Here is a 288,358-nt window from a genome sequence, read left to right as displayed (position 1 = left end):
TGTCTGACCACAAATATGTCTTGTCCTGAAGAGGTGACTCGACGCTGAACGAGGCCTCATCTGCGTTCATACCTCGGCGAGCTTCCTGTTCGAACTCTTGCTCAGCCTCGGTCACACCAAGATTCTGTAAGACGTGAAGGGAAGGTGCTCGTGTTATAGTGTAGTTTTATCACTCACAACAGATCTGTAATCATATATGCATGCACACACGCTTTTTATTCATTTATTATTAGTAGGGGTGTGAGAAATTTCAGACTCTTGGATATTTTTTAATAGCGCTTACTATTTGATTTGATTCACACAGGAATGGGACTATTCGAAGTTTTTAGGCTTTCATTTAAGAGGTGTGATCGCCACAGCCATGACCAAAATAGCTTTCTAATACTTTCCAGTACACATACCACGCATATTGGTGTGTGCCCAGGATCTTGTGAATATGTTCGGTGCTGCCACGAAACCTGTTTAAATGAGTGCCAACTGCCAATTACAAGTGTGCACTTCGTGATGAGCACCACTGACACCAGCAAAGCCTGGAAGTAATTACAATTCTCTCGCATTGAGCATTTGAAATTTACGACGCAGAACGCAAAGACCATGGCGAAAAAGCCGACGACTCGTCTGGCTTTTCCCAATGAGTCAGTAATTTGTCGCACATTGTAAGCGCTTTCTCCTCGTGTCGCCCCAACGAGTGTGCTAGAAGCTAAGCAGGGAGGGATGGCACAAGGGAAAAGAAGCTACCTACATTATGCGTGCATCATGACTTTGAGCACTTATTTTTTTATAATACGCAGCTTGCATTCAATGTGATCGCATGTGCGTGTGTGGGCTCAAGGCGACCTTTCAGGGGCGGGCACAGTAACTATGCCACCAATGATGCTCAAATAAGCTGTAGGTTTGGGCATATGATGCGGTCATTTGAGAATATGGCATCACTTGCATACGACTATTTGCATAAGAGGAAGCCCTTTTTTTTGCAGACGTTGAAAATTTATTGTAGACTCTGCAGATCACATACTGTGCTATAATGTTTGGCTCAGGTGTTCTCAGGAGCCTCAACTACTAATTCGCAGCATTTTCTGACCATGCTGAAATAGTGTTGGAGCGGGATACCTAGTTGAGAACCACTAACTTACCTGGATGCGCCCGGTGCCCAGCATCTGTTGTCGGGCGAACTCCAGGCGCTGTTCATCCTCGTCCCCATCAACCAGCAGTGTGCCTGGCTCGATTTCATCTGGCTGCAGCAGCCGAGGGCTGTAGCCTCCTGCTCGATACTCTTCTTCCCATTTAACCAGTGGGTCCCTGCAGAGAGAAGGCCACATTGAAACGTAGCTATCTCTATGACAGAAATTTCAGCCTAATTTCAGCTCTATGACTGTCTACACTTTGTATGCATGGAGCGCATTGTGAGATGTATGTTGTTTTTAGGTGAGGACACTCACGAGGTATAATCAGCCAGATAACCAAGCACCAGTCAACCACAACTGAATAATGACAAACCTTAATAAACCACAGGTCAACCAACGACAGCGGCTTTCTATAGGAGAATGACACAAATTCGCACCAAAAATATTTTATCTCCCATTGCTGTAGCAACCAATGCTTCGTAGAAAATTCAAGTTCAATGACATGCAGGTGTGCATAAAACTCTGGTGCTCTGCTTTCTTGGCCTGCGATCAACTTATGCTAGTCGACGTCACTATTCCTTATTTTTGAATCTCGATGCAATGCGGGTTCCTATAGCAATGTGAGAAAAGGCCTTTTATCTCTAGACAAGTTCTATCATCATGCCACTGAACAGCTGCTGAAGATTCAGACTAATGGGTATGTGCCATCACTTTACAAGGTAAGTCGCACTAAAGAAACAGGCCGTCACGTGTCCCTGTCTGTACCTTAAAGGATGGTATAAACTAAAATATTGTAGTACTGTTGGCCGCAAAAGTTTGCAGGACCTGCAGTGTGAGGCGGTGAGGCAAAAAACTGCACTGCTGCGCCTCCTAGTGTGGCGCGGCATGGTGTTAGAGCTACTGGTCGCAGCCGCGGCCTCTGCAATTATTAGATCCGACAATAGCACACTGTTTAAAAGCACTGTTGCTAATCGCAGAGTCCACCGCCGGTGACCTGGGGACTTTGTTGCGTCCCAATAGGTGATAGAGCAGTTTTTTACCGCTCTGCCCCGCGCTACAAATTCGTAAACTTCTTCCGCTAACCGTATGAAGCTACTAATCTGTGAGATCCCAAATTTGCAAAAACTTTTCACAAATATATGCTAACCTGACAAGCGACACAACAGAAATCTTGAAGCTGTACTACAAGAGTCCTCGGAGTGTTTGAAAGTACGGTAATTATTCACATAATAGGCGCACTCGTTAGATCGTGAGAAATCAGGGTGTATTTTTCTTTCGTCGCTTGGTCGTGATCAATAGTAATTTTGTACCATGTTTGCACGATTGCAATTCAACTCCCTCTTACTTAAAAATACTGTGGCAGCGCTGCGCGGGCTTGCTGAGTGAGGAAGAAGGGTGGTTGCCTGGTTGTTGAAGAAACCTTTGCACCGGCGCTGGCAGCGCGCACTTTGCTTGGAACGTGCGGTCGCGACCTCGTCAAGAGCACTTTGAGTTTCCTGTCCAAAAAAGCGTCGTTGTTATTGCGTTTGCTACCTCGTCTGCAGAGCTTTCCGGCTTTCTGACGCGAGCTTTCACCTTTGCTGCCACAACACGGGCTTGCACAAGCTCGACGGATTTTTGTCGCCGTTGATTTCCCTACAGCAAACCTAAACATTGCATCATGCGTGCTACTCTTTGATCAGTGCTTGAGTACAATTTTTTCAATGCCCGATCTTCATTGTAGCAGTCGTGTGTGATCAAAGCTGCAGTTTTGTACGGAATCGGCAAAACTCTTTGCGGAGGCTCTACCTCAAGGAAAGAGGGCATGGGCGGAGCTTGTAACACACGAATAGTGGTTTGACATTCAATTGCAATGTCTTGGGAAATGGGGTGCAAGGCCATAAAATGAACATTCGCTACTGTTCAGTGCACCAAATTTCATTCGTGATAATGTGCATAAACAAGGTGGCCTGAAACATAATCGGCGAATGTCCGCGTTGGCACTTTCTTTTTATAGTTTTTTTTTTTCACATTAATTCGTTTGGCAATGCGAGTCTCCCGATGTTAATTTTTGAAAATCTGAATGCTTGTAAGCACATTGCATTGAATGCATCAATTCTCAGACACGCCAGGCTACACGCTCAACATGTTTTGTGCTAGTGTAGGCTATGAAGAAGGTTGTTTCGACTGAAGTGAGGATATCATGACTTCGGTGACTTACATTATCAGCAATCCATGCTGTAGTCCGATATAAGATTTTTTAAAACTTTACCTTGCATAATAGTCGCACCCAGAACTTGGCGCTAGATTTTTTAGAAAAAAAAAAAAGTGTGCCTATCATGTGAGTAAATACAGTACTACTAGTATATACGAGGGTTCTGTTTGCTATTTAGTGGCCTTGCTTGAACACAGCAGCAATGCTGCTGCATTTGAGTGTTACTGTTGCTATCTGTTCTCAGTAACAGTATCCACACAGATTGCATAAGCTGCAGAGCCCCACAAGAAATTAAAAATATCAAATGACACGTCGCCAGCAGCAATCAAAAGCTGTGCAAAGGGGGTAATGGCCCACTTGGCGTAGAATTTTGTTATGAGACGATAAACAATGCAGGTTTCATATATTCGTAATTTTGTTAGAATACGAGGCAAGCTATACTTTTTGCTGCAATACCCATCACCCATTACATTTGGGTGCACCCCAAAACAGTAAATAGTGGAATCTAGTTAAAGAAATTGGGGCACAGCAGATTGGGTGGGGAACAAACAGGGGTAGTGGACATTCTAGTTGACATGAAGTGACAGAAATGAATCTGAGTTGACATGCAAAACAGACAACAGGTGGACAGTAGGAGCAGCAAAATAATTATTAAGGGATGGGAAATGCAATCGAGGAAGGCAGAGAGTTGGATGAAGTGACGAAATTAAAAAGTTTGGAGAGATAAAATGGAATTAGCTCTCTCAGGGTAAGGTGAATTGTAGATCACTGGAAGAGGCCTTCGTCTGGGGCCATTTCAATTCAACAAGCTGGACAGCTTGATCAATTTTATCAATCTGTCTTGAGAACAGTCCACAGGGAAATACTAGTGTTCTCTGTGGTTTTGGGTGATCAGTGCAAATTCCTTACTCGGGCACAGGCTCCTCTCCAAGCTGCTCTTCGTCGGTGTCCACAGAATCTTCTTGCTCCTCTTCCTTGACCGGTAGGCTGCTATCTTGAGCAGACGTACTAGGCTGTGGCTCAGTGGCTGACTCCGTTTTGGCTTCCTCTGGCTCAGCCTTTACACACGGAAACAGCGGCTCACTTTCCACTCCTTGCTGCAACCACAAATTTCACCAATTTAACTTGATTTTCACAACATCCAGCCTGCTCTAGTACGAATGCAAGTTTTTTTGTTTTTTTTTTCTGTTACGGGTTTGCGCTCACCTCTTGTTTCAGCTGAAACAGTTTACGCCTCAGGTTCTCTTGGTGGCGTTCACGTAGCCGCGCTCGTGCCATGTAGGCTTTTAAACGGGACAGAAGCGTCTCCCAGTAGGCTGTAATGGTTCAAGCAAAACCATTTTAAAATTTTTGCAGCTGCAGAGGCTTAACCAGCTTTCTGAAAGTTGATAATGTACACTTTAACTTACTGACACAAGTATCTACCAGAAATTTTGCATACTGTCTATATAACAAAATGATTCTGTGACTTTTTCTAATCAAAGCTTGTCAATAGCTATCACTAGCCTGTAGTGGCCTAGACACGAAATATTTTTAATTTGATGCCACGGAGATCTAAGTACTGGTGCTCTAGCATGAAATTCAAGGAAGATAAGTTCAAATTTTATTTTATCTACTTACATAACTAAACTATTAGATGCGAAGCAGCTCATTGACTAGTCTGTGTAACGCTGTTCTTCTGTGAATCTGTGCGAACGTGCCGCGACGCGCTCTTCTCACCACAGGTGTTGGAGCAGTGCCAAGTAGGTCACGCTGCAGCTGCGTGTTCACATCAGGCTCCCCTCACAGTGCGCGCTAACGTCACTCTCCCTATCGTCTGCAGCGTGCTCGCTGTAGCGCCCACAGCTGCCGCCTTGTCCATTCGCCCGCAACACCTGTCGCTACAGCCGCTCGCTACACCACCGACTCATCGGTTCATATGCAATAAACCTGATGCGCCAGCCATCGCAAGACCTATGCCAGCCATTGCTTCAAATGAATCTTCCAGCGCTCACCGCAGCACCCACGTTAGCACCATTCAAATCTTGACGCCACTCGAGCGCAATGCTGCTGCTTCACATCTTTTCAGGGTTCCCTTTGGGAAGATGGCGTGAATTTTTATCCTTAAATTAATGAAGGCATAAGTTCTACAGGATGTCACCAGAGCATTCCAAATTGATTCACTCTTTCTCTTCAATATTTACATAATTAAACGAAATCTTCAAATTTTCTCATGCACGTGTCCACACTCACGGACATCCAGGCCTTCCTCCTTTGAACGGATTCGCTGGTCAATCTGCTGGTACAAGGCCTGAAGCTGGCCAGGGGTCTTGCCCTTGAACACTTCCACCACATCCTGGCTGACCGCTGCGTTGATGCCTTCTCGCCGCTCCCCGACCAGGGCATCCACTGTTGGCACACGTGTTATGTAATCATTATTGGGCTGGACATCAATACTAATGGCAATAAATCTCTGAGAGAGGATGAGAATGAAGCAAAATTAAGTAAAGAATAACACCTTCATAGTCCAATATTGGCAATTAGCATATATCAATTTCATGCTTCAAAGGAAGCTTTTGGGTTTACTTTACTATATGCTGTATAAGTAAATCAGTTTTATAGAAACTTATTGACCTTCTTAAAAAAACAGCCATTTGTAGTCTGTATTCTAGTGCCTTTCTGTAGTTATTGTGTTGTGTTTTTGCTTTTTCTTTATTTATGCTTCAATGCATATTATCGTTCTGCCACTATTGTCAAGTTTTCACCATGTCTCACTACTCCCCAAGTGAGGGCTATTAGAGGTTCCTTGTAGGCCTGTGCAAATATTAAATTATGGGATCAAAGTGGATAATAATTTGGTTTGAATAATTTCAAATTGAATTCAAATAGTCTATATCACATATTATGAAAAAAAATGACCATATTTGTGAGAACCTAACTAATCTCCTCAATATATATATTTTTTTCTAATCAAAACAAGGATCGAGCAAATGCCTTTCTATTTGGTTCGAAGGAAGTGGAAGCAACTATGAATAGCACCAGAATTTGACTTTCATTAAAATACAGCTAATGACCTATAAAATATTATGTCACGTTTTAGAATTTACTATACTTGCAGCATACGCACCGGCACAACAAGTTATTAACTTAAAAAGGAAGCATTGATGCGGGGGTAACATGTTTATTTAGCCTTGCAGTGAAACTTTGTGGCAATGCAAATTTTTCCTGAAAAAGTATACTCATGGTATAGAACACCTCCATTGCAGTGAGACCACCTTTAAAGGGAGTTACATGCACATCACTATACACCTGTAGGTTCACTTTGAATACTTCAAAATTTTCCACAATTTAAATTCAGATCGAAGCAGTTTTAAAGACATTAATATTCATTCGAGTGTTTGAAGTGCTGGAATATTTGCACAAGTCCAGTTTTTTAAATAAATAATTAAGTTAGCTAAATATTATAATTAGAGCTGTGCAAATAGCAAAATTTTGGGTGCAAATCCAATTCAGATATTGAAATGTGAGTGCGAATCTAATCGGCCATTAATGAATATCTCTCGAATATTTCTAAAATTTATTTCGAGTACTTCAAAGTGAAATTGCAGAAAAAGAGGATAAAGGGGATTTCCAAGCATATTTTTATGAGATAGCAACATGAAAGTGTTTCTTCTAGCAAGGTTGATTAAGTGCTGGCAACTGATGTTTTATAATTGTCTTATCAACAATGAGGCAATGCAAAGGCCTAATTGTACTTCTGTAGATGACTTGGTGCAACGAAAGTGTTGCCGACAACACATTGCAAGTGAAAGGCGACAATGATATTTCCTTAGCCTCTCTTTCAACTTCTGTGGAAGCTCAACTGATGCGGTAAACAAGGGTGTGCTTACTACGATTCCAGAGTTCCAAATCCAAATTTGCCTTCTAGACGTCAATATACAAGAGCATCTGAAATTTCATATGATAAAACTGCAGCGTCCGATTTTTCACACTTCCTTTCCAAATTTCAGGTCACAAACAGCATTAATTGAGCCACCACCTCTTCCACAACTGATATCTCTATGCTGAAGTCAGCAATTTTTTTAGTTAAAACACTTGCAATCGTAGCAAAGCCTACAAGTTAGCTTTGCCACAGTACAAAAACGTGATGAGGTGAAGCATATTAAAAATTTGGACTATTAATTGGACTTTGACTGTATTTGTCTTATAGAAGTTTGAACAGTAAAATTCCAGTTCAAATAGAATCAAATAGCACACACTATTAAAAAAAAATTTGAAATTTCAAATATTTTCACACCTCTAATTATTATCTATATTTGTATCTACGTACTACAGAAGCTTGACTGTAACTTAATGTTACACACATCACACATATCACACATACTTGCACCTAAGTGTGCAAAGGTGCTTAGAACTGAGAATAATGGCAGCAAGAGCTCAATTTGAAAACTACGTTGGTGTCACACTGTAACAGCTAATGCCAGCTTCGGACAGAAGGGCAAATGGAAAGAGGCAGCACAAGGCCTTTCTCTGCACTCACCAGATGATGTGTCGAGACGCCGGAGCTTGCGCAGTTCTTCCTCGACTATTATCTGAAGGTCTCGCCAGTAGCTGAGGTTGCGGCTGTTCTCCAGCTCCATGTACACCTTGATGTCCTCTTGCAGGTCTTCCAAGTCCTCCATGGTCAGGCCCTGTTAAAAAATACAGTAAGAAGAGGGGTAACCAGTGATGTACATACACAGACGAGTACCACAAAGGGCAGCTATGAGCATTATGGTTTAGTTTGAAGGCACATCACACATGTACAACAACCAATCGATTTTATTATGTGCCCTCCACTAAGACAAAGACCAGGTTTACGTGGCAGGAATTACGGATGCCTTGGAAGTGTTACACAACTTCATTACAGGGCTTTGTGCTTAACTAAACAACTTTATCCACTAAGCATGTACAAGCTTCCCATAAGCAGCAAGATCATCATTTATAGCAACAAAGTTCACTGCATTTGTGGCCTTTAGTTCAGAACATGCAGACAACTGCACGTTCAGCATACAATGCTATCCGTAGGTACTACAGCATCGAGATGGAGCTTCCCACCGCAACGACAGCTTGCCATCCACAACACCCACCACCTCGGTTGAACAAGCACTGCTTTGTGAAGAGTTGGTCGCAAGTCTAAAAACTGGTGTACGTAACGTTCATAAGAACCCTGCGTTTTTCACGGTGCACACGAGCAGATGTTTTCCACCTGCGCTCTCTACAAAACGGAGGGTTCTTACATACGCGATGCCGTTACGGATGCTACATACACGGTATTAAATTTTCTAACTTACAAATGTTGCAAACAAATGTTCTAACTTGCACTTTGCAGGTTCAGTAAAGCTATTTTCATTGCAGCCACGGCGCACTTGAAAACTTGATGGGTCACCACTATTAAAAAACAACAGAAAGGGCACCACCAGAAATGGCAGCAACTTTGTTAGCAACTGCCACATTCGTAGCACTGTATATGAGGATCAGTGGACGAAACTAAGCAGCACACTAAGCAGCATAAAAATTTTTGCTTGCCATTATACATGATAGCTCCACAGCTTAGGCAACAGAATCACAAGGAAGACTGCGAATGACTTGAATACGCCAGAAATATCGGCTGGTGACTATATACTATTGAGCACAGTTGATTACCACATCATGCATATCCTTAGCAATACTGGTAAAGAGAGAAGTTAAATTCAGAAAACTCACATTCAAGTAAATATAAGGCTCAAGCATATCCACGCCAAAGTCCTCACCCTCGGCACTGATGTAGCGGGCCAGCAAATCGATGGGCTTGGCTGACGAACAGTTAAAAAAGACACAGTTTAACCAATGACAATGATAATGCCCTTAAGAACCACTCACCTCTCCCATCCTCAATACGTATCTTGGACCTCAGAATAGCTTGCTGCAAATGAAACTGGAAGGAGAAGGCAAAAGTCAGAAACCGCTGTACACTCTATGTGACCGTTCTAGCGTCTTGTCCAGAAGTATTGAAAATTTTTGCGGTTTCCAAGCAACAAACTTGCTTGGAAAAGGCTACTGAAAATATTCAAAGGCTTTGAATATTTGAATTAATAATAGACAATTTGAATTCGCTTTGAATTGAATTCAAATTATTGAAAATTTTGAATTATTTGAAATGAACTAGGACATGTATATTAAAGCACATATAACCCCCTTGTAGATATGGTCTCACTGCAGCACGTAGTGCTAAGATGTGAAAACACATATCCAGGGGAACGCCGCACTATCACAAAGCCCCACTTCAAGGTTAAACGAAGACATTACCCTCACAGTGGTTCATTTTTTAAGTTTAAAAGCTTGTTATACCAACTTATATCCTCTAAGTATAGCAAATTTTAAAAATGTCACATATTTTAAGCGTTATCACAGGCATTCTACTGAAAGTGAAATCCTGCTCCTATTCAAAGTAGTTTCTACTTACCTTGAAGCAAAATAAAAGGCATTTGCACAGGCGTTGTTTCAATTTGCAAAGGTGTCTTGTGCAGGTTAGTTAGCTCATAAAAAATACGCCATGCCCATTTTTATTTGAAATATACAATATACATACTATTCGAATATCGAATCGAAATTATTCAACCAAATCCCTATCCTTTTCGAAGCTGAAATTCACTATTCGCACAAGCCTACTTGCAACAAGTACTATTACAGCTCTAAATCCTGCTGATTACTGGGTAAAAACCAGTGGTTTCAATTAGGGAGACAAATGATAGGATGTTGAAACTTGGAGACGGTGACAATTCTAGTGCCAGTAGTTTCAGTGAAGCGAGTCACATCAGTTTTTCAGAAGCTTGCAAGGTAAAGGAGTGATCACGATTTAGATGGCGTTCCCGAGTCATAGGCAGTTCCTGATAAGTAGAAGCCAAGTTGTCTACTGAGGGGGCCACAGGAAAATAACAAGTTTTAGAAAATTTCATTGAGCCAATGTCGTCCCAATAAATAAATCAATCTTGAAATCCGTGTGACGTCACCATTGAAAATTTCAGTGCCGAATCCAAAAATGAAACTTTGACCTTAATTTTTTTTCCTTTATCAATACATACCTATAACAATGAAATTAACAACATTAGGGTTCTCAGAATACAGTTCATCAATCATGACCGATTCATCATTTCGCTTCAGAGTTCCTCTAAAGTTACGCACCGAATTCACACTTTGTAATGGCCTGCACAAAGCCATTAAGGCTGTAGTGGTTCGTTTCTGTGAGGCTATTGTGAACCACCAAGTGGTGCTAGAATAGTACACACAATGAAACGTGAATCTGATGATTGTGATCGTTTTCTCTGCAGCTACGTTTAATTACAAACGCCAGTGTCACACAAAAGCCACTCACATTGTCTTCTTGCTTCTCCCACTCCTGAAACTGAGCTGCCTCCTTGTCTCTCTGAATGCGTGTCTGCAAAAAAGAAAAAGCAATCAGACCAACCATTTCACAGAAGTGCAATAGTTCAAACACTTCTGTGGGATGAACGAAAGCACAAATAAATTCATCTTGTAATCCGTGACAAAATAAGCCAGTTGCTGTAACACTACCCCCTTAAGAATATAAGTTTTCTAGATGTTTTTTTCAAGTGCTACTATTTACTTCAAATATATATACACAATGCGTCCAAGCAGCCTATGCTGCTTGAAGAATGGCAGCCACATCAAAGGAATAGTTTAGTAAATATAGTCATATTACCATTACTGGCAGATTACAGCAATGTAAGGTTGGAGATTAGAACTCTCTACAACTTTGTACAGAGGAAAAAGAATTCTTATTTTCATAACGCATATCTGGTAGGAAAATTCATAAAAATACAATTTTAATGTGTTGACTGCAAACGTGACATCATCTGCACCAGGAGATATCTTTAGCATGTTGTGGTGAGCACTTAAGAGTTATTGTAGTTGTGTGCCTGCTGTGGTGTGCCCCAGTGTGAAAACATTGTGGGCCAAATGTGTAAGGACACAAACACAGAGCACATCAGGCTATATGTACAGTGGACTTCCGTGAAACAAAGCCTGAAGGAACCAGGAAAACATGTGCCTATTAACAGGCATTCCACTTACTGGCAGATGAACAGGGGTGCAGAGTTCAGGTACGCAACCAAACGTACTGGAGGCAGATGTTCCTTTTAAGCAGCAGTTCCATTTAACAAATTTCTGTTTAATGAGTGTCTACTGTGGTTCAACCTGATCTGACCATGCCAGCATGTAGCCATCTTTACTAATCTTTCGTAGCTGATATACCAAAGGGTCAGGTAATATATCTGCAGCCTATTCTGAGCAAGTAAGCAAGAATTCCAGAAAACAATCAATCGGTCTTGAGGCTGAGGGATACTTGTACCTTTTGGTACCTGATGAGATATTAGAATTGACATATTGGCGAGCTCACACTTGATGTACTTGTACCTGGAGTGATATTGTACCTTGTGGGTTTTGCCATAACCAAAGTGAGTGCCTTTGGCTAAGAAATGGGCATGACTGCACTGCACAAAGAGAAGCATTCCAGAGACTCACCATTTCTTCCTCCCGCTCCTCCTGTTCCCTTTCCCGCTCCAGTCGCCTCTGCTTCACTTTCTCCAGCTCCCGCTGCATGTACAAGCATCAACACACATTGCGGCATGGTCTGCTGTAGCTGGTACTTTCAGACAATCTTATTTTATGACACAGACGCAAAGCACAAAGTGTAATGAAACTCTTGGTTACATGCAATAGTACAAGCCAACCTCACTGAATCATTCCTTTATTATATCGCTACAAATTTACCGCTGTACTCATTCTCTATCAGTGATCTACTATATTATTGACAATTATCCAATTGTTTATATGTGCACAGAGAATAGCATATTAATATTGCCGCATGGTCTCTCGTGTTTTCGTGTGGAAGAGGACGAAGAAGTTCGGACTGAGATGCTTTTTGGCCTAGCTCAACGAGCAGTACTACGCAATATTACCTTGAGCTTGACAAGATTGGTGGACGTGCTGGGCATGACGACTCGCGACGCACCCCATGCACAAGAGCCCGCCCAGGAGCCGGAACGCAAGCCGTGTGCCCGTGAACACGCCAGTTCACAGAACAAGCCGCCACCAACGAGGCCTACCACCAGAGACGCGGAACAGCTAGTCGACAGAGCGACTATGACTTCTCCTCAAGGCACCATGGAAAATCCTTCGTCCTCTACACCGATCTATCGCACTGTCCACAACCCGCTGATGCCTAGTCCCTTTCACGGATGATGTAGACGACTGGCTGAGCGAGTTCGAACATGTCGCAGCGATCAACTACTGGGACGAAGCCACCAAACTCCGCAACGTCTACGCTTGCTTAAAAGACGGCGCCTGAACGTGGTTTCTGAGCAAAGGTGATGTCTTGACATCTTGGCGCGAGTTCCAGCATCGCCTCTTGGAGACCTATCGGAGCCCCGGCCACCGCGAACGTGCTGAACGTGCATTGTACTCATGCATCCAGATGCCCAATGAGACCGTCATCATGTATGTGGAGGACATGATGCGGTTTTTTAGGCGAGCGGATCCGGCAATGCCAGAAGAAAAAAAGCTGCGCTATCTGATGCAAAGCGTGAACGAGCAGCTTGTTGCTGGTCTAGAGCGGAGACCTTCGAAGAGTGTAGTGGAGTTTCTGACCGAAGCCACTTTAATAGAGAAGGTACGTCATGAACGGTCTGCCCTGTTTGACCGGCAAGTGAATGCTGCACAATCTCCTGAATTTTCCCCCACCTTCGGGAGGATGGATTCCATTGGATGGATTCGCGAAATCGTTCGCTCTATCGTCCGCGATGAAATGGCAAAACTACATGGGGCGAGACAGCCGGAAGTAAACAGCACCACCAGCGTTATCAGGAGCGAGGTCCAGCAGGTGCTTCACAGCCGTCACTGTCAACCGATGGATACTAATCTAGAACCACCTCCTGCATCCACTGATGTTCCGAACCGTACATATGCCGAAGCCTTGTGCACTTCCATGCTGGTCTCTAGCACTGCAGCCCAAATCCAGACGATGTCGCCAGTTGCAATTCAATCAGCACACGCTGGTTTGGACATCGACGGTCGCCGTGCTCCTACGCGGTAGTCTGATATCTGGCGTACGTCCGATAGAAGACCCCTGTGCTTCCACAGCGGTGAAGCCAGCCACATATACCAGGAATGCCCGTACCAACAACTTGGACGGCGCGGTTTCTCTATTCAATCACCTCGTCCACTAGTTCGCCAGAGGCCAAGGGAAATTGAGTACTACCTCGCGCAGCAACATCTACCTTTCTCACGGCGTCAATCGCGGTCACCATCTGCACGGCGACCCGCAGCCATTGGGCCTCGTTTCGGTACAACAGCACGGGGACGCTCCCCAAGCCCTCAGAGAAAACACTGAAGGCAGCGTCCTTCGGGGGCGAGGTCACTGGGACTAAAGTGCGGAAGACCTCCCATTGACGCTTGCACGAAACGCTGCAGATATTGAATTGACATCCAAGGGCAGTGCGAGAGAAACTCCGGATTCTGCGTCTGAACCCAGAGACCAAGTCTCGCTCGACCTTCCCGTGCTGATAGATGGTCTTCAGGTTAGCGCATCGGTGGACACAGGTGCAGATTATTCTATTATGAGCGGAAAATTGGCAACCAGTCTTAAGAAAGTGATGACACCTTGGAATGGGACGCGTATTCGTACGGCTGGAGGCCACGTTGTTACTCCATTGGGCTGCTGTACCGCAAGAGTGGAAATAATCAAGTCCACATTTGTGGTGACCTGTCTCGTACTATGCGACTGTTCTCGTCAGCTCATCCTTGGTATGGACTTTTTCGAGAGAACGGCACGATTATAAATCTCCGCGAGCGAATGGTGACTTTCTCGATGCAACATGCAACCGATTGAGGCGCTGATAGCCGTCGTAGACCTGCGCTGTGTGTTTCCAACAAATGACGCTGCCTCCCCGAACGACTGCTTTGGTGGAAGTCACCTTTGAAGACCTCCTAGACGGTGACGCGGTGCAACGGTGCTTCAAGGTATGTGCACTATGCGAAGCACTGAGCGTTTGCGTGACAGACGGTCACAGATACTCATCACCAATTTCAACTTCGAGCACCAACATCTTTTCCGCAGCACCACTGTGGCCTTTGGAGACCGTGTAGTGGATGACACCGAGTACTTCGTATCCGAGTAAATTGTTGATGGAGGCAAGTTTCTGGACAGCATCGACGTCAATTCGAAGCTTTTGGACGAGAAGAAGGCCGCACTTCACACCCTGTTGAAGGAATTTCAATCGTGATTCGCCTCTTCATCTAGAGTCGGTCAAACACCCCTCAAGAAGCATCGAATTATTACCGACTATGATGTTCGCCCAATCTGCCAGCAACCTTACCGTGTCTCGGCTAGAGAACACAAGGCAATACAGACGCAGGTAAAGGAGATGCTTGACGATGGTGTGATACAACCGTCCAGCAGCCCATTGTCCTCTCCAGTCATTCTAGTGAAAAATAAAAACAGAACGCTGCGATTCTGTATTGATTACAGAAAGCTCAATAGCATCACAAAAAAAGATGTTTACTCGCTTCCACAAGTTCATATTCTCTCAACAGGCTGCAACAGGCGAAGTATTTTTCATCGATCAATTTGAAGAGCGGCTATGGGCAGATGGAGGTCGATGAGCGAGACCGAGAGAAGACAGCGTTCATAACTCCCGATGGGCTTTATGACTTCCAAGTTCTACCTTTCGGCCTCTGTTCGGCCCCAGCAACGTTCCAGAGGATGATGGATACCGTTCTCGCTGGCTTGAAGTGGCAAAGCTGCTTTGTATATCTTGACGATGTGGTCATCTTCTCTGAAAGTTTCCAAGAACATCTAAAGCGCCTAAGAATGGTTCTTGAAACTATTCGTTCGGCCGCACTCACGCTAAAACCCCAGAAGGGCCATTTTGGATACGATGAGCTGAAACTTCTGGGACATGTCGTGAGTGCAGATGGCGTTTGGCCTGACCCAGACAAAACTGCAGTAGTCACTACCTTTCCTCTTCCGTCAGACAAAAAAGCAGTGCAGTGTTTCCTTGGCTTGTGAGCTTATTATCGCCGATTAATCACCAACTTCAAGACGATAGCCGAACCGCTCACGCGACTTACCCGAGATGATGTACTGTTTGCCTGGAGTACAGAGCAAGAAGTAGTATTCCAAAAGGACTTGTTTTTGGGCTAGTTGGTGCATACTTGGTGCATACTTGGTGCAGAAGACTGAGGTGCAAAAAACATATCGTGAAACAGGAAGAGCAGAAGAGAATGGCGCTGTTCTTTTTTCTCTTCTGCTCTTCCTGCTTCCCGATATGTTTTTTGCGCCTCAGTCTTCTGCACTAAGCAAGAAGCAGCTTTCACAGAGTTACGGCAGCTAATGCAAGCAGCACCTGTTCTTGCGCATTTTGATGAGGACGCTGATACCGAAGTTCACACAGATGCCATCAACATCGAATTTGGTGCTGTCTCTGTACAATGGCACAATGGCGTTGAACTTGTGATAGCTTACGCCAGTCGTACTTTCTCAAGCCAAGGCCAACTACTCTACTACAGAGAAGGAATGTCTGACAGTCGTGTGGGCAATGGCAAAGTTTTGACCTTGCCTCTACGGCCGTCCCTTCAAGGTAGTGACCAGCGAATGGTGATTGATCACCATTCGCTGTGTTGGCTGGCTAATCTCCGCGATCTGTCTGGTCGTCTCGCTTGGTGGAGTGTGCGCTTGCAAGAGTTTGACATCACGATTGTTTATAGGTCTGGGCGCAAGCACGTAGATGCCGTAGCACTTTCTCGACCACCTGTAGGACAACATGATAGGGACTCCGAGTATGCTGATGGCTTTCTCGGAGCCCTCAGCGATTCGGACTTTATGTCTAGACAGCGAGCAGATCAGGAATTGTGCCCTGTTATTGATTCCTTAGAAGGCCAAAATTCTCATGTTCCTCGGCGTATTGCTCGTGAACTGTTATGCTTTTGCCTAAGGAAGGGCATCCTTTACAAGAAAAATGCTCGAGTTAGCAAAAAAAGCCTTCCTCCTCGTAGGAGCCAACATGTGGGATGACATCCTCTTCGCGTGCCACGACGAGCCCACGTCAGGACACTTGGGGTACTCAAGGACCCTCGCCAGAGTGCACCAGCAGTACTATTGGCCAAGACTTTCAACCAGTGTACACCACTATGCGCAAGGCCGTCGCGAGTGCCAGCATCGCAAGATGCCATTTGTGAAACTTGCGGGTCTTCTCCACCCTATTGCACCACCACGGACACCTTTCGACCTTGTGGGAATGGACCTTGTTACAAATAAAGAAAGAAGAAGGGGCGGTGGGCACGAGCACGAGAAGCGGGCGCTGGCTCGTGCTCGTGCGGGCGCTGGATGAGGTATGTTGAGACAAAGGCATTACCCACGGTACAACGTCTGAAGTCGCGAAGTTCTTCGTGCACCACATCGTCCAACGACATGGCGCGCCGTCATGTATGATTATGGATAGAGGAACGTCTTTTACGGCACAAATGCTGGAGGACATTTTTAGACTGAGCTGCACAAGCCACCGAAAAACAACGGCTTACTACCCACAAACTAATATACCGACAAAGAGGCTCAACAAGACCATAGCGGACATGCTGTCAATTTACGTGGACGTGCAGCACAAAACCTGGGACGATATTCTGCGATACGTCACGTTCGCGTACAATATGGCATTACAGCACCATGAGCGTGACAATGTATTCATCAACTTGTGCATAAGGCAGATGCCAAGCTTATAACCAGAACATGCAAGCTGCTACTCCATTATTTTTCTTTGTACTATTATGGTGATAACACCAGTAATACTGGACTTGCGTAGAGCGAAGCCATAATGGTGCCATGAACATGCACTCAAGCCTTCTTCCTGAACTGCAGCACAGAAGCACAAAGGCTTACATCACAGCCTCAGCAGTGCATTTTTTGGGGGGTTGGTAGGGTGGCACACCTATTTAGCATAGCCCAAAGGAGATTATGGTAGATTAAGACACCTTCAGTAAAAAGGTGTATAAGTTATGTTCCACAGGAATGACTCTCACCCTGTTCTCCTCCAATTTGAGTCGATTCCTGCGCTCAATCTCTTCCTCAGAGACGTTCTTGAGCCCCTCTCGCTCGTACTTTTTCTCCCACTTGAAGGATTTAAGCAGGTTCGCATCACCAAATGGATTGTCAGTGTTAGTGTAACCCTGAAATAGAAAAACCAGTCAGTGCTAAATAGCTGAAACTTCTTCAGCAACTTTCCTCTTCTTTCTCTACCAAGCCAAACAGTAATATCCAAGCATGCTTACAGCGCATTGTCGTTTAATGCATTATTTCTGTATGTCACCTTTACTTTTCTTGCTTACAAACCACAACTGCCATACTATCAGCAAGGATGTTTTTAGAAGCAGCCCTCTTGAATACTTCACTCAGTATTGATACTGCAGTAGCGTTTGACTTTTACGTATTTCAAGTTATTTCTGCATACTTGTACTAGATGTATGTACCTTTATGAAAATAGCAGGTGCAGGAAAACCTGTTCCATGTGAAGGTAAAAAAAAAATAATTGTCTCAGTTGCCCTTTATTCCCACACTTTGAAAACGCACACAAAAATTGAGTGTTGGCTGATTGCATTAATTCAAATTCTTAGTAGCCACATAACTTTTGTTGGAGTTACCCACTATTTTAAGTCACCGGAACTGAATACAGTAGGTTTTATTTTTAGAAAAATATGTAGGTGGCTTCATTGAATGCCTGCCACATTCTGTTCTTACCAGGTATTCTTCATCCCAGCCCATTTCAGCTTTTCGCTTCCGCTCTTTGGCCTCCTAAAAAAAGAAAATTATAAAAACATTCTTCATTAATAATTTCCAAACAGTTGGAAATCAGTCTGCATAGCACAACTTGTGCACCTATTACCAGATTTCACCAAGTAATGCTGCAGTAACTAACGAATCTCCACCTTGCAATGTTACCCAGCAATAAGCTTGCAAAAATATACTAAAGAATGCAGCATTGTTTGAGTGCCAGTAAATGGCAACAGTTCAGTGAAAAACGTACCTTCTTAGCAAGGCGGCGCAGGCGCTTCTGTTCAGGTGTTTCTGTTGCTTTCATGGCCTCCTTAGCTTTCCTGGAGAATGCAAAATGAAATGCAGTTAGAGCCAACCTCTGATATTTTGTGTTGTGCGACAAAACAGAGAAGTCATGCATTTCTGAGACTTTGCTCATTTCAATGGCAATTTTATTTCTCAAAGTGAATAAACATTTCAACAATTTATATACATCAAGTATCCTTGGTGTGCATGGGATATTTTGTATACAAAGTGTTCAAGGTATATATTAATACCTCGTTTATATGAAGTGTCGTCACAGAAATAACCATGGCACTTTGTTTAAACTCATATACATTCAGTTGCTCAGTGTCGTATATAAGAAGTGTGACAATCTCTGAATGTTCATGAGAAAACAATATCTCCACTATTTTGAAGTTGTTACTTTTGACAAGTTTACCTATGTAAAACAGAAAAACCTTCTCACAAAATCCCCTGCTCTTCCATATCTGACCTCTTGGTCTTCATGAATCTGCAAGCTTTCAGTTGTTCACAGAACACAAAGCTCATTGCATACACAAGGTGGCAGCACATCATGCATTACATCTCTGTGCATTTCAGTTCTAAGCAAGTGGATGTTGCTGCACAGATGAAACCTTTTTCCTAAAAGAAGTCTCTAGATTAATTTTAATTCTGTGCACACACATGTGCAGCCATCAAGGTAAGCACTTGTCGTGAGTAAAAAGAGACAGCGACACCTCAAAGAATAATGGTGTATACATTTCAACAGCAACTTACAAACACATAAAATGCTGCAATCACATGAATGTGCGACTGGCATTATGGCAGCAGCTGTAAATGACAATTTCACTTCTCATTGATGACGTCAAGTGAAGCACTGTTGTTTCACTAACCAAGGAGCTTTCGAAAAGTTTCAGTTTCACTTCAGTAACTGTCATAACACTTGAAAAAGTCGAGTGAAGTAAATGTAGCAGTGTAGAATGTCGCGGAAAGATCCAACAGAAAACAATCGTTTTTAGGACCTATCTGTGTGAGCGCAACAACCCAAGATGTAAGCCAGAACACGTGTTTTTTAGTTTCAGACATGAAGATCAAAAACAGCCTTTTCAAAATGCGCGCGGCATAGTTCAGGACGTGGTTGTGTCGTTGCGATTTCGAATGACGAAGCTGCTTTTAAAGATCCTGCTACGAACCACAGTAAGTGCAGGTAAAAAACAGTTACCTCTTCTCAATCTTGAGGCGTTGCCGCTCCTTCTCTAGTTCCTCGATGAGAGGCAGTACAGTGTTCGTCCTGGACTTGCCCTCTCTGCTGCTAGACGGGCTCGACGTGCTGCTCCCGCTCGAACGACGACGCCGATCCTTGTGTTTGCGGCTTCGACGCTCATCACTCCGGCTGCGCCTCGAGCGCTTCTTGTCCTTCGACTTCTTAGGCGGTGTAGGTGACCGACTGGTTTCGGAAAGATAGCGCAACGTTAATCGATCCTTCCGTTCCTCAACGCAGAGAACTAACAATCCGAAAGCACGGCGGAAGTTCGAAAAGTTGCGCGAAAGTCAGACACACTGCTGAACGTCTCCACGCTGATTGTGCAATAATCAACACTGCGGTTATCAACGAGGTCGCATCACAACGTTTAAAACTGAAGCGAGTGTTTTAAGAAATTGGGAGGTGTGCAGCCGACACGCGATGCGCTGCAACTATTCAGACGTTGCCGCTGCAAAGAAACAAATCTGCATTGACCGGTCCAATCAAGCTTTATGATAAAGGACCGTTAAGACGCTTTAGCATTATGCTGCTTGTTGCAGTTTCACCGGAGCCTCAATGACAACTCACTCAATGAAAACATCGGGAACACAAACAAACAGAACCTTGCCACACAGAGACCCGATTCTACTGCACGTTACTAACGATCAAAGATAACAAGCATAAACTTACTGCTTTTCTTTCTTATGTCTACTCCGATGTCTCGATCGAGAACTCGATCGTGACCGGTGTTTGTACTTTGATCTCTCGGAAGATTTATGTCTTGAAGTTTCCATTGCGTTTCAAATTGAACTCATACGTTTTCTCTTCGAGAGGGGGCGGCCATATTGTTGAGGAGCGTAGTAACTTGATAATGATGGTACTGCATTTTAGGCATCTTTGTGAACAGTAAACAATTCAGTTAAACTTATAACACTTTAAAAGTGTTTTAATTCTAATTGCTGCACAGAGTAAATAATTTATGTGTTGCTTGGGAATAGTTTTTAGAATTGCCTATCAGTGGTTGATTTTGGAGGCCTTAACTTATCAGTTTCAGTACACTATGTTGTAAAATTAAGAAAACCTGTGACTGATTCAGCCCCCGTATATAATTAACCACGTCCGCTGGATGACAGAGCGCACAATACGGCCTGCCGTGTCGAGCGGCTTTCTATGGAAGAGCGCGTGTCAGCCGTAGGGTCAGTTTCAGCCGCTGCGGCGCGACGGGGCTAGGATAGGGCAAATAACATGGGAGGTAGGAAGGCTGCAGTCGACGATAGATTACGCACTGATGTCACATAGGATGTATGATAAGCTCGGGGGAATGCACATAGATTAAGGTGGCTCCAGAAGTCTGGGTAGTGATCACAAACGTATCAAGCTAAGTTTTGGAAGAGCAGTGAACGTGGGAAGGAGACAAGATGAGCAACTACAGGAAAATTTTTTATCCAGAAAGGCAAATTGAAATAGCCACTAAACAAATTGAGAAAGTAATCACGGAGGATAATAAGACAGTGTGGACATACACGAATCTAATTAGACTCTTTGAGCTAGAACTTGCTAAGACGCGTGACAAGTCACCCCGGAAAAGAAGACACAAACCCAAAAGTTGGTGGGATGAGGAAGTTAAGAGAGCCATAGCAAAACGTCAGGAAGCCTCTAGGGAACACAGACATGCTAAGCAGCGGGGTGAACCGACAGATGATGTTGAAAGAAAATGGGCAAACTTTCTAAGCTGTTGAAGGGATGCATCCCTTCTGATCAATGAAAAGATTAGAAGGAAGGGAGCTCAGTGGCTGGCAGAAGTACATAAAAAAGATAGAAAGGCAGCTGCGAAATTTTGGAACCATCTAAACTCCCTAAGAAATTAGACGAGCCTAGAGCAGAGGTTTATAACTACAGCTCAAGGGGATAGGCTAGAAGGGGACGAAACTATAGAATATATAAGAACAAGGGTGACAGAAAAATTTCCACACAGAAGTGCTTTATGCACCACAATAGACAAGGATGAATCAAGTGGCGCAATGGCTCCATTTTCACAACAAGAGTGGGAAAGGGCTGAGAAAAGGGTTCCTAGTAGTACATCAACAGGCCCAGATGGCATTCCAATTATGCTGATAAAGACATTAGGTCCGAAGTCTAAGCAGGCTTTGAGAGAGGCAGTGAGCAAAATAATAATCGATGGAGAAGTTCCCGGTGGACGGAAACTTAGCAGGATGAGCATGATCTATAAAGGAAAGTGGGACAAAGCTGACATAAACCGTCCTATAACAGTACTAGTGACATCAGTGGTCTACAGGCTGGCGATGCAGATTATAAAGGAAAGACTGCAGGCATGGATAGAGGATGAGGGGGTGCTGGGGGAACTGCAGAATGGGTTTCGCAAACACAGGAGGTTGGAAGACAATCTGTTCTCGCTGACGCAGTGCATCGAAACAGCAGAAAAGGAATTCAGGCCTTTTTGGCTAGCATTTTTGGATATCAATTGGGAGCGTACGATAGCGTGGTTCAGGAGGACTTGTGAAGAATACTAGACACACTGGGTGTGGAAGATGGAGTCACTAATCTTTTAAAGGAGATCTATAAAAGTAACAAGGTAGTTATAAAGTGGGAAAAACAGGTACAGAGGTGAAACGGGGACTTAGGCAGGAGTGTCCTCTGTCACCCTTGTTATTCATGATGTACCTACAATGATTAGAGGCCAAATTAGAGGGAAGTGGACTGGGCCTCAACCTCTCTTTCGTCAAACAAGGAAAACTTATTGAACAGGCACTACCAGCTAGAATTGATGTACGCAGATGATATAGTGCTAATGGCCGACAACAAGGAAGATTTGCAGAGACTGGTGGACATCTGCGGTAATGAGGGAGATAGGTTAGATTTCAGATTCAATAAGGAAAAAATCAGCAGTCATGATTTTTAATGATAACGAAGGTAGTGAGCTTTGAATACAGGAGGTCACGCTAGAGATAACAGATAAATACAAATATCTGGGCGTATGGATAAGCAATGGGGCCGAGTGCCGAGGGGAACACGAAATATACGTGTCGACTAAAGGTAACAGGAATGCAGTGGTAATGAAAAACATGGCACTGTGGAATTACAGTACCTATGATGTTGTGAGAGGAATATGGAAAGGGGTCATGGTTCCTGGTCTGACCTTCGGCAATGCGGTCTTGTGCATGAGATCAGAAGTTCAAGCAAGATTAGAAATTAAGCAACGTGGAATGGGTAGGCTTGCCTTAGGAGCTCACGAGAATGTTGCAAACCAAGACATATCGGGCCAAATACGAAGGGGTAGACACGGCATGCAGTGCATGTGGAGAGGAGGAGGGAACTGCCGAATACTCGATAATGTTCTGTAAAGGGCTTCACCCTATAGTTCAGGATGATGGCGTAGAGTTTTTCAAAGCACTGGGGTTTGGGGACAGGGAGGGCAAAGTAGACTTTAAGCGGGTAGAATTAACTATAAGAAGGTTATCTGATTGGTGCTAGAGTTAATTCACGAGTGAAAATTAAATCTTTCACTTCAAAGTACCAGTCCTCAACTTCACTATTTAAAGGGAAAAAAAGATAAATCAAGTGGTTAGTTAACTAACAATAACGGCTAGGTAGCGTCAGCCGTCACTCGATAAGGGTAGAGCTATATCTATCCATCCATCCACACTGCCATTGAGCGGTCGAGGTCAGGGACGTTCGCCTTTGTTCGACTGTACTAGAAGCTCTATACACTCTACCTTCGTACCGAAAGAGGAGGGTAAAATCTATAGGAAACTCTATGGTAAAATCAGAGGCTAGAGCAGCGCGTTCGCGCAACACCGTTATGGTGGCTAGAAGGGGCCACCATAACACCGTCTAGACTAGTCTAGGAGGTGTTGGTTTGCGGCTCACGTTCCAGGCATAATTTTTTAAGGAGGCGTTGCCTCTGTGGGCGTGCTCTAGTGAGTAGGTGTTCTGTGTTAAAATTGAGAAAAATGTGTGACTGATTCAGTCCCCGTAGCCTCTAGTGAACCATGGTGTAATGAACCAAAGATGACATAACCCTTTTGAGCGTAGACAGAGAACATGGCATAGACAAGTTTTAGCATCTCCGAGGCCACGCAAAGGGAGCTTGGTACGTGCTGGGTGTTTGTTCGCTGCACCGCGGTGCTGAGTGTATATATAGGTGTTCTGTGGTGCACCTTATTCATTCATTGATCATATATATGACCCAGCCTGTCAACAGGCTGGTATCCCGAGTGAATGGATGACGAAATAGCCGCTTAGTGCATAGCTCAGCCAGGAGAAATGGCGTTCAAGCAGGTAAGTGGTGATCCATGTCAGTGACCGACTGATGAGTGAGACGGCTCATCGCAGTGGCGCAGATTCAATTTCTTCGACAAGGAGGTGGTGCGTGATGGTGACAAGGCGTTCGACAAGCTTCAGGTAAGCGCAGCATTGATGTTCCCGCGAATGCAAATGAATCGGGAATCGTTCGCAGGAGCTGAACGTAACATGCAGCGCAAGCGGCCGAGGCCAGCTGGTGTTGGGGGAGGTCGGCGGTCATGTGGTGTGCGTGAGCCGACAGCTCCAGCTGAACACATTCCGCGCCTACGAACTGACAGTCGAATTGATTCAGCAAATGCGCAACCACGCGCTGCTCGTCACGCTCGGAGTGAGTGCCCTCCCACTTTGCCCCTCAACCTCAGCTGATTACAGGCGACGCTGTTGTGCAGGCAGACGAAAGCGGCGTCAACCCACTGGTTAAAGTGTGGAACCAGGACAAGGTAAGGTCGGCGCTGTAGAGCTTCCATTCCTGCCATCATTGTGGCATCTTTGAGGGTATACCGTGCGAAAGGGCTCTACATTCGCAATGTTTTTTCTCTGCCCCATTAATCCTGCTCATTTCCTACTCGCGGAACTTTAATAATACGGATTAGAAGATGTGCAGTTCGTATGTCACACTGCAGTTTTTTATTTTATGTCCTCGCGTAGGTCGACAAGCATGGTGTGCCCCACTGCTGTCGAATTGTTCGAGCTGCAGCTGGTACTTCACCCTCACCGGTGAGTTGTTCCCACCTCTGAATCACACATCAACCCATTTAGCTGTCTCTAGCTCTGCTCAATATTTGGCGTGTTTGTATGTGACAGTCATGAGAGCATCACATTGGCATGCAATGTGATGCTCTGCAATGTGATGAATGCAACTCCTCATTCTTTCAAAAATTCACTTTCATAACACCGTGTTAAGTAACACCACTCCAGGTGACTTACTTGGTGCTTGTTCATTTTCTGTACTTATTGTAACTGTGCTTAAAAAAGGGGGCGGGGGCGCATACTATTGTACATTAATTCACTGCTGCGGCTTAAGTGGTCTGCTTCTGTGCGGGAGGTTGCAGTATAATTCTCTGAACTTGGCAGCCACAAATTCATGTGTAATAATAGAATACTATAAAAAGTAAGTAAGGAAACAAATAATTTTATTTCTTTGTTAGTTTATAACACCGACTAATAAATTTAGTGAAATTTTTCGCTTTACGGTAGCCCTTCACCTTTATTGCTTCCGAGTCAGCACTCGGTTCACTGAGGCATTCTCCCGGCAGGCCAAGTCACTTTCTGTGGATGAACGGCTGACGCTAATGGCCGTTGGCCTGGAAGATGGCCGCTTGCTGCTGTATCGTGGAGATGTGATGCGGCAGCAGAGCCGTCAGACCGTGGTGCCCTTGGAGTCCGGGTCAGTGAATGCACTGGCCTTTGGCGGGGCCAACCAGCTCTTTGTGGCCACCGCTACCAAGGTGCTGTCGCTGGCTCTCGGTGCGCATGGGCAGCCTTCCAAGCAGCTTGTTTTGGACGCCCATGGCTGTGCTCCGCAGTGCGCTGCCCTGAGCAGTCAGGGGGAATTCATCGTTGCCCGTGAAGATGTGAGCAACTCCCTCCCACTCATAGGCCAGTCTACCTTAGTGGTCAACCACTTGAAGCACTTGTTAATGGTTTGCTTGGTGTTAACAGTATGCTTGACAGTGTCCTGATTTCATTTGCCCCCCTTCCACCAAAGAAACATATAAAAAACTTATGACTGCTGATGTTTTAGACTTGGAACATTTGGATGCTTTTGCGGGACATCTGCCGCAAAAGCATCAGATGTTCTTATACAGAACCAGTAAAGTCTGTATAAGGGCGTCAAAAATTTTGGATGCTGAAACTCTTTGCCATCTGTTGGACGTCCTGCATAAATTACACGTCCAAAGCAGCATTAGTTAAAGACGCCACCACTGCAACACTGGTCCTTGTGTACATTCATACCAAGGTGTTGTGAAGTGCTCTCTTCCACCTGCTGTTTAGCGGCACACGGTTTTAATTTAGTTAAGATATGTTTTAGGCTATATTAGCTGTTGACATCTTGTAGGTGTGTGTGTGCACACAAATCAATCTCGCTATTTTATTTGCCTTCAAAACGTTGTCACTGCTCCTTTAAAGGAAATCACTTTCACAAAATCCTGCAATTTTATGAAAGGGTTAAGAAAGAGAAATTGACAACCACCTGCTTGTCACACGAATCTAGAAGGAAATCCACACGTATTTCTCAGAAAGAAAGCTTCTGAGTAGTCTAAAATTTCTTCCTGGTCAGGGGGTCTAATCGGGAACCAATGCCTTTTCGGTCAGTCGCTCTACCATTTGAGCCAACCAGGAAGCTAGTGCTAGGCAGCGCAAAGGTGAATTCATCAATAACTCGAAGCCCATTGACACGTACTATGCAAATTGGTTCTGCACAATCCTGCAAGGTGACGAAAGGGCTAAGGATGCAAAATAGACAACTGCACGAAGCCACAAGAAAATCCATATAGATTTCCTTTTGGCTTTGTCTTTGAAGCGGACGGCTGTCTATTTCGCATTCCTAACTGCCCCTTAAAGTAGGGCCAGATGATAGCTTGATGTGCATTGTCTTCCTGCATCCAAGAGGTCATGTAATGAACCTCGCACAACGGACTTGCGTCTCCTCCTCTAGCCCTGCCTTGGTTGGTTGCACAAGCAGCTGTTTGCACAACTGAGCGCATATATGGCGTGTGTGCACCATCCTAGAAATAATCTGCAGCGGAGGTGAAGGCTGACAAAGCGAAATGATGGGGGCTCCACGTGCTCTGTTTTCCTATGGGCCTAATGCTGGAGGTCACACATGAAGTTCTTGGAAACATTCAGACTAGAAGCCTGAAGAAAAAAAAAATAATTCCACTTGAAATTGCAGCATTGAGTGTGGTAACAAAACAGGTTCAACAACAACGCTGAAACCAACCCGCTTATGACGAAATATCGGTTAAAATAAACCTAAAGGACAATAGTCTTGCAGTAAATATAGTGTTAGGAATACACCTTTACAACGAATTTTCGGATAAGACGAACTTACTTTTGTGTAAGATGCAACTTTGTTATAATGAGGTTTGTGTGAAAATAAAAAAAAAATACTGATAGATTTATCAGCCTTTAAATTGCAGTGAACTTTCACTCATTAATTGAATTAATAAGTTGCCATGTGAGCACAGGGAAACATGAACATATCTCACTCAGTGTCTGTTCATGCTTGTCTTCACACCATTGTTGTGATGAAGAGTGGCAAGCAGCAATTAGTAAATGCCTTTTGTTGCCTTACACTTTATAACATCTATTGAACTGTACTTTGTAACAGTCTTACAATTCAGTGCATGCTCCTCCTACAAAACTCCTGTGAACCTTCTGTTAAGCTGTTGTAAGAGAAGCAGGCCAGACGAGCTGGAGTGTACTGTCAACGTTAGGTGTTTTTGTTCTGATAACATGAATGCTAGGCATATTTCAAAGGTTAATAGTTTAATAAATTGTAATCTTCAGTGAACATTTATGTCAAGTTCTGTCGTAAAATTTTTTTTCGAGCAAGTTTAAGATTTATATTAGAACTAGCAGCATAAAAAACAGTGCCTCCAAGATGGATGCTGCTGCTCTTGAAGTTCAGCCACCATTGTTTTGGATGGTGCATTGTGAGATGATCACCCCAGTTTGAATTAGCAGAATCTATTTTCAGAATCACAATAACAAAAGTTTATCAGTAGTACCTTGAAAGATCTATCTAGCCTAAAGTTAAATTGTCAGGGGCTCTATTAAAGTGAAACTGTTATGCTTTCAGTTTTGATTATTCCTGCTTTTTGCAGGCATTAAAAAGTGAAAAGCTGTGCCACACTCAACACCATGACAGTTGCAGTGTACGCTATGTCGCAGGCCGTCTACTTCTACCACCCAGAGGGTCGTGGTTCCTGCTTCGTCTTTGAGGATGAAAAGTTGCTGCTGCGTTGGTTTCGCATGTACCTGGTCCTGGTGGCAAGGGATGCCAAAACTGCTAGGTGAGAACAGAATTCAGTATCCATAATGGTTTGATTGGCATTGTGCGGCTGGTTTATCATTTGACTTGTGAATTAATCTACGAAAATATTAAGCCATAGGTCACTTACAGCATGAGCTTCTTGTACTGCTGCCACTACTTGGGTTTTCAGTAACTGCTTGAGCTGGCAATCTTGAATTGCAAGTTTTGCTGGCCTCTGTTACGTGATGTACAAATTCGCTCAAGGTTAGCAGGTAGAAAAATAGAGGCTCAACAATGTAGAGAGAGAGAAAAAACTTTTTTTGATTATTCGGCAGAAGACTATCCTTGCCCAGCGATGGGAGGGTTGACACTGTCAACAAACCTTGAAAGTTAAATTCTGTGTAGTCTCTATTGAGTGGCATACAAAAATCATGGCCATCGCATAATTGGCCCTTTTAATCGCATTCACTGCATGTATGGGTTTGGCTTTTCTTTTTGTGAGGGCAGTGTGGATGCTATCTGTACCTGTTAACTTTGGAGACTTGGGCATCTATTAAAAACTTTATTAGGGAGACTTGGGCATCTATTAAAAACTGCCTTTAGGGCAGTTTTGCCCTAAAGGCAGTGCACAAAAGTGATAGTGCAGTGAGAGGCACAAGAAAAAAGATGTCACTATTTTGACACACGAATACTAGGCTTGTGCAAGTAATGAATTTTATGTTCATAGTGAATCTGAAATTAATAGTGATTTGGTCTAACCAAATTTTGATTACATATTGTAAAGAAATAAGTATATTGGTCGTCATCCTACTAACCTGCACAATGTATTTGAAGATTGAAATAAAACTTGTGCAAATGTCATTCTTTTTGGTTCAAAAAAAGTGGAAGCAACTTTGAAATAAAAGTAGCAGGGTTTGACTTTTCACGGAGTGCAAGTGATAACCTGTAAAATACGCTAAAGCTTAAAATTTACCATACTTAAAGCATATAAGGCGGTTTAACAAGCTTTTAAACTTGAAAAAGGATGAATCAGTGTGAGGGTAATTCATGTTCATTTAACCTTGAAGTGAAGCTTTATGGCAGTGCGGATTTTTTCTGGGTAGATGTTCTCACTGCTCAGGACTCCTTTATTGCAGTGAAACAACCTTTGCAGGGTGTTACCTGCTCATTTTTATGTGTTCATGTCGAATACTTCGAAATTTTCGCTAATTTAAATTAGAAGCCCACGGCACGACCTTGTGCCTCTGCTAGAAAAGTAGATTAAATTATTCTTGTCAGCGACAGCTAATGGCAGTATAACTTAGTTGAAAGGTGCGAGTGAATCTCTATTCTCAAGTTTAAAAAGAATTGAATCCAACACGCATCTTTCTACCGATAAATAGAGTTCGAAAATTGCCTGCACGTGAAAATGAAACCGTGTTGCCACTAGCCTCCCGTCAGAAGAGTCAGACACAGTGTCATCGCTATCACATATGGCAATTGACCACAAGTGCATAGAATGCCTTCGTGTGCGACTGAGCTATGCAAGTTGCGATTTGTGGCCTTGTGAAGTGCAACTAGTGATGTCCAGCTGTTAGTATGAACGTTGATGCGAAGTGAAAGTAATCTTTCACAATGAAAACGGCTGCATTGTGCCCTTATGTCTCCAAAAGACTGTGACTGCGAGTACGACAAAGGCGGCAAATCAGCTGTATGTCGACCAGAAAATGTTTCCATGGACTGAAAACGTGGAAATATCAGCTTTTAGGGCGGCTGCAGCTACTTTGTGTGGATAGAGCTTGACTAGGTAGCGACCCCAGATACGTGTACACACAATTGCGCCGTTTGTAGAAGCAAATGAACTTCCAGGAGAATAAATTTTCCATTCTAAGAAGACATCCGTCGCTCTCTACTTTTACAATTGTCAACCTAAAGGAACGCAAAGTTTATATTTTGCACTCGTGAATACAGTGGAGCCCGCTTATAACGAACCTGAACGTGACGCGGCATCCGTTCGCTGTATCTCTAAGTTCGTAGTAGATGAAACATAGATTTTAAAAAAGTTGTGAGTGAAAACACAAACAGTTCTGCCCCCATAAGTCCGTGATACATGTGTTTCGAAGAGTAGAAACGGCGGTCTCTAGTTTATTTCAAACAGCAGCGTGCTTATTCGCCAAGGCCCGAGGCATAAGCTGCATGAGGGAGTGGCTGCAAAGTTTCGTCGTTCTCGCAATAAGATTTCTCCAAATTGCTTTTGCAACGTACTTCATTCACAATGCCCTAATCCGTGCACGGTTCCGCGGTGTCGGCATCATCATCGGCCATAATGAAACTATCGCAACAGATGTTCCACCCGTTCTCCCATGTCAGTCGACGGCGTGCTGCCACAAATCACGACTTAACTGATCCAGTTCGGAAGCTTCAGGCTCAGCATCGGGCCTGACGTCGACGAAGTCGGTCTCGCAAAAACAGTTTTGCGCGCCTGTAGCTGTCATCGCCACCCACAAAATATACACCATCTTCACAACCGAATACCGGGACGCCTGAAGCGGCATGTTGGCTGCCAGGTGGTCAACAGCTATGCTTTGCAGAGCAAGCGCTCTGCAACGCGGCACCTAATGCGCGGATTATGCTCAAGCCAAGCGGTCACACTTTCGATGTTTTGTTGAGCAGAAGGAAAATCGTGCAAGTCCTCCCGTCTGCCATCCTGATCACACATGCACACCAAGAGCGAGCAAGACGCACACACGCGACACACATGCCAGAACGCGCGGAACAGCTCTGGGCCCGTTTCTAGTCGGAAAACGAAACTAACTCGAGCGAGCGTGGCTGACGCACGGAGCGGTGGAGACGGGCGAAGGGGTTGTGATCAAGAGAAGAGAGCAGATTTGCGAGAGAAAGGCAAGGAGTTGCGATACAGTGAAAAGAGGGGAGGACACGGCGGGAGGGCGACATTGAAAACCGAAAAATGCGGGAATAAAGTAAGTGGGTAGCTTGCTTGAAAAGTCCGCGAAACGTGCAACTCGTGCATAGAAAAACTTGAAAGAGTGTCTCGCCGCGCAGAGTTCAAAGCTTGGCCGCCTAGATCTGCGCGCACAGTGGTGTTCAAAGAATTGGCGGTTGTGGTCAAAAAATCGTTTTGTTGCACCGGCGGATGTGCGTGGCCTCACCGACTTCGATATTTCGCGATTCGTTCCGCGCAAGTTAACAGCCGTTTCCACGCTTCCGCATGTGTGCGGAAGGTAAGCTGAGCCGAGTGCGAAGTGAGCGAGAACAGGTCCTAAACACAAAACGAATCGCCAATTATCAGTCGGTGGGGTAGCGTGTGCGCGTGCACTAGACGCAGACGATCGGATACAGTGGGTGGCCGACGATGTTGGCAAATGGTCTGGTCACTCCAGGCCGGCGACGCCATTGACAGTACCAGCGATCAAAACCAGAGATGGCCGACCGGTCTTTGAAAGAGCAGTGGCAGTGTGAAAACACGGGCCTCGTCTGGCGATGCGGGGTGCTCAGAGTAGTGGGGGGGACAAAGCACAGAGGGGTGCGTAACAAAAAGCGGTCGAGGAGAGCAGCAACTGCAGGGGCGCGAAGGAAGGGCCGGCGTTTAACAATAAGAATGTATGGGCACGTTGCTGATGCCTGATCCGTGGTCGAAAGTGGTTTCCTTGGAAGTCAGCTGTGCACTGACCCCGTTCGCTGTAATCGATCAGTGACGCTCGGAGACATTCGTTGTAAGTGCGATTTTATGCCATTGAACCTATGTATATTTTCACGGACACGCGGATATTGTTCGTTTTAAGCGAAACTTCGTTTTAAGTGGGGCCGTTATATGTGGGCTCGACTGTATTTGGTCCATGCTTGATTCGAGTAAAGGTGTTCTTTTTCCTTTTGGCCGAAATCTTAATGTGGTTGTAAGATGCGAGGTCGGCGTAAAACTGTGTCGTATAATCAAGGTTTTTAATACATTATTCCTATGGGGATTTCGTCGGGACCTAACCGATTCATCGTAAAATGTGGGTCGTCGCGAAACCGGGGGACATATAATTGAAGTTCCACTGTACTACTTTATAAGTATGGCAGGTATTACGTTGCGGCAATGAAGTAGTTGACCTGTGCAGCTTGCACAGGTTCTATACATTGCAGGTTGCTATGCTGTTGGTCATCCGTGGATCAGGTGTTTCTGCCGCATTTAGTTCAGTACGTCTTTCCATTCACATTATGAATGTACTTGTTATTCAGTTCTGCTTGTCTTTTGCTGCATATCTGGATAGCATTGACACATACAGAATAATGTGGGATACCTTTAATGGATCTCGTTTTTTTCTTTAGCGTACTGCATGTTTTAACCTGAAAGTTCTTTTTCTGCAATGATTATATGCGACAGTAGTGAAAATTCAATTAGCTGCTAATGCTGGTGTGTGACGTGCATTATTTTGTCATTAATTTTTGATGGGTCCTGGTTTATAATGTACCATTACTTCACGTCTTGCTTTTTCGCGTTGGGATGGGGTCTGCAAATGCTGTTTAGATGTGTCATCTAGCTGTCATATGTATTTCTTTGCTGTCTTTCAGGAATGCTGGTGGCCCAGATAAAACTATCGTTACTATCTATGATATACAGAACAAGTTTGTAGGTGAGTGCTATAGTTGGTTGGATTGCTATGTGTTTGATGATGGATACATTCTTGCCAAAACACCATTGTCAGGAAGCCTATGTTTATTGACGCAGATGCTTCATTAGCCTTGTAAAGCTGCCACTTCAGTTTTTGAGTTGACTCCCTATATCTCGCATCAAAAATGTCTGTTTGCCTCATGGTTTATGGCAGTGATAAATTCATGTGGCAACAGCTGCACATACTGTGCTCTCCCATCTCCCATGCAGTTGGCAGTGTTCCGTAGTGGCTGAGCATGCACATGCCACTAGTCGTTGGCATTTGTCAAAATCGAGCTGTTTGTGAGTGATTATTGTGCAAGTTGCCAAACTTTTATGCTAACATTAAATACCTTGTGTTTTGTGGGAGCATATCAAAATGTTGTTTCAAATAGTTTAGTATATGGTGACAAGCTCGTGATATCAAACTTGTATAACTTATTCTATTTGCCTATTTTGCTGGTGGTGACAAAGTATTAAAAGAAAAAATTTCCCGTCAAAAGTTAAGACAAATTATTGTACTTTATTTCTCACTGTGCTGTGTCAGTTTCCTCCCCGGGTCAGTGTATCCTGTATTTGGCTGGTATTAAGGGATATTCATCTTAATCTGATCATTCAAGCTTTTGGTTAATTCAAACGCTTTGCTCCTAAAACTATGCTTATAGTAAAGTAATTCTTTTTATACAGAAACACTGCAGTGTTGTTGACTATAACATGTTCTATATTTTGCAGCATACTGACGTAAGTGAAACCGGTAATCGTTGGCAGACAGTCGGTCATCATTCTTAAATGTAGAGATAACTATAGCTGTGTGCCAGGAATATTATACTGAACTATTGGGAGTTAAAAAAATTGTTTGTACATTGTACAGCATGTGCTCTTCATAATGCTGCAAAAAAGAGAGTGGCATTAAAAAAGTTCTACCTTCCCTTTGGAATCGAGATACAGAAGATTTTCAAATAATCTTTCTTGGCTGGCAACAGTATCTATCTCCTCCTGGTCTGAAGAAGTAATATTTTGTTGGCCATTTCCCTTGTTGTCTTTGCATAGTTCTACCTGCCCCTTTGGAATCGAGATACAAAAGATATTCATATAATCTTTCTTGGCTGGCAATAGTATCTCCTCCTGGTCTGAAGAAGTAATATTTTGTTGGCCATTTCCCTTGTTGTCTTTGCATAACAAAGAAACTGACCAGAAAAAGTTTTTGAGGCTGTCTGTAATATCAATACTTTGTGACAGTATTTCATTTCCATGTATTAGTTCCTCAGTTTTGTCATGCTATCAGATATCTAAAGTTAAAGTTTTCCACACAAATGTTTACATAACTAACTTAGCTTGTGGCGAAAGAAAGTGCACTTAGTCTCTACCAGTTCATCCTTCAGTTCCCTCATCATATGCGCCATTTACTTCAAGTACAAAGGAGTATAAAATAGCAACTAAGAATTTAGAAGCATACTGCTTGTGTTGTGATTGAGACAAATTCTTCTTTTTTTTGCCTAACGTGGGTGGGTGAAAAAATCTTTTCAATGACTAAAAAGTTAAGCAGCCACACTCACCTTGTTGCGTAGTGCATAGTATTGCTGCAGATGGTCAGCAGAATAGTACAATTAGACTTGATTATCATGAACCTTCATTTAACAAATTTGTCAACATAATGAATTTTTTATATTTCCTGTCATTACTTCACAAAAGCACATGTATTTGCAACCTCTATGTAACAGAGGGAGGCAACTTTGATATAACAAATTTTTACTGCAGACAATCTAGGAATTTTGGCATGAGCATACATCTTTCGCGGTTGCCCTGCCGCCTACAAAGCGGTGACAGTGGTGCGCTCGTGGGCCCGGTGATTCCCAAGCGCACGGGTATGCACATGACTGGCAGGCAAGCCTGCGCCCCACGAGCAAGCTTTGTCACCATTCTTGCTGGCATAGGGGCATACGCGTAAGTGCCCTTCCCCTGCAAACCAAAAAAAGAAAACTACTTTTGCGCTGGCAGTGCCTCGCTTTTAGTTAGTGTCAAATATGCGGTGCCGCGTTGGATATGAAGGGTGCTTTACCGGATAGTTTTCCATGCTATCCGTGTAGTTCGCTCTTTGTGTTTGATGCCATGCAAGCGTGCATGGCATCAAACACAATGTGCATGCTGGGGCCCCCGATGGCTTGCAGGCTTTTTGAGGACAACTGTTTCATCACTGCCGATGGGAGGTCAGATTAGGTGGAAACATTTATTAGAGATTATTACAGTGACAATGATAGATCTTCGAAAGTTGATTCATGCCGCGTTTTTGTTTGTGCCACGAGCTCGAGGGATTGTAGCCTTCGCGATCAGCCGATTAGCGCTGGCAAGAACACGACGGTGTGTTGAATGCAATGCAAAGTATGCGAGAGCAACAAATTGTAATGTTATGTGAAGTAATGCTGGCAGCGAACTTTCTTGGATCCAATATTGCGGAACTCCTACAAACCGCTGGTGTAAGCAAATACGGTTGCTCCAGGGAGAAGTGCTTTTTCCACACAATCTCTTCGCGTTGAAAGCGCACTGATGCTTGCAGAGATAGCATGCGTGCTAGCGATTGTGAACCAACCCTTAAAATAAAGGTTCACCGCTGCTACTCAAGTGACCGGGGGTCCCTCTCTTCTACCCTTTGAGTCTTTTCATACTCGTTCAAGACTGATGGTTTACTTTCTGTTTCAGCATTCGACGGCAGTTCTAACACACTCTATGTTATCGTATGCGCCATCCAGGCGATGGAGGTGCCAACCCATTCAATCTCTGCTTGAGAAGCGCTCGCACGCTTTTACCCTATTGTAAAAACTACGATGCGTGGGGGCATGCAATAAATTTGGACTTGTTATAGAACATGACGGTGACAGCAAAAATCCATTGAAAGGGTTCGTACGATTGCTATCGCAATAATAAAGCAGTTTTTACCGTTAAACAAGTGTTTTAGGTTAGCTCTGCCTTCAGTTCCCCTTTTGTTTCCTCCTTATAATGTATTTTGTTTTGAGGATTGGTCAATTTCCTTATATTCAGGCTTAACTGTATATTCAAATGCTTCAGCATCTAAAATTTCATATCTTTGCTAAAGCTGCTGCTGCTGCTGATGATGATTATGTGAATGATACATTTGCCCTATAGGGTATATAGCTGGCTCACGAAGGTATCCGAATCGTCCTGCGTGTCCGAAAAATCGGTTGCTGATCGTACCTCATTTGAAGTGCCTGACCACATTGTGGGTGCCAGGTTGCGTAGCAAGGTTTGAGAAAACAGCCCGTTTGCCATGCAGCCTACTCAGCGGCCATCCCTGGTGTGGTAGACGTGATGGCCGAGTGGGGCTCCCTCTATGTGCTGGTGCAAGAAGGCAAGCTGCATTGTCTGCGTGAGAGGGACACCCAGAGCAAGCTGGAGCTGCTTTTCCGCAAAAACCAGTACTCGCTGGCCATCAGGTAGGCATGCAAAGCTGTTTTTATTGATTGTGCTGGACGACAGTATGAACTTTATTGAAATGGTTCTTAGAAAGTGTCAAGATATGCTTATCGTGCCCACTTTGTGCGAAAATCACAGCAGTGGTTTAATGGCACTTCGTCCACAATTTAATGCTCATAAGCCATTTACTTGATTTATTTAGAGCTTGTCAGCACATAGCATCTTTTCTCGAGTAGCCCAGAGCCATAACAGTGGTCGATGTTTGGTATTGAAGCTAGAGCAATATGCTTTATACTGTTGAACCCATCTACGTTTTACTCGTATGTAAGCCGTATTCCTAAAGGCCAACACAAAAAAAATGTTGCCTTGAGTGTAGGCTGAACAGAACAAAATAAAAACAAAGTGGCTTGAAATTTTCATTCTTTAAACTGAGAGCTATGGCATGAAAAAAAGAAATAACAGAAAAGGAGTGGGGAAAGGTGTCTGGCATACCTGCTGTTACTGTAATGGCAATGCAACCAATCTCTCTCACCCCCTTTCTTTCTGCTTCGGATTGTGTTACCCGACTTTGAAAACGGAGCTTCGCCTACTTTAGTCCATTAACAGTATAACGGCCGATCTACGTGTTCATACCACACGTAGCAAGTGGCAGTAGTCTATCCAGGCCTTTTCAAAACCTAGACTCCACTGCTGCCCTGACTCATGCAGCCATTTTCACTCACTTGAGGTTATCTATGATATGGTTCATGCAGCATATGAAATTGACGATAAAAGAGCATGCTTTTAAGTGCGGTTTGTTCTAAAAAAAATGTAAAATTTGTGGATCACAAAAAATTTGTAAGCCATGACTAAACCGAAATATTTCAAGGCAACTTTTGAGAAGAACGGTAACATCTCTTGCAAAAAGTTTTAAGAAGAAATTCATAAATTCATAAAAAGACTAGCACTGACACTCTCTCTTTGCTTCTTTTGCCTCCAGAATAGTCGTCGTCTTTAAATGTCAGGGTCTTGTCCGGTAGCAGCCGATAAAAAAGCGCAGTCTCGTCTGCATTAAAAATGTCTGCCGGCTGGTATTCTTCGAGGTACTCGCGAAGCTTGCCCGCTTTCCATGTCGGGCACGTTTCCTCATCGACTGACGCCTTCTCCCCACACACGCTTTTAAAAATCAAGTCGTGGCGATGTTTGAAACGCGTAAGCCACCCATCCGAAGCAGCGAAGTCGTTGATGCCCAACATTTCAGCAAGCGATGACGCTTTTGCCGTGACGACTTCACCACTGAGAGGAAGTTTGTTGTTTCGTGCCTCTCTGATCCAAATCAGCAGTGCTTCCTCCAACTCGGGGTAGGCACCGGTGCGCATCCGCTTCCGCAATGTCTTGAATTTTTCACTTTCAAACGCATCCAATATTGAGCGCTTATTCTTTATGAAAGTCGACAGCGTGTTAGGCTTAATGCCGTACTTTCTTGCAATGTCTTGTTTGGCGGTGCCTCCCTCGTCAACTTCCTTCAAGACTTTGACTTTCGTCGCTAGGTCTAGCGTTCGGTAAGGGCCACGAGTTGCCATTATCAAACGTACGTCACCACCACAACACTCAAAATCAGAAGCGCGGAAACACGTGTGGAATCAACCCAGCACGCGGGTGACGCGGTGACACACTCGAGTCTCGACAAAAGTCAACTAAAGAGTCAGTCGATGCCGCCGATGTGATTCGCCAGCGTTAAAAAGTTTGCCGCTTCAAGATCAGTGGCGCTGCGGACAGTAGTGATGGCGAAGACACCAGAGCGGTCCGGCAGATGTTTTGGCATATGAAAAGTTCCCCATTTTACTGTAAAATTACGGTTGCGACGAGACTGTCGATTGAAAAAACTTCTAATTAACCAATATTATGGGTTTTTAACTTCGAATTATCGAGCATTTTTTTCTATACGATTGCATGCAAAACTGATGGGACCACTTGCTCATTTCTAATTAACCGAAACTTCCAATTAAGCGACTTCGAATTACCGGGAGTCGACTGTACTCTTATGATGACGAGACCCTGACATTGTAGTCGCCGCTCCTAGTTTGGTTCATTAAATTGCTTCTACTAGGGCCAGTATCAATGCAGAAATGCTAGGTTTCAAGAGAGCATGTGGTTTTGGATGTCCAGGTCATTGTGCCGCTTTCATGTGCTTCACATCCTTAGAGCTGAGACACCTTTAAAAAATTCTCACTGCCTGATGGAAATATGGGTTGTGCACAAATGACAACTCTAGTTTGTACACAATCATTGATATGGCACTACAAGTCAAGGTACACAGCATTTTTTTTAAAAGTTAGTGCTCAAAATCATCATTCATTGGTGATTCATGCATGGTGGAAGGCAAAAGTTAACAAAGTTTGTTTTTGGTAACATACTTAACATACTTAAATGATGTCATTCCAGCTTGGCACGGAGCCAGAAATATGACCAAGATGGTTTGGCGGACATCTTTCGGCAGTATGGTGACCATTTGTACAGGTGCGTTGCAAATGCTTTTACCGTTGCTAAAAGTGCTGCACACAGCTGGCTCTTTAGGGAAAAAACATAGGCATACGCTAATGTTATCTCGTTGTGCATTTTATAATCATCATGTCTTGAAACTGATGTCAAAGCAGGGATTTTTTGCAAATGGGTGTGCTTTTCAAGTGGCCCGACCTCAGCTTTGCAGTTCAAATGTTCTTCCTGAGGTTGCTTAATCAGTAAACATTACTTGGCATTGTTCCTGAAATTAGATACTGTGTATAAGTTGGGAAATGTGCCTAGTTTCCAATGTGGCGTGCTTAATAGTCAATTTGCTGCAGTACCTATTTTCTCTAACACATGCTATTGCATGTTGTAACATTTCTTCGATACCCACCTTCTGACACAGCATAACAAAGAAACTACTGTTGAATTAGGTAATATTGTGTTACATGGGTATCGGAAGGGCTTCTAACCGATGGTCTAGTGCATCGGTGGTTATGTGCAAGCTGTTGCACAGGACGTTTCGAAGGGTGTCGGGTCAGTAGTTCAAGTCAACAGAGCACTTCCCACTCTATCAAAGCTTCGATTGCCATTGAGTGACTGAAGGAAAAGCAGTGTGAACATTCCCTCTCGTTCACACAGTTCACATACTCACGATTAGAAAGAAAATCAAACTAGTATGCTCTGAAAGTAGTGTATATGAGTGATTATAATTTAATATATTTTTGCCCCTTGAAGTGTGCGAACTGCACATACTCTTGACAAATCTTGAGCAGTGCCATACTCTTCCTCGGTGCAAGTAGTGATCCCCAGCTGGCACCTAGCTTCTCCCTGCTCTGTTCACTCCTGTTGATGCAAACTCCCGCCCCCATCACCTCTTTGAACCTCGTTAACACAACTTCCTTGAGATGCACACAACATTCAATTTTTACTTCTGTAGTATTGCACATTTTTCATGATCTGGTCATGCTGACTGGTAATCGTGCATAGTGCAAAACCCGGCTTTTTGGCGAGGTTAGTTTATTTTCAGATCTTTGTCCCGCTTATGCAGATTGTCAAACATAAATGACAGAGCCTTTCGCGATATGTGGGCTATGAACAGATCAAGCTTCCAAGACGAGCGAACTGTGTACAAGCATGTGAAATGAACTGCTGAATGTTCTTTACGCTGTACGTGGGCACTCTATATTGTGCCTCTTTCCAAAACCCATCTCTTTCTTAATGTAGGTGTGTATCCTTGTTTGAAATACTGATGCACAGTCTTCATCACAACATTTATTTAAGCAGCTGTTAGCAGGGCAACCGATAAGAATTTTTCGTCTGTGCAGTTTTATCACAAGCTACTCTGTGTGTTCACAAATGACACATTGCCATTCTGAGCCAAGCACTAAAGCAGTTTCTGTTTTAGATTCGGAAGTGGCCTTTCATGTAAAAAAAAAAAAAAGTGCAGCTTCTAATGTCATAATCAATCAACAAATGTCTTGAAGCTCAATAAGAGCGGGGTGGCAGGGATACCAAGAAACTTGAGTTTTGGGTTCATGAGATGTGTTTTATCTGAATTACAATTCTTTAGGTGTTATGTTTTTTACAATCTTCTGGTATTTGTGTCTGAGCCACTTATAATTTATCTTGCAGCAAGGGTGACTATGAAGGTGCTGTGCAGCAGTACATACGCACAGTGGGCAAGCTGGAGGCTTCATACGTCATTCGTAAGGTGAGGCCGTCATTCGAGTTATGACGAACCTTCTTGCTTCAGTACTTCACTAGTTTTGAAAAGACTTCAAAGGAAATCTATTGCTAGGAAGCATCATTGCATATTAATGCATAGCTTGGTGGTAGTACGAAAGGTGGTACTAAAATTTTCAAGAAACTTATGCTGCATCAATACTATGTGATTCATGCCAGCATATTCTGAAACCGCGGCATCTGCTATGTAAATTTGGTGTTCGTACGTTTGTTGTCCAGCGTTTGCTGTGCTGGAAAAGACTATAGTTGAAGCGGTATTGTGGGCCCAACAATTGATGACCTTTAATAAAATCGGTTAATGATTAAACAGATTTGTTAAACAGCTGAACCCCTTTATAAGAGACACTGATATAGGAGACAAATGGGTATAAGGGACACCAGTATGCCTACAGTAAAATACGTGGAACAGGAAAATGCATACAAGTTCCCCTGCTTATAAGAGACATCTCATATGAAGGACAGGAATTGCTACCCGGAGCCTTGTCGTGGTGGTCTAGTGGCTAAGGTACTCTACTGCTGACCCGCAGGTCGCGGGATCGAATCCCGGCTGCGGCCGCTGCATTTCCGATGGAGGCGGAAATGCTGTAGGCCCGTGTGCTCAGATTTAGGTGTACGTTAAAGAATCTCAGGTGGTCGAAATGTCTGTAGCCCTCCACTACGGCGTAGTCGAGGGCTACCATAATCATATGGTGGTTTTGGGACGTTTAACCCCACATATCAATCAATCAGTTGCTACCCGGAGCATGGCTCTTATAAAAGGGTTTAACTGTAGTACTTAGCATTTCACTATTTCTGTAGTTCGTGTGCATGTGAGTGTGAGTATTGATTGATATGTATGGTTTAACGTCCCAAAACCACCACATGATTATGAGAGACGCCGTAGTGGAGGGCTCCGAAAATTTAGACCACCTGGGGTTCTTTAACGTGCACCCAAATCTGAGCACACGAGCCTACAACGTTTCCGCCTCCATCGAAAATACAGCCGCCGCAGCCGGGATTCGATTCCGCGACCTGCGGGTCAGCAGCCAAGTACCTTAGCCACTAGAGCACCGCGGCGGGGCAAGAGTGCGAGTGTGTATGCGAGTTTTTGTGAATTGTGTTGACACTGGCCAAGTGTGCATACTCCCTATAGCCGAGGCTGTATGTATGTGTTTCACTTGTGAGCAAAAATCTTACCGTATATTGCCGATTATAGGTTGACGTTTTTTTTTTTTCATAAATTGGCCTCCCAAAGTTCAGGGGCCGATAATTGGAGACGACCTATACGGGGAATCGTAAAGTCGACGTGGAAGCATAAAGATGACTTTTTGAGGGGTTCGACGAATGGTCGTCGTCCTCTGGTTCACTGCTACTTGATGCATCGATAACATCAGCCACAGGGGCAACAGAGTCTCGGGAACTGCTATCTCGCAATGTGCGTGTGCCGCTTCCGGAGCTGGGCATTTTTAATATCTGCCGCAACGATCGCGAAACTACGGTATACAGTGAATGCTCGCTAATTTGAACTTCAATAATTCGAATTTGTGGATAATTCGCACTGTAAGTTATGGGGGCCAAGCTTCATACAAGCCTATGAATAAAAAAGCCAGTTAATTCGAACGCGAGTAGGTTCCGCCGCGGATAATTCGAACTACACGCCACCGCGCCGGCGGCTTGGCTAGACACTTGATAGGGCGGCTGCAGAGTTACGAGGCAGCGTGGACAGGGAGCGGAGAGAAAAATGGAGAAACTGGCACAAAGGCCAGAGTGCAGAAAATAGCGCCACTTACTCTTAACCTCCCTCCCCCCACATTCTCTCTCTCTCGGCGGCTGCCTGCTCTCCGTCCTACGCAACCTCCAAGATTTGTTTTTTTTTTTTTCAAGCGTCAATCTCGGAGCCTTTGAAAATCCTGCGTAGTTGTCGCTGTTAGACAACTGATGGCATGACGAGCACACAGCAAATAGGGTGCGTCGTAGCTTTGCCCAGTCTTCTCTGCAGTCTCTGTCTCGGGCGTGCGTCGTACTCCTCGGTTGTTGGTGCTGGGAGTAGCTTCCGACTGTCGCGATTTTTTGTGTTGGTGTTAGGTCTCTGCTAACGTTCGTTGTGGTAATGCCGGTAGTAGCTTCATGTCTGTCGCGATTCTGCTGCTCAGACTTGATGGCAAGTGCCTGCGGCAAATACCGCGCCAAAACACTTGAGGAGAAAGCTGATATCCTGCGGGAAGTGGACGCCGGACTCTTGCCTTAGCAAGATATCGCAAAAAAGCATGGGATACCGAAAACGATGCTATCTACTTATATAGAAAAATAGGAGTACTATTGAAGACGCCTTAGAGGCATAAGTTGCGAGCAAAAGGAGGAGGTTGTGGCCCACAAAGTATCCTGACCTCGAGAAAGCGCTTCTCATTTGGATAAAGAAAATGCGTTCGCAGGACATACCACTGAGTGGCCCAGTCTACTGGCAAAGGCAGCGGACTTCGCCCTGCAGCTAGACTACGACGACTTTGCTGCTTCAGATGGGTGGTTGCACCGTTTTCGCGAGTGCTACGACCTCGTTTTCAGTGCTGTGTCGGGTGAAATGAACGCCGTCAACATGGAAACGTGTGAAGGTTGGCGCTCCGATGTGCTTCAAGGCTACATGGAGAAGTATTCTCCGCAGAACATATTTAAGAACATATTTAATGCGGATGAAACTGCCTTATTTTTCAAATTGCTGCCCGCCAAAACTATCGCGTATAAAGGTGACAAGTGCACGGGAGGGAAGAAAAGTAAAAAACGGATAACTGTGATGGTTGCTGCAAACATGACCGGGACCGAGAAGTTGCCTCTGTTTGAGATAGGCAAATCGAGAAGTCCTCATTGCATCAAGAACATCTGGTCCCTCCAATCAGACTACGCGGCCAACAAAAAGGCCTGAATGACGGGGGCATTGTTCGCGCAGTGGCTGGGGAAGCTTGACAAGAAGTTCGAATGCTGTAGCCGCAAAGTCCTGCTTCTTGTGGATAACTGTTCGGCTCATAAAGTCAACGTTGAGATGAAGGCCAGTGAGCTGGCCTTCCTTCCAGCAAACATGACAGCGGTACTGCAGCCCATGGACCAGGGTATAATTAGAAATTTAAAAGAATTTTATTGGCGTCATATGTTGGAACGAATTATTTTGTGCAATGACTACCAAGTGACGCTCCTAAGTGCACTACACATGCTTGTGCGTGTCTGGGAGCAAGTGACAGTGCTTACGATAGCAAATTGCTTTCGCCACTGTGGCTTCAGCACTGAAGCTCTGCAAGCTGACGAGCCACCAGTGCTCGAACACGGCGTCACCGCCCCCATGGCGGACGTTTTGGAAGACGTCTGCTTTGCGGACTACGTCGATGTGGACTCAAGTGCAGTGGTGTGTGGTGCACTCACGGATGGCGACATAATATGTCAGGTGAGAAGTGCAGAACTTATCGCTGCCATTGACGATGATGAGGAGGAGGACGAAGCACCAGTGCGGCCCTCTGCTGCGGAAGTCATGGCCGCATTGAATGCCGCCCGTCTTTTCTTAAGTTTTGAAGAAGGCGGAGAAGAGGCCTTCCGATAAATTCGCTCATTAGAGTAAGTGCTGGCTGTCGCCTTCAAGGAAAGAAGGCAGACCGTGATCACAGATTTTTTCAAAAAATAAATTGTTATGCCCTACTCGCAGTGTACTATTGTTGTTCTTCACTTTCGTTAGTTCGAACTTTCGTTAATTCGAACCGAGGCGGCTTCCCCTTGTGGTTTGAATTAACGAGCCTTTACTGTAGTTATGGTGGCTAGAGGAGGAGGTGCCAGAAACTGCGCGTGGGGTATGCAGCATTTTACAGCGAAAGCTGTTATGAGATCACAACACGGGTCTCGCGCAGCGCCGTAGTTGTCCGCCGCTGCCGGCATCCGTAACCACATGGTGCGATATTAGCAAACAACCTAGTACCAATGACACAGTCGGGCTCGAGCCTTGGACTGCTAGGTGCCAGCCCAGTATTCTACCACTGAGCTACGCCGGTGCTTGGGACTTGTTGGCAAACTTGCCCTAGGCAGGCTTGATGTCGGGAATGGAATCGCATTATGAGTAACAAAGCGTTTTAGAGAGAGACAACATTTATTTAAAAAGAAAAGTGGCTCATCGCAGGTGGGGCCCTTCGTCTAAGGCTCCACTGGCCTTAGTGGCTCGGCGGGCGCGACCCAGGGTCGCCAGTTAGCTTCCCAGGGTCCGTTCAGCTAGTCGCATCTCCCACGTCCATGTATGTACAGTAGAGCCCACATATAATGGCCCCACTTAAAACGATCTTTTGCTTAAAACGAACAATATCCGCGTGACCGGGAAAGTATGCATTGGTTCAATGGCACAAAATCGCACTTACGACAAACGTCTCCGAGCGCCGCTGATCGGTTACAGTGAACGGAGTCAGCGGTCTGCTGACTTCCCGGGAAACCAATTTCGACCAACGATCAGGCATCGGCGAGGTGCCCGTACATTCTTATTGTTCAACGCCGACCCTGCTTCCGCGACCCTCTAGTAGCCGCTCTCCCCAACCCATGGAAAGCTGTTTCCTTCCTCCATGCCCCGACCGCTTTTTGTTACGCACCCCTCCATCCTTTGTCCCCACGCTACTCTGAGCACCCCGCATCGCCAGACAAGGCATGTGTTTTCACACTGCCACCGATCTTCCAAAGACCAATCGGCCATGATCGCTGATGCTGTTGTTGCCGTCACCGGCCTGGAGTGACCAGACCATTGGCCAACGTCGTCGGCCACCGCCTGTATGCGATAGTCTGCGTCTAGTGCATGCGCGCACGCTACCCCACCGACTCTGATAATTTGCGATTCGTTTCGTGTTTAGGACTTGTTCTCGCTCACTTCGCACTCAACTCGGCATGCCTTGCATGCGCGTGCGGTAACGCGAAAACGGCTGTTAATTTGCGCGGAACGAATCGCAAAATATCGAATTTCGAGAGGCCACGCATACCCGCCGGCGTAACAAAACGATTTTTGACCACGGCCGCCGGTTATTCGAACACCCCGCGCGCACCGATCCACGCGGCTATGCTTTGACTTCTGCGCGCGCCAGTGCTCTTTCTAAGTTTTTCTACGTGCGAGTTTCGCGGACTTTTTTTAAGCAAGCTACCCAACCTGCCTCTTTCCCGTTTGTCTTGGTTTTGAAAGTGAAAGTGTGATCGCTTGGCTTGAGCGTAATCTGCGCGTTAGGTGCCCCGTTGCAGAGCGCTTGCTCATAGCTGTTGACCACCTGGCAGCCAACTTGCCGCTTCGGGCGTCCCGTTATTCAGCTGTGGAGATGGTGAATATTTCGTGGGCGGCGGTGACGGCTACATGCGCGCAAAACTGTTTTACGAGGCCGACTTCGTCGACGTCGGGCCCAATGCTGAGCCTGAAGCTTCCGAACTGCGGCGGCGATTTGTGGCAGCGCGCCGTCGACTCCGACCTGCAAGAGCGGGTGGGACATCTGTTGCGATGGTTTAATTACGGCCAATGATGATGCCAACACTGTGAAACCGTGCACGGATTGCGGCATTGTGAATGAAGTACGTGGCGAGAGTGATTTGGAGGAATTGGATTGCTAGAACGACGAAAGTTTGGAGCCAGTGCCTCACGCAGCTTATGCCACGGGCCTCGGCGAACGAGCACCCTGCCGTTTTAAATGAACTCGAGACCGCCCTTAACGTTTCTGCTCTTCGAAACATGTGTATCACGGACTTTTGGGGGCAAAAATGTTTGCGTTTTCACTCACAACTTTTTTAAAAGCTATGTTCCATCTACTACAAACTTCGAGATACAGTGAACGGATGCTGCGTCACGTTCAGGTTCGTTATAAGCGGGCTCGACTGTATTGGGTGTGTATGTCCTGTGTCGACTGAGACGGATAGCTCTGGACAGCTGTAGGTTATATATGTTTTAGTGTAGGAGTATCTCCGAACCACGGGCATGCGTTGGGATATCTTGCCAGGTACATCCTGTGAAGCTTATGCAGATTTGGGAATGTATTAGTCTGCAGGCGGCGCCAGTTCCAAGCTTGATGTCTATCGAGATCCTTGTGGGGAGGTGCCCTGATGCGGCGTTAGATCTAATCTTTGTTTGTCTAAGATTCCACGCCATGTCACTCCTTCAACTGTATCCTCTTCAGCAGCGGGTGGTAGTGCGGATCGGCCGCTGAGTACTCGAGCTTGGCTATTAACAAGTTCATTGCCATCCTGGCCCACCAGACTGACCCATGGTCAACGAGGAGCTCGTTTCCCAACAGGTTGTTGGTAATATGCCCTTGAGGTACATGCGACAAGCTGTTCGAGATAACGTAAGCAGGGATACCCTGTTGGTCTGCCAATCGAATGGCGAAAGCGATGGCAGTTGCCTCGGCTGATGCGGAGGATGAGGTATGTATGGAGGCGGAGTTGACAAGTTTGCCCCTGTTGACTACAGCGAGAGCAAAAGTGCGAGATTGCCCTTGCTGCTTAGGATAGAGACTGACGTAGAACAGCAAACGAACAACCAAGTGTCACACAATGCGAATTGCATAACGAGTGGGCCATCCAATGCTCCAACACACTGCAAAAGCTTGTTCTTAATCACCTATTAACTGTGGCACATACCCACTTCATGCGTAATTCCTCATCGTCGTCCGCTACTGCATGAACAATTGGCACAAAATTCCTCGCAATAGTTTAGCGGATACCATGCTTCTCAGAAGAATGACGAAAAATAGCATAGTGAATGCCAGCCTACTACCCTAAACGAGCGTTTAGAAAAGGCTCTGAAAGGCCGCTCTTCTAGCTTTCGCTGTGACTGTGCTGCGCCTTCCCCGCATGCCTGGCGTTTTTTTGGTACTCCTCTATCCTTGTTAGATGTCCAAATGTGAGAAGTGTCTTACTTTAACAAAACAAGCGGTCGTAAAACAAAGAGCAACAACGCGGCACCTTGGAGAAAATGAAAGGTGTGAAGCCAGTGTCATCTGTATTCTTAAAGAGGCAGTAAAGTGAAACAATGACTTTGTTCAAATCGTTAAACTGTAACCTTGAGTTCATATCTCTTGTGACCGACTCGTAAACTGTTTGTGTAAGCCGATAATAGTGTGCTCTCTATAAAATATTCCATACACCATATATCTAAAAGTCATACTAGTAATACTAAATCCAGTCCCCTCCATGAACATGTGTTTTGGTATGCACTGCGCAGAACTAAGGATGTGTGACTTCCATATTGGCATAAAGCAAGCATGCTGTTTCCTGTACATTTTTTTACATTGACTAAAGCATTAAATTCAGAAATAAAAACAAGGCTTGGATTCTAATGCAACTTTCACTTGGCCATCCAGAAACTCAATCAGAAACCATCATCGTAGACCTACCAATGCTGTTTGTGACTGCTTGCCTTGCTTTTGGTTGTTTTTCAGTTTCTCGATGCTCAACGTATAGGTAACTTGACTGAGTACCTGCAAGAGCTGCATCGGCGAGGTTTCGCCAATGAGGATCACACCACACTCCTTCTCAACTGCTACACAAAGCTTGAAGAGGATGACAAGCTCACCAGCTTCATCATGGTGACCCTCCTATTTCTTCTCCTTACTTGGGAAGAATTGGAAATGTCCCAGTTATGGTGAAATTCCCCAGCTCAATGAACTTGACATGCTACTTATGGGAGCTTTTTTTCTGGTATTGGTTAGGTTGTAATGCAGGATTGTAGTAGTGTCGCACTTTCATTAATCTGTTCAAGTCATTGGTGCGGCAGCAGTATCTTTGGTGGTGACTGCAAGCATATGAACGCTTGAACATTAGCTGTTATACGATTCTAAAGTATTTAGACGTTTGGTATTCCATGATAATTAACTCTGTATGTTGACCACTGCACAAAAAAGAAAATTTGCTAGTATTGCTGGAAGGGTGAAATATTGTAAGTGAAAACAAGCCTTACTGTTGCATTTAGGCAGCTTGCCCCGCCGTGGTGGTCTAGTGGCTAAGGTACTCGGCTGCTGACCCGCAGGTCGCGGGTTCAAATGCCGGCTGCGGCGGCTGCATTTCCGATAAAGGCGGAAATGTTGTAGGCCCGTGTGCTCAGATTTGGGTGCACGTTAAAGAACCCCAGGTGGTCGAAATCTCGGGAGCCCTCCACTACGGCGTCTCTCATAATCATATAGTGGTTTTGGGACGTTGAACCTACATATCAATCAATCATTTAGGCAGCTTGAATCGTGCTCTAACAATGTGCAGTGGCATCTTGTTGTTGCCATGAAGTATGCGAGGCATTTGCTGCAGGGTAACAAAAACAGTACCACAAAATCGAACAAGTTGCCGGTTGGAATTCTTATGATGGCTATCGTGATTATTACCAATGAGAAAGGCTGAAGAAGGCTTTTTTTTGTAATAAATTTATTCATTCACTACACTGCCCAAAACGAATTTTTCACAAATGTGCAGCGCAACACTTATGTCTGGTGGCACAGTTTGATGAGAAGTCGTGCCAGCGAGCTTACATGTGTAGGATCTTTAAGGCATTGTGCAGCATCATATTTTTTCAAAAGTTTCTACCATGTTTAGCAGTGATTGGTAAGCACTCTTCATTGTGTATACTAGAATAGAATAGACTGCTGAACCTCCGATGTGTATTTCATGAGTATTTTATGGCCTTCAGCATGTGATAAAAGTAGGGAAAATGTGGCCTTTGAACATTTTATCTCAATGGCTATATATTACTATCAGGTAAACACTAGATTAGGCAGTGCTCTTTTTTTTTTCTTTTTGCCCACTTGGACAATAGGATTGCAAAGATTATTGAGCATTTTTTTTTTCTACAGAATTAACTATACAAAGTGATATATAAGATGAATCAAACTATAATGTGCATCTTTATTTGATGCAAACCTTGACATATTTTTCGCTCACCTGTGCATTGCCTTTAAGCACAGTATAGCCTTTGTGAAAGGTCTCTAGGAATGAATTGGGGGTGCTTGCAGGTCACCAAGGGAATCGAATTCCAGTTTTGTCTTGATAAACTAGGCAAGGCAAGAATGGCAAGTGCTGCATTGAAAAATCGTGGCTATGGGACCTCTAGGCAATATTTGAGCATTAAAGGAGCTGTGGTCAGCACAAGATACTTTTTAAAGAGTTCAATTTGGTAACAATGTAAGAAACTGCGGGCACATAATTTTTCACATTGCAATACAACTGGAATGCAGAAATGCCTATTGAGCAGTGCAATAAAGGACCTTGGGTAGTTGTAATCAAGCACAGTTTTCTACAGTGACCTTGGGCTTGTGCACTTTATCAACCGCTGCCATGAAATGTGAACAGCACACTGTGCTTTTTGTTTGTCCTTCAAATAGCAGTCGTCAACATTGTTCAATTCAGCAAGGTCATGTTTTCATAACACCTAAAACACGTCACCTTGTGAAGTGGCATGTGTTACAGTTGTTTTTTGTTCACATAGTTGACTGCATGGAGCACATGCATGTTGCCAGGCAAACAATAAGAGACTGGACTTCTTTCACTGCAGACAGAGGACGTGGCCTTCGATGTAGAGATAGCAGTGCGGGTGTGCCGCCAGGCCGGCTACTTTGCCCAAGCACGGCACCTGGCCAAGAAGCACGGCTGCCATGACCTGTACCTGCACATTCAGCTGGACGACTGCAAAGATTATGCAGATGCCTTGCAATACATCAGCCAGCTGGACCATGCTCAAGCTGAGGGCTACATGCAAAAATATGGCAAGGCATTGCTGGATGCGATCCCAGCTGAGACGACCCAGCTGCTTATGCAACTTTGCAATGATCGCAGTGGAAGTAAGGGCTCTGCTTCAGCATAGGCGTTTCTATTTCATAGCTTTTTTTATTCAGAGGCGGACATACGGCAGATATATTTGTTCACATGTAGTACTGAATTCATGTAATGGTAGTACTGTTCACATGTAATGGTAGTACTGAATTCGACACCAACTGAGAGACGACATTTCAGAGCTGGACCAATCCCCTTCCTGAAGGGTGGGATAGCTCCAGCCAGTGGCAATGTATGGGGATTTTTTGGGCACGGAGAATAGTAGCAGAGGGTGGAAAGAATTTTTGCAACGACATCGACCCCTTTCTTTTACGGAATGCATGTTTGCCTCGTGTACACATTGCTTGTGTGATGGTAGCTTTCGTCGTCTTGCACATTGAAGCTGTTCATGGACTCATCATGGTAGTCATGCTAAAATATTCTGTTTTGCAAAACTATATTTAGGTGTATATTACCGAAGTCTAGTCCATTATTGCAGATGTAGCTGAAATGTTTATTATAAAAAAAAAAAAAACTTGGAGGATGTCTGAGCTTCAGAAAGAGAAAGAAGACAACCACCGGTTGGTATGACAAAGCCACAAGAAAATTTGTACGGGTTTCTCAGAAAGAAAAGCGACTTAGTTGCCGGAAAATTCATCTTGGTCTGGGGTGCTTTTTTTTTCTTTTTTTAATGCTTCTGCCACATTGCGAGTTTCCGTAGAGCTCATTGGCTATGTTTGAGCTTTGTTTTCAAGAGTGGAATGCGATCGAATTATTAGACCGTGTTCGTATCTTCTTCCGAATGGCTAGCCTGGTTTCGCTTCTCAGTAGACACCTAAGCCACACACACACACACACACAAAAAAAAAAAAAAAAAATCGTAGTGTGAACATGTTCATGCATGCACGCGACAGAGCCCAGAAAGCATGCATGCGTGCTCTTTGCGCCATTTCACAGATTTTCTGTCAAGCTGCTGATGAATTTCTGAGCTGTGTGTACCACTAATGCTGAATAGTGTATATAATAGCGCGTCATTGGTATGCTAGAAGATCTATGTGTGGTGGCCAAGTCACTTAATGCATCATGCCATAGAGTGAGGGATCACAGGTTCAAATTCTCGATACCACTCAAAGAATTTTTACACCGCACATGATCAGATATTAGCGTGAATGGTTAAAGAGCTTGTGTCTCGGAAAACCCACTGCCGGCATCGGCCCCGCTGGTTGTGAGCGAAAAATCGTCTGTGTGTCTGTAACTGAAAAATAGTTATCGAGATAGCCGCGGGAGGCCGCTACTTGTCCATGCGTGCGCGCGCGATCACACTGAAGAAGTTGCGCATTCGAAAAGAAAAAAAGTGCTTAAGGTCACGAGGCATAGTAGTTTCTTTGCCTTGCCACCCCTCCCTGCTTAGCTTCCAGCGCTTTTTTCGGGACGAGAGAAGAGATAATGCAATTGCAGCGTGCGACAAACTTTTGTAACTCCACTTGCACTGGACGGATTCTTAAAAGTTTTGCGGCATTGAATTCGTGAGGCAATAAGCTCTTCTATTTAATCAATTCCATGGTTACTCGAAAAAGTGTTTCAGGGCCACTTTAACGCATTTTGTAAGAAAACACGCACATCGTGACCTTGAGCACATTTTTTTTTTCTTCGAATACGCGGCTTTTCAGTGCGATTGCGCACGTACTCGTGGACTAGCGGCGGCCCCGGTAACGACGAGTGCGCCATACTCAAATCTGTTAATGCATGTGACCAGAGCCACATATTCCTTCTTGGCTGTAACAAGTCATTTCTCAGCTTGTGTCATTTGCCAAAGAAAAAAAGCAATTTTTAGCTTTGAAAAATTTATTGTGAATTACAGGCTACATGCTGTGCTACAATATTTGCCTCACGTGTTCTCGGTAGCCTCGACTGCCGATCGGCAGCGTTTTCTGACCATGTTCAGTAAGTGTTGCAGGGTCCCTTTAAATTTGAAGGGGGGGCTTCACGGCAAAGCGAATTTTTTCTAATTAGGTGCTTTCACTGCTCAGCATCCCTACATTGCAGTGAAACCACTTTTACAAGTGGTGACATGCGGATACACCTATTCGTTCATTGGGAATACTCCGAAAATATTCGATAATATAAATTTAAATCAAAGCGAATTCGAATACTCAACTATTCATTCGAATATTCGAAGCATTTGAATATTTGCACAAGCCTAGTATATGAAATTATTGTCAGAGATGTAGTACAGTGCTGCACTTTTGCAGCAGATCTTCTAGGATGTTGGCACTGTTCACTATAGTGAATGATTTACATTTATTTACATTTAACTGTTGTACTAATCTGGAGTTATACTCTGGAATACTTTTTAGCCTGGTACAACCAATCATATGACTCAATCTGTGAGTGATCTTGCATTTCTTTGTAATGTTCATCTGTTGCCAACATTTTACAGTCCGTGGCAACTGACAATAATGAAGTGGAAGAATACAAACAGAGATAAACTGGAGATTATTGAATCATTGGTTAAAATTTTTTTCTGATTTTACATAATCAGTTCAATGGGTGGCATGAGCACAAGAGACTTGGTAGTGCTGAGGAAAACAGGAAAGTCGGTGTTTCAGCATCAGTTGGTCAGGTTGCCAGCAGGAGTAAACAAAGCAATGTACTTCTGCCTTTGCAGGTTCACTGCACCGGTCACAGCCAGAAGATTTCATACACATCTTTGTGAACAATTCAGAGGAACTACTGCGATTCCTGGAGCATATGGTCAAAGTGCAGCCAGATTCATCGAGCCTGGTATACAACACGCTACTGGAATTGCACCTGCAAGCCTACAAACATGAGGAGAATTCTGAGGTGAGAAAACAAGCGCACTAGAAAAGGCAGTAAAGCTCATAGAGTGATGTTCTGAAGGTATGTTTGTAGAAGGAACATTGATGAGAGAATAATCAGTTTCTGTGAGTGGCGACCGATGGAGCATCGCTAATGATCGGCACGCCTAGTCCAAGGATCCACTGACTCTTCCATCATATGTAGTGATACATATCAGTTACAAATGTCCCTTGCATAGGAGCTCCTAGTTTGTATTGGACAGGCAGTGCTATTAAATGTCAGTGAAGTATTCTGCTCCAGTAAGCCATGGGCTTCTTAGAAAACAGTTCTTGCTTCTTTATTATTTTGGTGACGGAATGCTCATGTGCTGGAAGCAAGTGAACAAATACTCTATTTTTAAAGGCTAAATTTTAAATGCTAATTTGTAGAATTATCAGCCATACGGAAATTTCTTTTTTAAACAAGAGCATCCTTACATTTTTGTGTCCCATCTGAGCACTGTTTTGTCTCATGTTGGTCTGTGCTGCGAGAACTCTGAAACTTTGACATTGGCATGGACATCAAAGGCAATACCAAATAACTTGGACGCATAATGCTTGCACTATTTTGTGTACAGTGAAGCAGGAGCTACAGATAGCAAAAAAAAAATCTGCCACTAATTTTTTGTTTATTTGTTTTTAATATGACATAGCCTAAACGTAACTGAAACTGGTGGTCTTGTGTTGCTCGCTCATAAAACCTACTTTCTCGGTGTTTTCCATCTTGGTCCTGTCGCTGATAATAACCTATTTTCACCATTGCGCATCTTGGTTGTCATGGTTTCGAGAGGGCCATCTGTCGTTTCCCCTGTGATGGCCCCGCCCATAACCCAGTGTTTTTATGCTGCACTTATGTTTTAATGCAGCCAGACACTTTGAATTCATGTTATTATAGTTGCCCAAAACAATATTGCCCCTCTGTTTCTTTTATTTTTGTTAATCACATGCTAAATATGTAACTGAACAGTAACTTGTTTCATGATTCATGACACTCAAGAAATAAGGATTTTTTTTTTTTTTTGTGAATGTATCAGTACTTACATAGAGAGAACTGCAATTGCGTAAATAGAGTTTCGATTGTCTGATAGCTGGTTTCTCAATTGAAACACTGTCTTCGCTTCTGTGTAGGCACGGCAGGCTCGGGAACAGCACATCATGGAGATGCTGCGTAACATGCAGGTGAGTGTGCACAGCTTTGATGAGCGAGGTCTCATGGAATGTGTCTGCTGCAGTCTCGATATGACCTGGACCAGGCCTTGGTGCTGTGCCAGATGAATGGCTTCAAGCCAGGCATCCTGCATCTCTATGAGAAGGCCAAGCTGTGAGTCGCTGTCGAAACTTAAGTGGCAGCTCCTTTGGTACCATAACTGTTGGACATGTCTCGAGCCTCGAGGTGTATGGATCAGACCTCTTCTTTCTACTTTTTACTGCCCATAATAACCGAGACAGTTAACCGAAACACTAGAGTAACAAAAAAAATCTGCTTTGAATTTTAATAGCGGTTGTGCACTTCGAGCAGAAACACTTAGCAGAGGCCACACATGCGAAAAAAACATGTCTTTGTAGACAGGGAACCACTCTGTCGCTTTGAAATAGAGGACATCGAGGGGGGGAATAAGAACACAAAGCTTAAGTTCCTGCAGAGAGCAATTTATCACTTCAATTACTTTTTTATATATGTCGTAAATGCCACCCTGCAATTAATAACTGCTAATAATGTTGCCTATAACTTTCTAGTCTGCAATGACTGTTGGCTTCATTCGTTTATGACTAACCATCCCTTGATCCCTTCCCCTTGTTTCATTGTTTCAGAGCGAGGCTCTCATAATTGTCCACGTAACAAAAAATCTTAATAATAACCTAGGCACCTAAGGCATCCTCTAAACTTTTAGATGCGGAGCATCTTATACTCGCGCCTTGTAGTGCGCCGTCCGCACCGCTTCTCAAACATTCGACAGCTGACGCGCGCGCATGCGCCGTCGCCCACTCTTCCACCATCTGTGCATCCCTTCCTCCTCTACACACCGCGCGCGCTTCACTCCTCCACCATCTGTGCACCCTTCCTCCTCTACACACCGCGTTCGACATCTACAATTCTCCTGATTCTCCAGTGGACGCGCATGTGGCGTCGCGCTTCGAGAACATTCAACAGCTGACAGTGCATGCGCCGTCGTGCTGTATATATACTCAAGGTCGGCGCTCGCTCACTCAGTTGCCGCTCGTCGGTTGGTTTGTACGGCGCGTCGACGTCCAAGGTCACGGTGAAATGAATTCCAACGAATCCACAAACACAATGATCGACGTCCCTTCGACCAGCGCCACCCTTTCGCATACGTGTGTACGTGTTCACTCATTTAACACCCCCTCCTACAACCACGTTAACCAATTTAGCCATCGACCCAAGTAAGTCGCAATTCAACACCCCATTTCACAACCACGTTAACCAATTTAGCCATCGACCCAAGTAAGTCGCACTTTAACACCCCGTTAACCAATTATATGGTCCGCATCCTCCTCAGTGTTCCCCCGAGGGAAGCTGCGGGCAATTTTTTTTCAATCATGCTAAGAATCAATCACAAAGATTGGTCAAGGCCGGAAATATCGATAACAGTGGTAGCCCAAGTATGAGACAACTGTTGATCAACTTGCATAGAAAATAATCAAATGCCCGAGCAAAGTGCTCATTCTGGACTCTGTCAAATTCCGCCATTGATCAATGCTGACTGGCCCAGTGGCCTGTTACGACCTGTCTGATTGGCCTAAAATGCCGTCATTACGAAATTTGACAGTATGGTGAATTAGTGTCCAGAATAGCACCCCAGACATCTCTCACGTAGACTGCCATGGGTGCCAGAGGGATAGGTATCACATCTTGCCTGCACCTGTGCTAATAAGTCTTTGTGTCCCCCTTCTATTCCACCACTGTGACTTCTTTCTTGTGTTTGTGTTTGCACACCCAGTCTTTCTAACTCGAATGGTATCTATTAACTAGTTCAGCTCTCTGTTAATGCATTTTTTTTCAATTTGGTTATAGTAATTGTTACACTACTGTTTAAAAATGCAAATATCTTTGTCTCCATTGTCTGTTGACTTCATTTGCTTATGTGTTGTGTTACTTTTATAGTGCTACTAAATCATCAAATCAACTAACTCGACTAGTTCAGCTTGCTTCTATGAGTGTCATTATCATGCGAAAGTTGCCATCTATGGATCGCGACTGCTTCCCTCATAGGATGGTGTGAGATGCACTCTGAGGGCATTGTTATTGGTTCTCATCCATGCAGGAAGGAGGATATCTGCACGATTATCGAGAATGTGCTCGACAAACTGCCTTTGGTGTTGTACATTGTGCTCACAATCTTACAGGTACCATCAGATCCTCGCCTACCATATTGACCAGCATGACTATGATGGTGTGATCAAGCTGTGCGAGAAGTTCGGGTACGTGCAGTACTTCCTCGAGGCAGTGAGCTGGTGGTGACCGAGATCATTGCCTTTGCAGCGTACATGACCCCAACCTGTGGATTCAAGCCCTTGGCTTCTTTGCACGGGCTGAGGGGGCTAGTCAACACCTGGCCACTGTGCTACAGCATATCCTTTTGTCGAGAAATATGTAGGATAGTGGCAAGCCCTCTTTGTAGCAATGCATGCTTATACAATCCGACGTGCACATTGGTTAGTGAAATAAAGTTGGATTGCTTCATGGGACTGACAACCAATTTTTCTCAACCCAGTTTTTTACAGCACAACCCCCTCCCCCTCAGTAGAGGTCAAACTTACAGCGGCTGATTCCAAAAAAACGTAGATATTTTGTAAGCTGAACTTCTCAATCTGAGAAAACACTAAAAAAGGCTGCTAAAAACTTCCTCCAGCAACACTGACAAGCAATAGTGATGCTGATTGCCCTTTTCACCAACTGTTCATTACACGCAGCATTGTGATTTCACAGTAGGGAGTGCAAGTATGCTTTTGCACCTTCATTTTAATATTTTCAACCGTCCTTTAATATGAAAAGCAGGTGGAATAAGTCTTCCGAACACTTGTCATCACGTGAAGTCCCTTTACCGCCTTGTGAGCCAAATTGTACTGGTACTTCTAAAACTTATCAGCAGGTGCCGCGGGGCCCTTGGTGAATAACATTTATGCTGCTGCTCATGATCATTGGATTATACATCAAGCAAAAGCGGCGCCAATGTTCTGCTCAGTATAAACAAAGGTGTATCAGCACATATTATGGTAAAGAAGATTGGTTGCAATAAAAAAAGTGTACTGTGTTTTGACACTAATACAGAGACCATTAACCGTGTACATCAGTCAAAAGTCACCTGATTGGAATCACATGCACCACCAAATGCTTTTTAGCACAAATGAGCCCAGCTCGTCTTCGGGGGAAACGGTACAAGGCCCGAGGATGACTCCAGCTTGTCTGTGGTTGGAAAAAGGTTCAAATAGTCACCGTTTTGTACTAAAAAAGTTCATATTTCTCACCAAATATTAGCATTTCATATTTCATTTTTCGGGATCTGCAGATTTGCCAAAGCATTATGTTGAGTTGAGCTGTTGGAGGATGCCAGACCTCCTGTCTATATATAGGACCATGAAAAAATGCCATCCGCATCTTCCCACGGGGGAACTCGAGTAAATGCGTCGCAGAGGGTTGGGGTTATCGCGTAAATGTTGCGTAACTGGTTATGGTTAGTGAATGCTTAACTGCTGTTTCGTCTTTATTATTTTTATTTATTGAATGAAGGAAAAGTGTTGCCTTAAACGAGTGGTGGGACGCTGATGTGCGATCCAGTGCCTACATATACGGGGTGGCCAGTGAACGGTTGTGCAGCTTGAACAGTCTGTTTTTCCTAGCAGACTCTGCCTCCGTGGGTCTTGCGAGGCGAGAGAAAGGGGGAGCAAATATTTGGCACGAGGCGCAAGCATGCGGCACAATACATGAGGCGCGAGCATGTACAGTGGGGGTATGGACGACGACGCGAGTGACATGGTGCGACTAAGAAATGCTCTGCATTTGAAAGTGTCAGTGCTGTCTGGGCATTCTTTGTTTGCTCCTTGACTGCTATGGCTGCACAGGTGGAAAAGGGGCGCCTACTGCCACCCGTGTTGGTAGTAGAGATGACGCGACCAGCACCACTGTCGTCATTGAGGGACTACCTTGTACGGCACCTTCAAGCCGAAAGCCGGCAGCTGGACGAGCATCAGCGGCTCATCACCCAATACCGCCAGGAGACTGAACGTGTCCGGCAGGAGATGAATGACCTGCGTAATGGCCCACGGATTTTCCAGGTGATGTAGTGAGTGTGAAGCCACAGTCGTAGCGTTTCGCACCAAAATTAGAAGGAAGTCGGTACGGTAATCATTCATAGTTATGGAAATGATGGGCCTTTGTGCTTGTGGCTTGGCCAGTGCGAATAATTTTTGCTGGAGCGAATAAAACATCATGCTAATTCCACTAATGCGAGATGCTAGTTGGGTACTATGAGGAATTTTTATCATAGAAAACGTGAATTATGTTCTTTGTGTAATGGTGAGTCTAGGAAATTCTCTGACATTCAAACAATTGATATATTGCATCGAACGCATTATTCGAAGGTCGTAGGTTCGATTCCTGCTCACGGCTGGTTATTTTTGCCCCCTAATTTCTTTCTTCTTATGTACATTCCATTTGTTCTAATAACGTCCCCTATACATTCCTTGGCATTATTGTCTGTTAGATCTCATAATATTGTGTCAAAACACGGAAAAACGAGCCCTTAGGTACACACTTCTTTCCCTTATATATATATATATATATATATATATATATATATATATATATATATATATATATATATATATATATATATATATATATATAGTAAAATGGTATATACAATAGTAACCCATTGCAGCAGGCTGTAGCCTTTTATTCTTATTTGTGTTTTTTTTTTGTCTGAGAGCCAGATTCAAATAAATGCTGATCAGGAAATGAGAAAATGGTACTCAGTTTATAAAGGACACCTCACATATAAGATTGGACTTTTTCTTTGGTGTGCCTCTAATGAACAGGGGCGGAAGTGCTGTGTTATTTCTGCTCCCCAAGCTGCTAACAAAAACTGAAGCCACTTGCACCCTTGAATGAAGGGTTTAAATTGCAGTCATGGCTGTCGGGAACGTTGTCCTTTATAGAGAATAGACCACCTTTTACTTAGTCTTGCAAGCACTGCATAAAACTGCCATGCTTATGGCTTACTGTTGCTTACCTATTATTGTGAAACCTTTATAGTCACTTGTAACATCACAAATGGTATTAGCCTCAACCTTGGTGTAGTCATATACCGTATTTACTCGCATAATGAATGCACTTTTTTTCTCGAAAAATCGAAGCAAAGTTGGAGGTTTGTTTATTATGGGGGGCAGATTTTATGAAAACTTTTTCGGGATGAGCAAAAAATGTAAAAAAAAAGTTTGGTCGCTTACTAGCTTCTCGCATACGCGTAGACTGTTTGGAAACAGGTTCCTTGTTGCACTTTACTCATCTTTGATTGTTGATGGCGCTATCTTCTGCAAGCTGTCCTCGTGCCACCCGCACATGCCATAAAAGTGTTTTGCGGCTATCTTTTCTCACAGATGTTGAACTGCAACCGTGGTATCTGCTGTGATCTCGAGGGGTGCCCAGAAGCGTGCGCACATACTTCGCCAACTTCGCGGCAAGCTCGCACGACGACGCCGTTGTCGTTTTAGCTACTAACAAACATTGTAGCAAGCTACCCCCGAAACATCAAAAGAAACCATCGATAACAAGATTAACGACAAAATAGGGTCGCCGCCTCATTTCCACATGAGAAGCTTCTACGCGCGTCGAATAAGCGAAGCGAGAATCACGGGTGCTACTATGTTGTGAAAATCGCCAGGATCTTTTCTGGCTGACAAGCGATTTTTCCTGGTTTTCGAGAAACATGAGGCGCGATAACGACGAATGACGCTTTGTGACAGCAAATCCTGTCGTCGTCGCTCGAGAATAGCTTGCACCTTGTTGGGCCTTAAAGTTTTGTATTTGCAGGAAGCGATCGTCGGTCGGCGCGGGCAGATCTATGACCTTCACTCGCTCCCGCTCGCTGTGTGCTTATCAGCTGCGATGTCTCTACACTCCTGTTTGTGAACCCCACTGTGGCGCACAGATAAATAAGATGGGAAATGTGTTGTGCACAGATAGAAAGAAAAACAATTTGGCACGCGGCAACGGGCAAAGGGGGGAGGGAGCGAGTCGAGGTGGCCGAGGGCGGTCGGTATATTAATGAAAAAATGAGAGATCCAATAGGTACTTAGGCAAGTGTCTGTTAGCAAGACTGCAGTCGATGAATGTAGGGGGTGCATTTATTATGCGGGGGGAAAATCCATATTTTGACGACTGAAGTTGGGAGTGTGTTTATTATGCGAGTGCACTCATTACGCGAGTAAATACGGTACTATCTTTATTTTTAGGGGCGAAGCTCCTTAGGGCGTGGGCTGTGCGTCCCCTGTAGCCTGTATGTAGCCACCTCTCGTTTAGTTCTTGCAGTGTCCACTAGATGGCGGTACCGTCTCCTGTATGTCGCCTCTTCTCGTTTAGTTCTTGCAGTGTTCACTAGATGGCGGCTCCGTCTCCTGCATGTAGCCACCTCTCGTTTAGTTCTTTCAGTGCTCACTAGATGGCGGGACTTGTAGCTGATGATGAAAAGATGCAAGATGTTATAAACTAGACGGCGGTACTTGTAGTTGATGATGAAAGATGCGAGATGTTATAAAATAGGAATGATGTCACATATGGCACGTGTCATTGGTGGAAGGCAATCGTTCGATTTAGTGCGGCGACGTACGCTAGGGGGAGCATTGTAATAAAATCGAGTAGGCAAAATGTACGGAAGATTCATGGTTTACCAGGTTTTCCTCCAGAGCTTCGCCCACTCATCATCATTCACTTCGTGGATATGGCGGCACTTTTTTTTGTTGCTGTTTGAGCGTGTTTGGCTTTGAGCATTTATGTAAACATGTGCATTCTGCTAGCATACAAGAATACTGTGGCATGTGCAAAGTGCTGTATGATTATGTGTTACTAGTTCTTTGTTTGGTTTCGACAAAAAGAGTCGGTTATGTAGATAAAAACCTTATGCTACTTGTTGATGTGTGGAACGTACATTGTCAATTGTTTCACAAAGTCCAGCCATACCATTCAAAACACAGTTGCTTGCTGTTGCAGAGTGCTTTTTTTATAGTGCTCCACTTTCATTAAAACTGTTGTACCTATTTAGTTGGCTTTTCCATTTCACTCTCATGCACAGGATGCAAAATGTTCAGGCTGCAATCACCAGTTGGAATTACCCTCTGTCCACTTCCTCTGTGGCCACTCGTACCACCAACAGTGAGTGATCCACTGGTTGTGTTCCATTGTACGGGTGTGATTGGTCTGAGAGGCTTTGTGGCAGTTGCAAGCTCTTCAAACCATCTAGAAAGGTTTAGCCATAAGTTTGCAATATATCGCACTATTTATTTATTTACTTGTTTTTTCATTTACTTACTTACAAATAAGAAGAGTGTAGGCCCAGGAAGCACTTTTGTGGAAGAAGCATAAAGGAGGAAAGAAATGTGGGTAACACAGAAATATTCAAAACAAAATACTAATTGTACAGTGCCAGACAAAAACAATGTGTTATGAAAAACCTCAAGCCAAGAATTGTAATATCTGCGCAATAAGGCAACAGCCAATAATTGCACCTAGGTAAAAAGCCTTTTAATAACGAGAAATTCAGGTGTTTTTACGTAATTCATCTTTTGCTACATTCATAAATGGCACAAAGGAAGAATGAGTAATTGAAATTAGTTTTGAATTTGAAGGCTGTGCAAAATCCAGAATGGCAATGGCTTGTTAGTTACCATCTTAGTGGTATTACATACGCTTCAGGACACTGTTCAGAGTTCCACTTAGTTTTAAAAATTATGAATTTGCCTTGGCGTGTGGGGAATGAAACTGATAAATAAGCGATGCTATAATTTGCATGTTTCGCTATCTTGCACCCACTACACAGAACAGGCATTTTGGGTGTGTTGCCATGTGTTGTTTGCCTTTATAGACCTTTCCTAAAGTCGTAATTAATGTTTTAAGCTTTCAAATCTTTCTTTGCCTTCACAAGAAGCACTATTGAGTAGGACAGCATTCTGCTGTGTATGTGGATGACGAAAATTCTGCTGTGTATGTGGATGACCTTGTGGATGACGAAAATTCCTGGTCAAGAAAGACTCGTTAGCATATAAGGGTTAAAATGCCTTGATGCAAGACTTATCTTGTGCTTGATGACAGTGCTTAACAGTACTTGTTCGACAGTTTGTTAGTGCAAAGTGATTTCAGACAAGCTGTATCTGTCGTGTTGCGCTTATAATTTTGCGCATTTATGCTAGTGCTGTCCTGCATAACTCAGCATCAGGTAGCTGAAGGAGATGGCCTGGCCATCTGCTCAACCATATTCTGATCGAAATGAAGGTTGTCTCTCTCTATCTGTGGTTAAAGGGGCCCTGCAACACTTTCTGAGCATGGTCAGAAAACACTGCCAATCTGTAGTAAAGGCTCCCGACAACACGCGAGCCAAATATTATGGTGCAGCATGCGGCCTGGAAGTGACAATAAATTATGAAGGTCAGCTGAAAATTACTTTCTCTTTGCTCTACAAATGACGAAAGATGCTCAGAAGTCGCACTTAGTAAACTCGTCTATCAGCCATTGGCTGATTTGACAATGACGCGCTCGGTCATTACAGAGATCGCCGCGGGAGCCCGCGACTTGTCCACGTGTGCGCGCGCGATCACACTGAAAAAGCCGCGCATTCAAAGAAAAAAAAAAGAAAAAAAAAGTGATCAAGGTCGCAAAGTGCGGGCGACGTAGTTTCTTTGCCCCTACCATCCCTCCCTACTTAGCTTCTAGCACTTTCGTCGAGACGAGAGAAGAGAGAATGCAATTGCAGCATGCGACAAATCTTTGTTACTGCACCCACGCTAGACAGATTCTTAAAATTTTTGTGCCGTTGAATTCGTAAGGTAATAAGCTCTTCCAGTGAATTCATTTCATGGTTACTTGAAAAAATGTTTTAGTGCCCCTTTAAGGCCACGTGTTGGGAGTTCTTGTTGAGTATCAGCTACTAAAGTGCATTATTTTTTAATGGCTTGCTGCAGGTGTTTCGAGAACTATGCTGAAAATGACACCGACTGTCCTGAATGCCTGCCGCAGCACAGGTAACTGAAAGACGTTTCTGCTCTTAAGCAGGGCAATTTACAATTTTATTGCACGACGTACAGTAGAATCTCAAATACTCCCAGTAACTGCTTGTTCCTAACAGTGACCTCTTAATTTGTAGTTTTTAATCTAGGTCATGCAAAAAAACTCATTCGTAGGAATAAACATTTTCGCAATTCTCCTTAAACAGAACCACAGTGCTAACCCTAAGAAATTTTTCCTGAAAGGGAGATATTCCTGAGAGTATATTTTTGTGACAGCCATCTTCTGTTCCCCTAGCCATTTTATAAGCACCAAAGGTGCTCTCCCTTCACAACTGCTTGTTACCGAGCCATCAGTTGAACCAACGATGGCAATGTTTTACTGAAATTTGTCACTATCACGGGGCAAAACAGTGGCTACATTTACTTTGTGGTTACATACCTAAAAATTTTAAGACGGTGTGTGGCACTTCACGCAGCACATGTGCATATTCCTAATTTAAATGCAACTCCCATTAATCAAAATAATTTCTTTTTGTTTCTTGAGGCTCCGTCTAATGAAATAATATTGGTCACTAGTTTGAATAGGCTTTTTTTTTTGTATACTAATATTTAAAAACATCTAGGCTGCACTTTTTGAGCACAGCTACAGAAATGTTGGCTTTCTGTTTTGCTGATCACCACCTAACTTCACTGCAATTTTGCATACAATCATCCTTCTGTATTAATGTAAACTTTAATTGAACCTTGTTTCTACTACTGATTTACTGCACACTGAAATAATGACTTGCATTTTGCCTGTGCCTTTGTTGTGATCAGTAGCATCACATTAAGCTACGTGTTCATAAATATAATGCTGTTGTGCGATTCTCACAGCATTCCCTTGATACCTTCTGATGGCTAAGAGACACGACAAAGGGTAATTCTGGACAGCTGAAGAACACATATGTGAATTATGAAAAGTGGAGTAATATCACTTCATTATTAATTGCCAGATGTCTACCAACACAAGGCAATGTATAGTGTGGTATACAGGGTCTCGTCTAACTTGTGTCATTATAAATAGTTAATAAAAACATAGTCTCTGTGTGTCTCAAATTGGTGCAGTGTAGTTCTGAGCCATACCGAGCTCATCGTTAGTACATGCATCTTTTTCAATCTGCCAAGGTCATATTTGCTTGATGAACTTTTTAAATAGTAACTCTAGCTAAAAACCTTCAATAAAAACGGTGCAGTAGTGCTTTTTCAGAAACATTGGATTTTTTCAACTTTCCCACTCATTTTTTTTCCAGTCTTTCTTTTTAAAGTGTGTAAAAGAGATCTTTAAAACAAGACACAGGGCTTTTGGTGCCCTCACGTGCAAGTTTAACGAATTATCGAAGGTTACTCTGCACACAGAGGTCAGTAGAACTGGGCATTGGTGCCTGCAATAGACATTAATGGTAGAGATTAGGGGGGGGAGGCGGGACCAACAGTGTTGAAGCATTTTTACGAGCTGCCCGTCTGTATTCTTATCTTTGGGCTGCAGTGGTAGGTTTTCAAGGCTGTTTTTTTTTTCTGCAACCATGCTGCGACTCTTTGATCATGGGGCTTCTCTTTGAAGATGCAAACACATGGCATCATTAGCTATTAAAACTAACCTCCCTCCCATTTCGGATTGTGCATGTGTAGAGTGCAGGCGGATAGACCACTCGCATTTTTTTTTTTTTTCACACGACTCAACCATTCGCAGATCAGTCCGTTGGCTGAACACAAAAGTGTGGGTAAGGCCGTATGTTTAGAAAATACTCTTTTTGATGAAAAGCTTCTGTCACATGTGAGTGACTCTTTTATCTCAGTCCATCCCTCTGTCAACCTCGCCCCCTGCATTGTGTTCCTTCATTGGTGCGAACAGAAAAGAAAAAAAAAAAAGCCTATGCTGCATCAACTGCTGCTGATTGTTTCATATGGCATTACCCTGTGGTCACTAGTTTTTCTTTTTGTTTGCCGGCATCACCAGATGTGAGTGGTGGCGCGAGTGCTGAGCTGACGCGAATGGTGACATGATGGAGGAGTGACTTGATGCGAGTGGTGACTAGCAACACTGGGTATACCAAAAGGCCCAGAGAGGGCTTTCTTATTTCTTTTCGTGCCATGGCCACAGCTTGTAGCACTGCCATGTCGTTTGGCATTGTTGATTGTGACAGCATTCTGAACTCAGTGTGTGCATTTAGTTGAAATGTTAACCGAATATAGCTGTTGCATGTTAAAAACACTTTAACCAGACACAGCACAAGCTAGTAATACAATATTGAAATGGCACATTTGCTTTTACTCCTTGCCCCTGCAGCAAGGTGCTGGACATCTTGCGGTCTCAGGAGCAATCACGAAACCTCCACGAGGACTTCCATCATCAGGTAAGCACACTCGAGAAATGTTCTTATATGTGCCGACATTTAGTATGCGTCATCAAGTGGGCAGTAAAGAAAATGAAAAATCGAATTAAGGCAAAAGTAAACACAGGAAAGCATACAGGAAGACACATTATACAGACTTTCCACAATATTTATTTGTGATTCTAAGCATGTATAGAGGCATGCAGAGGTGACATGTTGAGGAAATAAAAAAAAATACCGCTAGTCAATGGCCCCATGATTAAAAAAAAAGAACACACATTTAGCTTGCTTCTGCAGAGATTCTTGATGGTGGTAATAGGTAGCACACCAGTCAAGCTGCTTTTACAGACAATGAAATAACATGAAAACACTCTGAGTTTGTTCACCACTGCTAAATTGTGACACCGGTTGTCACATTACAGACTGTGGGAAAATTAAGTCAAGGTTAGTGAGGTCTTCGTTACCAAAAAATCATAGTGTAGTACAGTGTTGGTTGTTGTCATATTTAATCTCAAGTACTTTCTGAGAATGCGACGTACTGATGTATTATAGTATTGGCACCTTTCTCGTAAGAGGCAGTTTCTGGCCTACTAATGGAGATTCTATTTCCACCCTTTGCTTTTTGGAAATACAGGTGATAGTGTCATTTACAGAATGGAACAAAACATGTGTTGTGCATGCAAATTCTACCTGTCTTGAAATATCAAGCACCCTCTCATTAATATCACTGAGAATGCAGTACTGATAACTCGCACTAAGGGAGCACCAGTGAACAGGCAAACTTTTGTGAGATTCCCTGCCGATGTGTTTTAAGCTGTCAGTGAATTTGCCCTTGCGATGCCATTTGCTAGTCTCCTGGTTAGCTCAGTTGCCAACTGAAGGCCTTCGAAGGGCATTGGTCCTGGCTTCAATATTAGGATCAGGACCAATTTTTCGGCAACTACGAAGCTTTGAGAAATCTATATGGATTTTCTTATGGCTTGATGGCTTATAAAAATCTATATGGATTTTCTTATGGCTTGATGGCTTAAAAATGTTAGCTTTCTTATGGCTTGATGGCTTATAAAAACGTTAGTCAATTTTCTAGGCTTGTGCAAATAGTGAATTTTATAATCTTGTGCGAATATTCTAACGAATAGTAGAGTATTCGACATGAACGAATAGGTATATACTAAACCGCATGTAACCGCCAGTAAAGGTGGTTTCACTGTAGTATAGCTGTGCTAAGCCGTGAAAGCACTTAATCAGGGGAATATTGCTTTGCCGCGAAGCAGCACTTCAAATTTAAAGGGCACTGCAACACTTTTTGAGTATGGTTAGATAACGCTGCCGATCGGTAGTTGAGGCTACCGAGAACACGCGAACTGAATATTATAGCGGAGCACGTGACCTGTAATTCAAATAAATGTTTAAAGTCATAAAAATTGCTTTTTTCTCTCGGTAAATGACTTCACAATGTCGAAAATCGCTTGTCACAGCCATTGTACCAGTCATTGGCTGATTTGAGCATGGGGCGCTCGGTCGTTGCTGGGGCCGCTGCAGGTGGTCGCGACATGTCCACACGTACGTGCGCGGTCGCACTGGAAAACCGTGTATTCAAAGAAAAAAAAGAGAGAAAAAGTGCTCAAGGTCACGACGCACACGTGACGTATTTTCTTTCACTATGCCATCTCTCCCGACATTGCTTCAAGCGCTTTCATCGGGACGAGAAGAGAGAACGCAATTGCAGCATGTGGAAAATTTTTGACTCCGCTCATACTGGACAGATTCTAAAATTTTTGTGGCGGTTAATTCATAAGGCTATAGGCTTCCCTACTGAATTCATTCCATGGCTACTTCAAAAACTGTTTCAGGGTCCTTTCAAGTAAACATATTATCCTCAAATCGATTGATCATTTTTTAAGCTTAAAAGCTTTTTTTGCCGGCTTATACACTCTAGCTGTAATGAACAACTTTACGTATTTTAGAGGTTATCACTTGCATTCTACCGAAAGTCAAGTCCTGCTACTTCTGAAAGTTGTCTTGACTTCCTTCGAATGGAAAAAAAAAATAACGAAAGCTCTTGCATAAAGGCCTTTTTTTAAAAAAAAACGAACATATTGCAGGTTAATGTATGCCCATTTTTCTTTATACGTTATATATTCTATTCGGATTCCACTCGAAATTATTCCACCAAAATCACTATTTGCTTCGAACCTGAAATTCACTATTCATACAAGCCTAGAATTTTAGGTTCGAAGCGTATTCAAAGCGAATAGTGATTTTGGTCTAATAATTTCGAATAGTATATATGACATGCAATGAATAATGGGCATATTTATCATGACCTAAGTAACCTGCACAATATTTTTTTTTATATTAAAATAAGGCCTCTATGCAAATCTTTCTTTCTTTTTTTTTTTTTTAGTTCAAGCGAAGTCAAGACAACTTTGAGTAGTAGCAGAATTTGACTTTCGGCAGGATGAAAGTCAAAGCCTGTAAAATACGTAACATTTTAAAATGTATTATATCTAGAGCAAATAAGCCGTCATAAGCTTTTAAGCTTAACAAAATGAATTGATTTGAGGGCAATATGTTCATTTTAAGTGGCCCTGCAACACTTTTTCAAGTAGCCATGAGATGGATTCACTAAAGAGCCTATTATCTCATAAATTCACCACCGCTAAAGTTTTTAGAATCCATCCAGTACAAGCGGAGTTGCAAAGATATTTCACACGCTGCAGTTGCATATGGAGGGATTTTCCTTTAGTGCGAGGCGAAATACGGAAATAGGAAGGGATTGACAGGACAGGGCGTTACAAGCAACATGTTTATTTTCGAACACCAAGCCACTTTTAAGCCATAATCGTCAGGCAGACAGATAAGCACGTGTATTCACTGAGATAACTGCATGGTTATGATATATCTTTCATATGCATCACCAACTAGCCCACATTGCAAGTCTCATCGGCTGCAATTTCATTCTCTTCTCGTTCTGACACTGGTGCTGGAAACCAAGCAGGAAGGAATGGCACAGCAAAAGAAAATGTCACATGCACCTCGTGACCATGAGCACCTCTTTTTTCTTCTATTATGCGGCTTTTCGACGTGATCGCGCGTGCCGGCGTGGACACGTCACGACCTCCCCGCTGCGGCCCCAGTGACGATCGGGCGCGTCATGTTCAAATCAGCCAATGGCTGCTGCAATGACTGTCACGAGCGATTTCTGAGCTTGTGGTGTCATTTACCGAGAGAAGAGAGCGATTTTCAGCTGGCGTTGAGATTATGTTGTGAATTTCAGGACGCGTGCTGCGCTATAGTATTTGGCTCACGTTGACTACGGATCGGGAGCCTTTTCTAACCATGCTCTAAAAGTGTTGAAGGGCCCCTTTAAATTTGAAGGGGGGGCTTCGCAGCAAATTTCCCCTGGTTGGTTGCTTTCACAGCTCAGCACTACGACACTGCTGTAAAACTACCTTTACAAGTCGTTAAATGCGGACTAATATACAGCAATTCATTCATTGCGAATACTTCGAACTTACAATAATTTAAATTCAAATCGAAAAGAATTCAAATACTGTACTATTCTTTAGAATATTCAAAGCATTCAAATATTCGCACAAGCTTGCAATTTTCCTTTCCTAACCCTTCCACCACTTTGCGAGGTTTCGCAAAACAGATTTGCAACATTCAGGGACACCATTGTATATTGGCCATTCCATTTGAAAAAGCGCTTCAGTGTGATCTTATTATTCACACAACAGAGCTAAAAACAGCGCAGCTGCCTTGAAGCTCGCTGCTGAATTGCCCGCACAGCTAGCGCTCTAGCCATGCTTCAAGGCTAGCATAGACGCACTGCATTACATTGATTACGAGCCGTCTCACAACCTCCCTGTCATCATAATCTGCTGTAGCTGCCTGTGATGATGAAATGTGTAAATGGTCCCATAAAGAAAACAATACTCTAATGTAAACATGGTTGCTAAAAAGATTATTGACAAACATAACATACGAGCTGCAATACAGTTATGTGTGCCTGACAATTGAGACGCCAGTCATGCAAGTGCCCATGTCCCATTCTATAAGACTTGACATTGAAACTTCACTGATAATTTCAAGCTTACAGTGAGCATTTTCATGAAACAATCCTAGAAAGAAAAATAAAATCGACGAATTTTATGGCACAGGGTAAAGCCACTTTTTGAGCTGTGCAACTTCAGTTTTGCTGTGCACCAGCTGCGTAAACATCTCAAGTATCCGAAATTTCGGAGGCCAGGTAGGCTGCATTTGTGTGGTGACATCAATGTTGGTTGACCGTGCAGCTGGAGCGCTCTGAGGATGGCTTCTCGGTGGTGGCCGACTACCTAGGCCGGGGCTTGTTCCAGCGGCTTACGCTTTTGGCACCAGCCACAGCAGCAGCAGCAGGCCCAGCAGCAGCAGAATTGAGGGCAGCCAGGTCCTGATGAGAGCCCATGTGCTGTGTGTAGTAAAAAGTGTGCCCATATCACTACGTGGGATTTCTCCAGGTTGAACACAGCCAGGCGCTTTATCAGCAGCTGTGCTATGTGGCTCTGCGGTGCCGTCACACGTAGAAGTCTGGCTTCGTTTGTGTGTTGTTATTTACAAATTAAAGATGGTGCTGTCACAAACAAAAGCAAGCACCACATTTTTATTCAGTGGTTAAGGTGTATTTGACCAGTTGTTTCTTGTGTTTGCCATGGTGGACCAGTGGTTACTCTGCTCAGCTGCCGTGAGGCTTAGGTCGAACTCATGACCAATGACTGCAACTGGGTGTTTCATGCGAATGAGCAGTTTCTCAATGTAAAGCATAGCATAATGTTACATGTCTTGCAGTAAACTCACATATTTTGCAACTCTTGCATTTTTTTTCAAGTTCCCATCCTGATGAACTGGTGCTGAAATGTAAAATGAGACAGCTAGAGGCAGATAGCAAAGCTTATTGATGTTCCAGGGTAGTTTTCATCGTCACTGCTGTCTGAGTCTGGCCAAACCGCAGTATTTTCGGTCTCACTGCAGCTCGTTAGATCAGGTGTAATCTAACAGGAATGCAATGATTTGCTATTTTTTGAAGCATGTATGCGCATGCACGCTTTTAGCGTCGAAAATTTTTGCTTTCCACTTGAAGAATCTGGCAACTTTGGCATAAAGAAATTGAAGCCACATGGGAAGAAAAAAAAAAACTACATAAGGAAAAAAGCTTTTTTCTTTCATGATCGATGGTGCAGCGTGTCCATGAACAATGCCAAATGTGTCGAAAGCGGCTATTCAAACAATTCAATCACAGCAATTGAAATCGTGGGACCTCCATTCACAGTGATCGGAGGTTACGCGTAAGTGCTCTCGCAATAATAAAGTTGCTCTCAAATGTAATGCCTGATGGATGCTTCACTTGCCGCCTCTGCACACAGACTTCAGCTTTGGCAGAGGTGGAACAGCTGCACCATTGTGCGCCAAACTTATTTACTTGTGCCATCCTTGGCCGAACCACCTATGCTGTGCCAAACTCGCTTAAGAGCGCTTCAACGTGCCGCAGCATTCAAATTTAGCCACAAAACGTGAAAACCATCAAGCCCCGTGCCCAAAAGCGCCTTAATAAAACATCGTTTCAGTTTCGTGAAAGCTGTGATCGCTCCAGCAGCAGTCGTGAACTATGATTCTAAGGGTGTGGTCGCGATCGCTAAGCGCGCATGCCGTCACGGCAGGCATCGGCATGTATGTTTGTGAACACTTCTATGTGCTGCGCTTTCAACGCAAAGAGACTGCCAAAGGAGCATTTCTTCTTAGCATGACAGTATTGCTTACACCAACATTTTATTGAATTGTACAATATTGTTAAAGAGTTGGCTGCCAGCCTTGCAATATTTTTTGCTATCGCATTCATTGTTTCGCTCTTCCGATGAACAAAAATTTTTTGTTTTTATAACTTGATGGCAGTGTTCAGAAAAGGAAAAAAAGGATGACATACAGTAACTGTGCTCAAAAGAAGAAAAGGTGGTGTCTAACTCTCGGATCAGCCAAGCAAAGACCGGTGCATAGGACTGTTCATCCGTTGTATTCTCATTAATTGGGCACTGTGCTCCATTATACAGGGCTTGTCAACCCGGCGGTTGACGCTGGCACGTTCAGGTTTTATAGAATGGGCAGACGCACATAGCTAAAAATGTCACAGTTGCACCGCAAGGGTTAAGCAACGAATGAGATAGCAACAAATTGTAATGTTATACAAAGTGAGGCTGGCTGCCAACGCTTTTGAATACATTCTTGCCTAACTCACGCAGAGAATATGGCTACTTCAGGAAGAGCAACACTTCTTGCGGATTCTTTTCGCGATGCGGGCAATGAGAGTGAAGTACGTAGAAGCGTGTGGGAGCCTCGCGCTTATGGCTTCCGAGCAAGCCGTGCACGCCAGAGATTGCAGCCACGTCCTTAGAAGCAATTTTCTCAGTTGTTGCTCAAGTGCTACCCCCCCCCCCCCTCATTTCCCTCGCTTCTTTTTATGCTCTTTCAAGACTGGCGGAGTGCTTCTTCTCTGCTTCGACAATAGGCCTCCCGGGAGGGGAAGATGCTATCGCATGTAGCTTCCTAGCAACGCAGATGGGCCGGATTGTTCAATCTCTGCTTCAGCCGTGCTTGTTGCCCCCACTCACGTGCTTTTACCTAAGAATGAAACGTGATGCACTGGGGTATGCTATCAATTTGTATTTATATGAGACATGGCAGCAATGGCGAAAAACCGCCGAGTGCCCACATAGTTCCAATCGCAATAATAAGGCTATTACACACTTTAGAGGAGTGTTTGAAAAATGCAGCACTGGACGAATATTGCTTTACAAGTGCTGCGTAACAGGCCTACATTTGCCCTGAATGTTTTGACTTGACTGCTCTAAACTCGCTGAAAAAGACCTTTCTGCGGCTCCAAGCCTACTACAAAACGTCTTTCTGGCTGCTACAAAGGGCACTTTTTCGTGCTCCCAAGACTGCTCCGAAACCCATGTACTCTGTTCCACCCCTGCTTTGGAGATGCACACACACAAAAAGCAGCAGAAAAAGAGGGTGTCTTTGGACTTTATTCTTGCCTCTGGGCCCTATCGATGCGTTGTGCACTTTATTTTAACGGGTCCTGAACCAGCCCTCCTTCTCGGAGAAAAGACAGAGTGGAAAGCATACACTTCTGTGGAAAGGTCAGCCAAATCTTTCAGTTGTGTGTGGCATGAAAAAATCGTAAGTGGAGCCTCAAGCGCACCCTTTTTTCAGGACCATCAGACAAGAGATTGCTGCTTTCAGCCGATAGCTGACAAACCTAGGGCAGCATTTGCATCCGATGCACTTTATGCAATAAGGTGCAATCATGTGCAGGACAACACATTCTATAATGAGCTAAATTAATAGTAGCAACACTAGCACACACTGGAACAGTAACAGATAGGCCACATCTTTTGACGCATGCTACAGGTCACGATGCACACACACGATGTAGCTTTTCCCCCCGTTTAGTGCGACAAATCCTTCAGTCATGTTCGTATTTTACAAATTCAAAAAAAAAAAAATTGTAGCAATCGATTTGTGAGGCATTAACCTGTCATACTGAGGTCAATTGGTGATTAGTTAGAAAGGTAATTCAGGGCAACTTTAAATTGTCACATTACCAATATACAACTTATACCGATAACTATTACCGATGTTGTTATAGTGCGTAAAGTGGTTTTTTTTTTTTATTGGTACCTCAAGGGTCCCGAGGGACATTACATGAGGGGTGGGTATCATAAGTAAAGAGAAAACGATAAACAATATAACAATGAAATTAAACAATGCAATATAAAATGCAATGCAAACAATATAACAATGCAATTCACATGCGTATTGGTGGTTTCGCTCAGAGGCAAGTGCTAACCTGACGTATTTGGCATGCAGCGGCATCATGACTGCCAGTTTGACCATGTTCCACCGTGTGCTGCTACCGTACTGCATCAGGTTGAGGCAGCGGGCCACGTGCGAGTGGCAGTTGTCGCAGAACAGATTGTGCTGCATGGGCAAAGAAAAAAAAAGCTCTGCAACAATTTTTCCTGGCCCGACAATGGCCCCTTTGATTATGGCACAGACTCGAATGAAAACCAGGGCCCTCCTTCAATGTCAAATCACAAGAAGTAAACAGCTTCGAAGCAGGGCGTGCACACTAACAGTGTTCAAAAGCACGCCCTACAAAGACCAGCAGTATAACTGGACCTCACTATTTAGTACAAATTTGATTACGGTACTTTAATCGTAAACAATTTTTGTTTCTACTATAGTTATTGTTTAATATAAATGACTAAATGCCCTCCAAGTTCGCTGTCTGATTCTTGGTATGGGTCATAGAACTAACGATTAAAATAGCATACCATGCTCACAACCTTCTTTTGCAACGTGACGTGTATTTCGGACCTTTTTGGTCAGGTCCCTGAGTAGATATTTTCCATTGCACTACAACATTTTTGTGAATCTACTGCCACACTAGCTTTGGTGTTTATGGGAGCTCAACGTGTCGGGAAGAGTGAACAATGGCCATAGCCCTGCCCTCTGTCAACTACTACTTATACTCTTAATTGCACAAGTTCAACTAAAAAAGATGTATCATTGTGCCGTTTCAGTGCAAAGAGCCCACCTTGAGACAACGTAACAAGTGTATGAAGTTGTCAGCGACGTGTCCTGTGTGTCTACAGGAAATTCCGCTTGCCTGGTCTCATAGCGCCTACTTGCTAGAGCGTTCAGTGCAAACAACACCCAATTACTAATATGTATATTGCAAGCTCAAATATTGCAACGAACTGAATTCTAAATTAAACAGTGTACATTGTGTTGCTAAAGTCGAAGTTTGCATCGTGTGAGAAGCTGTACTGGGTGGTAGCTTTCTTCTCCACACACAATATGTGATGCAGGTCACAACAAAGACACATCCACTTTGAGGCATGTTCTTCACCTTTTTCCACCAGAGAAGTACATAAAGTGTTACCGAGGTATCTTAATTTGTGACATTTCTAATATTTCACTAAAACATATTTTTTTATAGAAGTACACTTGGCAAAACAAACTGTTTAAACTCTGAGAATTTAGTGCTGCACAGCTCTGCTATTGATTTCCTTGGAAGGGCCACATCAAAAGATAGCAGTGCCCAAGTTTCAGTTATAATACACCTTTGTAAACATTAAAACTTACTGATTGTTTCCCAAAAAACATTGTCAATTTATTAAGGTTCCCATGTTAAGTGTAAAGCAGCTATGTAAAATTCCGAGCTTTTTGATTGTTGCCAGTAATGTGCAGACTTTGGTGGAGTTATGTATTGGAATTTTATATAAATATTTGTCATATTTTGCACCATAAATTTATAGATTAAGTATTGGTGTTTTGAATGGAAGTAAAGCAGCATTAGTGCTACGAATCTCTTTGAAAATTCTCAGGTGAAAGTTGAAAAAAAAAGCATAGCAATAGGTAATAACAAAATGAGATCTTCATTAGAAGTACTGAGAGTGGAACTATATGAAATTATACAGGAAACCCTCCACTTCGCAAACGTGCAAGCAGGTATGTGCCCTTTGTAGAGCACCTCAGTTTTCATTGTTTCCACTGAGCACTTAATTCCCTATCTCTCCCCACCCCATTCCTGAGATCTCGAAGCAATAATAGCTGATTTAGGGGGCCTCTCAAAACCTAATTATTTTCAAGTGTTGGGCTCATTCAGCTTTTCCTGTGCATAATTAGCACAAAATTTTCCTGGTCATAATTAGCAAAGAGTTTCATGCACTAGATGCTATTTTATGCAATAGCTCCTGTCAAAGTTTCACGTTGGACTTCCTCATATTTGACAAGTTCCCAAATATGACTAAAAATTGAGCCTTCATTTCACACGGACTTACTAGCAGCAGTGCTTAACAGGTTGTAAACAAAGCTGTTGATCGATCCTTATAGATTTCCATAGGTGCATTAAGGTGGAAATTGGAACTCTCATCACATAAGCGTGCAGCATTATGTTTTTTCTTCAGCAATTTTATTTAGAGCAATTTATTGCTTCCAGGTAATAGGTCTTCCTCCTGCTGTTCTCACAAACTGGTGGCAATGCAATGAATGCAAATTTCCCAAAGAAAATTAAAAAAAAAAATATGTGTTTAGTTGAGTACCAAGTTTAGACCAAACAAATAAAATAAGTACTCTTATCTACTTACATTACTTCATGCCAACAATCCTTTCAATGAGCTTGCCTTGGTAAATTTTCTTTGAACAGGCTTTACATGATTGGGTTGACCAAACTTCCACTGACTCTACTCTGGGCTTAAATTAAGCCGCAAACATAGCCGTGCAAGATTTTGAGCTACATGATCAGGTCCACTACTAAGCTGCAATACAAAGCATGAAGCTATACCTAAGCATGGCAGTGAAGCACAATGTGTTTCATTGTTGATGGTGACCTATAAGATTTGTGAGCAGCTGACGGAACACTTTTTCCCTTTGTTAACAATCTTGGCCACAGCGCATCTTAATTTAACAAGGCTTTTCGGCAGACATTCTATCTTTCAAAGGCAAAAAGATCGGCATTGCTCTCATAAGCATAACTTAGAGCATGCCCACCATGTGACCCCTGTACTCCTCGGAGCCTTCAGTAACGCCCCTGTCCCAGCCCTGCACTCCGTCTCTGGCTTTGCTGGGATCCAGCATCCAGTACCTGCACCAGACATGTTTCAATCACATGCCTCTCACTTCAGCATGCGGAGGCTTACTTTGTAGGCCGGCCAAAGGCCATGTGGTCCTCCTGCAAGGAATTCAAACACAGTAAGTGATCCTCACGGTACTTCTTTCGACTTTTCCTTCGACTTACAACAAAGAATTCAAAAACAGTAAGCAATGTCCACAGTACTCGCTTCTTAGACTTACAGATACGAAGTAGGGTCCTGCAAAGTCCCGTATAACACCACTGGACATGCAGATGCCCATGTGCCCAATCAAGGGACAAAGCCACCTGCACAGTGACGAAGACTGGTTATACTGGATCGGTGGTAATACTACTCCCCCCCCCCCCCACCACAAAAAAAAAAAAAAACTATTTCCGTTTCATGATAAAAACTGAATGGGAGGATTATCATGCTTCAAGGGTGCACAGAAAAAATGCTCTGTTATAGAATGACTGAAGTGGCGTCTTGTGCAAAGCAGATAAAAATCGCTTGCGGCTTCAGTGATGAGAAAATCTGGGCGAGTCATTGATGCATAGTGAATCGCTGCGCCACAATCGAGATCAGTAAGATAAGTACACGCAAGGCGATGACTTACAACCAGTTTATTTTTTATAAGTCAGTCCCTCGTGTGTCCTTTTTATCCTCGTCCCGACGGTTGCACTGCGGTTCACTACGGCTGCTATCTAGATAAAACTGAGTATTCTAGCGTAAAATCATACAGCAGTAGTTCTTCCAAGAACACGAAAGTCTCACGAGCAACAAGAACAAACATGACTGAGTTGAATGTATGACGAGCTTGGCGCGCGAACTCTCCAAGAGAAACCCACGCTTTACGATGACCTTACAGCGACGCTCGTCCAGAAGCGAGCTTGATTGACAGTGTGTCGCCTACATGACTACGACAGCGTTAGCGCGCGATTGACAGTTTACGTAACTGAAACCAACTCACGTCAGACAAGGAATCGGTGTCCATACGATACAGAATGGAAAGCGGTCGCGGCTGAAATCAATCGAGGGTCTCGGGTTCGTCTTCATGCTTGTCGAGTTTATAATTAGAACACTGACCTTAACATTAAGCGTCTCAAATAAGAGCGGCGACGGAATTTTGCGCGCTAACAGCTGAGGCACTGAGGCTGCGACTACTAACAAATGATGATGATGATAAGAAATGCACAAACAAGTGCCTCCTGGGCTTTAACAAAAACAAAACTTTTTTTTCATTATTACATGTGCAATTTATGATGTAATTTTGTAGAAGTTGTTGTCTTTTAATGTGGTTTATTAAGTGTTTATTTACGTTTACAGTTGGTAGCAGCAGTGACACTGTCATCATGGTGCCAAAACGCTCTTAGTGGTGGTGTAGAAGTTTCGTTTATGTCGTTTCCTTTACTCTTTAAGTTGTGCGTGACAGGTCTTCAGGCGCTACCGTGTAAGCGTTTTTACATCTATACTTTGATTAGCCACCAGTTCTTTGCCAGTGGCTAATAATTTAAGGTGACCACTTATTCATGCCGACGTTGTTCATGGCTGTGTGCATAGATATTCATTTAGGAAACTCTATGGCCGAGTGTAGTTGCACGCTACTCGAAACTGTAAGCTATAATGATAAAAAGCGAACGACTATCGTTTGTGGACCATTCATCGCAGAGTTTCTCGTGGCACAGATTTCGTTCTGAAACAAGTGCTCTCTTACGCCTCCACGTGTGTCAATTTGATTGCAAATGAGACGCCTAATAGCCCGAATGTAGAAATAATGGAATGCACTTGCATGAAGGCAAAACGATGGTTTTGCTTTTACCGTTGCATTGCTGACCTTTTGTAGAACATGCGTTGTGGTGGGCAATGCTGTGCTGTGGCTCCGGCACCGAAAGTACTTACATTTGCATTTTGCTTTATGAAGGACAGTGACAATTATTAAGTTCTCACAATGGGTAGGACGCAATTTGGGAAGCGAAGTGCATTGACTGTTTCTTATTTCAAACGGAACATATGGAAATTGAATATCAGTACACTTCAACACGTACTGGTGTTAAACAAAGCTCTCACAAATGTTTTTGCAGAAGACATTTCAACAAATGGGCTTGCCTACTAACATCTTGTTAAACCATTGTTGATCATATCAAATCTTCCTCTGTATTGCTTATATTTATCCGTTTCTAAGGCCTTTAGCTACTTTGCCTCAGCAAGGTACTCAGAATCCCATTCTCGTGCCCCACTGTTTTATACTCCATCACATCGACTTGAAGTTTCTTTAGCAAAGAGTTCAGCATTCAGACATTCAAGAAAGCTCTAAATATATGGTGTATGCTTTTGACCCTTTTTAATATGTTATTTATTTATTTTTTACTGGTTGAAAAACTTTATTCTCGCGTCTTTCGTGCACATTGGTCTCTAATGCTCAGCAAGTAGAAGTGTGGGAGAATGCTGCTGCGAGTTGCGTTCAGGAACCTCTTCAAGTGAATGCAGAAGTTCAGAAGGAGGTAGACTTTCGAAGAGGTTAGGTAGCGAGTTGGCTTTGTTACACAATTATAACACTCTTGGGACATAAGAAACGTACAAACGGTACTCAAATGATGATGAAGAGCGTGCGAATGTAATCATTTGTGTTCTATGTGTTCCCTGCACTGTAGTGTGTCGAAACTAGAAAAGATAAAAAAAATGTTTCCACACGATGTTTCTACAAGCAAACTCATCTTCTTCATGCCTTCAAGAAGAGAAGTCTGCTTCTCAAAACATCAGCTCTAACCACACCCGTGTTCACGAACTTTTCAACTATCTAAGTGAAGGACATTTCAACAGCTTACAGTGTGGTGAAAGAGAATGGAAAGCGTGAGAAGACAAAGTATAAATCACCACGATTACTAGTGCCTGCCGCATCCGCTGTACTTCGAATCGTCCCGTTTCTCTGTGTTTGTGTTAGTGTCGTTGAAGCTGTTAAGGAAAATTGAGGGTCTTGCTCCATTTGTTTTTCTGTAAAATTTTTTCTCAAGTTCTCAGTTCTGTGTATTGAAACACACAGTGTATTGATATTCTAATAACTGGCACTACACCGAGTTGAGTAAAACTCACAGAGCGCATTGATTCAACAAGTAAGTCTCAGCCAACTTCATGCCAGGTCTTCATATTTGTTGTCTTGGTACCCATATGTTCACACACGCTTCCGTTCAATTTTTTTCCTGAATATTAATGATGACGGATGATATTCTAGAGGTGCTTGCATCAATGAGTCCTTATGTGTTTTGCTTTTGCAGGTTGGTGAGCATTGGGCATGATGGCTGCAGTAAGTGGTGGCAGTGATCACATGGATGTAGATTGCCTGCCAGAGTTGGAGGCATCACCAGTGCAGAAACAGCAGGATATTGTGAAAAGGTGCCAAACAGATCAGGATGCCGAATGTTTGAGGAGTCCCACAAGAGAGCAGAGTGAGCAGGATCGAGTGGAAGAAAGCCACACATGTCAAAACAGAGGTAACCATCGGGAATCGGCAGACACACCAGTGAATGATCCACGGGACCAGGAAAGCCAACGTCCAGAGAAGGCGCAGGACGATAAAGGACAAGGCTCTGAAGTTCAAGCTGCCCAGAATTCCGTGGACCCAGACGGTAAGTGCCTGACAACATGTCCAGTTTCAGCTCTTTGAGCAGCTGCATCATTATTATGGGCATGCCTTGTATGCCATGGAAATATAGGTGGGCTTATCTGTGGATACAAGCATTTAATAGACGAGGCAGTGTGCTAATAAACAAGAAGCAGTGAACCCATGTTGACGATCTGCACTAGTTATTGTAATGCTTGGCAACCTTATCTTAAAATGTAGATAAGGTATGCTCTTTCATTACCGTAATCCTAATCTCTTTTATACTGAAGCATACTTAGGCGAGGCAGGCTACTGATAATGTTCTTCTTGCCACGTGCATATCAAAGGCACATAATTTGCCCTTTCATCATAATTACGTCATGATAAAGCCACAAGAGGCTTACTATTATAAGTAGAGCTGTGCGAATAGCAAAATTTTGGGTGCGAAGTGAATTCGGATATTGAAGTGTGAGTTGAATAGATGTTCCAATATTTTTAGAATACTTTTCAAATAGTTCGAAATGAAATTGCATAAGAAAAAGAAATGGTAGATTCTTAGGCATATTCCTATCAGATAGCAACTTGAAAGTGTTTCTTTTCACTTGTTTGATGAAGCGCTGACGGAGTGGTATTTCATAGTTGTATGATCAAGAATAAAGCAATGCAGAGGCCGAATCGTATTACAGTCAAACCCCTTTATAAGAGACACTGACATAAGGGACAAATGGGTATAAAAAACACTATGTGCCAGCATTAAAATAGGTGTTTATAAAAAAAAAATGCATATATGGTATTCTGCTTATAAGACACTTTATATAGAAGACTCTAATTGCTCCCTGGTGGATGTCTCTTATAAAGGGTTTAAACTGTAGTTCATGACTTTACTCGTGAAAGGCAGAGATGCTATTTCCTAAGTCCCTCCTCTTCTTTCGTCTTATGTGGAAGCCCGACTGATGTGGTTGTGCTCTTTTTCAGATAGAAGTTCTAAATCTGCCTCATAGATGTCAACATACCAGAACATTTGAAATTTTGGATGCTGAAAGTTTTCGGCATCCGATCTTTCGAACCTCCTGCCTGAATTTCAGGTCCGAAACAGTATTTATTGCTCCCCCCGCCTCGGCCACATCCATCACCTCAATGTTATAACCAGCGTTTTCTTGAGTCAATACATTTGCAACTGTAGCAGAACTTGAAAGGCAGCTTTGCCGCAATACGGTAATGCCGTGAGGTGACGCATTTGAAAGTTTAAAGGGGTCACTTTTAGTATGACGTTGCCTAGGCTTGTTTTTGAAAAGTTCAGCCGTAGTAAAGCCTGAAAGGCAACTTTTTTGCAGTAACGAGGTGAGGCATATTAAAATTTTAAAGGGGTCACTTTCAATTGGATATTGTGTCTGATGAGTTGACCGTAGTGCAGCCTGGAAAATAATTTTTTTGTCATACGAGGATGTAGTGAGGTGAAGCACAGTAAAGATTTGAAGGGGTCACTTGTGATCGCACATCGTCACTAAATTAGACCGTAGCGGAGCCTCAAGGACAGCTTTGCCATCATACAAGTATATAATGAGGTGAAACATATTGTTATGAGACAATGTCCCACAAAAGCGGTTAGATAGGCGCGGAGAAAGACCACATGATTTTGGTGTAGGGCACAGCACTCGTTCTCCATCTTGGCTTGCACGTTGGCGCTGTGTAAATATATCTTCAAACACCTAGTTTCGCGTGTAACTTCACGTAACATTTTGGTGGAAGGTGGTGGGTTACAACGCACGACGGAGTTACGCAGCGGACGCCTAGTCGCTACTTCTGACATGTCCACCGGCAGCAACGCTTGATCAACTGCCACGCCCAATGCATCAACGGCGCTGACCTCACTTGTTTTTCTCGTGGCCGCTCCACCCCGCAATCCCGGCAAATTTTCGTGAACGGAAGGCGAGGACGTGGATGAGTGGCTTAAAGTCTACGAGCTCGTCAGCGAAAACCACAGGTGGGACCCAACCTTGATGCTGGCAAACATCATCCTTTATTTGCAAGGAACAGCCAAGGCATGGTTTAATAACAGTGTGGACGCAATCACGAGCTGAGACGTATGCAAGACCCAGTTACGCGAGTTGTTTGGTCAATCTGCCGGCTGCAAGCAGGCCGTTAGAAAAGAACTTGGCACACGTGTTCAGATGTCCACAGAGTCCTACCTGGCGTATATACAAGATGTGCTGACCCTTTGCCGTAAAATTGACCAAACCATGGCTGAAGCAGACAAGGTAGCGCACAGGCTCAAGGGCATGCATCGCAGACGATGCATTTAACCTCCTTGTGTGCAGAGGCTGTTTTACCGTGTAAGATGTTATCTCGAAGTGCCAACGCTTTCAAGAGGCTAAAAGCCGTCGCGTTGCCGACCACTTTACGCGCCTTCCCAACACTGCTGCGACGTCAACTTGCGAGGATCTTCGTATAGCGACCCAGCCCAGTTCACACTCCGGTGACATCACGAGAATCGTATGCCGCGAAATCGAGGCCGTATCACCCGCACCCTTGAGAGCACTAGCACCGAGTGATCCTCATCCAACCATTTCGCTAATACAGACCGTTGTTCGCCACGAACTAGCCAACGTGGGTGTTCACACGGTATGTTTTGTGCACCGTCCCGACACTGTCAGTTCATCTACGTCCAGCCACCTACAGCATTATCGCCGCCCTGCTCCACTTAACCGACACCCAAATGCGTGCAGGACGCCTGACAACAGCCCGATTTGCTTTCGATATGAACGAGTGGGACACATTTCTCGCCACTGCCGAAGCACGTGGACTTTACCGTATTGGGCAAACTCAAGCTTCTCCAACCTCCACTCACCAGCCCATCTCTATGGCCAGGAACTACCACAGTGTGATGGCTCAGCTAATTACGACCCGACCACTACCACCACTGCCGAGTACAGTCGCTCACCTTCACCTCAACGTAGATTTTCCCGGTCTCTGCCGCTGCCCTGTTCCCCGTCCTCATCCTCTGCCCAGCGGTTTTCTTCGGAAAACTAACGGCTGCAGCTCCTGGAGGTGACGCTGCTGATACGACTTGCTCTCCAATTCTTCTGTTGAGCCTGCTGACCAATCAGAACCTGATCGACGTCGAAGTGGACGGTTTATCTGTTAAAGCTTTGGTAGACACTGGCACCCATATTTTTGTGATGAGCTTGCACATTCGTGACCGCTTAAAGAAAGTCCTTACTCCAGCTTCTTCACGCAGTGTTTGTGTTGCTGATGGGGGCACGGCTTCTGTTATTGGCGTCTCTACTGCACGCGTCACTATTGCCGGCCGTCAAACTTCAGTTCTCTTCACTGTTCTCTCTCACTGTACCAATGATGTGATCCTCGGTCTTGACTTTTTGTCCACTCATTCCACCCTCATCGACTGCTCAGCTGGTACTGTGCAACTTGACCTACCGTGTCCGATTGATCCGCCCAGTCCACCCCAAGCTCGTATGTGCTCTGTTGAGCATGTCCATTTGTCACCGCAAACTGTGACCTGCATCATCGTAATGCCCTCACCACTGATTGATATGTGGGGTTTGACGTCCCAAAACCACTATATGATTATGAGAGACGCCGTAGTGGAGGGCTCCGGAAATTTCGACCACCTGGGGTTCTTTAACGTGCACCCAAATCTGATGATCACCACACACTGTTATTCCGTGTGGAATTGCCCTCGCCATGCTGACTCCCTCTGACGAATGAGTCATCTCAGTAAAACTTGCGTTGGGTCTAGTTGGTACATAGCACAAAAAAAAGAAGTTAACTTCTTTGGCGCAAACAATACGGAAAAAAGGAAAAAAGAAGGCGAGGAAAGAAACAGATTGACGCCAAACTAACAACTACTTTATTCTTCACACAGCAACGCATATATATGCCGAAACCACATACATTGCATGCGCACGCACAGCTTCGTATCGTATACGTAAAAACGAAAAATTCCTAAACCTTAACACATCACACCACACACCTGAATGTACACGCGTGTTGTCATATTACACTTGTAGAACACGATATCTTAACCAAGATGTGTACGCAAAAATTCATATTCGATGGCATGCAAAGAAACGGAAGTATCACTGATACAGTCAGCTCCGCTTTTCTTAATATGATAAGCCTCCAAAGCAAGTCTTGCATCTTCATTCCTGCTCCTGCCCAGAATCATCGTATCATGAAACCGTGGCGAACATCCAATGCAGGATTGCAAGTGAGCAACAAGATGTGCCCCTTTGTCTACCTTGTTAACTATTTTTTGCGCATGTTCCCTAAGACGCTCGTTTATGCAACGTCCCGTTTGCCCGATGTAGATCCTGCCACATACCAGAGGTATGCCATATACCACACAGGTGATGCAAGAAATAAAGCAGACACCGTGTTTTATTTTGCACCCAGTTTTGCTACTACCGCAGGTGCGGGAGCACAACTTCAAGAGTTTGTTGGGCGCAGAGAATACCAAGGAGACCCCATGCCTGTTAGCAACTCTCTTGAGTTGATGTGTGACCTTATGTAAATAAGGTATCACAACAGGCCTGAACGTATCACGTTCACATGTCGCCTTCTTTCTTGTTTTCCTTTTCTGAAGCAGGGCTTCAGCTACGGCTGTAAGGAGCGTCATAGGGTAACCTGCCGCCAAAATACGGCGTACCTGATTTTCAAAACTCTCCTGCATTTTATGGGGTCTCCTTGGTATTCTCTGCGCCCAACAAACTCTTGAAGTTGTGCTCCCGCACCTGCGGTAGTAGCAAAACTGGGTGCAAAATAAAACACGGTGTCTGCTTTATTTCTTGCATCACCTGTGTGGTATATGGCATACCTCTGGTATGTGGCAGGATCTACATCGGGCAAACGGGACGTTGCATAAACGAGCGTCTTAGGGAACATGCGCAAAAAATAGTTAACAAGGTAGACAAAGGGGCACATCTTGTTGCTCACTTGCAATCCTGCATTGGATGTTCGCCACGGTTTCATGATACGATGATTCTGGGCAGGAGCAGGAATGAAGATGCAAGACTTGCTTTGGAGGCTTATCATATTAAGAAAAGCGGAGCTGACTGTATCAGTGATACTTCTGTTTCTTTGCATGCCATCGAATATGAATTTTTGCGTACACATCTTGGTTAAGATATCGTGTTCTACAAGTGTAATATGACAACACGCGTGTACATTCAGGTGTGTGGTGTGATGTGTTAAGGTTTAGGAATTTTTCGTTTTTACGTATACGATACGAAGCTGTGCGTGCGCATGCAATGTATGTGGTTTCGGCATATATATGCGTTGCTGTGTGAAGAATAAAGTAGTTGTTAGTTTGGCGTCAATCTGTTTCTTTCCTCGCCTTCTTTTTTCCTTTTTTCCGTATTGTTTGCGCCAAAGAAGTTAACTTCTTTTTTTTGAGTCATCTCAGCTCTGCCTTCGAACGATGCTGAACACTGTAGCTACACGCATGCTCGATCTTCGCAAGTAAGCCCATCTGCTGACGTTAAAAAAATGATCGCGTCGGACCTTTTGCCGCATCAAGCTGACGCACTCCTTCACGTCCTTGTGTCATACTGGGACGTATTTGACTTTTGTGATCGTTTGCTAGGTCAAACCACTGCTGTAAAGCACCGCATTGACACCGACAATACCTCCTTTGTCCATCGACGGCCATACCGCGAATCTCCATCCGAGCGTCACATAATTCAAGCAGAAGTCGACAAAATGCTCGCCAGAGACATAATTGAGCCATCATGTAGTCCATGGGCTTCCCCTGTAGTTCGTGTCAAAAAGAAGGACAACACTTGGCGATCTTGTGTTGACTACCGACATCTGAACAAGATTACTAAAAAGGACGTCTACCTGCTACCGCGCATAGACGACGCCTTGAATGGTCTTCACGGCACTAAGTATTTTTCGTCCATTGATATAAGATCAGGGTACTGGTAAATTGCTGTCGACGACATGGACCGCGAGAAGACCGCTTTTGTCACGCCCGATGGTCTTTGCCAGTTTAAGGTCATGCCCTTCAAGTTATGCAATGCTCCGGCCACCTTCGAGCAGATGATAGACTCTCTTTTGTGTGGGTTCAAATGGTCAATTTGTCTATGTCACCTTGACGACGTTATCATCTTTTCTCCGACCTTTTAGACCCATCTCAATCGCCTATCCTCAATACTGGCTGTTTTTCGCAATGCCGGTCTCCAACTGAACTCGTCAAAGTGCCACTTCGGACGCCAGCAACTAACCATGTTGGGCCCCCTTGTCGACTCCTCTGGTGTACGCCCGAATCCCGATAAAGTGCGAGCCATGCGCAACTTCCCCATTTCGACCTGCACCAAGGCAGTCCACAGCTTTCTCGGTCTGTGCTCGTATTTTTGACGTTTTGTTCACAACTAAGCGGAAGTTGCCCGTACTCTCACAAACTTACTGAGAAAAGATGTCTCATTCACATGGGGTGCTGCGCAGGCTACGGCGTTCTCTACACTTATTGCATTGCTAACAGAACCACCTGTTCTGTCCCATTTTGGCAATGCCGCCCCTACAGAAGTCCGCACCGATGCCAGTGGCTACGCAATTGGTGCTGTTTTGGTCCAGCGTCAAAGCGGCTGCGCCCGGGTTATCGCCTATGCCAGCCATCTCCTCTCGCAGGCGAAAGCGAATGCCTTGCTCTCGTTTGGGCAGTAGTGAAATTTTGGCCCTATTTACACGATCGACATTTCACCGTCACAACCGACCACCACGCACTTTGCTGGCTCGCATCCTTGAAGGACCCCACTGGGCGCCTTGGTCGATGGGCATTACGACTCCAAGAGTATAACTACTCGATGTCCTACAAATCTGGCCACTTACACCATGACGCTGACTGCTTATCTCGGAATCCAGTGGACCCACCTGAGGCGTCCGATGAAGCGCCATGTGTCCTGTCTCTCTCCGCTTTAAGCAACATCCGTGAGGAACAGCGCCGAGACCCTGTCTTACGTAACATCATCGAGAAGCTTCGTTCTGTGGTACCCGATCCGTCTACTCAACTGTTCGTGCTCAAGGATGGCACATTGTACCGTTACAATGTCCGCTCTGATGGAAACGAACTGCTCCTTGTGGTACCTTCCCACTTACGTGCGAGAGTGATCGGCCAGCTCCATGACGCTCCCACTGCCGGTCACCTCGGACTGTCTCGTACGTATGACCGTGTACAGTGTCGATTTAACTGGCCCAGTCTTTATCGCTCGGTCCGCAGCTACGTCACCTCATGCGACCAGTATCAACGCCGAAAAAAACCTTCGGTGAGCCCTGCTGGGTTCCTCCAACCACTTGACGTTTCCTTTGATCCATTCTTTCGACTTGGTCTTGACTTCCTAGGCCCTTTCTCTGCGTCCACTTCTGGGAATAAGTGGATAGCTGTTGCGACGGATCACACAACCCGGTACGCCATTGCACGGGCTCTACCAACCAGCTGTGCCATGGACGTTGCCGATTTTCTCCTGCACGACGTCATACTTCATCATGGCGCACCACGCTAACTCATCACAGATCCTGGGCACTATTTCCTTTCCCGAGTTATCGATGACCTACTTCGCTCCTGCGAGACAAAACATAAATTTACAACAGCCTACCACCCGCAAACTAACGGACTGACTGAGCGATTCAATCAGACTTTAACCGATATGCTCGCCATGTACGTGTCGTCCGACCACCAGGACTGGGACGTTGCATTGCCTTTCGTTACGTTTGCCTAGAATTCCTCACGTCACGATGCAGCTGGTTTTTCACCTTTCTATCTCGTGTTTGGCCGTGATCCAACTTTACCGTTTGACACCATCTTTCCGACAGCTGTCGACTCGACGAATACGCCCGCGATGCTAGCACCAGCGCTCGAAAAGCACGAGAAGTTGCCTCTCAGTGCCTCTTAGCATCGCAAGATCAGCAGCAGCAGCAGCGTTACAACTCCCATCATCATCAAGTTTCCTTACTCCGGGTTCTTTTGTGCTATTGTGGACTCCGACTAGGCGCAATGGACTTTCTGAAAAACTGCTTTCCCACTACTCGGGACCCTACCGCGTATTGCGCCAGGTGACACATGTGACCTACGAGATAGCCCCGCTTGAGTCTTCCTCCTCCTCCCCTTCACAGTCTACAGACATTGTTCATGTATCTCGCCTTAGGCTTTACCACTCGGCAAGATCATAGAAAGCACCGAGACAGTGCTTGAGCACCCGGGGGTTATGTTATGAGACAATATGCCACAAAACAGTTAGATAGGCCTGGAGAAAGACGACCTGATTTCGGTGTAGGGCACAGCACTCGTTCTCCATCTTGGCTTGCGCGTTGGCGCTGTGTAAATATATCTTCAAACGCCTAGTTTCGCGATCACCTTCACGTAACAATATTAAAGGTTTGACGGGGTCACTTTTGTCAGGATGTTGACTGCATTTGTATTTGGGAAGATTTGAATAGTTTGAATAGGTAGTAAAGATACGAGCGCAAATCGAATAGGAGACACCATTTGAAAAATATTCAAAATTTCGAATAATCCCACACCCCTAATTATAAGGTAGCAGAAGCAGTTCAATAAGACTTGTTGTTGGGCTAGCTGGTAGTGAATTGCACACAAAATTCGTCGTAGAACAATGAATAAAAATATAGATAATGTAAGAAAAAATGGTGCACTATGCGAGCTGTAAGCACAACGATGTGACAAGTCGTACTGCACAGCATGGAACAGAAGGCCGATCTGCAGATCGGTAGGAGTCCTTCAGAAGAAAGCACTCACTGTACTACTTAGTGTTGTTCTATAAGTCTGGCTGTTGTGCTAGTTCATAGTGTATAACACATAGCAATCTTCCGAGCGCAAATAAGGAAATGAAGAAAACAGGCTTCAGGCCGCTGTGGCTTAGAACGACAGAAAGGTACAACCAGAGTCTTTCAATACATTTACTGATCATGAAGCTGTGCCGTAACTCTAAAGAAGAGCTTTGTGCGCTGCAAGCGGAGGCTGCGGAGCGGCACTGCGTTCCTCCAGGGGCATCAGACAGACGGCGGAAACACACCGTGACATTTTTCATTGTGTGTTTGGTGATGTGCGCGTTGTGCCTGGAGATTGAAAAGGATGCTACTTCACTTCACTTTCACTTTATTACCTTAAAGACCCCCTAGAGGGGGTATTACATAAGGGGTGGGAAACATATAACAAATGTAATACATATGCAGGATGGGTACAAGTATGAACAGGGGTAACCAATACAGAAATAAAATAATACATGTGCAAAATCAGTATACATATTAACAGGCGTAACACATTCCCAAAAAAAAGAAGACAAAGTGAGAACTCGTGGCACAAAAAGGAACAGTGTAATGTATTTAAATTGAAAAGAAACGAGTGACATTTTGTGTGAATGTTGAGTGGCACATTATGGTGGCGAGATCAGTGGAAAGGCCATTCCAGTCGGAAGCAGCACGAAAAAAAAAAGGAGGTGGAAAATGTCGTGGTACGGGCGCGTGGCCGGCCGACATGAAAAGGAAGAGTGGTGCAGTGAGATGTGCGGGCAGGAGGCAAGATATAGGGCGGGTGGCCGAGTTGACTGTGATAGAGCTTGTGGAACAAAATGAGGCTGGAAACTCGGCGACGAATGTTAAGGTTTGAAAGATTGGATTCTTGTTTAAGAGATGAAACACTCACGTTATATGAATACGAGGAATGAATGAATCTAGCTGCTCTATTCTGGAGTGATTCTAATGCGTTGGTTAAGTATGCTTGATGAGGGCTCCAGATAGGCGATGCGTATTCAAGTTGGGTGCGAATTAAAGCTTTATAAGCTTGTAGTTTTACAGGAGGGGGAGCATGACGTAAGTGCCGCTTTAAGAACCCAAGCGATCTGTTAGCTGATGATATGATATTGGTAATGTGGACGTGCCATGTTAAATCGTTACTCAAAGTGACTCCCAAGTACTTGTATGTGATGACATTTTCCAATGCAACTTTACCGATTGATTTGATAAGAATAGGTGAGGGGGCTGCACCGACGGTGAAACGAGAGGGACTTGCATTTATTAGGGTTTAGTGTCATTAGCCAACGATTGCACCAGTTAAGCACATGGTTAATGTCATCTTGTAATGCAACTTGGGCTGATGTGTTAGTAATAGTATGGTATATAATGCAATCGTCTGCAAACATACGAATATTGCTGGATACATGAAAAGGTAGATCGTTAATGTATATTAGGAATAATAGGGGTCCAAGAACAGATCCTTGCGGGACGCCTGATGTTACTGCCAGAGGATAAGAGTTATGTCCATTAATGGTTTTGAATTGTTAATGATTAGTCGAAAATTCTCGAATCCAACTTAAAATTTTAGGGTCTAAGTTTAATTTCGAAAGATTTAACATCAGGCGGTTATGGGGTACTTTGTCAAATGCCTTTGCAAAGTCAAGAAAGATAGCGTCAGTCTGTATGTTATTGTCCAGGTTAGTGTGCAGATCATGAACGAAAAGGGCAAGTTGGGTTTCACAGGAAAATTTTTTTCGAAATCCATGCTGTGCAGAATGAAAAAAGTTATTAGAGTCCAAGAAGTGCATGATTTCGGTGTGAATGACGTGCTCCATGAGCTTGCAAGGCACGCTTGTTAAGGAAACGGGGCGATAATTGAGAGGACATGATCTATCACCTGATTTGAAGACTGGAATGACCTTTCCTATTTTCTAGTTTATTGGTAGGTTACCTGTGGATAATGACTGACAGAACAATAGTGATAAGTATATGGCAGACATGTGCTTGGTATTTTTCAGAAATTTTGAGGTGATATCGTCTGATCCCGCTGAAGAAGAGAGATTGAGTTTGTCTATTAACAATATTATTCCGGAAGCAACGAAATCAATACTGGGCATTACAGAGACGATGCTAGACGGAAAAATCGAAAGGGGACTATTAGTTTCGTTTGTGAACACGGAAGCGAATGCTGAGTTAAATACTTCTGCGCATTCAGAATCACTAACTTCTTCGCCCGAAAAATTATTCAAAATAATACCTGGAATTCTCTTAGGGTTAATTACCTCCCAAAATTTCCTAGGGTTATTTACGAAGATCTTCGGAAGATCAGTATGAAAAAATGTTCTTTTTGCGGTTCGAATGGCATTATAATAAAGGGTTTCTGCTTCTTTATACCTATCTCATGCGCTGGTGGCAGCTGCGTGTTTAGCTGCACGAAAAAGTCATTTTTTCTTATTTTCAAGTCGTTTTAAAAGTTTAGAAAACCATGGATTTTGTTGATTAGAATGGAGGGTGGTACTGGGAATAAACTTGTTTGTTAGCTCCTTAATTTTATCTTCGAAAATTAACCAGTTATCGTTCACGGATCGTTCACTTAATGTTGTTTCAAAATGAGGTAGGAAGGCTTCGAGTTCAGCGTTTATTGTGTTGTAATTCCCCTTGTCGTACAGACGTATAGATTTACTGCATGGTTTGCATAGTTTAGGGACGAATTCAAAAACAGCATAAATAACTTTGTGGTCGCTAATCTCTGGAAGATGTGTAATATGTGACAAGCTTTCGGGTTTAGTTGTCAGTATTAGATCCAGAATATTAGAAGTTTCATCAGCAATACGTGTAGGTTCTGTTATTAGCTGTGTTAGGTTAAAATTATGCAGACGTTAATGAATTCTTTTGTTCTGGAGTGGCCTGTTATTAATTGGTGTGCGTCTTGCCAATCAATGTCAGGAAAATTAAAGTCACCGAAAAGTAGGATATGCGCAGTAGGATATTTAGTAGTTAGCTGGTTAAGTATATCGTTTAAATCTTGTGCGAAATTTGGATCATTGTCCGGTGGCCGATAGCACACACCTAGCAGAATTGTCTCCGGTACAGCGCGGCAGACTAACCACAGAATTTCCAGCTTGCAAGGGACATTTATCAGTGAACAGGATAACTGCTTATTGACAGCGATAAGTACGCCACCGCCACGTGTTTGTTTCCTGTCTTTCCGAAAAACAACAAACTCTGGCAATTCGGCAAGAACCTCACTATCTGTGACGTCATCCTTCAACCATGTTTCTGTGAGAACCAGTATGTTGCTGTCCGATGTTAATACAAGGTTTGATACTGCATTGCGTTTTGAAAGGAAGCTACATATATTGGTGAAGATTACAGAGAAGGAAAGGCTCGTTTTAGGTGTTGTAACATGAACACGTTTTGTTTGTTTTGGACGACGGGGCAATTGCTAGGAAATTTTATTTACAGTTTGGGAATTTTCGTTAAAAACGTATCTTTTTTTTACCAAGAAACAAAGTCTTGTACCGCACGGAGAAGGGCTCAGATTTCGTACGGGCAAATTCAACAAGATGCTTTCGGGCTTTTCGAACGGATTCGGAGAAATCTTCCCCAATACTGTAATTAGTACCTTTTAGTTTGCGTCTATTCGAGAGAATTTCCTCTTTGGTTTTAAAAAAAGTAAATTTGGCTATTATAGGCCGCTTGTGATCATGCCGGTGCCGACCAAGGCGGTGAGCGCGTTCAATAAGTTTAGGGTCAAGAGTTAAGTTTAGGTGGTCGCGACAGTGGTTAATAAGTATTTCTTCGGAGTCTGAAAATTTTTCGGATGGGTTTGGATCAGGGAGGCGGTAAAAGATGAGGTTATTTCTTCTGGAACAATTTTCGGCGGCGTCAACCCGCGCCTCCATGTCGCAGATTTGACGGGCCATTATTGCGGTGTTACCATTAATTGTTTCAACATCTTTCTTAACTGTCACAAGACCTTGGTAGTGAACTTCAAGCTCCATAATACGTTTAGTTAGATCAGCCATGGCTTTGTTGTTAATAGCGCAGATTTAAGTCTCTGCACTTCCTCGAGCAGTGTAGACTGACCCGAAGATAACTTTTGCAACTCGGAAAGAATAAGGCTTGCTGGGAGGGGGTCTTTAGGTGAACGGTCCTTAGAGAGAGAGTTTGGGCCAGGATTGGATTCCACGTCCCCCGACAGAAGTAAGAGAGCACGAGCGACATTCACGCATTGAATGGCAAGGGCACAACAGCAATGTGGGCTCGGTAGCTGTACCAAAAAATAATTGCTATTTCTTTTAGTGAACAGGTCATATGGTACACTAACCTGCATTGCGAAGACGAAAGGGTTAATGGACCATGCGATGGCACAGCCACAGAGCCCACAAAGCTTGACGGGTGGTTGCTGACAATTTATAGCTGTTGTCGTTGAACTGGTTGATGACGGTGGTGATACGATGACGACGTCGGTGGTCCCGTGATTTGCTGGCTGCGCAGCAGGACAGCCGGATGCGTTTGCGGAACGCATGAGAAGGACGGTGCCATACCCGGTGTCGAGTCGCTCTCGGCACTTTGGAACATCCGATGAGGTAGCCAGCAGAGCAGGAACCAGCAACTGGGCGATGATAGGGGCGAGCGCCTGCATTGCGAAGACGAAAGGGTTAGTGGACCATGCGATGGCACAGCCACAGAGCCCACAAAGCTTGACGGGTGGTTGCTGACAATTTATAGCTGTTGTCGTTGAACTGGTTGATGACGGTGATACGATGATGACGTCGGTGGTCCCGTGATTTGCTGGCGGCGCAGCAGGACAGTCGGATGCGTTTGCGGAACGCATCAGAAGGACGGTGTCATACCCGGTGCCGAGTCGCTCTCGGCACTTTGGAACATCCGATGAGGCAGCCAGCAGAGCAGGAACCAGCAACTGGGCGATGATAGGGGCGAGCACCTGCATTGCGAAGACGAAAGGGTGTGGACCATGCGATGGCACAGCCACAGAGCCCACAAAACCTACGATGGCACAGCCACAGAGCCTACGTGCATGCAGCATACATGGATGTCGATCTGGTTGCAAAGGAAATGAGGAAGAAGTAACTATGTTCTTTCTTCCTAAACAGCAACCGACGGGAAAAGAGGAAGCGCGCTATACCACGGCAAGAAACTGGTGGTTTCACATTTGATTTTCCACAAGTATGTGTGCTTGAAAATCGCTTCGATGAGAGTGAGATTTTTCATGATACCCACTGGCCAATCGGAGGAGTTGTTGCAAAGAGGCCGCTTGATGTTCAGAAATTTTTGCTGGATGCTGTGATGCGGATTTTCCACGGCCTCTCAACATATTTGTTTAGCGCAAAAAGGTCCATAGCTCACCTGCCTACCAAGCGTCGCCCGGAATCGTGAGCAGAGCTGGAGACTGTTGAGGCTGTATCGACACTGTGCATGAGCCCCTTTGACACAGCTTCCGTGCATAATGACACTGTTAATGAAGACGAGCATACTGGCCACCTCTTCTTTGTTGCATGCCACCAGTAATGCAGAAACTCGATGAGTCAAACACTCGCCGTTTTCTTTTATACAGGCACTGAGATAACCAAGAGTGTAGAGGTTACATGTCAAACAGACTGAGCTACATGCAGTCCTCACAGCTTGAAAATTTCAAAGCACACATCCGTTGCATGGAAGAGAGACTTCAACGCTACCAATACAAGCCTGCTATGGTAGCGGCACGAGAGGATGCACCAAAAAAAACTACAAAATTTGTGCAAGCATTAAATGTGTGAAAAGTCAATTTTTGTTATAAATGCATCATGAGTACCAGATGGTAATTCGTTGCGTCACATGTTTGTGCCAGCGGCACAAGACGCAGTCAGTCAATTTTCACGTTTGAGGAGGCATGTAAGGGTTTCACCCTGACAGTAAAAACAATAAATAAAGACAGGGAAAACACAGCATGAGTAAGCTAAACAGAAGAGTAAAGGACTGGGATATTACATTGCATGTCCAACCAAACTTTAATTGTGCTACGGCACTGTAGTGATAAATCAACGGAAAACAAAAAAACGCAAACCAAGGAAAAGCCATATGTAATATTGATTGATTTTCATCACTTGCAAAATTCAAATTACTGATTCTTTGGTTCAATAAATACGAACTCACCATTGGTTCTATAAATACGAGGCTATATTAAGATACATGTTTTCGTATAGAAACAATGAATGTAAATATAGCCTGAAAGATTGGATATGTGCTGTCAAGAGTTGCAACCACTGCACTTCTGTGATGCATTAATATCAACCAGAGTCGTTGAAGAATTCTGGATTGTCCACAAATTTTCACTGGATGATTCAGGAAAAAAAAAAGAAGCATGCTTTTATAGAGGGAGCATATCTTACAGCTAGAAGCACGCATTGGTTGCTGGCGAACTTCTAGCTTCAAGGCCTCATTTGACGCTAAAGTTCACTGTATTAGAGCTTCCCCAAATTTCCTTGAAGGTAACGTTACTCGGAAGATGTAATCAACCTTCACGGGTACATTTAATCACGTTTCACAGTTCCGGTGCATGCCGTACAATTGCAGCACTGGGGCCGCTCCGATGCGCGGGCGTGGGCGCCCCCCACGGTTGCTTCTGTCCCTACTTTCGCCGACCCTTCATGACCAGTAAAAGCATTGAATGACTCTGGTACAACTGACAGGGTGAGTTTGGTAGAAAAAAAAAAGTAAATGCAAAATATAATAGGAGACAGAGGGGCACAACAGTTTGGTAACTCAAGGCTCACCATCTAACCTCTTTCGGCATTCTTGAAAGTGTAAATGCATGACAAAACTTAATAGATGTGCAGTGTCACAATTATGTCGGAAGTGCTTGCTTAGGATTGGGAGATACTAGAGACTGTAGCAGCACAATGAACACGTGCACTTTGTCTAACAATGCAGCTGACAATAATCAAACCCTTATTTCACTCTAAAATGAATATTATGCATTAGTATGCTATGCACTGGAACCAAAGCTAACAACAATTCAAGTTAACGTCAATGTGAATCGTAAGCCAGTTTAGAGCCGCTAGGCTTCTTTTTGGCTACTCAAACGTAGTTGTGCATTTATAGAACGTCTTGCTGCATATGATGCCCACTCAGAACGATGATGAAGTGTCCTGTCGTCGAAGTCCTTCAAGGCATCTCACGGTCATCTTCATCGACCCACACCTACCTGACAATCCGCTTGTTTTCGTCTCGCAAGCCGGTCACCGTGTGACTTGGCAGATTAGGCCTAACTATGTCTTCAGTCCTCACCGTACCGCTCAGCCAAACTGACGACTTTACGCTCTGAGGACTGTCATGTGGGTCCCAGCCATCCTGTTGAGAAGGTGAAGAGCAGCAGGTGTACCAGGAACTGTTGTTACCAGGTGCCGCAGGTCTACGGAGCGTCTACAAAGGTCGACGGCTGCTTCTCGGCGCCCTCACCCCACTGGCCTCCAGACCCGGGCGGCTGCTGCTTTCGCCGTGAGAGCGACGCTGACTCCTTCAACCTTCGTTGTTCGGCGCTCCACATGACGAACCCGTCTGTTCCTCTGAGATTTTCTCCACAGCTTGGGTTGTGTGCCATGATCTCTTCGCCCACCACGTATGCGGACATGGCAGTGCTGCACATCATTGCTACTTGCATATCTTCAGCTGTGCTTTGTGCCCCTTTACTCATGGCATGCAGTTCTCTGCAGGCACCTGAATGAAGAAACACTTCCAATGGTTCAGGCCTGGCTATGATTGGAAGATATTTTTAAGCTGAAAACTCTCATTTACAGAAGCTCTTTGCACCATGGGTGCATTCGTTCCCCTCGCCTTCCAGGGGAGGTGTACATGCACCACAAACACTTTTCAAAAGTTGCCTACTTAAGGTCTGTCACATCTCATAGTAAGCCCTGTGGTGCAAATTGAGAAAGTGGAAAAGGGAAGGATCAGTTCACCTTCACAATATTTGCTCAGAAACACAGGGAAAAAGAAGATTGACCCAAGGAAGAGTGCTTTGTTCAGTGTTTCTCACAAGTCATGTCAAGATGGATTTATTCCAAATAGGCCGACTCACTATATTGCAAGGATGGGTGTTAAGTGGAAAGAATACTTTGGTATACCAGTATGAGGTCAAGGTTATTTGACTGGAAAGTATGCTCTCTCATACATGCACTGTGATATTTTTGTGAGGCCTGCTTGTAAAGCAGATGAGTTAGAAAGAAACGCTGCCATTAGTTAATGCACCTGAAACCTCGGTGCAGGGGACTCAAGTTGGGTACTAAGATGAGAACGAAGTGAGGGAAGACGACCTATGTAGTGATTTTACTTGTGTTTTCATTTTATCTTGCTATACTTTTTTGTAAGTAACCCTTGATGTGCACCCTGCTACTGAGTATAAGCAACATGGTCATGCTCTTTCAGTAAAACTTGTGACGACAAACCTGCGTGCTGAAGATTGTCACGTGGTGCCCTAGTGTTTTATTGTCACGGGGTTTTGAGGGCGAAGAAGGCCGCTAGAACACTGTGAATTTATGGAACTTTTTATTTGGGAAAACTTGTGCCTGGAAAATGAGAAGTCAAGGTGCAGTAGTGAGCACTCTTGTCTAGAACGATGAAGTGTTGCACTCAAAACAGCATGAGCACCAACTATCTGCCTGCCTTGCAGTTTCCGTCGTTGTTTATAGCAGCCATCGTGACAACTGCCAGAAGCGCTGTTAATTGTATAACATTATCCATCTTTATTTAGCTGCTAAGAAGGACCAAATCTGGTTTTGTAAAAATGATAGTACAACACAGAAGCATGCAGCACAGCTTGCAAAGGGTGCTTGGAATGGTTCATTTTGTTTTTTTTTTCTTCCTCACCCACCTCTTGAACTGTTGAGAGTGTTTTCAACGGCCAAAGCTGTTGCATCTGCGATGAAAGATAAGGATAAAAAATGTAGGAAAAGTGTATCATTGGTGCCGTGCCTGCTCAGATGTGGCTTATTTACTGCTGTAGTTGTCGCTTGTGCAGCTCTGAGTGCGACGCTTCGTCATTCTAGATATGGGTTCGTCATTCTAGAATGTAGATATGGGTGTTGATGTCAACACTGTACAAGCAATCAGCTGTGTACACTGATAGAAGCAACAACAATCGTTGGCCATGTAGAAATTTGATCAGCACTAAGGCACGTCGGCATTTATACATTCGGCATCAAAGATTCTAGGCTTATAGTTGGCAGCCATGTTAGTTACAAAATGAACTCTAATATGATGATTATGACTATGAGCCTATGATGAACACTCCTCATGGTGCAGGCACTCATGTCATAACATTGCAGTTATATGTGCTGCTGAGCTGTAGCCTTCAGAATAAAGTTATAATATAAATCGAGCGAGTTGAATTTCCATGAAGCAGCTTGGCTGCTGTGTGTGGCAGCCATGTTGGTTATTCATGGCCAATTCACTAATTCTTTTTCGTCACATCCATTGTACTGGTTTCGATATGTGGTAAGCAAGTGCTATGGGAGACATGCTTTCTCAATTCACATGCAGAAGCAGCAGCTCAGCAGCTGCGGCGTGCTGCGGAGAAAGGCGACAGGGCCACTCTTGAGCGGCTGCTGGACATCGACCCATCATTGGCATTACGCACAGACTCCGATGGCTATACAGCGCTGCATCGAGCCTGCTATGCCGATCAGGTGGAGGCTGCGCAGCTGCTGCTAGAAAGGGCTCCACACACCCTAGAACGGCCCACAGCTGACGGCTGGCGGCCGCTGCACTCAGCCTGCAAGTGGGGCTCCCTCAACTGTGCGCGGCTGCTAGTTGACCGGGGCGCTGATGTGAATGCATCGAGTGAAGGTGGTCTCACGCCGCTGCACCTCGCGGCCAGCCAAGCACGTTCACGGGCCCTGCTCGAGCTACTACTGTGGTCGCCATTCATCAATGTTGAAGCACAGAGCCGTGCAGGTGACCGACCAGCTGACTTGGCCCACCGCCACAGTCCCTGGGCAAGCTTGTTTGTGCTGCACTCTCCGGCAGTCAACTACTATTGACAAATGACGTGCTTCACAGACTTGTGATGTGTACATTGTTTGGTGTGTGTGAGAACACCGTTCTGTGAAACCGCAACTGACAAACATTATTGTGCAATTCAAGCTCTTGTGGGTTAATCTTGATGCTGTTAACATCCCTATCATTGCGTAGCAGATTAAAAATTATTTTTCACTTTGAATTTTTTTAACATACTTCAGGTCACTCATCGTACAGTGTCGCTTGCTAACTGCATTTAGTCAAATATTTATACTATTATTGCTTATATGTTTTCATCCACAGTACCTATGTGTCAATTTGGCCTTTTTTATTTTTTTGGCAGTGTTGCCAGGTCTGCGACGGAAAAAGTAGCTGAAGGATATCTCAATTCAACTCATGTATCACTAGTCATGGTAACTATGGAGAGATAAACCTACAGCTATACTACAAGTGTCACACTTGTATGTAAAAAGAAAAATGAAAAACCTTGTAGCAGTTACCTGGCGCATAAAAAAATGATAATAAATGAGGGAACATTCATGCCTCTTAGCACAATAGTTACCAAGGAGTGTTTAAAGGATGGATGCCAGGACAGGTTCTGGATGCTTTCAGTTGCTTCTAGTCGCATGATCTTAGAAAGGGACTACCAAGCAAACCAACTGATGCTCTTGAGTTTTAGGGCAGCATCAATTGATTTTGCCAATGAAGCTAGCTTAATTCACCACCTTTGAAATATGGTAAATGAGCTCTGTTTAACGAAACGGTCATGTCTTCCAAGTAGAATTTTTATGTTTCCATAAGTTTTGCCAATTTTCGTTCAGTATCTCTTGAACTTGTGCTCCGTAGTTATAAACTCTACAGGGTGGGTAGGCGCCACAAGAATTTGGGCAGGCTGTACCATCGAGTACATCAAAGGCGAGCGTTAAACGAAAACTCTGCTTGGCGAAGTGGAGCTCAGGAAACACGTGAGAAAGAGAGTAGGAAAACAATCCGCGCTCGGTGATTCTAAGTCATCTTTAGTAATGACTGGTGTTCAGCTCTATAGCTAAAAAAAATTAATAAATAAAGACACGAATATATGCATGATGGAGAGAGCCCGGGCTGTCCTGCATGTATTTTTTGCACTACAAAAATGAATGCCAACTATCACAACGAACTAGCTCACTATATTGTCACAGGGCCGTGACACGGACGAAGGAAGCAGACTGGCTGTTCAGGCTAAACTGTTTATTCGACCAAACTTGTGGCCGCGAAAAAGGAAAGTCAGATTACAGTAAGACGCTGGCACTGATAGCGGCGAGCAGAGCGTCGGCCGTCAACCAACTGACAAGCAGTGAAGCGCGTCGGGATTTATACAGTTGACATTGAATATTCTAGCGTTATCGCTAGTGGTGACGTAGGTTCCAGAATAATCTGTCATGTTCACGAAGTGGCTGTAATTATTAACAAAATTATTTGCTACAGTCCTGAAGCTTCTCAAACACTGTAGGTGCAGTTTGGGCTGGAATTACTGACAGAGAAATGGGTGATAACAAAACTTGGAGGAAGGAATGTGGCAATATTAATCACCTTGATGGATGTAAGCGATTCTATATTTTCATTGGTTTATTCATTGCTGGAACTGGGCGTTGCCAACTGAAATCAGCAAGGTATACCTGCTGGTTCCAGCAGCATCTCAGGAAAAAACCAGTAATCTGCTGGAACCAGCACAGAATACCAGTAAGCACTCTGCTGAGACCAGTACAGTCAATGGGTTGCCTGCTGGTACAAGCAAAAAACCGTAAGGCACCCTACTGGCACCATAAGAAGACCAGTAAGCACACTGCGGTAACCATTACAAGCAGCAAGAAACCAGTACGTTTGTTGCTGGTTCCACCAAAAAACCAGTTCAAACTAGTAGCTCACAGCAGAAAGCCAGCAGGAAATTTTACTTGGGAATAAACGAAACAACAAACAATCAAGAACAAAATAAAAGTTGATTTGTATAATATATGCACACTCTTGTGTCTTTCTAATGATGTAATGGGCTAACTTTTCCCGGGAGAGTTATAGTTTACTGATGATCTCCCCCTCTCGAGCTTCGCCCACTTATGATCATTCATTCCGTGGATTTCGACGATTTCCACTGGAGGGGGCTGTTCGGACCCAAAAAAAAGTAAGTTACTGTGAATTGCTTGCGAGTTTAGTGATTGTTTCTTTGTGGCTAGCGTGGATTAATTATAATTTGATTTTGTGTATAATGTCGCACGAAAAAAAAAAACGGTTTTGCCGTGTGTCACAGAGTCGCAAGCGATCACACGTAACTCTACAGGCAACTTTAAGCTTCTATACCATTGCTAAGGTTCGGTACATTTGTACAACTAATACTCTCTCAATAAGCGCATTGAATGTACTCCTTGTTTTGTGTTGCAAGTTTTATGTAAAACATTAATTGGGCATATAAAAATTGCTATTTTGGGTTTCTGTTGCAAAGACACATTAAAATTTATGATAATAACGATAGATGCTACATGTTAACTTTTATTGTAATATAAGGCAGTAACACGTTCGTTTTTTTTTTGTTGGTGTAACAACTAACATATTTAGTTACTTTTTATTACTATAGCAATTATATGGGCACTCTTCACTGGATTTTGCCGCCGGCGTTGGTGTCATCGTCACTTGCCGTATATGTATACGTATCTATATATATGTAAACGCAAGAGAGAGAAATAAGCCAGATAAAGACTCCGGCGCGCGGAATCGAACGCGAGACTTCTGAATCCTGAATGCGAGGCGTTAACCACTGAGCCACCGAGAAGCACCTCCTTCAATCGTCGAACGGCAAGCTATTCATATTTACCACTCACCGCTGTCGACGGGCATCTCGGGGGGGGGGGGGGGGGTTAACTATTGTATTTTCAGCATTACCAGCAAGATGGCGCAATGAGTACACGACGCGGTGGCGCCCGCCCTCATCTCCCACGCGTACTTTGGCCTGCGGAGAGGAGGGGGTGGACGCACCTTCTCGCACCCTTATCTTGCGGTGGGGAGGATCGTACGTCTTGGCTGGCGGTTGGGCTTTCACTTGAACGATTCTGTTGTAGTTACCGGGTGCACAAAGGTCACTGCAATCGTTGCACAGTCTCCATTTGCGAAAAGGGCGCGCTTTTCAAACACAGCGAAGTAGCAACTGAGATGCTTATTCGCGTTCGTCTTTACCTGTGAGTACGTTTCGTGGGTCAAACGCGGGGCACGTTTCGGTCTCCTTGTTATTCTGCGCGTGACCTTCGCGTTAATTGCGTCGCCTTTTCGGCAAAGCTATGACGTTTTTTTGGTAATGGATAAAACACTGCTTGTCACACACACGTGCGGCCGTTTGACCGTGTCGCGTGCGCCCAAGTGCCGCATGTGTACAGCTGAAAGGCTGAAAAAATACAACGTCGAGTATTTTTAAGACAAAGATGTTTTTATTCACTGAAAAGCGGATGAGTTGCCAAATGTCCTTCGCATATCTCACCACGAATGCATTCCAACACGAAAAAAAAAAACAAAGAAAAAGCAGTGAGAGCACTGAAGGATTCTGGTAAAAGAAAGTAGCAGAGCCGTTGCGATACACATTTTCCTTATGCGGAAATTTAAAGCCGCGGCTCCCAGATTAGTGCGACGTTTAAAGCACACTTCTGACTACACGTTAGGTTGTAGTTGACACACGTCTAACAACTTCAAAGACTGATATGTAAAAACACCCGCTGACAAAAAAAAGTCGCTGCCTGCCTCCATGTTGTGGAAGTACGCGTGTACACGAAGAGCATTACAGGCACTGCGTAAGCAGGTGCGTTTTGTTGCTTTTCTTTACAAGCTTGACATCGTGATCCCAAGACTGCGCGAGTGCAAACGTGGTGTATAGTTCATTGAACCCGACACAAGCATACTGGCCACTGCCGCCCTGTAGACCAAGTCGGGCAGGTGTTGCCATAGTTCTCTTTGGCATTGCCAAAAATCGATGCAAAAAAATAACAACACGAATCGGTCGCTTGCGGGCACACACTTCGACACTTGTGATTAGCGAGGGGCCACTGCAGTCGCCGGGCAGCGTTTGTGTCCAGACTTGCGCAGGTGTCGCACGTGCACGTTGCGTGGTTCTCGCGCCGCAAGGAAAGAGCGCTTGAGGTCTGTGTATCGTCCTCGTTCGTCGTCCCTTCACCAGACGGAGCACTTCTTGGCTGGATTCATGCGGCTCATGTTGGCGCAGTTGTAGGCTCGAGAGAAATCGTACGAATTGGACAGCGGGCCGAGGACCCTGCAAAATGGCAGCGCACAGGGCGAGAAAATGGATGCTTCTCCTATTCACTGAAGCCGCTAGTATAGCATACTGCAGTATGCTACGTTATACTATAGCGCTGTAACTGCTACACCACCGCGGCGGACGAAGAGACAGATAGACGCTATCGTCTCCCTGCGTTTGTGTCATGTTTCTTTCTTTAATGTACCGCACTAATACGCGCTATCTAATCTACAAGTCGAGAAAACTTATCGAGTTTGCGCACGAAATTTCATGTACAACTGAACTTCATAAAAACTAAGTCTCATCTGTCACAAAAGTGCCTTCGTTAAGTTTGAAAATTCGTTATAAGCGAGTATTCGCAACACTTCGTCGATGGCAACACAAAAAATTGTTGCAACTAACTCGTACTACGTTAAATACCTGTTCGTTATATCGAGATTCGACTGGCGTTCACAACGACAATGCGTTGTGCGCTGAAGGCTCTTATATATATAACATTGAAACGCAGTAATACTATTTCCCGGAAACCTCATCATCAATTTTAATGATGTTGTACTGCCTGGTAACAATACCTTTAATTTAGCCTTCATCATTTAAAAAAATTGTCGAAAAATTTTGAATCCCTTTGAAGTTTGAATGATGTTTACAACGCTGCAAGTCAGCAAGAAAAAATGGCATCACAGTGCAGTCTTGTTAGCGTGTTCTAACTGCGTGTTTGAAGACGACAAAATCGACATATTACATGCCACTCGAAATCAGGCGAAGGACATCAGTATCACCATAGAAAACATCACTAATTTTTGTGCGGAAATCTTCGTGTATATATATATATATATATAGTATAAAAAGAGGTCGACAAACGTGCGAAAAAACACTAGTTTTACTAACGTTTCGGCAGGTGGGCCTGCCTTCACTCCGACGAAGGCAGGCCCACCTGCCGAAACGTTAGTAAAACTAGTGTTTTTTCGCACGTTTGTCGACCTCTTTTTATACTGCATTTTCCACCGGATCCATTGAATATCACCCCACCATATATATATATATATATATATATATATATATATATATATATATATATATATATATATATATATATATATATATATATATATATATATATATATATATATATATATATATATATATATATATATATATATATATATAAAGTCACCAGAAGAAGCGAACGAGCAAACGAAAAACGATGCTTTATTGCCAACGTTACGGCCGGGGACCGGCCTTCGTCAGGGCATACGAGCCCTGACGAAGGCCGGTCCCCGGCCGTAACGTTGGCAATAAAGCATTGTTTTTCGTTTGCTCGTTCGCTTCTTCTGGTGACTTATAACTCGACCCGAATCCCGAATCCAGGAAGACTTTCAAGATATATATATATATATATATATATATATATATATATATATATATATATATATATATATATATATATATATATATATATATATATATAGAGAGAGAGAGAGAGAGAGAGAGAGAGAGAAATTTCTGGCTGCGCTACTGGCTACCATATTTGCACAAAACCCGGCGTGTTTCAATGACGATCAGATTGTCGACGACTGACGAGCTGTCGTTGCACAAGTCCTGTACCTTTTTTTCTTTTTCTTGCGGTGGCCCTAGGTTAACTCGATAAAAAATTTGTTTTTACCCCTTTGCGTTCTTTACAATGACCTGACAATACATCAAATGTATCCGCTTTAGGTCCAACCCACAGAAATGATTTTTTTCTTCTGTAAAATACAGCTATGCATTCATTCAAAACGGTACATCGATCGTCTTTTAAATTCACTTTTAAGGTTTATAGGCACTTAAAAAAAATTGCTGTTGGCCCCGAGATAAGACATTGCTCGCTCTTTAGCTACTTCATTAAGCCCCCCCCCCCCCCCTTTCAATCTCAAAATTTATCAAAAGTTAATACCAAGGAGGTTTTAAAAAAATTGCTGGAGTAGCTTTGCAAGCAGTAGTGAAGCCAGTTTTTGCCCTCCAAAGATCTCAAAAACGTGCTATTTTCTGGTGGTGCCCACATAGACATCAAGTGGTTTTGATTTGTTAGTCTAAAGGCTACGATAATTATAAATTAAAAGATAGCTGTTTTTCAAAGAAATAATCCGCAGAGACTAGTATCGGCGACTTAATCTCCAATAAAATTTCCCTTAAATTCGAGGCTTACTAAAGGAAACTAGTCACACAAGGACGCACTTTGAGCACTTTCTGACTCGGAAAGATTGCCCTTACGCCAACAGCTCATCATGCCCCTAGTAAGATGGCTGCCGCAGCCGTCGCCTTATGGTTGGCACTGCTTCACTCGTGGGCAAGAATTTCCACTCCAGCAATTTTTTTAAACATCATTAGTTAATACGTATATGAACGGTACGTTTGCTGTATGTATTCAAACAGTGATCTGTTGCGGTGTGCAGGGTTTCGCTGAAGCTACAATAAACGCGATTGCCGAAACGCGAAAGAAATTCAAATGGTAAAATGTAACACACACGAATCTGAACGAGCTTAGTGTCTACGAGAATTGATATCACTCGGCAAATAGATTACACAGGTGGCAGATATTGATAACGGGAGTTAGGGAGCGTTTCCAAATCTGCTATTAGTGCAAACGAATAAATCGTACAGTCCTTGGTGTGCTATATTCGATGAGCTTCGTCTCACATAAAATAGCTGTGCACATAGGCTACATAGGCTTTCGGCAGAAATTTAATTAATCATTGCTAGTCCTTAACAAGGGCTATCTAACAGATGAGAAAGAGGAAGTTCAAAACTCTAAAACTCTCACTGAATACAAGTAAATTTACCAGTAATTTTATCATTTGGCGGAACTTCATTTGGTTACTGCCACAGGGATGTATGCTCCGCTGTGTTTGATTACATCAACGCAACTAAAAGATTACCATGCTAGTGAACCACTACCTTTTCAGATCTTTAGTTTATAATTCGTAGTTATGTCTTTCAAAAACAAAAGATGGTTTGACCGCTTGCTCAGCGCACATTTTTGTTTTTTGGTAGTATTATTTTAAGCTTCTTTTTCAGATTGGCTTCATTTTCAGTTTAGTTTCATTTAAGTATCCTGCCGCCCGGTTCTTGGCCCATCCCCCTTTGTGGGTAAGCGCCATCCATCAGAGGTCATCAGCATCAGCATCAGCATCACACTGAAATCATACACAGTTCAATTGTAAAGTGCACCAGTTAGGGTAATCATACTAATTTGCGAATGCACGAAACCACCGGTGTTGTAAGTGAACGTTGGATATTTCCGCGACTTGTCGTTGCGATAAAGCCTCGCCCCACTTTTCTTTGTTTTTTTATGCTTATACCTGTGAAGTTACACACTCGGTGCCTCCTCCTTCTTCTCACCGCCCCCTTTTAGGCTGTCTTTTCACAAAGCATTCTTAGCCTTAAATATTTTATTTCTTGGATCTCGGTTGAACTGAATGGTCCTTCATTTCAACACATTTCATTTCTAGTTCACTCTGGATTTCTGCGATGTTTTCCCTCGCATCGGTTCATCGATTGCGCGCACAAAGAAAAAGTTGCGCCCCACGTATAAGTTTAAAGAAATCTTATATTGTCTTTGCAGACAGCTTTGTGTACGTCTTGTAAGGTACTTCGACGATATCTACGAGGCTACACACTCGGAATAGCTGAGGAAATAACGGCCACAACGCTCCCTTGCGAAAGAATCGGAGTAGCGTAGCATGACAGTGCCATGTATTTGAACCGTGTAGCCATTTTCTAATCCCGAACAGGCTAGCATTCCTTCCCCAAGTGAATACTGTTTGCGTTATAACGCGCAGTTTGGTGCATCGAGTGACAGCTATTCGTTGCGGGATTAACCTGATTGGTCCTGGACAATGGACCGATGTTCTGATCTTGTTCAGGGCTTCCTCTGGACGCATCGAGCCGCACCATATCTGCAAGAAGAAAAAAGATGACAGAAAAAAAAATCAATACCGACAGCATATCTCACATACCGCGTAAGCACAATGTCGCTTATGAGTTACGCATATTTCGTTTACGATTATCGTACGGCGCCCGCTCCGCGCGCCCCTCTGTCACGAAGCAAGTTTTTAAGAGGAATGGTGTTATGCGAAGTAAACCTAGTGCATATTGCTTTCGGTAGAAGGAAGAGTGCTTTCTTGGTTAATGAGATTTCATTAAATGGGCGTAAATATATTTGTTCACGATGAAAACGCTAATTTTGTCGCTGTGTGAACAAGTGCAGTGCGCCAAATTTCTATGGTTTCGATAAAAACGATGCAGTGCTCGTGCTCTTACCAAATCAGCAAAGATAAACTCAATTGTAAAGTGACTTAAACGCGATGTGGACTCAAGATGGCGAACGAACATGATTTCCAACATGGAGCAAGTGGATCAAGAGAACCACAGAAGAAAGAGAAAAAAAAAAGACAGCAACGTAAGTGCGCGATTGCGTAATCGGGCGCTCGCACCTCAGCCAGCTTGTTTGGCTCGTCTCGAGTACGGTGGTATACTAAGCATGAAAGCCAACCTGGGCGTAGTTGAGGAAGAAGAGCTGGTCGTGCGTGAGGTTGATGCCGGGCAACAGGGGCTCCTCGCCGTGTTGCTTGACCCACTTCTTGTACGCCTGCGGGAGGAGAGCGGGGCCTTCGAGATTAGCTTCGGAGTTTCCTTTGTCGCGGGAAATTGACACGGTGCTCGTGCATCATGAATAGCGCGAACATTTCAAGATGTCTGCGGGTATAACGTGGTAGCAGCAGGCACAGGACACGGTTGATTGGAGGAACGTGGGAGAGGCCTTTGGTTTGCTCTGGGCGTAGTCGAAATTATCATGATGATTATCATTACTATTATGATTATGATGATGGTGGTAGTGGTGCTGGTGGTGAAATGAAGGGTGCGAATCGGGACAGATGAAGAAAATTGAACAGGCGGATCTTTTCATCGGTGTCAGTGACGTAGCTAGGGAGTGGTACACCGGGCACTGGCCCCTGCCGAAATTTCCTTCTACCATAAGATACAGAGCACACAACGACACTTGACCGCACTTGTACGGCCAGCCCCAATTTCAGATCAAGAACATATGCGCCTACCACAACGAAGATTCGCCAAACTACTCATTCGTGTGTGCTACCTTCATTTCGTGAGTACTTTTCGAAAGTAGTGACCACGTGATTCCAAAGGGTCTCTATTGCACGTGTGCATCCAAGTGACAGTGGATGACGTAACTTGTGCCACTCACCCTGTACGCCTGCTTGAGTCCTCCGTTGTCGGCGATGTTTTCTCCCTGAGTCATCTTGCCATTGATCTGCATTGTAGTCAGAAGAAGTCGTTAGTGAAATGTTCAGCGTTGTAGCTGAAACAGTTGATGTTATGTTTCGTTAAATTTGTTATTGTTATCTTGGTAGCTAGTGGAATTATACCCTACAAATTTATTTCTCTTCTTAGTTAGGTAGCGACAACCCAAGCACTAAGCGACGCCGCTGAATCTCATTGGGCAACGCACGTTTTCGGTAGCCATGTTCTTCCCAACAGCCTAGCGAAACAACGGGGGGGGGGGGGGGGGGAAGGGGGACGCTTCCCCCGCTCACCAATGAAGGGGGAGCAGCGGGGCAGAAATGCTGGTCGCGTTCTCATATTGTCCCCTGAAAGGTGCATGGTCAATATACTTAAGGTAATACTAAAGAGGAACAATGATTTTGTTTAGATTGACAAAGTGCACTCTGATAACTCTAATGCCATATACTTCACTAACATAAGTTCATTGTCAGCGAAGAAAAATCAAGGTTGAAGTTTTATTTTTAAACTTGGCGCTGAAATTACCGCGCGTGACGTCAAAATTTTCAGAAAGTATTTTTCGTAATTTTGCTACGTTCGATCGATGAAATTTTCTGAAACTTCGTATGCTACGTCTATGACACCCGAAGATGACAATGCACTTCAATTTTATCGATTAGAAGGTGCGTAGGACCCAGTAGGCGCTTCAGAATTTATGACGCGACGGTAACTTCAAGGTGGCGTCTCTACACGCCATAGTTTCCTAAAATTAACTAGAGGGCACTCTGGCGCTGCGATCGTTCAGCGACCATGGGAATGATGGGTAGTACGCACATTTGTCTAGTCTTCGTACTTGCGGCTTCATTTATTGCTGGTTACGGTTTTGTTTTAAAGAAAAGAACGAACCCTTTTGAACTTCGTGACCTGATTTGAAAAGGTAAGCTTTGAAAAAATAAGGTGGTGAAGCACAACCACCGAAAATTTGCTGATTTTTTTGTTTCGTGAGAAAACAGCTCCAAGCCACCCGAACACACACGGAGCCAGAAGCAGGCCAGAAGTACGAAGATTAGACAAATGTGTGTATTACCCATCATTTCCATGCTCCCTGAAGCGCCGTGTGTGTCAGCTCCCGTAGACACTAGCGCCTGAGTTCCCTCTAGTGTATATTAGGAAACTCTATGCCACCCGCATCTTCTTTTCGCGCGTTTTCACGTGTTTTCACGAAGCGTCGTGTCGGTGTAAGAGTGGTGTTATTCGGATTGTCAAATTGTACTTTACTACTACGCGAAAAAATTGTTTTGCTCCTTACTGTCCCTTTTAACGTGTGCGGCTTTGTAAATCTTTTAGGTACATGGTGGTAGACGCCGGCTGCGCGTGGGAGAGGGTCGAGAGAGAGAGAGGAGGCACTTGTCACTGCTAAGCTCAAAATGAAAGGTATACGGGCTCCAAGTAGAATGATAGCATCCACCTCTAACCCCCGTATTGATCAACGCTCCTCAACTCGGATTTCACCCTTCACTTGACAGAGTTGAGAACTGCGCCGCTGCTCGGCTTAAAATGGCGTTGTGCTACTCGAGAATAGCAGCAAATCATCACTGATATGCAGCGACTTGCCCTGCCTAGAGATGGCGCTCCCATCGGCTTTCTCAAGTGAAGGTGGAGCTTTGAGTGAAGGGGCGTTCTAGAATACGGGGGTAAATAATCGACACGTCCCTTCGTAGCCTGCGGTCATTCCAACGAGGGACACGTTCGTGCTTTCAGTATACGGCGCATGGCGTGGTGGTTAGAAGTGGTTCCGTGAAGTTCGCGCAGGCATTAACCTAGCGAGGGATTGGTATTCTGTGTAAATGGAGCAACATTCTATTCAACAGACATAAAAAGACAGGTTGTGTTGCTCGAGATGAAATAACTAAACCTAAACCTACGTGGTAGGGTATATAGCGCTTACGTTGAGGTTGACGTCTTCAAGGACGTAGCTGGAATACTGGTCCACCATGCACTGGGCCCTCTCGCGAAACGTCTGCACAGTTTTGTTGTTCCACCAGGGCTTCAGGTTGCCATCCTTGTCGAACTGCCGTCCTGATCCGCCATTGTGTATACGTGGGCAAATAACAAAGAGGCTCGGAAACACACTTACACACGTTTCAAACATCTCTCCACGATTTTTCGCGATCTTAATGCCAAATAAGTCGCTTAAGGGGTGGCTTTCATCTTCCGTACAACTATACGCATGGCGCCGTTGTTACAGATAAATGAGAGATTTATACAGAAAAACAAAAAAACAAAACATATGTATACCTCCCTATGAAAGTGAGGAAGCGTTGGAATACTTTTATTTGACCACAAAAGTGATTGCTGTCCAGCATTTTAAAAGAGTCATTGTGGTAAAATAGTTGAACTGAGATAACTCTGCTTACTGCAATATTTTATTGGCGAAATGTAAGAGATCCTTTGGTTACCTTTGTCATCAAAGCCGTGGGTAATCTCATGACCTATGACGACGCCTATGCCTCCGTAGTTGAGGGACCTGCGCCGCAAGAGATCAATCAATCAATCAATCAATCAATCAACCAGCAAATGTTTTAGTAATAAGACGAAGGGTAGCTATAGAGAAAATGGAGTAACCACAATATGTTTCACGGAGGGGATCGCGGTCTTAATTTCCATACCATTATTGATTTCTCCAAACGAAGTTTCCAAAAGACACGCATCGTGGCGAGTGTCTGCTGGCACAGCTTACTCTCCGCTATCACGCGAAATGCATTCACGATATCGGGTAAGAAAGATCGGTGTTTAGCAGTCAAATCATGTCGATTTAATTTGCAGTTCTGTTTACTTTTTTTCACGATAATTTTATAATTTTCCTAAACTTTCTGTTATGGAGCTTGCTGTCGCAGCGTGACAGCCTGTTTAAATGCCCCATATATATATATATATATATATATATATATATATATATATATATATATATATATATATATATATATATATATATATATATATATATATATATATATATATATATATATATTCTTGTTCACTTACTTCTTTATTCCGAAGCGTTTTTTATAATCTATTAGTTCATCATGCCCCTCCAGAGCCGCACTCCAGTGGCTCGATCCCGGAACTCAGAACTTCCGGGATTCGAGTTCCTCTCTAGGTGCAGAGTATTATTATAAACTTTTTGGTGCATACTGAACTTCTCAAGAAATGGCAAGACCAAGGGCTGACTAGACAGGAACACTGCTTGGTGTTTTCGCAGTTTTTATGTCCCGTCCCAGCGCTGTTTTTTTTTGTTTTTTCAGGGAAATCTCAGGCTTATAAGTAGAATATAAATTTTAATCCAATATAAATTTTAAGACAACGGTGCTTTGCCGACTATGGCTTGGTGTCGCCTTCACCAAAGCTTTCGCCTTCCGAATCGGCATGGAAGACAGTGCTGCTTGCGGTCATTGCGGAAGCGATGAAACTATAGAGCACGTTCTCTGTCACTGCCCTCGTTACAGCGTGCAAAGACGGCAACTAGCTGCTGCGTTAGCTCGCCTTGACGACAGACCTTTGTCTGAACAATCAGTGCTGGAAAGGCGACAGGATTTGTGTGCTCACAGAAAATCAGTGAAGGCCTTACTGAACTTTTTGCGTGGCAGCGGCCTATTGTATAGACTTTAGCACCCCAGCTCCCCCCCCCCCTCTTTTTTTTCGCGCGCGTCTATTTCTCTCTTCGCTCTCTTCCCAATCTTTCTTCTCCATTCCTCCTTCCGCTAGTGCAGGGTAGCAAACCGGATGCTCCATTTTCTGGTTAACCTCCCTGCTTTTCCCTCATTTTATTCTCTCTCACTTCTTCTTCTTAATCCTTCCAAATACACCACTTCTGTGGCGCTGAATTTTGGGTCTTCGCACGCAGCAATCCGCTCAGGTCGGGGTTAAGAGCTCCGCTGTGAAAAATAAGAATGAGCTATCGGCGGTGCATGAGGAAACGGACAGGGAATGCCAGAGAGATTTTATATGTGTGGAACCGCTTTTATACTCTCTATTAATGCTTTTCACGGAAATTTTCAATTTAGCGTGGCTATGTACGCACGAGCGCATACAAACGCACGCACGAACATACATAAAGTGTAATTGGTCCCATATTGCTTCCCGAAAAAAAAAAATTCCGGCTGCGCCTCTACTGGAGTCATTACATTTGAAACTGCCCCCATCCTCTGCATGTGGCGGCGCAGTGCGGAAGGCCCGAAGCAGCGGTGGAAAACTAGGAAAAGGAGGCCCAGTCGATGACTATGGCCTAATGAACCGTAAGCTGAAGACCTTGCGCAGCACAGCGCGCGAGGCTGAAGTGAATGCCCCGCGAGCCCATATAGGACCTCTTCTACTTTCGCCAGCGTTCATGGGCCAAAAAAGCAAGAGATGCACTCACTTGGGAAAATGGTGGCTGTAGAAGAGAGGCTGAAGGATCCCGGCCGGGAATACGATGTCGTTCTTGTTGGGGTTGTAAAATGCGTTCACCACGGCTGGTTCCGTAGTCCATCTGCAAATGGGGAGAACTACGCTTACGACCCGTCGTCGCGCCTCGTTTGGTTTCGATGCATTGCGATGCAGGCAAGCCAGACTTCCCGAAGTTTAGTGGAGCGAGAAATAACGCAACACGTATGCGCATTCTAATGCACCTGGCGAAAGATGTCATTTCATGACTAAGATGAACATTGAAGTTAGTCGAAACTTACATTCTCCGTTAATATTTGTAGCGTGCGCGTTTGTAGAATAACAGCGTCGAGACAACGAGAACTTCGCGAGGGGCTTCCCGCATTTTACGATGGCATGGATTCTCAGCCTGCGGTATTTTCGACAATGTATGTACGTAATTCATTATGTACGTAAAAACACAGTGCCACTAAATCGGGAAGCGAGAAAACTATGGGGCAAAAAAAATATGAAACTGATTTTTCAGTTGTGCGGATGCTCTTGTAATTTTGGACGGCTGCAGCACATTCCAACAATACATAAATCGGATCGTACGAACTATGACTGCCAGAGTCAACTGCACCTTTGCGACCGCGCAATATTGTTGCTCGTATTCAGATGTACTTCTCCATGCATTGCCACTTTCTGTGCTTTACATACGTCTCGCTTTCAACCCGTGCGCTGGACAGACACGCGGAAAGCAGAAACGTCTCGCGAGAACTGTTCCCGCTTGAGAAAGGCTCACTTCTCCTTGTTGACGGGCTGTCGTAGTTTGAGCTGGTTGCGAGTGGCCTCGAACTTCAGGATGTTGAACACATTGTCCAGGTACAGGTCTTCGTGCACCACCAACTGCGACAGCGTATGGGAACCGTTGTCAAAGCTGCGCGACAAGGCCACGTAGGTGAATAAATACAGTCGCGGTGGAAGCAAATGACTGACCCTCTAATGACGGAATTGGTTTAAAGTGGTAGCTTGCGGATCAGCAAGAGACAATCAAAGACCAGCTGTCAGTTCTTGTTATGTTTGCATTCGCTTATCAGGATAATCATTAAGGGAGTATTGGCACGATTTTGAGACATCGCAAAACGGACATCTTTTGTTAGTTTTCTTGGTATGCAGTGTTAACGTTCTTAACAAATTGGAGCCAGAAAGCACGTATAAAATATTTTACTTTGAAATAAAAGCTTTCCTTGCTAAGCGTGTGAAAGTCAGCCCCATCGCACTGGACGGTATCCTGACAAACCAACACTGTTACACTGAGTTAGCTAATTGTGCGTCTTGTATGCATACTAAACGCCAGAAGTCACGCTCAGAGTCGCGTGACGACACTTAACTCATCGTTGTTTACGTGCATCACGAGCAGATGACAGATCTGTCACTAGCAAGTGGCGAGTCCCCGTCACCCCTTAAAGCAAGTTCGTCCTTGCGTGCTGGATAACCTAATGAGGTTTGTACCTGTGTATGCGTGTTTCATGTTGTTGCTTGAGAAGCGGTTCCGTTGAGTGTGAGACTGATTACGAGATCAGTAGTCCTCGCTGAGCGCACATCCAGTACAAGAAACATAGCTCACCGAGTCGTATTCCTTGGATAGCTCGTACGGGTTGGTGAGGAGTTCCGGATAGCCAATCCTTTCGTTCATAGCATTAGCCTGCGGTTGCACAAAAAAGGAAGACGCATTAGTAAAAACTTGATGAGGGCTAGTTGGTTCACATTTAGAGCAAAAAAAAAAAGTGACAGCGCGAAAGGTCCAAGGACGACGAAGAAACGAAGACCACAGGACATTTCTTCATCGTCTTTGCTTCTTTCACGCTGTTGCTTTTTTTTTGTCTAAAGACGGGTAACAACGATGTTTATAACACGTATATAAAGTTTTGAGTTTTGATTTCTGCTGAAAAAAGAAATTTAGTATTTTCAAGAAAATTATAGTCAAGTAGATGTATTTGAAACGATAGGCCAATTTCCTAACAACGCCCGGGATGCCAATGGAGTCTGTCTTTAATAGTATGTGGCAGCCATAGATGAGCGCGGGGTTTCCCATCAGGGGGAGAGAGGTGGGGTAAAGGGTCATCGCAGCGCCCCTCCTCCCCAACTAAGTTGGAGTAACCCCCCTTCCACCGCCACCACCCTCTCCTTCTCATGCCTGTGCTGGCAGTGGGAAACCAAACGCGGGGCGCGTTTACAGTGCAAGGTAGTAATAAAAACGCTAGTACCAGAAGCTATACACACCATGCAAATGTTTCGGAATGTTTACTAACGATATGTGAAGGGAAGCATGACGGTGGCGTTAACATAGAAGAGGCTGACTTGTCATCCTTCCGGTCAGTGTACACTTTACAGCACGGCAAAAGGGCCTCACAGAATGGCTGTTTCAAGCCTTCATTCGAATAATGGTTGTTTTGCACTGTTGTTCTTTCAGTTGTTTGCTTCCACTGTTTTACTCGATGCTCGAGACTGTGCGTTTAAAATGTCTAGTAGAATAAATTTTGTGTGAAGTACAAAAAAAAAGAAAAGAATATTGTCATGGACGTTGCTGCGTCGTCATGGCCACATCTGTTGAATACGGACAAAGAATGCTGAGGGCGACGTCAGGTACATATCTCTTCGTCATTGCTAATTAGCAACAAACCGCTGAATGGACCAATGTTACCGGGTGCTTTATGCGGCACTACGTGAACGAAGCAAGTCGTTCAAGACTGTTTGGAATGTTGGCCCTGCGCGCGCGAACGACTGTAATCTCATCCTTTTGATTCTGAACAGAGCAGCAGGCATAACGATTCTCCGCATTTTATCAATGAATACTGCTTTATATTTGGGCACAACGCTTTGCAAACTTTCGGCGAATTGTTAGCATTCATTCTCCTCAGGTAGCCCCGCGGCTGCCTTTTATTAGCTGTACTCCACGAAAAAACACCGCGACCTGAAGAGCCTACTTGTGACGAGTGTACATTCATCTATTCACGCCGTTGATGTTTGCGTACTTTCTCTTCGGCCACTTTGCGGGTCTCGGTGTCCATCCAGTCGTTCTCCTTGAGAAGCTCGTTGAAAGCCTCGCGGATGTTGTGTATCATCTCCAGCGCCTGCACGCATGCGTGAAACAGCCACGTTCAGTTCTTCCGCGTCACTCTCGTGTAGACTCGAGCAATGTGGGAAAAGTAGATCGGTCATGGCGTTTCAATATCGAACAGTGAAACAGATTGCGACAAAAATGTAGTGGAAAGTAGAAGTTTCGGAGATCATATATGGTTATTCTCTTCTTGTGCATATTGGAATTATCAAGGTATGTTTCGGATGAAATCGACGTTTTGTACAAGCACAGGTTAAATTTTAGCAGTTCTACTTGTAACAAAATACAACATTCGCCTCTGAACTGCCATAGAATTATATTCTGTTAAGGCGCTTTCCCGAAGCTTTTTCACTGTCTTTAAAAACGTATATGTACTTATTGATGAGGTAACTTAGTTAATGAATGAAGGAAAGAAACTTAAATTTAAGGACTTGTCTTCTTTGTTACACAATATCAATGAAAACTAACAGGGGAAGATGCCAAACTGTGTAAGGGGATGCTATTAGAAGTGATCGTAATGTAAATGTGAAAAAAAAAAGAAAAGTGGACGAGAAGGTAACTTTTCGCCAACAAGAACCGAATTCATTCGTATTTCTTAATGAATGTACGTTTTATATACAAACGGAGTTGCCTAGGAAAAAGGAAATGTCGCGTACGGTCTCCTTGCTGTGCGGGTCGAAGTTGTCGCGTATAAAGAGGGCGCCGACGGCCATGCCCATCTTCTTGTTGGCCAGCTCGACGCAGTGGTTCCAGCGCACCTTGTCCGCCGACACGCCCAGCATCACCTTGCGGAAGGCGTTCCGCTTATGGGCGTACTCGCCGTCCAGGTAGGCCAGCAGGTAGTTCACCAGCCGCCACACGGCGAAGTTGTGCAGCGTCCTGCCAGAGCGCAAAGCACGGACACAAGCTTTTGTCCTCGCCTGTCTCGTGTGTCCCCCATTTATTGCCACGAATCGCTGCCTCGAGTTTCTGTCATCCTCAGAAAATGTTTTTTTTTTACTTTTGTGTGTATAAAACGTCGGCTCCAGAGCAGGCGTTATTGTCACGTACGCACCTGCTCGGTATATTTTTGTAAAATGATACCAGCGTCCCTGCTGAGTACGGAAAATGTTTCATTCATGTTAAAGCCTTTCTGTGGTTTCCTACCTTGGTAATTTGATTCTACGTTCATTTTTGTTGCTTTTTTGTTGCCTTCCCTTCTGTTGGACGCATGCGTAAAAATGGCAAGGCATAGCGTGGTGATAACTTGCAATAAATCGCGAAGCATGTGTTAGCTTCGCAAGTTCTAAGCCGCCAGAGATATGTGCATTGCGAAGGAGCTGGCGCGTACCGTTGGTCGGTGTCGACCAGAATCTGTCCCACTTGGCGCAGGTAGGGCACCGAGTAGACCACGAGAGGCTCGTCCGGGCTCACCTCCACGGGAAGGAACACCGACAGGTACTCGCTCCAGTTGAACTGGAAAACCACAGCGACGACGGGCGGAGGTAAAGCTTTTCGTGCATTTCAAGTTCCCCTTGTGACGGATATACTTCGTGTGCACATTATTGCTACGACGGTCATGCGCTACCTACTTATAAAGTAAATCGGGGGTCTCAAACTCAACCCAGCTAGTCAACAGCAGTCATGAAATTCAGTCCTGCACAGTGACCAGAACAGTGGAGATGGTTGGAGCGATGGGACGGAGGGAAGACGTGGAGGTGAACAAAATGTCGCTTAAAGTTGCCATTTGAAGGAACGTCCTTCCGTTATCACGCAATGGGTAACTTATGAAGGAGATTGGACGTGAGGTTTCAAGAAAAATATTGATACTGATCTCGGGAGCTTAGGCAGAAACATTTAGGGGGGGGGGGGGAGGTGCCACATCCTTGATATGAATAGGGAGGGTGGGGGAGGGGCAGGCAGACAAATGCTGGGGAGTGCCATTTTGTGGTTTATATTTCATGACAAATTAAAAAAAATGTGTGTGGGGGGGGGGGGGAGGGGGCAGGTGCGTCGGCCTGGTGTTCCGCCCCCTGGCTACGCCACGTTTTAGTCATCTCCTGGATGACTAAAATCTGCTCGACTGAAAACGGGAGACCGGCGCTGCTTTATCAGCAGGTCAAGAACCGACGAACCCGAATGCTCACGATTCTGGTGTAAACGGCTGTGACGTATACATTATCGCTCTCTACTCTACAAATTTTCATTGACAATACGATTCATCGTTTTCGTGTCCTATACTTCGACGCTATAGCGCTAAAGATACCGTGCCGTAGAACTTCTTCCACGGTGTAAACGACCTCATTGATTGATAGATAAGCGAAAAAAAAAGTTCATAGGTGCAACTAATTGAGTAAAATTGTTGGGTTCGAGTGGCAATGAAACCTCCGACACCTCGCGCTCCAGTCTGGTGTTTTACCAGAAAGCCACAACAGTGCTTGAAATTGCTTCGGAAAAACAAAACCAAAGCAGGAGTCACGTAGTGTAAGGAATCCCGTAAACACACGCAATATTGTGCGGCGGTACTGCAGAAGTGTGGCAGCTTGGGCTAGTTGGTATGGCATGGAGATAGTTATAGCGCGAGAACAAAACGACGACACAGAGACAAGGACAGAATTGCGCAAAGCTTCAAATCATGTGAACTGCGAAATGAGTGGGTGTTTTGAAGGCCCAACCAGGACAAGGCGCTCAGGCATAGTGAATAACCGTCAACAGCAGCAACAACGACATCAGCAAAGTTCGCAGAATCTCGTATTGTCTTACGGACGCGTAGTGTGTGTAGTTTGCCGATTCTCAGAATGACCAATTACGGCGTATAGTGTGCGCTTCGCAACTGCACTTGTAGTACAAGGCACGCGTTAGCGGAGTTTCAAACGGCTAACGCTGCGCGCATGGACGCTCATTCTCTCGCGGCGCGCGTTTATCAATGTCCTCTGAGAATCGAGTCTCGACAAGCGAACGAGAAGGCGATATGATCGGCGCCCGATCACGCTATCGCGATCTATGCTCTTGAAGGTGGAGCATAAGCGTCCGCTCCATGTTTGCTGACTCAGCTGAAGACGATGTCGTGACTTTCTAAACCACAGTCGATTTCTTTCTTTCTTTCTTTCTTTCTTTCTTTCTTTCTTTCTTTCTTTCTTTCTTTCTTTCTTTCTTTCTTTCTTTCTTTCTTTCTTTCTTTCTTTCTTTCTTTCTTTCTTTCTTTCTTTCTTTCTTTCTTTCTTTCTTTCTTTTATATGCACGAAGAAGCAAGCTTGCTTCTTCGTGCATATAAAAGAAAAGTTTTCAAATTTAGACGAAGGAAAAGTTAATTCATCGGTCGTCCAGGAAATATAGAAAAAGTTAAGATTGAAGAGGTTGCGTACAAATGAATTACAAATAGAACAATAATATCAAGTGCAATCAATTAAAATGAATTGGAATGACCAAATTTAACAAGTAGTTATTCTTGTATCTCTTACAAACGTGGCACATGCTGAAACATGTGGGTATAAGCAACGATTTTACGATACCCAGGCTCTAGGAAAAATCATGAAGTTATCAGCACGAGTAACGTTAGAAGTTAACTTGTGGGAAAAAAATAAGCATTAATGTGCTAAAGAACCTTCTGCGACTTTATTTTCTAAAATAAACATATTTCATTGATGCAATTGTTTAAAATTCTCCTGGCCGGTCTTGGTTTTTTTTTCTTGTTGTGTCAGGTGAATGTTGGATGTTATTCTCGCGAATTGTGATTGATCATTGCACATGAGCATCATTGTTGGTCTTTGCACTTGTGCGCCATCGTTTAAGTATACATGGGTTTCGCACAATAAACAGTTAGTACATGTGAGCGCGCTGTTTGCGGGGTGTGCTGTTGCGTGCGTGTGCGTGATGATGGAATGCCAGGACGCACCAGGTTTATTCAACATGACGAGTTTCTAAGAAACCGCACAGCAAGTTCTTATGAGGTACGTCATATCTCTTGGTGTTACTTCTATTATCCTTAGTTGCATTGCACGGTGAGTCGTTTTTTTTTCTTCTTTTTTTTTAAAGTTTCTGACACACGCCATATATTCTGCTTTATCGGTAGGTTTTCAGCCATGAGCTCAGAATATCCACCGTGTGCGCACAAGCTCATAATATTCTTAGGTAAACTTGTTTTACGTAAGTTCTAGGTTAGATTGAGTTATGTTCGCATTTTACCTAGACGTCCACGTCTACAGATCATAGGGAGAAACATGCGCGCCGCTTTCAGTGTAAAAACAATATTCAGAATCGGCTGCGTATTCTAGGGCACACGATGTTCTGCGAATGAATACTGAGAAAAATCTTTCGCACGCCCGTACCACTGGCACCATTTCAGACAAGGCCCGTAGCGTCATCTTGTTGTAGATGGAACCAGTGTCGTGCCGGTCCGCTTCGGGCACGGAGATCTGAAGCAGAGAAAAGAACACTGTGTGCATGACTTATTAATAACTGGTCTCAGACATTTTATTATACGTCGTAAACAAACATACACGCACACACACGAACATTCACGCGCGTACACACACGCACAAGCCGACGTGATGTAGCTTAGAGACTGCGATGCGAGTGTTTCAAGCTCGAGGACGCAGGTTCGATTCCCGTTCGTGGTGGTGGCATATCAATTAGGGCGAAACGTACGTATAACCGTGCAATTATGTTTAGACGCACGTCAAAGCACTCAGCCGCTCAAAATTGACGCGTATAATTCCTCACTAGTACGGCGTACCTCATAATCATATTGTGGTTTTTGTATTCCATCTATCCATCTGTCTAACAGTCACCTGTCACGTTAAAGAACACCAAACGGACGAAATTTCCGTGACCCTCCACTACGGTATCCCTTACGATTCACATGGTGGTTTTTCCGACGTTCAACCTCAACCATCTGTTGGATAATCAAATTTACAGCGCTCAAATGGACCGGAAGTAGCGAAGGAGACACAACGCAGCTGCGTGCTGTGTTCCTTCCGCTACATTTCGTCCATTTGAGTGCTGTGAATTTCGTCAAGATTACATTGCCGGCTGTCCCAACTGTCGGCATTGCATACCCTTACGTTATATCAGTTCTCTCCTAACTTATTTTTTTAGCTATCGCTTTGAAAGTAGGTCTACTATCTTCGTGTGATGTAAAAAAATAAAATAATCGGGCCGGGACGCGAACGTTAGCCGTACGGGACACGATAATTTATCGAAATTTTCTTTTTGCATGTTTAGAATAAGAAAGCCTTCCTAAACACAATCTAGTGGCCCACACAATTTTGTGAGCTTTTTTCCTCACAATTTTGTGAGGAAAAACTGGTCTTTTGAAAGACCAGTTTTTCCGGACCGATTGGCGAGGATCCTGGCCCCCATTTTTTTAGACGGTGCAGAACCTGAGCATTCTGCCTCTATAGCGAAGTTTTTAAAAATTGAAGCTGCTACTTGCTCTCAAATTCATAGGTTTGGAAAATTTGGAAAAAAAAAGTACCCTGGCTACTGAAAGGCAAGTAACATTTTTTTCTTTTTTTGAGACGCGTGACATTTGCTGAGTTCACTTGCCCTGTGGGTGTGAGACGCGCATGTATGTGTGGTTCTGTGCATTTATATTATTTTAAGTTCAGTTACGCCTTTATTAATTTTTTTGCGGCGGCAGAAGATAATATTGCGCTGACAAATCAAAGAAACTTCTTGGAAAGCGCTCTACAACTGGAAATTGACCACTAACAGAAATGAGACTGAGAGCACTCGTGCATGTGAGCACTTTAGCAACTAAGCTTTCTCCTCATTACACATAGCCGCAAGGACAAAAAGTTAGCTGTATTGACAATGGCTACGCTTTGATTAATGTAAAGCTTATACAAACCATGATTACGAGTAATTGTGTCTGCACAGAATGCGGAGGAACCACGCTGTTCCTAGAAAACGCAAATGACTCGAGTTCCTTGGAATGGAAACACTGCAACTGCCGCCTTTGGGACCTTTCTAACTTGTAAAAGCATGCATAGCCTGAGTAAACGTTCTCAAGGCCATTTGGCATATCACCGATATGCAACCGTGTTGTATGGTAAGGGTCAGGTCGAACGCCATCGACAGTATTTGACCATTAGAGAGACAGAAGGTATGACAGAACGAGCCAGGTACCCATGAAGAGAAGCTGATTCGCGTGATGACTATATGTCGCGTTGCTGTTAATTAAATTGTTCAATACATCTCGTTTTTGAGCGACACATGAAATAAACTTCTTTTTCCTCTTGAAATGTTTGCCCCGTTGTAAGCGCAACTTGATTGTTTTGTTTTCTTTTTTTACCAGAGTAAATTAAACATCAATACGAAGCTGCTGAACGTTAATGTTGCATATACGTATATGGATTAGGTTTTTTGATATCTTTAGTTGTTTTCTTTAAAAAATAATGCCACGAATTGCTTGCTTTCTTAATGTCAGCCTTTCAAATACAATTTTAATACAATTTTAATTGTAGTTTTAATGCAAGAAAAGAGACCTACAAATAAAATGAAAGGACTCCGAGCGCTTTACATTCGCTAGTTTCATAGAAAGTGGGTCTTAAAGCCGCCTTAAAATACGTGGGAGGTATATCCAGTGCCCTGAATCTATGTTTTTCATCAGCAAGATGGCGCACCGTTACCCAGACAACACTGCGTCTCCCTCTTTTCGTGACGGAGGGATGCTGGACGCGCTGAAACGCGCATGAGTCAAAGCAACGCAGCGCGGCGCACGCCTGCGAGTACATGGCAAAACCGGCGCCTGGCGTCGCAACGCCGGCGTGACGCTACAAAATGAACGCCGGCGAGCACGTGCACCGCGTTACGTCGAAATATATTGGCGCCTTGACTGTGGCATGTAGTCATGTTCTCACATGACACGCATCTCATGATTCTCATATCATGTTTGCGCCAGTCACATACCTTCGTCATCCATTGGCGTGACATAATACCAAATTTGGCATATATGAAGCTAGCGAGACGGCCGCCAGCGCATCATGAGCGTGGCATGTAGTCATATTGTTACATGACACGCATCTCATGATGATCATGTTTGCAGCAGTCACATACCTTCGTCATCCGTTCACGTTCCGTAATACCAAATTTGGTATATGTGACGCTAGCGAAATGGCCGCGAGCGCATCGTGAGGGTGGCATGTATTTCTGTTATTACATGACACGCATATCACGATTTTCTCTTTAGGGTCTGTCGCTTGCGTTCGCCATGCAATCATGTCATACCATACCAGTTTTGCAACATGCCATGTGAACGAAACCACCGCAAGGGCTGCAGGACCATAAAATCTAAATCATGACCTTAATGTCATGATTTTTATGTTATGACTAGTGAAATATGTTCTTCATGCAGTCATGTTATGCCATACAAAGTTTGGTATCGATACTATCATCGAAACGGCCAGGAGAGCTAACAGTCGTAGGCGGCTAGATAGATAGATAGATAGATAGATAGATAGATAGATAGATAGATAGATAGATAGATAGATAGATAGATAGATAGATAGATAGATAGATAGATAGATAGATAGATAGATAGATAGATAGATAGATAGATAGATAGATAGATACGCTCAAAGTCGCCGAAGTTTGCTAAGAAATGCTTCGCGTTTAATAAATAAATAAATGCTCTTTTTTATAGCGCACGACTTAATTGATTGATATGTGGGGTTTAACGTCCCAAAACCACCATATGATTATGAGAGACGCCGTAGTGGAGGGATCCTGAAACTTTGACCACCTGGGGTTCTTTAACGTGCACCCAAATCTGAGAACACGGGCCTACAACATTTCCGCCTCCATCGGAAATGCAGCCGCCGCATCCGGGATTTGATCCCGCGACCTGCGGGTCAGCAACCGAGTACCTTAGCCACTAGACCACAGCGGCGGGGCAAGTGCACGACTTTCCAGGCTATTCAGTGGATGCATTGAAGTGCTGCGTCATCTTGATTTGTCAGCGGTGCCGTTCTTCATTGGGCAGCTAAATGAATGCAGCAGACATCGATGCACGGAAAACGTCAGCAATCGGCGTTTCGTGAGCTCGTTAATGGGACGTCACTGCACACAAACACGAGAAAGGCGACAGCACCTGCGGATTCACTCACATTCGCCAGTTTCGTCTCGAGGGCGAGCACGTGGTCCATCTGGACGTGCGCGTCGCGTGGTTCGGCGCCCAGCAGCTGGGCCACCTCGACCATGAGGCGGTGGTAGGCTCGCCTGTCCTTCTCGCTGCTCTCCTTCAGGTAGTACTCTCGACTGGGAAGCCCGAACGCCAGCTGCTGGTCGATCTGCGAGAGACTCACTACTTGTGATGGCGGACTCACAAAACCAAAACGCTGAGTCCTGAACACTCTTTTTTTTCCCTCGAATCATGAACATCATATAAATACATCGGTGCTTACATTACGCTCAACCTGAACAGGTGTACTCATATCAAGAGCGTAATTCGCGAAAGTAGTCGCATGCTGGGCTATTTTCATGGACATTTTCATGGCGTTCCGTCTGCCTCGACGCTTTATCTGTGATTCGATTTAATTTATAGTACGCTAAACCTACGTGGCACCCTGCTCATTCAAATGTAACGATTTCTCTGTAGATTGTACAAAAGTACTCCGCACGTTTAACTTACGCTAATCGCAGACGCTCAGCAACTATACCTACCATGCAGTCATACCTTTGTACTGCGCAGAAAAGTGTCGTTTGTCACTGCGCAGAAAAGTGTCGCACATTGCCTTGTTCTGCAAAGCGCACCCTTTTTACACTATGCGGGTGACTCAAACCAGCCGTTTCATGCGTCTCATCGCGAAGACCAAGGTTACAAAGCCGCATTAGTTTCTTGCAATACAGTGTATACTTCATCAATCATTTCTGCAACCTGCCTCGTCCGCAGCGATGGTGTATCGGTGACGATGCGCGGCTGCTGAGCCGAAGGTCGCGGGTTCGATGCCGGCCAAGGCGAAGGCATTTCCGACGGAGGTGAAATGTTGGCGGTCCGTGTGCTGAGCACTGTCAGTGTAAGTTAAGCAACATCAGATGGTCGAAATCACGGCATTCCCCCGATTTGGAGCGCCTCATAGTGATATCGAGTTTTTGGCTCGTGAAACGCCAAATATCATTATTCCAACGTGCTTCACGCGACGGTAATCTTCCGGCAGACATTGTAGGCATGAATGATTATAAACAGTTTCGCAATGAAACAGCTGAAAATTTTATGCTTAAATTCTGTTTAACCTGACAAGTATAGCCTGCAAAATATTAAGCACGTCTTGTGCAGCAATGTAATGACACACATAACCAATCAAAATTTTCTTAATCCGAGACAGCATGGTTTAGACGAGGGCTTTCCTCTATAACTCAATTAACAGAACTTGTTCACGAAGTTTGTAGTTGACTGGATGAATGATCCTGTGTTGAGTCGATATTTGTAGACTTCAGGAAAGCGTTCGACCTCGTAGATCACGGGTTGCTTGTATGTAAGCTACGTTGGTTTGGTGTCGATGAACAGGTGATAACATGGATTCGGGAATACTTGTCCTTGCGTTCTCAGTATGTAGTGGTAAATGGCGCAAAATCGTGTATGGCAAGCGTAGCATCTGGTGTCCCTCAGGGCTCAGTGTTGGGCCTCTTGCTCCTTTTATTATTCATAAATGATTTTCTCGACACCATCGCTTCTTCCATTAGATTGTTTGCTGATGATCTAATAATATATAAGCAAGTTACAAGCGTCGATGATACCTTTATTGTACAAAATGATTTAACGAAAATGGAAAACTGGTGCCGTGATTCACATATGAAAATAAACGTGCAGAAAACTGTTCATATGCGTTTCACAAAAAAAAAAAAACGTATGACATCGACACTTTATTGTCTGTCTGGTTCTCCGCTACAAACTGTTTCAGAGTATAAGTACTTGGGCGTATTCCTCACATCATCCATGTGTTTGCACAGGCACGTCGATTACGTTGCTGCAAGGGCATGTAAGGTGTAGGGATTCTTGCGGCGTAACACAAAGCTGTTTCCTCAGCAGGCCCGCGATCTTCTCTACAAGAGCTACGTTAGACCAATATTAGAGTATGGGTGCACTGTGTGGGATCCTGCCACAAATGCGGATTGCGACAAGTTTCAGCGAGTTCAGAACCTGGCTGCAAGATACGTTATCGAAAGCTATGAGAGAAACCTTAGCATTACTGCTACAAAAGAAACATTAAAATGGGAGCTTCTAGAAAAAAGAAGGCAAATTTTGCGCTTGAAGCTTTTTCACAATATATATCATGGCCACATTGGAATAGACCGTAATCAGTTTATTCTTCAGCCCCATTATGTATCAAGACGAACAGATCATGAGCTCAAGGTTAGAGAATATAGCTGCAGGACTAATCTTTTTAAAGCACTTTTTTCCCGAAAACTTTCTGCATGGAATCGTCTGCCTGCTGACAAGGTCAGCATAACAGATAACGAAGCTTTTGCGGCCGCTCTTTGACATCTCATTCTGTCTTCGGCTGCTGTCGAATTTTATGCAGTGTTTAGTTCTTATCACTTCGTTTCTGTATTTTTTTATGTTTGTACAGTATAAATTTCATTTTGTTTTCTCTCTTAGTCTAGGTTAGTGTATCTTTATGTAATTCATGTGTATTGACAACAATGTATGCCGCTATTTCTCCTTCGTTTTTCACTACCAATGTTCTTGAAATGTATGATTTATAAATTCTCTGTGTAAACACCCCCCCCCCCCCACTGTAATGCCTAAATGGCGCTGTGGGTACGATTTTAATAAATAAAAAACCTATTCTTTATACGGTAGCTTTTTTTCCTTTTTTTGTGTGTATTTGCCACTATCTCTCCGCAACGCATTTTTTCCTGGGGTTTATAATTAATGAAATTAATTGTCTCTGCACACTGTAGTGAGGAGTGTCACAGAGGATGTGTTTTAATGTCTCCTAATTACCGCAGTCTTCACAAAGTGCTGTCATCAAACAAACACGCAGACAAACAAAGAAACAAACAAACAAATCTTTTCGCAAGAAAGGAATGAAGGAAGAAACGAGCGGTAAGACAGGGAAGTTAGCTAGCTCTTGACCGGCTGGCTGCACTGCGCTAAAGAATGGGTGAAAAAAGCAACAGATAAGAGACACTACAAGAAAAAAAATGGGGGAATAACATTTTTTAAAGATTTTCTTTGCGTCTACGGACTTGATAAAGACCAGCAGCGTTTTTGTCCTTGATATCTCTCTAGGCCGACAGTGCGTTAAAACTCCGAAACTATAACCGGAACAGATAGTTGAGTGCGGCGTTCGAGTTTCTTTAAGAAATAATAGCGTGTGGCAGGAGTTAAAAAAACAAAGACATAAATAGTTTCTTGTATAGACCCAGCGATGTTCTATAAGTGTCTGTTTTATATTTATTGCTGTTCTTTTGATCAAACAAGCAGTGAGTGACTCTTCCTCGGAAAGCTTCGTTTCTTGTCCCATACAGTGGTCTATTTGCACTTTCAGTGAGTTTGTGAGTTTCAATGAGTTTCAATTCCTTTTATATCGAGTGTTTTCGTGTTTGTCATAGCACGTGAATATTTGGTGTATGTGTCATTTTTGTCCTCTTTGATCGTTTCTGCTAAGCTGCGACTCTCTTTGCTGAAAGCTAAATGCTTAAGAATGAAAGAGCTGCGTACATCACACCTGCTACGCACGAACGAACCTAATTTAAAAAAAAACGCAGTGAATCTTTTGTCGCTATACGCAGGCAAAAATATTTTGATAAGTCGGAGGTGAGCAAGACCTAGAACACGTCAAATAAGGTTTTCCTAAATAAAAGCAAACACCGGTTAAAGATTTAGACGAGTTTTTCAAAAGCTCTCGAGCGTATGCATACCGATATTGGCGTTGGTGAAAAATATAAACTAAACAAAGCGGAAAAAGCAGACACAACAGGGTAACATGAGCTGAAGTCCTCTCAACGATCGCTTCCTTAAATGGAAACAGAGTTTGGGATACAAAGGAAAAATGGACTCGGTGCGCGCATATCGCAAGCGCACACGGGTGGATATGGGCAGCACTAAAGGAGGAGGAAACGGGGGTGATTTCCTAGGATCTCGCGTTTCGCGAGCTGAGCTGTGCGACAAAAAAAAAAAAAAATTCCATTGAGAAAATGGCTCCGACGCCTTCACCTGTGATGGCGAACGAAGCGCGTAAAATGGCTCGCTTTCCAGAGCTGCGCGAGGATGTCGAAAAAGAATTCTCCAGCTTTTTTTTTGTTGTATTTGTTGTGTGTGTTTGTGATTTCGGCAAGATGGCCGTGTTGTGCCTGTGGTGCCGAGATTACGCGAGCTTGCTCGAGTGCGTCTCCACTCGATTACGAAAAGGCGCCCGGCTGACTTGAGGATAAAAGCCCCCTGTCAGTGTCACCAGACGTGCGCATTATTTCGATATGTGCTATACGCCAGGCCCCAAGATTGACACTTCACTCTTACGGGCGCCCCGCCGTGGTGGTCTAGTGGCTAAGGTACTCGGCTGCTGACCCGCAGGTCCTGGGCTCGATTCCCGGCTGCGGCGGCTGCATTTCCGATGGAGGCGGAAATGTTGTAGGCCCGTGTGCTCAGATTTGGGTGCACGTTAAAGAACCCCAGGTGGTCGAAATTTCCTGAGCCCTCCACTACGGCGTCCCTCATAATCATATGGTGGTTTTGGGACGTTAAACCCCACATATCAATCAATCAATCACTCTTACGGGCGGGGTGCGTGCTCCAGCCATAGCGTGTTCAGGTAGTACAGGAACTGCACGGGCACCTTAGAATTGGTTTCACCATTACGGCAAAGGGTAGATGAACGCGTCTTGTTTGGTAGGGTTTCTGCGCTGCCTCTGAGGAGGAGGAGAGGTTGAGGAGAAAAAAAAGACGCAACTTATGTAGGATTTATAGCTGGGAGCACGGCTCAGTGCATCTAGAGGAATGGGCAAAGGATAATAAAGATTGTAGAAGAGAGGAGAAATACTCGAGAATGGTGTCTGTGACGCTATTCTTCTGTCACACATCTTAACGGAGCTCGTCACAAATACTAACACGACGACATCGCTTAACATTATTTTGCACCAATGTCACGAAACTTGAGAAGTGAACACCTTAGCGTGGTAGAACCAAGACAAGAACATAGGAGAGGTGCTAAGTTTTAACTGTGGTTCACTGATGAAAATACGAAATTTATACGCTGCAGTGAATTCACTGCAGCGCATATCTCTCTCTCATTTTAGAAATCTCTTTCCTAATCTTCCTGTGTGGGGTTTTCTTGCCTTTTAATTTGGCTGCGGACTAGTCAGGCCGCCTCTCGGCAGCTTTTTTTTTTTCGTTGTCCTCCACCTGTAAGTTTGTACAACGTGAAAATAAAATTTGATTTGATTTTTTTTTATGTTTCTATGCTTCCTTCTTTATACACAAGGCCTAGTTTCACCTTTGTGATACAGGAGTGATGGCCTCAAAGCAACCCTCCCTGTTGCTTTCGTACTGTTACCTTCTCAGGGGATGAACCATGCTTGCCCAACAAAGCGTTGTGCTAAGCAAAAAAGTGTATGAGGATGAACGCACCAGGGACGGAATCTTTATGCACGCGCATCTCACACCACACGTGATGCGCTAAGGACGCACGCACGTGACGCGCCGCAGACGTGGTCGTTGTTAGGTAGAGTCGGAAGAACGGCTCATCTGATTCGGGCTCAGACGGAATATGATCTATAATTCGACAGTCGCAAGGCGGCTATCCAAAATGTGTCGCAGTGTTCGAAAACAGAGCCATTTTGTCTTTAGTTCCGCGGCTGAAGTCGCAATGCCGCTGAATCTAGAAGCGCCACGGGAGCAGGATGTTGCAATGTTCAGAAGAGGTCACTTAAGTTGACAAAGCTGCGCAGGAAAGGACAAGAAAGCTAAGTTGTACAAGTGGACTGGAACGTTTTACGTGCTAATACGAATGGATGGCGTGGAAGTCGTTGGCGCGTAGGTGTGAATGACGTAATCTTTCAGCTCACCTGTATGATGTTGACGGAGGAGTTCTTGTCGTCAGGCCCGACCCACTGCTCGACGACGACACCCTGGTCGAAGCGTCCGCGCAGGTCGCCCAGCAGTCGCTCGACGCCCCACGGAGGCGCCGTCCAATTGGGCTCCGTGACGGGCCACCCGCCCAGGCTACGAAGCACCGCACGCAGAGGCTGGTCGCCGATATCCTCGATCACATCTGCCGAGAAACACGTCGCCCATTCCCTCTCGCAGTCCAGGCTTTGCGGAAAGAAGTGCGAAGGCTGGCCAGTTCGTCTGAGCCCCTCCACGGCTGGCCAGCTTCCTTCAACGAACCATCAGCTCGAAGCGCAGTGCAATACCTGAATACCTTGGAGCCAGTCCTTGCGAGCCTCATTAACATCATGTATTGCAGTCTGTATCATCTAAGACAGTCCAACTTGAACCGTAGTCTGTAGCAGTTCGTAGGTTGTAACCTTATATTCACGGTCAACGCTGCTATCATACGAGCGTATTTGTTGACCTCTCTTTCTTTTTTTCTTTTATGTAACCTATCCTCCACTCTCCCAGTGTAGGGTTGCAAACCAGGTGCAAACTGGTTGACGTCCCTGACTTTCATTTTATTTCTTTTCTCTCTCTCCTTCAATGAAGTAAACTGATTAGCCAGAAGGCGTCTCCATCATGCATATTTCTCCTTTATGTACCGATTCGTCTGCGTTCCCGCCGGTTGTCGCTCTCTTGTGTGACTTCTACTTTATGGCTTTCCCATTTATTATGGACAGCAGTAGTTTCGATGTCACGGTATACCTTACTGCCGTTTTCTAAGCAGAAGAAGCTCGATGTAGTCGAGTTGGTGTAAAATAAATGAAAAAAAAAAACACGAGGACAAGAAGATAGCCTCTGTGATGTCTTCTTGACCTGGTGTTTTTGCACCGCTTATTCTTCGACCGGGTACCTCGCCGCAGTGGTCTAGTAGCTAAGGTACTTGGCTGCTGACGCGCAGGTCGCGGGATTGAATCCCGGCCATGGCGGATGCATTTTAGATGGAAGCAAGAATGCTGATGAACGCTCTTTTCCATTGGTGAAATCCGAATGCACCACTCTTTCCTTCATCTTTTGCGTCCAACTTTAGCAACAATGCTTATACTTTGTTTCCTGTCTGACTTGAAGAAAGCAACCGTTTTCGACAATTGTCATCATCAATCTATCTTACGGTCACTGCAGAACGAAGGCCTCTACCAAAAATCTCCAACCCACCCTGTCCCGTGTTGGCTTTTTCTATTGTGTGCCTCCTAATGTCTGAATTATCTCACTTCATTTGAGCCTTTGCCGTCTTCGGTCGTATTTATTATGTCAGATGCGCACCAAGTTGGGCTAGTTGGTTGACGTGCATTCTTCAAAGGTTTAACTGCACTAAACGAAACAAGGACAGAGAAAAAGTAAAAGACAGCACTGCGCGCGTGCTATCTTCCACTTTTTCTGCGTCCATGTTTCCTTTAGAGCGGTGGAACCATTGAAGAAGGATTATTACGTCTCGGTATTCGCTCTGGCACTATATTTAACTATCAGTTATCTGTCTCTCAGGTTGTCACGTGCCCAGGTAATTTCACAGCGCAGCTCTTACGCGCATGTTCCTGGTTTGAGAGGTGTCGGCGTCGTCTTAACAGGCAGAGTGAACGAGAACGAAAGAGAGCGAACGTGGAAGGCAGCGGAAGGTAAAAGACGGTGATAGCGAGGAGAGTGCCATGGGGAGCGGGGGACGACAGAGGCGAGATTACAAGTTCCGCGCGGCCTTTATACGTGGCGTTACAGTAACCGTCACATCTTCGTCGCGTGGTCGCCGATGACGTAATCACCAAGGTATGCGGCTAGGACATCTACCGACACCATATATAGTTTTCATGACCGAACGGACGCCTTGTCTGCGGCGGCTGTCGTGGAACGCGCCCACGCGCTGCCTTCCGTGGTCTCCCGTCTACCGAGCCCGGTCGCGCTACGCTCCTTCTTCGGTGGTCTATGTCCGATGGGCTGCACGAAATAGGCCGCGCTAGTCACACAACTCACGGCGATCTCTTCTCAATGTAAACGGTGTACCTATGTGCCGAATAGTATGTTAAACAGCTGCGCTTGGAAGCACTATCGTGATCGTCAGTGATTTCGTTTCTTTTAATATGTACTTAGACATAGGCTAGCCCTGGTGTTGTCTGGTCCACTCTACTGTAATCTTATCACTCAGTGTTAACGCCTATCATCTCTCATTCCATCACAATCGGGGTGAAGTGGTCCTTAGTTACGTCTCGATTTTCTTCGTTTTTCTCGTGGTTTCTGCCCCATATGTTGAAAATGGCATAATACAATGGCTGTAGTAACTTTCTGCCTGGTATACAGTGGTAAATATTTTCAAGAAATCCTTTTAAAACACGTGCGAATAAAAACAATCAGTGCACCTCGTGTCATACGTTAAAATAATGCTATTGAAAATCCTGTTTCTCTCAAAAATGATACAGGGAGAGAAAAAAAGGTAACAGAAAAACATGAGTCGTTGCATGCCTTACTCAGTTTCATGCATGAGTTGTAAAGTGTCTTTGCCTTGATGGTGGCACTGTTGTCATACGGGCTCGGTGGCTCCTCCAGCAAATCTGCGCGTACAACAGGAAAAGTTCGCTGTCATTCGAAGACCAATGCGTTCGTGGTGAAGAAATCACAAGCGTAAAGCATTGTAGTGCACCAAGCTGTTAAGATGTTTATCGATGCAAATCAAGAAAAACTTGGGTGTAAGCCTTTCTCACGAAATGTACACCTGGTAAGAGAACCATTGCAATTTCCCTCTTGTTCTTCATTACTGTATCTTTGAGGTTGCGTGGTCGTCGGTAAACGACGCCAGGAGCGGATGGGAATGCGCGTTTCAGACGTTCACTTTGTTCCAGAATGTTGTATTGTCGTTTAAGGATTGTGTTTACATTGGGAAGGTTCGTGCTGTAAGTCAAGCATTGCCTATTCGGGGGAGGGCCGTCTAAGCGTGGCATGGCCACAACTTACTCATAATGAGACGACGTACCTACGCGTGTGTAATAAAATGAAGTCACTGTCAAACAGTATAAATACGTGCAATTTTGCTATAAAAATTGTACAAAGTTCAACGCTGGTCGTCGTTTTTCGTGTTCCGTCCGTTCATTGTAACGGTTCTAAGCTGTAGTGTGCCCGAAACTAAACCATCTGCTTTTCAATAAAGCGTCCTCGCCCTCTCTCGAAGCAGCAGAAGGAAGAGGGTGGCCACCTTTGAGAATGATCTGCAGTTCGTCCGAGAGCACTTCGAAGGTGGAAATGCTGGGCCGGTCCTCGGGAATCTGGTGCCGCTTGTTCCACGAGCCACACGCGTACTGGAAGAAGTCGGAGCACGGGTCGGCACTCTGGTCCATGCCGTTCAGGAGGGACGACGCTGTGGTGGAAACAACGGAGCCGGCCGGCAAAATTATTCACAAACAGCCAACTTGCACTTTTCTGTCACACACGTTCATCTGGAAATTGCCACACTATATAAGACCGAACAGATTGAACGTAGAAGGAAGCACAAGTTAAATGTGCAATTTCGATTCTCGACCTTTAGAATAGTAATTATGTTTCGAAAAATGAAACTGAAGTGCAGAGTTTACTATTCTTCTGTAAGTCTGCGCCAATAGAAGCTGTCACGGTTTTATTAATTTCAGGCCCGAACTCTGGTGAAATATTCAAAAGTTTTTTTTCCAAAAGTCTTGCTCACTGGCTATTAATAACCATAACACGAGCTTTGCTGCATAATGATGGCTTTACCGCATAGTAAGTGCATTAAAGGCAAAGCACGCTTTACAAAACAAAAAAAAATAGTATGGGTTCATAGAGGTGGTGGCAATAATAATAATAATAATAATAATAATAATAATAATAATAATAATAATAATAATAATAATAATAATAATAATAATAATAATAATAATAACGGTGGTTTTACGCGTTGAAACCACCATACGGTTATCAGGGACGCCATATTGGAGGGCTGCGGAAATTTCGACAATGTGGTGTTGATTAACGCGCATTGAAATCGTACTCTACACGGACTTCTGCCAATTTACCTCCATGAAAATGCGACCGCCACAGCCGGTATCGAACTCGTGACCTCCGAGTCAGCAGCCGAGGATCGTAACTATTGATACACCGGGGCCGGCTTACTGATTATTGGTACGCTCGAAAGCTGTGTATCAGTCTACCCCCTTCCGCATCCCTTTCCCTTGTGTTACCCTGCACATTTGTGAGCTCCCGGTTCTTTCTGTCCTGTTTTTATTGACTGACCTTTATCACTTACACTTTCTGCGCGGTAAACTATGCGCAAGGCAGAGAGGCTGACTGAAACATCCGTAGAAGTGTGGCAGCTTGGGCTAGTTGGTATGGCATGACGATAGTTATAGCGCGAGAAAAAAACAACGACACAGAGTCTTTCGTGTCCTTCCTGTCTCTGTGTCGTCGTTTTGTTCTCGCGCTATGACTATCGTCGCGAAACATCCAGTTTGCTCGTCTCGGGCTATAGGGAGAAATCGCATAACAAAGTGGCGCGTGTAGTGGCTTCTTTTTTTTTTTTTTTTGGTGGGTTCGTTCGGCGTCCCGGACGCGTGAGCCGAGCGTTTCGGCGTGTACGACTGCGGAACGCGAAGCATCGTCGCACGAAAATCCTCTTCTGGGCGTCTTTACGCTCCGATTGACTCCTATACGATCCGCCAGCGGCGTCGGACGCTTCCTTCGAAGCCGCGCGCGTTCGGCTCGGTGGTGGCAGTGAAGCGTGATCCGGGACACGCTTTTCGCGAGAGGAAGTCCAAGCTTCTTTCCTCCCGCTACGTTTTCTTCCTTCGGTTGGGGCAAAACTCGGAGGGAAGGGCGCGTCCAGCTGGGGCATTCGGCTAGCGGCAAAGGAGGCCTCAAAAAAAAAAAAAAAAGCTCCCAATTGGATTAACGCGATAGAAAAATAAAAGAAAAGGCGACCGCTTAGAATTCGCTTCGTTTCTTTTTTTTACTTTCGTATTTTTGGCGCCTTCCTTGTTCCTCCCGAGTGACATCTGTTGCAAGTGCTGCAATGTGGGCTCGGCTATCCACGGCCGCCACGCTTTCGGGCCGGACCCGAGCGTCACCCCGTTTTTTCCGCACGGATCGCGAGCAAATGAAGCGATCGCGGCTTTGCTCGGATCGACGACGTCGGCTCGGCCGCGCTCATGCGGCGTTTTTTGCCAGCGGTGCGCGAAAAGGCCCGTCCACGTCCGGCCCCGCGCTTGCGTGACTCGGTAGCCCTGACCGTGGAAGAAACCGACTCTCTCTCTCTCTCTCTCTCTCTCTCTCTCTCTCTCTCTCTCTCTCTCTCTCTCTCTCTCTCTCTCTCTCTCTCTCTCTCTCTCTCTCTCTCTCTCTCTCTCTATCTATCTATCTATCTATCTATCTATCTATCTGTCTCTCTCTCTCTCTCTCTATCTATCTATCTATCTATCTGTCTGTCTCTCTCTCTCTCTCTATCTATCTGTCTCTCTCTTTTTCTCTCTCTCTCTCGTTTCTATATCTCTCTTTCTCTCTCTCTCTTTCTCTCTCTCTTTTAGATATCTCTCTTTTTCTCTCTCTCTTTCTCTCTCTCTTTCTCTCTCTCTCTCCCCGGTTCCTATTTCCGTAGCCGTTCTCCCGTTTCTTGGCCATCGCTCGAGTGGCAATCGCCCATCGGCTTGCGTTGGGGAGTGTGTCCGGAAAAATAAAAAAAAAAGCAAGCTCACTCGGGAGAACTGCAGCACAGCATGTTGCGAACGACTGCAACCAACGCTTTCTTTTTTTTCTTTTTTTTGACTCAGGTGCTTTTGCATGAACGACACACGAGCAGAGGGAGAAATATGGGGAGAATAGCAAGTTGGAGTATACGTAAAAAGAGACAGCGCAGGCAGAAGGGCCGCGAGACACGTGAAAGGACGACATACGCACACAGACACACTATCGTGCAGCAATATTCAGTGCATCATTAGTGAAAGATAATTAGTGACCTCAGCATGTGCGGCACTGAACGAAGCCCCTCAAACGCTTCCAGAATATCTCTCAAAAATATGAGCATACACAATTTCATAAATATTTCACTTAATTGCCATTGTAACGTACAATGAAATGATTATTAAGTATTATGTAAACTTTTCAAACGTTTTTATACGTTTTAAAGCAACGTATTCCTGCAAGTGCTAAAGGTTTTATAATATCCGGACTTTGTGAGGAGCCTTGTTTTGAGTTCAACGTCATCCTCTGTGCCGTTCTATAATCACTGGTTCCGTCTTCGTATTGAATGGCGGCAAAGAAAATGTAATAAATGAAAATAGAGATAATCTCCCACCTGTTTTCACGCACTCCGGAGTCAGGCAAATTTTCGTTGAGAGATCTGAAAAATGTACAAAAAGGAAAAAAAAAACGAGACAGACAGAAGAAATTAGTTTTCCTAACCGCTTGCATTTTACTAGTTGCACTGGTGCATTTTCAACCCCAGACGCCAAATAAACAGAGACAAAAGACAGCTGTATTATACTCTTCTGAAAGTTATCGAAGGTATTACCTTGGGACTGGAAAACATGCGTGTATTTTGTTTAGCTCACACTGCGATACAAATCCACTGCTGACACCATTAATGGTGGTCTCATTGATTTTAACCGATATGCGGCAGGAGAACTCGTACAGCGAGAATGTTCCTATAGGTGCGCCAGGGTCACATGGGACGCCCTGTGGCATGGAACTGCAAGTTATCTGGATGGGAAGCTTTGTAGAGGTTCTCCTGTTGCCGGAGTTTAAACGAACAAAATAACGAGAAATAAAAGTGGCGATCGGCAAACAAATCAAACAGCAGATTTCTAGAAACCACCTGCCGCAGAGGTTTCAAACTCTCCTCACCTTGCGGGCCGCTAGCTGACGTGAGGTGGTCGCAGCCTTTTCTCAACACTCTTTGGGTAACTGCTACAACCACAATGTTGGGTACCAACTACGGCATAAATAATCGTAATATTTGTGTAGTAAGCCAGCATTCACCATGCTATCTTTCGTCATTTTTGTGGGAAGCGTGGTATCCGCTACACACTTGTTAGAAATTTTGTGCAATTTTTTTTTCTATGCAGTGTCTGATGACGATGAAGAATTATGCCTAAAGTTGGTATGCGCCACAGTTAATAGGCGATCAAGAACAAGTTTTCTAATTGGGTTGGAGCACTGGACGATCCACTCGGTACGCAATTTGCATTGTGTGACGCCTGGCTGGTCCTTTGATGTTCTAAAACGCTTTGTTACTCATATTAATGCTATTACTTTCATATTTATATATGGAATCGCGTTAATATGACTACTTTCCGTGAATCACTTTCATGCGCCGCTCACGTGACGATTGAAACGTACGAAAGTTTTGAGAAATGACGTATGAAAGTTTTGAGAAAGTGGTCCGCTAACCTTGAAAGACGATCCTGTCGGGGGGCGCTCTGGGAGCCACGAACGCCAGGTAGGCGAGCACGCAGCAAGCGGCTGCCAGCAGGGTAACGAACGCTAGCAGTGAGAGGTCGCGGGCGCGCTGCCCGCCCGGAGAGGGAGCCGCTCCGATGGGCTTGGCATCGCTGGGCCGATGAACGCCGAAGCTGACGCACGATTCGTCGCGCGAGGGCTTCTTGCTGGACAGCGCGTCCCGAATGGGCAAGCTGAGCACGGCGTCCGGGCGGCTCGCGTCCTGGTACTGTGACGTCATCGAACAAGGCCCCGGTTGGCACAGTATCAACTCCACATATTATAGTTTAATATGCTTGTTCGGTTCACTGTTTCGTGCGCTGTCTGTACTGGCTTGGTTATACTGGCCATCTGCAAATGCTGCGCCTGTTCGTCTTTTTAGGGTCACGAACCAAACGCCTATTAGATTAGCGGTGCATTTACTTTTCGATTAGAAGGCGTGGAGCATCCTTGCACATTATTATAGATCTTTCGGTTGATATTCGGGTATTTTTTTTTTTACATCTAAGGACAAGATCAAACAAGGTATTTCACTTGATGAAGTTTTTAATAACATTCCGTACGTAGTGTAAAAGTGTGTGGCCAAGTTTATTAGTCAGCTACATCTGTCCGCCATGGCCGACCTAGCTCCTTACAGAGAGATTATTTTAACTGGTGGCCCGCAGTAACGCGCGTTATTGCTAATTAACACTGTTACGAGGAAAGACAACGGAATGCCTATCAATGTATAGGATGCATCAACTCCATCAAGTACAGTCTTACTACAACAAGCTAGTGGAGGATGTTAACTAGCTAAACATTATTCTTTAAATTAAAAATATTTTTCTAAAAAGAGAAACTTTCTTTTTATAGTCTATATTGAGACGATAATAACGTTCTAGGAATCTTCAACTGCGCATGAACGCTCGTGATTATCGCCTTAACATCTGAAACAACATCACCATCGACATTAGCCTTACTGTGTACGTTCAGTACGTACGCTACATTTTTTTATGACGATGGGCTGAAGTCTAATGCATCTGCAACGCCTTGGGACGCTGTACCACCGGCTACCCTTGGTATACACAAAAAGCTACCTCCGACACCTTGGTCGAGCTCGGAGCCCCTGTCGCGATATTTGCAGCTTTGTGAGATCTATCGGGCACATCTCAGACTCTCCATCATAAAGAGATGAAAATAGCCCACATCAGTATGCAAGACAGTATGTGACAACAACACGTAGAGCACCATTGCGAAGGAGGTTAGCAGACGCTAGTAAAAGCACCAACATCCCCAATCGACGAGGCCAGTAGATTGTAAAAAATAATAATATCAGATTGGCTTATGCATTGCTCCTCTTACCGGCGTGACGGGCGACGGCGTCCGGCGATACTCGAGCACGGTGCTGAGCGGGTTCTCGTGCACGGTGACCTTGAGGCCCGACTGGGTCGCCTGGTACGTGAGCCCGTTGGGCATGCGCTCGCTGGGCGCCAGGGGGTCTTCGGGCGACGACGCCATGTCCGAAGCCAGCGGGCCCTGCTCCAGCCGCAGGACCGTCGTCTGCAGCGTGGTTGCCTCGGCCCACTCCAGGGTCGAGCCGGCTCAGTCGCTCTTCTGCGATGCGAGAATATGCGAGCAACCCTGTAATCGACGTCCTTGTCGTTTAACCCTCGTTCAGTCCAGACGTTGGCGCCTGTCCCCTCGTTCATTCGTCACATGTGGTGTTTGTTATATGTTCACATTTACAAAATTCGTTGTAGGGCTCACTGGTTCATACGAGTGTAACATTTGATACTGGACAGCGCGAATTTGTACAGGGCAAAAATAGAGCACAGATTAAAAAAAAACTACCTTTTATTTTTCTTAACTCGATTAAAACGTGACCATGACTGTAACGCAAATAGCGCCTTTTCGTTGCGGCCAGGAAAAAAGAATAGCTGTCTCGGTATTCAACTTTAGGTAGCGAAAATCTAGAAAAAACTCGCGCTACATTCGAGTAAACATATAGTAACAAACACGTAATCTGTCACCCGAGCCTCCCTGAAGTGTCATTGCCACTCGCTCAGCCTACAGCAACGATTACTGAGTATGGATGTCGAAAATGGTTACAAATCGACATGAGTACTTTTCTGTCGAAGTTTAAGGACGTGAATATTCAGTGAATAAAAGCGTTAGTTTCGGAAATAACGAGCTACAGGGCGCACGCACGACGGCCCCTCGGAAGAGTCCAGGTGGACGGTAACTGTTTTAGGCGGTGCGGCCATATTTTTCGGGTGCGAGCGTGCGCAGTTCAAATCCGGTGTTCCGGTACACGTGAATAATTTCGCGTACACATAGCGGAACATCACAAAGATCAATAGCGGTGTCACACGGCTACTTTCGATCGTGCGTGATGCCGATCGACTTCCAAGATCGCGATTGGCTCCCTTCCGCAAGGTGCCAAAGGGACTAAATGACTGTTCTGAAATTTGATCCTCATCGGGCTCTATCGCGATCAGCACTGAACCGTGTGACACCGGTACAAAACGCTCTCTGGCCGTCAGCTTCTTTGTATCAGTCTTTGCGCTAATTTCACTCTGTTAAGAGACAAGACCAACTTGTCCACCAGTAAGTTCCACTGCATGGAGAGCGTTTGTCAACGCATCATGGCGACAGGAGAGCCCGCGCTGAGTGTCTCGGTATGAGCAGAAGTGCCTTCGTCGCGTCGGCTTTCTCTCTCCGGCAAGCCACTGTGTAACGCTGCGTTGGCAATGAAGAAAGCAGACGCAGAACATAGCACCACCAGTCATGCAACCGTATTTTCCACGTTAATGACGCCTCCCAACGCTACAAAAAGGTGGCATTGCTCGACGCGCCGTCCGCTGTGTCTGATTACATCCCGCCCTTGATCGATCAATAACAAAACAGTTTTTGATCTCTCATTTCCGTTCAAATGTGCGTACCACGGAGATAATTATCCTCTCTGTGTTCATGGGAGTCACTGATCGTTATTTGCTGAGAAAGACTTATGGATCAACGAGTTTCAATTCATTTCTTATGTGTTTCAATGTTTTATAGTGCTAAATAAAATATCAAGAGAACTAATAATAATAATAATAATAATAATAATAATAATAATAATAATAATAATAATAATAATAATAATAATAATAATAATAATTTCTCAGCCATTTTTTTTTCGTGCCAAAACTACGCTATAATCGCGTGTTGAGGTCTCCGAAAATTTTCAACGTCTGCTGCTGTTTAAAATGCAGTGACATCGCACAGAATATGAGCCTCCAGCATTTCACCTCCATCAAAATGTGACCGACGCAGCGGGGATCGAACCCAGAACCTTCGGGTCAGCAGCCGAACTCCATGACCATGCACAGCTCCGCCGCGGCGGACATCAAGAGGACTGTCCTTGAACACGCGTCAAGCTTGAAGAAAGTATAAAACTTTGTATTGAGGTACTGTTGTGACAGGGGGAAAAAGGGGGGGGGGAACGGCAGCGGCTCTTTTTTTTTTATTCCTTCCGCATAGTTCTTGCCCGAGTACCTAATTTCAAGCGTGAACCAACTTGTAGAACATTGCTTTAATCTGAATGAAACGCCTATGCACAAATGCCCGCTCCTTAATTTTATTTTTTTCTCCAGCTTTTTCCGCAAGCTTGACCAGAAATACGGGCCAGCGGACCGTGGCGGCATCTCGCATGTCGAGACTCGAGGCATCCACTCGTTCTGGCCGCCTCTTGAGTTCTGCGGGGTGGAAGCCACCGTAAATGAGCGGGCCACATTCACCGCCGTGGTTTGCAAAGTCGGCGAGAGTGCCGCTTTCGATTGCGGCCGCGCTAGCTGCGCGTGTCATATGCCGACTCATTTCCGGGCCAGCGCCGCCGTCTCGCTCGGCCGGTGATTGCGAGGCGCTGCTCTCGGCAGGCGCCGCACAGCGCAAATCGCCCGGGGCGCATTTCTTCTTCACGTCGAGTTGAAGAGCGTCGTCGATTGACAGTACACAATTTTCTGACTAGAGGGAGCTGCGTAATTGTTTAACCGTGTTTTCACCTCTTTCGGGAAAGGAACACTCTTAGAAAAAAAGGCAGTGCTACTTATTGACTTTGAGGTAGTAAATTGTTGTCACAACATTCACTACCTAAGTAGTAACTGCTGGTAGTAGATCACATGCGTTTACTACCTCAGAAGCAACCAGATGTAGTAAATGTCTGTGCTCTACTACCTGCAGGTACTACTTAGGAAGTGAATGTTGTGACAACAATATGCGACCTCAAAGTTAGTAAGTAGCACTGCCTTTTTTATTTTAAGAGTGGATGATAAGCTGCACTCTGATAAGACTGGCAGACGAATGGGAGTTGCTCCAACTAAGTAGCGTTTTATTTGAAAGCGTTCTCGTGCAATCGTATAAGCATCCCGCTATGCGAAATAAATTACGGACTACTGAAGTCAGCTACGCACTCTCGGATTCGAGGCTCTGTCTCCATGATCCCGTTGAGGAATTGTGCGAAACCACCTGCTTCAGAAACATCGCCAGTAAACATGCTTTGTATTGGCAAAAGCAGTCGGCGGCAATTAAAAAGGTGAGATGATGATAGTAAGCAGTGCGAAAAACAAGACGAACACAGGTAGTAATGACAAGAACAAGCGCTGGTTAAAGGCTCAATCATGTATGACTTAGCTCCGCCATACGAACCTGTATGCAGTTGCGACTCTGCGCAATTGTGAAGCTCAGTCAAATTTCGAGTGGCGCACCTATTGACATCGACACCAGAGTGGCGTCAGGCTACAGTGACGATTGTGGTGACACCACACAGCAGCACCAAAACGTGTAAAACGGCCGCTTGCGCGTCACCAGTGCAGCCACGGAGTGAAGCGGCCGAGTAGAAACGTCACGTCGGCTAGACATGTCATTTTAGCGTTGTGCTCATGGTAGAGAAATGCTACACGAACTTCACATGTTTCATTATTCATGCGTAGTCGACATGGAAAGAGATGCCACACTTGACCTCAAATATGTGCAATTTATTTCACCCATCACGAAATAGATTTCACTGAAAGATTTTTCTCTATTGATAGCTCGCTCACGCATGTTTTGACGCCCAGAAATGCTACGCGTGCGGCTCCGTGAGGTATTTTCTCTCCTGTTGTCTTTTAGCCGCCTCATATTTATTTTTTTCTTGTGCATTTGTGTGTTTATTTATGACGACCACGTATGAACAAAGAACCAGTTAAAGCTCGCGCCCGTCCTGTTAAAATGTGTCGTGCGTTTTTTTTTTTACCACCTATTACCACCTGTTTTTTTACCACCCTATTACCAAAAGTGCATGGTCAAGTCCTCATGAACCGACTAGCTCTTTCGTTGTATTCGTGTTATTAGTGGCCTCCCGTAAGCGCGTGACAAGAAGCTCACATCCACGAATGAAGGAAAGGAACTATGACGGAGTGTCATGTGACAATTTTGAAGCCTATAGTCGTATTAGAAGTCCGCGGGATTTCCTTCTCGAATTAAGACGGATGCTTACAAACATGCCCCAATGCGTGGGAGTGCATTCGAGATTTTACGTGATCAATAGGACAATTGGCGATTCCGCTTTCACAAATAACATTGGTGAGGACATAAGTGGGACTATTTCTTTTGGCGCGGACGCGATAGGGTCCCGCGTTTCGGTCGTGTTACCGGAGCCTCTTAGGACTTGCTAAGATAAATTAATAAAAATATTAGGAAGAGATGGAAACGGTGTCGAGTGAGTGAGTGATTGAGTGAGTAAATAAACATTTATTTGGGTCAGCAAAACGCGATAAAACGAACGCCTGGATAATCCCACAATGGGACCGACAGGTCGAGCCTGACGGCAAGCGCTACTGTTGGTCAGCTCGCTTTGGTTGCGTTTGTGGCTGGCGCTACGGGGGCCTGATTCTACTGAGCATGCACAACGCACTGGTTGGAAGGGGCGGATTCAGAGGGAGTTAATTGGCTTGCCGCTGTAGCAGGATCACGTGACGCTTCGTGAAGCTGTTTGTCAAGTCGTTCTTTGTCCGATGAACAAAAAAAACTATCATCATCACGAACCGGCACGCGCCACAGAAATTGGCTAAATCCCACTATACCCACCGGTGTTCCGCTAAAAGTGCAGCCTGCAACAGTTCGCCTAATAAATGGCGTCGAGGTGACGGTGGTCAGTCACCTCGAAGCGTATAACGACAGAATAAACAGAAAATGCAACGGCGCCTGTGAGAAGACCACGAAGCGATAGAAGAGTCTAGGAGACTTGGCTTCAGCGCGAGTTTTTCTCTCCGGAGTTAAGACATCCGTGTCGTGTGTGCGACTGTCATTTTATTTCATTTTATTTCCTTAAAGACCCGCGAGGGGGTATTACATAAGGGGTGGGTAATTATAAAGGCAAAACATAGAAGCCAGAGATTTAACATAGAAAGTGCTTATTGATATTTTCTACGATCGATGATGGGCAGGGAATGGTGGCGATTTCACTGGGAAGGCCGTTCCAGTCTGGTGCGGTACGTGGAAAATTGGTGCAACTCGAATCTCTCCGCGCTGAGAATCAACCATCATCTATGGCAAAGCCTGAAAACAACCTGAAGGTTAGTTTTCAGAATGGTTCGGTTTAGCTGTTTCCAGCTTTCTGCGGCTTATCGCAAGCTTCGCCATTTTTTTTTCCTTCCTCTATGGATGGTCATTACGTATAGAGATGTCATGCGGTAGCAGACACCGAATTCAGCTTTTTAAAGACCTGATACAAATAATTTTTGAGGCTCTTTAGGGCTTGGTCCTTGACGATGCAAGAAATGATAATAAAAATTGTTCGTGCTGTCAGTTGCGGTAAAAGTGTAGCAAACATGTCAATACTGGCGGTTGACTCGCCTTTGGGGCTTAGACCGTGCATTTATTATGTATATAAAAAAAACTGGTGATATCCGCAGCTTAATAAACTGTGCGCTTTAGTTCTGCTATCTATATTGTGGTTCTAGGTCAATTATTGTGTTGTTCGATACTTCAAGGGCCGTGCTGCAACTTTCTGCGTTAGCTGCGAACAGACCACACGATTAGCACACACTACCACATCTAGTATTCTCTTTTAATATGACCTAATTGTCTCGTAGGTGATGAAAAATTTGACAGCACTGTCTGTTATTACTAAATTGCCACAAGAATAAATTGTCATCGCGATATCTTACAACGCGAAGTTCGCGATCGTGCCATTTTGTCTTCACCTGTCGCCAGCGCTGCAGGAGACTCGGAGCGGGACACGTGTCAGAGACATAAAATTAAGTGACGTCGATCATCTCGTAACGCGTGGCTCGAACCAAAAGAAAAAGAAATCTAATACTTTTATTCGTTAACCTTCGCAAGAAAGATCTGCCACAATGCATTGAATCATCCGGATATTTTTTTCATGACGTTGTGTTGTTCCACTATCGACTGCACATGTGCGCGGCTTAGAGAAGCAGATGGTTTTCATAGTATGGTGCAGTGATTTCGGTTGATGAAACGGTTCTTTGGTAAGATGCGCCACCTTCTGCCATGACACATGTACAAGTTAAGATCACCTAACTTCCTATAAGTTGCTTTGTTTAACAAGCAGATAGTGTGAGTGTCATTTATTTGAGCGGGTGCTAACTAAGCGGGCCCAAACCACACGTACGCGTTACAACGCGTCGGCGCGCCCTCTCCCTGTAGTAGAAGAGAGAGCAAACGTATACGTGTAATTGATTGATACTGATTAATTGATATGTGGGGTTTGACGTCCCAAAACCACTATATGATTATGAGAGATGCCGTAGCGGAGGGCTCCGGAAATTTCGAGCACCTCGGGTTCTTTAATGTGCACCCAAATCTGAGCACACGAGCCTATACTGCAAACGTATACGTGGAGCTTCGCTCCTTTGGTGGTTTCCCGTCGGTGACATCGGATGCGTCGACACGGCTGGCGCTTCCCATCGCACCGTAGTTATGATGGTTGTGAAACTCGTTCGCATTATTTCTCGACAGGCGACATAAATATTGTGAGTTAAAGCCTCCTTCCGCAAACAATCCAAGTTGATTTATAGCTCAAACTTTCTTTTTTACTGATTTTTTTCAGCTCTCTTTCTTGCTTTTTGTTGTTTGTTAGTTTTTCGCCCTTGGTGGCCGCGTTACAACCGAACAGTTTGCTTTTTTTTTGGTGTGTTAAATTTTCGCGGTCATTCGTAGGTGGCACTTGTGGAAGAATGAAGATAGCAGCGTGAAAGTGCTCTCTTGCCGACCACGCATTGCACTAGATATCAAGTTTGGTTCGCACCAAACTTAGGCGTTGGTGTAAGGCTGGTGGAACGAACAACAAGCGCTCCATTGTCCCGACACATGCGAAGCAAAAGAAAGAAGGGGGGGGGGGACGCGAGAAGAGATTCTCTCCCACTATCTTCAGACAGTCCTGTACAGGAACGCGATAACAGTTGTGGACTCTTTATTAAATTTGTACTTCGTCGTTTTGTATAATCATACTGCATGTTTTCTTTTTTTCCTCGCTTTACTGCCCGCGTTATCGCGCTTCCAGTTTCCGATGGCGAGGGTGACCTTGCCGTTACGAAGCACAAAGTAATCATATATCGCTGCACGCGAATTCCCGCCTTTATAAATCGGTTTAGTTCGCTCGCTCACAGGCGGGAAGTTTCTGTGTTATTTTCTGTTTGCCAGTGAGCTTGTTGCGCTCGAGCGAATACGCTTCCTATACACGTATGTCAAGGCGCGTCCGTGCCTTCGTTTTAAAAGCCACGGCACGTTTGAAGAGTTCAGAGATTACGCCACAACCAGTGTTAGCCGCGATTCCCAGTGTGGGGGATTGAATCCTTACACGAAAGCGTCACGCGATGTTCCCGAAGACTCTTCGCCTGTTGACGTGTGTGACAGGATGCGATTGGGGAAAAAAATTAAAAAAAGGGAAAACGAAAAGCGCCGCGTAAAAAGAAAGCGCGAATGCGGTGCGGAAAAGCTAAGCGTATACAACACGCCCGGTGAACCGGAGTACGCGATTTCGGGAACGCCTCGTTCAATATGAAGGCGAAACAGTTGTTGGAGGCGAAAACGCACCGGACGCTGGAAACTAGGTTTACACTACGAGGTGATGCAGTACTTTTTTTCGCCACTCGTCGAAGAGCAAATACTTGCGCGAAATGAACAAGAATAAACGCGAGGAAGCTTCCGAACAACGACGCCTCTTGTCATCGTAATAGCGTTTCTGCCGAAAGCGCTCGCGCCCAGTCTCGAGAACAGCCGCGGAAACGCCTAAATGCTGCCGTGGCTGTGGCAAAAGGCAAACTGTCCCGCACGGAAGACGGAATGCGAATAAATACAGTGCTAAAGTTGGCTAGAATGGCACTTCTTCGTAGCCATGAAATAAAACTCGGGAGTTGCCTGCATTGAGAATAAGTGCGTGTCACATTGTCAGGTAAATTATGCGGACAAAACATTACACGAAACCATATTGACACGTTTTTTTCCTCGAGTTTTGTTATCGCCCCGTTACACTATGTTCAGCGCAATCCGCGCCTACGGTGTCAGAGAAGCTTCGAGGCTGTAGTAGCTCGTTTTGTAAAGATTACGCCAACCTCGTGAACCTCTCAGATTATTCTGGAACGTACGTAGCCGCTAGCGATAACACGAGATTGTTCGATGGCAAGTGTATATAAACGCCGACGTGCTTCGCCGCTTGTCAGTTGATCGACAACCGACGCTCTGTTCGCCGCTATCGTGCCAGTGTGTATCGCTTTAATCTTACTCTTCGTTTGTTGGCCACAAGTTCGGCCCGAATAAAGAGTTTCATCTGATCACCGAGTCTGCTGCATTGGTCCACGGCACGACCTCGTGACAGTATGAACAACGGAGAAGTGCTAGTCCACCGCGGTGGTGTAGCGGTTACGGGGCTCGGCTGCTGGCCTGAAGGTCGCGGGTTCGATACCGGTTGCGGCGATTGCATTTCAATGTATCTGGGCCTCTACGCCACAAAACGACTACGTGGTTATGGGATACTCCGCAGTGGAAAGCTCCGGAAATTTGGACCATCTGGTGTTATTTAGCGTGCAGGGACATTGTACGGAACACAACCATTAGCATGTCGCCTCTACCGAAGTGTGACCGCCGCAACCGTAATAGAATCCGCGGCCTTCGGATTAGCAGCCGAGCACCTTAACCTCTGAAAAACGGAGGAAGCGTCCAAGCAGTGAAGAGGAAACTTGGGATAGGCAAAAATCGGATGTATGCACTAAGTGACAAAGAAGGCAAAATAACTACCCATATGGATAGGATGGATAGTTAAAATAGCGGAGGAGTTTTACAGAGTACAGTAGCCGGGACAACCACGACTTTAATACTATAAGAACTAGGAGTAACCCAGATGACATCCCACCAGTAATGATAGAAGAAGTCAGAAAAGCTTTGGAGAGCATGCAAAGAGGCAAAGCTGCTGGTGAGGATCAGGTAACATCAGATCTGCTGAAAGATGGAGGACAGATTGTGTTAGAAAAACTAGCCACCCTGTTTACGAGGTGCTTCCTGACGGGAAGAGTACCAGAGTCTTGGAAGAACGCTAACATCATCTTAATACATAAGAAAGGAGATGAAAAGGGCTTGAAGAATTACAGGCCGATCAGCTTGCTCTCTGTCTATAGTATACAAGCTATTTACAAAGGTAATTGCTAACAGAGCAAAGAAAACATTAGAATTCAATCAACCAAAAGAACAAGCAGGATTTCGATCTGGCTACTCAACAATCGACCACATTCATACTATCAATCAGGTAATAGAGAAATGGTCAGAATATAACCAACCACTATACATAGCCTTCATAGATTACGAGAAGGCGTTTGATTCAGTATAAATATCAGCCGTCATGCAGACACTGCGGAATCAGGGCGTCGATGAAGTATATATAAACATATTGGAAGAAATCTACAGGGGATCAACTGCTACCATAGTACTCCATAAAGAAAGCAACAGAATACCAATCAAGAAGGGTGAGAGGCAGGGGGGTACAATCTCCCCGATGCTATTTACCGCGTGTTTACAGTAGGTTTTCAGAGGCCTAGAATGGGAACAGTTAGGGATAAGAGTTAATGGAGAGTACCTTAGTAACCTGCGCTTCGCCGATGAGATTGCATTGCTGAGTAACTCAGGGGACGAATTGCAACTCATGATTACGGAGTTAGACAAGGAGAGCAGAAAGGTGGGTCTTAAAATTAATCTGTAGAAAACGAAAGTAATGTACAACAACCTCGGAAGAAAGCAGCGCTTCGAGATAGGTAATACTGCACTTCAAGTTGTAAAAAACTATGTCTACTTAGGGCAGGTAATAACCGCGGAGCCGAACCACGAGATTGAAGTAACTAGAAGAATAAGAATGGGGTGGAGTATATTTGGCAAGCACTCTCAAATCACGACAGGTAGATTGCCACTATCACTCAAGAGGAAGGTATATAACAGCTGTATCTTGCCGGTACTTAGCTACGGAGCAGAAACCTGGAGACTTACAAAGAGGGTTCAGCTTGAATTGAGGACGACGCAGCGAGCAATGGAAAGAAAAATGGTAGGTGTAACCTTAAGAGACAAGAAGAGAGCAGAGTGGATTAGGGGACAAACGGGGGTTAAGGATATCATAGTTGAAATAAAGAAGAGGAAATGGACATGGGCCGGGCATGTAGCGCGTAGACAGGATAACCGCTGGTCATTAAGGGTAACTAACTGGATTCCCAGAGAAGGCAAGCGGGTTAGGGGGAGACAGAAGGCTAGGTGGGCAGATGAGATTAAGAAGTTTGCGGGTATAAATTGGCAGAAGCAAGCACAGGACCGGGTTAACTGGCGGAACATGGGAGAGGCCTTTGTCCTGCAGTGGACGTAGTCAGGCTGATGATGATGATGACCTTAACCACTACTCCAACATGGTGGACGCATTTCTATGGAAGCGAAATGCTGGAGGCCCAAGTCAGTGCGCGTTAAAAAAACACCAGGTGGAAGAAATTTTCGGAGCCCTCCCGTACGGTGTCTTTCATAATATCATCGCTGTTTCGGCACACAAAAACATTATTTGACGGAGAAGTGCTAAAATTGTTTCCCCCCACGTTTATTCGCGCATAACATGCACAGTCTCCTACCGTAGACGGGTGAGGAGAGTTGCGATGTGGTCAAGCTTCTCTGCTACAGATTCTTTTTTTTTTTATGTGACTGCAACACGTACACTAAGGAGGGTGTTGTTATATTAGGTGAAGATCACTCTACGCGCCCGGCCTGTCGCAGGCTGGGATGACATGCTGTCGACGTCACTTGGCATAACGCAGGCAAAATTACACAGAGCTAGCCAGCTGCTCGCACCAAAGAGAAATTTTCTCCCTCTCGTTGGTCGAGTGCATTGATGAAGGCAGGCAATACCATAAAGTGTACAGCATATGCAGCGTGCGCTCGCCCTAAAGAGAAGTCTTCTTCCTCTTGTCAGAGTGTACTGTGCATTCTACCTTTTTTTTTTATACACGGCAACGAAAGCCGCGTATAAAAATTGAAAGAGGAAGCAAGACAGAAACTTAGAGAGAGAGAAAGAGGGAGATAATAAAGAAAACTAGGACAAGAACAGAAATGAATTGAAATAAAGCGAAAGAAACAACACCCCCCCCCCCCCCCTGACAATGACGCTGCGGTTGTCATTGTCGCTTCAGCCGCGGTCATGGCCTTGGTCTTCCGCGCCTTGTCTAGTAGAAGTCCGTACTCCGGTGGTAGCCCTTGCTGTCGGCGGCTTGTTCGCTGCTCCTGGTTGGCGTCGGTGTCTTCTCCGCGACGTGGGCTGGGTTCACGGCTTGACGGGGGCGTCCGGTACATGAACGAAGCAGCACCTCCACCAGATGCCACGGGGTCGTGGCGTGGCCGAAGACAGGAGACTTCGTGTTGGGATTCAACTGTTTATTTGGGCGAACCTGTGCCCGGTAAAAGGAAAGTACACTTACAGCAGCAGTCTCGCACAAATAGCAGTCTCGGACTGATAGCGGCGAACGGAGCGTCGGCCTTCGATCAACTACTGACAAGCGGCGAAGCGCGTCGGCATTTTATACTCTTGCCGTCGAATGTTCTAGCGTTATCGCTGGCGGTGGCGTAGGTTCCAGAACAATCTGTACCGTTCGCACAGTGGGCGTGATCTTATCAAACTGATCTACTACAGTCTGGAACCTTCTCGAAAACTGCAGGCGTGGTTTGCGCTGAGAATCGTGTGGTGTTTTGGGACGATAACAAAAACTTGGGAAATGGAACGTGGCATCCCCCCTCTGAAAAAAGGCATCGTCCCGATGCTTTAACTAAAGATGAAAAGCACAATAATAATGCAAGAAAGTACAATGAATAAATTACGATACAACAATAATACAAAAAAACACGGGTTCAGTTTGTTAACGCGCATGAAACGGCTTGAGGCGCGCGACATGGACGACTTCAGGTCGCGATCGGCGTCGTTGAGAGTTCGTGATGCCGTCGGGGACAACCTCGTAATCAAGTGGGCCGAGACGTCGAACCACCCTGTACGGTCCGAAGTACCGTCACAGAAGCTTTTCACTTAGTCCACGTCGGCGTATCGGCGTCCACACCCAAACACGTTCACCGGGCTGGTATTCCACGAAGCGTCGTCGAAGGTTGTAACGGTGGCTGTCGGTCGTCTGTTGATTCTTGATACGGAGACGCGCAAGTTGTCGGGCTTCTTCGGCGCGTTGAAGGTACTCGCTCACATCGAGGTTTTCTTCGTCGGTGACGTTGGGTAACATGGCATCGAGCGTCGTTGCCGGGCTCCTTCCGTAGACCAATTTGTATGGAGATATCTGCGTCGTCTCCTGCACCGCCGTGTTGTATGCGAAGGTCACATACGGAAGAATGGCGTCCCACGTCTTGTGTTCGACATCGACGTACATTGACAGCATGTCGGCGATCGTCTTGTTAAGCCGCTCGGTGAGGCCGTTGGTCTGTGGGTGGTACTCTGTCGTCCGGCGGTGGTTTGTTTGGCTGTATGCCAAGATCGCTTGAGTTAAGTCGGCAGTGAATGCCGTTCCTCTGTCGGTGATAAGGACCTCCGGGGCGCCGTGACGTAGGACGATATTTTCAACGAAGAACTTAGCTACCTCGGATGCACTGCCTTTTGGCAGGGCTTTTGTCTCGGCGTAGCGGGTGAGGTAGTCGGTAGCTACCACGATCCACTTGTTTCCGAAAGCCGACGTCGGGAACGGCCCCAGTAGGTCCATACCAATCTGCTGGAAAGGTCGGCAAGGTGGATCAATTGGCTGCAGAAGTCCCGCTGGCCTTGTCGGCGGTGTCTTGCGTCGCTGACAGTCTCGGCATGTTCTCACATAACGAGTGACGTCGGTGGTAAGACGTCGCCAGTAGTACCTTTCTTGTATCCTCGCGAGCGTGCGAGACACACCGAGGTGCCCTGCCGTCGGATCGTCGTGCAGGGCCTGCAGGAGTTCTGGTCGCAGAGCTGAAGGCACCACAAGGAGATATTTAGCCCGAAGCGGTGAAAAGTTTTTCTTTTGTAGAAGACCGTTTCGTAGAAAAAACGACGCAAGTGCGCGCTTGAATACCTTCGGGACTTCGGCGGTCCTGCCTTCGAGGTATTCTATTAGGGCCTTAAGTTCCGGGTCGGCCCGCTGTTGTTCAGCGAAGTCGTCGGTAGTTATCGTTCCCAAGAAGTAGTCGTCATCCGGGTCGTCGGGTAGCGGTTGGTCGACAGGCGCACGAGAGAGACAGTCGGCGTCGGAGTGTTTTTTGCCGGACTTGTAAATGACAGTAATGTCATATTCTTGAAGTCTCAGGCTCCATCGTGCGAGGCGACCTGAAGGGTCCTTCAAGTTGGCTAGCCAACACAAGGCGTGGTGGTCGCTCACAACTTTGAAGGGCCTGCCGTAGAGGTATGGGCGAAATTTCGACGTAGCCCAGATGATGGCGAGGCACTCCTTTTCTGTTGTGGAATAATTTGCTTCTGCTTTGGATAGCGATCGGCTGGCGTAACTAATAACCCTTTCAAGTCCGTCAGCCCTCTGCACAAGAACGGCGCCAAGACCTACGCTGCTTGCGTCAGTATGTATTTCTGTCTCGGCGAATTCGTCGAAATGGGCAAGTAACGGAGGCGTCTGGAGGCGATGTTTAAGCTCCTGGAAAGAGTGTTCCTGCGGCGTTTCCCACTTAAACTCCACGTCGGCCTTGGTAAGGTTAGTGAGAGGATCGGCGATGCGGGCGAAGTTTTTCACGAACCGCCTATGATAGGCACACAGGCCCAGAAATCGGCGCACGGCTTTCTTGTCAGTGGGCGGTGGGAAGTCGGCGATGGTGGCTGTTTTCCGTGGATCGGGACGAACTCCAGACTTGCTGATAACGTGCCCCAGAAACAAGAGCTCCTCATACGCAAATCTGCACTTTTCTGGCTTCAGTGCGAGTCCAGAAGTCTTGATGGCTTGAAGTACAGCTTCAAGGCGCCGAAGATGCTCGTCGAAACTCGAGGAAAACACGACTACGTCGTCCAAGTACACAAGGCAAGTCTGCCACTTCAATCCTGCCAGTACTCTATCCATAACGCGTTGAAAAGTTGCAGGTGCTGAGCAAAGGCCGAAGGGCACCACCTTAAGCTCGAAGAGGCCGTCCGGTGTTATAAACGCCGTCTTCTCTCGGTCTCTTTCGTCGACTTCGATTTGCCAATAGCCAGTCTTGAGGTCCATTGACGAAAAGTACTTGGCGTTATGGAGCCGATCAAGTGCGTCGTCTATTCGTGGGAGAGGATACACGTCCTTTCTTGTGATTTTGTTCAGGCGGCGATAATCGACGCAGAAACGTAGGGTCCCGTCCTTTTTCTTCACTAACACCACGGGGGATGCCCATGGACTCTTGGACGGCTGGATAATGTCATCCCGCAGCATTTCATCAACTTGTCTCTTCATGGCTTCACGTTCTCGCGTCGAAACCCTGTACGGACTCTGACGGAGTGGTCTGACATTTTCTTCGGTTATGATGCGATGTTTCGTGATTGGGGTCTGCCGAATTTTCGATGACGACATAAAGCAATCTTCGTATTGCAGGAGCAGGGCCTTGAGCTGTTCTTGCTTATCGTTCGGAAGTCTGGGATTGACGTCGAAAGCTATGAGAGGGGCTTGGTTCCTCTGAGCAGGTTCCGCAGAATCGGCGAGGGCGAAAGCACTGGTGGCTTCGACAATTTCTTCGATGTATGCGACCGTTGTTCCTTTGTTCACATGTTTGTACTCATTGCTGAAATTTGTGAGCATAACCATTGCTTTGCCTCCGCGCATCTCTGCAATTCCTCTTGCGACGCAAATATTTCGGGTGACCAGCAGATGCTGACTGCCTTCAATGACGCCTTCCAAGTCAGGTGATTTAGGAGCGCCGACTGAAATAATGACGCTTGAGCGAGGCGGAATGGTGACTTGTTCTTCCAGCACATTCAAGGCATGGTGTCCTGACGGCGTGCGCGGCGGTAGTGCTTCTTCTGTGGATAACGTTATCGACTTTTTTTAGGTTGATGACAGCACCATGGAGGCATAAGAAGTCCATGCCGAGGATGACATCTCTCGAGCAACGCTGTAGGAGTACGAAGTCTGTAGGATAAATACGGTCCTTAATGGTGACTCTCGCTGTGCAGATTCCTGCAGGCGTTATGAGATGACCTCCGGCTGTGCGGATTTCAGGGCCTTTCCAAGCTGTCCTAACTTTCTTTAGCTTCGTGGCGAACGACCCACTGATGACAGAATAGTCAGCTCCAGTATCGACGAGAGCGGTCACACTGTGGCCGTCGATAAGAACGTCGAGGTCGCTAGTTCGCCGTCTCGCATTACAGTTAGGGCGTGGCGTCGGGTCACGGCTGCGTCGGCTTGTTCCGCTGCTTCCATGTTGCGTCGTCAGGCCACCTTCGGTAAGTGAGCTTTCGCCGTCAGGGCTTTGCCTGGTTGGCATTTTGTTCGGAAAGCTCCGTCGCGGCGTCGTCGTCGTCGGAGGATCTTCGGTAGTTCGTCGCACAGCAACCGCACCTCCACCGGTGGCTGCCCTTAGTTTCCCGGATACGGGCAAGGAGACCGGCCCCGCGTTGGGCCGGAGTACTGCCGGGGGTGCGGTGACATGCGGCCGCTGGGCGACGGCGAACGGGAAGGACTTCGGGGTGTCCATTGAGTTCCTGTCAGGTAGTCGGCGATGTCACGTGGCCGTTCCCCTGGCTGCGGACGTGGTGCATCGATGGCGAAGCCACGCAGTCCCATCTGTCGGTACTGGCAACGGCGGTAAGTGTGCCCGGCCTCGCCGCAGTGGTAGCACAGTGGGCGGTGGTCAGGGGTGCGCCAAACGTCGGTTTTCCTCGGCGCACTGCGCTGGCCCGCTGGTGAACGATAGGTCGTCGGTGGGGGTGGTGGCGGCGGTGGTGTTTGGCGACGGAAGTGCGACGGGGCGGCGTTTTGGCGTGGACGGGGAGGAGCGTTGTGGCGCACTGCAGCGGCGTAGCTCATAGTTTCTGGCTCGGGCAGCGGTGTTTGGGGAATTCGAAGTGATTGCCGAACTTCTTCTCGCACAATGTCGGCGATCGAATCCACTTGAGGGTGCGCCGAAGGCAACAGTTTGCGCAGCTCTTCCCGCACGATCGCTCGGATTGTTTCACGCAGGTTTTCGGGGTCACTGGTTTGAGCAGCAGCGCATTCTGGAGTCAGGCGACGATTATACTGTCTGGTGCGCATGTCAAGGGTTTTTTCGATGGTGGTCGCCTCGGATACAAATTCTTGGACGGTGTTTGGTGGATTCCTCATTAGTCCCGCGAAGAGCTCCTGTTTGACCCCTCGCATAAGGAAATGAACTTTCTTCTCCTCAGGCATGTCCGGGTCAGCGTGACGAAATAGGTGGGTCATCTCCTCTGTGAAAATTCCAACCTTCTCATTTGGTAGCTGAACCCGGGTCTCTAGTAGAGCAGCGGCCCTCTCTTTGCGAGCGACGCTCGCGAACGTTTGCAGGAATGCGCCGCAGAAAACATCCCACGTTCAGAGCGTGGATTCCCGATTTTCGAGCCAGGTCCTTGCGGTGTCTTCTAAATAGAAGAACACACGACGCAGCTTTTCGTCATGGTCCCAGTGGTTGAGGGCGGCCACACGGTCGTATATTTCTAGCCAGGACTCCGGGTCTTCGAACGATGACCCATGGAAAATTGGTGGTTCCCTGGGTTGATGCATGACCATCGTGGGCTGGGACGCTGCGGTTGTCATTGTCGCTTCAGCCGCGGTCATGGCCTTGGTCTTCCGCGCCTTGTCTAGTAGAAGTCCGTACTCCGGTGGTAGCCCTTGCTGTCGGCGGCTTGTTCGCTGCTCCTGGTTGGCGTCGGTGTCTTCTCCGCGACGTGGGCTGGGTTCACGGCTTGACGGGGGCGTCCGGTACATGAACGAAGCAGCACCTCCACCAGATGTCACGGGGTCGTGGCGTGGCCGAAGACAGGAGACTTCGTGTTGGGATTCAACTGTTTATTTGGGCGAACCTGTGCCCGGTAAAAGGAAAGTACACTTACAGCAGCAGTCTCGCACAAATAGCAGTCTCGGACTGATACAAAGAGAAGTTTATTGACTTCAAACTAAAAAAAAAAACTCTTTACATCATTTATTCATACAGTGCTCGTTTAGACACCCCTCTTGTGCACTATGGGGCATACAAACTCCATTATCCATAGAGGAAACTAGCGGCGCATACACAGATCTATACATATATATATATACATACATACATATATATACATATACATACACATATGCATACACACATATATATAAACTACGCATACATTCGTAAAAAAACCACAAATATATATATTTACAATCACATATACATATATTTACAACAGATCGTGAACATGGGTAGGCATATTTAGAATACTTCGACTGGTGCTAGAAGGAGAAGATCCCCTTCTCGGACTGATAGCGGTGAACGGAGCGTCGGCCTTCGTTCAACAACTCACAAGCGGCGAAGCGCGTCGGCATTTATACTCTTGCCATCGAATGTTCTAGCGTTATCGCTGGCGGTGGCGTAGGTTCCAGAACAATCTGTACCGTTCGCACAGTGGGCGTGATCTTATCGAAATGATCTACTACAGTCTGGAACCTTCTCGAAAACTGCAGGCGCGGTTTGCGCTGAGAATCGTGTGGTGTTTTGGGACGATAACAAAAACTTGGGAAATGGAACGTGGCAATATGAAGGCAACGTGAACACAGTTGGCCACGTGACCACACAAAACTGGCGCGTGGGCGCCTTGCGCGAGTGCGGACGCTGCACTGACAACCAGCACTGCCGGCTCACGCACAGCCGCAGGCGTGGAGGAGGAAATAACAGACAGCGCAAGCTCGTGACGTATTTTAAAGACGATAGTCTTTCTTGGGAGCCTTCGACGCAAAGACTTCGGTCGGTCTGTCTGTCTGTCTGTCTGTCTGTCTGTCTGTCTGTCTCTATCTATCTATCTATCTATCTATCTATCTATCTATCTATCTATCTATCTATCTATCTATCTATCTATCTATCTATCTATCTATCTATCTATCTATCTATCTATCTATCTATCTATCTATCTATCTGTCTGTCTGTCTGTCTGTCTGTCTGTCTGTCTGTCTGTCTGTCTGTCTGTCTGTCTGTCTGTCTGTACGTTTGTCTGTTTGTCCGCTCTTAACGGTATCCTAAACTGCACCAAAGTGGCAAAACGATATTACAAACGGCCGACCCCATCCGCAGCGCCCACAAATATTGCTCAAGATTCAGCGTTCATACTTGTGCGATTGTCAATTAAAAAGCAATTATTGCGCATACCTGAGGCACCATAACAACACGTCAATATTCTGTATGTGTGTCTCTTACTAGAAAAGGCATACATAAGTAGTTCTAAGGATCGTTGCGCTGACCATGCAACTTTGCACGAAATGGCAAGTGTTTCCAACGCTTTGCTAAGACGACACGGTGGTGGCACCTACCCATCGCCTTGCGCTCTACACCTCATCACCTCCGAGACGGGCGCGCAGGGCGCGCGCGCTTCGTTTTCCAAGATAACTGCCACATAGTGCTCATTTCTCACGTGTGACGTGACTTGTTGCGCTCGTTCGCCTCCGCTGCACGTTCGAAGCACTCTAACGCAGTGCCTCTAGAATATTCATCAATTTTCTTGCGCAGAACATCAAATAAACGTTTGGTTCACTCTCTCCAGACGCAAGACTATCGTCTTTCGATGACATTTGCAGTATAACATGCAGATACGGGGCCAATTTTTTTGTTTATATTGCCGCAGCGTTAATGTTGGCGTCGCGAGGGGCTCCGTATCTCGCTCGCTCTTGCAGCATACTCTTGAAAAATTCATTTTAAATATGTGGCCTATACATGCCCTTCATATGTCTCATATGTTGCGTATGTCTCCACATGAATTCATCTCGCTCATTATCTCACCTTAAAAATTTTGTGTCAGTGTTCCTTCAATACTCCGCTGCGACGTTACCGCCACTAGTTTTGTCAGTCGATTGTAACGAGAAAAAAAAGGCCCTTCAAAGAAATCAGGACGTGGGCATTACTTCCTCACGACTTCCCCGTTCGCTGCTAGTGTATTTTACAGCCATGGTACATGCGAACAGAAAAGAGAATGACTTTCTTCGCTACTTTCAAATGAAGCTATTAGGCACTGAAACGTCAACCGTGTTTTCAAAGCTTGCTTTCTTTATACCCCAATCCCTATGCAATAGAGCTAGTGATATTTCGAAAGAAAAAAAAAGAAAAAAGAGGAAAAATATTGCCGTCACATCCAGATTAGGCCAAGAGGCGCAGGCATCGGGCTCTCTGCGAAGTAGTTTACGCGAACAATGGCTATCCGTCCAGCCATAAATAAGCTGAAAGTGTTCTCGGAAGACGGCGTGCATTGAGACCTTGCGTGCCCAATATCGCAGCGGAGGCGGGCGATACCGTATGTTTGAGTACGCCGCTCTTTCTTATTTGCGGAGGCATTCATAAAATAACGACAACGTTACATAGCCGTTATCGCAGAGTTCGCAGGCGCACGCGTTTACTTCTGCGAAGGAGCACGCACAAAAAAATGTATAAATAATAGAAGAAGAATAGAGTGAGCTGCAACGGGCTGCAGTGCGAACGTCTTCTCGGCGCCGCATTCACTCGGTCCGCGAGGCGGCCAGCTCGAAATCCGTCCTCCGTGATCTGAGCCACCTTATTTTCAGGCACGTGCGACGAAGAAAGGGTTTCGTCTCTACGTTACACGCGAACTCAGTGAGAGCGATATGTACTTAATATTCGTCGAAAAGTGATTTCTTTACAATGTGATTAAAGCATCCACGATATGACTTAGGGGCCCGTAGTGCAGGGTTCCGAAAATTCCGACCGTCTGGTGTTCCCGAAGGTGCGCTGACATTGCACCGTATACACGGGCCATTTCGTCTCCCACAGAGTGGGAATGCCGCATCCGGGATCGAACTCGCGACCTTGTGGTCAGCATCCGAGCGTCGTAACCATTCTGCCACCAGGGCGCACCGGCTCGTTTATTGGTCAGGCAGAACATAACGAAATTCGGCTGACAATTGATCCAAGAGAAGCACGTTGGACATCATTTGTATCGTTTAAGTAGTCTAATAATTGTAACAGAACTGGAAATGAACTAACGTGGACGAAAGAAACACGTCAGCTGTTTGTGGGCCCGATTTTTTCAACCTTGAAATCACGTTTGGTGTAAGTTATCAGAATAGATTCCTCTTTAGTTTTTGTTAGAGAAACAATTCCGTTACTGTACTTTCGAGTTCTCCTTTTGAAACGATGGCACCAAAGAGGACCACATTTATAAGTTTTATGATGAAACAAGCGCTAAATATGCACCTATTCAGAGAGGATGACACAGACAACACGCCCAACCGGCAGTCATCCTAAATATAACTTTTACCCAAAATGAACATCTCCAGACCCTTGCTTTTACTTAATACCATGCCAAAACGAATCGTTCAATCCACTGCATTGCTAAGTTATGCGTGACTTAGATAACCGCTGGCGGTGGCGACAACTTTGATTTTATTTTTTCTGTCTCTTTTTTTCGCCAGATCATAAAGCTGGAATCGGGAGGCAGTGTGAAGAAGATTAAACAATAAGGGATAGCCAACAAATGAACTAGGTAAGTCCATCCAAGCTTGCTGTCACCGTAAAAGAAGACCCACAATCTTCGCTCAGAGGCGCAGGAACTCTAAGTGCGTATGCTCACTGCGGTGCTGCACTCTGAACAGCAGAATTCGCTCTATCAGTAGACGCCTTTTAATATTTCAGCAACGATTCGTTGCTGAAATATTCTTTCGAGAGATGACTAGAAGGGTCTTTGGTTGAGGGCAGTGAATCACGGCGGATCCAAAAAAAAAAAAAAACCACAAGTGAAAGTATTTAATTTAGTCGTCGTTGTTTCGTATGGCCGGAAATGGCTATGTGTGGTCTCGAGTATTTGTGCGGGACAGCTTGTAGACGTTTTCGCAGAGCACGCACGTTTCTTGGGCAGTTTATCAATGATTGAAAACGTTTCACTGACGGATTGAATTGAATTGAGGAACGTTCATTGAAAAGAAAGGGGCTGGTGATGCGGATGGGTATAGGGCCCACAGTTTGGTGCTCCACTGGCCCGAGTCCACCGTGCTATGTGGAGGAGCATCACTTAGGATTCCTTTTCCTTGCACGCACGTTAGGTATTCCATTGCTCCGTTCTGCATTTCGTCGCCTTAATTGTTTATGGCTCAGCCTCAAATTCCTACGTAATATGGGTGAGAGTCAGCCGTCCTCCTCCTCACCACGGGCAAGTGCCGGCGTACGAGGTCGGACGAATGGCATGTTTTGAACGAATTTTCGAATTCGTCTGCAGGTGGCGCCACTCATAAGCTTACTTTGCACCTAGCCGAGAGTGTGGTGTAGAGTGGAACTGTGGTCTTCCACGTTGGTGTTTGTAAGGCATACCAGGGAGTGTGGGGCTCCTGTTGAAGTGTGTCCCCGAGAGACAGCCGCCTTCCAGCTGCTCGATGTACTAGTAATGCCCGCACTGTCGCTACCCGTCCTTGCGATGTGTCTGGGGCACCGCATATGACTTGGTGCTTTCCGCTCTGCACCGGAAGCTAAGCGCGTTCCTCTAATAGCTGCACGTTTCTCATAAACAAAGCTCCTGACAGCGCGTTTGTTTCGCAGGTGCACGTGCGGTCATAGGGTGCCGGATAGGCTGCTCGGTACGTGAACGTCCACAATGGAGTCACGTCGAGGACATTGTGTGTACAGAGGCACGCGGAGCGACGCGATCGACAATACGACGCAGAAGGCGCCGCGTGTTCTGTCCTGATAAAGAAGAAGCCGGCAGAGCGAGCCATCTATCACTTGGTCAGAGCCCATCAATGCTCGGTTTCCTAAGGCGATATGCAGCACATTCGCTCGACTTGTTCGCTCGCTCCTGTAGAAATATATTCTGCTCCAAAAAAAGTGAGTAGCGGCGCGACCTTTATAAAATGCTCTTCCGGAACGAATTTCGCGACGCGACGCTCGCCGCGCTTCACCAATGGACGTATGGGACATTTGCTATCGATCGACTTCGTTGCTTTTCAGACGAGCAGTGCTCAAATTTTTTTCATTTATTACCACGCTTTGTAAGCCGTTATGTGCGCTCTTGTGTGGACGATTTCCCAAGGACTTTCTTGAAGTTTTGCGCTTAGGCCGGCCTAGCGTATCAAGTGAAGGTCACTTGGTGCTGACATTGAGAGAGGCCGGAAACTTTAGAATGCATAAGAGGCGCATAAAAGTGATTCTTACGCACCCGTGGTATGAACGTCTTATCTATTGCTTAAACGTAACGTCGTGATAGCCCACTTTTCTAAGGTCGTCACTGCTCCGCCGTGCTTTGTCCTGTCCTATCTTTCAACCTCTGCCATACCATGTGCACAGGAGGGCTTAAGAAGAAAGTAATTGTTGCTACACGTATGAAGACAATGCATTGCGTCCTTGCATATAATCAATAGATATAGGAGAATCCCTTTAAAATTTTTCTGTGGACCTGGAAGCCGGCTACTAAGTGCACATTTATTTGTGTATAGATTTCAAAAAAGTCTCTTACAAAATACTGACTTCACTTGTCCAAAAGAAAGGCAAGAAGAGGAAGTTGGAAGTTTGCAATGAGAAATTCGAAAACAGTGATTGGGTTTTCGATTTTTCTTTTTTCGAATTCCCTGTTTTGGTATTTCTCAGAAATGTTTTTGTGTCTCTCATTGTTTATATTGCCGCCTATTTTGTGAATCTAGTAAAAAGGCGCTGGCACGACTTTAGTTTGTTACATGCGTCTTACAAGAACGAAGAGTCGGAAAGCCGCAGAAACCAATTTTCTCGCTCTATGCACGCATGGTCTTACGTAAGTCATTGTAATTTTTTAGATGAACAGGGTAGCTGACGAGAGCAACTTTACCAGTGATAGAAAGATAGGTGCTCATCGTATAGCGGCAGTCAGAAAAAGCGTGCGACATATTCTGCCGCGCAGACCCAGTGTGGGGGACCGAAGTTTGCACTGAAGGAAGGCAATTAGTGCGAGAGAACCAGCCGAGCGTTAAATTAAGCGTCGCCTTCACACTTGGTTTTCCTCGAGTTCACGCCGAATTCACGCAGTGCGGCTTTCGAAACTAAACTTCCACCACATAACACGTTGTCGCTTCGTTGCGTGTCTCTTCTTTCCGGCTCTCGTTAATATAAAATCAGCCGGGGAACCGTGCGCCTCGCAATATACGGGTGTGGACGAAAACTAATATTGACACTGCATTCGGAAGGAGGCGGGAGTGATAAATTACAGGCCGCAGCCATATATACTGGTCGTCTATACAGCCCCGCTAATAACGTTCTTCAATATCTATAGAGCGTATACGCTGCGGTTCACACAGTGCTTGTCCGAGACTCAGGTTGCGACTTGGTTTGCTTCTGCTTGTATGTACTGTATCTGCGCTGCGGACCTGCCTTCGAAGTTCCTCTGTAGCTTGTGCTTAAAAACTTGCAAAGTTCCTAATACATACACCTAAGATGACACGAAGGCTAAGCCATCTTCCTTTTTTTTCGGCCGATGTATTGATTTGTTGTATTTTTCCCAATACCCCCTATTTCTCAAGGAGAAATAAAAGTTTATTGAATGTGATTTGATAAAAGAATCAATTATCTGTTTGATTGATTGATTGATTGATTAGAGGAGGGAGAGGGGGAAATAGATATTTAATGAAAAGAGCCTCGATGCCTGATTCTGTGTGTCTATGCAGCCTATCTTTTGTATTTATATGTCACCTATTTTTGCTTTTATGCGATTTCTGTGTTCTGTTATTATGCTGCTCCTTGTATTGTTAAAATTATTATTCGATGTAGCACTGTTTGCTGAACTTCTATCATTTTGCGTAGCAAAGCCACGTCAGGCTGAATGGCCTTTAGCTTCGCTTCGTTTTTCTGTATCTCACCAGAAATAAAATCTGTTCATTCATTCATTCATTCATTCATTCAAAAAAAATAATAAGCAGAAGGACAAGGAGGTTAACCAGTTCTTAGACCAGCTGGCTACTCTGTACTGGGGAAAGGGGTAAGGGGAATAAAAGTTGATAGAAGAGAAAAGTCTAAAAAAATAAAAATGAGAAAAACAAAATATTACACGATACTTTTTAAAGTCTTTCTGTGAGATTAGCTGTCTATAGAAGACGCAACAGCGCTCTCAGAGCTTTTCGTGCCGAAGGCAGTTTCGGACAGTGACCTATAGAGCTTGTCGGACAGTGGCCTATAGACAGACTTGTCGGAGGGAACGATTGATTGATTGATTGATTGATTGATTGATTGATTGATTGATTGATTGATTGATTGATTGATTGATTGATCGTCCGAGATTCACATCTGCGCTTATGTGTGTGCCTTCTTTGTTCCTTGTCGCTTTTTCTCGCAGTTTTGTAGTTATAAATTACCAACTCGCGCAGCGTTCAATACTCTTAAGTTTCACTTGCGAAGCGCCAGTTGATAGCGCCCCCACAGTTTCTAAGCCTTTCGTCCGAGCACCGGCACGGTGCCAGGTGGCCACCGGAGTGCGTCAACGGACGCCGATCGCGTCGGTCGCGGCACCGTGCAGTCTAGTTTTCCTGAGTGAGTGCAGCGCCAGAACGCAAAGCCTAGTGGTTAAAGAAAACAATAAGAAGACGGGGTTGGTCAAAATAGAACACAATGCACACGTTTTTTTTTCCTGCATGAGATGAGCGGATTGTGACCGGGCTACACGGGGGACGCGTGCGCGCTTTTGTTTTCTGCGTGCCCTGAATGTCAACGAATTTGCGCGCCTGAGTGGTAATCTACCACTATCCCTCAAGAGGAAGGTATATAACAACTGCATCTTACCGGTACTTAGATAACGGAGCAGAGACTTGGAGACTTACAAAGACGGTGTAGCTTAAACTGAGAACGAAGCAGCGAGCAATGGAAAGGATAATGATATGTGTAACCTTAAGAGACAATAAAAAAGCAGAGTGGATTAGGGAACGAACGGGGGTTAAGGATATCATAGTTGAAATTAAAAAGAGGAAATGCACAAGGGCTGGGCACGTAGCACGTATGCAGGATAACTTCGGTAACTGACTGGATTCCCAGAGAAGAAAATTGCACAAAGGGGAAACAGAAAGTGAGGTGGGCCGATGAGATTAATAAGTTCGCAGGTATAACGTGTAAATGGAAAGCACAAGATAGGGTTGGTTGGCGGAACATGGGAGAAACCTTTGCCCTGCAGTGGACGTAGTCATGACGACGACGACGATGATGATGTTGATGATGACGATAATGATGAGGATGATTAATGTCAGCGAACTGGGGACGCAGCAGTGCGCTAAACGCAGCTCACTCTGGTTAGTGCACGGTGCTTCGCTTTGCTTTCGTAGCTTCACTGTGCCCAGCCGACGGTGCCCGCTTATGCAAGAAGGGAAACGCACGCACAGCGTTCTATTCTGACCGACCCCGTCTCAAAGGGCACAGGCATTCGCCGAACGCACTCTGCAATTCACAAAGTGTCTAGCAAGTTCCTCTCGAGTTTCCGTTCCTTCCATTCGGAGGTAATGAAAAACGGAGTAGCCCTCTCCCGCCTGAAATCAACTCTTGCCAAGACGTGTCATTACCCGGCACGAGACGACTTTAATTAGCACGTAGTATGTCGCTGAAACATACTGCTATCCAGTGTCTGTAATATATATATATATATATATATATATATATATATATATATATATATATATATATATATATATATATATATAAACTGTGTGTGTGTGTGTGTGTTTGAGTGCCTGAGTGTTGTTTTTTCAGCCAAAAAAGTTGATTGCGCTAGCAGTGTTTCATGGCTGGAAATAAGCTAGAAAAAAAAAGGGGGGGGGGCACTCGGTCTTGTAACGTTGGCGACAAAGGACAAAGTTAGCTTAGCCTTGTTTCATGTACGCCGAACCTTGTTTATGGTACATGAAGGTATGTGGGGCTGTACGCTTATGGAAGCATCTCTCGTCTCTGAAGCGCAGGCCGACCACGCATTTAGCCATGCACTGTGCGCAGTGCGGGTGCGAAGCACGCTTCTGTGACTCGGTAACTCTATTTGAGCACCGTGATCGCACCACCCGGGTACTTTCGTGGCATTTGACATTCACATTAGGGGTCATCTTTTATCAGTCGCCCGTCGTTAACGATTTCTAGCAAAGCACTGCCGCTCCCAAAAGAAAAGGGTCAGCAGTAAATACGGTGTGAGAGTGCCTGCTATTTTCACATAGGACGATGCACATTTGCAGCAGGTAGCGTGGTCCGAATATAAATGTTTTATCTTGGCTAATAAAGCCTTTGCCCCGCCGGGGTGGTCTAGTGGCTAAGGTACTCGACTGCTGACCCGCAGGTCGCGGGATCGAATCCCAGCTGCGGCGGCTGTATTTTCGATGGAGGCGGGAATGTTGTAGGCCCGTGCGCTCAGATTTGGGTGCATGTTGAAAAACCCCAGGTGGTCGAAATTTCCGAAGCCCTCCACTACGGCGTCGCTCATAGTGATGTGGTGGTTTGGGGATGCAAACCCAACATATGAATCAATCAATCAATAAAGTTTTTGGTTTTTAGTGGCGCTGGTGTTGTTTCTTTCCTATTTGTTCCTGTCTTAGTTCGCGCTCGAAGTTTCTTCTATGAAGAATGCTGGGAGCGTTACGACGGTTATACACTTTCTGCTATAGGCACTGTAGTAGGTTGCAACGTCTGGCGATCGCTGGTAACAAAGCCGGAAAATGGTTTTCTCGTTTTACAGCAGAGCTGTTGTGCTTGAGGTTTGTCGTGTGCCGTGCAAAGAAAATTCTCGTAATCACAACCGGCGTGCGCACGTTGACCAGCCAAGCATTCTGTACGGGCGGTTGACCCGTGAAGCTTAAACGTGTCTGCCAACTCTGCTGACCCACCAACGTGCGACATAGCTCAAGCTGCGCCATTTTTTTTTATTGAATGACGACAGAAAACGTTCTGGAACTAACATGTCAGCAAGCGCCGGTCATCCGTGCGCAACTTACATGCTATCGCGATTAATTAATTGGTCGAGTTCTACCTGCCAAAACCACGATATGATTACGAGGTGCGCCGTAGTGGGTAATTTTGGAAACTGATGCGGAATTTCGGAAACTTATGCCTAGAGTACTTAGAGTACTTTACTTAGAGTATTTAGTACCTAGAGTACTTTATGGTGCTTCGACATCTATGTACACCCACCTCTAGCATTCTCGCCTCCTCTGAAATGCGACCGCCATGGCCAGGCGACTTTCGAGTCAGGAGCCGAGCAACGCAACCACCGCGACGGGTACAGAGCCAATTCACGTGCTTGTTTATATTAGCTCTCTTGCAGCGTAAACGCAAGCTTATTGCTGTAATGAAACAGAGCTAACGCGCTACAAAAAAGGACAAAATACTAAAGCGTAATAAAAGTGAAATAAAACCTTGCGACGTGCGACAGCAAATAAAACAGTTTATCCGTTTTTGTTTGTTTGTTTCGCTTTCTTCTTCTGCTACGTCAAGTTGGGCACGTCGACGCGACCTGATCTTTCTTAATTAGCTAGCCCTCGCGTCCGGGATTAAACCTCTAAATCACGGCAACTTCTCTTGCTGCGACGACAAGCTCGGTAGTCGCGTTTCAGAGAACCAATGAAACGGTCGGCAAGGAAGCCGTGGCACATGCTCTCTGGTCTCGGGCGCAATCAAGCGAGGGAGGGGGGAGGGGCGGTATAAGCGGACAGTGTTCGCGGATGTTATCTGACGGCCGAGAAAGGATTCTCCAGGTCTCTGCAAACGATAAGGCCGTGGTGATATATATATATATATATATATATATATATATATATATATATATATATATATATATATATATATATATATATATATATATATATAATTTGTTTTTCTGTAATTCAAGAACTGCACTTGTCATTATGTCAAACCCGTGCTTGCCGCGCATCTTGTGACTTCCTACAACATTAAAAGTGGCTTTGCCGCATTGTCAGTGTAATAAAGGCAAAGCACGCTTTACAGAGACAAAAAGGAATTAATTCGGAATTATAGAGGTGTAGTCATTCAATGCTTCACATGGCCACGAAACTTCGCCGCCACGTTATGGGGCATGTTCACACGCCACTCAAAGCTGCCGAAACGCGGTGTCACTGTGCCAGGGAGGTCATTGTTTGCGGGCTCAAGCGCTTGCGCGGAATGACTCAAGCTGATGGTTGTGGTGTTTTCCGTCCGTCTGCAGCGTTAGTTTCCGGACAATTGAAGTGTGGAAGTGGAACGACGATGCCGAACACGTTTTACGCACATGCGGGTGTTTCTGTTTGCAAAAAAAACGGAGCTAAAAGGTGCGTTTGGTTTACCGAGGGACAAGGAGCAGCTGGACATATGAAAGTGGGCTCTACCGCTATTCGAATTTTGAATCCGTGGGCACGCGTATTTGTACGAGACACATTCATGCCCCGCACATAGTCGCCGCCTGCGATTTCAATTTCAATGGTCTAAATCTTCTTCCTAATTGGTACCGCGTCAGTGAAGAAATTGTAGCTGGCGAAGCCCCTGAGCTTCCTTTTTTTCTTCTTTTTTTTTGTCGTTACACGACGTCTACATACAGAAGCAGCCTTTGCAGGAATGCATTTCCTGTTAAAATACTTCTCACAATTTAACAGAAAGCAGCACAGCCGTGCTGGGCGAACAATTGGCTCTCTGCCCAATCAAAATACCGTGGAGGAGGAGGAGGAAATATTAAGCGGAAGGACAGGGAGGTTAGCCCGTTCTTAGACCGGCTGGCTACCCTGTGCCGGAGAAAGGCGTGAGTGGAATGAAAGATGATAGAAAATAAATGTTGAAAAGAGAGAGAGAGAAAAGACTGTGAGTGCCACAGCCGGCATGTTTGCCCATTTTTTGCAAGTGGCACGACTGGGCCATTGTTGCGAGCGCGAAGCACTAAATTTTGGCAAATACAAAAAGTGAGAATTATTAACGTCGAGACTTGTGGCGCACACCAGGTCATAGCGATCACATTTCACTCGGTGTGAAAGATTAAAAGAAAAAAAATGACCATGCACCTTGATTTGGTTGGAGGATTACCAAAAACACATATAAAACCTTTCAGTCTGCCGCGCTTCATAATCACATGATGAGTATTAGCTCTTTAAATCCAGTATGTGTGTTCCTTTCAGGCTAAAACTCTCGCAAGCTACATGTTTTGAGTGGTTGATCTTTTCGCCCCGGTACTCACTACAAGACTTACGACGCGCTCAGACACTCATTTACGCATGTTGTGTGTTACACATAGTTACGTAAAAGTAAAGCTATCATCGCGAAGTTTCGAATTCTAAAACTTCAAGGCTGCCCCGCGCACAACCACAGTGAAAAGAGCGTTCGAATCACCTCTCAGGCCCAGCTACGTCTTTGGCGGCGGTCGTTGACACCTTGCGCTTCTTGCAGCGTTCCGGTGAGCACGCTGTTGAAGGAAGCGAACGGGCAAGATGGTAGGTAAAAAAAAAGGACGCGCGTGCGTAGTACGTGCTTTTGAAGTTTGCAAGCAGCCGTCAGAAAATGCAGCGGTGCTGTTTGAAACGTGCTCCCGTGGTCCGCAAAAACTTGACTGCTACTGTACCTCGAAGAATCTTGCAGGTGCTGAGAAATCGAGCAACGTCCTAAAAACAAGAATTCGCATAGGCAGCGGGACGTGTGTCACGGGTCCCGTTAATTTGGGAGGCGATCGCCGGGCTAATTCCAAGGGCCGAAGTATCGGCCCCCCGAACCGCACCACGAAAGCAAGGACTATTTAGAAGTGGTCCTATTTGACGCGCCAGCGGACGCCGGCTGTGGCCCAAAGAACAAGTCAGAGCCGAGAGTTGATAAACAAAACAAAATTATATTCTCGGTTACGGCAGATCAAACGATACACAAGTATGCACACTCGACAATAGTTGAATACAATATGTCACCAATCAAACAACGTACTACACAGTACAATCAGCCACACTCGAAACAACGGACACAGACAACAATACGCACTACAATGCAGTCGCATGCATCGAACAACCAAGACACTTAAAGACTAAAGGGTTAGAAAACTTATTCAGTCCAAAGTTCTTGGAACAAAAGTCTGGATGATACTCTTCCGAGAATCACTCACTCAAAGTCCAGCGTCGTTGTCGTTCCGCTGCCCCCGAAGTTTCTCTTCCAGGAAACTTCGCGTCTTCAATTGGCCGCTCTCCAGGCTCCAAACTTCTTCGTCGGAAACACGTCGGCTTCACACACGCAGCTGTTGCCACGCGTCTTCGCTCGATAGTGGTAGACTCACACTCTTGCCTGTAGCTCGAGTCTTCACCCCTCAGGTGGAGATCCTCTTCTTCTCCTCCTTTGTCACTGAGGACAAAAGGCTTCGCCCACAAGGCGGAACACCCTACGCACTCTGGCGCATACTTTCTTCTTCTCCTGCTTTGTCACTAAGGACAAAACCTTCACCGACAGACGCGGCGGAATAACCCCACGCACACTGGCGCTAACTTCCTTCTTCTCCTGATTTGTCGCTGAGGACAAAACCTTCGCCGACTACACGGCGGAATACCCTACGCACTCTGGTGCATACTTTTTTCTTCTCCTGCTTTGTCACTAAGGACAAAACCTTCACCGACAGACGCGGCGGAATAACCCCACGCACATTCGCGCTAACTTCCTTCTTCTCCTGATTTATCGCTGAGGACAAAACCTTCGCCGACTACACGGCGGAATACCCTACGCACTCTGGCGCATACTTTCTTCTTCTCCTGCTTTGTCGCTGAGGACAAAACCTTCGCCGACTACACGGCGGAATACCCTACGCACTCTGGCGCATACTTTCTTCTTCTCCTGATCTCCCATCTCGGCTGCTCGATTAAATACCTTCCGCGCGTGTTTCCAGAAAGTTCTCATCATTTCGTCGGCGCGATACGCAGAGAAGGCTGGAGAAAGGGCGAGACGATACGAGGGCTGTCCGCGAAAGATGGCGCAACCCTGCATCACCACGCCCCTTTCCATCGAGAACTTTCTAGTGCTTGCTCTGCCGCCAATGCGAGGAGGTTTCGTCGGCGAACCTACGCTTCCGAGGGAGAGAGACGCGCGCCCGGGGAGTCTTTGGATGTTTGTTTTCTTTTTTTTATCGTTGACCTCGCGGCGTCACTCTGGCGCTTCGTCGCAAGAATTTGGCGGCGCGCCCTTTTTGAGCGCTCGTTTTGTGACAACGTGATGAAATTGGTATTCGCTCGACCGCTCGTCAAGTTATATTTACCAATAGGGAGCCTCGAAACGAATTGACCGGAAGTACTTTGCATTTCAAAGTGCCCCCGAGAAGTTGTCCACCTCCGGAAATAAGTGCAAGTCGATTTTCGCAATGTCGTTCAGCCGACGACATTCCACGCAGCAACGGAGAATTCTCTCTCTCTTCGAAGCCAGGCGCTTTCGGACGGTTAAAAAATTTCAGTCCGCCTCGATTGGTGAGTGGCTAGGGTGCTCGGCTGCTTACCCGAAGGTCGTGGGTTCGATCCCGACAGCGGCGGTTGCGTTCCGATGCAGGCGAAATGATTGATGTCCATGCCCTGTGCGATGACAGTGCATGTTAACGAACACCACATGGTCAAAATATCCGGAGCCGTCCATAACGGCGTCTGTCATAATCGTAGCGTGGTTTTGATACTTAAAACGCCACAGGTTATTATTAGCTGAACAAAGCAAAGAACAGTAAGTTTAAGGGCTTGTTTTCTTTGTTAGACACAATATTAAGGAAATCTACCAGACTATTATACCAAGAAAAGTATAGGGGTGGTATTAGAAGTGTTATTAGAAGAATGGCAGCAGGCGGCGCTGACCGCACTCCCACGTTTAAATTCTGATACATACACCATAAATTGAAGGGGGGGGGGGTAGACGCCGAATTAGCTCAGTTGCTAGAGCATCGGACGCGTTATACGAAGGTCGCAGGTTCGGTCTCTGCCCACGGCAAGTTACAAATACATTAGAAGTATTTCTAAGAACACCCCCTATACTTTTCCTGCCATAAATGTCTGTTATTCCTGGCATAAATGTCTGTTATTCTTCTTTATTAGATCAACAGTTTAATGAACTTGTTGCGTAATGTCTCCCCATCTCACGCCTTAACTCTGTGGTATTTATCACAGTGAACGAGCGTTGTTTGGTTTTTATGCGTTACTTATCAGTGGTGTCTCATTTTGTGACGCCGAAAAGCAGCTCGATCGCCGGTCTTCGAAGGCTGTTGAAATACGTGCACGGGTGAAATTTGTTGCCTTGTAGACCCTGACAAAGCAATCGTCAATACTTACGTGTGTTCTAAAATGTACACCACTCTATGCGCACGTTGTCAGCCTATAGATTATTGCACCATATAGAATAAAACCGACAACCGCACTTCGTGTCTTAAACAAACAAAAGACTCTCTTTATCGCCCTGCCCATCATTGCCGTAGTGTTCGCAGCCGTATGAAGAAGACCACATGAGTTCAGATCACGCCGTTCAATTGCTTGTCCCCTCCGTTCGCACCAATTTCGTCGTTTGCTTGGTACCTGCTAACATGCCTAATTTAACTTGTTCGCTGTTTAAACAGAGCTGTCATGGTCGAGGTCTGCCAATGCGTTGTAAACAAAAAGTAATCAACCTTATGAACCGGCACGTGCTTAATCGCTTCCCCACATTCCGAAGGTGAGCGTCGTAACCACTACGCTATCCATACTCGCTAGTATAGTAAAGTATAGTGTAGCACGGAGGGATAAACCAAAAGTGAAAGTGAACAGGACATATGCGAAGTGGAGGCGTAAATGGAGGAGGGAAGAACGAATACGAAGAGAAAAAGAAAGTAGAAATATAAAGAAAGCGGAGAGAGAAAGAAAAAGATTGAAAGATGGAGAAAGAAACAGACAAAAAAGATAAAAAATTCCGCCATATCCACGAAGTGAATGATGATGAGTGGGCGAAGCTCCGGAGGTAAACCTGGTAAACCATGAATCCTCTGTACATTTTGCCCACTCGATTTTATTACATCGCTCCCCCTAGCGTACGTCGCCGCACTAAATCGAACGATTGCCTTCAACCAATGACACGCGCCATATGTGACATCATTCCTATTTTATAAGATCTCACGTCTTTCATCAACTACAAGTACCGCTTTCTAGTTTATAACATCTTGCATCTTTTCATCATCAGCTACAAGTACCACCATGTAGTAAACACTACAAGAACTAAACGAGAGGTGGCTACATACAGGAGACGGTACCGCCATCTAGTGAACACTGCAAGAACTAAACTAGAGGTGGCTACATACAGGCTACAGGGGACGCACAGCCCACGCCCTAAGGAGCTTCGCCCCTAAAAGGGCGCGAGTATTGCCACGTACAGTGTAGTATAGCATCGCATAACATTGTTTAGTATAGTATTGCAAGGGGTGGGAAAAGAAAGGGGGTAGTGGCAAACGCATAGCCAAGCCAGGGCCAGCTATAGGAGCCCACTAGCTCTGCTGTGACCCATGGAGCCTTAGGCGGCATGATGCAAACGGCACCTTTTTTCTTTACGGAGCATTTCCTTGTATTGCGACCTGGTGCAGTGCTCGCTTACTTCCTCCATTGTTGTCATACGCATGAAAGGAAGCATTTGCAGTTAGATTAAAAATAACTAAAAGAAGAGCGAGTGCGAAACCCATCGCTCAGCGCACTGTTGCACCACTGTTCATATCGACACGAAGGCGACAGTTGTGCAGTGGAAGATAGAACCGCAGTGATGCAAGCGACTGCAACAACTCTGTTCTTCATCACATCTAATCCCAAGTACACAAATAAAGTACATGAGGGAATCAAGCACCAAGTCGAAAAAATTCTTCCAATACTTTTTTATCCCACAGAAATTATATTATATAGCGCATGGACAGCCGCGCGTCATAAAAAAAAAGCTGAATTGATGCTTCTGTGCTCGCTTGTGGACCTTAAGATTTTGTCCTGTACACATCCAATGGCCAAGGTGAGTGTATAATAAAATCGCTCACAACACGAAGACGTTATTGCGTAATTTACCGTTCCTTTCGGGATTTTGAGAGCGGACTCACGTACGAAGAGGTCGACTCCGGAGAACCCGTAATGTCTTATTAAGTACCAACTCACCCGTTGAACCTCTTGCATTTCTTTGTTTCTCTATGGCGGACCGAAAAGACTCGCCGGATAAGCTGAGAAGTTCGCCAGGCAATTTTCGGCTTAGCTGGGCAAATGCGCTTCACTTCTTTGTGTTCCTGGTGAGAATCGGGCGAGCAGCACCAACGACGGTGTGTCACGTGATTTTTAGGACTCTCGCCACCAATGTTGCGTTTTTTTTCCTTGTTTTTTTTTTAGAGGGATCACGTGAATCCTCGTATTACTCTGACAGGCGCAGGGGAAGAATAAAAAAATATAAACTGTGCCGACCAAACTTCGTCGTGCCTTACATGCTTTTTTTTTTTTTTGCCTTCACCACTTGTAACTCTGTTACACCATCCTATATACTCCTTCTTTCCGCCGCTTCGTTTGGAGTTTTCCTGCCTTCTTTCCGAAAACCTTCATTTAAGCAATCTCAAAAGCGGAAATGCAGCGGAGGTACTCACTGTCAAAATGGCTCCAAATCATAATATACTTTTCACTTGGACATGGTGTATGCACATCTTACTGTGTAATCTAATATATGTGTAGCGAAACAAAATAATACACGTATTATACATACGCAAATATTTTTATAACAGCGCCCGATGAACGCGAAAAAATACGACGGGACGTGAATAATAATAAATTTTGATTAAAAAAAACACATTATTAAAGAACAGAGCTTCAGGTAAAGTTTCCTTCGGCGTATTGTGCTGGAGTCTGAATATGACGAAGTAATAGGAACTTGACTGCGTTACTGCTCGATAACGGCAAAGAAGTTTGAAGGGGCACGTGAGCAGGTGATTTGGAGTGGCGGGCTTGACTTTAATGTAAGAGCACACATTGTTTTTTTTTTCATTTAGTTTCCTTTATCCAGCAGTAATGCAGGCTTTGGATGGCCAAGGCCGGAGGAGAAAACTCCAAACAAAAAGTACAAAGTATATATTGGGATGCTGAAAAGCAGTGAACAACGTAATTTCACTCGCACGAAGTCAATGCATCAAAAGTTTGCAGGTGAATCAATCAAGAGATTTATTCGAATACTGATAGGCTTTACAGGAAACGCAGTCACTAGAAATACGTGAAACGTCTTGTGCGGAACGGTATAAGTCAAGTTTAAAGACATACTCAAACTGTGCTGTATCCCAGGCTTTCAGTGCTTCGTATGCGTGGGCGCACGCATACGACAAGACAGATAGACAGATAGATATGCTCAAGACAGATAGATATGTGGGGTTTAACGTCCCGAAACCACCATATGATTACGAGAGACACCGTAGTGGAGGGCTCCGGAAATTTCGACCACCTGGGGTTCTTTAACGTGCACCAAAATCTGAGCACACGGGCCTACAGCATTTCCGCCTCCATCGAAAACGCGGCTGCCGCAGCCGGGATTTGATCCCGTGACCTGCGGGTCAGCAGCCGAGTACCTTAACCACTAGACCACCGTGGTGGGCATAATTTGCTCCAGCTGCAGTGACACAGTCAAGCTGTTTGGTGGTATCCGAGTTTTTGCGTCCCAAAACCACGATATGTTTATGAGGGACGCTGTAGTGTAGAACGCCGGGAATTTCCACCATTCGGTGTTGTTTGATGTGCAGTGACATCGCGCAATACATGGGTTTCTTGCATATTGCATTCATAGAAACGTGGCCGGGGTCGAACTCGCGACCTCAGGCTGTTGGGTGCACACTGAATGCGGTAGCCGATATATCAGGAGCCCCACTGATGGCACTTGAAAGTGTTCGTGGTACTTGTATATAAACTTTTCTCGCCCACAGACACGTCGTCAAAAACGGTTGGATAACATTATCATCGTTCGATATTGTTGCCCGATTCTTGTCGTGCCATTTTGTGCTTGCGCTACATTTCTGCCGCACATTTCTTCAAGGAACCGCACACTTGAAAGCCCCTCTAAAAAAAAAAACACTGGTACAAGTTTGATGCCTTGCCGTGGCTGTGCGATTTCTCTCAAATTCGACCATTTTTGCTCAGTTCAGCGACCACTCGCCACGGTGGTCTAGTGCATAGCTATGATGCCCGGTTATGGTGGTTATGGTGACCACCCGCTGTGATGGCCGTATTTTAGATAGAAGCAAGAATGTTTGAGGCCCGTTTACTTATATTTAGGTGTGCGTCAAATAACATCAGGTGGTCGAAATTTCCGGAGCCTTCCACTTCGGCGTCGCTCATTATCATATGGTGGCTTTGGGACGTTAAACCTGTGGAAAAATTTTTAGTTCAACGATCGTATCTGCATGCCTTTCCGAACGTAGCGATGGGTTTTCTTTTACTTTAAATGCGACAAACATGTCGTAACAGTGTCCACTTGACAGGTGCATGGTCGTGCAAGAACGTATTCCCTACACCTGACACTACCAAAGAAACAATTTTCCGCCCGAAGGTGTAATCGAAAACGGTTAAACACTTTGTCGTTACATGAAACTCCACCGAGCTACCCCTTTTGTTATAGTGCTGCTCTGTATAATCAATGGCAGTAAAGGATAAGTCACACATTTTGTTTAAGAAAGCTTCATGGAACGTGAGTAGCGAAGTTAACTCATGGCGTAGTTTGGCTGCCATTGTGCTGCAAACCAGAATTTTCGTCTCCTGTAGAATGCAACCCCGTTTGGTCCGGGGCTACGTGTGTATTGTATGGCTTCCACTGTTTTATTTATTTATTTATTTATTTATTTATTTATTTATTTATTTATTTATTTATTTATTTATTCACTATTGGCACATACACCCATTGGCCCCTTTAGCAGCTTGAGTGCGATAAGTGGTAAACAAAAGCAATACAGTGAAGGTTACAAAAAAAGCAAAGTGGGGGATCATTGTCGGTAGCAGTCACACGGCATGTTTCAGCAAAAAAAAAAAAGTGCAAAAGGACACTCGTAGGTGAACACGTGTGCGTCGTGGTGGCATATTATGCAAATGTCGTTTCAGTAAGGCGGCAACATGGTCACTGGACATATATAGCAGCAACAACCCCGCGCAAGTTTTCCGACGATGGTAGTGCCGCGGAAACATCCTCCCCCACTATGCCCGGTTTCAGGGTTGGCACCCCCACTAGTGCCTCATCAAAATATCTCTCTCGAACCAATGGCTGATTCGCCCCTGCCCAGCTTTTATCATACATGCAAGCGTGTTTGTCTCGTCGTCAGCTGTGACAACAAAACCCGCAGCACGGATGCTGGCTGCAAATACCCGTGATATTTTTTTAAAATAAATGTTGCTGGTATTTGGAGTCAGTATTATCTAAGTTTGCTCTAAACGTGGTGGCGAGAATTGAAGGGGTCATGAGACGATCGCCCGACATTTTTAACATCGAAGCTACTGTAGGTTGCTGACGATCGCGCGGTGTTGAGAGAGAGAGAGAGAGAGAGAGAGAAGAGCAAAGAGGAAGGCAGGGAAGTTAAGCAGATGCTAGGATCCGGTATGCTGCCCCGCCACGGTGGCCTAGTGGCTAAGGTACTCGACTGCTGACCCGCAGATCGCGGGATCGAATCCCGGCTGCGGCGGCTGCATTTTCGATGGAGGCGGAAATGTCGTAGGCCCGTGTGCTGAGATTTGGGTGCACGTTAAAGAACCCCAGGTGGTCGAAAGTTCCGGAGCCCTCCACTACGGCGTCGCTCATAATCATATGGTGGTTTTGGGACGTTAAACCCCACATATCAATCAACCATCACCACAGCAGCTATATAAACAGCACATTTTCAGATAGCTGTTTGTTATGAATGTAAGAAGATGTGCTCAAGCAGACATTTCATCAAATGATGAAAGCACACAGGCTGTCGGCGAAAGAGGAAGCGCGCCAAGAGTGAACGCATTTTAACGCAAGAGCGAACGTGGTCTCCTAACACATGAGAGCAAGCATCGGAGTGGAGCGAGTGCCGCAGCAACATCTCGTGAGCGATTCGAGTACTAACGGATGGATGGATGGATGGATATGGCTGTACCCTTTAGATCGGGCGGTGGCTAGCGCCACCAAGCCGTAATACCTAATGAACCAAAAACTATATTTATTTTTTTTTCTTAAAAAGTGAGTTTGAGCATTCGTACTTTGCAGTGAAGAGTTTAATTTTCACTCGTGCCTTGACTTTAGCCACCAATCAGATAACCTCCTTCTAGTTAAGTCTACACGCTTAAAGTTTATTTTGCCCTCCCGGTCCCTAAACCCCAGTGCTTTGAAAAACTCTGCGCCATCATCCCTTTACCGAACATTATCAAGTGTTCGGCAGTTTCTTCTTCCTCTCCACACGCACTGCATACTGTGTCTACCCCTTCATATTTGGCCCGATATGTCTTGGTTCGCAATACTCCCGTCCTGGCCTCAAACAGTAGAGAACTACCCCAAGTGTTATCATAGATCCTTTCCTTGGCAATTTTCTGCTTAAAAGTTCGATAGATCTCTAGTGCGGACTTCTTAATCATGCCCATTCTCCACATGTCAGTCTCCGTTTCCTTCACTTTCTTCTTCACTGATAGTTCTTTTTGGTTTGGCCACCTGCTGTTTTCTAAGTATTTACCAGTCAACTTCCTGGCTCGCTTCCTCCATTTGGTATCGACATTCTTCATGTACAAGTAGCTGAAAACCTTCCTAGCCCAACGCTCTTCCCCCATTTCTCTCAATCGCTTCTCAAATTTTATCTTGCTGCTAGCTTCCCTGCCCTCAAATGATGTCGATCCCATATCACCTTGTACTCCCTGATTTGGTGTATTCCCGTGAGCTCCTAAAGCAAGCCTACCTATTCCACGTTGCTTAATTTCTAATCTTGCTTGAACTTCTAATCTCATGCACAAGACCGCATTGCCGAACGTCAGCCCAGGAACCATGACCCCTTTCCATATTCCTCTCACAACATCATACCTATTGTAATTCCACAGTGCCCTATTTTTCATCACTGCTGCATTCCTGTTACCTTTGGTCGTCACGTATATTTCGTGTTCCCTCAGATACTCGGTCCCATTGCTTATCCACACTCCCAGATATTTGTATTTATCTGTTATCTCTAGCGTGACCTCCTGTATTCTAAGCTCACTACCTTCGTTGTCATTGAAAATCATGACTGCTGATTTTTCCTTACTGAATCTAAAATCTAACCTATCTCCCTCATTACCGCAGATGTCCATCAATCTCTGCAAATCTTCCTTGTTGTTGGCCATTAGCACTATATCATCTGCATACATTAATGCTGGTAGTGCCTGATCAATAAGTTTTCCTTGTTTGACTAAAGAGAGGTTGAAGCCCAGTCCACTTCCCTCTAATTTTGCCTCTAATCCTTGTAGGTACATCATGAATAATAAGGGTGACAGGGGGCACCCCTGCCTAAGCCCCCGTTTTACCTCTGCAGGCTTCGATACCTGTTTTTCCCACTTTATAACTACCTTGGTACCTTTATAGATACCCTTTAAAAGATTAGTGTCTACATGTTCCACGCCTAGTGTGTCCAGTATTCCCCACAATTCCTCTTGAACCACGCTATCGTACGCTCCCTTGATATCCAAAAATGCTAGCCACAGGGGCCTGTATTCCTTTTCTGCTACTTCGATGCACTGCGTCAGTGAGAACAGATTGTCTTCCAACCTCCTGTGTTTCCGAAACCCATCCTGCAGTTCCCCCAGCACCCCCTCATCCTCTATCCACGCCTGCCGTCCTTCCTTTATAATCTGCATCGCCAGCCTGTAGACCACTGATGTCACTGTTATAGGACGGTAGTTGTTTATGTCAGCTTTGTCCCCCTTTCCTTTATAGATCATGCTCATCCTGCTAAGTTTCCATGCATCGGGAACTTCACCATCGATTATTATTGTGCTCACGACCTCTCTCAAAGCCTGCTTAGACTTCGGACCTAATGTTTTTATCAGCCTAATTGGAATGCCATCTGGACCTGTTGATGTAATACTGGGAACCCTTTTCTCAGCCCTTTCCCACTATTGTTGTGAAAATGGAGCCATTGCACCACTTGATTCGTCCTTGTCTATTGTGGTGCATAAAGTACTTCTTTGTTGAAATTTTTCTGTCACCCTTGTTCTTATATATTCAATAGCTTCGTTTCCTTCTAGCCTAGCACCTTGGGCTGTAGTTATAAAACTCTGCTCTAGGCTCGTATCAATTCTTAGGGAGTTTAGATGGTTCCAAAATTTCGCAGCTGCCTTTCTATCTTTTTTATGTACTTCTGCCAGCCACTGAGCTCCCTTCCTTCTAATCTTTTCATTGATCAGAAGGGATGCATCCCTTCTACAGCTTAGAAGGATTGCCCATTTTCTTTCAACATCATCTGTCGGTTCCCCCCGCTGCTTAGCATGTCTGTGTTCCCTAAAGGCTTCCTGACGTTTTGCTAGCTCTGTTAACTTCCTCATCCCACCAACTTTTGGGTTTGTGTCTTCTTTTCCGGGGTGACTTGTTACGCGCCTTAGCAAGCTCTAGCTCAAAGAGTCTAATTAGATAGATTCGTGTACGTCCACACTGTCTTATTATCCTCCGTGATTACTTTCTCAATTTGCTTAGTGGCTATTTCAATTTGCCTTTCTGAATAAAAATTTAACGGTAGTTGCTCATCTTGTCTCCTTCCCACTTTCACTGCTCTTCTAAAACTTAGCTTGATACGTTTGTGATCACTACCCAAACTTCTGGAGCCACCTTCATCTATGTGCATTCCCCTAAGCTTATCATACATCCTATGTGACATCAGTGCATAATCTATCGTCGACTGCAGCCTTCCTACCTCCCATGTTATTTGCCCTTCACACTTCTCGGTACTGTTGCAAATGATCAAATCAAGCCTTTCACACATACCCATGATCATTTTGCCTGTCGGGTCGGTATACCCATCTATATCTTCTATGTGCGCATTCATGTCTCCTAGTATAATTATCTCGCACTCTCTTCCTAACTCCTGAATGTCCTTTGATATACACTCTACCATTGCCTGGTTTTCCTCTCTGGCCTTTGCTCCCGTCCACAAGTACACGAAACCAAGGAGTGTCATTTGACCTGCCACTTTCCCTTTTAGCCATAAATGTTCCTTGCACTCCTGCTTGACCCTTTGCCAGTCTGTACTTTTATGAATGAATGCCCCAATACCACCCCCCTTTCTGCTGCCTTCTGTTCTATTACAATATTTCCACGCGTAGTCCGGATTGTGCGGAGGTTGTTCCATGTCCCAGAGATGTGTTTCTACAAAACCGTATACCATCGGCCTCTCTTCCCTTAGCTGTTCTTCTATCTCTTCCCACTTCAGCCTGTTCCTACCACCCTGCATGTTAATATACCCTATGTCTGAATGGGCTCGGCGCTCGTGGCTACGTCTATTTATGCCCCGGACTCTACCTGTCTTAGACATTGGTGCCACTTTGGAATCGTATCTGTCCATAACACCTGTCGAAGAGTCTCCCTGGTTGTTTTCCTTGTTACTAGCTATCCTGCACCCCGAAGGGCTCGCTTGCCTCATGACTGCTTCCAGCTTGAGTCCTGGGAACGCCCCTACTGCAACCCTCTTGTCACCTCTTACCCTCTCTTTTATGGCTTCTGTGCATCGATTTAAATTCGAGTCCCCGGCGATTATCACATGCTGTGACTTTTCAGCTGGAGCGTCCTGCACCTGGGGGCTACTTGCACCTGTGACGCCGGCTGCTTTCTCCCCTCCCAGCCCCACCACTACCTCGCTGAAGCTGGGCCTTGCGACAGTTGAACCGGCTAAACTTGTTTTTTCCAAGCTTGCTTGCTCTTCCTTCTCCACCGTTCTGGTTGCCGGTTCTCTACTGTTCTCTCCGTAGGCCGCTTCTTTGTTTATTTTCGCTAGTGCTTCCTCGGGGGACTTCAGTCTTTCTCCCATTGCCCTCATTTTCTCTTGCTCTGTCGCCAACGCAGTCTCGAGCTCATCGATTCTCACCAGCAGTTCACTTTAAGCAACCATCATTTTCTCCATTTTTTCCTCGACCTCACATTGCCTACACTTCGCGTCAGCTTCTTCTCCATTCGCTTCTACGCTTGGGTCCACTTTCAAACCCACTCCACATCCTGAACACTTTACAGTCTTTTTAGCCATGTCTTTCTGACACCAATTGTCCCTATACTCGATAATCACTAAACTCGAGCCCTGCACTACGAAAAAAAAGAAAGTCTACCACAAAAATTTACCCTAAACTCTACCACAAAAATCTGCGTGTTCTATGTACGCGCACCTCTCCCACGGGGTGGCAAAAGAAAAAAAACAACAAAATTTCAAACACACACACCCGCACTAACTAATAAATACCTGGTGACTGGCCCCTGAAAAATCCGTACCATAAAATAAGTGCTACGAAGATTTCAACCGCTGCTTTATAATTATAAAGACAAGCTCAAAACATGCAAAAACACTTATCTGCGCAGTCGATCCGGAGCGCTCGAAAAACACGTCCATCCACCGTGACAGCCCGACACAGAGTGGTAGTGCTGTGAGCGCCTCAATGCCATCTAGTGAGCGCTCCGAGTACTAGAGGTAGCTGCTACGCCGACGCGGAACTATAGCCTACGCTCTAAGGAGCTTCGTCCCTAAGAGTTCTTACCACGCATAAGACTCTTTAAAGAGGCATGACGTTAATTCTCCTGTGGGTCACATGACTCTATGAAGAGAATAGAATGACCCCAAAAGAGAGTGGAGATACCCTTTAAATTAACTTGGCTTGTTAAGACCATCCGTAAAGAAGTCACATTTTTTATGCGACGCATTTCTTAGCGAACTGTATAGGCACTTTGAGAGTTACTAATCTATCTATCTATCTATCTATCTATCTATCTATCTATCTATCTATCTATCTATCTATCTATCTATCTATCTATCTATCTATCTATCTATCTATCTATCTATCTATCTATCTATCTATCTATCTATCTATCTGTCTATCTATCTATCTATCTATCTATCTATCTATCTATCTATCTATCTGTCTGTCTGTCTGTCTGTCTGTCTGTCTGTCTGTCTGTCCGCCTACGTCTGGATGCTTTCGTGATCGCCTTCTTAAGTTAATGTAGATCATAGTTATTATGGGAGGGTAAGAGTGTTCGACCAATATGTATGGCTGGTCACGACGTGTATAACGCGAAAATATCGTCACGTATGCTGTCAAATCTTTACCTGCAGACACGAGTGGCGCATACCAGTATAGCATACAGGCCGCGGTATGCAGGCATTCGCCACAGGGTACTGCAACTTTATATGTACCCAGGAATGGCGAGAACAGACATTGACAATGGTCACGACGTGTATAACGCGAAAATATCGTCACGTATGCTGTCAAATCTTTACCTGCAGACACGAGTGGCGCATACCAGTATAGCATACAGGCCGCGGTATGCAGGCATTCGCCACAGGGTACTGCCACTTTATATGTACCCATGACTGGCGAAAACAGACATTGACAATTTAAGTGCGATAGCGTGAAGAACAATAAGCATCGGCTGCGTTGACCCGACAAGTGCAAGGAATAAATATCAGTGTCCCAGCAAGAATTAAACCCAATTATTCTACGTGGCTATCCAGTATTCTGCCACAGAGCCATGCCGGGTCTCGTAACAGCTTCGGAAGAGATCCGATACAGACATAATCTTGGTGAAACGTCAATTGTGGTTGCAATGCTGGCTGCCAAAGCTTGTAACCATTGCATATGTACTCTGTGATATAGTCAGCCCGTCGGCTTAGCGTCATTTGTACATTTAGGCGTTATCCACTTTAGCTGGTCTACGGATCACTGTCCAGGGCTACCAGCCTCGCAAGCGCAAGCGCTACATCGGCTTACCGCTTCTTGGCGCTGGTAGTACGCATTTTGCGGTTAGTATTGTTACGGAACTCCAAGCAACTGCTTATATAAAACATGAGTGACTGTTTAACATAAATATTTCTGTCCGTGCGACATTAGCACATATCTTTAGCGTCATTACGTAACGTTTTGCTCAATAATAAATTACACCGCAGTCACTTTCTCTCCACCTGCTTCGCATAAGATCGATTTCCATGGTACGCGGTATCATCTTTTTTTTTTCTTAGAATGTAGTAATGAATAAAAGTGTAGCAAAACGAACTCAAGTTGTGTAATACGCTCAAGCTTTGTTATCATAATTTTGTTAATAATAAATCAGCTTTCTGAAGCGAATCTCGACAAACATGCGGTATCGAATTGCCATGTTTTCGATTGCGTTACGTAAGCATCATAAACGACTACACTTTGCAGCCGCTTTCGAATTGCAACTTCTCGTCTTGGTCTTTCTCATACCAACACGCCGCTACTTCTGTCTGCGCTTTCTCGTAGTTTTCCTACTGAACCATTGTATGCCTGCAGAAAGTGAGGTGGCGTTTAAATGATTTATTACACGTAATACGGAAGCAGGACTGATAGTTGGGCTAGTTTGTGTCTCTTCTCTTCGTCCCGTGAGTTTGCCCATAACGTAATACAGAACGATTATATATTTTGTTTCATAATTTGTAGCGTGATTTCCTCTACTTTTTAGGATCGCAGAGCATGTAAAACTTTCTGCTTGAATTGATCACTTTAGGATAGAGATAGCGTTCTTCGTTTTATGGCCCACCGCGGTGGTATAGTGGCTGAGGTACTCGACTACTGACCTGCAGGTCGCGGGATCGAATCCCGGCTGCGGCGGCTGCATTTTCGATGGAGGCGGAAATGTTGTACGCCCGTGTGTTCAGATTTGGGTACACGTTAAAGAACCTCAGGTGGTCGAAATAAGAGGAGCCCTTCACTGCGGCGTCCCTCATAATCATGTGGTGCTTTTAGGACGTTAAACCACACATATCAATCAATCAGGTTCGCTTTATATTTTAGCTTGACTTGGACGCATAATCGTCTTTACAATATTCTTTACAAAAGCGAACATGTGCTTACAATGTAACATGATAACATTATTGAGCCGCCAGAAAACGTTGTTTTTTTTAATGCAAAAAGAAAACACTTTTATTCGGAGGACCAAAAAGCAGAGATCATTGTTCCACCGTTAATTTCTTGAAATCTAAATGATTTATTTATTTATTTATTTACTCTTATTTATTAAAAAGCATTTGAAACCTGGAGGCACTGCGGAAAAGAGTGTACAATAATATAAAAGCGTAGAAATATCAATACGAATTATGTTACAAGGCATTTAGTAAGGCGATTCCGATTTGGTGGGTATTGTTTGCGGCCGCAACAGTGGCGCTAAAGAGTCGTCCCGTAAGTACGCATGATGACATGTAGCAGTGATCGGTCTTAGTTTATACGCAATGAGCTGGATTAAAAAAAAAAAACGCCAGGCCTGCGCGTAAGGCGCAGCATCTATAGCCACAGCGAAAGCTAGAAGAGTGGCCTTTCAGAGCCTTTTCTAAACACTCATTGGGCTGCTGCAAACACACTTGCTTGATTCTCACTACGGCATTGTTAATATTTTTTTTGGTAGAAGGGCGGCATTGGCTATGCTATTTTTCGTCATTCTTCTCAGAAGCGTGGTATATGCTAAACTATTGCAAGGAACATTGTGCCAATTGTTCACGCAGTGGCTTACGACGATGAGGAATTATGCCTGAAGTGGGTATGCGCCACAGTTAATAGGGGAACAAGAACAAGCTTTTGTAATGAGTTGGAGCAGTGGACGGCCCGCTCGTTACGCTATTCGCACTGTGCGATGACAGATTGTTCTTTCGCTGCTTTAATACACTTTACAAGTCGTATTAACGTGATTGCTTTCCCGACATCAAGCCTGCCTTAGGCAAGTTTGCCAACAAGTCCCAAGCACGGGCGTAGCTCAGTTGTAGAATACTGGTCTGGCACCCAGCGGACCCGTATTTGAGTTCCACTGTGTCATTGGTGCTAGGTTTTTTTTTCTTCTAATTTCGTGCAATGTGGTTACGGACACCGGCGACGGCGGCGGACAACTTTGGTGGTGCGTGACCCGAGTTGTGATCTCATAACAGCTTTCGCTGCAAAAGGGCGTACACCAAAGTATTGTGACAATCATCTCGAACATGATGAGAAACGATTGAGGCGAGATATATTGCGATGGATCGAGAAGCCATGATGACCATTTATGGTGCGACACCAGAGTGAGACAAACAATTAATTTTTGAGATTGAGAAGGGCTGCGTATTCAGAAAGAGAATTGCAACTTCAGCGAGTTGGTACGGATTGGTATTGATTTTAACAGCGCACTGGAGAACGAGGACTAGAAAAGTAAGGGCACTTTTCTTCTAGTCCTCGTTCTCCAGTGCGCTGTTAAAATCAAGATGAATTCAGAAAGAGAGGTGGTTTCACTCTGACACCGTGTGACATGCGATTCAGAGCCTAAAGCATGTGTAATGAAGAAGTAGTGGGTCATTCAAAGCATAGTCACACAGTTTTAAAAGTGTTGACTTCAGTGAGGATGGAACAGCAGAAAGATTCCGGCCCTGATAACCAAGCGTGCGGTTTTCTTCGTTAGTATTATACTCGACGCGCGCATTTCGGGACAGATTACGGGAGACGTGAAGTGCAAGGTGAACGAAGCGAAAAAATAGCGCTTGGGCACAGGACATTGACAGAGACGGACGAAGCGCTGAACTTACAACCAAAGTCTTTATTTTATACTGGCGTTGTATATAGCACACGAAACTTGAAAAGGAGGGAGAGGAGAAGAGTGACATGGAAGAGTAACTTTTGTTATGCTTGTGTGCAACGGAAAAATCTGCGATTACCCAAACATTCGCTTGTCAAATACGCAAATGCCCTGGTGAGGAGCGTTATCGAAGGTCCGTCTCTGTCACGCTGTTTTTTTTTTTTTTCGCTTCGTTGATCATGTAGCAACCGGCCCAAATAAGCACATTGGTGAAGTGCAAGGTATTTATAGCAGTCGACAGACGCTGATGAAGTGTTAGCGATTAAGTTAGTGTGATTATAAAGCACGCGAAAAAGGAGCCATGGAACTACACCGTACTGGATGTGAACTGACTGCATGCTTCGGTTCAAAGTGCCGAGAGAATCGCTTTTGTGTCCTTCCCGATCTGTCAGCACAACACCGCCTTTGATGCACCATTCGCACGTACAGGGCAGGATGTAAAAAAAAGGCGAACAACGCGACACGCTGTTTTCGGGATGCTCTGTCATTGGTGGCAATAAAAAGATGCTAGATTGGCCGCTGTTTGTACCATATATATATGTGGCTCTATATCACCATTACGTCCACAACCACTTGAAGAGAAATTCGAAACAGCAAATAATGAAGACGCCGCATTGCTCGCGTTTCTTTCCACCCCCCCCCCCCCGCCCCCCTTCCCGCACAATTTGGTTATCACGCTGACTAATAACTCCTGAGCGAACTGAAAACGTGTTGGCTTCGAGCTGTGTCCGGTGTTTTGAAACGTATAGTTTTCGAGTGCCATAAGTTTCTAAATTTCGGCTACTCCGTCATTGGGTGATTCTGTAAATGTGTACCTTTTTGTGTCAGAAGTGCGTTTCGTCGGGCTAGTTGGTCACACACTGTCAAAAAGAAAAAGAGCAGCGCAAAATAGACGAGACGAACAAAGAAACATTCAGGACGAGTGTATTTGGGCTTTTTTGCGTGTGGCCTATCTTAAAAAGTACGTACGTGAAACTTTGAGGCTGGAGGTAAAGAATCCTCCTGTACATAGACTCCGACGTATTAATTGTACTTGCATAGACTTCTTAAATACCCTAAAAAATAAAAATAAGTATTAACGTTCTATATAAACTGCGTGTTTGCCAATGTCACGGTTTCGTGCTTTAAGTTTTTCTGTTTTCTCTGTGGGCTTTGTACCGCCAGTCTGAAGCTTTCTTTTATTATCATGATAAATCAGTAGGTGCAAAATAGACACCTTGCTAACAAAAATGTACAATGACTAAATCGTCATCCGCGTAAATAATTAGGAAAACTTTCAGACGGCACTTTTTTTCCATTTCCTTAGCATATACAATTATCTATAATACTATTTTTTTTATTTGCAGAGGAGTGAATGATTTTTTTTGTCAGCTGAGGCACATGTAGTTAAAGAGACACCAAAGATCGCAACTTGTCGTCACTCGCTGAAGTACATGCATATGGCGGCACGTTAGTTGTTGTATTCTTGAAAGTTGAATTCGAAACAAGGAAATTGTACGGTGTTACCCATTTTACTTCTCTCTCTTGAAGTATTTCGTATAGGCAACGTCGAGAATCAGTTTTCAAGCACACCAGAGGCATGTACTCGTGCTTGCCCGCGAGCACCGCAAATACAAGACCCAAATCTTCGACTGTCTCCGCTACGACGCACAAAGACAGATTCCGAAGGCAGTATTTCATTTGCAACGCGGTTTGAGCTACCGGTAGAGTTACCAGTGCTGCCTATAATAAGCGGATTTTGGCTTTTTTTTTTTCGAGTCGTTTGCAGAACTTTTCAGTTCCTTTTCGCGTCTTTTTTTTTTGGGGGGGGGGGAGGCATGGGGAGGGGGGCTGCTTATTTGCATAGTCGTAGCAAGTATAGTTATTTTAGTGGTCACCATGTTCGCCAATAGCGTGTTTGTCCTTCACTGATAGCGGGTTTGTCGATCGAGTAGTTTGATTAGTTGAGTATTGAAGTCAAACATACGTTGAGGCAATCAACAAGTAATCATGCTTTGACAAACGTGCAATCACGTTTCACCTAATTGGGAATAGCCTGGAGATAGCGTCATAAAGTAAATATGTGCGTTCGCTCATAGTTGCTAAAATTTATCTGTAAAAATATAATTCAAGTGATTTCTTCACCTCCCCGTTGTACTTAAGCGGCATTCTTTATACTTATACTTCAAAATAGTTTCAAAAATGAAAAAAAAAACATTATATTTCCACTTTTGTAATTTCTTGCCTGTCAAGTAGGTAGCATCTAGCAACTCTCGAACTGCAGCACTTTCTCGGGCCGTGAGCGATTGTGCGATGCGCAACACAAAAGCGCCCTTTGTTGTTGTTCAGGAACACTCGACTCGACGAAAGTTTGCGAATGACTCTTCTGTGCGTAGAAATGTGTTTGCGACTGTGCGCACTATTCGTGTGTATGTCTGATCATTGTATATTTCACATAATCATAACTCGACGCCTGCATGGAGTTACAAGCCATGCAGGCGATAAAACGGGCTAACAACTGCGGGAGTTTCATTAGATAATTACTTTTATTCTGTCTCTAGAAAGTACAAAATACTAATACCAGTACTAATACTCCTAGGCTAGGTGCCTTGTCTCTGAGGAGGCACCTGCTTATCTAAAGCACAGCCGTGCTATACCTAGCTGTATAACGCAAAACACGCAAACTGTATTCTCACTGTTAGAGCAAAGCTGCTCCGTCATTCTGATGCAAAACAGTGCCGCTTCTCATTCCCACGACTCTATCACTGTTTTTCGGAAGTCACGAGGCTCGAATCGTGACCGATTTGGAGCTATACCACAAATAAGTTCAGGCATGAAATGAAGACCGAATCGGTAAAACGTAAATTTCGAAAGCGCTAGTTAAGTATGCATACCTCTTTCTTTTCCATTATCCGAACGACTTTTCTAATACGTCCACCAACCGAACTGACTGGATTATTCGCTTACGAACATTTTTTATCGTAAGACATAAGTTTAGAATACGAGCCGCGATATTGTTTGCTGCCATAAAAAGTCCATTATGCCTTTCACACCGTGGTTTGGTATAGACAATGGTATACGACCTATTGGCATTCTAAGGCGGGATCTAGTCATCGAGTATCCAGCGGAAAGCCCAATAACAACTCGAGCAGCGCCATTCTTTTTATTTAGTTAGTCTCGCCCCCACATTTTCGTACTTTGCAGCGATATTTAAAAAGTCGCTTTTTCTTGCGAGTTCGTGCCAGAATGTCCGCTTATAATATGCCGATTTTGCCTTACTCTTTTTTTTTTGCAGAGTCACGAGTAATATTTTGCAGTCGCTTTTCCTGTTTTTTAAAGGGGGTTGAATTTTTTTCCAGCAAACATAATTAATTTAGTCATCATCCCGTTCACCAGTAGCGCGTTCATCAATGACGTTGTATAGTTGAGTGTCAAAGTCAAACATTCGTAGCGGGGATCAAAAAGCAACGAGCAACTTTAATAATGCACTGGCAAACGTGCATTCAACCGAATAGAGAGTATACCCTGGGGGCAATGTGAAAGGTAAAGATGTGCTTTACGTCACAGTTGCGCCTGTTTTTTTGCTTTACAAAATAATTAAAGTGAATTTTTTTAAACTTCCTTAAGTATTTGAGGTAAGTTTTCCTTATTATAACTGAAAATATTGTCAAGAGTGCGGAAATTCATTAACTTTCGGTTTGTCTTGGGCTTCTTCGCGAAAGTCGCGTGGTTTATTTTTGTTTTTGTTTTTCTAGACTTGCTTTATGCTGACGGTTTGCTTCTTAGCTCTGCAGCATCCAGCGAACTCCGATTCGTGCGGCTCTCACTTCATACAGGACACAACAACACGGGCCGACCTGATGCGTGACAAACGTGCGTTCGCTCGCTTTGACAGACGACTCTCGTGGCAGTAGCAGACGACAGTACACACTCACCGGACAAGCAGAGCGCATGGCCACTCGAGCGCGCTTCGGGCAGCGGAGCACGCGGCCAGTTGACGCGATGGGAATCGAACACCTTGCGGAGCGGAGCAGATGCGCTTTTCTTCGCGGTCCGCCTTTCGAGAATCAACTGGCCAGGCGCGGTCCGCGATTTCCTGACTCCCGCCGTCGGGATCGATAGACCAATCAGGGCGCTCCACTCGTGCGCGCCCTCGTCTTCCCCCGAGAAGTGTCTCGGCGTAGCTATTCACGCTTTTTCGCCGACACATGTTTTGGGCCCCTCGTCAAGTGCGGTAAAGATCACGTGATGCATGTGCCACCCCCGTTGACCTTGTTATTAGGCGGCGTCACCATTTGTATTTTTTAAACTTTATTTCGCTGTATCACGATGTTATTAAGATTGTCTATTGGATGCGGCACGCAATTTTTTTTATCTAATGGCGTTACTGTGAGAAAGTGTCTTGGTATATTTTGTTTATTTATTATGACACTGAAAATCACTCGAATGCATTGGAGCAGGGAATACGCTACATACTGGAAACAAGGGACACATAGAGAGGAAAATAATAAAGAGGGGAAACGCGAATAATGGGCGCAAGATGAACGCGTCAAGCAAATCCCACGAGTAGCGCAGTTTTTGCGAGCCAGAACACGCTACGCGCTATAGCACATGTGCGCCGTCATTGTACACCCACAAGATCTCAACGTCAACGCGGAAGCTCACAGCGTCGCGCGAAGTCGGGGCTTCTGCTGTCGGGGCTTCTTAGTGCCTCTTCCCATTCGGGCTGACAGGTGGGGCATAAATATTTTTGTTAAAAGACTCCCTATACGAGTGATAATGTTTTGTTCATCTTCCGCACTTGGCTAGCGTGGAACTTAGGTGCAATATATGTCCTCGACTCATTTCATGTTGCAGTCGCGTAGCTCCTTGACGTGAAGTCCCGAGTTGATTCGTGGCTTCATAATTCGACGCAATATCTTTTTAACTTGCATAATTTATCGGCAACAAATTGAACTATCAGCTTTGTGAGCATAAGCTACGCACACGGCAAGAGGTGGAAGGTGGGGGGAGAGGGATTGTTAAGGTGGAAGAAAGCCCTTCTTTGCCATCTCTAGGGGGCGCCAATGTTGTCCCGTAATTTTACTCTGTCGAACCTTTCACATCATTTCATGATGCTTTAGTAATAGTATATGGGGTATTACCACGATATGATTACGAGAGACGCCGTAGTGTAGGGCTCCGGAAATTTCGACCATCTGGTGTTCTTCAATGTGCGCTGACGTGGCACAGCACACGGGCCTCTAGCATTCCGACTCCGCCTAAATGCGATCACCACGACCGGGTTCGAACCCACGACCGTCGGGTCAGCAGCAGCACGCCTTATTATGACGTTGTTGCCGTATCATAATAAAAATGAATTCTATCGACCTGTAGAATACGATCAAGGTGAGTCGCATTGTCACGCGATCATTAAGGGCTCTTTGAGGCCACGGACCAGCCGTAATGTATCGCAGCTTTGATACACCAGGTGGCGCATCTGGTGCGCACTTAATAGCACTTACTAAAGCTCCTTGATCTTGGGGCTGTAGAACTTACGTGCCTCTGAGACATGCGCTCATGGGCGCAGCTGCTTGACCAGTGAGAGCGGCCAACGCTGGTATACGCTACCCACGTTTGTCTCTACGTCATTGAAAATTCTGGCCTAAGAAATTCAAAGTACTTGTAAAAGGATATATTGCTGTGAGCTTTGCGATTTTTTTTTTCATTCGCGGGCTCGTAATAAGTGCTAGAGCCATGCGCAGTCTGCAGTCCAATGTCGTCGTTCATCATAGGGATATATCACTTTATGTCTGTCAAACTACCATGCTGATTTTAATGGGACTTTTCTTTGTACACGCTTTCGCACTTTCCTGAAGCTAGGATGCTGAATAACTTTGGGGAATAGCTTCAGCACAATTGCAACGAAATGGCTTAATTTTTGAATAAATAATGACGCACTGAATAATTTGATGACGTTATCAATCTAGCCATGAGCACGTACGAAAGTGGGCATAACAACTGCGTACATGTGACATTAACGGGCGACTCCAGAGTCATTCACCCCATTACCTTTCGTATAGTAAGCGTGACAGAAGGCTATTACGCGAGCTTTTTCACGGAGACTTGTCACGTTTGAGAAGCGGTACATGACGGCTTGCCTTCTACGTGTTCAGTGCGTTAGAATTTGTTGCGCACCTCCCACCCACCCACCGAGAGCTTTCTGCGCCTAACATGGTTTCGCATCGCCTCCAAGATCGGAATCATGCCAAGATTTCTGGAACTCGTGTGGTAATGCACTGCCACGGGATCTGCACATATTTAATCATGCGTTGCCTTTGGCCCTGCCGCGGTGGTCTAGTGGCTAAGGTACTCGGCTGCTGACCCGCAGGTCACGGGATCGAATCCCGGCTGCGGCGGCTGCATTTACGATGGAGGCGGAAATGTTGTAGGCCCGTGTGCTCAAACTTGGGTGCATCTTAAAGAACACCAGTTAGTCGAAATTTCCGGAGCCCTCCACTACGGCGTCTCTCATAATCATATGGTGGTTATGGGAAGTTAAACCCCACATATCAATCAATGCGTTGATTTCGTGTGATGACGTCATTACGCGACGTTCTATCATGTGCCGTCATAATGACGTCACGAATAATGGTAGTCTGTGATTTCATGATGGTGCCACATGATGACTTCATGAGGACGCAATCTTTAGTCACGTGTCTTTAGTCGCTGTCGATGGTGACGATCGCTTCTCTTATTTAATGAAGCATGCAAGGCTTTCGCTGTTGGATATAACTTTCCAACTGAACCACAACTATCGATTTTCTAATAGTTTATCGAAGCGTTTGTACTTATTGCGTTTATGATATTTGTACTTATTGGGTTTATGATAATTTCCACCATTTATATGACTCTAATTGTAATTTGTGACAAATACTGATTCAGTGCAATCATATACAACCCTTAGCTTAGCCCACTTCGTCCCTTTATAAGTACTTTTCTCATTTTTACCCGATAATGTTTTATGCCAGGGTGCATTTCTGTCACGGAAATTAAATTGGTAAAATACACACGATCATGTGGAAAAGCAAAACTAGAAAAAAAAACATCGTTCTTGTTAGCGAACGGTGTCTAAGTGCAGCTCCAATACCGTGAAACCTGAGTAGGAAGAGCGTATAGCACTGACATCCAGCGATTTCCGTTCGACACTGCTCCGTTTAACAAACCATTGATTACGCCAATGTTTGAGGTTAGCATGAATGTATAGGCTTTCCCAGGCACGAATAGGATCTCGTTAGGGAGATTTGCAATCTCGTTGTGCAACATGTGCGCTACTTCTTCCTGTGCTTTATCGACTTCTTGCTTGTTGCAGCAGTTTAGATACGTGTCCTCTGCAGCGAGCACCGTCAGGCTATTTCCCCTGCAGATGTAGCGTCGTATTGCAAAGCCCCACTTTTTTTGCACAGTTAGCTGCGCAATCGGGTGCAACCAGCGTGTGCAAAACCAGAACTATACGTTGAAAACAAAAGCAGACGCAGCAGCTCCTCGCTCTACGAAAAAAAAAAAGAAAACCCTAGTTGACGCGGTGCGTTGGGAATTGCCACGAATCTAGAGGATTTCAGTTTTACCGCTTTCCGTAGCTTTGGCGAAGCAGAATAGCTAAAGCGTTGTATATGGGCCGTTGCGAACGTGTTGCGTAAGTAAATTACTCGCGTTCTCCACAGCGGTCGCATGAAAAAGTGTGATAATGTGTATAGGTATCCTGTTATTGTTTTGGGTAACCTTGACGGAGAACCGTTGTAACTTTTATTGTGAAGCTCAATAGAACTTCTCAGTATGGTGCGCGCCGTGCAACAGCAGATTGTAGAAGCGCGCGATAAACATCGCACACGCCGCGATTATACCGATAAGCGGAAGTGGTCGCCACAATGCAGCATCACGCACGTAGGCTTTTAAGGCTCTTAAGTTACGGCTTTATCGTAACAAATGATAACATGTACAGTGTCAATTTTTATGAAAGGGAACACGGCGACGCGTGGCCTGCGCGCTTTGGCGGCTGCTGGCAGCGCGTTCAAGCGGGAGCGAGAGCAACCACAGTCTCTTGTCGCGTCATCTTGCGGCGAGCAAAACAACCATTCGTTGCTGATAAGGAACAAGCGGAAAGATTGCGACCCCCTCCCCCTTGAAGGCGATTACGCGAGAGCCAGTAATCGCCTTGAAGGGGGAGGAGGTCACAATCTTGCCACTGGTTCCAGATCAGCAACGAACGGTTGTTTGGCTCACCGCGAGATGGCGCGACAAGAGAGAGTGGTGGCTCTCGCTCCCACTTGAACGCGCTGCCAGCAGCCGCCGAAGCGCGCATGGCCACGCGTCGCCGTATTCCTTTTCATAAAAATTGACACTGTCCGTCATACAGGTAAAGCGCGAAATGTTGGTCGTGACCGCAATCAAGTTTTTCTTGACGTTGGTGTCCGTGACTGCCGGAGTTATCTCGGAGGCCTCGGTTTTGCTTTATTTGTGCACCGAGAAAGTGGACACGCAAGTATCCCCGTTTGTAGCATTTATAAACGGTAAATGACCGTCAACATAACATTGTATGACGCCTAATAAAACAGTTCAATGCACAGTAAGCGAGAGATGTATGGAGAAGGCAACTAAAGAGGCGAAAATCGCCGGGGTCATTCGTGCCGCATAAAGCGAGCTTCGTACCGCTGATCGTAAGATACATTGCTCGCGTATGCACTTCATCCCTTTAGCATCATGTGTATGTCCAAATTCAACGCGTTCAGGCTTTACAAAACGCTCGTCGGAGCGCTTGCCTCGAACTCGATGTCATGCGATGCTCGCTTGCACTTAAATTGCGAGTTGCAGCACGCCGAAATAACTGAAACGTATTTTCCATTGTACCTGCAGTTCGTTATTATGATGAGCTTCCTACTTTTCCGAAGCGAGGTTGGATTGACGGAAAAAGCTTGCCAGGTCCTTCATTTTCAGTAAACCGCGCCTCAACAACAATGAAAGAGGAGGGCCTATGCACGTTAGCAAGCGGACGGCTCTTTTTGCACTACCTAGTTGTGGCCAGCGCGGCGATGAGGGCGCTGGTGGCGGCGTTTTTGGCGGCGTTTTTGGCAGCGCCGCCTGGGCAGATACTGGCGTCTATAGAAGTATTTTATATTTTTTGTCGTAAATGCTGTCGAGCTGAAGCGTGTTACTTTGGGTGTCGTGGTTTCGTGGTTGTGTAGCTGCTACAGGTGCGTGGTCACCTGTATATATTTTTATGCGTTTCTTCAATAAACTTTATTTGGAAGTTTAGCACTTGTGTCTCGCCTTTTTTGTCTCTCGTCCCTGAAGTTTGCGCTACTTAACAGTTAAACGGAATACCAACTAGCCCAATCCAGCATCTTGCTTAGTAGTTGTATAGGAGACTACGTTGTATGAAAGACTTCGTGCGCTGTGATTCTATTCGGGGACGAAGCCTTTGTGTTGTTTGCCTTTAGCGTCAGCGTGTGACGCCTCCTCGACAGTGTAGGATAACTTCCAAATGAACCAAGGGTGTTTCCCCTTCTTTCGCCCCACTGATCAGCCTTCTGCTTCGGGAGTGACGGTGCTGATTAATATAACGGCTACAATGAGCGCGGCAGAATTTCAACGACGTCAATGGGTGAGTATCGTGCAAGTGGGTCTTTTCGCGCAACGAAAGAAGCGCCTATGGGGAGCGGAGCGCCTTTGAGTGTTAACGGTTCAAGCTACGAACTCTTTATCTCACGTTGCTGAAACGCGATAGTAGAGTATGCCTTGGCACAGGCGTAGGCCACCATATACCACTGGGGAGCGCACACATTTCCGTTTCTCGCCCAAAATGATGCCGCTTTGAAATAGTGCATATCGAGTACCGAAGTTTATTTTGTAGATGTCGACGCCATCTTCGCGCAGAGCTCACCATTGTCGAGATGGAGATGTGCCACCAGGAATAAACGTGGGCCCATCCACAAGAAACTGTTCACTATCTGTCAAATACGAACAGCCATTGCGAAATATATGTGTATATTGCCAACAAACATACAACTACTTCTGTGAAGGCTCGTTTCCTTTTCGTATTACACTAATTCCTATGACAAAGCAATCGATCGTGTTCTTTTCCTATTTTCACCATCAACCCCCCCCCACCCCCCCAAAAAAAAGGACAAAATAAAAACAGCTGGACACACTGTGTTAAGAGTTCACTTGTTATCGATGTTTTGCTCAAAACCGCGCATCACTCGTACTCAGAGGACTCCCTAAGCTGGTGGGCTACGATTTGGAGCCAGGAGGATTTGTTTTTTTGGACCCTTGCATAGCCGACGCTCGTGCTGCCGCAGCAGCAGCGAACAAAGGCGAACCCGGGTGTGTCGTTAAATAGGTAATACAGTGCACGAGCTGTGGATTCCCCGGCTGTCTCGTTCCATCGAATCCGGTTGGTTCGTGATACCGCTGTACTTAATGTGGCTCGAGCTGAAGCTTTCACTTTTTGCCTGCGTTCGGGATCCCGCCACGAATTTCGTGTTGTAAATGCAGGAGCGGGCCTCGATTTCCCACGCAGGTTGCTACAGGAATGAGGAGACAATTTATTTTAGGAGCGAAGCTCCTTAAGGCGTGGGCTGTGCGTCCCCTGTATGTAGCCACCTCTCGTTCAGTTCTAACTATTACGCTAGCCACCGCCCGATCTAAAGGGTACAGCCATATCCATCCGTCCATCCGTCCATCCATCCATCCATCCATCCATCCATCCATCCGTCCATCCGTCCATCCGTCCGTCCATCCATCCATCCATCCGTCCATCCATCCATCCATCCGTCCATCCGTCCGTCCGTCCATCCATCCATCCGTCCGTCCGTCCGTCCGTCTGTCTGTCCGTCCGTCCATCCATCCATCCGTCCATCCATCCATCCGTCCGTCCGTCCGTCCGTCTGTCTGTCCGTCCGTCCGTCCGTCCATCCATCCATCCGTCCGTCCGTCAATCCGTCCCTCCGTCCGTCCGTCCAAAAGATGCAAGATGTTATAAACTAGACGGCGGTACGTGTAGTTGATTATGAAAGATGCGAGGTGTTATAAAATAGGAATGATGCCACATATGGCGCGTGTCATCGTTTGATATAGTGCGGCGACGTACGCTAGGGGGAGCGTTGCAATAAAATCGAGTGGGCAAAATGTACGGAGGATTCATGGTTTACCAGGTTTACCTCCGGAGCTTCGCCCACTCATCATCATTCACTTCGTGGATGTGGCGGCATTTTTTTTTTTGTTGTTCAGCCGAACTGGGTGTCTTGCAAATGACGACGCAAGAAACGCGTGGAGGAATGTCAGAGAGAAGGAATCTTTAGTTATCTTGTCCGAGTTCTGTAGGGCGTGAAAACAGTTTTTGTGTCGACTCCTGCTTCCACCACCAATACATGGACACAGGCATGTAGTCGTGATTTTGGGAGGGGGTAAAGAGGTGAGGGGGGTAGCTGCAAAGCCTGAATCAACGAAAGAAAATCTGTCCATGGCGAAACAAAAAAAAAAGGTGCAATGAAATACGGCTGGACGAATTTTGGTGAGAAGGGAGGGGGTCTGTCTGCTTCCTCTTTGCCTGTGTTCCCGCATGGATGCCCTTGAGATTGGCCTAACGCAATCTCTTCAAGCCCACCTAAAACACTGCTGCTCTTATTTCTCTAAGGTTTATTGTCGGATCCCATTGGACCTCTTGCATTCGTGCTTATGCGTTTATTTTAACGCCAACGTTTCGGTCTCTGGAAGTTCGCCAGGCGCCTTTGTGGTACCATCTCGGCCAATCAACGTCAAGTTCAAGACCTTACACGTCACGAGATCTGCGGGCTCCGACCTAGCCGCTTTTCGAGCCGCAATGAAACTTTTATACAAGAATCACTCAGCAGTTGGGCCATACTCTTGACTCGAAGACGGCCCATCAGTGCGTGCGAAGTTAACGACGTGGAAGCTAACACGAGTTGGTGCCTCGTATCAATAAAATCTGTAATTGCGCCGCTAATCAAGGATGCCACATACTCTCACAATGGCAGCCGAGTCGCTGTATAGGATCAGCGGTAACCACCTCCACAATAACGCTGCCGATGTACCCATGATAGAGCGTCCACACCGTCCGTACCATTATCAAGAGTAGGCTCTGCAGGAGAACTTCGTCGCATCGCGTGTAATGCCACTATTACGCACTGGAATAATTTTCTGAACTGCTATTGTCATCCACCGAGCCGACTGCAGTTACAACTGCCATCCAAGACGATGAACTGGACTAGTTGGTTCACTGTCGGAATGGACAAAAGCCAGTGGGAAACACGAAACACACATAAAGAGCACGACGGGACAGGCTGGCACTTACGAGCTGTTCAAGCTGTACAGGCTGTAGATCTATCTACAGTGTTCACTCAAGGGCTAAAGATTAGCTGGCACCTTACTTGTGCGTTAACATCTCCTTATGTATAATAATAAAAAAAGTGCTTAAAACGAAAACTAACACCCGCCAGCAACAACCTTGCGCATTCGTGATACAGCCTTGTGTCAAACAAAACGAAATATTGATGAGTTATCGCGGCTTCTAAAAAGGTATTCTCATTAGCGAGCAGGCGCACTGACGTGCCATTGAGGCAGTTGCTTCCTCCTTTCTTAATGTGGAAGCAATTGTGTAGAAAACTTCCAAAAGTTCGCTTTCGTTTTTAGTTTTTCCTTGACCTACACTGTAAAAAAAAATGTCTCGGTACACAGCAAAAGCTGCTGGTAAATCGTTGCCGGAGGCATTCTGTAAATGAGTAACAGCAGGCTCCGTATCACGAAGTCTCTGTTATACATTTTTCCGTATTCTCTTTCACATCATATCTGTATTCCTGAACACAGCAGATCTGTTATTTCAAACACAGCAAATCTGTTAACCCAAACACAGCAAATCTGTCAACCCAAACACAGCAAATCTGTCAACCCAAACACAGCAAATCTGTTAACCCAAACACAGCAAATCTGTTATTCCAAACACAGCAGATCTGTTATTCCAAACACAGCAAATCTGTTATCCCAAACACAGCAAATCTGTTATCTCAAACACATCATGACTCTGTTTGTAGGAATACAGAATTTGCTGTATTTAGAGGAGGAATAAACGGAGATCGCTGTAGAGCAGTCTGGCTGTAAATTATTCCGTTATTATTAATGAAAACAGAAGCTTCAGTAAAACACCTGGTTTCGTTTAATGGCTTTTCTGTGCTTGACTAAGGTTTTGTGTAGTTTCTTTGCCTTGAAGGAAAGAGTTGTTTCACTGAGCATAAAATAAACTTAGTTTTGGTAGTAACTTAATTTGTGAAAAACTAACACAAGCTTTTGTTGACCAGTACTGTCGAAAAGCCGATGTTTTACGGGATGGAATGGAATGTTTATGTGGCTGCCTGTAGATTCTCATGATTGAGTTTTATGTCCAATTTTATGTACTGTTTCAACCTACACTAATGCAGTCTTTATGTACTGTGTGTGTGTAAACCACCCCTGCTGCTGCATACCATATAAATAATAATGCAACATTAACAAAACACAGATGAATTTATTTACATATAATACATGTGCTGTAGCTTGCTACATCACCATTCTTCATCACTTCAGCATGTTTATGCCTGAAAAGAATGTGAAAAACAAGTGATCAAATGAATGCAAGAAGCAACTTACACACACTTTATAATGCCTTCTCTGTGTATGTATATGGCCCTTGATACAAAAAGTAGGGGCACGTGGTAGAGCAAAATGTGAAAAAAAAAATCGCTTTGTTTTCTTTGCAATTTGGGGAGGGGTGTCCCTTTGTGCATCCACATTCGTGCTTTTCATAAACAGCATTTTTGGTGGCTCAAAACCAGTTTTTCCAAAAGGAAGTAGCCAGTGAAAACACACTCTAGTGCAAGCCCCTTGCATTCGCTCTATGCTTACGGCCTAATTTTCTGACGTACAAAAGTCAAAATGCTTGTCTAGAGTCAGCTGTGTATAGAAGATTGTCGGGTAACTTCTAAAGCAGTCCGAAGACACTGTGCACCTTTGTATTCACAATCCGCCTTCAGAATACATAGGTTGGAACACTTTCAGCTCCTAGCATCATTACACCTTGCATTTGCCGTGCTTGTCGATAACCTTAGATGCTGGGGGTAAAGAAGGTTCTGAGGAAGTGTAAATTTCGTTGAAGCCCGTACAGTTTTCTTGTTAATGTGAATAAATCCCTGTGACGTACTGAGGTGCTGAACCAGCAAGCTCTTTATTGTTAAACCTCCCAGCCTTTTCAGCATCTTTCGAGGTGAATCACGTATATACATGGGGACAACGGGTATGCTCTAATGGACATGGACTAATATTTCTGATGCAACTGAATAACAATGTGTGAGAACGACTCAGTGTAAGTGTTGAGTTAATGGGAATTGAGTCACAGAATCTTTCCTTTCTTTGTTTAGGGTGAGAGTCCTAGAAATGGCGACATTGAATATTTTTTTTGCATTTAATAATGGTAGTATCACACGAGCCTCTATTCTGAGATAGGATTGAAGCTTGGCCAAACTACAATGAATTTGCTGGAAATCGTTGACCACACTTGACGATACGTTGCAGATAGAGCTGAATGACATCTCACAAAAAAAAAAAACAAGACAAGCATTGCGAGAGGCTCCACGGCGAAAAATTGACTTTGGCAGTGATTACCAAGCTTGTAACTACTAAACAAAATAATTGAACAGTGTTTCTGACAGTGCGATCACTTTTCACCTGTTTTTGAACTTTATTCCATATCTCAAAACAGTTTTTTATTACTTAGCTACCATTATTTCCCATGTATTTTAAGATAACCAGTTGATTATTTTTTTTGTATACAGCTACTGAAGCAAAATAGAAGCTATGCACTTTACCGTTATTGTGTTACAAATTTTCATAGATGCCAATTAACTCAAAAGTCAAGCTCTAGTGGTAAAAAATTCACAAAAATTCTATATTATGAAGTTAAAAGAGCAAAAAGTTTGGAAGAAAATGATGTATGGATTATATGAATATCCCTTTTAGTCACTGAGAAAACTACCTAAAATCAGCAAAAATGCACAGGATGTATAGGGCCTGCCCGGCGCTCCTGAGAAGTTTCCCACTGGCTCTGATCATGCTCAGAATGAGCAGTTACATTTTCAGAAATATTTGTTGCTATTGTATAGCAGAATGCACGGGTGAATACCTATACTGATTTTCAACTTTGCATTCTGCTGTTAAGCTCTATGTGCCACATATAGCTACAAATTATGGCTGAACTTTCTTAATATAGATTTACCAGCGCAAAAAAAGACGGCACATATTTTAATCATGAACCAACTCGCCCAAGCAGCAGCTTTAGTGAAATTTTTTAAGCACTGTTTATTGATCACAGAATGTTTTTTTTCACTATGCTGAGGTGGGAGGGGGGGGGGGTTGAGGATCCTGTAAAAAAACTGAAAGAGCTTGACCTGAACTAAGAAACATCATGTGAATATACACTACACTTATTCGTAGCCAGGCGGTGGCACACCGGGCCCGTGCCTCTCCCCTCCTTCCCCCCAAACTTTTTTCTCCATGAAATACTTAGCGCAAAATTACCATTTGCCTGCCCAGACCTCTGGTTCAGATCAAAAAGGGCCCCCTCCCCCTAAAAAGTTCTGTGTATGCCCTTGGTTTAGATGAATGAATTTCCAAACCCTGTTTAACATAAGCATCAGTGAGATTAGATAGATATATGGGGTTTAATGTCCTAAAACCACATATGGTTATGAGAAACGCTGTAGTGGAGGGCTCCAGAAATTTCGACCACCTGGGGTTCTTTAACGAAGCATCAGTGAGATTGATAACTAGGATAAAATTAAGGCCAAACCTTCCATTTTTCTCTTTTCACAACATACTATATGTCCTTGGCACAATTCACAGTATATAGAAATCTCAATTGAGAGTGCATTTTCATGTGCTGGCTCTTGTGAAATAATAGCAGTATATTTTGACTACACTCCGAAGGACAAAAAAAAAGAAAACGCCAGGCTCATAATACTTACAAACAAATTAAATTGAAAATGCAAAGCCACAATCAAGATAATATTCAGCTCTAATAACCGGATATCATCAGAAAATGTGTATGATTCATGCTCACACTTTCACTGATTGAAACGCAGCTTCTGGGCCAACTTCATTATCTTTGTGTGCACACTTGTGCGAGACTTCTGGCCACCTTCGCACCTGCTGCCCTTTTTCGTGTTGGAGCCCTTTAAGGTTATCAAGGTGTGGTTCAAATGAAACATATGAGAAGAGCACAAGGATGGGTACAGACTCGTCAATGGGCTTCATTTAGAACACGTATGGTTACACGCTACAGTCTGCAAATTCCTCATCTATGCATCATAGACTTGCATTAATTCTTGTACAATCTGAGCCAAATACGCTGGCCCAATCATTTTCCTCCTGAAAAAAAAAAAGAAGACCTCAGCAAGCTTAGGAGCCAATTGGTCAAGGCTGCATCTCCGAATTTCATTCTTGCCAGTAATGGCTGTCATAGTTTCTGACAAGTAATCAATGGACTTTCACTGAAGTCAGAGGCAGATAAGACCCTTGTCAGGAATCAACAACTTGTGTTCCCTGCGCCGTTCATATATATATTGGCCTGTTTGATTGATGTAAACATTCCTCCTGGTTTGATAAGCAACTAACAAACTAAAAGGTGTGGCACTTAGTGCAATTTTACACACCCTACTAGTGGTTTGTACGCTCCCAAAATTTTTCCAAGGCTTCCTTTGAAAAAATGTGCAATGGCCTTTTTCAGTCTTCGAATACGCACAATCATAAAATAAGTCTTCACATGCTCGTGGTAAATATGTTCAGAATGTATGATCTGATGTTAAAGTTGGGTTAATATTAAAGCACAGCATTTTGTCTGGTGAGCTAGTTTGTGGGTGAAGGTTACTCTTCTGTGCCGTTCAAGGTAAATGCTAAGACCCCGCATTGCCTCTATGAGGTGTGCAAGATTGCACTAAGTGCCACCCCACTGAGTTCGACGTGCGCTCGTCAAGTAGGATAACGAAGTCACTCAGACATGGAGGAATGTTAACATTGGTCATACAGGTCAATGTATAAATGAATGATGTAGGGAACACCAGCCCTTGATAAAGACCAGACAAGGTTCTCACCTGCCCAACTTAAATGCATACGAATTGTTTACTTTTAGTAAACCATGGCAGACTTTACTGGCAAAGACAAGAATTGAGATGCAGTTGTGACCCAATGGCACTTGAGCTTGCCTAGGCTTTTTTCCTAATGAACAAAAGCAATGATTGTGTCTGTGATACTTCACTCAGACTATCAGAATGAACGCAGGTTCCCTGCATGAGTGTACTGAATAAAACCCAGTTGCAGGTCTGCCCTCATCTTCCACTCTTCTCCTCCGACAACATCTGTTATTTAAGTGTATAAGTATCTACTGCACCTTGTAGCTGGAGTTAGGCTCACACTCATGTTGTAAAATGTCATCAATTTACTTGACCTCCTCGCACAACAATCAACACATAATGATATCGACAAGGGAACTCACCCAGTGCAATGATTGTAGGCGTTGATGGCAACTCGGCAAGCTTTTCAGTGATGCTTGTTCCCTCCTGGATGAGCAAAAATATCCCATGTACACAAAAGCACAAAGAGATATGTACAGTTGCGGCCATTCCAATATATAAATCAGAGATGCGATCCCTGCAATTCCGTTTTCCACCATGGTTCCTGGTCTATTGCAGGCTGTGTGCACCAAGTACAAATTACCTACCTAGGAGCCTTGAAACTTGGAACAATTTTAGAGCAAAGTAGAATGGATAGCGAGCACGCAAAAAAACCTGCTCACATTTTGATTCATTTTTCTCTTTGGATTACAGCAACATCATAGACAACTCTGAATGATTGCAGGTCAATATATCAATGTTAGTGGTGATAGTATTGCTTAAAATTATTTTGCATGTGCGACAGCAAGGGACAAAGTGAGCAACATCTTGCAACAACTCTGGCCTATTCCCATTCTTAGTGCCCTCCTCACTGCGTCGTAATGAGGCACTACAGCCAAAGTGACGAGAAACATTGTTCTGCAGTGCATTGCAAAAAACTAATGCTTTGTGCATGTGGAGCACTCTGATTGCACACAAACACTTTTTTTCCCATTGAGCCTGAAAAAGGCTAGTAAACCAAGTTTGTGCACTGTGGTTCACCATGCGTGCACCATGCCCCAACACAGTTTTTGTTGCATGAAGTCTCACTTTTCACAGCGCTACGTTCCTTCTCATTCACTCTGTGAACTTTATAGTCGGATGCTTGGGGACTTCACTCCCTATCCTAGTGGCTCTGATGAAACAATGGCACCTGCCCGCACTAACTGTTGGCTCAAGGGCAGTGTATTTTTTTTTTCAGAACATTTTTGTGACTACGACACAATGCGGATAACCAAAGTAAGTTCCACAAAAAAATTGAAAATTGCCTTTTTTTTACACTATCTTCAAATGCTGATACTTGTGACAAAGCGCGTGTTCCGGTGTAATTTTAATGAATAATGCTGCTGTACAAAGCCACCAAAATTACCTTAAAATGAAGCACAAAGGCAAAAGATATGCAAAGCTACACTATCCTCCTTTTAACTTGTGTCCAGCAATTCATGAATTAGGTATTTTTGGATGTTTAGCATATTTGTTCTGTCAAAAAATTTTGCTGCAGCGGTCACTAAATTCTCATACGGTAGCATTGCACTTGTTCTTTATGGGAAGAAAATACATCGATTAAGAAGTGTAAAAAAGTTAAGTCTGCTCAAAGTTCAGAAATTGTGAAATTAGAAGAAAACTGATTTCAGCAGTCAAAGTTTAATTTTCCTTTATACAAAAGCAGCTTTTTTCACAAAATTCAACTGAAAAAGCTATTGTTTTGTGCTAAAAACCTGCACAGCATTCAGTCGATCCCAGATATATTGAACTCGAAGGGGATCGCGATATATGTAGTTCAATATATCGATGAGTCGAAACACAAAATATGTGTATTTAAGGCATAAATTAGAGCATCTCAGACCTAAAAACAGTTTTTTGAAATCCTAACAAGCACTTAAAGAATGATTCTCTCACAATATGATAAAGAACAAGGCCTGAACATCTACTTTTGCAAGTTATCGCACTTCATTTCACTTGAAAATAGTCTGTAAACTTTTCTCTCTTTTTGCGTGCCACCAAGTTTCAGTTGTCCTCAATATCACTGGACCCTTCCAAGTAAGCAAATTCAGCTCATTCGGCCACAACAGCGCTGAGTGGCACTGAATGCCAATGTAAGCTCCGTAGAGCGTTGGTGGCGAAAGCAATAATTCCACGGCACCGTCAACATTGGGCATCATCTCGGCATCCATGCAGTCAGAACCAGCGACGTCGTCTTCTGCTCCAATGAAGCCGCTCGCTGTCCGAGATGGTGCCCGAAAACACTAACAAGGCATAGAATTTACTGAGGCATTGTACGCCCTTGACAGCAGTCATGACGCACTCAAAGTCGTCACCTGGCACAAAGCCCGCAAAGAAACAGTTCACGACTGTGCTTTACTTGAGGTCGCTCCTAGCACCAGCTATGATTTTTATCGCTACGAGCGTATCAATGTGTAGCGCCGACTTCCAAATGATGATTTATCAGTAACGAGGCGAGAAGTACACAGGTCCACAAGCCACAAAAGGCGATGCTGCCCACAAACGAGCAAGCTCCCACCGTCAGCATGTTGGTGATAGCGATGTCACTTGTGGCTTTGTCATTTTGTAACCGACAGCTGTTGCTTTGGTGCGGAAAGCTAGAAAAAAGCGTAGCCTCCGAAATGAGCGTTCTAAAACCGGAAGCACCAAAATACCTCATGAAGTTGCACATCTCGAAGGCCACGCTTTTCAGTCCCACATGCCATCATACACGATTGAATGCGAACATCGCAATGAGATCACTAAACTTCCTTAAGTCATTCCACTTCGTTTTGGTGCCCTCGGTCATCACCATGCCCCCACGTTAAAACCTGCAGATCGCACATCAAGCATACCGGTGCACTCACAAGTGCTGTGCAACGAGCTAGATCAGCAAGATGGAGTTTCAATGTTTCACTTTTCAGCACCCCCTTTTAGTCACTTGCACGCGAAAAGGGATCGGAACTTGTCGAATTGTGGCTATAAATGATCATTATTTGTTAGGAAAAATGCAATTTGTGGGCTTTAGCGTGGCTCAGAGTTCAATTTAGCGGATGTTCTGCTGTGCGTGAGTTCGATAGATGTGTACAGCAGTCCCGTATTTTTGCATGGGAAATTCAAGGGGATCTCTCAACTTTTTGATATAGCCAATAATTCGATATATCATAGTTTGATATACCCGGGATCGACTGTATTCTATAAAATCTAGAACCTAAAGCTGTTCTCAACAAACCAATACATCACTTTCTGAAAAGATGTTACTGTCCAGTTTTGTACTAACATAATGCAACAAAGTGAAACTTACTTCAAATACTTGGTAAAGGTAGTTCTTGTCTTCCTTAAAATGCGCGCAGAGGAATGGTAGCACAGCTACCTGGACTGCTTTTTCTCTTTGTCCTTCGTCTCTCACGCGCACCACCAGTTCCATAGTATGTTTCGTCGGCGCCTCCTCCATCATCTGAAATAATGCAGGCGCACAGGCCGCCATCCTCTCCTGGAAGATTTCCTGCAATTATTCCAAAAATCAAAGTAAATAACAGTTACTTGATAATAGATGAATTCATCTGTAGAGATATTAAAGTGAAAACTGATTGAAATGTAGAACTATATTACCACCCTACAATTGAGTGCAACAGCTGTGACACGCCAAAAAAAGAAGACAAAAAACAGACTGGTGGGGAATACCACCCTGAAACTACTGCACCAGCTTACTAGAACATGTTGTTGGCTAGTAGGTTCAGGCTGAAGAAAGGTAGGGACGTAAACCACATAGACAAGAAAAAAAGAAGTGGACGAGATAGAGCATTGATTGCAACAGATTTTGTTTGCAAAATAAAAAAGGCTCCTTTTGTTTTTGTAAACACCAAAGCATATGAGCAGGAAAATGGCGTGCACTCCACGATTATGACATCACTATAAAAAAAAAAAGGGGTTCAGCGGCAAATCGCTGTCACAACCAGACTCCCTTTCACAGTTATCTCCAACATCAGCAGGGGGTGTGCTACTGTGCTCTTGATCTGAACTGGATTCAATTTCAGGTACTTCCGTGCACTGTGTTGCAGTTTTGCCCCGGTGATACCTTGAAACATGTGTTCTGAAGGAACCTGCTGACCTCAGCACACTACCACAACCCACAAAAGGACACATAACAGCATCAATTCCACTCTCCAGATGGGCAGCTATGTGACCAAGAAGCTCCGTGCGAGTAGGCACACTCGCCCCGCATGACAACACAGAGCAGACAAACGCATCATCAGTCTGTTTGCTGCATCGCTTCTTGTGATGTCTGAAGACGTGACTTCTTAGGCTCTGATAGTTTTTAAACAAAGCTCCACAAGGCTCACAAGGGCAAAGGGCACCGCCCAACACACTGCTGTGATAGTGGTAGTGCTCGAAGTAGTCGGTCAATGTTGAAAATGTCTGTGCGCAATGCCGGCAAGTGGGCATTCTTCATTGATGTTATGGCTGCAATGAAGGTAGAGCACTTATTTTGCTAAATTACATTCACTGGCTTGTGCACTTTTTCAGACCGCCCAATTTTATAATAAAAACACTGCTACAATGGTAATAATACCTTACAGTCTACAATAGTAGAATCATTCCAATATCTGGTTAGCATGTCAGGTTATGTTCAATTTCATATGAACATTAGCCAATGCTTTTTAAGCAGTCCTCTATATAAGAGCACAGTGAATATAAATATTCTTGACCTGCTACAAATGTTTAAACTAAGTTGAAGCAGGCGGCGCAAGGAAAAGAAATAATGACGGAGACTGTAACATTAACTGCACAAATTCTACAGAAAACTGCACCCATACTTGCGCAACTTGGGTCTCTTAAAAGGCTATTCCTGAATGTGCAGTCAAAAGTGAGCTTAGCATATGCTCCAACATTACACATGTTCACAACTTAAGTAATGCTATCCATTATATCGCTAATGTTGACAACAGATGTTCATATCTTGCACATATGTGAAAGCAGCTTCAGCCTCTCAAGTGCAGCCAGGTCCAATATTGAATACAATTACTTTAAAATTTTAGCTTGAAACATAATTACTTTAAACAATTACTTAAAGCTTTTTGTGATATATTGACTAATCAAACAGTTGATACCAAGTATGAATTGCACCGTAGCCTGCCAGTAGTACGCGCAAGAGATGGAAATGGGTGGCTTCAAGATAGGGCACCCAAAACTTCGCATATGCGATCGCTTGATTCTGTTGCCATACACCAACTTCTTGGGTACACACAAGGACTCCCATGCTGGATTAGCTGCAGTTAAGCAGTAGTATGGCTAAGTGACGTGCAAATTCGCAATGTTGTCGGGTGTAAGCAATGTGTCGTGCAATTCCAAAGAAATGAACTGCTGAGCACGCAAATCAATAGACACAACAGAACATGCATGCGAAATGCGAGCGCCAATCGTACCTCACGGCTGTCACTCAAATTCCGCCAAGTACGGCAAAATAAGTTTACACACAGCCAAGTGACAGTTGCTGCCCCTGTCGTCTCCTACACCTATTTTTGTAGTAATGGACGTATGACTTGCAAGCGATGCAGGCATGGAAAACACGAGTGCTTTGTCTGCGCTCGATAAGACGACAAAGACACGTACACGCCTGGTGTGTACGTGACAGCAGACTCCTGCTGATCCGGCTTACAAGTGCACCTTATAACAGCCATGTGCATGGGCACCGAGGAGATCACTAATGAGTGCGTGCACAAACTGACCTGTGACATCCTCAAACTACAAAGATGCAACTCAACAGCAGGCTTCACCACAATAATACAATTAAGTGACACTAACAAAGGAAAAATGCCGTTATTGCTGAGTGCAAGCAATGCTTCATATAATTCCGAAGAATTAAACTGTTCACTGTACTGCTTCCTGCATGCGCAACTCAATAAAGGTGCAACACAGCGTGCGAGCACTATGGTCGTACCTCATAGCCGACACTAAAAATCCACAAAATGCACTGAAATATGCCTACGCACAGTAATGTTACCGTTGCTACCCCTACTGTTTTCTGTGCCTAATTTAGTAATAAGGTATGTATGAGCGATGCAAGCATGGCAAACACGTGTTTCATTATTCACCTTATAATAGCGACAGACATGTTACATGCCTAGCTCGTATGAGCTGTGGCATGCGAGTGCACCTTATAACTGTTTATAAGATAGGTAATGATCGATAACGGTGAAATAAATGCCTACCTGATTGTGATGTGTGCCAGGTGATGGACTTCGCAGGAAGGTGAGAGAGCTCTGACAATAGCCGCCTGCCTTGACCACGTAGGGTGCCAGAGACCACTGAGCTGAACAAGTGAAGAGTGCGCCAAAAAACTTGACAAGTGAGGAACCAAACAAATGAACTGCTAGCACTACTTGGTCCTGAGCACGTAAATCAATAACAAGATGCAACACAACCTGCATGCAAAATGCGAGCACCAATCGTACCTCACGGCTGTCACTCAGATTCCGCCAAATATGGCAAAATAAGTTTACACACAGCCAAGTGATAGTTCCTGCCCCTGTCGTCTCCTACACCTATTTTTGTAGTAATGAACGTATGACTTGCAAGCGGTGCAGGCATGGAAAACACGTGTGCTTTGTCTGTTGCACTCAAAGGTGGTGTGGTGTCCATGTCGAACGCGGACAGCATCATGGGCACTTCGGCATTGGGGTCACTAGTAGCCGGCGTTGCGCCCGCGCCAGTGTTGGGTCGGCGCGGGTGCTTTGTTAGGCCTAGCCTTGAACGTACCCCGGGCGCGTCCTCGTTGTGGGGTTTTTTTCGCTTCTGTGCTTTAAGTCCCGAAGATTTTGGTTGCAAAAGAGTCTTAGCAGCTTTACTGACCTTGCGCACAGGAATCTTGGAGGCAGGAAGAGAAGTTCCGGGGCAATCCGGCGTTTTTGTGGGAGCAGATGCAGCCGTGACTGATGTACACGACGCTCGTAGCGCCCTCTTAGGCTACGAAGGGAGGCGCTCAGCTGAAACGGCACCGGCGGGTGGTGCGGCTTTTAATCGAACTCGCGACGCTCCCTTTGGGGCAAACTGACTACTTTAGCGCCTGCCTACAATTTGTTTTTGTATTCTAGCCGACACCACGATGCACCGATGCTATCTTGCACCCATTCTATTGGGCAGTGATGGCCGGACACACCGCAGCAGTCGTGTTATTTTGTGTGACCATCAACGCATTTTTTTTTCTTTTGGCCTGTTGTGGTTGGGAAGAGCTATGGTGGTGCAAAAAATTTATCGGTTATTCAGGAAAAGTGGTGTAAAGGGAAATAGTTCTGAAGAATCGATGTTCTCGTCGCAGGTAGTGAGAACCATTCAACAACCGATGAATTCTTCGGTGACGAAGTGAAGTCGCCGTCGGTGTTCACCGAGTAGACTCATGAATTCATAAAAAGAACAAACGTTTCCCCGAGCCTTCCAAATTTTATTATTGGGCTTGAGCTTGCATGGTAGGCTTGACGGTGCGAAACAGCGTGAAAACAACGAGTTCATACAAAGAAACAGCAAACCGCACCCTTTTAAAATACACTTCATTACTGTGTTTCATTGACTGCGTGTTAATTGGTGTGCCAACTATACAACGCAGCTACGATTATAGGATTGCTCTCACTAAACAAGTCAAGGCTTGCAAGCACGAAAAAAAAAAGGAACGAAAATAGGAGAACATGTACACTGTCTCTTCTTCTGTGTGTCGTGCATTCTCACGATGTGACGAAAAAAAAAAAAAACGTAAACTATTATGCACACCATCAAGATTCACATATATGCAGGGATTCTTGGACGGGTATGTTTTTTTTTCACTATCTTTTGTCAATAAAGTCTCATAGACGCAGTACAAGTACCTGTTCGCTTTCAATCTTGCAAGATTGAAAACGAAGTGCAGCGCCTTTCGACGATATATATATATATATATATATATATATATATATATATATATATATATATATATATATATATATATATATATATATATATATATATATATTATATATATATATATATATATATATATATATATATATATATATATATATATCGGAAGCGAAAAAGCACGACGTACGCCGAAACACCTTTACTAATTACAAATGTTTCGGCTGATGGGCCAGCCTTCGTCAGTGTGACCACACTAACGAAGGCTGGCCCACCATATCGTCTCGCTTTATAACTTTTTATGGCAACCCGACTTCGCTACTAATAGTAAATTTAGCTTCCCTTGCGGTGAAGTATCATAATGCTGTAATTATCCTCTTCCTTAATCGGTAAAAACTCTGAAACGTTCTCTTTTTCTTTTTTACCGCTGCTATCCTTCTCCGCCTCTCCGAATATATATATGTATCCATACTGGCACTTTCCAGTGATCCTGCATGCAGCTCTTTTTCTCCATTGTGAGTTAATGAACAGTTTCTCTTCCTCATTCTCTCGTATTTCTTAGTCTATCTTCGAACCCAATGTTGCTCTAAGCTTAATTTCCTCATCAAAGCCTGCCCAGTTATCACACTTTCCGTCTTCGTTTTCTGACTTTCCATGAGCGTACAATGCGAATCTGCGCATTCCTTACACACTGTGGGACGCCTCATCTTAGTCGGCGACTGCAGCGTTGCCGCTGTATGTATACGTTAGCCACCCGCCACGATAGCTCTCTCAAGGCATTGTCCATGGCTATCGCTTAATTTTCTGTTCTAGTTCACTGTATCATTGTCGAACGGGGGGAATGGTCAAAGTTCAGCCAGTATGTCGCCGACAGCTCTCTCAAGGCATTGCCCATGGCTGTCGCTTAACTTTCTGTTCTAGTTCACTGTATCATTGTCGAACGGGGGGAATGGTCAAAGTTCAGCCAGTATGTCGCCGTGCACACAAATCACGGAAGCGTGTTCTTGAAGTACAGAAGACATACGTTTTTCTGGTGTTTTACGGAAGGAGCGAAAGAACGGAAACATCGACTGCTGCTTTACGGCAACTCCTGCTGTTTCCCATAAACCGCAGCACAGTTTGTGCTTTAAACGTCCAGTCTCGCTATTTTTCAGGAAACAGATGTTACTCTGTAGTTTCTACGGTCTGCTCCGACGTTAAAACACGGATATTTTTTACAGTGTAAGATTCTAGTGTTCTCAAGCACGGGACTGCAGCACCTGCAATGGCTTAGCCGATGATCACCGTCAGTCCTAGGAAGGGAAGCCTCCCTACACGAATGACGGTTTCCTCGGCTCCGCGGAAGTTGAGTGGTTTGTGCACCAGCATCAGTCGGCAGAGAAGGCTCACGTGCGGCACGAATCACGTCTTGAAATTTGTGCCTTGCGTAAGCCATGTTGTCTCCCTTTATCGCGTGACAAAGCACACATTGGCCAAAATGTCCGGTGTGTTAACGGTCGCCTCAAGGAACGCAAGGCTTCCCTTCCAACGAATGACGGCGCTCATCTATAGCCGTGCCCCGCCGCGGTGGTCTAGTGGCTAAGGTACTCGGCTGCTGACCCAGCTGCGGCGGCTGCATTTTCGATGGAGGCGAAAATGCTGTAGGCCCGTGTGCACAGATCAGGGTGCACGTTAAAGAAACCCGGGTGGTCAAAATTTCCGGAGCCCTCCACTACGGCGTCTCTCAATCATATATGGTGGTTTTGGGACGTTAAACCCCACATATCAACATCATCTACAGCCATTGCAGGCAGTGCTGGTGCAATCATGTACCTGGTAAGCACGCAGCTTGCACACAACTATACTCAACATACACGAAGACATCAATCTACTTCGTAACGCTTGGCACAAAGCAAAAAAAAAAGTATGACTGCATAGCTACTCGCTGAGTGCTTCGCATTAAATTGATTCCCACAACGCGTGGGACCTGCCGGAATATTTTCTTTTCTTTTCTCAGAGGAAGACATTCATTTGAGCGAGTCCGCGTATACCTGCTTATCTGGGAAAACACCGTGCAATAAAGGGACGAAGGAACACAGTAATCGATACTGAATATATATTTAAAAAAGGCTCACTGAATTAAGTCATCGATTCTTGGCCGATCCCCCTGTTGGGTACGAGCCATGGCTGTGGAATCATCGTCATCTTGGAACGAGCGATGAACTTACAAAGGCGTGGCATTGTACGCTCTAAAAAGTGGTTGTCGCAATAAAGTTCAGTTTCAACTTTAGCGCTCGTCACTTTGTACTGTGTTCCTTCATCCTCGTACTTTTGTTGTACTGTGTATCCTCAGCTTTTTTTTTTTTTCTTCAGCGTAGCTGAAATTCGAAAGGCGGTATACAGAAGCCCGTGTAGATGCGTGTTACTCAAAGTTTTCCCAAAGTTAGCTCAATGTTTCCGGAGCCCTTCGGGACGGTGTCTCTCGTGTAACTATAGAATCCCAACATTATCAATAGTTCAGACTTGATCTTTTTCGTAAATTTTTACACCCATGATAAAGAGCACCGGGTCGTTAGGAGAAGAAAAAAGAACGCACGGATGCACCTTCCAAATTAAAAAAATTAACTCCCAACGGCGTGGCTTCCCAATGATGACACGAGTGTTATATATATATATATATATATATATATATATATATATATATATATATATATATATATATATATATATATATATATATATATATATATATACTACTAAGACTTCACTAACGTCATTGACGTCACGGTAATGACGTATGACGTTGGTGAAATGCGCAGAACAGATCAAATGCAATGGATAATCTTTACTCATGTCGGTCGTGCCGTGAATAGATAGGCCTATAGGTTCCCTGGGGCATTAAGCCCATAGCCTCTCCGCCCCGTCGCGGGCCCACTGGACAGCCCATACTGGTGTTTTCATATCCGGGTGGCGTAGCGCAACATCCCACTTTGGCGATGTGTAAAACGTCCTTGCCCCACAGGGACAGGCGATAAAGAAAACAATTGAAGACGAAGTCTCATTGATGCCTTGGGAGTCGAACCCACGGTCTCTCGTTTCGCTTTGATACGTGCCGGGTGCTGTACCAGTTGCGATACTGGCACACATGCACGAGACTATATACAAGCGCGCCTTATATAAAATGAAAAATATAGACTATCTGAAAGGGAGCACATCGAGTGTTCATTGTGCGCTTGTTGATATTACCATCGCGCGGGATCAACATAAATGCTGCAGTGTCTACAGGACTACCACTGAGGTGTACTCAAGACCACGGGCGCTATAGCCGTCGGTATACATGTACTGCCAGGTGTTGACGTCTGCGCGTCCACGTTAGACGGTGTTATAGCAGCCAAGCACCAACACTCATGGTGCAAGGTCCGATGCATCATTGGACAACAATCAAGTATATGTACTTTTGTGGAGACACAGTTCACTTTCGTGTTCTGCCGATTCCTATAACAAATGGACCAAGATGAACCATGCTTTTCTGTTTTTCAAGTATTCTCCGCAGCGTAGCCCTTGTGTTTCCCGCTACAAGTCATAATCCAGCATGTATGCAAAAGAAGAGAGAGAGAGGGAGAGGAGCGTAGTGAAGACGTCACATAAATTGAGCGTGAACGAGCCGCAGCACGAGCGGACCTATATGACGAGCAGATTAGGCGCATTATTTCGTTATAAGCTGCGTTTTACTTGGGCCGTGAAGCGGCGTTGCCGATATGTGAAGCTTATACGCGCTCACTGACAGCGCTGGGCTAACTTCGTTATACCTCGTACATTCACGTTACGCTTAGCGACTAGAATAAGCTCGTAATGGGATTAGCATAATCCCTGCCTGCCAATTACGCCTACCAAGAGACTCTCGCGTAACGAAGCTTTTTTGCAATGAATATGGCAGGTCGGCACTTATCTGCGCTCTGCCAGGAGCCCGGCTTCGGCGAAAGCGTTCAAGAGGCCATTTCGTGAAACGAGCATGCATGCTCTCGTGTACACTTTATCTGGACTTGCAGTGCTTCTGAGGCTGGATAGAAAAGAGATTGTCGGATCTACGTGTGGGACGTTATGTCATCTGCGTCAGCGCGCTTCTGTTCCGTGTTTCGGGCAATATCCTGCTTCTGACAAGTTAATCTGATTCATTTTATCGACTCGCGATTCTTCACTACACTCGGCGACAACTTATTTTGACAATGGAGCGAACGTACGGAGTCGGGGATTCCGCACATTCGCGTAGTTCCGCATGCAGTAGGCAGCTATAGCGGCTGATTTCAATTGTGCTCGCTCACATTGTTAGCGCGTTTATGAAATTATATACACGAAAAATGTGAGGGGTAGAAGGATATATCGGTAGTTCAGCGTACATTTCGGTGTCATACTAGGAGCATATTTTCTTGGAAAACTAGGTAGCGTGTTTGCGGCCGGACACTGACGCAACGTTTATAGAACCTGTTGCACTGACCCACTATGTCGTAGACGCGATGTGTACTTTGGAAAGTGGGCGTGCTTTTGGTGGTGCTACCTAAGAAATGAAAAGAAAAGGGAGGCATTCTTGCAAACTGATCAATAACTGTATTTTACCTACAAATTCCTACAGCAGTTTCAGTATTATAATAAACGAGCTTTTTTCTCTCAGCAAGGCCCATAAGTATTATTTTTTGGTGCGACAACAGGCATGCACTTCTGTTCTGTAGCTTCCACAGTACGGCCCAGAGAGGTTGTCGCCGAGTACGGTAAGCATTTGACTTCGCGAGTCATTCTTTACGATGCAACAAACATTATATACATGGATAACACGCCCAAGCAACTAGCATAGCAATGAAATGACGAAACCAATTATTTCGTCTGAATTATACCTGACTGACTCTCCCACCTTTAACACACGTATATACCCTATAAAGTGCATGGAGTTCGACGCATTGGACGCGTTATTCGAAGGTCGCAGTTTCGGTCCCTGCCCATGGCAAGTTATCTTTCCTTCCACTTTTCTTTCTTCGCATTTACATTACAGTTACTTTTAATAACATCCCCTATACTTTCCACGGCATTATTGTCTGTTAGATCTCATTAATATTGTGCCTAGCAAGGAAAATGAGCCCTTAAATGTACACTTCTTTCATTAAGTCATCATACACTAGACAGAACGTATAGAGTGGGCTTGTTGGTGGTGATACAAAATGAAACTTGTTGTGCGCGAAAAAAAAAAAGCAACTTTTTTTTTTCTGCGCTACAGGTTTCATCGTGTATCATAGAGTTGGATATTTTTCTTTCACTTTGACACGTGCACTCGCAGATCAGCAAAAAAAAAAATGCTGATAGGACGCCGGGCAAAGCGTATACATATCTAAAAGAACGGCGATAATTAACGCCCAGTGACAGTGTAACAAGACGATTCCAACGCGTGCCGGTCATGTCCCGGACATCCAATAAAGCACGAGCACGTGAAGCATAGCCGTCCCCTCCTTCATTGCCGCCCGTCGCGAACGTGACGAAAACGCGAACAAGCTTGCCGCGAGTAAACAGAGGAGACAACGGTGCCGCAGCACGAGAAGCTCTGCGGACTAAAACAACAGCTACCGCGCTGGCCGCATAAGAGGAATACAGCACCCACAAAAATAAAAGTAAGAAAAAGAGCAGCGACCGAACCAAAGGGCAACGAAGCGAGTGCGCGAAATGTGCCGCACACGCAGAAACGACGAGTACACACGAAAGGAATAAGCGCTCCGTTAATAAGCGGCCGACTGTAAACGGCGGTTGTCGGGAGTTAAGCCCGATGACGGCTGGCGCGTCTTTTTCATTGTTTTCAAGATGGCGCCGCTAGCGCGGCGACTGTGTCCACGGACGAGGAGACGGAGCGCGCTTTTAATATCCGGCCACGGCCACGTGGTGATTGGTCCGCAAGTGTGCCACCGGCAAGCAGTTTCCGCTCGGCCACCTGCTTGCATGGTTGGGCCGCGTTGGGACGTGAAATGAATGCCTCGCGTTTTTTTCGCGCGGCGAGTTCTTTATAGGCGCGCACTTGTACTGCACCGCGGCTGCGGCCGTGTCTCATTTGCGAGTCTAAACAGACATCGTCTTATAGCGGGGCTCACTTCCGCTGCAGTTGTTTTTGGTAGAGCGCAATGCGTTCACGTTCCCGGTACGTTTTTTTTTTAGAAGAGAAGCAGAAGCAATGATGCGCTAAAGAAATTTAAAAAAAAATAATCTTTTTAAATTTTTAAGGTTTTTTTGTTTGTTTTCGAAGTACAACGCCGTAGAATAATCGCGAGATATCAAGTGTTTATTTGATTGAAAATAATTGCGCAAATTTTTTTAGCATCCTCAGATCCTCGTACTCAATTTGCTGGTCCTTTTTATTGAGAGAAAATATGTGTATATTGCAGGTTCCTCGTTAATAATGTGTGGGATGAGAGTCAACAACGAGGCGTGACAACCCCAAAGTGTTTGACGAAAAAAAAAAACGCCAAGCCAGCGCGGTAGGCGCAGCACAGTCACAGCGAAAGCTAAAAGAGCGGCCTTTCAGAGCCTTTTTCAAAACACTGATTGGGTAACTACTGCAAGCACACTTGCTTGGTATCCACTAGGGCATTAATAATAAACTTTGGGTAGTAGGCCGGCAGTTGCTATGCTATTTTTCGTCATTCTTCTGGGAAGCGTGGTATCTTCTAAACACATGCAAGGAACTTTGTGCCAATTGTCCATGCAGTGAGTGGCTGACGACGATGAGGAATTATGGCTGTGATGGGTATGCGCCACAGTTAATAAGGAAACAAGAACAAACTTTTGTAATGGTTTGGAGCATTGGACGGCCTACTCGTTATGCTAATCGCATTGCACGACGACTGGTTGTTCTTTCGCTGTTTTAAAACGCTTTATAAGTCGTGTTAACGCGAGTGCTTTCCCGACATCAAGCCTGCCTAAGGCAAGTTTGACAGCAAGTCACAAGCACCGGTGTAGCTCAGTGGTACTGCTTGTTTTTGTTGTGCTTGTGGTTTGATATACGCGCCTATGAACAGGCAACAAAGCACAAAAGAAGGTGGACCGAGAGACGCGCTGCCTATGCCAGCGTCCTGAGGAAAGTGCTCCTAAAAAGTGCAAAGGAGGTAAAGCCACAGGTTGCCCTGTGGCTAAAGGTGACCTACAAAAGTAGTAAGATATCAAAATGGCTACCACGCTAACGTTTCCCATGTGTGTAGCGACACTCAACGTACGTGGCTTGAGGAATGTAAGGCGTCAGTGGCAGTTGCACCACGTGCTTGAGCAGTACAACATTGATGTACTTGCAGTGCAAGAGACTAAGATTTCCGCTGCTCGTGACGCCGATCTTGCACTGGAAGTTTTCCGTGATTACAATTTATACATCAGCCCAGCACGTGGTGCATCCGCTGGATGCTTTTTATTAATTAGAAAGCACTTGAATCATATTTTGACGTCACTACATGTTGATGGGGAAGGATGCCTCATTTGTTGCGACTTATCTTTTCAGTCCCATAATTGGAGGTTTATCTGTGTCTATGCTCCCTCCAAAGTGAATGAAAGGAATTCTTTTTTCCTTTCTTTAACTTCGCTACTAAACACTGACAGAACTTTGGTAGTTTTTGGAGACTTTAATTGTGTTTGTGACGCTAGAGATCATTCATATATAACAAATCGTTATGATGCAAGTGCAGCCTTACTGCAGAAACTATTGAATGACCACAATTTAATAGATGTGGGAGCGCATGCACCTTCCTCGGGGAGGTTTACGCACTTTCAAGGCATCTCTCATGCTCGGCTTGACCGTGTATATGTATCTCTAAGCTTATGGTCTCACATTCATAATTATGCTGTAAAGCCCATATTTTTTACAGACCATTGCTTGGTCACTGCTTCTTGGGGTCCTAAAAATTTTCGTAAAACCTCTCTCAACTGGGACCTATGGAAGCTTAACGTACAGTTGTTGCGCGAAAATTGTTTTGTTAAAATAGTAAAAGAATCGGTACAAGAGGTAACACAGTGTCGACAGCTGCCAATTTTCGCTCAATGGGAAAGGTTCAAAGAAAGAGTCAAGTATCAGGCAATTAGTATTTCATGCGAAATAGCGCAAAGAAAAAAAGCTGAAAAGCGCTATCTTTATGAATTACTCCATAAGCTCCATACTTTTGAAATTCAACAGCCGGGATTGTACGGGGACGAGATAAATGTGATTCGAGCACAGATACAAAAACATGATACAGATTTATACAGAGGAGCTAAGATTCGTTCCCGTGTTGCCCATTTCACTGAAGAGGAACCCACTAAAAAATCCCTCGGGGATGAAAAGAGATATGCACTTTCTAAACGGCCTTTAGCTCTTACTCCTCTTTCTGTATCAGAAAGAAATAAACTTCAATTCAATTCAATTCAATAAACAGATACTGCAAATTGGGTCGCGGGGTTCCCTTTGCACAGAGACATGTGAAATAAGAGCCGCATTTGAAGATTATTACAAATGTTTGTTCACCGCGGCTGAGCTTCAGGAGAATTTTGAGGAAGAAGCTAACCACTTCATTGCCCTTGTGCCTCAGTTACACGATGATGATAGACTCACTGTAGAGGGGCCAATAACCAGAGAGGAAATTAGATTTGCAATAACAACGTTGCAGAAAAACAAAACTCCTGGCCCGGATGGCCTTAGTGGCGAATTTTACATAGCTTTTCAGGAACTTCTGATGCCTTTCCTTGAGCAACTTTTTAAGGGGGCTTCTGACCGTGGTGAACTTCCTCCTTTCTACAGAGCCATACAACATTAATCCCAAAAAGTGCTGATCCTGACGCAATTAAGGGAGTTAACGAATACAGGCCTATATCGTTATGTAACGTTGACTACAAAATATTTGCTAAATTGTTGACAAATCGGTTACAGACAGTGGTTACTAAATGTGTAGGTGACCACCAAACATGTGGAATTCGTGGTCGCTCTATACAGACAAACATTCATATTGCGCGTTCAGTTCTTGAGTGTATAGATGGTAACATGGACCAAGTAGCCCTCCTTCAAATAGACCTTGCAAAAGCATTTGATAAGGTACAGCATGCTTTTTTGTTCCGGCTCCTAAGACACCTGCAGTTGGGTGATGTACTATACAATGGTATCTCACTCTGTTATAAGAAGTGCACAACTAAGCTAATTGTAAATCGCACACTTTCCAATATAATAGAGTTAAATTCATCTGTACGTCAGGGATGTCCGCTGTCACCTTTGCTTTTTGCAATTTATCTGGAACCATTATGTTTAAGTGTGCATCTAAAGTCCAGCATAAGAGGCTACCGATATGATGCTGAAGAAGTTAAAGTTCTAGCTTATGCAGATGACATTGCCTTCTTTTGCGCTGATAAACCCAGCGTTCAAGAAGCAGTCAACACTACTTTACGTTTCTGTGAAGTTGCTGGCGCCAGCATAAATTTTGATAAAAGTAGTGGATTCTGGCTAGGCATGTGAGCTACAACTCCTTCGGTGTTCGCAAACATTCATTGGAATGCGACTCCTATGAAATACCTTGGTGTGCCTCTCGATAACTATCGTAACAGCGGCCCACACTGGACCGCTGCGATAACTACGATCCGCCGAAAGGTGGCAACATGGCACGGACGGGAGCTTTTCATTTTTGCCAGAGCGAGAGCGTGCAATATATTCCTTGTATCGAAGCTTATTTATATTCTGCAGGTGTTGCATTGCTCTCGGGTACACATTCAAGCCTTTCATAGGATATTTGCCTACTTTATTTGGAGCTCTTCCTGGGAACCCATGAGAAGAGACAATCTTTTTCTTCCACTTGAAAAGGGTGCCTCGGCCTTGTGCATTTGTTCGTGCGACAGTTGGTGTTGCGATTTTTTTACCTCAAGGATGTGTGCCACCCATTTCTATTAGCGGTTCTTCGTAACCGTCTATGTTATCACCTTCCTTTTATTCATGTCACAACAAGCGTTGCTAAGGAATTGCCGTTGCGGGGATTCCTAAAAGAAATTGTTGATACTGTCAGTTTTTTGAAAGCCAGGTTTACCTTATAGTATTTGTATACTATTGACAGAACAAATTTAACCGCTACACTTGTGAATAACCTTTTCCCCGAACCTGTTTATCGAAAGCCATATTCGCTTCTGCCTGGTCACGATGTATTATTTCGTGTACGTAGAATGTGTATATCTCCTTCAGCGAAAACATTTTTCTTTAAACTGCACACTTCCACGCTGCCAGTGAAAACGTGGCTGAATGAAAAATCAATATACGTACCCTGGACAGTGAATTGTAGACTCTGCAACCAACCTGAGACTATAGAGCATTGTTTTATTCATTGTCGTGATGCTTTTTATTTTTGGGACATTCTAAAAAGAACGTTAAAAAAAGAACTTCCAATCACAGCCCATGGTATTAGGTTCCTTCCGTTCAAAAAGAGTCTGACTGATAGTACTCCTTACGACTTGTTTATGTTGTTAGGACTTTATTCATTATGGAAAAGTCGCATGATCGATAGACACGCCGAACCATCACGGTCGACGAGATCTGTCTTCCGAGAAGCAGCTGCTCAAGTGCGCAGTGTTGTCGAGACTTTTGACGCCGTTCCGGAGTGGCTTCTTGTTCTTGACGCTTGTGTGTGTTTGCCTGACTTCTGATGAAGTATGTTCTGTGTACTTTACTGGTGATAATTTCATTCATTAAAGAAAAAAAAGAAGGTTTAGCGAAGTGGTAGAATACTAAGTTGGCATCTAGCGGACCAGGGTTCGAGCCCCACAGAGCCATTGTTGCTAGGTTTTTTTTTTCTAATTTCGTGCGATGTGGTTACGGACACCGGCGGCGGCGGTGGACAACATGCAACTGCGCGTGACACGAAAAGTGATCTCATAACAGCTTTCGCTGTAAAAAATACATACATTTGTGGCGTTAGTGTTCTTTCGGTGCGATTAGAAGCGGCAAAAGCATTACGATCGAGAAAGGGGGATCTCTAGAATAATCCAACACCTTATTTCAGTACGGTATTTCCGTAAGGAAGAAAGGAAGGAGTCCGGTTGGCTACCCTACGCCGGGGGAAATAGAATGGGGAGCAGAAAGATGAGACAGATATACATTAGAAAGAAAGAGAAAGATGGTGCGGCGAATAGGTTTAATGACTATAAAGCAGTCTGCTCGTTCAGTAAACTCACCCGATTAATTATAGCGCGTTCGGCGTGCCTTTGCAGTGCATTTCAGCAGCACGTCATCGTGCTGCAAAAACGAATTCCATGTGTTCACGCGTCCGTCAGATATTTGAAAGAACTCATGCGATTAATGTTCATTATCCTGAGAATAAGTTGGTCCTTATGGTAGATCAACAAAAAACGTTGCCGATCGGTAGTCGAGGCTCCCGATAACAAGCGAGAGTAATATTATAGCGCAGCAGGCGGATTCAAATTCACAATAAATTTTCACTCAGCAAAAAATTGCTTTCTCTTCTCTCGACAAATCACGTCACAAGCCGAAAATCACTAGTCACAGCCACTACATCGGCCATTAGTTGATTTGAGCATGCCGTGCCACGGCCGGGCTAGTCTAAAGTTCATTCTAGCCCGGCCGTGGCCGTGCTCGGTAGTTACAGGTGCGGCCGAGGGAGGTCTCAACTTGTCAACGAGCGCGCGCGCGATCGCACTGAAAAGCCGTGTATTCGAAGAAAAAAAGAAAAAAAAACGTGCTCAAGGTCACGAGGCGCGCGTGACGTTTTTCTTTCCCCGTACCATCTTTTCTTGCTTATCTTCCAGCGTTTTCGTCGGAACGATCGAGAAGAATGTTACAAATCTTTGTAACTTCGTACTGGACGGATTCTAAAAATTTTTGCGGCGGTGAATTCGTGAAGCAAGCAGCTTTTTTTAGGTAATCCATTCATGACTACTTGTAAAAATGTTGCAGGGCCCCCTTTAGCGGTCAACTTCCGGTATGTCACCAGCACCACGTGTTTTTTCACCGCGTTCGATGAGGCCACTTGCTTCGTGCATCGAAGCAATTTTCATGTGAACACTGTGCTACATCTAGTCAATTTTTAATTTCTCACTCATTGGTTCATACGTTTTAATAGTGGAGCTGCGCAACACTTTCGTGACCGCAGAAAACTGAAACATCATGTCTTTTATTGCGATAACAATTATATGGACACTCTCGGCTGGATTTTGCCGCCGGCGTCACTCACCGTATATGTATACGTATCTATATATATTAAAGTGCAAGAAAAAAAATTGGCAGATCCCACGTACAGTGGGAAACTATGATATGCGAAGCACGAACGAGAAATGTTGATATGTCACATTAAAATCAGCACAACGTTACGAGGTGGAGGTAAATGATGCCGCACATGACTTCCGTGTCATGGTAATCATGTTTGGATGTGTCGTTTACCTTCGTCATCTATTCACGTCACGTGATACCAAATTTAGTATATGTGGAGCCAGCAAAAGGGCTGCGAGCACGCTATGAGAGTGGTATGTTGTCATATTCTTACATAACATGCGAGTCAGGATTATCACGTTTGCACCAGCGATATATTTCGTCATCCATTGACGTCACGTAACACGAAATTTGGTATATGTGGAACTATAGCAAACTGGCCGCGAGCGCGTCATGAAGGGCTCATTATGCTCCTGTAGCGTTGACGCGCGCTAACGCTGGGCCAACACCACCTAAATGAGTTCTTATCTAGGTGGTGTTGGCACAGCGAAGCAACGTTAGCAAAACGCGAGCACTCTTTAGTCTGACGCCAGGCGCGACCAGCGTCGGCCGGCGCGGCCCGACAGCAACCAGCGCGTAATGCGACATGCTGCGTTTCGCGCCGATGCGTTACTTGCACAACACAGCGTCTCTCTCTCTTCGTGACGGAGGGACGCCGGACGCGCTGAAATGAGCATGCGTCAAAGCAACGCAGCGTGGTAGGCGCCTGCGAGTATTTGGCAGGACCGGCGCCTGGCGTGGCAACGCCGCCGTGACGCGACAAAATGAACGCCGGCGAGCATGTGCACCGCGTCACGTCGAAATGCATTGGCGTCTTGACTGTGGCATGTAGTCATGTTCTAACATGACACGCATTTCATGATTATCATCTCTGCACCAGTCACATACCTTCGTCATCCATTGGCGGCGCGCAATGCCGAGTTTGGTACACGTGAAGCTAGCGAAACGGCCGCGATCGCATCATGAGCGCAGCATGTAGTCATGTTGTTACATGACACGGATCTCATGATTATCATGTTTGCACCAGTCACATACCTCCGTGATCTATTCACGTACTGTAATACCAAATTTGGTATATGTAACGCTAGCGAAACGGCCGCGAGTGCATGATGAGCGTGGCGTGTAGTCATGTATATGACACGCATGTCATGATTTTCATGTTATGGTCTGTCGCTTGTGTATGACATGCAATCATGCCATACCATACCAGTTTTGCAACATGCTACGTGAACAAAATCACCGCAAGAGCTGCTGGACCATGAAATGTAAATCATGACATATATGACATGATTTTCATGTTATGACTAGTCAAATATATTCTTCATATAGTCATGTTATGCCACACGAAGTTTGGTATGGTTATCATTATCGAAACGGCCAGGAAAGCTAAAAGTCGTAGGCGGATAGATAGATAGATAGATAGATAGATAGATAGATAGATAGATAGATAGATAGATAGATAGATAGATAGATAGATAGATAGATAGATAGATAGATAGATAGATAGATAGATGCGCTCAAAGTCGCCGAAGTTCGCTAAGAAATGCTTCGCATTTAAAAAAAAAAAGAAAAGACTCCAGCGTGCACGTGAACTTCGGTCATCTGAATCGCGAGTGCGAAACGTAAACCACTGCGCCACCGAGGAGCACGTCCGTCATCGTTCAAACGGCAAGCTATTTGCATCTGCCGCTTACCGCCGCTCAGTGGCATCTCGTGGAGAACAAGCGTGTTTTCAACATTATCAGCAAGATAGCGCAATGAGTGCGCGCAGTAATCTACCTCGCGTACTTTGCCCCGCTTAGAGGAGGGGAGCGAGGCTCCCTCGCACGTCCTTATATCCGGTGGGGAGGAGGGGAGGATCGTACGTCTTGGCTGGCCTCAGTCTTTATCTGGAACGATTGTGTTGTAGCTAACGGTCGCATAAAGGTCACTGCAATCATTGCAGTCTCCGTTTGTGAAAAGCGCGCGCTTTTCAGACACAGCGAAGTAACAACTGAGACGCTTATTCGCGTACATCTGTACCTGTGAGTACGTTTTATGCGTCATTTATGCGTGAGAAATGCGGGACATGTTTCAAGCTGCTTTCCATTCTGAGCGTAACCTTCCAATTTGTTGCTATCGCGTTCATTGCTTCGCCTTTGCGGCAAAGCTGCGATTTTTTTTTTCTGTCACAGAAGTTTATTGATGCTGAATGGTAGGGTACGAAATGATGGATGAAGACTTGATTCTTCTGAGTGGGTTAATTTCAAACAACAGAAGAAGGAAGGCAGTGTGCAAATGCAGCTAGCTCCGTTGCTTCCTCTGTCATCACACAAGTGTGTAGGTGCACCAATATTTTTTTTTACATTCCTTTCTGGTGCTAACGTATGAGGATATTCTGAATGTGAACTAATCCTGACACATTTCTTTCCCCTTTATCTTTCAGCTTAAAACAATGCCACTTTTTCGTGGTGATGGATATTAACCAGTGGGGTTGCCAGGGGGCGGCATACGCCCCTGGTCGTCTGGAGGGGCGGTAATCGCCCCCCCTACGCTAAAATTTTCTTCAAGAGCGTTATGACATACAGAGCGAAAAATAACCATTTAAAGGAGGTGCCCCTTCCCTTCCCCCCAAAAAAGTTCCGCCTATGCCTCTGATATAAACAGTGCGTGATACGCCGCGATTTGCCTTAACTACCTAGCCCATGAATTCCTTCGTGACCACTGTCACATGGACAGTGTCATAAAAAGTAAAAAATTCTACCATTGTGTTATAATGCCGTTTCTCCCTTTCAATTTCCCTTTTGCTGCATTTAACATAATTCAGTCTCTTCTTTTTTTCCCCACTGAAACCTAATCCTGAGAGGTGCCCTTCTTCCTCTCCAGGAGTGCCCCTACCCTTATCTCCCTTATGGTAGCTCCAGTACCACTCTTCACTGTTTTAACCATACATCAAGCCGTTATGTGGTCGTTGCCAGCCTCATGTGCCTCTTTGTTACAACCAGCTATTAGTGTTTGTGGACAGTCACTATCCTAGTGGCACTAAACAGCAAACCTGGAGCTCAGCAGGCAGTGAGTAGACTACAAGGTGTATGCAACATGTCCCACGAAAAAGTTTTACTTTCCCGGCTATCGTGTTTTATAGTGCTAGTATCATACAGGCACTTATGAGTGTGATCAGTACTTTTGCTACGTGGTCACCTTTAAGTGCGACCAGGCCAGATAGCGGTCCGGTCACAATCTGACTGATGGCCAAGCCTATTAGGTCCGAACTAGTTTGGCCATGTAACAGAGACCGCAGTTAATCACAATGAAGAAATCCAATCGTGATCTGCCTTAATCACAGTCGAATTGTCGTTGTGGCACCCATATAAGGCTGCAAGTCAACATTATTTGAAATAAAGATTACCAGAATTCACCCCCTCTTTTCTAGAAGAAATGAAATGCGATGGCTCTGCAGGTAGCACTGCTTTATTATTGCATAAATTAGTGTACGCACTCACACAATGCTGCAACAACGCTCAGGTTGCAGAAAAACAGTCACGCATAAAAGTGGCCAACACAAGCAAGTGTAAAAAAGTGCGATGCAAAGAATTTCTTGCTTCGCTGGGTTCTGCTACCAACAAAGCCTACATATAGGCATCGACTGATCAGAGAAGCATGCATAGAGCACACAACGCCCAGCTATATCACAGATGACAATTAACGATACAAATATGTGAAACACACAAACAAATAATGATGTTAATTTGGCCTCGTGTGTGTAGACACATAAGCCACGCAATCACTATACAATGGATCTGAAGAAAAAGGCACACCATTAAAGCGTGTTGCTAACTGCTCAACAACCTATGAAGGATAGTGATCACTTTTACACACATGAGCAGTTTCAAATCATAATACAGTTTAGGCCCACATGAAATTTCACAATGGCTAAGAAGGTGGACAACTTGAATGGACATCTACCTAAATGTGTGAATAAGGTCAATTGTCATGAATACTGTCTACTTTCTAACAGCTTTCATTGGTGTTAACAATGCACCCTCGACAGCCATCTAAAGCACAGCAGTTGCAGTGACATTGTCAACTTTACCATTTGACAATCGACAAACATTTGTTTCTGGTGTACAGTGTGCGTAGTTAGTTGTAATGAAAGATTTAAAAAATCAAAACAGTAAAAAGGAGAAAATATATTCTTTGGTAAAATCACAGCAGGGACAACACTTGCATGCCATTCTTGTCTTTGGATTTATAGGGCTCAAGCTCTTTGGATTTAGCAGCAGCATGGCATCTCTCAATTTGGATGACCGACCTAAGTTGTGATGAAAACGATGTGCGTTGTAGGACATTCATGCAGTGTGTTTACCCATGTTTGAAGCATGATTTCAAGACATGCATGGCTTCCCAATTGATACCGGTGTCACACGGGCATTTTTAGTTAAGATCAATGCACATCCAGATTAGGTGCTGCTACACAGTCACTTTTAATCATGATCAGGCCCGATCGTGATAAAGACTATCACGGTCCGCGAATCGCAATCTGGCTGAGAGAGCGCGATTTCGTGTCGTTTGCACCCTCTGGCCGAGCTTGTTGAAAGAAAAAGAAACAAGAAAATCAAGCATAGTTCTGTAAAAACAGATTTTAAAAGCTAGATATTTATTTGTAAAAGAAATTTTAAACTGTTTCAATGGGAAAAAATTCTGTAAATATGCATATTTTAGGATTCGTATTGACCGCATGTAGTTATGGGAGAAGCAGACGATAAGCGGACGACAATTTCAACTCTTGCACCATCGCAGCAGTTAGAGCACCTCGAAACAAACTGATTATGAGTGTCGCCAGCTTTTGGACTATGCCACAGTGTACACGCACTTCGTGGTCAAATGAAGAGACATTTACAGTAATTAACTGCTGAGAGGAGCAACTGAAAGACTTCAGGCGCCTGAAGTGAAACTGTGGTGTGTACGAGATTCTGTTTCGCTGCGACTGGATGACTACGAGCAGGTGCCATCAGAAATGAAAGTGAAGATTAAGATTCTCACACAGCAATACAGGTAAGCGCAAAGAAAACTCTACCGAATGACGGACTTATGAAATTACTTTTCTATTGGCATGCAAAGTTTTTGACATTCGAGCAGTTCTTGCACGAATAACATATTGCTGATAAATAGCTCCATTGAAAGATTGTATGCTGTGTTTTGTCAACGACATGTTTTACGGCATATATGCCACCTGGTGCATTTCATCTGATCCAAGCTCGAACCGGATTAGCTTGGGCCGTGTAGCAGCGGTCATGAAGTTCATCGCGATCGAAAAAACCGATCCGGATCACCCTGATCGTGATTAAAAGTGCCCGTGTGACACCGGTATAAAATTTCAAAGTTTCACACTTGGCTTATGCAATGGTCAGCACATGATTTATGCTCTGCACTGTTCATTTACAATGGCTAGTCCTGAAGAAGAGACCTTTATTACACAATGCAGTGATGTGATTGGTCTTAGCTGCTTTTGATCAGTTAGATCTCTATTTTAGAGCAGCAAATCAGATAGTCGCCAGGCACAACATCTTGCAAGTACTTTGTCTGCAGCAGCACAGCGATGCCCCCTTGACAAATTCTATGCATGCACAGGTGCATATCTGAGATACAGCAAGACATCCCAGAGAATGAAATTCTTACTGCTTCTCATCTTACTGTGAAGAACCTCAACTTTCTGCAATCCTTTAACCTCTTGCCTTCTGATATAAAATATACTTTCCCAACAGAATTAACATTGGTAAGCTATTCAATGATGTTTACTCCATCGCTGTAGTACGTATGTGCAAAAAGAGCAGTGAGATTCAATTCAGTACTTCGCATGCTGCTAAATTTTTTTAGGCATTTGAAATTTTTAACAGTCAGAAATACTTAACCTTCCCATATTTGCACTCTCAGTGCAGGGTTGACATTGCACTTTCGTTAGGAAGCATACTGTCTGTACATAGTTGTTATTCACTGATTGAAGGACAGAATTCTTGGGTGCACGAGACCGTGCAAATAATTGAATACTGCACAATGTAATTGTTTCTTCAATTATGCCTGAAATATGCTGAACAAAGATTAGGGTTATAATAATGATTAATTTGAACAATTTTTCTGTAACGTGTTGCTCGTCTATGTACTAGAGTGCTTTTCCGCTCCTATCGCAGGGAACACGGTTGCTGCCCCTGTCATTGAATACCATGTGCATCAGGATCTCACAAATGCCTTTGCAGTGAGTGAAATTTTCAGCCATCTTTTGAAAAGAGCATAAAGTATGTACTTCATCATCACTGCTCTTTCATATATGCTTCCATCCATGTGCAGTTTCCTGCCTCATAACATGGCTACAATCATGTATAGCTTGCATGCATTGAAGAAAACTACAATTTAGGCATGAATTGTGAGTCTAATTGCAGTGAATATCTTCTCACAGTAATACAGTATACATGCACCATTGGTGTTAGGCTTACACAGAGTATACACAGCAGACCAAGGTACGCGAAGGAATGTGCTTTTTCACGTGTTGGAGGCTGTTGGAACTTATGCGAACTCTCCAGCTATGCTCCCACTACTGAAATAAACAGTAATGCAGTAGACAGAAGAGCACAAGCTTTCAAAGCTGAGTGCTAGAACCAAGAACACTTATCTATTCAGCTGCCTGTGGCAGAAATGACTATGGTATGCTGCATCTGTCCCGTGGTGACAAATATGTCCTCCATTTAGTGTAGGCAATGTTAAGAAAATCAACTGTAGGCCACTTGTCAGTTTTCATGTGACAACTTATGATGACACTATAAGCACATATTTCTAGCATTTACCAATTTTTCATTTATCCAACTTAAGACTGCAACAGTGACACCACGGCACAAGCGTGACACAAACTGTGATAAAATAAATTGTGAAATTGTGAAAATTTGTGCCCAGGTGTAGAAAGATCTACACGCTTTGTGTAAAAATATTTACACAAAAAAGATTACTTTTTTTTAAATCACATAAATATAGAAATGACCAAACATTCCATGCAAACATATATCATTTGATTAGCCAGTTACTCAAAGCAATGACAGTGCTGTATTTTGCTCACTAATGCCGAATAACATAAATAAATTTCTCTTCTAATAGTCAGACCATCACATTGCAGTAGTTGTATTCTTTCTTTTTATTATTATAAATGTTCTTTCCATCAGAAAAGCAACTGTCAAATTCAATTAGTTCTGTGCTTCTGTGCCTGACAGAAGATGCAAAATTAAATTATGAAAGCACAAAATACATTTCAAGGAGTGACTCCTACAAAACATTGAAGGAGTTTGCAAAAGTAGAAATTGTTGCTTTGATGCAACAATCGTTCCTACAACACATCAAGCTTTATGGATCTATAAAAAACATAATGAACTCGAGACAAGGTCAAATGTGAGGATACTACATGAAAGCACAACAATAAGAAATCAAAGTATGCTAGTACAAGGCAGCGGTATAAGACTATGCAAGAAGAATGGACTGAACAATAAAAGATAGACTAGGTTTTCAAAAGAAACATCATCTAGTCAACAAGAATACACAAACTCTGCCACCCACCTTTAACATGCCCACACAACACTTAAACATCTGCTACTGTAGTCTGTAAAGGGACAGTCTTCATAAACATTTAATATGACCAAAACGTTGTAGTAAGACCAAAAGCAAGAACATCACAACTAAATAAAAATGTAGTTTATATGACAGTATCGGTTATTGCAAATGCTTCCTTACATGCCACTGCATCTAGGTAATGCTTAAGCCAATAGAATGGAAAGGTGGGCTAGTTGGTAATTCATGATGGTTCAACGAACTGGGAGCGCAGGGGTAAACACAGACACAAAGCAAAGAGGAGGCACACAGCATGAGCGCTCATGCTGTGCGCCTCCTCTTTGCTTTGTGTCTGTGTTTACCCCCGCGCTCCCAGTTCGTTGAACGCTTAAGCCATTACAGAAGTCTAAAAAAGCTTAAGTAAGTGTTTGGCCTTGGTATCTAGAACAACTACTTCTTTAGCTTGATGTTTCTGCGATCTAAGTAGTTAATTTGTGCTCAGCATACAGTGATGAAACAGTGTTGTGCACATAAACAACCACATCTAGAGCTTAAAATAGAGCTAAAAACAAGAAAATTAAACTTTTGTAGACATAACCAGGGCAGATGAAATTACACACATCGTCCAAAATGTGAACCATGTTCGTGGCCCATACAGCTTGATCTGCTACTGGTTCAGGCAGAGGGTCCGGAACTAGGGGGTCAGTGGGGGCCGTCACCCCTACAGGTCAGAAACTAGGGGGGGCATGCCCCCCCCACTAACAGCTGCCACGACCCTCCTTAGCAAATATATAATATCCCTGCCCACAAACATTGCCCCCACACTTCAGAAATACTTCTGGAGCCCCTGGGTTTAGGGTTAATGCCCAGACCAGAATAAACTGCAAACATTTACTTTCCTCTTTCGAGAAACCTGTCCTATCCCAGCTGCCACAGCTATTTTCAGGTACACAAAAATGAATACCTTTAAGCTGAGCAATTTATATCTGAGAACAGAGAGCAACTGTAACATTCAACAAAGATTTACCCACATTCTCAACTTGTGTAAGAATAAAAATAGTAGCCCCTGGAACTTGCTTATGCAGTTTCATGTGATTTGGCACACTCAATGATGCAAACAAACTTGGAGTAGCATAGATGGGTTTGATGCAGCCCAATTATGCTTAAGTATGGGTGAATGTGAATAGTAATATTTAGAAATGAAATGAATATGAACCAAATAGAGGTGACAAAAAGTTGAATACAAACAGAAATTGAATACTATTTGCATAGTTCACAAATAGTAAGGCCAGAATTTTCAAAGCATACCTAGACTGGAAAGGTGATAAGTGTCAAAACAACCTGAAAATTTCCCAACATTTTGTACGAAACAAATATTCACAAGCTTCAACATAGGAATATAATTATTACGTTCAACCAACAAAAATACAATTATTTATACACAGCAGCAGCAAGAGCCTTCGAAATATTTTGTAACTGCAGGCTGAAATATAGCAGTGTTTACAGTAATCAAGGTGGTACTTTGTCTACTGCTTTTATATAAAAATGATGATTAAAAATATCAAGCAATTTTTATGAGTTCAATAAGTGACGATAGTTGACTGCTGACACTGTTGCTTTGGTGACATAGGAGTTTTACGCAAGACATTTTCATTATGTGATCGATTTGGTGTCGATAGTGCTGCATGCATCTGGGTAAATTTATGATAAAACCAAGAAAAGTTACCACTCACTGGTCCCACATTCCACTATTTCAAGAATTTACCATCATTGCTGATTAGTAAAGAAATATACGAAAAATATTTTATATCTATAATATGTGCCATTCGTTTCGAGTACCAAATCAAGCAGAATGCTATTCAACTCTTTATTCGAAATTTTCAAACATTGCACACCGCTACTAAACTAGTGCCATAACTCTCAAAGAGGTCCTAAGCAGAGAACAAGCTAAAAACAAGTGCTCTTAGGTGGGCTAGTAGGTCCGTGAACATTGTGGCAGAACAGCATAATGTTAAAAAAAAAAAACAATCACAGTAGCAAAACACGCAAAAGAGCACAAAAAAACAGAATGAAGAGCAGCCAGTATACAGCCGTGTCCTACGTGCAGCACCATGTCCTGTGTGCTCGTTCCGGTTTTCAGTGCTGTTCAGCCACAAGTTTTCTTTTTTTAGTGTGCTGATTCAAAATTAAGCAACCCACAACAAGGGTGCTCGGAAAAGTCACAACCAAGTGGCAAGGCCAGGGAATTCTAGTAGGCTTTTTGCCTAAATAAGAAGGGTGCCCACTGCAACAACAGGTGTGTATAACTTATTTTTTTTTATACCACTTGTTGACTTCAATACTAAATGGTGCACAGAAACGAGACAGCAGCTGATGTGGCCATGCCGTAGTTAGAGGTGAAAGCCATAGCAGCTGCAGTATCCAGTGCAGCCATACCAGCCACTGTTACATCTCGCTCACTTGCTTGGGTGCTCAATTAACTTCTCCAAAGCTTTCTCTGCTTTTATTGTATGCTACACTTTAAGTTTCTGTTGTTTTCTCCCAGTAATATCAAGTTGCTGATGATTACGAGTGACCCCATGAGTACATAAATGCTAAGAGTGCCTATCTTAAATAAGTTCTTAAAGATAGTACTGGCACAAAAGCTGTACATCTTTATTTTTCTGTTGCAATATGCAGCTAACAATCTGCCGATCACAGCTGGAAGCTGCGTCTGCTCGAGCACGTAACGGTAAACTACCATTAGGAGACGCTTTTACAAGTGCCCAGTCAGGAATTTCTGAGAGAGGGTGAGCCAGTGAGGGTTAGTTAGTAAACACCACTGGCCACAAGAGCATGCAAAACAAGACACTCGTCACATGCACCGAGCGTGTCATTGTGTAGACATGGGTGCCATGTTGACAACTGCAGGAAAGTGCATGAAAGAAGCATGGCTGCCAACACAAGACAATGATGTAAGTGGTTGTCAGTTGCTTACACTTCAACCGAGTTGGTGTCTATGTGGCAAGGTGCTCCATTTCGTGTGCACGTAGGTTAACGGCACACACTTCAGTAGTGATTTTAAATGTTCTAAGTTATATTAGCCGTTGATGTTTAATGGATAATGTGTGCATGCTCACACGAATTTATCTCACAAGTTATCTTGCCGTCAAAGTTTTGTTCAATTACTCCTTCAAGCTCACTATTTCCCACTGGCCCCCAAAATATAACAAGTATTCTGTGCATGGGTGCCTTCATTTTGCAGTTGCATTCCACTTTGACTAACACTAATTATCACTTCAAACTTGCACGACATTATTAAGTTAGGAAAGATTCAGTTCCATTACTCTGCTTTAAGGTAGTGCTCATCATTGAGGCGAGCAGAAAATAGAGTTCCTCTGATTTCCTTAAAAGGGCTCTGAAACACTTTTTTGAGTAACCATGAAATTAATTCACTGGAAAAGTGTAGTGCCTCAAAAAATCAGCGCCGCAAAAACGTTAGGAATCTGTCCAGTACGAACGGAGTTACAAAGATTTGTCACACGCTGCAATCGCATTCTCTCTTCTCTCGTCCCGAAGAAAGTGCTGGAAGCTAAGCAGGGAGAGATGAGAGGGGCAAACAAAAAACGTCACCTGCGCCTCCTGACCTTGAGCACTTTTTCCTTTTTTTTCTTCGAATGCGCAGGCTTTTCAGTGTGATCGCATACGCACGCGTGGATAAATAGCGGCCTCTCGAGGTGATCTCTGTAACGACCGAGCGCGCCATGCTCAGCCAATGGCTGATAGATGGGCTTACTACGAGTAATTTTTGGGCTTATTCCATGATTTGTCGAGAGAAGAGAAAGCAGTTTTTAGATGACTTTAATAATTTATTGTGAATTCCAGGCTGCGTGCTGCGCTATAATATTTGGCTCGGGTGCTGTCGGCAGCCTCCACTACCGATAGGCAGCGTTTTCTGATCACGCTCAAAAAGCGTTACTGGGCCCCTTTAACATTTTCAGACCTTCTACAACAAAAACGGTTTTTATGCCATGGGTTTTGATCCCATGAGTGATTACTGGCCAGCTTCTTGCCCCTAAGAGAAAATGCTACAGAAAACTGCAAAATTGGTTGCTCTACTGTCATAACAAATAATAAAAATTAAAGGTTCTTTTTAAAGTGGAAATAGGTTAAAATGACTTTATAAAAAGAACACATTGTCTAAAGTGCCTTGAAAAATGTCACCTGGCTGCTTGCCATTACATTTCGCATGAGGATGTCACCAAAGCCACATGCTCCAAATAAGCGTCATTCCTAAGCTCTCATGATGGAAGAATAATTCTAAAGAGCATATCTTCGCCACGTAGACAAGCTATTATTTTTACGATTTAAATGAGTTTTTCTTAAATGGCATTTTCAGCAACTTTATGGGTTTAGACATCGTGTTTTTGGTACAGTCGAATCCTGCTATAACGAAGTCTGCTACAATGAAATTTCTGCCACAATGAATAATTTTTGATTCCCTGTCACCCGCCAATAGAGAACAATGTGAAAAATATCTCATCACAACGGATACTTTTCCTCTATATTTCTGCTTCAACAAAGTTTTTGCCAGTACTACCCCGTAGGGAGAAGGAACTTGCCTAGTTCCACTATGAACTCGGCCATTTCTCAACTGCTTGTGACGTTCAGAGCGCACGGTCGCATTGAAACAACCGTGTCTTCATTGAAGATGTGTTTTCTGTCACCACAGGATCATCCCACCAAATTTATCATTATTGAAAAATGCGAAGCGCCAGATCACTCATCTACCATGATGCTGCCAGTGGGTTTGATTCACGTTCGGGCCGTGGCATTATCGCGATCTTCCGAAAAATTCCGCCATATGTTTTTGACTTCACACTCAAAACGAAACTACCGCTCGTCATCACATGCCCTGCGATCATGAATTGCATCCACGGCTTCGTGAAAAAGCACACGCGGGCAGCGCGCACTTAGTAGCTCACACATCTTGAAAGAACAACAGAAGAGCTGATCTGGATAAATGTCATAGAGACACCATTATCAAGCACTAAACCTACATTGCAATCCAACCTGCCTATCACAATCAAGCAAAGCCAAGACTTTGTGAAACTTTAGGCATTTGTACATTCTGCTTACTAGTCCTAACCCATGCTACACCAGTATTAATTAGCAAATGCTTAAGCAGTCCTGCTCTCTAGCAGCAGCTGTCTACTGCAAAGAGTGAGATAACCAAAGAAAACAGGTTGCACTCTTCAGTCTACACTTCCTCAAGATGCCGGAACCACATTCCTCTCTTGCATGGCCCTTGAAAGTTAATACTACCATACACTCAACAAGCAACTAATCTTCACTGTATCAACTGTGCCCCGAGACCACATGCACAGTGATTAAACAGCTGTCCAGTTTCCTACACAGAACTAAAAAGTGGGAATGAAAACACAAATATTTTCTCGTGCATGTTCATCACTGACATCGGCAGAGCACCAAAAGAGGAGAATAGATTGAGGAATGAGACAGCACAGTAACGTATTCTCTATTTCTGTTCCTCGTCATCTGTGCAATGCTTCCACCAATAGCAAATCATCACAAAATAGGTTACCGTATTTACTCGATTCTACCGCGCCCTCGATTGTAACGCGCACCCGATTTCCACCGCGAAAAAAAAAAAAAACGTAAGACATCGATTGCAACGCGCACCCATTTTTCTCGCTGGCCCGCACGATCACACCACTCGAAAAAACGACTCCTTTCGTGAGCGTCTTCCATTTAAATATGAGGTACGGGCGAAGCTTGTGCTCATCTGACGTGTAACAGAGCCTTGCCGTCACTGTAGTTTTACCGTGGACCGATGTCAGCACATGAACTTGCTTCGTCCCCTTCTTCTGGACGGTTGTGGTGCCAGGCATGTCGAAGTAAAGAGGTGTCTGATCGGCATTCCCGATTTGCCCAAGCAGGTAGCCGTTGTTGCGCCGCAAGTTTAGGACGAACCTCTGAAAACTGTGAAGCTTTTCATCGTATTCCTCCGCAAAACTTTTCGCATATGCATGTTCTCCTTCGGAGGAAAAAGCCTTTCCTCTTCATAAAGTTAGTTATCCAGCACCTGCTCGCTTTAAACTGGCTCCGCATTAGACTTTTTTCTAAGACTAATTGCATAGCCCGCACTTGGAGCAGTTCTGTCGTCACGGGCCGCTGTGCCGCTCGCTGCGCAAGCACATACTCGCCGAGCAGCTCCTTAATTTGCGGAAACCGACCCTGCTGTGGTCCACTGAAGCCTTTGCGAGAAGCTTTGCTGTCGACAATCTTCTGCTTTTGTTTCCGCCGGTCCCGCACGCACGTTTCGGGAACTCCGAACGGCCGCGATGCGGCCCGATTTCCGTCCGTTTCTGCACACGCGATGACTTTTCTTTTAAAAGCGGCATCGTGGTGCACTCGAGTTTTCGGAGTCAACCCTTCCATGCCGTCGATGCTAATGCACTACTAGATAACGAACTGCTCAGCACACGTACGAAGTGCCGCACATGGGAAACACAGGCAGAAATGGCCGATGCGTCATGCCGACGCACGTAGGGGGCGGCCATTTTGGATTTGCCGATGGCAATAGATTGACCGTAATTTTTTTGTTCGTACTCGATTCTAACGCGCATGCGATTTATGAACCCGCTTAACCGGAAAAAAGGTGCGCGTTAGATTCGAGTAATTACGGTATATCACAATCCTGCTAAGCAGGTGACCATTCTGGCTAAAAAAAAAGGCAATACCTCATCCACACTTGTGCCCTCTTTCTTAACAAATGCTCGCATTGCACTCCTTCTCACTTGACCAAGTCCATCTTAAAAGTTCTTTCCATACGAACAATAAAACTAAAAAATTATAAGGAGCCTTGCAAGCAAGCTGCTGTGAGCATCTGAAAGCTGCAACTTCAATTGTCAAGACAAAACTCCCTGGCCTCGTTGAGCCTTGCTTCAAGCTGAGAGGCTCTCTCAAGGCAGTGCTTCCTCAGCGTGCCGCTGGGCATGGGAGCAACCTCCAGAGGGACCTGGCACAGAAACGAAAATTCCGGGGTGTGACAGAAGCATAACAGGTAACTTGCGACGCACACAAAATAGTGCAAGAAGATAGAGCAAAAACTTGATGGTAATCAAAGTCAAGTAATGTGCACTGGGAGTCTAGCTGGTGCGACACTAAAACTGACGTAACACTGCACAGATGGCAAAACACAAGAAGAAGTTGACAAGACTGCGCCCGTTCTGTCAACTTCGACTTGTGTTTCGCCACCGGGGTTGTTTTATTTCAGTATAATAAAACACTGAACCTGCTCTCCCAAATGGTGCAAAGAAAAAAAATAATGTAATACAAATTGTAATATCCATGCCAAATAAAACCCCAACAGCAGCAAGCATTTGCAAAGGTATACACGGTGCACCATCTAGTTATCACCATGGACAAGCGTGCATATTCACAGTGCTGCCAAACCAGATGAGCATACCTGTCAATGGAGATGACTGGAGGGAACGCACTTTACCATTGTCGGTGCTTGCCACTGTTCAGATTTCATTTGGTGCCGATAGTATACGCGGCTGAATGATAGTATATGCGGTACAGATATTGCTTGCAACAGCAATTCGCACCTAATATTAGCAGCGATTACAAAAACCTAGCAGCAACAGCACACTTAAAAAAACTCGCACGGCAATGTACAAAGCACGCATGATGCATACTGAGCACAGAAAATGGTGCGTCTAATACAGCAACAAAGTGTTTCCACAACCAGGGAATTCAAAACCACAGTGCAGCACACTGTGCGAGTGCTGATACATGCTCTGAACACTGTAAAAGGTGTGCATGCACTTCGCCCTGTATTTCTCATAAAAAAAGTCCTAACTAGCAGATCGTGGCCCTAAAACCTTAAAGCTTTCGCCCATCACTGTCACAGAAAATTGCCAGAAACAAATGGATGTTTTACTGGGTCATTACAACATCACGTTTGTGCATATAAAATTAAAATTTCCTATGCAGTCAATGCTCTGCAAATCTTAGCAAGGGTTGACTTCTGGCTTTGTTTGTATGACATATCCTTGGAGAGCACAGTGGCTTATGAAGACAGGGACTGGACAACACACTGGGTGTTCCTCATTTTTATGGTTCCAGTCTTGGCAAGCCTCTGCACTAAATGCTAAGGATAGCTCTCCAACTTCTTTTTGAATGCAAAAATGTTCAACTTCTCACGGAAGTGAATTTTTCTGCTGAGCAGCACATTTCTAATCAAACTAAACCATTGTCAGGAAATTCTTGATAAAGTGCTGTAGGAATTGTGCGTAAGGTGTGACAGGTCTCGCCTTAGAGCTGTTTATTCTATGAGTATGCGTAGTGATTTTTTAAAACAGAAACTATTAACAATAACATTAAGACTCTGCTGTACATTACATGAACATAATAATTATTGGGGTTTAATGTCACAATATCATTACATGATTTTGAGAGATGCCGTAGAAAAGGGCTTTGGAAATTTCGACCACCTGGGCTTCTTCAACATGTACCTAAACTCAGCACATGGGTCTTAAGTATTTTTCATTCATCGAAAATGTGGCTGCTGCGGCTGAGATTCAATCTTATAATCTGCAGCTCACCAGCCGAGTGCCTCAGTCACTAGTCATTACATAGTCTTACATTAGACTACACTTGACATTACATAATCATACATGACTAGAAAGTCACAAACTAGCTGTACTGAAATTTGGCAATGAAACTGACCAACAGCGGTGTCAAGACATTTTTACCAGACGACACCAAAAGAAACATTCTGCACCGATTCATAAAGTGTGCCAGCATCACCGACCTGGAACATTTCTTGCCAAGAAAGGGAGACAATGCTGAGGAACTCATTCTTTTCTTCTTCCGTGGCAAACCAAAAGATCCAATTGTAAGCACAGCTCTCAGCCTCGCCCCCATCAAACTCCTGCGAGTGCATTGAACAGAGTGTCAACAAATGTCAACAGAAGAAAATACTGAATCAATTAGTGACAAAAAAAAAAGGAGGCCTACCATAATGCAGAAGTTGTTCTCACTGTGCACCACACTCAGGTCAATGATGACTCCAACGCCCAAGACTTTTGACCCCTCAACCAAGGTCAACACAAGGTCACCCACCAATACTAGGCAGCAGGCCATCATGCCACCCATTGATCCAGACTGCACAAGTTATTGCAAAACACAAGGAGATGACAAAAACGCACTGCTCCAACAAGCTCAGCCATTTTCCAAGAAAGGTTGACCGCCAAGAAACACGAATCCTGACTCCTGTTAAGAGGTCTCATAAAATCAGAAGTGATATTACCCTGGAATGGGCAAATATGCGGGCTCTTCAAATATTCGAACCAATATCATAGTATTTGAATTCGCTTCGAAATGAATTTAGGTTATTCTAAATTAACGAATAAATGTATACTTGAGCGCATATAATAAACCTGTAATGATAGTTTGACTTTAGCTGATGATGCTATGCCATGAAACGAGCCATCCAGAAGAAATCTGCACGGCCGCGAAGCCCCGCTTCAAGGTAAATGTGCAGCCATGGCCACGTCTGTGTATAGCGTGCGAGCAGCCACTTTTGGCTCTGTTGGGTGACACCTTGAGGTAGTTTCGGGCTTCGCAGCCTGACTACTAGGCCGCGCATGCTCCTGACACACCTCGTCAGAGCCCAAAGCTGCCTCAAAGTGTCGCCCTGCAGAGCCAAAACCGACTGCTCGCACGCTATACACAGACGTGGCCGTGGCTGTACATATTGACTACAACTCAAACAATTATTTTTTATGATCAAAAGCATGTTATACATGCTTATATACACTAAGCATTGTAAATTTTAAAATCTAGTGTGTTGTACCATTTATAAATTGCGCCCTACTGCTATTTGATAGAGGTAGACAAATATTCGAGCAAATATCACAGTATTTGAATTCACTTTGACACAAATTTATATCGTTCTAAAATTCTAAGTACTCGAAATAAATGAATACATGTATTTCAGCACATACGACTACACTGCAAAAATTGTTTCACTACAGCTTGGCGTGCTATGCCGTGAAAAAATTCATTCAGAGAAAATTCGCATTGCCGTGAAGTCACACTTCAATGTGCAATGCACATATCACTTTCACCTCAATCAATTATTTTTAACATTTAAAAGCATGTCATACATACTTATATGTGCCAGGCATAGCAACATTTAAAACGTAATATATTGCAACAGTTATAACTTGCACCCTCTTGGTACACGCTACTATTCAGTGTTGCTTCCACTGCACTTCAATTAAAAAAAGTTACATTCACATATGCCTAGTTCCAATTCATAAAAATATTGTGCAAGTTAGTTGGGCCATGCCGAAAATATTTTCTTTTTTTTATTCACACCACACCACTGATCCAACAATGAGAGAATGTGCAAAGCGTTCTCCACACTAAAAGAGTCGCTGCTTCCTGGTGAACAGTTTAAACAAGGAGCACTGTGAGCTACAATCTTCAACCAGTGATATGCAAATTCTCTGGACACTCTGTTACGAGTGCAGTGTTCTCTCAACAAAATCAATGACTAAGGAAACGGTGCGGCTTTTTCAAACGGCACCAAAAGCAATGAGAACAACACCAAGAACAAGCTCAATGCTTGTTCAAGCTTGTTAGCATCCCTTTCAACTGGCTGATTATATTTGCTGCCCTCTTGTTTTTTTTTGTGAATCTCTTTTACTGCTCACATGATCAGTCTCTGAGGGTACCCTGTTGCTTTGAGGAGATAAAGCTGTAGATGCTCACACCTCATTATAACAACTTCATCTAACACAATAGTGAGTTGCTTAATCCAGAAATTCATTATTTAAGTAAATTCCTAGCACTGTATCTATTGCAAGACTATTCTTCATTTACTTCATTATAACCAATATTTCCTTGTATCGAGGTTTGAGTGTATTAAAGCTTTCTGTGACATGACAGCGTGATTTTTTTAATGCATTGGCAATGCATGCTCAAATGATATTCCTTTTATTGACCTGGTACGTGACAATGTGAATGGCAACAAAAGTTTCTGTGCTTCCCTTTCGCTTTTGTTTTGCCTGAGGAAGCCTTGCTGTTTCGCTAACACTACACATAATTAACTAGCTCGTGGTTTGATATTACTAACAAAATGAAAACACAATGGTGAGCACATGGCCTCAGAAAACTGCCACCCATAACCAAAAACAAGCTTTTTAGCTGTCACAGCAAGAACCACCATTCATCTAAGAAAACGCACCCCGCAGAAGGAGGCTTGCCCAGATTCAGTGAGTGCATGGACCCAACGCTCCATTTCTGCCTCATTGGAAGCAGCGAGCTGAAGGCAGGCACCACCAGAAGGAGCCAGGTTCAGCTGCAAGGCATGCGGCCGGCCTACATTGGAAACAGCCTGGCAAGAACCACAGTGGACGCCGCTGCAAAATGAGAGAACAAAGAAAGCCATCTACAGCCGTACTACAAACAAAAGTCCAGTGAAAGCACTGAGAACATTAAGAAGTGCAACTCTCACCTGACAAGGTAAGTGGCACTAGGTATGGTGTCCCCTTGATTTGAGAACCTGTACAGGACCCCAGCTCTATAAAAAGAATAGAGAAAACCAAAATTGTAGTGAAGGTTATTCCATGAAGGTTACGGTGCTCAGCTAACCAGAAAGATCTAGTAAGGTTTGCCTAAAAATGCACATATGAATGTTTTACCAAGGAGGTAGGCTTACAGGCCCCGACTAAAGTCCATAAAACTGCACACACCACAATTTTTAACAACATAGAGTGACGAACATCAATTTCTAAGGTTACAGGTTTCAGCCAAACAGAAAAAAACATCACTGATGCCTCATCCCAGCAAAGGGCACAACGTGTACTAGAAGGCCCCATGATGCTGCCACATTGATGTATAACTAATGGTGCAACCACTGCATTAAATAAATATTCAACATATTAAGGCACAATCGTGTCCTGCAGGAGCAAATAACACTAAACGCACGAGGCTACCAGCAAGAAGGGTCATCTTTTGTAAAAAAAATTTATTTACCGGTCTAATGCAAACACAGCTCACACAGTACATGATTGATAAATCGAATTTCGATAACTCAAACAAATTTTGCATTTTCCTTTGACCAGTTATGCTTTTCAATGAACAGTCAAACCTGTTTATAATGAACTTTATATTGTTACAAAAGGTAGTCCCCGTATCAGTAGTTCATTATATACACTCATTTTTTGCAGCATGTGCAAGTAATTTCTTTTCTAGTTTTTCATGCAGTTTTGCTACAATGCACTAACCCACTTTCCTATGACAATTTAACATTTAAGCCTTTCTTTATTTGTGAATTGACGCTCGCTCTGTTCTTGCTGGGTAAATAAACCGCCTTCACAATGAACCAACATCATTTTGAAAAAACATAGTACTGCCACATAAAATGAATTAACCTCTGGATGGTTACATGCAGAGCGTTGCCTTCTCTAATCAAGCCATCAGTGCCAGTCCAATGGCTGTACCGTAGGGTTGTCTTTGCTTAAAGTATGTTCTCAAACCTGTCCTCGTAACCACCTTTGGAGAAATTTATGAGCAGTCTTAGAGCAAACTGCCATTCAGTAGTGTGACTCTTGTTGAATGACACTTGCATGGGCAAATCAAGAGTGCTCAAGAACACAGACTTTGACTCCAAAGTACAATATGAAAGATATACTGAGTCTTACTGTGTAAACGTTTCAGTGCCTCTTATTGCTGTCATCGATTTCAGATACCAAAAGGGCCCAGGGTCATCCAGAGTGTTGGTTGTGCTCTGGCATTTTACAAGTGGCCATTCTATGCTAGAATGAAAAAAATGAGCCACCCACCGCAACAGGAAGTAGCCAGCTTTCCAGTGCTTCTTTCTCTCTCGCCTGGTGTTCCCTTCAAGGAATCTCCACATGAGGGGACCGCCCACACTGGGCCCACACGCAAAATCACCTGGTGAGGACTGGATGCACTTCTCCCAGTGCACCAAGTGGTAGTCCTTTACAATGAGCCCACCATCCTGGAGCGATTGCAGTAATTAATCACTTTGTGCTTATTATTACGCTGAGCATGTGGTTCTCACTGATAGAAACCGACTGCCAACATCACAAAGCAACAGTACCACAGAGAGGGTAACGTTAGGCAATAATTTTGGGGCCCTTTAATGTCCATGTGAACTAAAGCGCACTCACGATTTTGCATTCTACCCTCCAGGAAACCTTGACTGAAAACGTAAGCGGAATGCAATTAGCAGCCTAGTGTGTCTGAAGATGTTAGTGTGCAATGCAGTCAAGCACCTTCAAAACACAATGAGCTGTGCAATAATGCTTGCCTTATGTCCCATCTTTACTGTGCAACCTTTAGAAAAAAAATTGTCTGTATGACGAAATAAACGAAAGAAGAGGCATGTATTTGGGATTTCACTTAAATATCCCATCAAATACAATCTGGAGACAACCTTAGTGTAACCCAGCAGATAATGAAGCGAAGGAAGCAAGATATAGGGGATGATATTTATGCAGATATAGTAATTATAGTAATTGTAGTATAATTGTGATATAGATGGGAAAAAAGTATAGAGGGAGACAAAAAAGTAACTTGCTCCGGCCAGGGAATGCGCCTGCAACCTTCACACTACGCGCCCAACACTCCACCAAATTGCGCTACAGCGGAGGTCAGCTTCTCCTCTTCACTGGGTATTTATGTGCGTCGTGCAAACATCAGAGCATCATTCAGCTGGTACAGTGTGTGCAATGCACCACCAGTCGTGAGGCAGCCATTCTCTCATTTACAGTATTGGGTATTTCTGTTTGTGCAACACTGGGAGTGTTGGCCAGCACTGCTTGTATCCATGGAGGCAGATACACAGATTTCCGTTTACTGAGAGTCTACTGTACATTTCTTTTGCTAGATAGCATCACACAGGAGGCAATCATTACAAGTTGGCAGCTGACCATTAAATCTTCGCATGTCATTTCCCCTCCACCCGGTGCAAGAAAATAATGTGCTGGTGCCTAAGAATTTTTTCATGCACTTGCAACAGTGCCAGTATTTATAGACTATAGCCCCAGTACTACTTAATATACACATACATATACATTGTTTGATGTTATTATAGGAGAAAAGGTCCTGCCTCTCACCTCTTGGGCTTTCAACTCATGGGCCAAAAGCTTCTTCAAAGCATCTAGCTGTTCAGAGCAGTGGCTCACTATAGATGGAAGGCACTTGACACCATTGTGAGTTCTCCGAACGGCTAGATCCAAGCTTGAGAGAATGTTCCTGCAAAAAATAGAAAAGGAAACTATGGGAAAGGTACAAGAGAGGCTCAAGGCAGAGGATAATCACGCTGAAATCTAGCATTAAATGCGACACAAAGATTCTGCTAACAACTGTGCAATTGATATGGCATTACGTTTCAACTTTGAAGCCGAGTTAGATGGACATTTAGATAAACTTACCACAGCAGCTCAAATCACGAGCTAGTAATGAAGGATGAAAAAAAATTACTAACCAAAACTGCACCGTCTTGGTAAATTTTTCAATACAACCATACATTTGTGGAGCCTAATGAGAGATCTGGTAATCCCTTTCATATTTTAGTAAAGCAAAAGCTCCGCTTTTTTCCCTTCTGTTGCCTGTTGTTACAGTTATGTTGCAGGCTTACAATATGCACTTTTTTGCCAGAGAAGGGGGAGGGCATGACTAACTACCTGTGAGATGGTGCAAAGACCATAGAGTGCAGCCACAGAGAAAGGGAACTGCTGTCTGTTCTCCCCATTGTGGTCATGTGTGATGCACGCACTTTGCCCTCTCTCATCAACATGCCCTCCTTTTCATTCTTGAGCACACACAATTGGCATTCGGACTGTGTCTCTGTCACACTGAAGCGTGTGGTGGCTCTACTGTTGCAAAAATTTTAAAACATAGACATGACGTAACAGTGAACAGTACTCTACACACAATACCTTGTAAACTCAGCATGGCCAGTGGCCACATCTGTCTTTTTCCCTGAGTTGCAAGTCAGGGAGAAACCCTGGTAGTTCAGCCAAACCTGCAAAAGTAGGCAATGTACAAAACGATGCTTACATCAGTAAATATAAGTTAACAAGGAAGGATACTAAAATACGATCATAAAATCTCAACAATGCTAATACTTAAGAAAAAATATACAGGAATTGTTTTGCTTTTACAGCATCTTACATCACAACAACTGCCACTATTTCAAATATTGATGTCAAAAAGATAGAACACAAGTTCCTGAAAACATAAAAGAGACTTGGCAATAATGCTTGGCACTTTTTTTCGAAGTGTCGACACAATGATTTACACAGCATCAGATGTGCATGACTTCTATCATTCACACAAATTCATCGATGGCATACTTGCTTAAAAAGCTGAGCAAAAAATTTTACTGCTTGATAAAAAAAATGTCTGAACAAGCACTCAGGACAATGTGTCTTGTGTTGAGCCTGATATGTGGTAACAAAAAGTTGCAGACAGCAAGAAAAGTTACAATGTTAGTGGCGAGTACTCGACGGCTTCCTTCCAACAGTTAGCAGATGTCAATGAGAGCCCTCAATATGCTCTGTAGGATCACATTGCTTATGACTCTCCAAATTTTGCTTCTGAATAAACTAGATGAGAGTCTGCACTGGTGGTAATAAGGGCTGCAGCGCGAGCACAAAGGTGCTAGAAGAAACGTGAAACGAAAGGCGAGGCAAGGAAAGCAAAGAGGACAACACGAGCGCTGACTACCAACTAAATTTTATTTTTCCCAGCACACATGATAATATATACAACAGGCACCTTTTTAACAGCAAACGTGAGCAACGTGACATATTCTGGGTAAGGGTCTGATAAAAAGAAGGTACAATGATAAAATGGCTAACCCTTATCTAAAATCGCGAACTCTTTGTCATGCAAGGCCACTGATGGTTGGCTCACGCATCCGTCACCATGTTTTCTAATATAATACGCCTCAGCTGTTTCACAGGTTAATTTGTCCATGTGACGTACCAGCACACTCACGCCCAGAAATCGAGGCTGGCACCTGCAGCTTTTACAGTGCAGAACCGCAGCTTTTACAGTGCAGGCGTGAGTGTGCTGGTACGCCGCATGGACAAATTAACCCGTGAAATAGCTGAGGCGTATTATATTAGAAAACACGGTGACGGATGCATGAGCCAACCTTTGGTGGCCTTGCATGACAAAGAGTTCGCGCTTTTAGATAAGGGTTAGCCATTTTATCATTGTACCTTCTTTTTATCAGACCCTTCCCCAGAATATGTCACGTTGCTCACGTTTGCTATTAAAAGGTTGCCTGTTGTATATATTATCATGTGTGCTGCGAAAAATAAAATTCAGTTGGTAGTCAGTGCTCGTATTGTCCTCTTTGCATTCCTTGCCTCGCCTTTCATTTCACGATTCTTCTAGCACCTTCGTGCTCGCGCTGCAGCCCTTATTACCATGAATTCTAACCAACTAGCCGAAATAGCCGTTCTTCTTCTCTGCACTGGTGGTTTTCCCTTCTCATCTTCATCGAGTGTTGCAAGTTCAGTATGAATCACTAACAAATTGCCCACTTTCCAGTTCTCCTGCCACATGACTTGAGGCAAAAGCCCCGGGTTTTGCCAAGAAAACAAAAAGGACAGCACAGGACTATGGAATACTCAAGAACAACAGGTACATGTGGTTGAACTCATTTTTAACATTAAACAACTCATCTCAACTAAAAGAATTAAGCTTCTGAGCATCAAATTTCCACATGCAACAAAGCTTAACTCACAGATCATTGTGGTATTCACTTAGATGTAGTGACAAATATATATTGAACAAAATATATTTGACACATACTCAAACATATAATTAATGCCTTCGAATTCAAGCAAAGTCTCATGTTCGAATTGTTTTACACTGCTGCGGCTGTTGCTAAAAATTCTAACGTGCAGTAGTTGTCGTGAACACGTCATCTCACCTCAAGGAATCAAGGTTATTAGCATCAAATTTTTTAGAACAGCAATATAAACTAGTGTGTGAAAAGCTTAATCCTTTTTTTTTTTATTCTGAAAGCTAATGCAGGCAACGTATGTACATTCAAAAGAAATTTGTAAACAGTGCAGTGTCATGTGATGTCTCCACATTAGTGTTAGTCACACCATTATTTTAATAGAAAGTATTTGTATTTAACTTCAAACCGTTCAGAAAAGTGAGGCATGTTGTCAAACAATGGAACATATAACTTTTAAACTGAGCAGATTTGAGTACTCACGGTGACCACTTTGATTTCACTGAGGCACACCGAAAAGTCGACAACAAACTGGGCCGCCTCCTCCCCAGGCCGTAGTATGTACAGAAGTTTATTTGTCATTAGGACATAAATAGGCTCCAGCATTCCTCTTCCATCAAAGCACTTCCATGCCAGAAACATCTGAATGTGTCAGAAAGAAAACAAGAGAAAAAATAAAAATTGTGCTATAAGTCCTTTAAAACTGTCGCTCAAGGTCAGCCATGTCATCAATGCACTCCGTTCGCCTCCTCTCGCAATCTTCCTCGTCTATCTCTGCATGGCATTCGTTTTAAGTGAACAACTGCACCAAAACAGCATGATTGAAGAAGCAGTGATATCAACCTAATGCATTTTGCATTTTTTGTGCCAACGTGTAGCTACCGATTCCTAAGTAATGATTTGGTACTGATGATGTGACATAGAAACGAATTATTATATGTAATATTTTTATTAGTATGATCAGTATCGAGCCCAATTGAAAATGGGTGCAAAGCCCTCCAATTTTCAGCACTGCCAAGCGGTCACCTCCTGGGGTCCCACATTAGTATTTGATCACGTGGCCAAATAAAATGGTGATGCAAACTTCAGCTCGAATCTCATCTGCTAAGAGCGCATGTGTAGGGATGCCTTCGTCATCTCCATCGTCGTCGCCACTGTCATCAGCATCCACAAGTAACAATGAAAACAATATGAAATTGATGCGACTCATGACATGGAGAATCATTTTCGGTTCGATCCTACCCAGAGCAGTAATTCTGAGATTGACCCCAGACCGAGCAGGGATCTGGAAGCAGCATGAGATGCTGTCTAGGGCCACCCTGGCTGGTAAGACATGTCACAATTACACTTACGAACGCTGCATGTGTGTTACTTGTTAGCGATGAGTGAGAATGTAGCATTCCCACAAATGTAGAGCATGAACCAAGCAAAACAAAACAAATAAAGCCATTGCCAGACAGCCAGGCGTCGCTGCCAAATGGTACCATAAGTAGACACCGCGACCACAACACTAAAATTATCTACGGTATCATTGCTCGCACATAGCCACTCAGCATCTGAGCCGTGGCCTAAAAGTTCGCTGAAAACGTCAAAATACTGTCGATGTCGCATGGAGTTACACATTCTGCTAAACATTTGGACACCCTCTGAGCTCAAAATAGAAAAACTTCCACCTAACGAACGCGATCCATACTTCGCTAAAAAATACTCATCCATACCAAGGAATCAAATGAATGCCACATCTTGAGTTTAAAATTCGACGTCACTGCACCTTTAAGTTACACGGCCTAATCTGGAAATGGTCAGCTTTTTAAGATTTCATATGCAATTTTCAGTCACACACACACAGAAACACACATAACAGGTCCCTGTACTGACATTTTTGCAATGACTCGCCTACCCATCATAAGTCAAATACCGCCACAGATGTATCACCATTCAACACTTTTTAAATTGGAAGTAAGCAGGCATCACCCTTTGCCACTCGGTCCAGCAGAGTTTCATAAATGTGGAAACACCAAAGGAAGATATGTTCTATCATGCACGGCAGAAGTGTATCAGAAATGTGAAAGTATGAGATGTGACTAAACCCGAGCTTTATCCAACTCAGGTGCATGCAAACAGAAACAACATACACTGGGGGCTGTTCCTTTGTTGTCATTTTTCTGCTTGTCCATTGTAAAATATGTATTGCCATGTGTCTGTTATACAAGACCAACTATCCCAGATTTATGTTCTACAATTACTTAGGATTACAGATACATTGAACCACCACTGAAATTCAGTATAATACAGTTGTCATGATCATGATATAAGGATCTAGTATGAGGTATGCTGGTGGCACATACATTGGTCATTTTATACTGCATCTCATGTCTACTGTGAAACATGAGCCGTGCTTAGGCATGTGTGAATATTCGTCGAGCGCTTTGAATATTCGAACGAATGTCAAAGTATTCAAATTCCCTTCAATTTCCATTTAAATTATTAAAATTTCGAAGTATTGAATATGAAAAAACAGGTGTAGCTCCTTTGCAAAGCTGGTTTTACTGCAGTGGAGTGCTATGCGCAAGAACATGTATTCAGGGAAAATCTGTGCTGCGGCAAAGCTCCACTATAAGGGCAAATGAACATATGCTCATGATGATGATATCTGGAGTATAACGTCCCAAAACCACCATATGATTATGAGAGACCTCGTAGAGGAGGGTTTCAGAAATTTCGACCACCTGAGGTGCTTTAACGTGCACCCAAATCTGAGCACACAGGCCTACAGCATTTTCGGCTCCATCGAAAATGCAGTTGCGCAGCCGGGATTCGATCCCGCAACCTGCGGGTCAGCAACCTTAGCCAGTAGACCACTGCGACGTGGCAACACACTTATGCTGTTACCCTCACATCAATTCATCATTTTTAAGTTTAAAAGCTTGTTATACTGGCTGATACACTGTAAGTGAAGAAAATTTTAAAACATAACATATTTTATTGATTATAACTAGCATTCCACCGAAAGTCAAATACTGCTACTATGCAGTTGTTTCCACTTCTTTTGAACCGATAACAATGGCATTACACATGCCTTGTTTCATTTATGTTTTAATTACTCTGCAGGCTGGCTGGGTAATGATGAATTTGCCCTTTTTCTTTATAATACGTGATATTGTAACAAACAAATACAACGCCGGAAGCTAAAACAGCTATTTATTTATGGCAAACTTGTGCCATCAACTAAATACACAAGGGTTGACCTGAGCTCGCTAGAGAAATCCTCGTCAACCTCTTCTTTTGCGTCTTGCCGCGTGCCGCTCCTTCGAAAAACCGCCAGCCTTCTTTTTCCAGCGCGTGGTGTGATGACATGTGCAGCCAGCGTTGCATGGCGCGTTTATAGATTGGCGCATTTGGCTTGTCAGTTGGTCTGGCAGAATTCATAGGAGCAGGAAGCGCCGCAAGACTTCAGTAGGTGCCTAACAACATGCGGCATTAGTCCCCCTCCCGAAACGCATCGTCCCGATGCGTACACCAACTATCGAACAGTTTTGTACAGCAGTATTGATGTGATGCTTGAGCACATGTATCAGTTGTCTCATTTAGTGCCTTTCGTAGTACGGTTTCATTCGTACTATATGTACGACTTCTGGGTGATCCCTGCGTCGGGTTGAGCACACTTGACCTTGAGGAATTACTTCGTAGTTTAGCGTGCCTAACCGGCGAAGTACTTTGTAAGGGCCTAAATAGCGCCACATCAGTTTTTCCGATAGGCCAGGTGCGCCTACAGGCGTCCACACCCACACTTTGTCTCCGGGGTTGTACTGTACGTCTCTCCGCTTGAGGTTATGGCGACTTGCGTCAGAGCTTTGTTGTAAAATGATACGATGTCTTGCCAATTGCCGTGCCTCTTCTGCCCTTTCTATGAAGCCGCCGATGTGCGGGTCACTCTCATTCGAATCGTTGACAGGTAACATCGTGTCTAAGGTCGTTGTGACCGCCTGACCATAAACAAGTTGAAATGGCGTGAAGTGTGTCGTTTCTTGTACTGCGGTATTGTACGCAAATGTAGAATAAGGCAAAATACTGTCCCATGTCTGGTGCTCAACGTCCACATACATCGAGATCATGTCGGCGAGAGTTCTGTTGAGTCTTTCGGTTAATCCGTTTGTTTGCGGATGGTATGCTGTAGTCCTTCTATGATCGGTGTGGGTGAGCTTCATAACAGACTGCATCAAACAGGCAGTAAATGCTGTTCCTTTGTCTGTAATGACAACCTGCGGTGCGCCATGTCGTAGTACAATCTGAGTGATGAAAAACTGGGCTACTTCGTTTGCCGTTCCTTTGCGAGAGGTGATGTCTCAGCATAGCGAGTCATGTAGTCTGTTGCTACAACAATCCAGCGCTTTCCCGATGAAGAGAGAGGAAATGGACCAAGCAAATCCATTCCCACTTGCTGAAATGGCCCTTTTGGTGGCTCTATCGGTTGCAACAGACCCGCTGGTTTCGATGGTGGTATTTTGCGTCTTTGGCAATCCCGGCATGACTTGACATAATGGTGCGCCAAATCCCTTAATTTTGGCCAATAATACTTCCGGCGAATTCTGGCCAAAGTGCGACTACTACCCATATGGCCAGCCGATGGGTCGTCATGACACGCTTCTAAGATTTCTGCTCGCAGTGATGATGGTGCAAGAAGCAGAAACGTCTCACCGCTGTTTCCGAAGTTGCGCTTGTATAGGACGTCGTTCCGGAGGACATAGGATGTTAATCCACGAACGAAAACTCGTGGTACCTTAATTTGGTGACCCTCCAAGTATTGCATGAGCAGCGTTGTTCCGGGTCCATTCGCTGAAGACGAGCCATCTCCAACACATTCAGAACTCCGAGAAATGGGATGTCTTGTTCTTGGTCAGATGATGGAGACTCAACAGGTGCACGAGACAGGCAATCCGCGTCATTGTGCTTGAGACCAGACTTGTAGACCACAGTGATGTCATGTTCCTGCAGACGCAGGCTCAATCTAGCAAGTCTTCCGGAAGGGTCCTTGATATTTGCCAGCCAACACAATGAATGGTGATCACTGATTGCTCGAAACGGTCTCCCGTAGAGGTATGGGCAAAACTTGCTGATGGCCCATATAACTGCGAGACACTCTTTCTTTGTCGCTGAGTAATTGGACTCAGCATTCGATAGAGTACGGCTTGCGTAAGCGATGACCTTTTTTTCTCCATTCTGCCACTGAACGAGGATGGCACCCAGACCAACGTTACTCGCGTCGGTATGTATGTCTGTATCGGCCTCTTCATCAAAATGGGCAAGTATTGGAGGAGAGTGCAAACGGCGTCGCAACTCGGAGAAAGCTGCCTCTTGTTCTTCCCGCCAAGAGTATGCTACACTTTCTTTCGTTAGCCGTGTCAAAGGCTCAGCGACCTTAGCAAAGTTTTCAACAAAGCGTCTGTAGTAGGCACATAGTCCCAGGAATCGTCTGACAGCCTTTTTGTCTTGCAGTTTCGGAAAATTTTCAACTGCTGCAATCTTTTCCGGGTCCGGGCGGACGCCTTCCGCACTAACTATGTGCCCGAGGAACCGAAGCTGACGAAATCCAAAGTGACACTTTTCCGGTTTGATGGTCAGTGCAGCCACGCGAATAGCATCCAGTACCGTTCTCACTCGGTGGATTTGCTGCTCGAAGGTAGAAGAAAAAACCACTACATCGTCGAGGTAGACGAGACACGATTGCCACTTGAGTCCGGAGAGCACAGTGTCCATCATCTTCTGGAAGGTAGCGGGAGCAGAGCACAAACCGAAAGGGAGAGCTTTGAACTCATATAGTCCGTCTGGGGTCACAAACGCCGTCTTCTCGTGATCTCGTTCATCAACCTCGATCTGCCAATATCCACTTTTTAAGTCCAATGATGAAAAGAAGTGAGAATTGCGTAACTTATCCAAGGCATCATCGATCCGCAGAAGTGGGTAAACATCAAGCTTTGTGACTTGGTTCAGCTTTCTGTAGTCAACGCAAAATCGCAGAGTGTTGTCCTTCTTTTTGACTAGCAGTACCGGCGATGCCCACGGACTGTTGTATGGCTGGATTACGTCATTGTTGAGCATTTCCTGCACTTGGTTCTTGATGGCTTCCTTTTTTTTTGGCGCTACTCGGTATGGGTGCTGATGCACAGGTCTCACGTGTTCTTCTACTACGATGCGGTGTTTTGCGACGGGAGTACGTACGACTTTCGACGAGGTCGAGAAGCACTCGGCGAACTCTCTGATGAGGTCAGTAATCTGTTGTTTCTGGGATGACGAGAGCTCTCTGTCAATGTCTACTGATTGTAGTACGTTATCTACTGTCTCTGAAGCTTTATCAAGAGTGCAAACATCTGAGACTTGCACATACTCATGCAGCGATGCTACGGATGTTCCTTTCGCAATATGCTGCAGCTCATTTCCAAAGTTAGTTAATAGGAAATATGCACATCCATCACGAAGGCTCACCAGGCCTCTTGCCATGCATAGTCCTTTTTCTAGTAGCAGTCCGATGTTTCTGTCCGCTAATCCGTCACAGTCATGGAGAACTTCACTCCTCACAAGAACGGTCACACTGGAACGTGGCGACCCGGTTACGTCTTCATCCACAATGCGGAGAGGAAGAACGATTGGTTTCTCCGCATGACAGATGGCGACGGCATTCTCTGTAGAAAACGAAACCTGGGACTCTTGCAAGTCGATGACTGCATTGTTTGTTTGCAAGAAGTCCATGCCTATAATCAGTTCATGGGAGCATTCAGGAAGCACTATAAAGCTGCCGACATACACGAATCCTCTTATTCCTATCCTTGCGGTGCATAACCCCACGGGACTAAGTGCCCTCCATCGGTACGTATCTGAGGTTCGGTCCATTCAGTCATCACTTTCTTCAGCTTCTTTGCGAGAGCATGACTGACAACGGAATAGTCTGCACCAGTGTCTATTAGCGCAATGGCCTCGACGTCGTCGATCGTGACTAATATCTCGGAGGTAACATCGCTACTACTGCACTTGTCCGTCGTTGCGTAACTGCGGCCGTCCTGTCGGGCTAACAATGAGGGTCTTCAGTTGTCAGCATATCAGCGGCCTCACCTCCAGAGGTCGCTGGCTCTAGTTTTCCCGCCGCGGGCTAGATGAGCGTGGTCTTCGGAGATTTGATGACGGACGAGGACTCTGTGACCGATAGCGCATCGGTGCTGTCGAACGTGACTCCCGTTGTTACGTGTCTTGAGGTGAATAGCGTGAAGACAAGTACTCTTCGATTTCGTAGGGCCGTTCACCGTTCCACGGGCACGGTGCATTGACTGGAAAACCACGTAGTCCCACTCGACGATACTGGCACGCCCGGTAAAGGTGACCTGCTTCTCCGCAGTGGTAGCAGAGGGGCCGCTGGTCTACAGTGCGCCATACATTGCTCTTACGTGGTCTTGCTTCCGGCATTGGTAGCGACGTACTCGGAGAAAACGTCGAAGGCATCACAGCAGCCGTAGCCGTCCGGTCCATGCGTTCGAGGTCCTGTCGTACAACTTGCGCGTACGACAACTGAGGCGGAGGCTCCAGTTGTGCGCGCTGTAGTACCTGAGGTTGTGGATGAAGAACCGCTTGCCGCACTTCTTCACGCACAATGTCGGCAAGTGAGGACATCGCTGGATGACCTTGAGTCATTTTTATTCTCTGAAGTTCTTCCCTTACGACAGCCCTCACCATTTCACGCAAGAGGTCAATGTTACTCGTGAGGGTTGTCGACGCCGCGCTAACAGATGAGACGCTTACGTCCCTGTTGTATTGGCGCGCGCACTGCTGCAGGCTCTTTTCCATCATTGTCGCCTCTGATCTGAACTCAGCAAGAGAGCGGGGTGGATTACGCACCAGGCCTGCAAAAAGCTCCTCCTTCACTCCGCGCATCAAGTGCCGCAACTTCTTTTCCTCAGCCATGTTCGGGTCGGCTCGGCGGAACAGTCGGGACATGTCTTCAATGTACATGGTGATGCTCTCGTTGTTCCGCTGATTTCGCGTCTGAAGAGCGGCCTCTGCCTTTTCTTTTTCTTTTCTTTTCTTTTTTTTTTCCGTGTTTGGGTACGTAGCAAGAAACTCTTCGAAAGTCGTCCCATGTCAATAAGGACGCTTCGTGGTTTTTGAACCACATACGCGCAGAATCTTGCAGTGCCACGTAGACGTAGCGAAGTTTCCTGTCTTCGTTCCAACCGTTCAGTCTGGCAACGCGTTCGACACCGTCGTGCCAGTCCTCGGAATCCTCGAAAATATCACCGTGGAACACCTCTGGTATTCGAGGCGGGTCCATGACGATTTGAGATGGAAATGAAGTCGCTTGGGCGGCCATTGCAGGGGCTCCGAAACTTACGTCCTCCACTGGTCTCGAAGAATCGAAGAGGGAACCAAACTCGGGCTGCTCACCTCGTAGGCGCCGACTCGTGCGTTGGTGTACGGGAGTCAACTGCGCTGGTTCCAACCTTCGGGGTTCTGGGCTATGTTCTCTAACCTGAGATGGGCTTGGAATCATACCCCGCACCTCCACCAGTTTGTAACGAACAAATACAACGCCGGAAGCTAAAACAGCCATTTATTTATGGCGAACTTGTGCCGTCAACTAAATATACAAGGGTTGACCTGAGCTCGCTAGAGAAATCCTCATCAATCTCTTCTTTTGCGTCTCGCCGCGTGCCGCTCCTTCGAAAAACCGCTAGCCTTCTTTTTCCAGCGCGTGGTGTGGTGACACGTGCAGCCAGCGTTGCATGGCGCGTTTATAGCTTGGCGCGTTTGGCTTGTCAGTTGGTCTGGCAGAATTCATAGGAGCAGGAAGTGGCGCAAGACTTCAGTAGGTGCCTAACAACATGTGGCAATATATACTATTCTAGTTCCAGTCAAAATTATTCGACCGAATCATTATACGCTTTCAATTCGCTTCAAACCTACAATTTAAAATTTGCACGAGCCTAATCAACTGTGTGTAACAACTGTACCACCAGTATAAAATGTAAATTAAAAAAAGACAGCTGTAAAGCTAAAGCATAGACACTAGAGTGAAAGCTGCCATGAAAGATGTAAAGTGGAGCAAATAGTTTTTCTTTAATCGCATCATTCTGAAACAGCATGCTGATGCTAAGCAGATGTTGGCAGTAGCAACCAAGGTGCAGCTGTCAGTCAAATATATTCAATAAAACCTTACTCTCATTTTAAGCGTTTGGTTTTGCATTTCAAATAGTATTACGGAGCCTGAAAGCAGGTATTAAGCAGTAAATGAAAAATCTGAAGCAAAGTTCAATCCGAATACTCAATTTGCAGCTGCATCTATCACTGTTAAAGATAATATGCGTCCCCACTATGCAATAGTATATTTTACATAAAACTGTCGGCAAGAACAGCAATACATATCATGACAGGTGTACAGCACATATCTTTAAGAGCATGAAGAAAGCAAAAAGGTGTGCTACCAAGCACTGACTGGTTTGATTTTTCTGAATTTTTAACAAACCACGTAACAAGTCAAATACAGTAACCAATTGTTAAAATTTTTTATTATTACTGTTGCTATTGCTCAACAGCATTTGGCTAAGCCATTTATGCTGGCTCATTAAAAAAAAGTTAGCACTGCTGAGTGAACTTCTGCATTCGAGTTGAAAGGCCTAAATTCCCTAAACATCTTCAGTCACTTGTGCCAAAGGCGTAATTTTGTAACTTAAAATACACAATACTTTGTACATGCATAGGAAATACAGATACTGATACCTCGGATGCCAAAGGCATCATGATACAGATGCAAAATACCCTAGGTCTAAGAAAGATAAATGTGTCTTCAATAATGACTGGGTGTTTACTGCGGTGGAGCAGTGGTTAAGGTGCTCGGCTGCTGACCCGAAGGTCGCAGGTATGATCCAGGGCACAATGGTCACATTTCAATGGAGGTGAAATGGTACAGGCCTGTGTGCTATGCGATGTCAGCGAGCACTAAAGAACACCAGTTGGTCAAAATTTTCAGGGCCCTCCACTATGGCGTCTCTCACAATCATATGGTGGTTTTGGGACATTGAACCTGAGATATTATTATTAAGAACAACCAGGCCTGGTTATGATGATAATAATGATTACTACAGCTCAGAAGCAACCGTTGAGAGTGAACAATGGTTCTAAGACATTTGATGAAATTAAAATTTGCACCAGAGAGGCTTGCACAGTTCTTGAATAGTAAGGATGAAAATTTGGTCACGCCTGGTCTGAAAGTTGTTAGGAATAGCAGGAGGCAGTGCCAAAGTCTCATTCACCTGATATGCCAAACTAAGCCCGCATAACATTTGACGATAACAGCAACAAATCTTTGAAAGCATGAATGTGCGCATAACCTGCACCGCAAAACGGTCACAGATTTGTATAATGCGACAGGAGTTACCATACAAGCAGCAATGTAAGCAAAAATTTCTTGACACAACTTACATATCCTTGAAGAAAATAATCACATGAAAGCTGTTCCTATTGTCAACAAAACTACATGTTAAACCCAGCAGGAGCAGCCAGCCAGCCTTCAGTGAAAATAGAAGTGCTTTGGAACAGCACACTATCTCTCAAGGAAGTCATTTTAGAGCATTTTTTCAGAGTACCAGTTACTATTGCGAAAACAGACACTGGAGACTTTCCAGAGGGTCGTGACCAGCATTGCGATGCACACGGAAGCACCCGCCCGGACCCAGAATCCGAGCCAACGCGCTTCCAGGGCTGCAGTAGCATTCTGAAAATTTAAGACATGAAAGTTCCTTACCTTATACAGTTTCTCATCATCCGATTCAAATATCTTGAGAGTCAAATAGAGAAGGGCACTATTTTCCACTCTGAAAGAAATAATGTTAAGTATAAGTTTTACCAATTATTCCAAATATGTTCTAGATAGGGACCTGCCACGAGTTTCTCTTTTATTACATACTCTCACATGACTGCAGCAAGGAAGTCACATTTCATCTCAGTTGCTTCGAAAGCAGCCGCAGTTACTGCAGCTTTTCAGGTGTACACATGCACAAAATGTCTAGTGCAACAGCATAGGCAGACTGGAGTAGAAGCCAATTTTACACCAGTGGCTGAATTCTCTTTCATAATTTAACTTTGCCTACATTTAAAAAATTTTAGGTTCACATTTTACCTAAAACATTATGTATATTGCATGTGCTTCAAGTGAAATGGTTGAATTTATATACAGCATTTTATCACATGCAATGTATAAGCCATACCTGCATGTAACCCGCGGCTCCAGTTACAAATTACATGTAACCCACGACTCCAGTTACAAATTAGGGAAAAATATAAATTTTTAAAAATGCCCATTTACTGTTGTGATGATGCTCTTCTTGTGCTACCATGAAGCAGTGCTGTAAAGTCAATTTGCACACTGAAATTCATGCACTGCCCACACCGCGGCTTTAGCTTCTAGTTTTTTTTTTTATATTCTGCACGGGTTATACACGAAAAAATATGTTACATTTCATTAGGCCTCATTCAGAGACATAACAAGTAAGTATTTTACAGCTCTGCCCTTAGAATGGCAAGTATGTTTGTAAACTTTTCTTTTAATTCTTTAACGGACACTAAAGAGAACAATGACTTTTATCATACTAGTAAATTACACTTTCACAATAATGAAACTCCCATGCTTGCAGCAAGATGATGCTAGGTTATTGAGAAAATGAACAACAATAATATTTAGGAGGTGACACCATTTTGAAATTTCCACGCCAAACACTGCGATGTCATAAATTTTGATGGTTACTATTAGGTTCTACATAGTTCCTCATCTGTAAGTATGAAAATGAGTCCTCCGAGGTGGCCATAGACATAACATAACAAGTTTCTCATTATCGAGTGAATGTCACCGAAATACCAAAACTATCATACGCTTTGATATACGTGAAGTGATGCGTGAATATTTTGGCACAATGTTTGAAAACGGATCTAACCCAAATTTTCTCTTCTATTAATAAACTTATGACAGTGAGATTAACTGCATTAGATTCTCAGAGTACAATTTATCAATCTAAACTTATTCGTTGGTTCACTTTAGAGCCCCTTTAAAATGGCACCTTGGCTATACAGACATATCAGTGCTGTTTAATTTTCTGTCTGAGCACACTGATCTCACAAGCAGGGCGAAGAAGAATATCAGAAAAGGAACAGAAGCAATATAAGTAGGATTACAAGCATGTATAATTATAGATAGCTGTGCCATGCAATAAAATGTTGCAGCATAAAGACCAAATTTAGCAAAACTCTAAAGCACGCTCTGCATGCTCACTTGATATCAAATCCTTCTTTTTTGCTTGTCTCCACAAGTAGCTCTGGTTCAACATAGTTTGAAGGCTCTGCTGGCTTTTCTTGTACAGCAGAGGTTGAAGGCTCTAACGGCTTTTCGTGTGCAGAAGATCCACTGTCATCGCCTGCATTGGATGTCGTACCAGAGGCACACTTGTCAATGTGATCGTAAATAGAAAACACTTCCTCGTTCTGTTCACTGACATCTGTTGTTCTGTTTTCCAGCTTGACTTCATCAGCCGCACTTTCTTCACAGCCATCTGGGGCACCTCTGTCACCTTCCACAAATGCATAACATCCAGAGTCTATCATCGAAACAGCTGACTCAGTTAACGGCACAAAACATCCAGTCACGCCTTTCTCACTTGATGGGCCTTCTTGCAAGAGGTGCTGCTTTTCTGCTTGAGCCAGGGCTTGCCCCTTCACAGCACACACCTTCTTATCAACATCTTTTGCCTTGCCAGCCATTGACGTCACAACTTCACTCCCGCACGTTGACACCAATTTTTTTGGCTTAGTAGCACTCTGGCCAACCCCTTTGCGCCTCATTATCACAACTCGCGTCACCTCAAGCTCTACATCCCCAGCCTCATTACAGTCACCAGAGGATGGTGGGACAACATCTAAGTTGATGATCCTTTGAATGCGCTGTCGGTCCAGAAACGCGGCACACTCAGCACAACCACAAGTCTCGGGGACATGCACTTCTTCCGCAGGTGATGCCAGAGAAGACAGCGTGGCACAAGACACACGAACACTGTGGATTCCCGAGTCATCCTCCCGAGAGCTGGTCGAACTTTCCGTTGATGATATGGTCATCACAGACACTCCCTGTAGACAGGGAGAAAATAGGAACATGGTTAATTAAAACAAGTACTAGTTTTAATCTAGCAGCATCTTGAAAAGTATCCTTTTCTGACACAAAATTTTGAAGGTGAGATAACTTGCGAGATAGATTTGTGTGGACAAACATATATCACTCACAAAATATCAATAACTAATATAGATTAAACCATACCTAAAATCAATTTTGAAAGTGTGTGCCATGCAGCTTTACATAAAATGGAGCACCTTGTGATGTCAGCATTAACTTGGTTTGAATGTAAACACCCCACAAACTCTCGCCTCCGAGACAGGCGCGCATCTTTCTCCGTGGGCGCGCAGACCTTCCTTCATTTTCAAAGATAACTGCAGATGACGCTCGTGTCTAACGTGCCTCGATGTGCTCGTTCGCCTTCGCTGCACTGATCGAGACTCTCTAACGCAGCGCTTCCAGAATACAATTCACCAATTTTCTCGTGCAGAACATCAAATAAACGTTTTGTTCACTCTCTCCACACGCAAGACATTTGCAGTGAAACATGCAGATACGGGGCCAAATTTTTTTTTTTTCAATGTGTATGTAAAACTCCTAATATCTTGACTCTAGCCTGAATTTGTGAACTTTTTAAGAAACAGGGGAGAGCTGGAAAACATATTCTCTATAGTACATACATCAATAGTACAAGCTTGACTGGTCTCTCACCTGAGGTAGCACCACAACATCGTCGTCCGCATGGAGTAAAGACTGGCAAAATGATATGATCTTTGGCCAGGCATTAGTGTCATCCAGAAGTGCATTGTTCTGAGGGAAACAGAACATGTGAACATCTTTAAAAACATGAAAAGCAGTATGGCTGAAGCGTTCCATTTCATCTAGTTATATATATAGACAAAAGATGCAACAAAAAAATAGTAATCCTGGAGTGAAACTGGCACTGTGTGTGGTATATGAGCACTTCTAAGAGCAGGTAAAACGCAGTTTTGGAGCATACTGGGAGCAGTTACCGTATTTACTCAATTCTACCACGCCCTAGATTGTAACGCGCACCCGGTTTCCACGACGAAAAAAAAAAAGTAAGACATCGATTGCAACGCGCACCCATTTTTCTCGTTGGCCCGCACGATCACACTATTCAAAAGAACGACTCCTTTCGGGAGCATCTTCCATTTAAATATGAGGTACGGGGGAAGCTTGTGCCCATCTGATGTGTAACAGAGCATGGCCATCAATGTAGTTTTACCGTGGACCGATGTGAGCACGCGAACTTGCTTCGCCCCCTTCTTCTCAACGGTTGTGGTGCCAGGCATGTCAAAGTAAAGAGGCGTCTGATCGGCATTCCCAATTTGCCCAAGCAGGTAATTGTTGTGCCGCAAATTTAGGACGAACCTCTGAAAACTGTGAAGCTTTTCATCGTACTCCTCCGGAACCTTTTCGCATATGCCCGTTCGCCTTCGGAGGAAAAAGCCTTTCCTCTTCATAAAGTTAGTTAGCCAGATCCTGCTCGCTTTAAACTGGCTCCGCATTAGACCTTTTTCTAAGACTAATTGCATAGCCCGCACTTGGAGCAGTTCTGTCGCCACGGGCCGCTGTGCCACTCGCTGCTCAAGCACATACTCACCGAGCAGCAATTCAATTTGCGGAAACCGACCCTGCTGTGGTCGACTGAAGCCTTTGCGTGAAGCTTTGCTGTCGACTATCTTCTGCTTTTGTTTCCGCCAGTCCCGCACGCACGTTTCGTGAACTCTGAACGACCGTGATGCGGCCCGATTTCTGTCCGTTTCTGCACACGCGATGACTTTTCTTTTAAAAGCAGCATCGTGATGCACTCGAGTTTTTGGAGTCGTCCCTTTTATGCTGTCGATGCTAATGCACTACAAGATGACGAACTCCTCAGCACACGTACGAAGTGCCGCACATGGGAAACACATAGGCAGAAATGGCCGACGCGCCATGCCGACGCATGTAGGGGGCGGCCATTTTGGAAATGCCGATGGCAATAGAATGACCATATTCATTTTTTTTCGTACTCGATTCTAACGCGGATGCGATTTATGAACTCGCTTAACCGGAAAAAAGGTGCGCGTTAGATTCGAGTAATTACGGTAAGTTACTCTTTCAGAAAAGGCAGAAGAACATTATTGAACTACATTTTTCATTAGAGCCCATGATATATCAAAATTACCCTTTCCCTATGAAGTTTTTTGGCCAAAAATTATACAAAAATACGTTCCCTGCTTGCTTCTATGCATCCTAAAACATTTAAAAATTATTTAAAGAAACTTTATTCACAAGATTCACACCAACAAAAATATTTTATTTATTGTGCAGATGAAAATAAAGAGGAGCAGAGAAGCGAATTCATGAAAAGAAATGCTAAACCTGCTGGTGGGAGTTTGCCTACATCTAAGAGATAGGTCGGGACACGAATGTCACTCAAAACCCATTATTCAGAGAAAGTATGTTTCTATGTGCAGTTGCTTTTAGACACACAGGAGAACTGAAATTCTACAGCTCACGAAACTTCAGCAAACAAAGGCATTCTTTCCATGGAGCTGTTCTGGCAGGCATGCCCAGAGAAGGAAGCCATTTTTTCTAATTTTCTTTACAGATACCAAGTCCTTTCTCAACTAAATGCATGCTTTTAGCAAGTTTCTTATCTCTTTACAGCACTATCTGTTCAAACCAAAAATAACACAGAAAAGTAAATCAGTTTAGCTTAACTGCGATGCCCCCAAATTCTTGTTCCATCGTAGCGTAGCCCAGCTCATCTTCGGCTAGAGGAGTACAAGCTATGTTGACAATTGATTGATTGATTGATTGATTGATATGTGGGGTTTAACAACCCAAAACCACCATATGATTATGATAGACGCCATAGTGGAGGGCTCGGGAAAGTTCGACCACCTGGGATTCTTTAACGTACACCCAAATCTGAGCACATAAGCCTACAACATTTCCGCCTCCATCGGAAATGCAGCCGCCGCATCCGGGATTCGAACCCGCGACCTGCGGGTCAGCAGCCGAGTACCTTAGCCACTAGACCACCGCGGCGGGGTATATGTTGACAAGCTCAGTTCATATGCGATAGCGAAAGGGCTAGAACGATTAACCTGACAACACTGTTAGGAAAGAGGCCTGATCACCTTAGACCACTATTGCACAGAGAACACCGGTGTGCTGAGTTTAAGCACAAAAAGAGAGCAAGCTGAGAGTAACAAAAGGATGCAGAACGATGCATATCACTGGCCGAGAAGTATAGCGCAATAAAAATGGTAACTAAAACAAGTGCTGGACTCCATGGCCCAATACTATAACGTTTTATACATCAGTCGACGAATTTCACCTGCGTGCCATTTCCTGTTGTACAGTACCTACATCAGCCTTACAAGTGTGTTTAAAGCCTTACAAGTGTCCTCTAGTCGCCTGTCAGAAAATAAACACTCAAGCATGTCCAAAAATTAATATTTATTCACTTATTCACAAGGTGACTAAATTTCCCAACTATATTTGTCAATGCACCATGACATACATTGTTTGACTTTGGTTCAGTTATCGTTGAAGAGTAACTATGTTTACGCTTACGGCACACAGAAACATGTGGACATGTGCTTCGTTTTGTTTGTTTCTTTCCAGTTTTGTCAACATCATTAAGAGAACATAGAACTGAATCTTCAAAAAACTTTATTTCTAATGGTTTTTGAACACTCGGGATGGGCGAGTAGTTCATTTAAAGTTTGGGGCGAATTCAAAGTGTATAGGAATATCAATTTCAAATGGAATAGTTTGAATAGTATGCATCACATATTATTAAAAAATTTTTGCATTTTTATCATGGCCCAACTAACCTGCACAATATTTTTAAGAATTGGAACTGGGCATGTGAGAGTGTCACTTCTTTGGCTCGGAAGTGAAGTGGAAGCTACACTGAATAATATCAGGACTTGTATAGGAATACGGTGCTAGTTACAACTGTTACTATCCTTCGTAACGCTTTGAAAGTTGCTATACTTAGCAGACATAAGTCCATATAAGATGCTTTTAAAGTAGAGTAGTGCAAATAGCAAATTTTGGGTGCAAATCAAATTTAATATTTTTCTAATATTTCTCTAATACTTCTAAGAGATTTTTCAAATGCTTCGAAATCAAATTGCAGAAAAAGAAAAGTTTGAGAGGATTCCTAAGGATATTATGAGATCGCAACATGAGAGTGTTTCTTTTGACTAGGTTAGTGAAGCGCTGGCAGGGTAGTATTTCATAGAGTGACTGGTTCGAACAGCACACGCACACTGCATAGAAGGCCACAAGGACAGCCGCATTAGTTAACGAGAGGTTTAAACACTGAAGACGCTCCCGTGTTTTTTTGTTTTTTTTTTGCGCTCAAGCTACGCTAAGTGTTTCATAGTTGTCTTATAAAGGATGAGGCAATGCAGAGACAGAATTGTATTTACGTACATGATTTGGTGCAACCAAAGTGTTACCGACAACACTTTACATGTTCAGAGCAAAAATGCTATTTCCTCATCCTCTCCTCAGCCTTGTAGACACTAGTTTATAAGAACATCTGAAATTTTGGATGCCTAGAATTTTCGGCATCCGATTTTTCGAACTTCCTGCTTGAATTTCAGATTCAACACAACGTAGAGTCCCCACCTCTGCCACATCTATAATCGTCATGTTGAACCCAGCGTTTCTTTGTCAAAACAATTGCGACTGTAGCAAAGCTTAAAAGACCGCTTTGCCGCGATACAAAAATGTGATGGGGTGAAGCATATTAAAAATCTGCACGGGCTACTGCTAGTTTGACATTGACTGTATTTGTCTCCTGGGAGTTGAATAGTCCAAATCGTAAAATTTTCGTGCAAATCGAATCTAATAACAAACACTATTAAAAATATTCAAGATTTTTAATATATGCACACTGCAATGTTAACCTTTAAAAATAATAGAGGTGAAGGTAATATGTGCTCTTCATTTTGAAGTGTAACTTTGCTGCAGTGCAGATTTCCCCTGGATAAGCCGCTTCACGGCACAGTATGTCACACTGCAGTAAAACAACCTTTACAAAGAGTTGTATGGGCTCAATTATACATAAATTCCACCTTTTCAAATACTACGAAATTATGAATAATATAAATTCATGTTTAAGTGAATTCGAATACTGCAGTAATAATTTGAATATTTGAAGTGATCGAATATTCGTCCATTTTTAATGACTACTTCTCTTTAACTGTGCAAGCAAACCTAAAGCTGCAGCAAAAAATGCAACCTTTATAATACCTGTTACAGTGGGCATAAAATATGGCAACTAATATGGTTGACTTATGCTTCAATCCTTCAAAACAGGCGGGCTTCCGTCAGTACGCCACAATCATTCGCACACTCTAATAATATGCATGGTGTCATTGACACAATACACCTCATTACAGGCATGGCATACAAAATGGGCTATCTTGATGGGTGTTGTCTAAAAGTTGCAAATGAGGCACTTGGCCACCCCCGCTCCCCTTACCCTATTTCTAATGCAGCACGAGCTTCCACCCCAACACAAAATCTTCTTGCTGACTCCTTTGGTTATCTTTGTCTCCGTGCAGGGGGCTCCAGAAGTATATCTGAAGTGTGGGGGCGACGTTTCTAGGCAGGGATATATATATATATATATATATATATATATATATATATATATATATATATATATATCTGCATATTGTGGTAGTGGGTTAATATAGCTACTACAATTTCAAGAAATTCCTGCGATATTCATAAGACAGTGTGTTGCCACCTTATCCAAAACGCGCGTGAAACGAAATTCAACGCAGAATCGCTCAAAGCTTGCTTGCATAAACCGATTTAAACATAACCGGGCTCAAACTACACCAGCTGCCACTAGTACCGCCGCGCTCTTCGGAAGAAGCGAAATAAAAGCGAATGAGGAAGATATGACGAAGCAAAATGAAAACTAATCAGGAAGATACCACTGCAGGACTACGTTTCCATGAAACCTGAAGGGGCGTTAATACATATCTCTGTTTTTGCTAAGGTGAGAAAAGAAGGAGGGGGGGGGGGAGATGATTATAGCAGCTGTTAGCGGGGGCATGCTCCCCCTGGTTTCTAACCTGTGGGGGCGACGGCCTCCACTGGCCTCCCGTTTCCGGAGCCCCTGTCTCTGTATTTGTCAATACGGCAGATGTGTGTATTCTTGGGTTTAAACAAACATGCCCCATTGCAGAATTACTTGATTTAGAAGTCACACCATGAGCAATACCCATTTCAACTAGTCCACAAAGTGCCCACTTCTTTCAGCTTGCCACTACCACAGACAACAGGAACACAGCCGCGGGGGGGGGAGTAGCAAACAAGGCAAGTTGCACCAACCCTGCCACACGCACGCCCACTTCAGATGGTTCAGTTAGAAATGCACGCTAAGCAGGCGAGAAGACGGGTACCCTATATATAATTCTGATAATGCACACCACCAAATGCTCTAAAGGCTCTGACTATATTTATTTATCCTTGTTATTTAATGTGTTTATTAAATGAAGCTTCAGAATGAGCAGCATGTAATTAAAGGAGTACCTTTTCAACACTGCGGATACTAGTACACAGGAACTTTTCTATATTAATGCTGAAAAATGCAGACTACCCAAAGTTTATTCTACAAGTTTTACTCAGCTCTGTATCAAAAGATCCTGCTTGTGCATTGCCTAAAATTTCTGCTGCTGGCCCTATCAAGCTGTTCTGGCGCATGTCCAAATGAAGTCCTGTCATCTCACAGCTTCCATGAACTCTAAAGGAAGGCCGAGAAGCAAGAATTTCGTGGCCCCAAAGGGTGTCAGTTTCACTATAACGCTAAAATGCAACAGAAATGTGTTACCGGGTTCAGATTGAAAGAAATATGTTCCAATCCTGACAGCAAGGTGGCAAGCAGGTCCAAGTACTGCATAAACAAAACAGCACATGTTGTACAACTTTGCAAGGCTAATGAAAATGATAAAAATGTACACACTAATAACATTATTGCTATTGCTGCTGTTGCTATCATTATTATTCCAGTTGAACTGTAATTGTTGCAAGAGCCAAGATTCCAATAAGTGGACTTGTCTTCTTTTTCAGTAAAAACTGTCAAGAGAGCAAATAAAGCACATATGTAGACAACAAATCATATAGGCAATGAAAACATGCTTTGGTTCGCTAGAACAACTAAAATTGTCGTTTTTAGTTTAGTTTGCGCATGCTTTGGGATTCACAATTCAACTAAATGCCCCTCCCTCTACCTTTCGACGTGGACAAAACCCCAATACGAGGCGTTGTGCCATGCTGCCCACTTTCTGTCTTTTTAACCAATCTAATTTGACACACTGGCTTATTTCCACCCTTGTTTTTTTTTCTCTCTGTCCCCTGCTGTTCTCACATTCATCCCTGGCTCCTTTTCTGTTTCGATTCGAGTACAGCATATGAAGCCCACACATACAAGCACTACATTAGGCGGTTGCTACCAAAAACAAAAAGACAAGATCGCTTGTCGAAACGTCGGCTTCAGTGACTCCTCCCTTTTTAATGATTTTCCACTTCTTCAAGCTTCCATTTTCTCTGGAACCAATTTGTGCTTTTAGATGAAACAAAAGAACCATCAGCTCTGCCTTCATGTGAGATAGAGATGACACAGCCACACACTGCATAGAACACGAAACGCTAGCCTTTACTCACACAAAGCAGCAGAATTTGCAGCAAGGTGCTTCAAAAACAATGGCAGATATTGTTCTTGCTCCCACAGTTTACTAAGAGCCATGGCAGATAGTAAAGCAAGGAGGTTACAGTAAATACATTCCTTGTCATAAACACATTGGTGCAACTAAAAACCATGACCACAAGATTACAAGTGCTATTGATAGAGCCCATAAGCATAATAAAAGCACTGAAACAGCGGTAGTTCTGTGTAACATGGGCTTATACATCAACCAAAGACAAGCTGTCGCATTGCGCTGCCACGCACAAGTGTGCACAACACAAAGACTTATGAAGCTTGCACATTGGAACAAACTTGGCGCCACTCATCTAAATGATATTCTTGACAAAATTGATAACCCAGCTGTGTGATGGCAATGACAACTGGTTAGCGTTAGCCTAGTGAGCTTGCATTTGTCAGTGGCCATACCAACTGCAAATTTCAGACTAAAATTGCCGAAAATTCCACAAAAATATCTTCTAACAAGCTTCCCAGGAGATTTCTTTTGTGAATCATACAACCATACAAAATGGTCCGAATCTGTACATTTTACCGGTAGTCGGGAAGACTTATATAAAAGGCTTCTAAAATAATCATTGGGGTTTAATGTCTCAAAACCACCATATGATTATGAGAGACACCATAGTGGAGGGCTCCAGAAATTTCGACCTCTTGGGGTTCTTAAACAAGCACCTTAATCTAAGTACAGTCTAGAAGACTTTGGGAGTAGGTGGTAGGGCACGGATGGAAGGGCACACCACACTATGGTAGGGCACGGATGGAAAATTAGGACAAAAGCTCCCGTAAAGATCGATAAAACATTTTTTTTTCGGTACTTGTGCAAAAAGAAATTCTGTATTCACTCAGTGATAAGGTCCACACAAAGCCAAGGAAGGTTCGTCATGCTTCAACCATCTCACCTGAGGGTCCCTGAGAAGGGAGTTCAATGAGTAGCCCTTGCGCAGCAGCCGCAAATTTTGGCGGAACGAGAGCATGTAGCTCTCCAGCAGTCCTCCATTCAGGCTGGCCAAGAGCCAAGCACGGCCGTATCCAAGGTCGGTGGACACGGCCGACAGAGACGCAATGTCCTGCTGAGCCGCAGGGTGGGTGAACTTGCGCACCCATGGCCAATAGCCCCACTGAGGCTCTTGCAGACTGTACAGAATAAACAAGACAAAGATTGGATGCGAGAAAAGTGTGCACAACACAGAAGACAGCACTGCAAATCACATAGCTAACCTAAGAACATACCAATTACTTGATTGATTTCACATACACTCCAGCACCAATTGGCATTACAGAGTAGAGAACTAGCTCAAGACTATGACAAGGGTCCTGCTATAGTTATATAATAAAATCAACATCTAAACTCGTATTGCACCAATTCATACTGCATGAAAGATCCACTGAGAGCATATCAAGGAGGCACTATTTTCTGCCCTTCATTTTTTCATCATTTCAAGCTTGCTAATCTTTTTTTATTACAAAGATAATAGTAATCAAGCTTGAATAATTTTCCTTTTTTTAAGTACCCTTCAAAGGTTGGTGGACATTCAAGCTTTCGCTTGCAAATGGGCAGACACACGGTTTTTAAACAGTGCACAGAAAACACACTGCACGGGAGCCGTGCAGATCGGGATAGTATATCATGCGGCCTGTTGGCCATATGACTGTCATGACTGTCTCGGTGCCATATTGTACTTTAAGAGAAAACAAAAGCTGCACCAAATGTGGACACCATGTGTTGAAACATACCGAGGAACAAAAAAGTATTTCAGAACCAGTATTTGGACTTTAAATGTTCTGGAGATGGGTGTTGATATGTCTGTGAAATCCCGATGCCAAATCCGCTTCAGAAACCACCATATATGTGAAACTGGAAAGCCCTCTCTATATTGATGTGTGTGTGTGTGTGTGTGTGTGTGTGTGTGTGTGTGTGTGTGTGTGTGTGTGTGTGTGTGTGTGTGTGTGTGTGTGTGTGTGTGTGTGTGTGTGTGTGTGTGTGTGTGTGTGTGTGTGTGTGTGTGTGTGTGTGTGTGTGTGTGTGTGTGTGTGTGTGTGTGTGTGTGTGTGTGTGTGTGTGTGTGTGTGTGTGTGTGTGTGTGTGTGTGTGTGTGTGTGTGTGTGTGTGTGTGTGTGTGTGTGTGTGTGTGTGTGTGTGTGTGTGTGTGTGTGTGTGTGTGTGTGTGTGTGTGTGTGTGTGTGTGTGTGTGTGTGTGTGTGTGTGTGTGTGTGTGTGTGTGTGTGTGTGTGTGTGTGTGTGTGTGTGTGTGTGTGTGTGTGTGTGTGTGTGTGTGTGTGTGTGTGTGTGTGTGTGTGTGTGTGTGTGTGTGTGTGTGTGTGTGTGTGTGTGGGTCATTCCTGAAGACGATTAGGCTGACATTTTGATCCCCCACCTCTGTTCTTATCTCCTTCACTGTTCAGGCCCCAGTGGAGCTAAACTTCGTGACTGTGGTCCTCACGATGATGCGAGTTTGATACCCGTGTTAACAAATGCAATAGTACCCTTTGAAAAAAAGTAACAAATAACATGAAGGATGTAAGTTTTTACCCATAAAGAAACACGCTGTCAAGGTGCTCACATAACCAGCAAACCTCTGGAGTGTCTTCTGTCATACCATTGGTGCCAGCAGGCTCTGCAACATTCTGTACCTGGAAACCAGACAAATTTCCCTTTATTTGCTTGCGAGTCAATCTACGATCAATGGTGTGCAAGACAATCGTAGAAGTAAGAACCACTGCTTACATGAACCTGCATGCTTGCCAACCCAGAGACAAATTGTCATTAAGTTATCGTAGCAAATTCCCTGGCATACTTTTTTTTTATTCTATCGTGCAGTAAGTACGCACACCGAGCCAAATTATCATTTGCTGAAATAGAAGATGTTGTTCTCATTGCCATATCTATTACTTTATTGAATTATTTGGCAGTCCCAAGTTTGACACAAACCCACTTGGCTAGGGAAGATATACAAAAGACTAAAAGGCCCATTGAGAAAAAGAATCATATTCATAACTGATCCGCTCGTTCCTTCCTCACTCTATTTTCTGATTGCGCCCTTCCTAACTTAATATCCTTTAGTTGAAGTAAGTAACAATAAAAAAAATCAACGCCACAAATTCTTCCAAATTAATAAGAACCTCAGTGTCATATCGCTGGAACGTACTGATCAAAAACTGCTTTGAGGTGATCGAAATCTATAAACACTACAACGCTCAGCTCGGGTGACCGAACGAGAGGCGCTACCTGTATTCTGCAAGGCAAACGCCAAAAAGCTGTCCAGCGCGTACCTGCTTTATAGCCTCTTGAAGCGCTGTCAGAAGACGGTCTTTTGCGTCGTGATCAGAAGAGCCGAGCTGCTTAACGTCGAAGACAGGAACTATTCCAAATCGCGACATCGCGCCTAAGCGATCACTTGGCTGTAAACACTGCCGTCGACATTTGCCATGTGAATATCGGTGACACGACGAAGCGGCTGTCAACAACTTGGTACGCACAACCCGCGCTTGGAAAACTATTCTGTCTAGCCAAGCAACGGCGCGAGGCCAACCGAGAGTGCATCAATCGGAAACCTTTCTGCAACACTCTCTGCGACAGCTCCGTTCGAGCCACACTCGCACATTATAAGACAAAAGTTATCTGCTGTAACAGCCACTTTGTCGGCCTCGGAAACGTTCGGGCTGTGCATTTATAGCTTCACGACTGTTTTATCTACAAATCCTAAAGTGCCCACAGCCGTTCTGAGTGAGCTTACGATTACTTTCATTTCCGCATGTCACACAACAAAACAAAACTGCTGCTCCGCGACTGCAGTCCTCCTGTCGACGACTGAAGTAAGCGTTGGCAAGCGTCTCTAAAGCTTCGTGATAACACAAGTAAACTCAAAATAAATCTAAAAACAAAACTAAGCATTACTTACTTGCAGAAAATTACAATTAAGAAGTTTTAGTCGTATTTTGCTTTGTGTAGTGGTACTGAGAAGTCAAATCTGTTAAATATTAATCACAAGGCCGCGCACAAGCAAGCCAAGCCACAGTCGAGAGTTTAAAAATGTTTCACGGCTGCTGCTGAAACGTTCTTGGTTGTCCCAGGTCTTATTTAACGTCTAGACAGTGACATGCTTAGCTGCACGGTTTCGTTTACTTATCTTCGATAATTCTCGGAGACGCACTATGGGAATCTACGTGACGGTCAACTTGGATATCGAGCCGCTTACAGCTGAGCTTTTGTTCCCTCTAGGTCTTCCTGCTGGAAGCTCCATTGACCTGATAGTCGCTCCTCCGTCTCTACCAAAAGCGAAAGACCGCAAAAGGCCGTTTTCATTGTGTCATGCCCTCGTATGCGGCAGGAAGGTTCCTATTGCTCGGAATAATTTCGACAAGAGTTTTGAGGCGCCCTCCGTTCCCAAGGGACTGTGCGTCCGCTCCCCAGTCGTCAACGGACAGCGGATGTGCCTGTTGAAAAATGTTCGCAAGGGGACGTCAACCAGGTCGGTAACAAACGCGGTACCACAAACACCGTTGGCGCCCGTAGACACGGTCGTCGCGGACAACCCTGAAAAGTGCAAGAGAGCGTTGGAGGACATCATAAAGGCCGGCGAGACCAAAACCGTGTTTGTGTGTACCGAGTGTCCTCACCGTACTTTCGACAAGGAAGAAGCGGTGGAGCATTGCAAGTCGCATCTCGCGTCCACCGGCACAGCGGATGCGGCGAAAGCTGTGCCGAGGCTTCCGCCGAAGCGCGGGACGCCTCCCAAGGAGAGGTTTCACTGCAATACCTGCACGAAGTCGTTCCCTTCGAAACAGAGTCTTCAGACACACCTGCTCAACCACACAAGCCGTGGCACTGCGGTGCCTTTGGTGACCACGCTGAAAAGCGCTAGTAATGTGCCTCCCAGAAGTGAGCCCGCAAACAGTCCACCAAAACCCGTTTCAGAAACCGCTTCTGATTGCCTACAAACATTAGTTTCTTGTGTTCTCGAGGGATATGCGAACCCTTCTCAAAGCATTTCGGTTCCAGATGATTCCAGCGTCAGCGGAGCCACTGTGTACACAAGCCATGGCACTGCGGTGCCTTTGGTGACCACGCTGAAAAGCACTTGTGATTTGCCTCCCAGAAGTGAGTCTGCAAGCAGTCCACCAAAACCCGTTTCAGAAACCGCTTCTGATTGTCTACAAGCATTAGTTTCTTGTGTTCTCGAGGGATATGCGAACCCTTCTCAAAGCATTTCGGTTTCAGGTGATTCCAGCGTCAGCGGAGCCACTGTGTACACAAGCCATGGCACTGCGGTGCCTTTGGTGACCACGCTGAAAAGCACTTGTGATTTGCCTCCCAGAAGTGAGTCTGCAAACAGTCCACGCGAACCCGTTTCAGAAAGCACTTCTGATTGTCCACAAACAGTAGTTTCTTGTGCTCTCAAGGGATATGCGAACCCTTCACAAAGTGCTTCGATTTCAGGTGATTCCAGCATCAGCGGAGCCACTGTGCTAAGCTGTGTAGGGTGCACTGAGATGTTTGCATCACTCTCTGACCTTGACTCTCATCGTCAGTCAGCACATCCAGATACACACTTTTGCCACATCTGTGGTGAACTGTTCGGTAAGGCCATTCACCTAGAATCGCACGTGACAGCGACACACGGAAAAGGCATCTGCTTCTATTGCACACTTTGCCTGAGGGTTTTTTTGGGTGAGGAATCCTTCAAGGAGCACAAAGCGCAGTGTGGTGTTGTCTGTGCTACATCCAAGCGCAAAAGGCGAGAGTTTATCTGCTCCCATTGTTCTTTCATCACTGATTCTTACTCCCAACTGTGTGACCATGTGGTTGAGAAGCACCCCAATGTTTCAGTGCATCAGTGTGAATCTTGTCAGAAACCTTTCCTCCATAGTGCCATGCTTGAGCATCACCGCAAGACTGTGCACGATAATACAGGTCAGTCGACAGCCACGAGAATCGGCAAGAACTCAATGACACGTCTCTATCCATGCACTTTCTGTGATCGTGTGTTTAAAAGCTACCAAGGCATCCGGGCGCACACAAACATTCACAAAAACCTGCGGCCATTTGAGTGCCGCAAATGTGGCGCCTCACTGACGTCACTGAATAACCTTAAAGCACACATGGTCTGTATTCATGGCAGCCCTGGTGACAACGCAAAGTGTCCTCACTGCCCTAAGGTCAGTTTTATGGTTTGCTCTCAAGTGCTGTAATATTATTGTATATGTTCGTTTCCCATTTTGGTACCTTTCAGTGTAGTGTACCAAACTGAAAGCTTATTTTCTCATTAACCTCTAAGTCTTTTCTTAATTTGTCTTTTTCCTCGTCTCTGCATGTTGCAGAAAAACTGACTAGTAAGATTATGTTCCTTTAAATTATAATAGATCACATTTACCAATTACTGCCCCGAGAAGGTAATCGAAGACTTATTAGAGAGTAATGTATTACTTTTGTGTTACTTTCCTCCCAAAATTGGTTAACATTATATGCCCTTGCAGTTTTTTTACATTATCGCACAGGTGGTGAGCGCGGGATATGGTAGCACTAGCCTCTGATGTTTTCAAAAGGTAACGACATCTGTTGACATTGCACAAGTGCACAAATCGCACTGCATGCGCAGCCAAGTGTAAGTCTACTCAGCTGTGCTAGTCAGATTCACTCTCTGCAGCGTCATCCGCTTTTTTACAGCGAAAGCTGTTATGAGACCACAACTCGGGTCTCGCGCGGCGCCGTAGTTGACCACCGCCAGTGTCCGTAACCACATCATGTGAAATTAGAAAAAATGCCTGCTACCAATGACAATGTGGGGCTTGAACACGGGTCCGCTGGGTGCCAGCCCACTATTCTACCACTGAGCCACGCCGGTGCTTGGGACTTGTTGGCAAACTTGCCTTAGGCAGGCTTGATGTTGGGAAAGCAATCATGCTAATACGACTTATAAAGCGTTTTAAAACGGAGGAAGAACAAGCGGTCGTTGCACAATGCGAATAGCATAACTAGTGGGTCGTCCAATGATCCCACCCATTACAAAAGCTTGTTTTTGTTCAGCTATTAACTGTGGCGCAGGCCCACTTCAGGCATAATTCCTCAACGTCGTCAGCCGCTGCATGAACAATTGGCACGAAATTCCTCGCAATAGTTTAGCGGATACCACGCTTTTCAAAAGAATGACGAAAAATGGCATAGCGAATGCCGCAATACTACCCTAGAATTTTTATTATTAATGCCATAGTGAGCACCAAGCAAGTGTGCTTGCACCAGTTACCCAGTGAGTGTTTAGAAAAGGCTCTGAAAGGCCACTCTTCTAGCTTTCGCTGTGACGCTGGTGCACCTTCCGTGCCGGCCTGGTGTTTTTTTTGTTTTTTTTTCATCTCTTATGCATGCCTTTCACAGGTAACTGCTTGGCTGCACATGAGCATACTCTTGACCATTTCTAAAATGCGCTTCATGGTATGATGCTGCTTATTTAAAGACTACGGTGAAGTGCATTGCATAGGAGAAGGCGCTTGGAGTTCAGTGTGCTTGCACATCGTCGGCAGATCTCATTGCCTTTCAAGAATATCAGACTCTGCCATATCCCCCAATCATGCAATACTATTAAAATATTTAAGAGGGTACAAATACAGGAAACGGAAAGAGTTGGCCTGACAATCAGACTGAAACCTTTGCAACATTTGCACTATGTTCATACCAGTTGCTTTTCATATCTTCTTTCTTGCTTATTTTTAAAACATGAACAAAAAGATCGTGTACAAGATGGGGGTTGTTACAGCTTCGTGACATTTTCATTTTGGTCCTCGTGTGAGACATTAGGTATTGAGTAGTTGCTACTACTCGGAGCATCCCATAGAAGGTACTCCCGCTAGGTTCAACAGAAAGTGGCCATTTTTTCTAAATGATACTAGTGCTGTTTCAGTTAGTCAGCCAACATTTTCTAAAGGACTAAGATGAAGAAACTCAATAATAAATTTTAGGGCATTTTATACTAGAATCACCTCGCGATTATGAGGCATGCCACAGTGGATTCTGCCAGGAAACACCTATACACACACAACGCCTGCATTTGCCTCTACAATTAAACACAATCGCGAAGCTGTTCAACTGTAATTCCTACCAAGTTTACAAGGGCAGGGCTGCATTATACCGCTTCATCAATGGAATAATTGATTACAGTGAGGGATAACAGCTAAAAGTAATTTTTAAGACTGCTTGAAATTTATTTGTGGATAATTAATTACTCATAACTTGTTATGTAAAAGTGTTCATTCTTTAATTCAGAGATTGCGTGTATGTATTTATGAGCAACATTCCTTCAAGTGAAAACTCAGCAGTGTTGCTTGTGTGCAATCTTTTACTCAGACAAACCAATGCTGCAATACTGCTCTTAACAATGAATGATTTTTTGTCGCCATAATAGTGACCACAATTTCTCGCCATTCCCCTCCCAGCATCGGCAAAAAATACCTATCACTGGTATACTTCATTCCGTAATGATGAAAAGTAAATTTTATCCAAGATAGTTGAACTGTGTAATTGTATAGAAAGTGGTAGGAACAGGAAGTAATTATTGTCCAGGAAAGATTAAGCCTACTCAAGTGTTGGTTCCTTGTTTTATTAGCATGCTGACTCGTTCAGTATTTCACTATGCCACCTTGGCAAACTGACTGACCTAGGTGATACCACACTTGTGTTGTGTCCGTATGAAAGTATGAAAACCGGGTCGACTACCCACTAACACGGTATTGAAATATTATACTAAAGTAAAAGCTCATTTTCAATCTATATTGACCTACTTCCCTTCTGTTGAAACTTAACTTACCAGCATGAAAAAAAAGGCTTAGTTGCAGATAGGGCAACTAAGCTTTAACTCTATGCAAAATTTTTTGCCTGAAATAACACTTCAAACAGAAAGCTGTGCAAAATAAGTATCACTTATACGAAAACTGGAGAAAATTGGTCTCATTAGCGCTCCCTGTGTTTGACATGAAACCAATAACCTTAAGAAGTAGCACAACTTCTCAGCATCAGTTGCAGGACTTGTTAAATCCCGCATCGCATTTACTCGTCACAGGAAATGCATGTAGGTGTTTGAATTTGTGTCATAGCTGCTAACTACTAGGCGGAAGTTTGGTCTGCTTAGTAGCTGATTAAAAATAGTTGCTTAGTAATTAGAAAATTGCCAACCCTACAGCCTTAGCAAAAATGCTTGAATATGTACGGTTTCTACAATTTATATCAAATTAGCTGAAGCATACAAACGAGAAGCGAAAGGCTTGAATTGATCAACTATGGTCTGACAAGGGCTGGCCAGGTCTAGTGTTTTTTTTTTTTTTTTTTTTTTGATTGATCACAGAGACGTTTCTTGTTTTGATACTGTCCTGCAGTTACGCCAGAGAGAGAGAGAGATAAAGGAAAGAGTAATAATTAATAGTTTCTGTAGTTTCACATCCCGAAGTCATGATATGATTATGAGAGGCTCCGATGGCTTGGAAAATATCGACCATCTAGTGTTCCTTAATGTGCACTGATATCGCACAGTTCACGGGCCTTTACCATTTCGCTATCGAAATGCGACTGCCGTGGCCGGGATTGAACCCACGACCTTCGGGTAAAGATGATAGGAAGGCAGGGACATTAAATAGAAGGTAGTAAACTGGATTGTCTAGAATGCCAGGGAGTGGAGCTAGTTGGCAAGCATTCATTCTAAAAAGACTGGGCTTGTGGACCACCAAAAACGCCGTTCGTGGTGTCAGGACCTTTTTTTTTTTTGTGTGTGTGTGTGTCCGTGTTCGCATGCCCTGTTTCTTTCTAAATAAGCCAAAGTGACTTGGTTGCTTTTATTTTCTAAAGGAAGATTTTTTTCTTTTTGCTCAGGTATTCAAGCTAAAGCGCTCCCTGAGCATACACATGCGCGCCATTCACAGCCAGCAAGGTCGTCGGCAGTGTGAGCTCTGTGGCAAGTGGCTATCCACTGAGCGAAAGTTGCAGCGTCACGTAGCCTTGACACATTATGGGGACTCTGTCGATGCACAAGACACTGCGTTTTCTCTGCTGCGGCTTCTCAAATGCAATCACTGTGACTTCCAGAGCTTTAGCTACTCGCGGCTCGCAAGGCACAGGTATGCTTTCGGGAGAACTTGCTTTTGTCTAACTGAAATCAAATAGCACTGTGCAGTGTCTGTCTCGCCTGGGCTGTTCAACTTCAGTATGCTTTATGAACACGCCCATTCTTCAACCCTACCGTGCTCTCAGGCTATTTCGTGTCTTTTTAATGAAACACTTTTCATATACAAGTTAAATTTCTTAAGTTAAAGAGTTAAGTTTCTTATACAAGTTAAATTTCTCAAAACAAAATGCACCACTGCCTGCCTACACTTTTAACACTTAATAAAAGAACTATACTTATAATACAATTATTACAGCGAACTTACACTGATTAACAGACAGGCTATATATACAACTGTCATTTGTTAATATGTTTAAGATCACCCCTTCTGCGCAGAGTTCATGACTTGGAGTACGCGTTTTCCTCCAGCTCGGCTCCCTGACTGAGCCTCCTTGTAATAGTAGCTCCTTGGAGCTTGCATAAAAGAAGCAAAGTAAGCGCGATAGCACGCGGTTAAAACAAGATAAGCTTTTCAGAAAGCATTATTATCTTCCACAAAACTGGCATGATAAAATTCAGTCGTCACCGATACAAATGTTGTGGCAATGTTACTTATAATCTGGCTTCTCATGAAACAATCGAGCGCATGTGGACTCGTGTGAGGAACAGTGCTCTGGATATTTTAGGACTTCTGTAGCTGCTGCCACATACCCATGTGGAAAGTACTTTCTAATATTTTCTAGAATATGTTGTACGTTTAGTTACCTGCTTAGAAAGTCTCCGTTCTTACCCTTGATAGCATCTTTTCCTGTAAATTAATTTTTTTTTTATGCACAGCCTCAGAGAAGCTGCCTGTTTATTTATCCTCTGCTTTGCATAGGGTGACACACACAGGAGTGTACCCCCATCAATGCCCTGAGTGCAACAAACAGTTTGTGTTCCGTGATCAGCTGACACGGCATGTGCAAAGCGTGCACCGTAAGGTCCGGCTCACCTGCCAGCAATGTCCGCGCCTGTTCTTCTCCGAGAAGCTCTTTCAGCAGCACCTCGACGCACATCGGCTGGGTCAAGGGTTCCCTTGCACGTATGTTGGCTTACACTTCAATTAGGCTCTACATGAGCCCTGTCTCTCTGTTGCAAGCCACATGTATTTACTGATGAGCTAGTTAAGGAGCCATGATATTTCATGGAGCGCTACACAAAGGACACAATCATGCACACATGAAAATGACGCAAACACAAGCACTGGACGCCAACAAGTGTGTCCAATGTTCTTTACAAAAATGAGGAAAAGGCAGTATTTGTTTGCTGTCCTCCCAGCTGCCTTTTCTGTAGTGGCAGGCATTTTAAGACTGTTGAAGACATTATTCAGATCAGTAATTAGGAAAGTTAAATTAACATATTAAATAGCAGAGTTAGGCAGTTAAGCCAAATGGGAGAATTTAAGCCCTTCATGGGAAGAACCCATTGCAACCTTAAGATTTGGAAAAAGCGGCCTCTAGTAATAATTGCAAAGTAATGAAATTCTCCTAAATTTTGCGGCGAAACCGAATCCAAAGCACGGATAAGCGCAACATGCAGGCGACTACAATGACGTCACTCTTCAAAACAGCAGTTACAGAGGTGCAGTTTTTCCCGTTCATTAACGTATGTGTGTCATGTGTGCTGTAATTGCAAGCGCAGCCCACACACCTACACAACGAAGTCGGTTGATGGTTGGTATAGGAACGCTCGCTCGATTTGGACGTCTCAAATTAATATCGCAGTTGCACTCTTTGGCGTTCCGTTTTCAGTTTCGCCTCAGAATTGAGGAGAATTTCTTAAGTTCGCAGTTATTACTAGAGACCGCTTTTTCGAAAGGCCAGAGCCACAGGGGGTTCTTCGCATGAAGGACTTAAATTGTCCCATTTGACTTAACTGCCTGACTCCACTAATTAAGTAGTTGATTAATTTAACTTTCATAATTACTGATCCAAACGATGTCTTCAACCATATTAATTAAGATAACTGCTACTACAGAAAAAGTGACTGAGTGGACAGTGAGGAAATACCGCATTCATTTTTTAAGAATATCAGACACATTTTTTTAAACACCCTGTATATGCACGCACTCACTCATGACAGCGATGTATGATCAATACCCCAAAACAAATAGCATAGAAACATTTTTTTTATATTTAAAAAAAGCACAGATGTTACTTTTTTTTTATCAAGAACACATCATATCATTGCACTCTTTACGATCTTGACCATACATCATTGCTGTCAGTTTGCATGTGTGTGTTATTTTATAAGAAATGGGCCCTTCAGTGCAAGAAATCAGCTGCTGTCCAGCTGTCACTTTTAGGTGTGCGTAATTGCATCATATGTGCGTTGCTTCATCGAATGTCATGCTTCCTCTTGAACAACAGTGAGTGACGATGACTGAAAGTAGTTGATTATATTGAAAATTATTAACAAATCTGATTGTGAATAGTTAATTACGTGTAACTTTTCACATGCAAGCCTCTATTGCAGAGCTTTGTACTTTGCAGAACTTGTGTTCTGGGTGCTCGTGTGACAGGGGTATATTACTCTTGCCTTTTGAGAACAATATTCTTGAGAAGATGCCTGTCATGCCAGGAGCACCTTTATAGTGAACGAAATAAGGCAACTGTGCTTTATTCAATGATTAAATCAATTAATTGGTCTAGGTTCAGTCACTGTGAATTATGAAGAATGGAATAAATCCTGCTGTACTTGGGAGGCCGTGTTACGCAAAACTTTCCTTGAAGTGTCCGTAAATTTAGGTGCTGTTGTTTGTGGTGGCATCACATCACATTGAGTTAGTAATGCGATTATTGTTAGTGTCTTACTTCCCCCACTATAAACTGTTGTTCGATATTAGTGTGTTTACCCGTTACTCACCCAATTAAGCGTGCCAGCTTATCTAAATTTCCACCCCATATTTTCTTCTCTCCCCCTTGTTTCTCACCTACCCTCTCCTCCTCGATTATTGCAGCTGGTGAAGAGCATACGAAGCGCATACACACGCGCGCTAAGGCGGGCAGTTAATGCCTTGAGCAATACTAAACCACTTGATGGAATAGTAGCTCTAGCGACGCCCCCTTCATAGGATTTACCATCCTTGCAGATGCCCAGTATCGCACCAGGTGTCACACCATGTCGACTGTAATGGGTGGGCCCATTAAAGTCATATGCCTATTAAACATGGGTATGCCACTACTCATCACCCTTAGAAGCCCGACAGTAGCTTTCTTCATGGTTCGGTTAGCACGGGCGTCTTCATAGGCTTGACAACAATGAGCATACTTGCACAACTTTTGTTCACCATGGCATTGCAATAGTGTTATCGGGCTTTGTGTTCACAATCAGCAAACTGTCCATAGTGTCAAACTATCTGCGAGGTACTCTTCACAAAGTACTTTTTGGATTACATGGCATACCTGGCAGTGTTTGGATTAACGTGTGTATGCTAAAGCACCACTTTCCATGCACGGTACTTGCTGCAAGTACTGTCAAAATGTTAATGTTGGATGCTTAAGAGACTGCTCTTCGTTCTTATCTTGCTGCATGTTTGTTTGGGCCCGGTGTTTTCTTTTTCCATCTTTTATCGAGCCCTAAAGCTATCGGTGCAATGCGTGGCACTTGTCCATGTAAAACATGCCATCTTTTTTTTGTGCTTGTTTCTCTTGTACAGCATGTGCAACAACTTCTATGAAACAAAGGCAGCACTGGACCACCACAGCCAAAGCCATGAAGCAGGTCTACCTTTTCAGTGTGAACTGTGCCAGAAACGGTTTAAGCACTCACAGGTAGTGTAGACTTATTACTACAGATTGATTGTGTGGGGTCTCGATATGGCGAACGCACACCACGCCACGCTGTTGGAGTGAATAGACACAGTTGAAATGGCTGGTACAAACCAAACATTTATACATTTATTTAGCTCATTTAAAACGACGCTATCGTCCGCCGAATCAATACATCAATTGTACTAACACGCACCATACAAACAACATAACACAGTAACACACCAAACACACAATAACACACCCAAGGCGGCGTCGCCAACGCTTGACCTACCACGAGGGCCCCCCGACGCGCAGGCCCGCGGTGCCCCGCGCCGAGGACCTACGCTATAGACAACCAACCGTTCGTGGCAGCTGCCACGTGCAGAAGAGGCTCGCTTAACTCTCGCCCGCCACCAAGGCCTGCCTTCCGCCAGGGGTCACCGCCGCGCTACCACTCTACCAACAGTGGTACTCAACGCGAACACAATGCCACCTATCGCCCGGTGGTCGTCACCTGGAATGCGGCCTTGGAGCCAGACACGTGCACCACACGGCGCAAACAACTTTACAGGGGGTGTCAGCACCCCCACAATTGATATGTGAGGTTTAACGTCCCAAAACCACCATATGATTATGAGAGACGCCGTAGTGGAGGTCTCCGGAAATTTCGACCACCTGGAGTTCTTTAATTTGCACCCAAATCTGAGCACACGGGCCTACAACATTTCCGCCTCCATCGAAAATGCAGCCGCCACAGCCGGGATTCGATCCCACGACTTGCGGGTCAGCAGCCAAGTACCTTAGCCACTCCTCCGCGGCGGGGCTTATTACTACAGAAATTCAAGTTTTCACCGCAATAGCTGGCTGCAACCGTCAAGACCTTGTTCTAACCTTTCTCTTGGTTGTCGTGTAAGAGCATATAATAACAGTGTAAGAACAACTGGCAAATTAAGAGGTGTCCCGCACCCCTTTCACAGGCATGCCAGTTTTTTTGTACCAACAAGCTCTAGCACGCTGTGTGGGCCTCACTCCCCTGTCTGGTCTTTATTATTTTTTTACAAGCCCTCCACATGCTCGTTTCAAGCATCAGTGCTTGTTCTCTGAATGTGGTCATATTCATCCATGTGCTTCGGTGTTCTTGCAGCTAGTAAACCCATGGCTGCTATGGACTCACTTTCGTACCTTTTACAATGTCTAGCAGTGTGATGTTGGAATTTCAAGGTGCTCTTATGCAAAGTTATAAACGACGTAGTAAAAAAGGGGTAATAATAAGCAGTACACACTGCAATAATTAAAACTGAATACCAATAAGTTAAAAGTCTCGGATATTTTGCTGCATTTCCCTGATGCTACATTTGGTTATGTCCACCAGCTGCCACAACTGGTTTTTGCCATGCTCTGAGAGCTCATCTATAAACTGGCGCTGAAGTGAACGAGTTAAAATAAAGCCAACACTAAATCACACGACACGGACAAGATAAGGGGAGTCAGTAACGGCATCTCTCTTTTTAGTTTGCGAAAGGCCACTCTGCAAGCAAACACGACTTCAGCTGGTTGGTAAGATGATAGTATGGCAAAGTGTATGCAAAGCATACAAAATGATAATGGTGGTAACTTGCAAGCATTTACTTTAACTGATGCAGCGAGAAATAGTGCAGAAATTCTACCTTGTCTGCAGAACTGCTTTATCATTGCTGCTTTGCGCAATGTCATTTGTGGCTTAAAAGTGTGGCGGTTTGGGCTAGTTGGTATGACATGACGATAGTTATAGCGCAAGAACAGAACGACGAAAAATCATCTCCTTCTTGTCCCTTTGTCGTCGTTCTGTTCTCATCCTACAACTATCGTCATGTCAATTGTGGACCACAATTCAGGTTTTCTTCCTATGGCCGAGCGCCACATGTGGTGTCTTAGATTCATACAAGCCACTTTTGCAGGGTCTTTCCATTCATCGGAGGTACTGGCACAACCAGGAGTCGAGGTCATCAAGCCGCTGGAGGAGCGGAGACCACACGTGGCGACACAGCTGTGACGTCTGCCGCATTCGCTTCAAGTACCAGAGCAGCCTGGCCGCTCACAGGCTGAACCGGCACACTGACACTGAACGACTCACTTGCCCCTACTGCAGCCGCAGGTTCAACTCGCTGAGCGTTTTGGCTCTGCACATTCGCTCGCACACAGGCGAAAAACCTCATGTGTGTCCCCACTGCAGCAAGGCGTTCAGCATACCGACCAACCTCAAGAACCACATCATCACACAGCACACAAAGGAGTTCAAGTTCTTCTGTCCGCTCTGCTCCAAAGGTGCAGTCAGCCAAATAAAACTGCGGCAGCATTTGCTCCAGTCACACAAAGCCACAAATGGCTCCTCAAGCAAGTACAAGAGAGCAGTGACGACGACAGAACAGGACACGCCAGATATGAATGACTTTCCCATTTCTCAAGTGGCTGTGGAAGACGCGGTCTCCATTTTGTCACAGATCTTCATGTGAACAAAGAGCCGGTTTTAAACATTGTTTCGCTGTATTAACACAACAAAGCGACTTCTGCAAGGAGTAGTAATTGAAGTCCTACATTATGATGTAAATGCTGTTGCTGCATAGAGAAACGATAGTAATGGTCAGTTGTATGCTTCTATAAAGAAAGAAGTAAGAAGCATGACATACGTTAATATTTTCCCAGTTTGAATGATTTCCAATCGCTGACATCATGTGAGAACACATAGTTTAAAATTATTTTTCAAATGTGAATGGTATTTATGTTTTTATTGATGTGCAGGTAAATTGCATAAATTAAGTTTTGGTTTCTGTTTCTTTAAGCATAGTTGTTATTGTGTATGTATGTTGTAGTTTATGTTGGATAGAGGTTCATGCAAGTGCTTATTGTATGCACCAGTAAACACCTGTTGCCAGATGCACTTTTCTATACCTTTGTCGTTTTCGTCAGCTCCCTTCATACCTTTATAAATTTATCTCTAGAAAGATAGACAGACATGATGTAACCATAAAATACATTCTACAGCAGCACAAGTGAGGAATAATATGTTCTCTAAAACGAGCTTTGTCAAATTTACAGAATTGATGCTTCATGCACGAACTATTAAACATTCTCTGACATTAATTCTGTACATCCACATCTAACACTATGCCTTTTACTTCTTTTATTAGCCTTAGCTTGTTTTCAAACAAAGAGCATCAATGTTGCTTCCATTTTACTTTTTAATGCTGCAATCCTAGTCCCTACAGATTTTGCTTGAAGTGCCTTTATAAACATCACATTCAAGTTTCAGTGCACTGAAGAAACGAAGTGTATATAAGGTTAATTAAAGATATTGTTCCTGGACAAGATGTACCCAAAAGGACCCTATTCTTTATCTACATATTTTTAGTGTAGTGTTTTCACATTATGAACACTGTACACTTTTTTTTTTTATTGTCCTTTCAGGAAGTGTATGGAAGAGATAACTTGTCAATAAAACCAAGCTTCACAGAAATTTGAGGGTCAAGAGCAACTGTTCAGAAAGCACAAAACTCGTAATCCTTGCTATTGAAAGCACAGTCCATATGCTTAAAGGACCCCTCACACCAAATTTGGAAATTCAAGATGCTTGTGTTGTTTCATAGTCCTGTATGCAGGGCCAAGAAGATATTTTAATTTGGTTTTAAAATTAGGCTGAGTTCTCTTCCTAGTATTCAGGGGCAGTCGATATTTTCTGTGGATTGAGGATGACCGGGACTCCCCTTGTGATGTTGCAGAGTTCAACATTTGCAGGGTGTGCAGGATAGCCCAACTGTCACCCAGTGAGGAATATTGTTCGTCATCCCTCTGGTTCTGTTGTCGGGCTGCTCTCAAGGAAGTTTTGGCTGCTTATAGTAGAAATGCTTTTCTTTTTTCTTAAGAGGACATGCTCAAAGCACCCACATCGTTTCATTCTTCACTGCACACCAATCCCCCTACTTGGAAACAGCGCGTGCCAGCATCGCCAAAGCTTGAGCGCAGTCATAGCGCAGTGTCTGAGGCGCTGCTATGCTGTGGGGTGCTAGTTTCTTACAGTATTTAGGCAGGTGTTTTGAACTGATGTAAGATCGCTCTGAATTAATGCCACTAACAGTAATTAATTATATGGTGTGTTAAAGCATTTACGATACAATTTTTTCAATACCAGACGCAAAGCTACAAATTACTGTAAAAAAACTCGCTAACAAAACTTTTGCTGTCAGGGGTCCTGTAAGTTCTGTGCATAGTATTGCCCATTGAAATGTGTGGCTGTTGAGTCAATGTAAAACTTAACCAAAGAAATTGTTTCTTGCCTTTGTGATTCTATTGAAACACCCTGCCATTCTCAATTGTTTTGTCAAGGGCAGCTCAAGACTATTTACATGAAGCACATAATACAAAGGATTCTGACAAATTTAATATCCTGTGGTGCCATTCTCCGATTCCTCTTGCAAGTTCCTTGATGATGTAAAAGGAGCTACAGACAAGGAAGAAATCTCAAAACTGAACAAGCGGCGAAAGGTGGGCTAGTTGGTACATTAATCAATAGTATGATATGGCTACATGACAAACATGGCTGCTACACATTGTGAAAATTTTAAAACGAATAAAACACTGGCGGCAAACATACAATGTGATGAGGAGAAAAGCATGAAGGAAATGTTATCTCCCAAGGGGCTTATTTTCTTTATTACATGCAACTAATGTATCTGACAGAATTTCCTTGGCTTAATTCTGTGTCAATTTTCATTCATCATCATCAGCCTGACTACGTCCACTGCAGGACAAAGGCCTCTCCCATGTTCCGCCAGTTAACCCGGTCCTGTGCTTGCTGCTGCCAATTTATACCCGCAAACTTCTTAATCTCATCTGCCCACCTAACATTCTGTCTCCCCCTAACACGCTTGCCTTCTCTGGGAATCCAGTTAGTTACCCTTAACGACCAGCGGTTATCCTGTCTACGCGCTACATGCCCGGTCCATGTCCATTTCTTCTTCTTGATTTCAGCTATGATATCCTTAACCCCCGTTTGTTCCCTAATCCACTCTGCTCTCTTCTTGTCTCTTAAGGTTACACCTACCATTTTTCTTTCCATTGCTCGCTGCGTCGTCCTCAATTGAAACTGAACCCTCTTTTTAAATCTCCAGGTTTCTGCTCCGTCGCTAAGTACCGGCAAGATACAGCTGTTACATACCTTCCTCTTGAGGGATAGTGGCAATCTACCTGTCATAATTTGAGAGTGCTTGCCAAATGGGTCCACCCCTTTCTTATCCTTCTAGTTACTTCAATCTCGTGGTTCGGCTCCGTGGTTATTACCTGCCCTATATAGACATAGTCTTTTACAACTTGAAGTGCACTATTACCCATCTCGCAGTGCTGCTCTTTTCCGAGGTTGTTGTACATTACTCTCGTTTTCTGCAGATTCATTTTAAGACCCACCTTTCTGCTCTCCTTGTCTAACTCCGTAATCATGAGTTGCAATTCGTCCCCTGAGCTACTCAGCAATGCAATGTCATCGGCAAAGCGCAGGTTACTAAGGTACTCTTCATTAACTCTTATCCCTAATTGTTCCCATTCTAGGTTTCTGAAAACTTCCTGTAAGCACGCGGTAAATAGCATTGGGGAGATTGTGTCCCCCTGCCTTACATCCTTCTTGATTGGTGTTCTGTTGCTTTCTTTATGAAGCACTATGGTAGCAGTTGATCCACTGTAGATTTCTTCCGGGATGTTTATATATACTTCATCAACGCCCTGATTCCGCAGTGTCTGCATGACGGTTGATATTTCTACTGAATCAAATGCCTTCTCGTGATCTATGAAGGCTATGTATAGTGGTTGGTTGTATTCTTAGCATTTCTCTATTACCTGATTGGTAGTATGAATGTGGCTGATTGTTGAGTAGCCTGTTCGAAATCCTGCTTGTTCCTTTGGTTGATTGAATTCTAGTGTTTTCTTTACTCTGTTAGAAATTACCTTTGTAAATAGCTTGTATACTACAGAGAGCAAGCTAATCGGCCTGTAATTCTTCAAGTCCTTCTCATCTCCTTTCTTATGTATTAAGATGATGTTAGTGTCCTTCCAAGACTCTGGTACTCTTCCCGTCAGTAGACACCTCGTGAACAGGGTGTCTAGTTTTTCTAACACAATCTGTCCTCCATCTTTCAGCAGATCTGATGTTACCTGATCCTCACCAGCAGCTTTGCCTCTTTGCATGCTCTCCAACGCTTTTCTGACTTCTATCATTACTGGTGGGGTGTCATCTGGGTTACTGCTAGTTCTTATAGTATTAGGGTCGTGGTTGTCCCAGCTACTGCACAAATCTCTGTAAAACTCCTCCGCTATTTTAACTATCCTATCCATACTGGTAGTTATTTTGCCTTCTTTGTCCCATAGTGCATATATCCTATTTTCGCCTATCCCAAGTTTCCTCTTCACTGCTTTGACGCTTCCTCCGTTTTTCAGAGCGTGTTCAATTCTA

The 288,358-nt window shown here is 44.4% G+C and overlaps 7 protein-coding genes and 1 long non-coding RNA gene across 9 annotated transcripts in view; 4 read left to right on the top strand and 4 right to left on the bottom strand.

Annotated features, from left to right (window-relative positions):
• The window catches only part of cactin (cactin, spliceosome C complex subunit), a 29,282-nt gene extending 8,752 nt beyond the window's left edge, over positions 1–20,530 (bottom strand). The window contains exons 1-15 of the mRNA XM_037433298.2: positions 20,355–20,530; positions 19,644–19,868; positions 18,411–18,480; positions 18,125–18,178; positions 17,410–17,556; positions 11,860–11,931; positions 10,691–10,753; positions 9,199–9,253; positions 9,043–9,131; positions 7,838–7,988; positions 5,551–5,706; positions 4,525–4,634; positions 4,228–4,415; positions 1,134–1,299; positions 1–124 (exon numbers count right to left, since the gene is read on the bottom strand). The exon at positions 1–124 is cut by the window's left edge and continues 44 nt beyond it. Coding sequence (XP_037289195.2) covers positions 1–124; positions 1,134–1,299; positions 4,228–4,415; positions 4,525–4,634; positions 5,551–5,706; positions 7,838–7,988; positions 9,043–9,131; positions 9,199–9,253; positions 10,691–10,753; positions 11,860–11,931; positions 17,410–17,556; positions 18,125–18,178; positions 18,411–18,480; positions 19,644–19,868; positions 20,355–20,458 — 1,774 coding nt within the window. The 5' untranslated portion in view covers positions 20,459–20,530. The remainder of the gene's footprint in view (positions 125–1,133; positions 1,300–4,227; positions 4,416–4,524; positions 4,635–5,550; positions 5,707–7,837; positions 7,989–9,042; positions 9,132–9,198; positions 9,254–10,690; positions 10,754–11,859; positions 11,932–17,409; positions 17,557–18,124; positions 18,179–18,410; positions 18,481–19,643; positions 19,869–20,354) is intronic.
• A 3,107-nt stretch (positions 20,531–23,637) lies between these two features.
• Positions 23,638–70,138, top strand: Vps11 (vacuolar protein sorting 11). Its single transcript, XM_075888889.1, has 24 exons — positions 23,638–23,775; positions 23,876–23,963; positions 24,018–24,086; positions 24,142–24,315; positions 24,377–24,427; positions 24,636–24,704; positions 25,244–25,561; positions 27,885–28,006; positions 32,521–32,582; positions 35,889–36,048; positions 38,453–38,527; positions 40,148–40,226; positions 47,662–47,808; positions 49,758–50,043; positions 52,683–52,858; positions 54,001–54,051; positions 54,105–54,193; positions 56,239–56,313; positions 56,375–56,464; positions 57,954–58,167; positions 61,182–61,261; positions 63,064–63,123; positions 65,435–65,501; positions 69,782–70,138. The coding sequence occupies exons 2-24, from the start codon at positions 23,949–23,951 to the stop codon at positions 69,920–69,922; spliced, it is 2,670 nt and encodes an 889-aa protein (XP_075745004.1). The 5' UTR covers positions 23,638–23,775; positions 23,876–23,948; the 3' UTR covers positions 69,923–70,138.
• A 2,622-nt stretch (positions 70,139–72,760) lies between these two features.
• On the bottom strand, positions 72,761–76,442 carry LOC119163911 (transmembrane protein 222). Its single transcript, XM_075887661.1, has 5 exons — positions 76,383–76,442; positions 76,229–76,260; positions 76,080–76,173; positions 73,372–73,502; positions 72,761–72,806 (listed from the first exon to the last, which is right to left on the bottom strand). The coding sequence occupies exons 1-5, from the start codon at positions 76,440–76,442 to the stop codon at positions 72,761–72,763; spliced, it is 363 nt and encodes a 120-aa protein (XP_075743776.1).
• A 1,061-nt stretch (positions 76,443–77,503) lies between these two features.
• On the top strand, positions 77,504–98,742 carry LOC119182248 (uncharacterized). 2 transcript variants are annotated; one of them, XM_037433318.2, is made up of 3 exons: positions 77,504–77,609; positions 79,432–79,782; positions 98,064–98,742. In XM_037433318.2, the coding sequence occupies exons 2-3, from the start codon at positions 79,449–79,451 to the stop codon at positions 98,561–98,563; spliced, it is 834 nt and encodes a 277-aa protein (XP_037289215.2). In that variant the 5' UTR covers positions 77,504–77,609; positions 79,432–79,448; the 3' UTR covers positions 98,564–98,742. The 2 variants fall into 2 exon arrangements, with proteins under 2 accessions (XP_037289215.2, XP_037289222.2); XM_037433325.2 differs by having other exon boundaries at positions 77,574–77,674.
• A 3,579-nt stretch (positions 98,743–102,321) lies between these two features.
• LOC119163920 (neprilysin-1) lies at positions 102,322–189,480 on the bottom strand. The gene is made up of 21 exons (XM_037415992.2): positions 189,359–189,480; positions 138,447–138,698; positions 137,058–137,334; positions 135,964–136,008; positions 132,862–133,023; positions 132,140–132,223; positions 129,599–129,804; positions 123,697–123,879; positions 119,917–120,003; positions 116,940–117,064; positions 116,266–116,488; positions 115,524–115,622; positions 114,116–114,193; positions 113,291–113,394; positions 112,502–112,612; positions 110,544–110,611; positions 110,033–110,163; positions 108,050–108,115; positions 107,339–107,434; positions 106,666–106,742; positions 102,322–102,822 (listed from the first exon to the last, which is right to left on the bottom strand). The coding sequence occupies exons 2-21, from the start codon at positions 138,600–138,602 to the stop codon at positions 102,723–102,725; spliced, it is 2,478 nt and encodes an 825-aa protein (XP_037271889.2). The 5' UTR covers positions 138,603–138,698; positions 189,359–189,480; the 3' UTR covers positions 102,322–102,722.
• On the top strand, positions 159,183–241,719 carry LOC142803591 (uncharacterized). Its single transcript, XR_012894182.1, has 3 exons — positions 159,183–159,255; positions 228,914–228,978; positions 241,580–241,719. It is a non-coding gene; the product is annotated as an uncharacterized LOC142803591 (long non-coding RNA).
• Positions 236,992–271,646, bottom strand: LOC119182267 (pleckstrin homology domain-containing family M member 2). The gene is made up of 16 exons (XM_037433333.2): positions 271,278–271,646; positions 270,538–270,638; positions 268,907–269,141; positions 267,135–267,197; positions 260,966–261,064; positions 259,424–260,271; positions 257,903–257,972; positions 247,600–247,758; positions 245,297–245,382; positions 244,472–244,610; positions 243,173–243,351; positions 241,843–241,908; positions 241,573–241,747; positions 239,337–239,483; positions 239,131–239,250; positions 236,992–237,330 (listed from the first exon to the last, which is right to left on the bottom strand). Exons 1-16 carry the CDS (start codon positions 271,383–271,385, stop codon positions 237,214–237,216), a joined length of 2,712 nt encoding a protein of 903 aa, XP_037289230.2. The 5' UTR covers positions 271,386–271,646; the 3' UTR covers positions 236,992–237,213.
• Positions 271,647–272,039: 393 nt separating this feature from the next.
• Positions 272,040–285,376, top strand: LOC119182282 (uncharacterized). Its single transcript, XM_037433335.2, has 5 exons — positions 272,040–274,163; positions 277,858–278,102; positions 278,970–279,173; positions 281,790–281,904; positions 283,821–285,376. The coding sequence occupies exons 1-5, from the start codon at positions 272,160–272,162 to the stop codon at positions 284,373–284,375; spliced, it is 3,123 nt and encodes a 1,040-aa protein (XP_037289232.2). The 5' UTR covers positions 272,040–272,159; the 3' UTR covers positions 284,376–285,376.
• Positions 285,377–288,358: the final 2,982 nt, after the last annotated feature.

This window comes from Rhipicephalus microplus, chromosome 3, assembly GCF_043290135.1.
Source record: "Rhipicephalus microplus isolate Deutch F79 chromosome 3, USDA_Rmic, whole genome shotgun sequence".
In the NCBI taxonomy this organism is placed as follows: Eukaryota; Metazoa; Arthropoda; class Arachnida; order Ixodida; family Ixodidae; genus Rhipicephalus; species Rhipicephalus microplus.
Note: the sequence above shows the minus strand (reverse complement) of the source record. Positions and strands in the feature narration are given on the sequence as shown.

Bases quoted from the DNA above. Each gene is read 5' to 3' on its own strand.
- Vps11 (XM_075888889.1), top strand. The intron at 54,052-54,104 runs GTGAGTGTGCAC...TGTCTGCTGCAG, and splicing joins AGATGCTGCGTAACATGCAG to TCTCGATATGACCTGGACCA. The intron at 63,124-65,434 runs GTAACTGAAAGA...TTGCCCCTGCAG, and splicing joins GAATGCCTGCCGCAGCACAG to CAAGGTGCTGGACATCTTGC.
- LOC119163911 (XM_075887661.1), bottom strand. From the start codon at position 76,442: ATGGGCATCTGCATGTCCAGTGGTGTTATACGGGACTTTGCAGGACCC. The intron at 73,503-76,079 runs GTGGGCATGCTC...TTGCCCATGCAG, and splicing joins AGGAGTACAGGGGTCACATG to CACAATCTGTTCTGCGACAA. The intron at 72,807-73,371 runs GTTAGCACTTGC...TATTGCATAAAG, and splicing joins CTGCATGCCAAATACGTCAG to TGCATCGGATGCAAATGCTG.
- LOC119182248 (XM_037433318.2), top strand. From the start codon at position 79,449: ATGATGGCTGCAGTAAGTGGTGGCAGTGATCACATGGATGTAGATTGC. The intron at 79,783-98,063 runs GTAAGTGCCTGA...ATTCACATGCAG, and splicing joins GAATTCCGTGGACCCAGACG to AAGCAGCAGCTCAGCAGCTG.
- LOC119163920 (XM_037415992.2), bottom strand. From the start codon at position 138,602: ATGGCGTCGTCGCCCGAAGACCCCCTGGCGCCCAGCGAGCGCATGCCC. The intron at 136,009-137,057 runs GTTAGCGGACCA...TACATTTTTCAG, and splicing joins CGACAGGATCGTCTTTCAAG to ATCTCTCAACGAAAATTTGC. The intron at 120,004-123,696 runs GTGAGTGAATCC...TCTCTGCTTCAG, and splicing joins TCGAGACGAAACTGGCGAAT to ATCTCCGTGCCCGAAGCGGA.
- LOC119182267 (XM_037433333.2), bottom strand. From the start codon at position 271,385: ATGTCGCGATTTGGAATAGTTCCTGTCTTCGACGTTAAGCAGCTCGGC. The intron at 261,065-267,134 runs GTAACACATTTC...TGTTTCCCTCAG, and splicing joins TTTCTTTCAATCTGAACCCG to AACAATGCACTTCTGGATGA. The intron at 239,484-241,572 runs GTGCGTTTTCTT...TAACTTGTGCAG, and splicing joins GGCAAGCCTCCTTCTGCGGG to TCTGGATCAATGGGTGGCAT.
- LOC119182282 (XM_037433335.2), top strand. From the start codon at position 272,160: ATGGGAATCTACGTGACGGTCAACTTGGATATCGAGCCGCTTACAGCT. The intron at 279,174-281,789 runs GTATGTTGGCTT...TCTCTTGTACAG, and splicing joins GGTCAAGGGTTCCCTTGCAC to CATGTGCAACAACTTCTATG. The intron at 281,905-283,820 runs GTAGTGTAGACT...CCACTTTTGCAG, and splicing joins AACGGTTTAAGCACTCACAG to GGTCTTTCCATTCATCGGAG.